At 43.8% G+C, this 288,358-nt stretch overlaps 4 protein-coding genes and 1 non-coding gene across 6 annotated transcripts; 4 read left to right on the top strand and 1 right to left on the bottom strand.

Annotated features, from left to right (window-relative positions):
- Window positions 1-82,406: 82,406 nt before the first annotated feature.
- Window positions 82,407-183,513, top strand: LDAH (lipid droplet associated hydrolase). 2 transcript variants are annotated; one of them, XM_033142954.1, is made up of 7 exons: window positions 82,407-82,460; window positions 85,299-85,448; window positions 96,023-96,157; window positions 116,341-116,510; window positions 148,711-148,951; window positions 172,989-173,071; window positions 182,440-183,513. In XM_033142954.1, exons 2-7 carry the CDS (start codon window positions 85,307-85,309, stop codon window positions 182,629-182,631), a joined length of 963 nt encoding a protein of 320 aa, XP_032998845.1. In that variant the 5' UTR covers window positions 82,407-82,460; window positions 85,299-85,306; the 3' UTR covers window positions 182,632-183,513. The 2 variants fall into 2 exon arrangements, with proteins under 2 accessions (XP_032998845.1, XP_032998846.1); XM_033142955.1 differs by lacking the exon at window positions 82,407-82,460 and having other exon boundaries at window positions 85,210-85,448.
- A 15,822-nt stretch (window positions 183,514-199,335) lies between these two features.
- Window positions 199,336-209,160, bottom strand: GDF7 (growth differentiation factor 7). Its single transcript, XM_033145408.1, has 2 exons — window positions 208,026-209,160; window positions 199,336-200,332 (listed from the first exon to the last, which is right to left on the bottom strand). The coding sequence occupies exons 1-2, from the start codon at window positions 208,375-208,377 to the stop codon at window positions 199,359-199,361; spliced, it is 1,326 nt and encodes a 441-aa protein (XP_033001299.1). The 5' UTR covers window positions 208,378-209,160; the 3' UTR covers window positions 199,336-199,358.
- Window positions 209,161-228,062: 18,902 nt separating this feature from the next.
- TRNAS-AGA lies at window positions 228,063-228,144 on the top strand. The gene has a single exon. It is a non-coding gene; the product is annotated as a tRNA-Ser (tRNA).
- HS1BP3 (HCLS1 binding protein 3) lies at window positions 228,145-259,164 on the top strand. The gene is made up of 7 exons (XM_033142952.1): window positions 228,145-228,440; window positions 229,842-230,007; window positions 239,399-239,606; window positions 242,529-242,760; window positions 254,270-254,427; window positions 255,227-255,362; window positions 258,550-259,164. The coding sequence occupies exons 1-7, from the start codon at window positions 228,400-228,402 to the stop codon at window positions 258,776-258,778; spliced, it is 1,170 nt and encodes a 389-aa protein (XP_032998843.1). The 5' UTR covers window positions 228,145-228,399; the 3' UTR covers window positions 258,779-259,164.
- Window positions 252,930-253,278, top strand: LOC117043363 (histone H4-like). Its single transcript, XM_033142953.1, has one exon. The coding sequence runs from the start codon at window positions 252,942-252,944 to the stop codon at window positions 253,251-253,253; it is 312 nt and encodes a 103-aa protein (XP_032998844.1). The 5' UTR covers window positions 252,930-252,941; the 3' UTR covers window positions 253,254-253,278.
- Window positions 259,165-288,358: the final 29,194 nt, after the last annotated feature.

Genomic DNA, 288,358 nt, shown 5'->3' with positions numbered 1-288,358 from the left:
AAAGGTCCGGAGGGTGGCAACATGAGAACGGACCTTCTCTGAAATGGCTCCCCGTATGTGGAATGCTCTCCCCAGAGAAGTTCACCTGGTGCCTTCCCCCCTTTAGGCACCAGGCAAAAACGTTCCTTTTTAACCAGGCCTTTAGCTGATCTGATTTACAACCTATGCCCTTTTAAATTGTGTTGTTTTTGTGGGGGAACGGGGCTATTGGGTTGTTGTTTTTATTTTTATTAGGTATTTTGTGGTTTTATATCTTGATTTTATTCTGTGAACCGCCCTGAGACTCCCAGGTATAGAGTGGTAAACAAACAAACAAACAAACAAACTTTATGCCAGTGTCACAGATTTGACCTGAAAACCTCCAGGAATGTATAGTTTGGGGGGGGGGGGGCATTGATCATATCAACACAATACATTTAGTACATGACATCTGGTAAAGAATCATGGAAACTGTAGCTACCCCACACAGAGCTACAATTTCCAGCACACTTCGCAAACTTTTCTAGAGATTTTGCCAGAGCTAAGTTACAAGAGGTCCCAACAACAACAACAACAACAACAACAACATGGCATAAACATGCACCCCTCAATCCTGATTCAGCTAGTGCTAGACCCATTTAGCTTCTATTGATATCAGTGGGGATTAAGTTACAGGTAGGTAGCCGTGTTGGTCTGCCATAGTCAGAACAAAATAAAATAAAAAAGATTCCTTCCAGTAGCACCTTAGAGACCAACTAAGTTTGTTCTTGGTATGAGCTTCCGTGTGCATGCACACTTCTTCAGATACACTGAAACGGAAGTCACCAGACCCTTAAATATAGTGAGGGCGTGGGGAGGGGTATTACTCAGAAGGGTGGTGGGAATGGGTGATCAGCTGATAGGTGTGGAAAACCTGTTGACGACTCTTAACGGCTGCAATTAGTCTTGCAGGGCAAGGTAAGGGGTGAGATGGCTAAAGATAGCTTTGTCATGTATAATGAGATAAGAATCCAATGTCTTTGTTCAGACCAGGTTTCTCCATGGTTTTAAGTTTGGTGATTAGTTGTAATTCAGACACTTTCTCCATGGTTTTAAGTTTGGTGATTACGGTAGTTGTAATTCAGTGGGGATTAAGTTAGTTGTAATTGCCTTGTTCCATTGATTTCAAGGGAAACCTGAATGCAACTAATTTTCCTTGGACTGAGGTCCTGTCCCCCAGAGTGTAGAGCCATCTATGAGCAACTGTGTCCATTCCACGGATTTCCCAGGGGCACATCACTGGAATGCAGTTTCCTCCCTGGTGAAGCTTGAGGGAACTTGCCTGTGAAGAAAACTCAAGGAGTTTCCTTGAGGGAGTGTTTTCTCCATGCCCATTTCACTATCTCTTCAGAGCCAGTATTAGTGCAGTTACTTGAAGTTTGGGAGGCCCGGCTTCAAATTGCATTCAGCCATGAAAGATCACCCACCATGGTCTTGAGAAGCTCCATTTCCTGCTCTCAGCCTCAGATTCCCCTCCATAAAGAGCAATTCATCTGAGTTTTGCAATGAGGATAAATGCGATAGAGAATTTTTGCCTCTTAGTACGGTGCTCCTTATTTCAGGAGGCAATCCTGCACCCACTTACCTGGGGACAAGTCCCATTGAACTTGGTGAACTCTGAGAAGACTTGCAGATGATTGATTTATAAGGCTTGTTGATGCCTAGAATGGTGGAAGCATTTCATGGCCACGAAAAATATGTACTAGGAAATAATGTTGTTGTTGTTGTTTTAAAATGCTCATTAGTTCAAACCAGCAAAAAAGTCAGTTCCTCTATAAATGTGGCAGCCAGCTCTAAGCCAAACAAATGACACTTCTTTTACTCCAGGAAGTTCTAACTACCAAGAAGGGAGGGAGAGGTATTACACTACTGTAACTAAAACAGCCATTCTGTGACATGTAGCTAACTTACAAGTTAGGTGGATTTGTGTGTGTTTCATCATGGTTATAATTTCTATCATGTACAGAGGACAATGGAAACTGCTTGAGGGTACTGAAATGTGTACAATGTTAAGCTTGGACATCAAGCATGTTGTTAGACTAAATCAGGGGTCAGAAAACTTTTTCAGCAGGAGGCCGGTCCACTGTCCCTCAGACCTTGTGGAGGGCTGGACTATATTTGGGGAGATCCACACGGCAATTCCCAGACTGTCCGCAGGCCGGATCTAGAAGGCAATTGGGCCTGAACCAGCCCGCAGCCCTTAGTTTGCCGACCCATGGACTAAATAGACTACCCTTCTGCAACTCTATGAATCTACCACCATGTCCCGTCACCGCAAGAATTATCTGTTGTGCAACAAGACTTCCACCCGGCTCCTCTCCCTGCACATATTCTGTGACCTCTCCAAATCTACTCCAAAGGGTTGGGAAACCCCTAAAACAGATTTAGGGCAAATGGGAGGGGGGAAGTTCTGCTGTGCAAGCAGAAATCCTTGTGCTGACAGAATGATTACCGTAGTGCCTTGTTAAACACAACCCAGTGAAATTCTAGGTTCAAAATCCTGCTCCGACCTAAATTTCACTAGGTGACCTTGGACATATGAATCCCTCTCAGTCTTGCTTACCATACACGGTTATTGTCAGACTGTTGCAACAGATTACTTGGAAGAAGCCTGGAATACAAAGCTAATAAGTGACTAAAATTTTAGAACTCTTTGGTGAAATAGATTGAACTGCTTCAGTGTAAGTGCCAGTTTATAGACTAGCGATGGGAATGCTGTAGGGATGGGAGATAAAGTCAATTCACTTTGCTTTAAAGGATGTCCCTCCCCAATTCACAATTTCCAAATGAATGCATGAATCCTAGACAGAGGTAACCTTCAAAATTCACATTCTATGAATTTTGCGGTGCAGTTTTACATCCAAGCAATGCATATGAAAATGCATACACCTAGGTAGGTGTAGAAATGCATATATTAGTGGAAAGAACATACAAAAAAGCAATATATCAAGGGAAATTGCTTTGCAAAAAAAAAAGTGTAGATAAGGAGAAATCTGCACTAAAACGTTGATGAATTTTTATGGAGACTTTTAAAATGGAAAATTACAAACCAATGCAGAAATGTGAGGAACTGAGCTTCAAATTTAAAAAGCGTGACACTGAGAGAAACCAAAATTGGAGACAAATTCATAAAAGGAGTCAAAGCAATATACACAGAGCAGTCAGCAAAACTGATAGTAAATAATGTGTTGACTGAGAATTGTAAAATAGCAAAGAGAACTAGACAAGGCTGTCACCTTTATTGTTTATAGTAGTTTTAGAAGTTTCGGTGCAAAGAATATGATGTGATCAGGATATTAAAGGAATAAGGGTGGGACAAAGAGAGTACAAACTTAAAGGTTTTGCAGATGATATGGTGGTATCTATAGACGATCCAACACAGTCAATTCCGATAGCACTAGAAGAGAATTTCCTTTCGGGGAGAGAAGTGGCAGGTCTTCAAATAAATAAAAATACAACCAAGCTCCTGGTAAAAAATATTAAAGATGATGTTAAGATTAAACCACAAGATATATCCTGTTTAAAGATTGGGGGGTTAAATATTTAGGAGTATGGTTAAGAGCAAAGAATATCATTTTCTCTCTCCCCCCCCCAAAAAACCCCAGAGTCCTTTCCAACATTGATGGCCTGCAGTTCTGATCATTCCTTGCTATTGGCCATGCTGCCTGGGGCTGATGGGGATTGTGAAGCAACATGGTGGGGGCATCATCATCAGCAGGATCCCCATACCTAGTTTATGGGGGAATGAGGGCTTCATGTCTGAATGCTCTCTTAAGGGAGAAAAACAATGTGGTGAACTTAGAAAAACGTCTCCTCCCCCATCGTTCAGCCCGGACATTGAGGTCCAGCTCCGAGGGCCTTCTGATGGTTCCCTCACTGTGAGAAGTGAAGCTACAAGGAAACAGGAAGAGGGCCTTCTTGGTAGTGGTGCCCGCCCTGTGGAACGCCCTCCCATCAGATGTCAAGGAGATAAACAACTATTTGACTTTTTAAAGACATCTGAAGGCAACCCTGTTTAGGGAAGTTTTTAATGTTTGATATTTTATCGTGTTTTTAATATTCTCTTGGGAGCCGCCCAGAGTGGCTGGGAGAAGACTGTGCTGAATCTGCAGTCAAAGAATACTTTAATCAGGTTGCTTTCAAACATACCCCTCCCCTCCAGCAGCTTGAAAACACAGCTTTAAGACACAGTTCTGCTGAATGTATCAACCGGTCTGGGTGAGTGGTGAGTGGATTGCAAACCCCTGATTTCGAAGCTCATATCTGAAAAACAAAAACTGAAGACTTCCTGCAGACAGACAGATCAAGACGAAGAGCTTCTCATGTGAAGTAGCAGGCGGACATCGCTGCGGTTTCGGTTCCATAAGCTCACTCTCCCACCCACTCCTCTTTCCTAGGTGTGCAAGAGAACCAACACTTTCCCCCTCATTTTCTCAACGTTATGCTTTACTACTCTATAAAAGCAACGGGGAATAAAATTCAGAAAAAACGTACATGAAGGGAACAAGGCAGTCTTTCCAATCTGGCAGCCCTCTTGTGCTTTTTGGAGCCAAGCACTCCATAAGTAAAACTCCAGGTGTGCACCACATGAGCAGGTGAAGAAAATAAAATATGCTTGTGTGAGCCGTGATGACAGTTCTGAGCCCATGCAAACCATAACACATGACAAGGAGTGTGGTTATCCCAGGATAGCAGAATTCCTCGTGTGCAGCAAGAGGAAGGAATTCAGAGGCACCGTGCCCTTCCCCTTCTTGGAAACCTACTGGTCCTTGACTCTGCATGCTTTTACCTACTTTTCTCTCTCCTATTAAATTCTCTGCAGCATCAGCACACATATTATAAGTAATAACTGCAGTGTGTGTGCTATCGCAACAAGGCTAGCAGTTCTTAAGGGCTGTTCTTCCCATGTATGGTAAGAAGCAGTTCTCAGTGAGATATACAGGGAATGCCTTTGAGGCCATCAGTGCGACCAAAAAGTAGGAATGAGTGAATATGCCAATTTCCTTTTCCCCTAATCCACATTTCCACATCAGTTTACAAATTGTTTTTCAAAAAGTTGCTGTGAGGATTCGTCCCCATTTTTATGAGAATATATCCTACTGTACACATTTTTAATATGCAGTTTTGTCTAATATGCACATTTTCGCATGATTTCCCTAACATAATGCATTTTAATGCCATTTTCAACAATATATGCATTTATTTTTCTATCCAGACTTTATCCCAGTATATGCATTTTTGTACACATTACTTCACTGGAGAACCAAACTGCAGTCGAGTGTGAATTTCAAAGGACTGCAGAGTTTCCGTTTGCATATTGTTTACAGAAAGTGCAAATAAGGTACGTTCGGCTTCAGATTGTGAACTGACTAAAACATCTTCTCCATCCTTACCTAAATTCCAAATCCCTGGGACAAAAGCACAAAAGCACTCTTATGAGTATGTGGCCACCAGAAGACTCCCCCGAAGAAGTGTGGCCCTGAGCTAGGAAGAAAACATGTACAGCTTGATGAGGAACCTCAGGGGCTGATAGACCCTCTGTGTGTCTGTGGCTCCTGCTTTTCTCCTGAAAACCAGCTTTTCAGGAGAGGAATATTCGTCATGTAAGTTACAAGTTAGGAACCACCCAGCTATGGTCCAACCCTGGTTCACTAATGGTTCCAGTTTGGCCCACAAAGCCATTCCCCCCCCCCAACAGCACACCTGTCGATCAGCTGATGTCACACTGGTGGGTGGGTAATATCAGTTCTGTGTTGACTGTGCCCCACCCTACCCTAACTCTTTCCGGGAAAGCAGCTCCAACTCTGTTGCGGAGAGGCTGACTCCATCCCACTGTAGGATCAAAACAGTAGTCATTAATATGAATGAGTTCTAATCTTCTTCTGGAATTTAATATGTGGTGTTTTGTGGGCCATATTGGGATCAGTAATTACTTTATTTGAATGGAGAGCTAGTGGAATTGCTCCATCCAACCACACCCCTCCTTGAATCAGGAAGAAGAGTTTGGATTTGATATCCCGCTTTATCACTACCCAAAGGAGTCTCAAAGCAGCTAACAATCTCCTTTCCCTTCCTCCCCCACAACAAACACTCTGTGAGGTGAGTGGGACTGAGAGACTTCAGAGAAGTGTGACTGTCCCAAGGTCACCCAGCAGCTGCATGTGGATGAGTGGGGAAGCGAACCCAGTTCACCAGATTATGAGTCCACTGCTCTTAACCACTACACCACACCCATAGCTGTCAACGTTTCCCTTTTCTTGCGAGGAATCCTATTCAGAATAAGGGAATTTCCCTTTCAAAAAGGGAAAAGTTGACAGCTATGGCCACACCACACCACATATTGGAATGGTTTCCAACATGCATATCTTTCTTAGAGAAATAATGAGGTCCTAATTCGTGTTACGGAAGCAGGAGCAAGACTTGGATTAATATGAACTCGGAAACACAGTGTTTTATTGATGCTTCGGGTTTTACGTTCTCGTCTCTTTGAGTTAGGCTCTCAAGAGCCAAAAGAAACATCATTGTCACAAAGTCACAAAACATCATTATACTTGAATCATGCAGTTCAGGATGGGAGGTAAACCCTTGAGCGGATTAAAATCAGAACGAGTTGTTAAGTTACATTTTGTTTTCTGAATGTCCATTTACTGGTCAAAATTGTGGACGGTTACTAGCTCAGGCATTTTTTAAATACTCCCAATTAGCCTTTATTTGATATTTTATGTTTCCCCTCATAAAACCTTTAAGCGGATTAATTGCGCCTGTGATGTTTGTTTATAAGTACAGCTGGATTACCTTCAAGTTTTCTTTACAAATGTGATGTCTGATAGATATCCTCATAAAACTGAAGGGTGGATCTTCAAACAAGCAGTTCTTTATCAGAAAGGAAATCCAGACTAAAGTTATAGGAAGAAACATTGTCCAAATCTTATAAAAATGATTCTCCACCCCCCTTTTTTGTAGCAGGCTTGCACACAGAAACAAGCAATGTTAGTTGTTAATGTCATTTTAAAGACAACACACAAAAATCCATCTGTTAAAACAAGATGCCCTCAAAGAACCAATAAATCCAATGTCAATAGCGCAAGAATAATACCAATGCGTGTAGAAATGGCTTCTCTCTGGGACCTGGGAGTTCTGCATTGCAGGACAATTTCCTTATTAGTTGGAAAGGATAGATGAGGTTTTAGACCAAAGCAACTCCAGACTATAAAACCAGATCAAAAAGGCTTTATTTTGAAAGAGCACCCTTAAAGGCTGCTTGAAAGATACACTGTTCAGCTGTTAAATGTCTTGTAAGTTTTCCAAGTTCTTTGGTGAACCTTCTTCATAAAATCTCTATTATTTTCAACAAAGATTAATGATGGGGTTATTAAAAAATCAAAAAGTTGGATAGATTTGCTGTGATTATGAATAAGGGTCATCACACTACATTACTTAGGAATGTTTTTATAAGTTCTGTGGGTATAACTATTTTTGGGTTCAAGTAGACTTTATTTCTACTCTGCTTTTCATCTTTAAATGGTATCTGTTTCCCTCCCTGTCTCTTGCACACAGCAAAACAAACAGAAAATCTTTGACGTTAAAGTGCGCAACTCCACCTTTGTGTTTATTCAGGACGGGGTGTTACTAAGCAGATCCAAAGACTGTTATTGTGTCAATTGGAGGGGGCAGGAATTGTCTACTGGTCAATGATGTTAGAAATGTATATGATATGAACAAGCTCCAAATATTTTAAGAATGGGATGAATGGATTTTTGGTGCACAAGGCAAATTTTTCCATGCACATGGAGGGGAAGAGCTAAAACAGTGGTTTTGACACTATGTTTCTGAGAACCATGTGGTTCCCTGGAGTTCCACTGTGAAACTGAGTGGTGGGCAAGTTCTTATGAAAGGCGTTTGGTTCACCAGATGCAGGGCTCAATCTCAACTTAGGCCAATGCCAAAAATCAGCAAGGTTAGGAATTTGTCAGGTCTCCAAGACCAGCAGATGGCCCAACCAACCTAACAATGCAATCATTTCCAATTTGCAGAAAGCATCTAAGATTCGCCCTCGGAGAATTCTCAGTTTGCATACCCCAACTCTTCCAAGTTAGGGCATCCATTGGTGGTACAATGCTTGAAGGCTCCACAAACCCTGGAGATAGCACTAATCTTGATACATGCAAGGTTCTAGAGCAGGCATAGGCAAACTCGGCCCTCCAGATGTTTTGGGACTGCAACTCCCATCATCCCTGGCCACTGGTCCTGTTAGCTAGGGATGATGGGAGTTGTAGTTCCAAAACATCTGAAGGGCCGAGTTTGCCTATGCCTCAGAATCCTCTGAGATATAGGCAAGGGCAACGGCTTAATGTGAGGGACCCTTTATTCCCGAATCCCTCACCCTTTTAAACGCTTCCCCAGACCGTGTCTCTCCCTAGGTTTCACTGACGACTAGAATGAATCCTAAAGTGTGCATATGGGAGATGTCTCTGGGGAACCTCAGTGCTCCACGTTCTAAAACCTCTTGCCACCTATGGGATCTCCCTCCCGGGTTCCCAACTACTGCAGCTTGCCTTCCCTTTTTGGCAACTGCGTGGCACCTTTGGCTTCACTGCCCAGCCCTCTGTATGATAGGAGAATAAACCACCCGTTTCCTCTTCCACAGGAAAACTTTGTTCTCTCCCCTTAGTCACACCTCTTAAGGCACTGATGCACTGCCAGAGTCAACGAACGCTGAAACACAAGTAACTTTATTGAGGTAACTTAAATAACATGGATGTTCAGGTTAATACGGTTACAAATCTTCTTTTCATGTACGTCAGCTTTGTTACAACATAGCAAGGGTAAAAACCTTCCCTTCCCTTCCCAAAGCCTAACCTCTCACGAGCTCTCTCCAACCCGCTCACCCTCTAACCCTCTAACCCTGACCAACTGCCCAACTGCCATTCCCCCCTTTTAAAAGGGCGAAAAGCCCCGCCTCCTGCGAGTGAGCCGCCAGTCACATAGAGTTGGGTGTTAACTCATAATGCGCTGGGCACCTGACCATACCCAGACTCAGGGCTGATCCGTTACACTTGCCCCTCACATTGTGGGGGCACATCACATAGCAGATCATGTGATGCATCCCTCCCCCACCTAGCCTGCAAGCACTCATGTGCCGGGTCGTGAATGGGGAATGCACATGCTCAGCCTCCTTCTCCCTCCTCGGGTGGGGAAGAGGAGGCAGAATGGAGGCCACAGGATTTGGAGAGAGCCCAGCCCCCTCCTTGAAAAACTTGGGGGAGCTGAAGACCCCTCAGCCCCCACCACCTGGCACGCCTGGATACAGAGAAGAGCTGTATGGATCATGCCATTTTACAGTTTATAGTCACTAGGTTCTTGACAGTGGCTGTAAGAATGCATACATTCTTGTTAGGAATGTATGCATTTAAAACCTGATTTCTGGCACCATGTCACAGGAAGCAAAGTGGACTTCCTAGCTTCCCAATGAAACCAACCCATTGGTGTGGCTGCAATATTTGCAAGATACATGACTGACTCATGCCACATTCAGACACCCAAACATATGTGGTATTTCTTAACCCCCATATGTGCCTGTGACTTAATAGATGGGCACATGTCTTAAGAACCTAGACATCTGTGGGTATTTCTTGCTGCCCGAGAAATGTTTTATGTTCTCAAGGAAACCAAGAATTGTAAACAATATTTATGCGGCTATTCCAACTAATTTGCATTCTAGGTTCTCTTACACTTGATGACATATTGTTTAAACAGTTTCAGAAAGTGCCATGAAAAAGAAAGGTACTTAGAATCTCTCTCCTGGCATAAGACCCCGATCAAAGAAATGAATATCTTCCAATAACTCCTATATAACATATATATATGTGCAGATAAAATGAACAGAAATATGACTGCTAGAATGTCCAAGAGGAAATTGGGATGTATATCAGAATTCATCTGTGAACTCACTGTGTGGTCTGGTTCGGAAAAGCCTTACCAGGGCTGTGTTGAAAACTACATACCCTTTGCGTTTGTTCATTCCCACTGTTGCGAAAATAACACACTTTTTTAGGCTTTCCAAGGCCTCTTCTAACATTTTCGTCAATGTTTTATGCAACTGGGGCATGGAATCCAGCAGTGGGAATCTTTGACATCAAATTGGAATCTGGAATTATGTGGTGGCTGCCGGTTCCTCAAGTTGCTCTCTTTGTTGGCATGACATTATTTTTATTATTATTAATAAGGTTTTTCTTGATTTACAAAGGTAGTGCAATGTCTCTCTCATATTTTTTTCCATGTAACATTTTTACAAGTCAATTTCGTTTGTTGAGACATTAGGAAGAAAAAGGGGGGAAAGAGGTGGGCGGGATGGGGAGATGGATGGGGTGGGGTGACGATGTTTCTATTTTGCTTAATATATGTAGGGTTTGGTGTCAGCGTTGTTTGTGCAGGTTCTCTGTTGTGCACTTGTGTTCCTTTGGTGGTCAGAGAGGTTGGGGTTGGTGTAGGATGTGATTGTACATTAGTGGTTGGCTGTGGTGATCTTTGGTTTCCTGTGTGAGTGGGGTGGGTGAGTGTTTTTGGTCAGGTTGACCAAGTGAACTGTTACTGTAGCTCAGTGGAAGAGCTTGTGGTCTGTGTGTATCTTCTCCATGGGGGCTGTATCTGGCCACATGTGCACTATGTAGTTAAAACAGTAACATACCACTTGAGAACATAGGAAGAGCCTGTTGGATCAGGCCAATTGCCAATCTAGTCTAGCATCTTGTTCTCACAGTGGCCAACCAGAAACTCACAAGCAGGACAGAAATACAAGAAACTCCTCCTGTGGTTTCCAGGAACTGGTATTCAGAGACATTATGTACTACCTCCAAATGTAGGGGGCAGAGCTCTCTCCTCCATGAACCACTCCCCTTCAAACAATCATGGCTTCCCCCAAACAATCTTTGGAACTAGTTTGCTAAGGGTGCTGAGAGTTGTTAGGAGCCCTCACAGAACTATAATTTCTGGAGTGGTTTTTAAAAAAATAATCAATCCCTCTTTCCCAGGGAACTCTGGGAATTGTAACTCGGTGAGAAGGGCTGGAAAACAAATTTAATTGTGAACCTTCCTGCTTCACACTTCCCAAAACAAGACAGAAACCAAAAGGAGGCAATTCGTAAATTGATTAAAATGTGTATATTAGCATACCAAAAAAATCATTTATTGGAAAAAAAATTCACATGAAGGTCCTGTGATGGATTTCCATGAGAGTATTTTTTTTTTTAATGCAAACAGCTGAGAAAATGTAGTGAACTGATTTTAATGTTGGAAAACCAAATAGCCGTATTCACCTACAGTATTTCTACCTGGAGGAAAGTTCCATGGCACTTACCAGCACCTTCAGCTGAGCGCATATGCCCAGTATTGTTCTGTACTCATTGCACTAGGAAAGTAGACTATATTTACAGCAATTTGTCATAGGTGGAATGAGAAGCGACAACCCAATGGCAAAAGAGCTCAACGAAAGTTGAAGGTTGAGAAATTTATGCTCCCAGATCTCCTTTCGTAACCTTAATGAAGGAGAATTTGCCCCAGGAGAGAGAGAGAGAGAGAGAGAGAGAGAGAGAGAGAGAGAGAGAGAGAGAGAAATGGGTTTCCCAGCCAGATATGAGATCTGAAAGAAATATATTTAATTATTAATAAGTTATTTTTATAATAAAAAGGGGGCAGTTACAATCTTAGTTGTATAGAACTGAAAAATGACTGAGGTAACCACGTAACCATCAGCAGCCACTATTCTCTCCCTAAGCCAGGACTTGCAGTGGATACAAACTTGAAGGAGGTGTGAAATATGGGAACCTATTACCAACAACACCTTCCCCTAAAATTATTCCTTTGGACAATTATGTGGGAATAATTCCCTCTAAGCAGGTTCTTTAGATATTTGACCATGTCAAGTTGTACGTTCTACATTTACAGATAATTGTGGAGTAAATATTTGGTAAATGAAGTATTTTACATCTGTCTTGGACCAAAGCAGTCCTCCTGTCAGTAATACCACTAAACACTTGTAAAAGTATGTCGGCCATTACAGAGTTATGCGCTCTTGGCATGTGCAGCCTTTGAACTCATGTTACTCTGCCGCCAGTAAAAAAAACCCCAAAAACGTTCTTTTTATCAACTGGATGTCTTTCAGTTATATACAATTGCTGCCTGGCTGACAGAGGAACAATGGATATTAAAAACCTCAATCTTTGTCTTTCTTTTCTTTCTTTATTTTTGCACCAAATGGCACGAGGTTGAAATTTGTTTGTTGAACCCTCGAGTGGACATTGTGCACCAGGAGATTACCCTGCACAAGTCCTCATGAAATGATTGCCGGAGCCATTGAAGGGAATGGCATGGGAATGAATGAGCATGATTCCACTGCCCATGTTCCTTTTCAGTGCGCAGGAAAACCTCATAGTTTGCAGAACCCAAAGAAACTCTTTCCATTAAAACGCTCAAACATTGTGCAAAGCTGAAAAGTGGGGAAAGCTAATATCCATCTTTCTCCCTCTGAAAGGCAGCACATGGCTTTTCTGGAGGAAATGCTTCCCTTGTCTTCTCCCACACATCAGAGTGGAGACTGCAAATTGCAGAAATCCTTTTAAAGCTATAAAATAAATTTTAAAAGGGGGAAAAAACAGGTTGGGGTGGGGGATCTTGTGTCCTTGACTGCAAGCTGTTAAAACAGAAGTAACTGTGACTTTTTTTAAAAAAAAAAAGTTTCATTTTACCCCTTTCAAAAAATGAAGTTAAATTACAGGCAAGATTGCTTGTACGCATTCAAGTGCAGCTGGTAGAAATCTAGGAAATTGCTTATTAATGAAACAATAGCAAGCCCCATCGCCATCATAACAAGCCCGTTACCAGCTTCAGCAACACACAATACAATATGTGCTCATTTTCCTTGTTCCTTGTGTCAGGAAACATGACAGAAAAGCCATTTTCCTTTGATATTAGAGTGTTCAGAATGTATTGATGTACAATTTTCCTGCCTCTGAATTGTCTTCATCTGCTTTTTTCCAGCACAATAATAAGTTTGACTCCCTCCCTCCCTCCCTCCCTCCATCTCTCTCTCTCTCTCTCTCTCTCTCTCTCTCTCTCTCTCTCTCTCTCTCTGTGTGTGTGTGTGTGTGTGTGTGTAGCAACATTTTGCCTTTCTATTAAAAAGTAACCAGAGCTGGCGCAATGGGGATGGCAATATGTTTAAGCTGGGAAGTATCTGGTTCCAAGATCATTGGCTGCCCAGATGTCAGGCGACTACAACTACCATTTCCTCTGACCATTGTCCATTCCACCAGGGGCTGGTGGGAGTTGGAATCCAACAAGATCTGGAGGGCACCAGATTACCCACCTTTTCACTAGGCAAGTCCCTGTTCTGTCAGTCACCACTACTCACTTTAATACTTATTGAGAGCCTGCAGTTTGACTCATATTTGAGGTACGGAGTTCCTGGTTTAAAATTTCCTGAACTTGTTTCATGACCTCGGTCAAGTCATTGTACCACTTGGCTGTAGCCCCACCCCTGTACCAGTAACACGGGAATAATATCACCAACCTATTTTGCACAATTATTTTGGGATCATTGAAACCACCTCTCCAAAGTACTTTGGACATGCAAAACTGTGCTATATGAAGGCTGAGAACTGTTATTTTATAGCATACATTGGAACAATAAATGAACATCTTGTTCCATCATATGATAGCCCATTATCAGCTAGGAGAGCTCTGTTGTCATCTTTAAGAGAGGTGAATCATAAAGAAAGACTGCCTCCAAATTCATTTATTTTTAAATAGAAACTTGGTAAGCAAGATGCAGTTATAGCCAGGATGAATCCGTCTTTGCTGACATCTTCCAGATGTTCAAGGTACAACATGTGAAGTTATGAAACATGAGTTATATTTCCTTGCTCTATGTGTGCTTCCCAACTACTGGACTGTGATCCAGCATTGAATATCGACTGGGCTTCTAGATGTTGCAACTGTTCTATGTTTAGAATGGTGAGTGCCAGGACACACCCAACATGCACAGTGTTATCTTTCGTTCTTCCGTCACATGGGGTGGGCAGCTGTATTAGCAGGAAGTAGACTAATACACTAATCCATGGCCTAGTTTAGGTGTAGTCAACAGGGTATTCTTCAGGTGTTGTTGGCATCCAAGTTCCATAAGCCTTAGCCAGATTTGGCAATAACATCCAGAAGCCATCATGCCGGTTATCTTTGCTCTAGCTAGTAACACCTAAGATCAACTACTGTAATGTAATGTGGAATTGCCTTTAAAGAAACTTCAGTTAATTGAGACGATGGCTGCTAAGCTACTAACTAGGACCAGAAATTGGAATCCTATTACATTGATGCTTAATGCACAAGTCACAGTTTAGTGCTCCCCTTTAATGCCTCATGTGGCTTGGGATCTGGGTAAACTGGAGACACAACTGTCCCCTAAACCACCTGCCAGTTTGCTGAAATTATTGTGGGAAGTTCTCCTCAGGAGGATTATACCACCTGGGGTGAGGTGAGTGGCAACTAGAGAGAGGGTGTTGTTGCTGTTGTTGCTGTTGTTGTTGTTGTTGTTGTTGTTGTTGTTGTTTGGTAGTGACATCCCCTTATACAAATCATCCCCCACAGAGGCTCACACAATGCTCACTCTGTCTTTTTGGTGCTAGGCTAGTGTTTCCTGGACTACCCCCACCCCACCTCACAGACCACTTGAACATTTCTTACCTTCTTAGTGGACCACTTAATGATTTCCCTGCTGCATTGTTTTAAATTAAATTTCCATTGCTTCTCTTATTTCTTATATTATATTAATTACATTCTGAATTCCATTGAATTCAGAATGTAATACAAGGAATACAGTAAGAGAAGCAATAAAATTATATTTAAAAATCAATGTAAATGTTTGAAGTGGGCCACGGACCACTGGAAAGAAACTTGTAGTCAATTGGCGGTCCATGGACCACGGTTGGGAAGTTCCTGTGGTAGACAAAGACTTCTTTGTTTTCCTTAGCTTTTAAAATTCTGTGTCTTATAAATCATTAACTACTATTTCAACTGGTGTAGCAAAGTGGTTAAGAGACTGAGGTGTGAATCAGGAGGTCTCCAGTTTGAATCTTGCCTCTGCTGTGGGCTCACTAAGTGGCCTTGAGCAAGTTTTTCCTTTATCTCCCTCTCTCCCTCTCATGTGCACATGCACACTCACACATGCCATCCTGTTCTGGTCTAGCAAAGGAATCCATGGGGACAAGCAAAGCAGGGCAAGTGTTGCAGCACCACGGAGAGCTCCAAGTGAGCAACTTGCTTTAAAAAAAGGCTGGAGATGGGCTGAGGTCCTTTGAGTCTCCTGCTCACCTTGCCTAGGCTCCACCCCCTCTATTTATGTATTTTAATTTATACAGTAGTACCTCAGGTTACAAACACTTTGGGTTACAAACACTTTGGGTTACAAACTCCACTAACCCGGAAGTAGTACCTCGGGTTGAGAACTTTGCCCCAGGATGAGAACGGAAATCACTCGCCGGTGGCACGGTGGCAGCAGGAGGCCCCATTAGTGAAAGCGCGCCTCAGGTTAAGAATGGTTTCGGGTTAAGAACGGACATCCGGAACAAATTAAGTTTGTAACCCGAGGTACCACTCTATAACATCCGAGATCCGAGATCCACAGAACGGTTTACAGTATACAACTGTATACTGTACCACAACCCTTAAAAGGCCAGCACTCTGGCCTGCAGACAAGCAATTATTCTGTGATCCCTGGCTTTGTGTCTTGTGTGCTCCCTGTGCCATTAAACTGGTAAGTAAGGTTAGGAGGCATTCAGTTCCTCAATCCCAAGGGAAGGAACATGTGAAGATCCCAGCTCTAGCTGTACTGGTGCTGTGGGATGTCATCTAGGGGGCTATTACCTGTGACAACCTAGTGAGGTTTGCTAAGCTGAAAGACAATGATTGACCCAAAGTCACCTAGTGAGCTTTGTGGCCAAATAATGAATCAGACAGAGGCCTCCCAAGTCCTTTATCCACTACTTACCACACCTGCAAGCTTCTGACCATTTTTGTATTGTATTTCATATTGTATTCATAATGGCTTCAGGGGGATTGCAATGCTGGAAGAAGTTTTCCAAGTTGAAGATATGGAGCATCATTGGGAGAAAAGGATATCTCAGCAGCTATTCAGGTCATCAATTTTACACAGAATCCTGGGGATGGAGGAAGGTAGGAGAGAAAGGTTGTAGAGTACTGGACTGTACAACATGTAGACTTGGGACATCATATCACACTGCCTCCAGGTAAAAATCCCTGCACCTACTAAACTCACACAACAAAGGAAAGAGTTTAGTGCAGTCCTTTCTCTGTGGTGCTAGTTTGCTTAATTTGAGTGGAAAGCACTTAAAAAAAACATAAAAACAATTTCATAGAATCCTAGAATTGTAAAGTTGGAAGGGATTCCAAGGGTCATCTAGTCCAACCCCCTGTAATACAGAAATCTCAACTAAAGCATCCATGGCAGATGACCATCCAACATCTGCATTAAAATCTCCAGTGTAGGAGAGTCCACACCTCCCAAGGGCGTCTGACCCACTGTCTGACAGCTCTTACTGTCAGAACATTCTTCCAGGTGTTTAGTCAGAATCTCCTTTCTTGTAACTTGAATCCATTGGTTCTGGTACTAGCCTTCGGAGCAGAAGAAAACAATTGCTCCACCTTCCACATGACAACTCTTCAGATATTTGAAGATGGCTATCTAGATCTCCCCTCTGTCTCCTCTTTTCTAGGCTAAATGTACCCAATTTCTACCGCTTTGTCCTGTATCTTGTATGATGTGGTTCCTCAGTGTGTTTCAAATAAACCTTAAATGTTAAACACACCGAGGTGCTTCCAGATGCTGGCTTTCTCTGCATATCACAGAACTTTTGAGAGCAATGCAGCAATGCTTGGCTCAGTGTACTGGACACCCACAGGCCAGATGTTGATTGTGCTGCCTGACAGCTGCTCGAACAAACTTACTGGCAGGAACAATCCTGGAGGATTTTTTTTTTAAAAAAAAATCCCCAAACACCACACACACGTCGTGTAAAATACGGATCCCAACAAGAATAGGTATCTCTTTCCTTATTTAATTTCTGGTCTAATTTGGCACTGGTGAAGCCAAGAAGCACCCTGGCAGTGAACACAGAAAAAAGAGATTACGGATATCTTTCACTGTTACAAAGTGTTGAAACATATGGATATTGTCAAAGATGAAATGCTGGGCTAATGGACTCTGGACTTCACACACTATGGGTGTTCTTACATTAGCTCCTTTGTCTACCCAATCCCCCCTTTAAAAAAAAACCTGGGTTTGATCTTCCATAAGCATTTAGAATTTGCTTTGCTTGACTAGACCAAGATCCATCCAATCCAGCATTCGATCTGCAACTGATCAAACCAGGCACTTGTTCTGCTGCTGGGGATTGGGGCCGGTAAGGGCAAGCAGGTCATGTCAGTTCTGGGCAAAGTCAGTTCATTTTTTTTTTTTTTTTTGCAAATATATTTTTATTTTCAACAAAACTTAACAAACATTTGCCACATATAACTTTTACAATATTACAGAAACTCCGCCGAGTTTTTGACTTCCCTCCATCTCTGCTTTAGTTTTCTTAATTTACATCATTCATCCGCTTTCCCTTATATCTCACATTCCATTTTCTCAGTTATAATACCTCCATCCTTGGTTATATATATTTTTTCCTAGGTTGCAAGTGTTCTATCACCCCTGTTAGTGATTTACATAATTGTAAACTTCTAAATATCTCAAAAATTTACTCCAATCATCCTGAACCCGTTGATCTCTTTGGTCTCTAATTCTTGCAGTCAATCTCGCTAATTCCAAATATTCCATTAATTTTATTCTCCAATCTTCTACCGTTGGCATACTTTTCGACTTCCAATTCTGAGCCAATAAGATTCTGGCAGCTGTGGTGGCGTACAGGAAAAATATCTGGTCTTTCCCTCTAATCTCTTCACCAACCAGGCCAAGTAGGAACGCCTCTGGCTTTTTAGGGAATGTATACTGCAAAATTCTTTTTATCTCATTATATATTACTTCCCAATACGGTTTAACTTTATCACACAGCCACCACATATGGTAGAGATCTCCATCTTTCTGATCGCATTTCCAGCATTTTTTACTGCCCTTCTTATACATTTTAACTATTTTAACCGGTGTTAGGTACCAACGGTACATCATTTTCATTAAATTTTCTTTCAGGTTCATACAAGCCGTAAATTTTATGTGGTGATTCCATAGCCTTTCCCACTTTTCTAATTGTATATTATATCCCAGGTCAGTCGCCCACTTAATCATAACCTCTTTTACTTCCTCATCTTTTGTAAACCACTCCAATAAAAAATTGTACATCTTTGATAATAATTTTTTATTTCCCTCCAATATATCAGTTTGAAATTTAGATTTTTTTGTATCAAAATTGTTTTTCCTTTTGTCTTCATTAAATAAATTGTAAACCTGGTAATATTGTATCCAACCTGTCAATTTGTTGGCTATCTGTTCGTATGGTCTGATTTTCCAGCCTTTCTCTGACTCTACTAAGAGATCATCGTACGTTAGCCAATTCTCTCCTGTATTGATTTTTTTTACCGTTAGTATTTCAGTGGGCGACAGCCATCTTGGCGTTTTCCTTTCTAATAATGCTTTATTTCTCTCTGGGCAAAGTCAGTTCAAGTCATGGGATCATCAAATTGTAGCGTTGGAAGGGACCCTGAGGATCATCTAGTCCAACTCCCTGCAATGCAAGAATATGCAGCTACTCCTTACAAGGATCGAACCTGTAACCTTGGTGTTATCAACACCATGCTGTAACCAACTGAGCTAGGGAGTAATAGTCCTAGCCCTTGGCAGCTCACAGTGGGCCCTAATGCTCAGAAAACCATGTCTCAGCCAAGTGCTGTGATCATTATGTAGGCTGGCAATTGGTCCCAGTTCCTTAAGAAGCTGATTGTGCTGATTTACAGGGCCTTTGTCCTGCAGACATTGACTTATGCACTGTGGAAAGGGTGAAGATGATGTTGGGAGCTCATCCTTCCTGCCTGAGGAAGGCAGAAGAGCCCAGGGAGAGGTGCTAATGGCTTCCCCCACTAGATTCATTCAATCATTCCATTACATCCCATTCCATTTAGGAATCATTTGCCACCAAACATCCCAAGGAGATTTACCAACAGAAACATAAATAATAAAAATAATATATTTTTCCAGTTTACAGGGCATCTTTGAAGGTCAATCCATAGCTGTCCAACTTCACCTGCGAACGGCAACAATGACTGGTGCCAGAGCAGGCAGCAGTGTTCTTTTTCCAGAGGACATCTGCAGCAGTCTAGCTTCCAGCCTCTGTACAGAGGAAGGGACAGAGAGATGTTCTTCAATTTGTGGTTGGTGGATCATTTGGGTGGTTTTTCCATTAGAGCCGCATATCAAATCTTGCTCCAGAGTAAGATTATTTGTGGTTTTCCTGTTGTGAGTTATTGTTTGGACAGCTGCTCCAATTAGAAAGATGATTAGCTCGTTATAGAATCATAGAGATGGAAGGGACCACTAGGATCATCTAGACCAAAACCCTGCAATATAGGAATCTTTTGCCCAGGCTTGAACGCACAACTCTGAGATTGACATCTGATTGCTCTACATCTGAGCCATCCTAGAACTTATGTTTCAGAGCTTGATTTTTGTTTATCAACAAAGAGTGTCAATAATCCTTCTATAATTTATATACTACTTACTAGAACAAGACAACGTGTTTCTGAGTGTTTCAGAACCCATCACATGGACATTCTTGATACATGTTGGTTGCCAGGCAATCCTATTGAACATTGCGATTTCCCAACGCAGGACCAAGTGTGTGGGCAAAAATGTTCCCAACACACCCATCCAACTGGTTTGCAGGATATGATCAGTGCTGCTGAATGAGTTCCCTTTCAGGAAAACTTGTCTACCATTGTAGATCTAACAATTTGAGAAGCTCCTGAAGAATAAGAGTTACACTTTCCTAAATTTAGGATTTCTTTTATTCTTTTTAACCTGTAAATGTTTCCTTTCTCTACAGTTCACTCATTGGCTCTGAATAGCACTAAATTTTAATGATACAAAACAGATCAAAATGAATCATTGTTCTTTTGACACAGTATGCACTTAAGCTATAACATAGTGGGCATTATGTTTGTATTTATAAGTTTTATGACAGCTGTCTTGATTCCAATCTGAAAAATGTCTGGAAGAAGAAGTCTCACAATATGGTAAAATCAGGGATGATCAGATTTTCCGTATTTAATTCTTTTGTTTTTCATTGGATACACTTGTTTAACTAGGGGAGTTTCTCAAGCCAATTCCAAAATCAAAGCAGGCATGGTTTAGCATAATGTTTGATGCCTTCTTTTCATTTTGCTTTTTAAAAACGTTACTTGTTATCATGCCCAGAGAGCTGGGAATTGATTGAATTTAGTAAATAAGTAAAGAAAGTTGATTATGATTTGCATCTCCTCCCCCCCTGTGTCCTGAAACACATTGATAAAAAGCTGGGAAATGAAATTTTGATGCGCTGATTGTTCATCTTGACATAATTGCATATGGGCTCCTGCATGTTGGCTAAGCAGTAGCGATGTGCATGCTGCCCAATTCTCAAGGCAAATGGGAATGGTTCAGCATAGGTTTTCATATGCCAGAGTCAGACAGCATCATTAACAGGTCATAGCAAGTTACATCAGGTATTCTCTACAGTCCTTAGTCACCCTGTGGACTTGTTGTTGTTGTTCAGTCGTTCAGTCGTGTCCGACTCTTCATGACCCCATGGACCAGAGCACGCTAGGCACGCCTATCCTTCACTGCCTCTTGCAGTTTGGCCAAACTCATGTTAGTAGCTTCGAGAACACTGTCCAACCATCTCATCCTCTGTCGTCCCCTTCTCCATCTTTCCCAACATCAGGGTCTTTTCTAGGGAGTCTTCTCTTCTCATGAGGTGGCCAAAGTACTGGAGCCTCAACTGTGGACTTGAGTGCCCTCCAAAATGGCAAACTGTGGGTGTGAACGAGCTTCCCAAATACCTTAGCCTAGTCAATCCACCAGCACAATCACAGGGATTCAAGCAAACAGTGAAAACAAAACAGGGAGGGGCGAGGACCCAGTCAATTCAGTCCAGTCTAACTCCATGAATGATATGGGACTTGAATACAGATCCACTGCTCAACACTGGCCTGTACTGAGTAGACTGAAATAACTATGCCTATCAATGGATAGTGCAAGGTAAAAGGTAAAAGGTAAAGGACCCTTGGATGGTTAAGTCCAGTCAAAGGTGCCTATCGGGTGTGGCGCTCATCTCGCTTTTCAAGCAAAGGGAGCTGGTGTTTGTCCACAGACAACTTTCCGGGTCATGTGGCCAGCATGACTAAACCTCTTCTGGTGCAACGGAACACCATGACAGAAGCCAGAGTGCACAGAAACGCTGTTTACCTTCCCGCCGCAATGGTACCTATTAATCTACTTGCACAGGCATGCTTTCAAACTGCTAGGTTGGCAGGAGCTGAGGCAGAGCAATGGGAGCTCACTCCACCGTGGGGATTCGAACTGCCAACCTTCCGATCGGCAAGCCCAAGAGGCTCAGTGGTTTGGACCTTTACCTTAATGGATAGTGCATACCTATGTAGGCCCCCCCCCACTCCGGGGGGGGGGGGAATGCGAACCCTCACATCCATAATTATTAGATTTTTCTCTGACTATTTCTACTTCTCCAGGAGCAGCTAATGAAATCTCCTGTGGAGAGGGAGAAAGAGCAAATGCACAATGTACTGTAGCAGAGGTTCAAAAGAAAAGCACTTCTCCGTCTCTTCCCAGAAAACCTCTAAAACATTTTGGACTCGTGCCTATATGATCTTCAAAAGGAATATTCTGTACATCTCCAAAATACAGAAGACAGGCTCTTGTCTTGTGTTCAGCCTGTTTAACATGTGCATACACAACCTAATCTATGTCTCCATACATTTTTTTTTATTTTAAAAAGGCTATACCTTGAAAGCTTGCCAGACTTAATATTTTAACCCTCATTTACACTGAAATACTGTGTCAGTTTTTAATTGCCAGTGGGTTGCAAACTTAAACTATGCATTAAATCTAACACAATAGTGGTTGCAGCAGGTGTGTGTGTGTGTGTTCTTTTCTTTTCTTTTCTTTTTAAAACCCAACACATTTTTATGAACACAAATCTAACTTTAAATTGAATACTATGTTATATTACTCACACTTCAGCTGACCTTCATAAATATCAAATCCATGGAATCAAATGTCCTGACATTTAATATCTTCCTGCAGGCTAAGCAGGACCACATTGCATTAGAAGGTCACATGTCACCCATAGCTTTTAGAGAGACTTATCATTTTAATGAAGATACTCGGCTCACGTCGAGTAATGAAATGGCGAATGAGCTTATTCCAGACTGCCTTCCTGAAACTCGCTCTTCTTAGTATTGCACTGCGGGGGTGAAAGAAAGAAAGAAAACACAAGGAACTACCTACCACATCAGCGCATTCTTGCACCAACAATTTCCTTTGAACTGTGATATTCAAAATGACTTAAAATGGAGATGGGAGCAAAAGAAAGAAATTGCACAAAACTGCCTCGTGGGTGGTCCTGCTTTCCACTGGCTGCAAGGTTTCAGGGGCCTGGGGGCGTGCAGAACCGAACGACTCCGTTGATCCATTACTTCTCAGGTGAAAGTTATGAACTTCTAGTTTATGTCCCCAAGGGGGACCTGCTGCAACAAAATGACTCCTTGTGGAATGCTGCCGCTTAGGATTCCGGTATTTATCATCTACATTAGGGTTGCCGTATTCCCAAAAGTGAAAATCTGAAGTTGTTGAACATCTCCCCAATTACGTCTTGGTGTTTTGGGACTTTGGGTGGATTTTAAAAGCTTTTTTTAAAAAAATAAAAATAAAAATTTAAAAATGCCTTACTTGCTATACATCTGGCACATTTTGCTGATTAAGCAAAAATCCGCCCAGACGCCATTTTGCAGCCCGATTCCCAGATGTGTCGCGTCCGGGGAAACCCAGACGTATGCCAGCCCTATACACATCAGCTTCCCACCCCCCTCAATCAGTTTAAAAGCTACTCTTCCACCGACAGTCTAGTTCCATCGTGGTTCAAGTGGAACCCATCCATTTCGAACAAGGCTGGATTGCCCCATAATGTTCTCCAGTGCCTAACAAATCCTGATGAAAATTCATCATCCTTTCAGTACTAAATTCTTATAATTTAACATGTTTTTGTATGCATTTTTTTCAGCCAAACAATTTAAACTAATATATGCATTTACATGTACACTTTACCCTAGTATACCCTTTTTTTGTACACGTTTCTTGGTTGGAGAATGGCATTGCCAACTCTGGATAAATGTGATTTTCAAGGTATAGCTATGTTTTGGCTTGCACAATGTTTCAAAAAAGTTCAAATTATGCAGACTGCTGTTTGTGGACTATGCACCTGTAGATCACGACTATGCAAAGATGCAGGAGCTCTTTTGTCCCGTGCTATTCCCCATAACAACAACAAAATGTGCATTTGTCTGCTGTGCAAAACATGCTTCTAGGAAAAGCACACGGCCCATCGTCTTGTTATTGCCTTCACTGGTGGCAAAGCATCTTCTGTTTCTAATCTCTGTGGCCTTTATGGCATTGTATTTAATGAATTATGCTCCTCAAGAGGAGGTCGGCGAAAGAATTAAGCTGCAAACCCCTAGCAGTGTAGTTGGCCAAGAGCCAGCTCTTTTTTAGGATGCTTTTCTGCATGAGGTCGGCTACAGCTGGAGCAAAACGACTTGCAGGTGGTTCAGTGGGCAGCAGATCACACAGTCCTGCTTGGTCCGCCCCTCGGCAGCAAGGAGGGAGTCACCTAGCCTGGCCGTTGGTGGCTGAAAAGGAGCAGGAAATGTCTGACAATCTTGATTAAGAACTCCCAAGCACTGAACTTTCTGTGAGGAGAAGGCACATTCAGATCCCTGATGCTCAATCTCCCCCCACAAACATATGCGCACACACACACAATCTCTCTGCTCCTCTCCAATTTAGAATCTGTCTTAATCATACCTATCCCTTTTCTGTGCCCACTAGACGAACTATTAATGGATGTCCCAGCACATGGAATATTGGTCGTCCCCAAGTGTTGGTTCTCTGCTTTAAAACAAAGATTCCCTTCCAAGTTAATATTAAAAGCTGTTGCAAATGGTTGTTTCTCTTGCAAACAAACAAACAAACCAGTGCATTCACAAATTATGAACAGCAACAGTTTGCAAAGCTTCCACTTTGTTGTCAGACTCCCTGAGGGGTCCACAAATGGTAACACGCTACTTAAGAACCTCCCACTTAACAGTTACAGAGAAACATAGTCCAACAGAGACTACCAGGGCTGTTCTGACTCCTGTCGAATTTCCAACCACAGACTTTACAACTCCCAAGCAGAGTTGCTTCTGAAGGTGGAGAGAGGATGGCATGCTGTATGGCACAAGAAACAACTGTCAAAAGGCGAAATCAACAATCCGTGCCCACATGCAGAGAAACACCTCGTTCACACACAAGATGCAAATTAGGCAGAGCTTCTGAGCAACAGAAGTGCAAGAAAGCATTGCAGTGTGTGGCATGCTCATGGTTACGTTTCCAGCCAGCAAGCCTGCCATTTCAGGATATTCCATTCCCTCCTCCCTCCCTCTCCCTGTGTTCTCTGTCGTCATCCCCCAACAATGACGCTCAATATTTTGTGGTCATTGTGCATAGTCAGTTCTCACTGGGCTGTGTTGGGAGTGTTTTCTTTTCCTAATATAGATTTCTACTTCTGCCAACTTTGGGGTTCTCTCATACATGAAGATACCTCCCTTTTGTTTCTCGACAGCCCTGTTTTGTTGACACACCTGCCGTTACTCGGCACCTGAGTTTTCTATCAGGCTATACAAGGGCAGCTCACCTAGTTGGACAGACCTATAGCAATACTGAACTTGGAGGTTGCCTATAGCCATCACAACTAGTTGCCACTGATAAACGGAATCTTCTATAAATTTGGCACAATCTTCACTAGACATTTAAAGCAACATCATGACACTTTAAGCAGTCGTGGCTTCCTCCAAAGCAGTCTGAGAGTTGTTAGAAGACCCCTTTAATCCAGAGTGGCTTAACAGGTGATCCCTTTCCCCAGGGAACTCTGGGAACTGCAGCTTTGCAAGGGGAATAGTTTAAAGTGGTATGATACTGCTTGAAATGTATAGTGCAGATGGGGCCAAAATCTAGTCCGCTCTTCAAATAATAGCTCATGTTTTGTTTTTTTGTTTTTTAAAAGAACCAAGAAATATATGGTTTGGTTTTTTCTGCATTGCCAATTTGATGACCACAGCCAAAGATATTGCTAAAAGGTTTTGCTCTCTCAAATTTATTCACCACCCTCCAGTAGGAAGAGGAAGAGGGGGAGAAAAATAGGAAGGGTTACATTATTTTGACCTTGCATTTCGGCGGACATCCAGTATGGTACTAAATCAGCAACTTGACATGGCTTACAAGCACTTTCTACCTCATCGCAGCTCTCCCGCAGCTACCAGTGGATGTCAGTAGAGGCAGCGCTTGCAAGGAAGAGAGTCAAATGCAAAGAGACAAAGGGGGAGAGAGGCTTCCCGATAAGCTGAGCAGAGGCAGAGCAAAACCCAGCCGGTACTCTGCAAAGTGATAACTCCTCCAACAAAATGATTTAGAGCTACCAGAGATCAAGAGGATGTTGGGGGTGGGGGGAGTAACCGAGCCAATCAGGTTGCACATAACTCTTCATGCTTTCACCCTTCAAGAGCAATTGCTATTCAGTTAATTTAAAAACAATGCACAATGACTAAAGGCCCACCGTTGGAACAGTAGAAATGCTGGACACCAGATTTTAAAAGGCATGCAGCACACATCATCTGCTTCCAACCTGGCTCTGAAACAGCAACTGTTGTGTCGTCCGCTGAAGCTAAGCACAGCATGAGGAAGTAGATCCCATTGAGCTCAATGGGGCTGAGTTGGGCTGACAGATGTCTGTCCTGCATCCAACGTTGCGCTTTTATGCCAAGCTTTAAAGCAGAGGTGAGGATCCTGTGGACCTCCACCAGCCCCAAGTAACCAGCATGGACAATGGCCAGGAATGTCGGGAGTTCTAGTCCAGCAACATCTGGAAGACCACAGGTTTCCCCATCCCAGCTTTAAACTGTCATTCACTGAGTGAGTGGCACATCAGAATCCCTGCAAGTGATTGGACAAAGAAGTCTCATTCCCCTTGTCCCTCCATTACCTCTTCAGGGCCACAGGTGTCTAGTACTGGGATATGTGAGGTAATAACTTTTCTGGTCTTATTTCTGGTCCGTATGGTATATAAGAAACTGTTTTGTATCAAGAAAGGCTTTGGTCCATCTTGTCTGGAATTATCTGCACTAAAGGGTAGTCATTCTCTAGGGCAGGCACCCCCAAACTCCAGATGTTTGGGGGCTACAGTTCCCCTCATCCCTGACCACTGGTCCTGTTAGCTAGGGATGATGGGAGTTGTAGTCTCAAAACATCTGGAACATCGAGTTTGGGGATGCCTGCTCTAGGGTATCAGAACATTGTCTTCCAAACTTGGAGATATCTGGGATTAAACATGGGGACTTCTTTGTGCAAAACATGCATTCACTTAGTCTTGAAAACTGCTCCAACAGCTGAAATTTAGATGCCCCCACTTTCAAAATCACAGGCTCCACAGACCACAGACCATCCAAATGTCCCTATTTTTCAAGGGCTGTCCTGGGTTTACAGAAACCATCCCAGTTTCTGAGTTGATCCCAGAATGCCCCAGTTTTCCTTTGGATGTCCCTATTTTCACTGGAGAAATGTTGGAGGATGTGGAATAGGACATCCCTATCTTCATCAGAGAAATGTTGGAGGGTATGAAACCACATATCTACTTACACATACTGTGGAACAAACCCAAAGGAAACTTGTGTATTGTTCTCTGCAGGGTTGAAAGTGAAAGATTATCCCGCTTAAATACCTCCCATTTTCTTCATTCTTATCCTTTTGTAAACTGAGCTTCTCTCTATCCCTTTCGATTGTTGTTTCAGTGTAAAATTTTATTTTAAAATGTAGTTGTCATTATGCCCCCCACTCAACTGCATGAAGAGGCAATACATGACCAAATAGCATCACTGGCCAATATGGGAGTTCTGCTTGTTATACTGCATTATACCTACTATATACGGACGCGGGTGGCGCTGTGGTCTAAACCACAGAGCCTAGGGGCTTGCCGATCGGAAGGTCGACAGTTCGAATCCCCACAATGGGGTGAGCTCCCATTGTTCGGTCCCAGCTCCTGCCCACCTAGCAGTTCGAAAGCACGACAAGTGCAAGTAGATAAATAGGTACCGCTCCGGCGGGAAGGTAAACGGCGTTTCTGTGCACTGCTCTGGCTCGCCAGAAGCGGTTTAGTCATGCTGGCCACATGACTTGGAAGCTGTCTGTGGACAAATCCCTATAGGGGAAGGGGAGGCCAGTTTTGGGTGGGGTTTCTTTGCTGTGTTATTGTATTGTGAGTGGAATAGTGTTGTATAAGGTACGTTAATATTGTATGTTGGTACTTGGCCAATAAAATTATTCCTATTCCTATTCCTATAAAGCGAGATGAGCGCACAACACCAGAGTTGTCTGCGACTGGACCTAACGGTCAGGGGTACCTTTACCTTTACCTTTACCTACTATATAAAGTGGTGGCTGGTGCCCGTTGGAACTGGTAGGACAGAAGGCAGGGAGGTCAACAGTAGGTGGCGCCACATCCAATGACTGGTGGAGGCAACTAATTTTAGCTTTGAGTCCTACAAGGGCAAAACTGAAACTAACCCTGCCCGCTGTCCTGAACTGCAGACTAAAGTTGGTGGGGCAATGCCCCATTCACTCTAATGGACCAGCCTCCAATGGTTCTATATATTATTCCATGATGCTGTAGTAGAACATATAGGATTCCTGCCTTGGCGTCTGACATTATTGGGCCATGCCCTGTCTCTTCATACAGTTGGGAGAAGGGCAACTAAGATTCAACCCAGTGTTTTGAATAATTGTGGGGAGAATGGTGATGTTTACCGGAGACCTAGTTTACAAAAGGGTTCTATAATTATATAATAAGAGCTAATCTGCCATGGCAACTTGCAAAGAATGTGGCCATTCAAATAGCTCTGCTAGAATTACTAGCTTTCGGGAAATATTGCCATTGTTCCCAAATTCCACACACAAATTTAATTTGCCCCCTGTTATTCCCAGGCGAATTCCAGCAGGACTTAATACCACTCTCTTGGATGTGTGTAACAGAGGCCGGGGGGGGGGGGGTTACTATCCCTCCATCTGTTAAAAAATAAATAAATTCTTTGGTGGTTTTTCCATCAGGATCGTTCTGTAGATCATCCAATCTGCCTACAAGTATACAAGAAAATTCAGGAATGGAACCGCATATTTTATTTCACAGGTATTGACAAATTAAACACCTGGTTTTTTGTAACGGGGAGCATGTAGTGGAGGAGAACAATCTGAGAGACTGGAGGGAGGAAAATAGACCAGATAAGGGAAGGCGGATATTGCTAGGAACCGTACGAAGGAGAGTGTTTCTTTTTTTAAAAAAAAGTAATCTTTGTTGGTTTTATTTACACACATTAAAAAATATTTACAGTCTCATCAATACAAATAAAAGAAGAAGAATTAGAAAAAGAAAACAAAGAAAAAGAAAAACACGAGAGAGAGAAAAGGTTAAAATTGGTTTACATAACCACACTTCTCACATACATACAAATCTTCCGATCTTTCTTAATGTACTTTCGTTACATCATTGTTTGTCTGCACAGTTTTGATCGTTATTTCTCATTATGAAGGAGAGTGTTTCAGAGTGGTAGCTCCTGAAAATCGGCTGCTGTTTTAAGGGATGCTCCCGCAAGAGTATAAGGAAAAATTGTACAAGTTATGGGATGTTTACAGATCCATTAATCAAAAGTCACTTTGATCCCCTAACATGATTCAAATAAGGCGCTTGATATCTGATACCAGCCCTTAGCATGCAGGTCTAATAAAAATTCTGGCTTCTGCATATATCTTTATAAATATGAAAGAAGAGCTGTGCAAAAGAAGTTGATTAATAATCACCCTAGTCAAGCAACCTTGGAACATCTGTGTATTACATTCATCTATTAAATTATACCAATCTGTATTTTAATAAGTAAAAGATACGTCTGCTGCCATCCATCAAAATAAACTCAGGAAATACTTAATATTATCATCATTTTTCTTGCTCGAACACAACTTATGAAATATGAATCCAATACAAAGAATGCTGTACTTGCTGTTATGATCAAATGTGTTTTTACAGGTGCGCCAAATATTCCGTTTCCATTTCACTTTTCAAACTGTTGAAAATATAAACCACATTTTATGTTTCTTAGGTGGGCAATATTGCCTTTTCCTCCCCTCCCTTCCCCACATGGCACCCATTATTAGTGAGTTATTACCACATCTCCCTTTTCAAGTGGGCACTACAAGTTGCTTAGCAATGAAAATACAGATTTGTGTAACAAATAGGGTTGAAAACCAGCTAGGGTGCTCTTTAGAATTGGGTTTGGGGCACCAGTAACACCAAGACTATTTGCAAATATTCTAAGATAAGGTGTGTACATTCTGCTCATGTGTGTTCAGTTGGCTAGCACTCCCCGATTCTTGCATTGAAGAACTCTTGCTTTTCTCCATAATAAGATATTGCACATTTATTTAAATTCTTCGTTATTCTGTTAATTGAACAAAAGGGGATTTAAAAAATATTCCCACACAGAGGCAGGTTTTTCGCATCCTTTCTTACCAAGTGGTAAGTAACATAGGACCAAGCAAGAGGTGAATTTAAGGACATGAGAAGAACTTGCTGGATCACAGTCCCTCCACGTGTCCCTATTTCCCCAGGACAGTCCTGGATTTACAGAAGTCACTCTGGTTTCTAATTTGGTCCCAGGGGTCCCGCTTTTCCTTGGGACATTCATCGGAGAAATGTTGAAGGGTTTGGAGTTTCAAGACCACTGAGCCAAGGAGATACGTAGCTATACAACCTTTAGAAGACATCTGAAGGCAGTCCTGTATGGAGAAGTTTTTTATGTTTAATGTTTCATTATGTTTTTATATGTCGTAGAAGCCACCCAGGGTGGGGCAACCCAGTCAGATGGGTAGAGTATGAATAATGAATAGAAATGTATTATTAGTAGTAGTAGTAGTAGTAGTAGTAGTAGTAGTAGTATTGAATAGGGTGTCCCTATTTGAATTATGGTGCTGGAGGAGACTCTTGAGAGTCCCATGGACTGCAAGTAGATCAAACCTATCCATTCTCAAAGAAATCAGCCCTGAGTGCTCACTAGAAGGACAGATCCTGAAGTTGAGACTCCAGTACTTTGGCCACCTCATGAGAAGAGAAGACTCCCTAGAAAAGACCCTGATGTTGGGAAAGATGGAGGGCACAAGTAGAAGGGGACGACAGAGGATGAGATGGTTGGACAGTGTTCTCAAAGCTACTAACATGAGTTTGGCCAAACTGCGAGAGGCAGTGAAGGATAGGCGTGCCTGGCGTGCTCTGGTCCATGGGGTCACGAAGAGTCGGACATGACTGAACGACTGAACAACAACAAAGGGTGTCCCTATTTTCATTGGAGAAATGTTGGAAGGTATAAGATCAAGCCATCTGTTCTCACAGAGGCTAATCAGATACCTGTTGGAAGCACAGAAGCAGCACCCTAGCACAAGAGCCATGTCCCCAATTGTGGTTCCCAGCAGCAGTGTTCAGAACCATTATTGCCTCTGAGCATGGAGACAGAGCATAGCCATCATGACTGGCTTTTTCGGGACACAGGGATGCTTGAAGGATTTGCGGGAATGTTCAGGAAGGCAGGAGAGGATATATTGTTTATTAATATCCTTCCTAACTTCTGCTAGGATGTTTCTTTACTTAGCAGAGTTTCACGTACCCCTTTTAAACGCACAGCAGGTAGCTGGTTGCAGGCTTGTGTAAGCCTCGCACTATTATACAATTCAGTTTGTCTCAGATTGAATTGTACAGTTCCCGGTAAATTCCTTTATATCCCTCTTAAAAGAATAAACACGCCACAATCTTGTGTAAAGTATATAAAAGTAGTTTACTCACATTCTGTTCACAGTTGAATCCCTGAAGGCAGACTTAGTTACAAAGTATATACATGTGGAGCTATCCCATATGGGAATAATCCCAGTGTCCTCTCTTGGCTGGAAGCATCTCTAGCTAAAAAGCTGCTCCAACAACGGAGGAAGTCAAAAAGAGAAAGAGTGCTGCGTGCCTTGTCCCTTTTGTTACCTGGACAGGTAAGGTCACGCCCATATCTAGTCACATGCAAAGGAAGTATGTCCCAGCTAGGAGGAAACAGGAAGTTTTTGACTGGCTGGACCAAGCATTCCACCGCATGTCCACTCTAGGAAAACAAGGAATGTTGTACTTGACTGCTACTTATGTATCACATCCCACAGAATTCAGTCTTCGTGGATTTCTTTATGAATCAGCATCTGGTAACTAACTGGTGATTGCTTATTCACAAATGTGGTCATCAAGCATGAGCGTGTGTGCGTGAATGCAGCCAGCCCTATACAGATCTGTGCAAAGCTTGGCTTGTGCCATGGGGAGAGGATGCTAAAAAAGAAACTAATGCAAACCAAATGTCATTGGGGGCTACAAAAGCAGAAGCTAGACTTGCTAGCTGTCACCAGAATCCCCCACCTCCCACCCCCATTAGTTCTGTCCCACCCAAATTTTCTCATGGGTGGAGTGTGGGCTGGGGAAACAAAGCAAACCGGAACAATCCACGTCAGTCCTGACATCTGGCAACTCTAAAAGAAGCACAACATGTAAAAGCATCTGCAGGGAAGGTTGTTCCCATTTATTCAGCATCAACAGAAGAGAGACCAGTTCTCTAGGTCGGAATGTAGGACTTGTAAGAAGATTAGCTTACTAAGTACTTGAGACTTGCCTATTATCGCAGCTGAAACCAATAGCTGTCAAATACTTGAAACAGATGCATCTTCAGAATGATGTCGTATGGCCATATCTGCAGGATGTTGATTCCATTCATTCGAATCTGAGCGTCTCTGGCCTAGGGATTTGCCTTGGTTTATTATACATGGCTAGTCTATAAGCTTCTGCGTTTCTGAGATATGTGGATTATTTTCATACATTTGCTTTGATTCTGAATGAGAATGTGCAGACATGCGTTTGTTTGTTTGTGTGCGTGAGCGCAGCAGGGCACATCTCTCGAGGTTACATGCTCTGTCAGCAATGCCACTTGACAATATGTGCCACTGTAGAGCCACACTACATGGAAGAGTATAAGCACTTGCCCTCTAGGGTAAGAAGGGGACTGCATGAAGATGAAGGTTATGGATGGTTGGCAAAGGGTCCTGTCTGAGAGGCAGGGAAGGGAAGATCTCCCAGGGTGGGAGACTGGGAGAAGAAAGGGAAGTTCCCAGGTGAGAGCTGGAAGAGTTCATCTCTTTCTGCGACAAGCGTTACAAAGTTAAGATGACTTTGTATTCCCACCCCCACCTTTATTATTTTTGTAATGCATTATTAAAAGTCTTAATACAAAATCTTATTTTTTAAAAAACTAAAATATATGCTAAATGAGCCTCTGCTGCACACCCTGCAACATTTCTCCAATGAAAATAGGGATGTCCTATTCCATAATGATGGCCATGATACTACTACTACTACTACTACTACTACTACTACTGCTGCTGCTGCTAATATCCTCCCGCTTGGACTACTGCAATGCACTCTAGGTGGGGCTACCCTTGAAGGTGACCCGGAAACTATGCAGTAGCTAAACTGGTGACTGGGAACAGCCACTGAGACCATATAACACTGGTCCTGAAAGACCGACATTAGTCCCCATGACGTTTCTGAGCACAATTCAAAGTGTTGGTGCCGACCTTTAAAACCCTAAACGGCCTCGGCCCAGTATACCTGAAGGAGCATCTCCACCCCCATCGTTCTGCTCCGAGGGCCTTCTGGTGGTTCCCTCACTATGAGGTTACAGGGAACCAGGCAGAGGGCCTTCTTGGTGGTGGCACCCGCCCTGTGGAATGCCCTCCCATCAGATGTCAAGGAAATAAACAACTATGTGACTTTTAGAAAACATCTGAAGGCAGCCCTGTTTAGGGAATTTTTTAATGTTTGATGTTTTATTGTGTTTTTAATATTCTGTTGGGAGTTGCCCAGAGTGGCTGGGGAAACAGATATAAATAAATGGAATTATTATTATTATTATTATTATTATTATTATTATTATTATTATTATTTATACCCCACCCATTTGACTGGGTTTCCTCAACCACTCTAGGCAGCTTCCAACATATATAAAAACAGAATTAAACGTTAAACATTTTTTAAAAGCTTCCTTTAAAAGCTTCTAAAGATTGTAGAGTTACTTATCTCCTTGGCGGGGGGGGGGGGGGGTCACATAACTCCATTTTCTTCAACATTTCTCCATTGAAAATAGGGACATCCTAAGGAAAAGCTGGATCCTCCAGGAACAAATCAGAAACCTAAACAGCTTCTGTAAATCCAGGGCTGTCCCTGGAAAATAGGGACACTTGGAGGGGGCTGTTGATGCAGCTGGTTTTCCCATCGCTGCATGTGGTATGGTGGGATACACCTGTCGAAGAAAAATGAATTACCGGTATGTTTCACAGAAGCAGGAAGAAGAAATCCAGAAAGGTAGCACCACGTGAGAGAGCCATCTTGGGGGGAACCCTGAACCAGCAGGCAGAAGTACGGGAATCCCCCCATAGAAGAAGAAGAAGAAGAAGAAGAAGAAGAAGAAGAAGAAGAAGAAGAAGAAGAAGAAGAAGAAGAAGAAGAAGAGTTTGGATTTGATATCCCGCTTTTCACTACCCGAAGGAGTCTCAAAGCGGCTAACATTCTCCTTTCCCTTCCTCCCCCACAACAAACACTCTGTGAGGTGAGTGGGGCTGAGAGACTTCAGAGAAGTGTGACTAGCCCAAGGTCACCCAGCAGCTGCATGTGGAGGAGCGGGGATGCAAACCCGGTTCACCAGATTCCAAGTCCACCGCTCTTAACCACTACACCACACTGGCTCTCATACATATGAGAGGGATTAAACATTCTGTTGCTTCATGGACTTTTCCAAACGCTTCATCTCTGTATTGGGAAAGAGCATCCGTCAGCTTAATTTCTTCACACATGCACAGAAGCCATGCCAAGCAATGTGAAGGAAGATAATCAGCAGAATCGCCACAGAACAACATTGCTTTCCATTTGCTGGTCATCTGCTGAAGACCCTAAAAAGCAGATTAGGATAGAATTTTCGCAGAACTCATACTACTCAAGCCCTTTTTTTATAAAAAAAAAAGCCCAGATCTTTGCTGTGTAAATCCTCTGTACACAGACCTTCCATTTACTCCAAGTTCTGCTTATTCAAGTGCCTTAATATCTGCGTGTTGTGAATCTCCCCAATTACATTTTCGTGGATCTCAATAAATAAGGCTTTTCCATCGGTTTTCAGTGACTCGAAATTTGGGTCCAGCTCAAAAAAGCGAAGAGGAAAGCATCAACAGCATTGCACTCGCACACCATAAAAAAGTCATATATGAAAAGTAAATGTAACCACAATTTGTTTTAAAAACAAATTGAACTGAGGAGTGCGGAATCACTTCAAGGGTTGAGGGTTTTCTTTTCTTTCTTTCCTTTTTTTAACTTCTCCCTCCAGGAAGGAAAAAATAACCACCATCAAAGCACTCTTTGGGTACAGGTGCAACCAACATTTAAATTGCCACACTGCCAAAATTCCAGCTGGGGTGATGTCAGCTCTATTAACAGGGCACTTGGAAAACAGCTGATGGGAGGACGGAGAGGGGGAAACTAGAAAGTCAAGTTCCAGGGAGTGTGAAATAAAGCGATTGCTTGGTGACTAAAGAAATATCAGGACACGGCTTCAGGAACAGAAATTAATTAACACCTTAGAAAGCTCAAGCCTATGTAGTTTGCACAGGAGAATACCCTAAATTAGTTCAGCCAAGCTAGAAGGCTCAAGAGAAAAGTAATGTAATTAGTGGTATAAGCACTTATGTATGTAATTTCTCAATGTAGATAAATGTGAAACAGAAAGAAACACGAAAAGGAAAAGTTTCATGGCAAGCATGCAATATCTGAACCATTTGTCTAAGATGGTAGTTGCACTGTTTTTAAAAGGGCTGCTGTTCCAGATAAGATACCTTGCTGGTCCTGGGGGGGGGAATGCTTTTACTCATGGACTGGCCAGACGCCGAGGAATGGTGGCAGGAACCAGCTGGGAAACCCCCAAAGGAAGAAGGCTCAGAGCCCGGAGACTGGTCAGAGGGAGAAGGTCAGGAGGAAGAGGAGGAGATATCAGAAGCTGAAGAGGTAGCAGAGTTTAGTGAGCAGGGAGAGTCTGTGACAGGGAGTAATCCAGAAGCAGAAGCCAGAGAAGAGGGAAGCTAAAGGGCAAAGAGGAATCCACCAGGTGAAGAAGCCAGGGTGTCTTCCCCTCCTGCTCTGACAAGCTCCCCTCCCCACTGGTCTCCCAGGACCAGGAGAGGTATGAAGAGGGCAGAACAAAGGCAGGTTGCACCGGCGTAGTCTCAGATTGCTTGGGAAGGACCTGGGAGTGGAAGAGACTTAGGCAGCTGTGGGAAAGCAGTCACCACAACTGCCTCACAGGGGCAAAACCTACCAAGAAGAGTTGGGCCTGGCACTCCTGAGCAGGCCTTGTTTCTTCTACTAAAGTGTGAACTTCACTTGCTCTGTGTGATTTATTGCTGGCTCGCTCCTGTCATGTAACTAGGGTGGTATTCTCTGGCATGGGTTACTCAGGATGTTGGGTTATTTTTTCATCTTCCTTAACCACTGGATTAAAACAAGAAGGGGGAGGAACCTACTCCCTGAGAACCTGTTATAGTCTGCTTCATTCCATCCACTTAATTGAGGCCATTGTTCTGTTCATTCCTGGGTGCATGTTAACCCACTAACCTTTGGAGGAGTCTCATGCATGTAAATGTGTCCAACTTGTAAGGAAACGCCCTTGGATTCAGGAAATAGCTATCTGGTTAACAGAAAGACATTGGGCCAGATCTACATATATGATTGTGTATACAATACTGAGCTGGTAGGCACACACATTTATCAAGACTCACTTCCAAATTGTCACTATTTTGCAGGAGGGTTTCAATTAAAGCGGACTAAAGTACTCCGGTATTATTGTGCAACAAGCCCCCCTAAAAGGAACTTTTTGCATTAAGGAAACTGATTGGGAAATGCTCAAGAAAGCACGGGATAATGATGCTTTAATGATGGAAAGTCATATATTCTTTGTACAAACAGATCAGGCAGTAAATAGTTGATGTCATATAACCTTCACACAAACTACTCAGAACAAATGCTCAATAAGTTGTCCAGAAGTGACCCATGGCTGCATTCCTATACCAGCTTATTTGAGAATTAGTTCCCCTGAATTCAATGCAGTTGTCAGCCTTATTATTGATCAACTTTTTGGGGGAGATGGAATTTATTCCTGCTTCTTTTCTACCCCAAGAAGTGATTGATACAATCTCTAGAAACCTGCCTAATGCTTCCTGTTGGTTGCCTACATGGTTTTTTTAATTTCAGAATGAATTGTATAGAATTCTGCTTGTAGAAATAAACTGTCGTCCAAAGTGCAATATTTTTTTCTATTTCAAAAATAGTAACCTTGAAATAGTGTACAGAGCTGGAGATTTGTTTCCTAAGCCATTGTTTCATTTGATAACCAATTCAGTTACTTAGCTATTTGGTTGCTTTTTATATCGCCCTTCATCCAAAGATTATAGGGCAGTTTACAATATAAAAATTAATAAACATATGCCCTCTTTTATAGAGGATATCATACATTTGAATACAACATTAGGCCTTATGATTCTTGCGGTGTTGATTTTTGTCTGTTACTTTAAAACAAGTCAAATAATCAGCCTTAACATTTTTTTAATGAGTAGTTAATCTTTAATTGACTCATATCACCTTCTTTAAAAATAAAAAATAAAAATAAGGAGCACTCTTTTATTAGAAAGCAGGGTTGTTGTTATTGTTGTTGTTTAATATACAGGTGAAACTCAAAAAATTAGAATATCATGGAAAAGTCCATTTATGTAAGCCATTGTTTTCATTAGCTACTGGAGTTTAATATATGAGATAGACTCATGACATGCAAAGCGAGATATGTCAAGCCTTAATTGTTATAATTGTGATGATTATGGCGTACAGCTGATGAAAACCCCAAAGTTGAAATTGTGAATTTGGGGTTTTCATCAGCTGTACTCCACAGTCATCACAATTATAACAAATAAAGGCTTGACATAGCTCGCTTTGCATGTCATGAGTCTATATCATATATTAGTTTCACCTTTTACGTTGAATTACTGAAAGAAATGAACCTTTCCACGATATTCTAATTTTTGGGGTTTCACCTATATATTGAATCATTAAATGACTGTTTTTAAACACTTCCTGTTAGTTAAATGTTTCTAATCTATATTATGATTTGTAGGACATAACACTCTCTCTCTCTCTCTCTCTCTCTCTATATATATATATATATATATATATATATATATATATATGATGGCATTGTATTTTTTCCAAATTATCTCTGTTTGCAAGCTGCAAGGCTGTCTGATAGAGCTCAGTGTTGTTGTTGTTGTTTGTTGTTCAGTCGTTCAGTCGTGTCCGACTCTTCGTGACCCCATGGACCAGAGCACGCCAGGCACGCCTATCCTTCACTGCCTCCCGCAGTTTGGCCAAACTCATGTTGGTAGCTTCGAGAACACTGTCCAACCATCTCATCCTCTGTCGTCCCCTTCTCCTTGTGCCCTCCATCTTTCCCAACATCAGGGTCTTTTCTAGGGAGTCTTCTCTTCTCATGAGGTGGCCAAAGTACTGGAGCCTCAACTTCGGGATCTGTCCTTCTAGTGAGCACTCAGGGCCGATTTCCTTGAGAATGGATAGGTTTGATCTTCTTGCAGTCCATGGGACTCTCAAGAGTCTCCTCCAACACCATAATTCAAAAGCATCAATTCTTCAGCGATCAGCCTTCTTGATGGTCCAGCTCAGTGTAAATCATCTCAAATGAATGATGTGTAGAATAACAGGTTTCAACCAAAAGTGACTGCTTGAGAAGTGAAGAAGGCTGGAAAATTCATCACACCAGGCTGGCACAGCTCAACCCAAACAGCAAAACAATATTTACACGGAAAGAAAAAGCAGAAGAGGAGCCCCGCATGCCTAAACCAAATATAGCTAAGCGGTGGCACATGATTTGTAAGGTCACACAACGCTAAATGCTTCCTAGACAAACACACACAAAAAGAAGCCTTGATTCAATCAACGTGGGGTGTGGAAATACAGCTCTTGAAGTTGCAGTGGGCCTCTAGCTGGAGGCATGAGTGCTTTCTCCAAAATAAAGGCAGAAGATGTCAAGGGAAGGTTTGCACGTAGCAGGAGAACAAAGGGAATCCTGTCTAAATTTTCTTAACATTATCACCAGGGCCAGTCCTATCATTGGACAAACTTTTTTAAAAAAATGCTCCTTCCTTAAAAAACCTGAAACCTTCCTTCTAGGAATTATGGGTAATGGAATCCCAAAACAGTTCAGGAGAGTCTTTATGTGTGTTACAGTTGCTGCCCAAATTCTAATCGCAAAATGCTGGAAGGGAGAGAATATTCCATCTAAATTAGAATGGCAGAACAAAATAAGAGAGTACGCTGAGCTGGCGAGATTATCAGCAAGGTTAAGAGACGTTACAGATGAAAAAAATATCAGAGAGTGGGATATATACAGAGCATATGTAAAAGAACACTGTCCAAAGATCAATGCGTTGGCAGGTCTTGATTGAGCTTCAGTGTGTAAGTAGGATAATTTTATAAAATAAAATTTATAGTAAGTCAAATAACATAGAGAAAGTAAAGTTTACGCGTGTATTTAAGGAACTTAATTTGGGAACACAAGGGGAAGATCGAAGGTCTTGTCAAACTTAATCACAAATTGGTGTACAAAGCAAGTATTAGTTAAAGAATGAATAATTGTTTATTTTGTATTTCTTATTTTGCCTATAACATCTATTGCATATTTCTGTTATAATGCTTTCAACCAGTAAAGCATTGGGCAAACTTGAGCAGCCAGCAGATGATTGATGGGAAAGCAGAAGCTGGAAGGTGGTGGGAGAGAATCAGATGACTGAATTGTGTGACATGTGACCTGCTCTGCACCCCCGAAACTAACTTGCTGTCTGCGGGTGCAAAGGCGGACATTGTCCCATTGTCAGGGTTGAAATAAGATTAATCTGCAAGTCTAGTCAATTTCTATACATGGAATATGAGGGAACCATCTTGTCTTGTGCCTCGGGCTGCAAAACTATTCGGGCTGGCCATTATCTCAGTTCTACACAGGTACCCAACAAATGCTGTCCTGATGTTGCTGGAATAAAACTCCCACAAGCCCTAGCCGGCATGGCCAAAATTCATGAATGACAGGCGTTATACTCTGACAACATCTTGAAGGGCACCATACAATAACTCATGTTTCAATACATATTTTATCAAAAACAATACATATTTAAATAAAAACATATTGAATGAAACATATTCAAAATTAAAGGTAAAGGACCCCTGACCGTTAAGTGCAGTCGCAGACGACTCTGGGGTTGCGGCACTCATCTCGCTTTACAGGCCGAGGGAGCCGGCGTTTGTCCCCAGTTTTTCCAGGTCATGTGGCCAGCATAACTGAGCCACTTCTGGCGCAACGGAACACCGAAACCAGAGCAGCGCATGGAAACGCTGTTTACCTTCCCACCGGAGAGGTACCTATTTATCTACTTGCACTTTTTGGTGTGCTTTCGCGGGGATTCAAACTGCTGACCTTCCGATCAGCAAGCCCAAGAGGCTCAGTGGTTTAGACCACAGCGCCACCCACGTCCCTATAGTCCAAATTACTTACTGTACTTTTAATTCATTTGTCAACATTTCTGAGCAAAGAACTGTATTGCAATATCTGGAGTAGTGCCAATTTTAAAGTATAATTCTGTTCCAATCCATGGATTCATCTTAGAGGTGTGAATTTGGTCTGTTTGCTCTAAAATGCGGACCAGAGGAAAGTCTCCTCCATCCTTAATCCTAGCCATGGATGGAAAGATACCTGGTCCCACTCCCTCCACACATCTCCACATTTTCTTAGGGATCTGCCCTTCTCAAATGCAGTTAGGAGCTCTGTGGATGGAATTGCTGTGGTGGACCAACACTGATGATCAAGGCAAAGTATGGGTGGAAAAAACCTCTCGCTTAGACCCACGGCGACTGCTGCTTCATTGCAGAGATTTGAGCCAGCTTGCAGCGCAGGAGCAAGGAAACAGCCCTCTTTAACTTAGGCCACTCTGTGACCAATCCTACCTACTCTGAGCACAGGTTTTGGGGTCTCAGTACCATAGTCTGTATTCACTGAAACGTTCAATGTGGAAAGTATTAAAATAACTGCAACTTTACCTGATTGGAAGCACATTTTTTTTTTTTTTTGCTGCAGATATGATCTGTATTACCAACAAAATAAGTATGTATAGGGCCTGTTTTAAATTAAGTTATCCTTTTGTCCTTTTATTCTCTGCTTATTGTTATGTAACAGTTGTGAGGGTGAAATGCGTAATGACTATTCCGGACAGTATGATAGAGCATCATATGGGATTTATATTGGACTTTAAAGCGCGGTAAACATATGAAAGCCATTTACAGTTGCAATTAAACTTCTAAACAAAGGACTTCATAAATATTTCATTGGTGGATGAAGCATCAAACAACTACCTGAGGGGTGATGGAACGGGGAGGGCTTGGGTGGTTTAAAAAGGAAAACCCTCTCGCACACATAATGCATGATAACGGTTTAATAAGAAAAAGAATAAAGGCAGCAACTTTGAGCATAATTTGTTAACTGCCCTTGACAGTGGGGCCATTAAAATGTATCCTTCAGTCAGTTTCCTCTTAAGCCTTACACAAAACTGGCCCACCTATGAGGCAACCACAAGGCCGGCCCACCTATGAGGCAACCACAAGGCCGGTCCACCTATGAGGCAACCACAAGGCCGGCCCACCTATGAGGCAACTGCCGGCCCACCTATGAGGCAACCGCCGGCCCACATATGAGGCAACCACAAGGCCGGCCCATCTATGAGGCAACTGCCGGCCCACATATGAGGCAACCACAAGGCCGGCCCATCTATGAGGCAACCACAAGGCCGGCCCACCTATGAGGCAACCACAAGGCCGGCCCACCTATGAGGCAACCGCCGGCCCACCTATGAGGCAACCACAAGGCCGGCCCACCTATGAGGCAACCGCCGGCCCACATATGAGGCAACCACAAGGCCGGCCCATCTATGAGGCAACCACAAGGCCGGCCCACCTATGAGGCAACCACAAGGCCGGCCCACCTATGAGGCAACCGCCTCAGGTGGCAGGAACCACGGGGGCAGCAGATCTCAATGTATCAGTGGCGTGCAGTGAAATTTTTCATTGGGGAACAGTTAGGGCCAGAGGTGCCAGCTTATGAGGGCGATTCAGGGGGGTTAATGTCGCGTGTGTGGTGTCCCGATGTTGCACATGTGAGCATTGCGCCTCCCTAAGCCGGGCGTAAATTTCCTGGGCTCTGGGAAGGAGTCTTAAGGCCTCTGACAGGATGTTCAAGCCTTCCTGCCTCCTTCCCAAAGCTGGCTGGGTTTTGGGAAGGTGATGGAAGGGCACTCGGACCCCATCAGAGCATTGCACTTCCCTTCCTAAGCCGGGCAGAAGCTTCCCGGGCTTTGGGAAGGAGGCGCCAGGCTTTAATACTTTAATATTACAGGGAACATTTAGGGGACTAGCCTAGTCCCCCTAGTCCACTGACCATACCCCACTGATGTAGGCTTTTATTTTCCCCTTGTTCCTGATACAGATGATGATGATGATGATAAATTTATTATTTATACCCCACACACTCTGGTCAGCTCCCAACAGAATATTAAAAACACAATAAAACATTAAACATTAAAAACTTCCCTAAACAGGACTGCCTTCAGGTGTCTTCTAAAAGTCAGATAGTTGTTTATTTCCTTGCTATCTGATGGGAGGGTGTTCCACAGGGCGGGTGCCACTACCGAGAAGGCCCTCTGCCTGGTTCCCTGTCACCTCACTTCTCGCAGTGAGGGAACTGCCAGAATGCCCTCTGAGCTGGACCTCAGTTTCCGGGCTGAACGATGGGGGGTGGAGATGCTCCTTCAGGTATACTGGGCCGAGATCATCACCCACACCTTCTTCCCTGGTGGGAACGTGGCTGCCCAGACCACCACCACCCCCCAATTTGTTTTGCACTCTCAGCCTTTGCTTGGAGATGGCCGTGCTATTTCCAGCTCTCCTGCTACTCTCTCCTTCTTGAATACATCTTTTATATGACAGGAGAGAGACCAGAGCTCATTGCATGGCCAGATGCCATGCCCCTTTGCTTCCCAACCCACCCATGTTTCTCTTTGGACAGGCCCACCATGCCAGGACACAGGGAGGGAAGCCAGTGACCTGGACATGTTACAGAGGTCACTTCCTTAGAAAGGGAGAGGTATATGTGTCATATCTGCAAGAAAAGGGCAGCTACAGAACGTAGAAATCTGGGTATGAAGTCAGACCATATTTGTCTACCTAAAGTAGCGTTGTTTTCTCTTCTGGGTCTCAGTGTGTGTAAGTCTGTCTTCTTCAACCTGGTGCCCCCCGCCCAGTGCTTCAGACCACAGCTCCCACACTCCCTGGCCATTGACTATGCTGGCTGGGGTTGATGGGAACTGTAGTCCCAAACATTTTGAAAAGATTGCGTAGGGTCTTTGAGGCTGGAAATGTATTCCAGGGAAGCTTCAGCACTGAGATTCAGATCAGCAGCAGTTCATGAAAGGCAAGGCTGATTGCGCGTTTAATCAGTCTCAAAACACATGTGAAAGGCAACCGTTTGAATTCACAATGGCAACTCGTTTCTTCTTGCTTTGAAAAAATAAATAAATTCCAGGGCCTATTTTTAAAGGCATGATGGATGGTCCCTCGGCATTGTCCAAACCGCACGTTCCTAGAGAAAAAGCCTTGCCCTCGGTCTAGAGCTCCCTATCAGCTTGATCTTTATATCCGTCCTAATTATTTTTTATGGTGCAGTTTGTCCTCCAGATTTCTTAAGCTTCGCCAAACCCATTTGCTAGGACTGTTGAAATAAAGAGTGAACTATTAATTTGCAACTGCTAGTGTTCCTTCCAAAGTTGGTGTCGGGGTAAGTCGGGGAAGAAGGAACTTTATGCAAATTCACACTGTACTCAGTGGAACAAAATTTCATATGGAACCTGTCATTTTTCAGCTACACGCTCACATAATTCTTGTATATTACTACTCTATGCCTTCAGGTCCCTGGTTCAATCCTCAGCATCTCTCGATAGGGCTGGGAAAGATTCCCTGTCTGGAGACACTGCAGAGATGCTGCCAGTCTGTGTTGACGTTCCAGAGCTAGAGCTAGAGGGACCTTATGCTCTTATCTACCACTGCATCCTCTTTGAAGTTCTCTTCCCATTATCTTCCTGGGCAATCATTCCTTGGAACCTTTTGAAACGAGCCGTCCTCGTTTCAGTTTGACAAGCACATGATTCTCCTGAAAGTGCTCTGCAAGAAAGCACCCACATTCCCTGTGTCATTTTATCATCTCGAGGCTTTCAACAGCCTTGCAAATTGAAAAGGGAAATGTCGTTTCCTGCTGCTGTGTTTCAAGTCGTATTCGGACTTTGCTGTACACACCGGAGAGGGGGGAAAGGGATGTCTTCACCCAATGTACATCGCCTGCTTGGTGTCCCCATTCCTGCACCCCCATAACTCCTGTTCATGAAGCTGTCGTCTGAGCATGCTGTCTCAAATTTATTTGCTTCAGCTGGACTGCAAAGTGAATGTGGCTTATGTTTTCCTTTTGAATTGGAGCCGGTTTGAGGGGAAATGCATCGAACAGCAGAATTTCTCAAGAAACTATGGGATGTCTATGGATTGTGGCTAATGGCAAGTGCACATGGCTTCAAACATCAGCAGTGGGAGTGCACTTGGGCCAGAGTAAATGTTAATGTGTGCACAGCCTCTGCTTCTGGACTCTGAATATCCTTGATCATGAAGTACTGAAGAGGTGCTAACTCTGTCCCTTCTTAGGACAGCAGTAATCTCAGTATATACATCATCGTCTGAACTCACCAGTATCCACTGACAACTAAAAATCCCGTTCTATATGCACGGCTCCCTACCCCTTTACCTGAATAGTTCCACACAGTTCCATAATAATAATAATAATAATAATAATAATAATAATAATAATAATAATAATAATAATAATAATAATTTATTTATACCCCGCCCATCTGGCCGGGTCTCCCCAGCCACTCTGGGCGGCCTCCAACAAATATCAAAATACAGTACAGAGTCACAAATTAAAAACTTCCCTAAACAGGGCTGCCTTTAGGTGTTTTCTGAATGTCAGGTAGTTGTTTATTCCCTTGACTTCTGACGGGAGGGCGTTCCACAGGGCGGGCGCCACTACCGAGAAGGCCCTCTGCCTGGTTCCCATTTCTTGCTTATGCTCACTGCATGTGACAAAGAGACCGAGCTCAGAAACTGGCTTTATCTTTAAATGTATGATTCCCCAGAAACTGTTTTTTAAAAGGCAAACTCAGCACTTTCTGGACTTTAGGTGCGTTCCATTATATTTCATTCATGGTTTCACATCTGTAAGAAGTCCGGCAATGCATATTCCTTGAATTATGCTGTTTAGAAATAAGCACATGGAAACGATAAACAGTTAGATCATTACTGCACTCATTTCCATAATGCATGCATGCTTCTCCCCAATTTTCCACATGGAATGAAGCTAATTCGTGTAATTTTCCTGGGATCTAGCCTCTGTCTAATTTTCCACATTTTTTCACCAGTTGAGAAGTTGATTAATACTTTTAAGAAACGTATCACAATGGTATGCACTTATGGAAGAAGTTTCTTCGATTTTTTGACAAGCAACAATTCAGTGAAACCAATAGGACTGTCCTGAATTATATTAGAGAGGTATTTCAACAGGGTTTCCACTTGCTTCAAAGTGCATGGCTGGATACAGACTCTTGTCTGCTCTGCATCCAATGTGCTCCCACTGCTGGTTTGGGAAGTGGTGTACACATGACATTAGCTACAATTCATCCCTGTCCTGTTGTTTCTTATGAAATGACATCTTTGGATGTGTTTCTCCTCAAACCAACTTGGATCTAAATTGGGGGGGGGGGGGTGACCTAGGGTTATGCACGCCTCCATTTGTCTCACCGCTTTTCCCCAGTGAACCCGATCTTTAGTGTTGAATTGGAACAAATGGCAATTGGGTTTTCCATGGATTATCCTTTGTTCTGATTTGGTGATAAAGAGTGAATATTCCTTTTTTTTTTTTAATATAATTTTTATTATAGATTTTACAGATACAACCAAAAAAGGAAAACTCCACCACAAGTACAGTCTTGAATAAAGTTACATACAGTAATCATTTTGCTTGTATGCGTCTTATTTTCCAATTTTGAACACAATATAATGTACTTGTTATACATATACAGATACTATACAACCATCTAGCAAACAAATAAGAAGTTAGATACACACCGTGAAAAAAGAAGGAAAAGAAGAAAGAAAAAGAAAAAAAAAGGAAAAAAGAAAAAAAAAGTAAAAAATAATGAAAAAAAAAAGAAAGAGAAAAGAAAAAAGAAAAAAAAGGGGGGAAATTCCCCATCTTCCTGAGAAATCCCTTTGCTTAAACCGCTATAAATGTGAATGCTTACAACCCCGCACACTTCCTTGACTCCCTTCTACCATGCATTCTTAGGCATTACATTGCTCCCATCTCTTTTCCTTCAGGCTGTTTTCATTCCCTTCACTCCTCGAATGCAGGCATGATAACAATACTTTTATTGTATTTTAACACGTATTTTTTATACACCTCCCATTTGCCAGTAAAGTTCTGCTTTGTATTTCCTCTCAGATTGTTTGTCAACAGAGCCATCTCTGCATATTCTTGTAGTTTGATTTGCCACTCAGTAACCGTTGGCGCTTCTTGCTCTTTCCATCTTTTTGCTATAACTGTTCTTGCCGCTGCAACTGCATACAAAAAGACTTCTTTCAACTTGTTTGGGATCACCTTGTCAACCATACTTAATAAAAAAATTTCTGGTCTTTTCACAAAAGAAATTGCCATCATCTTTTTCATTTCACTGTATACCTCCCCCCAAAAAACTTTGATTTTTACACATCGCCACCACATATGCATTAGGTCTCCATATTCAGATCCGCATCTCCAGCAGACATTTGCAAGACTTCTATTCATTTTGGCAAGTCTGGCTGGTGTAAGATACCACCTATGTGCCATCTTCATCATATTTTCTCTTATATTATAGTTTGCGGTGAATCTTAAATTGACCTGCCACAGCTTTTCCCACTGCTTGAACAAAATTGGATACCCAAAGTCTTGGGCCCATTTAGTCATGGCAGCCGTTACCATCTCGTCCATTACTTCGTAGTCTAGCAAGATCTTATATATGCGGGAAATTAGCTTATTTTTCCTATTTAACACTTCCTTTTCAAATATAGAAGGTTCTTTCCCAAACCCGCAAATCTTGTCTTTTTTAAAAGTTTCGTTAATTTGAAAGTAATCCAGCCAGGTTGAGAGTTGGTCTTTAATCTCCTCATAGTTTTTAAGTGCTAATTTCCCTTGCCTTTCTGTTAACAGATTATTGTATGTGATCCACTCTTCCTTTTGATTATTTATTCTTTTTAATGCTGTGGCCTCGAGCGGGGAGATCCATTTTGGTGTTGCCCTTTCTAAATATCTTTGATATTTATCCCAAACTCTGAAGAGTGCGTTCCTTATAATATGACTGCAGAAGCCTCTGTGTACCTTTACTTTACCATAATTCAGATACGCGTGCCAGCCAAAACGTAGGTCGTGTCCCTCTAGGTCCAGGATTTCCCAATTTCTTAACAAGCACCAGTCCTTTAACCATACCAGACATGCCGCTTCGTAATAAATCTTGAGGTCTGGCAAGCCAAAACCGCCTTTATCAATCGTATTAATCAATATCTTATGTTTTATTCGCGGTCTTTTGCCCTTCCACAAGAATTTTGAGATTTCCTTTTGCCACTTCTCGATATTATTAGTTTTACCTATAATTGGGATTGTCTGAAACAAAAACATTAATTTTGGCAACGCGTTCATTTTAATTGCTGCAATACGGCCCAAAAAAGATAGATTCAACCTGTTCCATATCTCCATCTGTTTTTGAATTTCAGTCCAGCATTTAATATAGTTGTCGTTATATAAGTTTATGTTCTTTGCCGTTATCAATATTCCTAAGTATTTTATTTTGGGATAAATTTTGATCTGTGTTACCCTTTCCAATTCTTCCTTTTGAGCCTTCGATAGGTTTTTAACTAGTAGTTTGGTCTTATTTATGTTCAATCTAAAGCCAGAAACCCTGCCATATTCTTGTATTAATTCTAGGACCTTCGTCAGACTTCGGATTGGATACTCCGTGGTGATTATTAAGTCGTCTGCAAAAGCCCTAAGTTTATAGCTTCTCTGCCCCAGTGTTATTCCTTTTACATCTTTTTCCTCCCTTATTCGTTTACATAAGATTTCCAATGTTAATATAAAAATCAATGGAGACAAGGGGCATCCTTGTCTAACCCCTTTTTTTATTTCACAATCTTGTGTAAGATTGCCGTTTATTATAATCTTGGCCTTCTGTTTAGAATAGATTGCCTCTATTCCCTTCACATAGCCTTCTCCAAATTCCATGTGGTTCAATATTTCTAGCATAAAATAAAGAGTGAATATTCCAGAGGGAAGCAAACAGTACAAAGGCACAACCACTCAGACATATGCCTAGAAAGTGTGGGTCAAGCAGAAAACCACTCAGCCACACTAGGCATGGGAAAAGAAGAAGGGTGGATGAGTCCCAATCTGCATTTTAATCTGGTATCATGGAATTGTAGAGTTGGAAGGGACCCTGATGATCATCTAAGTCCAACCCCAATATGCAGCTGTCCCATATGGGGATCGAACCTGCAACCATGGTGTTATCAGCATTCTCTAACCAACTGAGCTATCCAGTGACAGTAACATGTACACAGCTGATATCAGCTAGTGTTTGTCAGCCACTCTGCATGCTCAGAAAAAGCTTTTGGGCAAACACTCTTTTAGAGTTCAGGAATGGAATGGGATTTGAAGAAAACTTCTGGCACATAGAAAACTGTATCTGAGAGAATGCTAGGTGGAGCTAGAATTTTCCTCTCCGACACATCCTAATAAGTAATTGCTGACTTTGAGTTGCGTTCAGTCGTGCACTCCAGAGCTATCTACAAATCTCCGGAAAACTCTACCATATGCTTTCCCTGAATATGTATGTAGCTGGGCTCTGATAGACTGTCAATCAAAGCAGTTGATAATTCTAACAGCCGAAACGTTTGTAGCACCATTAGTTCAGAAGTGAATTGCTGTCTTTGTGCTACAACCGTTCAAAGTCTCAAGCATCTTTCTTAAAAAACACACACACACACACACACACACACAAAACATTTATTGCTTTTCTTGCTGTTAGGATGGTGGTGATAATCTTTTCTGTAGCCAAAACTCATCTTCTTTTTGCCTGAAGAGCCGACACTAGAAAGAGGAGCACAATACTGGCTTGATAGGCAAATTGCCTCACCTGACATAGGGCAGCCTGCTGTATAAACATCATATACTGTCTATCTTTGTACCTGAAACCTGGTTCCTTTCTTTAGAACATATGTAGGTGCCAGATCAAAGTTTTTTACTATTTAATGCATCAAAAGCTCCTGCATATGGAAAGCTAACACACTACAGGGAAGGCTAGTCACTGATGGGCTAGCTTTCCACATGCAGGAAGATGCCTGTGGAGATTCAATGATGAACACAAACCAATCATCCAATGATGCAAGTACTAGAACAAACAAACACACAAACAAACAGCACCTCTCAGAAGTTGTGTGTCCCCCCCACCCCCACTGTTGGGGCTTCCACATCCAAAATTAGACATGCAAGGCTACTTCTTAAGTCAATTTTCCACTAGAAAAACACAATTCGACTAGTTAGTGTTTCTCATTACAGAGAATGTCCAGAGATTTTTTATAGCACTTCAGTCGTCCCAAACATGGCTGAGGTGTTCTGAGCAGTTGTACAAATTTCAAACGCACTTACCAGAGAGTCAGTCCCATTGAACACAGAAGAACTTGCTTCCGAGTCAACACGCACAGGTTTGCACTGCCGGGCCGTGTGCACATTGCCATTTACCGCAGCTCCGCAACACTCCCACTGCTCATGTTCAAAGCTGGGTACGCACAGCGTTAGCCACGATCCCTCTATATCCTCAAGTACCTCTTGAGAGATACTCCACTTAGATGCTCTTTCCCTCAAAGCAGCTTCCTTCAGTTTTGGGGGAAAGTCACTGTTAAGCTGAGGTGAGTACATTTCAGTCAGGCACCGCGCATGCGCAGATGATACCGTCAATGAATCAGAATTTGGCGCAAGGAAACAAATCAAGTAAGGTGCATCAGGTGGAGATATAGAAATGCAACTTGAAATACAGAGAAGGAGGGAATGGTCTTGTTGCCCTTCAAGCCACTCGTGTGTACGTAGCGTTCGTCTTAGACACAGCTATGGTGAGCAGATAATTATGCAGGGGTTCAGTCATCCTTCCAATTCACTCACCTAGTGAAGACGGAGGCCCACTCACATTTCTGATTGGTTGAAAGGGATGCGGTAAAATCTGATTGGCCGTGTGGGTGGGAGCTTCAGCTGAGAACTCACTTTCAAATGAAACAGCCTTAAATGAGCCCCAGCACTGACTGTGCCAGCGGCAATCCTACCTTAAATATTCATATTCCTCCATTCACTGGTTTCAGTATCCCTCACAGCAACCTTGTGAGGTAGGTGGTGCCAAGATGAAGTGATTGCCCAAGTTCACCCAGTGAGCTCCATAGCTGAGCGGGGATTTGAACCCTGGTCTCCAAGGTCTTAGTCCAACACTCTAACCAAGCTTTTCTCAGCCTTGAATCTCCAGATATTATTGGACTCCAACTCCCATCATCCCTGACCACTAGGCCTTGCTAGCTAGGGATGATGTGGGTTGTATTCCAACAACATCTGGGAGCCCAATGTTGAGGGAGGCTGATTTAACCACTACACCACACTGGCTCCAAAAAAAAATGACCATGTCCTTCTGGCTTGTACTCTTTATAAAAACTTGAGGAATGAGATTATCACCCCTCTTTTATTGTCCATTCCGGGTCGCCCAACCACTGCCACACTGCCCTTTCTCTTGGCAGATCAAGATGACCAGGTGACAGCAAAGCCTGCAAGGTTTTTAGCTGGGGCAACTAGAATAAGATCCACTACTTGACTATTGATTCAAAACCCTAAAATGTATCCCATATAATCGACTTTTTATTTGAATTTCTATTCTTTGTATATCGTATTGTTGTTTTATTGCTATGGCCGATGGCTGGCGCAAATAGAGATTCATTCAAATTGGCCAAGAGGGGAAGGAGAAGGCCTCAGCATGTTCTGTTCTTGTTGTGAAAGGACAGGACTCTATTTGCAGACTGTGCTGAGGCTTGGAGCAGGGTTGAGGGGCGTGCAACTCTCCAAATGATACTAAACTCCAACTTCCATCAGACCTGTCCCTGGGTAACAGACCCCCTATATCCCTTTTCGCTTAATGGTCCAGTCAGCTGCCCCAAGTTATCTGCAATGGTATTTGTATATGATCAAACTACTCTTATCCTTGCCGTTTCACATGTTGCCTTCCTCGTGGCTTTCAAATGTACAAAATGCTCATTGATGTTTATTTTTAGGCCACTGGTTTATTTTCATATGGTAAGTTTTAAGGCAGCCCAAAGAATGAGAATATATATATACGCCCTTCTTTTCCTGTGATCGAGTGCCAGTGGTCCTCCCAGCAAGCATTATCTCTCTTCTTCTCTACCATCCCTAAAGGTTGTTTCATGAAAAGACTATAAAAATGTCAGCAAGGGGTTAGCTGCATCTCAGGGTTTTAATTAACCAATCGGCTGCAAAGGACTTTGCTTTCCGCATGCAATCGGCTCCGCAGTTGCCGCTCCGCTCTCTTCTCCCGGTATTGCGTTTGTTAAAGGCCGTGGAGTGCGGAGCCGGTCCAGCAGCGGTCCTCAGCGCTGTGGGGCGAGCTGTTCGGCGCAGGTAGGTGGAAACAATCTGACCACAGAGAGCTCCATTCAGGTGTTATGATATCATCCTTCCAAACACATGACCTTGGAAAATGAGGTTATGCAAGTCGCACGCCAACTGCAGCAAATTAAATGTCACATCATATTTTTCTCCTCCCATTTGGTGCCCCTTGCAAATGGGGAGAGGGAAAAAATAACCAGGTGTTTCAAGTGTGTTGGATTTTAGTGGACTTAAGTATAGGGGCTTTTTTTGCCATTTTTAACACTGATATAAGCTATGGGCCTTCCCCTTGATCATGGATATGATCGAAGATAGAGTCTTTCATTAAGGATGGGCCTCCATTGATAGCTTCTTCCTGTTGCCTCTAAAAACGAAACAGTCCTGGGCAGGAATAATATACTTTTAATTTCGACTTGCTGTGCAGGTGAGGAAGCACACGCTCCGATGGCGTGTGGGTGGCATAGAGAGAGAGACGGGTGGTGGCAGAAGGAGATAAAAGCAGTCAGCGAGAAGAGAATGGAAAGGGGCTGGATACAGAGAAATGGGAGGTAAAGGTAAAGGACCCATGGATGGTTAAGTCCTGTCCAGGGCCGTCTTAAGCATATCCGGCGCCGTGGTGCAAAGATCCCTCTGGCGCCCCCCCCCTTTCAACTCCAAAACAAGGGAAGGGGCAATGGAAAATGTCCTCTGCCTTCCCCACCGCCCCGATCCCTGGCATGGTGGCAGCAATCAAGCAGGAAAACATGCTGGCGGACATGCTCTCTGGCATCGGGGCGCCCAAGAAGGCAACCCGGGAAGGCTGCGCACCGCCTTTCGCCAGGAAGCAGGAGGAGGACAACGACCCCATCTTTAGCAGATGCTGAGGCTTGGGAGGGAAGCTGCGCACAGCTTCCCTCCTAAGCCTCTGCGGGGATCGCTCTCCTCCTGCAGAGGCTTGGGAAGGAAACTGCACATGCGCCAGCCATATAGTGGGCGGGGCACAGCTGGCAGGCGTGCAGGGAAAGGGGAGGCTGCCGGCAAAGCCACGCAGCTCCCCTACTCGCTAGGGTGCCCCTGAGAGGCCGGCGCCCTGGTGCAACGAACCAATAAGACAGCCCCGGTCCTGTCAAACTTGATGAGTGTGGCGCTCATCTCACTTCAGGCTGAGGGAGCCGGTGTTTGTCCACAGACAGCTTTCTGGGCCATGTGGCCAGCATGACTAAAGCACTCCTGGCACAATGGGACACTGTGATGAGCACCAGAGCGCACGGAAATGCCGTTTACCTTCCCAGCACTGCGGTACCTATTTACCTACTCGCATAGGCGTGCTTTCAAACTGCTAGGTTGGCAGAAGCTGGGGCAGAGCAGGTTGGCAGGAGATCTGATTGGCAAGCCCAAGATGCTTGGTGGTTTAGACCACAGCGCCACCCGCTCCCAGTAGTGGTAAGAAGCACTAGCTGGGGTATCCCGGGGGGGGGGGAGGCTCAGAGCCCAGGGATTGGTGGTGGGACAATAATGAGCGGTCAGAGGGAAAAGAGGGAGCAGACTGGGAGGAGGAGGTGTTGGAAAGTAAAGAGGCAACAGGGTTTCGTGAGCAGGGAGTGTCTGTGGCAGTACAGAAGCAGAGGCTGGAGAGGAGGCAGAGATGAGTCAGGCAGGTAAGGAAACCAGGCTGTCTCCCCCTTCTGCTACAACCAGCTACCCTCCTCCTTTCATTATTATTTGGGAGGTGAGGTCTAGGTGAAAGGTATTTTAACCATAAATTAAAATATTGGTTTAAAAATTAAACTTGCTGAAAAATGACATTCACCAAAAATAAGGAGGGGTAATAGATAAGGCCTAATGTGTTGAAATGGGATGCGGGTGGTGCTGTGGTCTAAACCACAGAGCCTAGGGCTTGCCGATCAGAAGGTCAGCGACGGGGTGAGCTCCCATTGTTCGGTCCCAGCTCCTGCCCACCTAGCAGTTCGAAAGCACGTCAAGTGCAAGTAGATAAATAGGTACCACTCTGGCGGGAAGGTAAAGGGTGTTTCTGTGTGCTGCTCTAATTCACCAGAAGCACCTTTGTCATGCTGGCCACGTGACCCAGAAGCTGTACGCCAGCTCCCTTGGCCAGTAACGCGAGATGAGCGTGCAACCCCAGAGTCGTCCGTGAATGGACCTAACAGTCAGGGGTACCTTTACCTAATGTATTGAAGCAGATGTACAGCAGTGGGTTCACCCATCTGACGCATGAAACTGCACATCTCAAGCCCATAGCTCTTAAAAAGAGGGGCAAGGTTGTCTATCACTGTAAAAAATACACTACTGCCCCCATTCTTTCCAAAGAAAGAAGCCAGCTTTACTGAGATTTGAAAAGATACTTAAGAGCCCAAGGGAGAACAATGGTTTGATGAAATTGTTGTCATTGTTGATGGAGTTGCCCCATAAAAAGGGAGTGAGCAAACAAGAGACATTTCAGAGCAAATCTGATGTATGGAAACACCTAGAATATGACAAAACAATTGAATATACCACGGTAGAAAGTTTCTACCAACCTAGGGGAATCAAAAACAAATAAGTAACACTAATATTACAAAGAGCTTTCTCCCCTCCACTTTAACAAAACGCCAGAGAAAAGAAAACAGCAGAAGAGAATAGCACTTCTCTGGGGAATTTTACAGAATTTGTGAGAATTCGTTAATATCTTCCAGTATTTGGCATGTATTAGCACAGTAGGTTACGTTTGTGGAAGAGCAGGGGGACTGTGACAACTTTATTAGCTGATTCACAGCCCTCTGTGGTTATACCTGTTGTGAACGCACAAGAAGATAATCACTTTTCTGACAGGAGTTAATTTGCCTTCTGCATCACCCAGATGGTAAACAAAATTCTTCCCAAGAAACTGTGCATTGCGACTTTAAGTCTCAGTGGAGTTACGTACATAGACGTTTCAGAACAAAACCTCTATTTTTTATTTTAAAGATTCCCTCATTTCTATGCTGAAAGCCACTCTGTCTTCACTTGGTAGACTCTTCTCTGGGGTGGAGGTGGAGATTCATTTCAGTTAGCATTTTAATGCAAAACTACCTTGATTTACAATCCGCGAACCAAAACACAACCAACCTTTCAAATTCACACTTTTTCAAATTTTGCGATGCAGTTCTCCATCCAAATAATGCATACATATGGGGAAAGTGTCCACAAAAATGCACACATTAGTAAAAACAAGTCACAAAAAGGACATTGCACCAAGGGAAAGAGCTTGCAAAAATGCGTACATTAGGGGGAAATGTGTACTAAAAAATCTGATGAATATTTGTGATTTTTTTTTAAGTGAAAACTGATGTGGAACTGAATTTAAGATTGGGAAAATGAGAAAGAGAAACTGAAACTGGCAGATTCAGTCATCCCTGATCTTTCACTAAGTGTGGAAAACTGGACTAAGCTATTGTGACTTTCTGCTTTCTTTTCTGATTCTTAACACAAACCCTTCCTAAGGATAAACCCTTCTGCAGGAGTGCCCAACACACACAGAGCACATCATAAATCACAATGGAATCTACCTTCATATCGTGGTTTAATGTTCGCTGGCCAAATTCAGAGCAGAAAATCATTAGTCTATTAAAAAAAAGTTAATTAAAAATGCTTTAAAATGGCTACATACAATTTCAACAGAACAGAGCATACAACGGAAAGTAATACATAGTGTAAAAAATAGCGGTTCCAAAGCAGCTCAAAAACCAGCCACAAAATGTCAATTAAACCCTGAGACAATAATGACCGTTCCCCACATCAAATGGGGTGCGCATTTTGTGTGGTCGCGCGTAGCCTCCTGGGATCACGGGGCAGCTCCTGGCAGTTGGGTCTGGCACCACCTTCCAGGCCTGGATACCTGTGGTCTCCACCTACTCCAGCAGCCGCCCAATCCCGACTGGGATTTTCCCCTCCTCCATTTTTGTATTTCCCCCAAATTCTTCACATCACAATTCCATATACAGTGGTGCCCCGCTAGACGAAAATAATTTGTTCTGCGAAAATTTTCGTCTAGCGGGTTTTTCGTCTAGCGAAGCGGAAATGACAGCCGTGTTTTCGCTAGACGAAAAAAAAAAGACGAAAAATTTTCGTCTTGCAAGGCAGCCCCATAGACAAATTCGTCTTGCGGGGCAGCCTTCCGCTAGACGAATGCCTTCGTCTAGCGAGTTTTTCGTCTTGCGAGGCATTCGTCTAGCGGGGCACCACTGTACTGTAGGACAAGATAAAACCTGGGAGCCGAGCCTAGATGGGGGGAAATAACAAGAGCCCCTTTTTACAAAACCTCCCCTAAGGAAAATATTTCTCCTGTTTATACCCTAGTTTGTATCTGAATAGAGAGCCTATGTTTCCAACAGAAAGGGATTGAGTTGAGACATTCTGAAAGCTGTTCAGGATGTCTCAACAGAAAGTTCAGGATGTCTCAATAGAAAGTTGAGACATTCTGAAAGCTGTTCAGGAAAAGTTTCATAGACAGAGACAATTCATCATGATGATGGCAAAAGATGACTTTCTGCACCTGTTCTGAGAGTCAAGCATAAGAAACCGGGCCAAACATTCTTCAGCAGACCTGCCTTCGCAAGACAGAAGGCCAGTTTTGTTTTATGACACCAGTTATTCATCCATGGCGTGGCACAAGTGTGATACGGATAAAACAGAGGTTATGTAGCCTCTAATGTCACTACACATTACACATTTGCTTAATTCCAACTTCTTATACTGACAGTTTGGGAATGTGGGAAGTCACCTCAAACAGAGTCGAGACGACGGTCCATCTAACTCAATGCTGGTAGCGGCCAGAATTTCAGGCGTGAGTCTTTTCCAGCTCTACCCGGAATTGGACCCGACGCTTTCTGCATTTGAAGCATGTGCTCTGCCACAAAATTGCAGCTGAATTCAGTAGCTAACAGAGAGATGCTCAGCATGTTTTCTAAGACCAGCTAGCTCTTTAGAAAGCATGCTCAGGATTGCCTCCTGAGGTTACAAGCTAGTTTAAAAGGTAAAGATAAAGGTACCCCTGACCGTTAGATCCAGTCGCGGACGACTCTGGGGTTGTGGTGCTCATCTCACTCTATAGGCTGAGGGAGTCGGCGTTTGTCCGCAGACAGCTTCCGGGTCATGTGGCCAGCATGACTAAGCCGCTTCTGGCGAACCAGAGCAGCGCACGGAAACGCCGTTTACCTTCCCGCCAGAGCGGTACCTATTTATCTACTTGCACTTTGACGTGGGCAGGAGCTGGGACCGAACAACGGGAGCTCACCCCGTCACGGGGATTTGAACTGCCAACATTCTGATTGGCAAGCCCTAGGCTCTGTGGTTAGGAGCAATTGTTTTTGAACTCAGCAGGGGTGCCATTGCCTAGGGGCCCGAGCCCTTTTGGGCCCCCAATGTCCAAAAGTGGCTGAGGTGGCCACGCATGGAGTTAGGTGCTCTGTAGCCAACTCCTCCTGCCACGGAGGGAAAGAAGTGGGGAAGCAGCCAGTGGAGTAGGCAGGAGGAGGAGACACGCTACTGCCACGTTCAGCTCTGCCCTGGCCCCTCCAACGCCCTGACGACGCACAAACGATGTCATGCACCCCGTGACACCCCCACCCCAATTCTCCTTAGGAAGCTGGCGCCTCTGGAACTCAGCAAGTCTTACATCTGAGTAACTATGCTTGGGATGAGGTAGCAGAAGTGTGAAATGGAAGCCACTGTGTGCTGTCAGTAGAATGAGATAGGCGATCATCTTGCCCTTTGCCCATAGCTGTCAACTTTCCCCTTTTTTTGCAGGAAATTCCCTTATTCCAGCGCCGTTTCCCATTGCAAAAAAAGGGAAAGTTGACAGCTATGGCCGTTTCCCAATGCAAAAAAAAGGGGGGGAAGGTTGACAGCTCTGCCTTTGCCTAAGAGAGCAAAATTAACTGGGCCAACCCTAGCTATGTGGCTGACATACCTTAAAAGTGTGTGGCAATGATTACTGAGATAAATTGTGCAAAGCAGGCATGGGCAAACTTCAGGCTTTTGCAAGTTGGTTATTTGTTTTTACTGGAACAGGGGAAGCCAATTATTATGTTTTTAGATAAACTGTAAGCCTCCCAGAGTGGCTGGGGAAACCCAGTCAGATGAGTGGAGGGGCAAACAACGCAACTATTATTAACATGTTTACCAGAACTGAACAGAGGTTGCAGTGTTGTCATATAAAAATACACACCTGGATAACCCTGAAGTGTAATTTCAGGGTGTGCCAGGTCCCTGCTGCTATTGCTGTCATGGGAGGAGGAAAACTTTGCCAATCTAGGAGTTCTTTATCTAACTCCTCCTCCTCATTCTGCATCAAACCACGCTGAATGTTTAAACAGCTAGCACGCGAAACAAAGGAAAACTGGGTGTTCATTGCATCATTGCATACAGTGTTTTGTTTTATAGAGAAGCTAAATTGATTGTGCTTCTCTTTGTCTAAAAATGAAAGTTTTCTGTTGCGTTTTATTGTGGTGGTGGTGGTGGTGAGGCATTTAATTTTTACTTTCTATATTAATATTGCATTTTATTCTTTGCCCTGTAAGGTGCTCAGGGAGGATGGGTTGATTGGCAACATGTCAAGGTTTGTTGTTGTTGTTGTTTGCTTTTTTGCAGGTGTCCAAGTAGAAATTTGAATAGTCAAAATCACTTGTGAACTTCTTCTTTTTATTTACACAGATTATCAGTGCATGTTACTGGTATCATAAAATTCAAGTTAGGGTTTCCTGAATTTAAAAATTGGGTGCGTGCAAAAGCCGAAAGAAATGAGCAGGCTTCACTTCACCATAAAGCACAGCATAATGTCTTGATATGTTCCTTTGAAAAATAAAACAATGCATGCTGTGTCCCATCTAAGCTATGGTTTCCACTCCCCCACTCCAGTTGAAAGGTTCCTCTGTTTTTCTCTCAAATTATCACTCCATTTCCCTTCTTTGTTCATCTCTGTATTGTTTCCATATACCTTTCCAAAGCTGTCTGCGGGGCTACTAATCAAAAAAAGGCTGAAGGAAGGAACACTATTTGATAGCTTGCCCAGTGTATTAAAAAATATGAGTTTGACATCTTGCAGCATGTCTGAACAATTCTTTTGCAAATTACAGCATAGCTAAATACAATTAAATCCATTCCATTGTGCGCAATAACTGTTTCGCATATGCGGCAAAGCTTGTACACAGATCGTAATGCTGAACCGTTCTTCCTTTTGAACAGCTGTTATTCTGCAGTCATCTTTAATGTGCTGAGGTCTCATTAGATTTCCTTAGATAAACAGGGATAAGCCAGGATTTGATTTTGTTAGTACAATGGAAGGGAGGGAAGAAACACACACCATGATATATTCAAAAGCGGCATTCTTCTGTATTCAGTTAAGTAGGAATCACAGGGTGGTTCGTGATGCTGGTTTTCAAGATCTGTCCACACATATGAAGTTGAATGCTAAAATGCATATAAAGCCGCAGTATCCAGAACTGGAACTAGACACATCAAAGAAGCATTTCAGTTAAATGCATTGTAAACTTATACATGGAAATCCGGTTGGGGAAGACGGGACTCCACAGTGCCATCTGGTGTCACAGTGTTATATTGCATATAAAACGCATATACTGTACAATGTTTTTACTTTACCAAGCTAGCTGAGTTCCAGGTCTTCTATAGCAGGCATGTCCAACTTCCAATAGGCTGCGATCTACCACCCAGTATAAAAAAAATTGGCAGTGATCTACCCATTGTCATTGGAGGGAGGGGTGCGTGTGTGGCTAACTGGACGCGGGAGGAAGAGGTTTAAGTGGGGGGGAGGCAAAAGTTCTCTCTCTGAAGAGCGAGTCAGCTTCTCTCTCTCCCCTCCCCCCCCAGCCAGCCCTTTCTCTCTCCCCCCTCCCTGTCAAAGAGAACCGTGCGGGCGATCCCGATCCTGACTTTTCCCCTCCTCCCTCCACCCCCCCCTTGGATAATGCAATCGACTAAGTTGCACCCCGCAATCAACGGGTTGAACATGCCTGTTCTATAAAAGTCAGTAGTTGCTCTGGATCGGAACCCCCGACTTGAAGGAGCCCCAGCAGAACTGATTCATTTCAGAAACTATTTGTTCTCGTGATTGAAAACAAACCAGCAAATGGGGTGGGCACTATTTGTTTAGCTTGCATTTTGTTTCCAGGGGCCGTTCTGTTTCATCACTTGAGGCAAAACCGGAAGTGACTCTCTACCCTGCCACTGCCACTGCCATGCCAATCTAGGGTTGTCGTGTTTTTTTTAAAAAAAAATGAAAATCCAGACACAAAACTTTGTATTCCCCCCAAATTCTTCACATCACAATTCCATATACAGTGGTGCCCCGCTAGACGAAAATAATTCGTTCTGCGAAAATTTCCGTCTAGCGGGTTTTTCGTCTAGGGAAGCGGAAATGACAGCTGCGCTTTCGCTAGACGAAAAAAAAAGACGAAAAATTTTCGTATTGCAAGGCAGCCCCATAGACAAATTCGTCTTGCGGGGCAGCCTTCCGCTAGACGAATGCCTTCGTCTAGCGAGTTTTTCGTCTTGCGAGGCATTCGTCTAGCGGGGCACCACTGTACTGTAGGACAAGATAAAACCTGGGAGCCGAGCCTAGATGGGGGGAAATAACAAGAGCCCCTTTTTACAAAACCTCCCCTAAGGAAAATATTTCTCCTGTTTATACCCTAGTTTGTATCTGAATAGAGAGCCTATGTTTCCAACAGAAAGGGATTGAGTTGAGACATTCTGAAAGCTGTTCAGGATGTCTCAACAGAAAGTTCAGGATGTCTCAACAGAAAGTTGAGACATTCTGAAAGCTGTTCAGGAAAAGTTTCATAGACAGAGACAATTCATCATGATGATGGCAAAAGATGACTTTCTGCACCTGTTCTGAGAGTCAAGCATAAGAAACCGGGCCAAACATTCTTCGGCAGACCTGCCTTCGCAAGACAAAAGGCCAGTTTTGTTTTATGACACCAGTTATTCATCCATGGCGTGGCACAAGTGTGATACGGATAAAACAGAGGTTATGTAGCCTCTAATGTCACTACACATTACACATTTGCTTAATTCCAACTTCTTATACTGACAGTTTGGGAATGTGGGAAGTCACCTCAAACAGAGTCGAGACGACGGTCCATCTAGCTCAATACTGGTAGCGGCCAGAATTTCAGGTGTGAGTCTTTTTCAGCTCTACCCAGAATTGGACCCGACGCTTTCTGCATTTGAAGCATGTGCTCTGCCACAAAATTGCAGCTGAATTCAGTACCTAACTGAGAGATGCTCAGCATGTTTTCTAACTTGTTTTGTGTCTGGGAAATTCCAGACATATGGCAACCCTACATGCCACTGAAGCGTCCTTTACCTAGGTAGCATGGCAATGGTGGTGGCAATGAAACTAGGCTCCAGTGAGAGCTAGTGAGATCTCACCAACAGTCCGCTTGCTTTCTAAAATGAGGTAATGAAAGAGTCCTGGAAACATGATCAGCAAGCTTTCTTTCAACATCAAGACAGCCTGTTTATTGAGCCATTGCTCTCATTTGTTTTCAGCAATATTAGACAATGCTGGCTCTTTAATTGTCATTCATTTAATTTCTTTGTGGATGGAAGCTTAGATGATGTTGCGTCAAAGCGAGTGTTAGCCCACACTTCCCAGCACAACACTTTCCCTGTCACAGAAGTCTAGATTAGGCAGGAAGTGCGTTTGTTGCACAAGGCCCACGAATAAACTGTAATTGCACAACCTGAATTTGCTGGAACCCTACCTGAAAATAGAAGAGGCTTATGTAATTGCGTATTGTATTGTAATAATGTTGTAAGTTGTAACCCTAATCTAGACTTTTTACTTTTTTTCTTTTTCTTTTTTCCTTCTCCCAATTTTTCCTTCCCCTCCCCCTTTTTCTATTCCCTTTCTATCCTTTTTCCGTTTGTCCTCTGACCCCCCTTTTAGGATTAGTCCTCCTTTTTAAATACCATCAAATTATGTGCGGGTTGTATCTTTTTCTTTATGTGTGCTTTGAAATTATTGTGTATTCTGTTGAGTTCTGTGTATGTGTGTATGATTTTGTTGCTTAATAAAAATATTAAAAAAGAAAGAAAGAAAGAAAAGAAAGAAAATAGAAGAGGTTTGGGAGCACCCTGAACGTACATTGTGGTTTAAAGAGCACAGTGCAGTGACAAAAGTGATGTTCTGCATACCTTTCTGTCAGAAGGTGGCTAGCAGGGCTGGAAAAAGACCTCTGCGTGAGGCCTTGAAGAGTGAGACCCAAGCCAGTCACAGTAGCCGAAAAGGCTTAAAGAAGAAAGACAGTACGTAGGCAGACAGACAACCTCCAGTGAGGGAAAAGAGCTGTTCTGACCTTCCAAGTGTCCATTTTTTCCAGAGGCAGTCCTGGATTTACAGAAGATGTCCTGATTTCTGAGAACTCAGTGCAAAGTCGAAGTCCTCCCTGTGTTTTCAGGAGCACTGGGCAAAGCGCACACCTCCAGTCAACCATGATTCCCCTAAACTAAAATGCACCCAATGTTCTATTCAATATGCAAAACCAAAAGCCTAGAAAGGTTAGGAAATTAAAGAAACATGGGAATCCCAAGCTAGCTTTGGAAACGGAAGGAAGTATTATGACATACAATTTTGCAGAACACAGGATGTTTGGACTGGAGGTCTAGTTTTAATAAAAGATGGCATGTATTACATGTAAATTGCAAAAGTGTTGCATACAAGGCAGGACGATAGAATACATAAAAGGACTTGTGTGATATTTATGGAGAGTTTTTGTAATTTTTCGGATGAGAAACAGATATTTCGGTGATCTCCTGCAACTTTTCTTTCTTCCTTTCCTTTCCTAGCATGAGACATGTTGGTCTGGATCCTCAGCTGATGTGTCTTCAGCACCGGGGAATGGAATTACTTCCAAAATGTAGGCTGCACCCCAAACTTAGTAAGATTCAGATGTAGGGAGACCTTGGCTCAGCCATTGGACGTTTATCCTTCCCAGCCCCCAGCTGGGGATCTAGGAAACTTCAGGGTTATCCAGAATGTGTGGGGATTGGGCTAGCTCTGGAGAACATATGTTCAAGCAGATAGCCCACCCCCCGTTTGCCGCCACTGGTGGGGGAGAGCAATGAGAACCTCTCGGCGTATGGTCAATGCCTCCCCCCAAGACCCCTTTAACGGGAACCCTGGTACCGCTGCTGCACTGGGGGCGTGGAGTCACCACCCCATGCCCCCATTTAGGAAGATGACAAAAGGATTCCGCCCAAGGCCTGAAACCGCCAAAGTTGTGGCGAATTGCTACGGGAAAGGCAAAACCTGCCAATGCAGGGAAATTCCTTTCTGGCCCTTCAACAGCGGCCTTGACATAGCAGTGCCTGCATACCTGTGAAGAAGAGGTTAACCTGCAAAATAAGCATTAATTGTGGGAGTAGAGGGTGGGAGAAGCTCTGGAGCCGACTGCTGCTTCCTGGTAAGCTACACCTTCTATTGTGTGGGCTAGGTAGTCCCTCCCCTTACCTGGCCAGTCCCATGGCAACGCCTCCCCCAGGCAGGATTGGGCGCCTATCTGGGGTAGGCGGAGACCCCAGGTATCAGGTATCCCTCCTGGGGGAAGGCAAAGCCAGTCCGAACTACCAGGTGTCGCCCAGGAGCTCAAGGGGCTGCGCGCAACCACGCAAACGTCGCCCCCCATTTGATGTGGGGAGCGATCATTCTTGAACAAAGGAACTTCCGAGAGAGGCTCCAGCACGAAATCTCTGAATTACAATAAGTTGTATCACTTGTGGCCTGAATAGAGATAACTTGCTTTTTGTTTATCCCACTGTGGGTGTTAATGAACTTACCAATGCTAGGATATTTGTGTTATCTTCGGCATTTCTTTTTTGAATGGTCACTGTAACAATTTTACATACTTTTAAGCTTCAACTAAATGTCTGTCGTTTTTGCATTTCATCCTCCTCGCTGCTTAACCCGACTTGTATAATAAATATTATAAGCACATTTAGTCAAAAGTTACACTTTTACAGCTTCGCCCACTGCAATAATACCACAGAACAATCACTCGGTCCTTCATCACTGTCATGTTGTCTTGCTAAATACCCCAATCCTCGGTCCCTCATCACTGTCATGTTGTCTTGCCAAATACCCAACTACCAATCTGGTTTACTAGGTTCTGTGGAGGGGATATATTTGATTGATAACGTCTAGTACACATGGTGCTCCTCAAAGCTGTCTTTCCAATTGGGTTTACTGGCACATTGTGCCAGGGCACCGGCCTCTCAGGGGCGCTAGAGTGAGTGGGAGGAGCTGTGCGACTTTACCGGCAGCCTCCCCTTTCCCTCCTGCATGCCCACTAGCTGCACCCCATCAACCATATGGCTGGTGGGCGTGCAGCTTGCCTCCCAAGCCTCTGTGGGAGGAGAGCGATCCCTGCAGAGGCTTAGGATGGAAGCTGCGCCCCGCCAACTATATGGCTGGCAGACGTGCAGCTTCCTTCCCAAGCCTCCGCGGGAGGAGAGCGATCCCCACAGAGGCTTGGGAAAAGGTGGACAACTCTTGGAAACGGGGGGTGGGGCGCCGGAGGGATCTTTGCACCACAGCGCCGGATATGCTTAAGATGGCCCTGATGCTCCTGATGGAACCGAGTCTCCCCCTTTCTTGTTATGCCACCTACCTTACCTCAGGTGGCCTGGCACCCAAAAGGCAGCCAGAGAAGGTCACCTCAGTGCACAGGCTTATGAAAGCGAGCATTCCTTCCAGCACGTTCAACAGGCTTGGCCAGGACCGGCCTGAGACATTTTGCCACTGTAGGCAAACTGCGCTGCAGCCACCCCCGATGCCCTCCTCTCCCTGCCCCCACATCTGCACTGCCGCCAGCTCCATCACCACAACTGTACCCTCTCCTGCAGCTGCAGCTGCGCCACTGCCACAATGCAGTGGCATGAATGCAGTGGCGAGGGCACTGTGTCGGTGGCATGGGAAGCCTCGGCAGGTTGTCAGTGGTGCAACTGTAGGGGCGGGGGCAGATCTGCCTCCTGAGGCAAGTGGCTTCGCCTCGCCTCGTTCACCTCTGGGTTATCTCACACATGTTGTCTCGCTAACCTTACAACAGGTTTATCTCAACATTGCAGGTGGCTACATAAGTGAAAGCTGCATCTTAAGGCACAATATTCACAATTCACCTGTTACAAGATAACAACCTGCCTTTCTGTTGCCCTTCACACTTACCTGTCACAGATTTACAGTGGTCATTTGTCTCCACTCCTGAAGTGTTTGGACTTGGTGCTGATGGTTCTGTGGCAGAGATGGGGCAGGCTTCTTAAGTATCAACTGTAGCTGAGCAGATGGCGCCAGAAGTCATAATTTCAAGGCGAAGAGGTTTATGACTTACTTCGCGATGTTCCAGACACATAGACGGTCAAGATGCCCTTGGACTGAGTTGGAAGGATCTGCGGCTTCTTTAAATATTATCCTCATTTCTGCACCTGCATAGTGTGTATCAGTTCCATCAGAAGCTAACCACACAAACACCACCCAATGATCACCACAGAGAATCAGGTTTTGTTGGACTATAGAAGTTACAGTAGTATCTTTCCTGAGCTGCACTAGATAGAAGCAGTTGTATATGCATGGAGATGGCAGGTTTTAAAACCATCATTTTTCCTTTGTAAAACTGTCGTTTTAAGAGTTTTTCGGTTGTTGTTGTTTTAGTTTTTACGGCCGCCTGGGATATTATTCTGCACATTTCATTCACTCATTTATATCCTTCCCTGGGAACCTTCAAATTGAAGGGCAGGTTATAAATAACAATGATGACTATGATGATGAAAGGGAACAATAATGTGCTAAGAAACCGGCTGGAAATTTAATTTCCCTATGCCCAGGGAAAAACCAGACATCACTTTAATAGAGCGATTGCTAACCACACTTGTGGTTTTAAAATTATACTGCCAGGTGGGTTGTGCGATTTTCATCAGCTTCACAGGGAGGGAAGGTTGTCCCTCCTTAGCTGCAGTATTGTCAAAAAATCCCCCCACCCTTTGAAAAGCTTCATTTCTTTTTTCTTTCTTTTACAATTTCTTATTGATTTTCATACAAGTTAACAAATTCAGTACAGTATTCCCTTAGTATACTTCCATGATGTAAGAAGTACTAAAAGCTCCCTTTCTGACTGGACACCTCAGAGCCTATTTAGTTTCTCTGCAATCTCTGAGAGAACTAAATTTCTTCCTGCCTCAACCGTGACTCAAGAAGAGCTGATTCTAAACACTGAGGTCAAATATTTCATTCCGCCCACTTCCAGTGCTTTTGGGGGCAGGGCATTAAAAAAATGAGGTGCCAGTACCCATATATTGATAACTGCCCAAGCACCTACGACCCCCTGGAGTTGGCTCCTATGGTACTGTGGGTACCAGCACAAAATGGCAGCCATGGGAAGCGAAAAGAAGAAGTGCCAGTACTCCACATCAATATGTACTCACTCACACATATACACACACCCTCTGTCTACTCCACAGCTCCATAAATTTACCTTCTAGCTCCTTCCTGGTCCTCCCTTGCACAGGTTCCCTGCTTCTGTTCTTCACAATCTCCTTCTTGCTTGAATCTCAAATGCGATTTTATATAGCAGCCACTGCAGCTTGGGTACACTGCTCATTCCTGGCATCTCACCAACACCCATTTCCAGAATGCTAAGATTTTGTTCTGTTGAAATGACAACCCCTCATGCAGCTGAATTAGCATTGCTTTTACCCACCTATGGAATATAGGAAGCTTCCTTGTGCTGTTGGTCCATCTAGCTTAGTATTTATTGTCTACACACTGATCAGCAATGGCCACTGGGATCATCTTCTCTCAGTGCTCTGCCACTGAGTATAACCTTTCCCCAATTCCCAGAGATTAATGGCACAGACCTACATTCCACATACAAAAGATGTGCTCTTGTGCTGATTATTTTTTTTAAACACACTTTATTTAGAATTTCACAATCACAATAACAGTAACACAAAAAATAACAATCACAATCCTTTTTCTTCATTATGCCGGTAGTTGACCCGCTTACCAATTCTTAAATACTAATATAAAACTTCATTTTTAATTCATCCAGATTTTATATTTGACTTTTCTCAACTTATCTCTTTTTTTCCCCCTAGTAGGTCTTACATGTAAAACACAATAAAAAGTGAGGGATACCTCAAAAAAGGGAAAAAAGAAAAAAATGAAAAGAAAAGAAGGTAAAGAGAAAAAAGAAGAAAAAGAAAGAAAAGAGAGAGAAAACATAATACAGAATAAAATAGGTGATATGTGAGTGCTTTTTTTATTTCAAAAATATTTCAAACCAAGAATTTTCTATTCCACGTTTATTGAGAAACAAGTCATACTCAGAGATGCAATTGACTAAGACTCTTTAAATTAATTCATTAATTAAGTCATTTTTTTCTATACTACACTTCATGCAGAGAGGTGCACAAAAACACATAAAACAGGGCATAAAACCAAACATCGATGGCAAAGTTCCACCCATGGAACAATTAGAAGGAACAAAATACAACATCCTGAACTGCCTCGATTGCCAGCATAAACAGATGCCTCTTTAATTCCAAAGGTCATCAGTGGGGAGGGGGGTCCTGGGGCATTGGCAATCATATCTCCAGCGGAACCGAGTTCCACTGCCATGGAGAAGACCCCCATCCCATATCACCATACATTAAGGTGAACTTATTGACGGCACTGCAAGGTAGGCGTCCTTCATGGAAACTTAAGCAAATAAGGTAGGAGACAGTCCTTAAAATATTTGGGCATTAAGTCATTTTAGGACTTTCCATGCCGTTGTCAAATCCTTGAACTGAGACCAAAAGGCTGGCACTGATAGAGATGCGAGTGGCGCTATGGTCTAAACCACTGAGCCTCTTGGGCTCGCAGATCAGAAGCTCAGAGGTTTAAATCTGCGTGACGGCGTGAGCTCCCGTTGCTCTGTCCCAGCTCCTGCCAACGTAGCAGTTCAAAAGCACACCAGGGGAAGTAGAGAATAAATAGAATAGAATAAATCTTTATTGTCGTTGTCCCCTTGCGGGAAACAACGAAATTCCTGCTGTAGAGGAAAGGTAAATGCCGTTTCCGCACGCTCTGGTTTCCATCACGGTGTTCCGTTGCGCCAGAAGCAGTTTAGTCATGCTGGCCACATGACCTGGAAAGCAGTCTCTGGACAAACGCCGGCTCCCTCGGCCTGAAAGTGAGATGAGCACCACAACTGCAGAGTTGCCTTTGACTGGACTTAACCGTACCAGGGTCCTTTACCTTTACCTTTAGGTTGACACTGGAACTTACAAAAGTTAGGTGTTAGGCATTCCCACATTGCCATTCTATCTGGTAGTCTGGTTCAGAAGCTGCAGTAGCTACAGCCTCTGTACCATCTTCAAGAGCCGTCCCACATAAAGGTCTTGGGCTCACTAGAACATAATCAACACAGGTAGGTAGCCGTACACGAAAGCTCATACCAATAACAAACTTAGTTGCTCTCTAGGGTGCTACTGGAAGGAATTTTTTTTAATTTTGTTTTGACTATGGCAGACCAACACGGCTACCTACCTGTGTTGACACAGTCATGCTATCCCAGTCTAGGAAGGGGCACAGCTTGTGAACCAGCCGAGGCTGAAAGAATGGCCTCAGATGCCAATGTTTGATCAAGAAGAACTCCCAGGTTGTCTCCTCAACTCCCAGGCCTTAGCAGGATCCACCTACAGTTTGTTGGCCCCCATCCATCTACCTTATTACTGCATCCAAGCAATGGTCCACTACCACCTATACAACCACACCTGTTTCAGATGGTATGGAAAGGCAAAGCTGGGTTTCATAATTATTGCAACCCAAATGATCAGATTATCTTTCCCATAGCTTCATGATCCAATCAGATACCCAGGGGTGTAGCAAGGGGTGCATAGGGGGCGGACCACCCCATATTCCATAATGGAGGGTGTGACAAATTATTAAGGAACAATTACTGCCCTACTTTTTTTAAATGCCTGTTTACTTGGCTGTTTTCCTATGTCGTTATGTAGTGAGTTGAATAGGATCCAAACTGCAGCAGTCTGATTGGTCCTAGAACAATAGGATTGAGATTGCAGCAGTCTGACTGGTCCCAGAACAATAGGATTGAGATTGCAGCAGTCTGATTGGTCCCAGAACAATAGGATTGAGATTGCAGCAGTCTGATTGGTCCCAGAACAATAGGATTGAGATTGCAGCAGTCTGATTGGTCTGCAGGAGCCACCCAATCCAGCTCCAGGTGGAAGTGAATCCACACTCTGATTGGCATACAGGAGTATCCTGGAATTAGCCAATCACGTGGGGCCCATTGTGTAAATAGTGTATATAAAGCAAACGTTTTGGGGGAACTACATTCCTCACTACTATGAGCTGAATAAAGAGCATGAAAGTCACACTGGACTCCGAGTATCTTTCAGTCGTGGAGGCTGAAATTTCAGTTCAGTGGAGCACTTACTGTTCCCAACCCTAACCCTGTGGAAAGCCATCTAATTAGACTTTAATTTGATTTTGAGATTTTTTAGGAGGTAATTTAATTATTGTTTGATTTTATACCAATGTTATGTATCTGATGTTAGCCACCCTGAGCCTGACTTCGGCTGGGGAGGGCGGGATATAAATTTAAAAAAAATATTATTACTTGTTATTATTCCTTTGTAAGAAAATATGAAATAACGAAAAACCATTTTTGCAGGGGGGGAAATCAATGGGGGGTGAGAAGAAATTTTCTGCACCGGGTACCACCTGACCTTCCTATGCCTCGGGGGGAGGGAACAAAATTTTTTTTGCCCCCGGGTACCAATTTACCTTGCTACGCCCCTGCAGATACCACCTTAATTTTTTTTTTACATACCATAGTCTGTACCTTGGCTTTAGAGCTGCTCTTAAACATGCCCACACACTGTTAACAGAAGAGCGCTTTACCAAGAGGATCTCTCTCTCTCTCTCTCTCTTCCCCCCCCCCGCCCAGTTGCAAATGAACCGACGCACATCCTAGCATCTCTTCTGGAGAGCCTGCTAAAAATCTTTTGCACTTTATGCATAAAGACCTCCTCAAACTCAAAGTAATATGCATGCAGTTGATCTCAAAGGCATAAAAGCCAGAAACAACAACTGCACTAGATCAAACTCTGGGAGATGTAATGGGACTAGAAAGGGATATTTTCTAAAAAAAATCAAAGTTTGTATTTCATCTGTAATATTGCTGAAAATTGAAATGCTACCATGTGAAATCTGAGCACATTTTTGGCTAGGGAAGCTACCTTATTTATGCAGTAAGTCTGGGTTGCGTTGCTTGCCAAATTTAGATCATGCATAGATTAGGAAGGATTGCTTTTAATGTCCTAATGATCTCTTAATGAAATACATTTATAATCACAAAAGTTCATGAGAACTCACTGAACATGCTGTTTTAAGTTTGTTTCTACCTTATGTTTAAGACATACACAAAACTTTCCCCCAAATATTATTGTCATAGCCATTATATTTAATGATGTATTCTTCCCCAAACCAACATAGTGTTTCTCTCTCTCTCTCTCTCTCTCTCTCTCTCTAGCTAGATGCCAGGAAATCCTAGATGGCTATGGTTGTATTACACTAAGAATTCCTCTATGCAATCACAAACTTCTAACTTCCTCATAGAAGAGAGAACATACAGCAAAGCAGATCTCCACTTGTGTCATCTGGGAAGATGCAAAATGGCGGTAACACAATAACCAATTCGTCTAATGCTGTTCAGATATAAGTATGATAGATGCCATATTTGAAAGTCTATAAACATCTGATTTTTTAAAAAGTAAAATGTATAATAAATAGGGCATACCACGTGTCTTAATTCCCGAACCTGGATTTTAAAAAGTCTCTCATGCCACACTTCCCCATCTCCCTTCTCTTGAAACCATCAACCAGCTATATAGAGTTATAAACACGGCTCTCCTTTGCATTGCTTCCACATCTCCTGAACAATGTGTCTGCTCACCGAAGGAAGCAGTTCCAGGAGATCTCCCAAATCTGAAGCAGGAAATTCTTTTCAGTACAGCTGTCAGCAACCCAATGACCTGCCAAATTTCTTCCCATGAGCCTCTCCTGGAAAGTCAGAGGAGTTAATAATATTCTGTGTTCACTCCAGGCAAACAAGTTGACACGAACCCACCCATCTCCCTATCCTAAACTAGTAATAAATTCTGGCATGTTTGTCTTCCTCAGTCCTACAAGATGACTTTCAAATGTCTGCATGAATGAAGTCCATTGCAACTACCAAATGCCTGGTCTCTAAGCTCACCTGCTGCTTATGGGCTTCCTACAGGCATCCGGTTAGCCAGTGAGAGAACATTTTGCTGAACTAGGGAAGCCTTTGGATTGATCCTACAGAACTCTTTGTATAAGAATATGCAACACAGTGACAGCATCTTTCCATCTAGTAAACTTTCCATTTTGTTTGTTTCCAAATATATTATTCAAGGCCATTCGGGCTTGAATAGCTAACAATTGTCTAGTACAGTGGAACCTTGGTTCTCAAACTTAATCCGTTCCAGGAGTCCGTTCGATTCCCAAAACTGTTCAAAAACCAAGGTGCAGCTTCTGATTGGCTACAGGAGCTTCCTGCACTCAAGCAGAAGCCATGGAAGCGGCGTCGGACGTTCAGCTTCCAAAAAACGTTCACAAACCGGAACACTTACTTCCGGATTTGCGGCGCTGGGGAGCCGATTTGTTTAGGAGCCAAGCCGTTCGGGAACCAAGGTACCACTGTACTAATAATATATCTTTGGCACTTTTCCTAATCTGCCGGAGGAGTGAAACTGCATCAGGGCCGTGCCAAGGAATGTGGGCCTCCCCAAAAATGCTGATCTACTGGGGTGGCCATCTTAAGGTTGCCGCTAGAAGCTCTATGGCCCATCTGCCCCATGCTTGGCTTCTAGGAAGAGATTCCATCAGGACTGCGGCCAGTGCCCAGCCAGGAGACAAGGCACTGCCTCTCCAGTGAGTCCAGTACCCATTTTATCTTGACTTTCTGGCAGAGAAACCCTCTCAGAACTTCTGCCAGCCGGAGAATTCCCTTACCAGCCAGCCAATCTGTGGGCTTCCGCTGCTGGGGACAGTGAATAGTGTGAAGGTCCGCAACTGCCGCCCACATGAGAAGGGTGAGTGGCCATTCGCAATGTGCAGAGCTGACTCAAGTCACCCTGAACCAGCGGCCCGCGGGGGTAATTTAACCGGCCCATGAGCCTCCCCCGAACCAAGCCATCCACTTGGCGAGTCTCCGCACGCTGTGCTAAACCGGAGCAGCGCGGTGCAGGGACTCGCTGCTGCAGTACTGGAAATCACACCTGCACAGACACAGATGCCAGAAATCGTGTCTGCGCAGGCGCCGAAAATTGCGGCCTCACTCGCTCGCAATCCATCCCACAGAAGGCCCAGGCGAGGTAAACCTTGCCGACTCCTGCCCTAAACTGAGAAGACAAAAATACGCAACCTTTTTCCCAAGTGCACCTCAAATCAAGCAAAGCCAGCTCAGCCCACGGAGGTCAGCCTTGCCCCGAAGGAAGGGCTGAAGCCCAAATCTGCTGGAAGCATGGTGTTGTTTCTAAAGCATGCAGTGTCTCGTTTCATTCAGCAGTTCTTTGGTATAAATTCAGAAAAGTTAATATACGAGTTGTTCCAGCACATGCAGCTGCGTTAATTAAACAGCAATCTCCACATAACTTTTTTTATGCCCCTGGATGCTTTGAAGCACCAAATGCTTCTCTCTGCTGCTATTTTATTATGTATTTACTCAGTTCGAGCTCATTCTCACTCGCCCGCAATCTTACTGCATATGTTCGATTCTCCCCCTGCCCAAGTTGCTTTTAAATTTATTTTCCACACATCCATGGGGCAAGATTAACAAAGAGACTGCCATCTGTGCCCAGATGGAGTTTTCTGTCACAACTGTTGACATGTAAAGGGAATTTTATATTTTGCTTGGACGCCACTTCTGCTTTTTTTGGATTAGGTATTTTGAGCTGGACTATGAAAATAGACTTAAATGTATAGGCTGTAGCAATTAATGCATTATTTACATTACTAAACTGCAAACACATAGAGCCTATGGGCCCCCAGATCTTTGGCCAGAATAACCCATCTCCTGTCGATTTGATGCTTTGAGATACTACCAGCAAACTTCTGAAACTGTTCTGTATGCCACTGTGCTGATGGTTTGCTGCCAGAAAAAATACCCCAAAGCCAGGTTGTTAGGACATTGATGTTTCTCATGCCTTCATTGGTAGCGGAGCATTGAAAATGTTCACATCGAGCCCTGCTGACACTGAAGTCATGCAGAAATCCCAGTGGGCTGATGCAGCAGGAGTTGCTGATCAAGGAGATTAGGTTGGTCGGGTTTCATTTCTTGTCTAATGCTGTGTTCCACATGGTCGCTGTACCTTGAGAAGTGATGTGGAGCTCGATGGCAGAACGAGAGGATAGATAGCTGCAAAAAAGCTATGCAAGAGGGCTGCAGCCATAGAAAAGTGAACCCTGTTGATCTCATGTCTTCTGATAAAAGCCCTGTTGTTCTTCACACCTGAAGAGATCCAATTTGGGCAAAGCAATATAAAATTATAGAGCCACAGAGCTGGAAGGCACCCTGAGGATCATCGAGTCCAACTCCCTGCAATGAAGGAATATGCAGCTGTCCCGTACGGGGTTCGAACCTGTGCTCTGGGTCATGCGATCAACACCATGCTCTAACCAACTGAGCTATCCAGAAGTGTGCATGCACATGAAAGCTCATACCAAGAACAAACTAAGTTGGTCTCTAAGGTGCTACTGCAATGAATTTTTTATTTATTTTTTTATTTTTCCCCCCTTTGCTTTCAGTACGACTTACTTCAAGGAAGGAGCAGAACATGTCTCCCACTCGAGGTAGTACCCCTCCCCTAACATCGTATACACACACCCTGCACTCAGCTGTCACCTGTGGCTCTTAGAAGCTGTCAGCACATGGCAATGGCCGCACCCTGGGAAATGGCCAGCTAAACCAGGTGAGGGCAGCCTATGGGTCTCAAACCATTGGTGAGTTAGGGACTTCCCTTGCATGCAAAGAAAGGCTCTGGTGGACTGAGCGGACGAGACCAATGGTGGATCCAACGGTCAAGAAATCGGTTTCTGCAGATGCTGTAGAGGGAAGTGAGGGGCAGGTGGGGTTTGTCAACCTAGGAAGAAGAAGCAAAACTCTGGTCCTAAACCTCTGCTGCCTTGTGGCCATACTCATTTGTGAGAAAGACTTTGGGAGTGAATCCTGGGGGGGGGGGGGAATCCATACCTCCTGCCTTGCAGGACATCTTTGGGAGAAGGAAAGGCTAAGGAGTAAAGCCTACACAAATCCCAAGTGGAGTCCCTAAGGCAGTTGGATGGCATCTTGCACACCAGCCTTACAGCAACTCCTGCAGCCAAGCTGGTCCCAAAACCTTGGTGTTGCTAATGCAGCAGAAACAATGCAGGAGGCAGCAGTTACAAGTTAATGGCTTCTGCAGCCACAGCAGGTGCTGTGATCCTCCAGCATTTTGACTCCACACCCCAAGGTGAACACCATTGTTTCTCAAGACAGACAGATGCCAACTTCAAGGAAGCACACTTTGAATTACAGCTAAGGCTGGAATGTTATTCCCAGCTACTCAGAGGTAAGTACATGGTGAATTGGGGTGGGGGTCCTGGGAGCACATTTCCACTCCTCGCGATACTGAAATGGCCTTTTCCTTTCCAGTTTCCCATATGTGCAATGCCAACATAAAATGTGTCCTGGCCAGAATGCACACGCAGTTTAAAAATATCTCTCTTCTGCTTTCTGTCCTACATCAACAGCGTAGCAGAACACAAGTAGCAGAAGTGAGCCACAGAGATGCTTTTAGTCTCATGTGAAAATTCCTGTTGCCGCTCTGCTTTTGACAGATGTTGCATTAAAGCTTGGGAACAAAGAACTCCGCAGCCCTGCCTAGGCTAGAGAACAATACCGGGGAGGCAGTTTGGGGACTGAATGTGTCTGGAAGAAAAGGCAGGCGATAAAACTCTTATAAACAACTACAATGGCAAACCTGTCAGCGGTTGAAAAGCACAAGGTGAAGTTCAGCTCCGCAACACCAGCACGGCATATCCCCACTTAGAATCCTCTGTTATGAGTTGAGGGGGGGCGTCACTTATTTCTAAAGGAAGGGGTTAGTTTTCTTACTTCAGTCCAGTTGTGTTCCAGCTGTGGCAAAAGTCAGTTACTTATTATGGCAACGTTTGGGCCGGGAAGGTTAGTATAGGGAAGGGGGGTGGGGAGACGTGATACCTAGAGAGCCAGTATGGTGTAGTGGTTAAGAGTGGTAGACTCGTAATCTGGGGAACCGGGTTCGCGTCCCCGCTCCTCCACATGCAGCTGCTGGGTGACCTTGGGCTAGTCACACTTCTCTGAAGTCTTTCAGCCCCACTCACCTCACAGAGTGTTTGTTGTGGGGGAGGAAGGGAAAGGAGAATGTTAGCTGCTTTGAGACTCCTTCGTGTAGTGATAAAGCGGGATATCAAATCCAAACTCTTCTTCTTCTACCTAAACATAGATAACAATCCATCTTTCAGAATACAGGTCCCAGAACTCAATTGTTTGCTAAGCGAGCTATAGAAATCAAAAATTGTAGGCCCTCCAAGTGTCCCTATTTTCCAGGGGCAGTCCTGGATCTACAGAGGCTGCCCAGATTGTCCCGCTTTTCCTTAGGGTGTCCCTATTTTCATTGGAGAAATGTTGGAGGGTGCGGAATAGGACGTCCCTAAGGCTTTTTTTTTTTTTAGTTGGAACTCACCGAAACTCAGTTCCAGTACCTCTCAGGTGGGCGCCATTGCCATTCTAAGAGGTGTTCATGTTGAGTTCCGGCACCTCTTTTTCTAGAAAAATAGGACTGGACATCCCTATGTTGCAGGGCATGAAATTGATCCTGTTTCTCTTAGGTACCTGGGTGTTCGTACCACCAGGAACTGAATTATCCCCCGGCTCTCCGCAGAATAAAGGCAGATTTCTCTTTAAGGAAGGGTGCCTTCTTTTAAAATGCTGGCATGGCCTCGTTTTCTTCTCCTCTTCCAGGTTCTTCCCATTTTGCCCCTTCTGTACCCAACTCAGCCCTCCCACTGCCCACTGGGCAACTCAACCTACACTGTTCAAGAGGACCTCCATCCCTCTAGAGCTGCTATGGCGGTGTGTGTGGGGGGGGAGATGCAGGGGCTACGGGGGGGGGGGACAAAGAGCAGTAACATGACCAGCCTCCTTCTTTAGCAGCTACAGCTACTAAGGAATTTAGTCTTATTATTCCTGCAGCTGGAAGATAAAGACAGGAGAGCAGGACAAGGCAGTTCCTTGTGAGAGTAACAAACATGAACCACCATGGCATTGGTCTTCAGCTGATTTCTGGAGTTTGGTTCAGTGATCCTTTTAAACTCTGCTTCCAGTACATATCTGCAAGGCCTAATACCACAGGTGGAGTCAAATATGTCTTTATGTTTGATGATGATGATGATGATGATATTAATTTGTACCCCACCCATCTGACTGGGTTGTCCCATGTGCACATATTTTAAAATTATTGTTGTTGTTCAGTCATTCAGTCGTGTCTGACTCTTCGTGACCCCATGGACCAGAGCACGCCAGGCACCCCTATTCCTCCACTGCCTCCTGCAGTTTGGCCAAACTCATGCCAGTCGCTTCGAGAACACTGTCCAACCATCTCATCTTCTGTCGTCCCCTTCTCCTTGTGCCCTACATCTTTCCCAACATCAGGGTCTTTTCCAGGGAGTCTTCTCTTCTCATGAGGTGGCCAAAGCACTGGAGCCTCAACTTCAGGATCTGCCCTTCCAGTGAGCACTCAGGGCTGATTTCTTTAAGGATGGATAAGTTTGATCTTCTTGCAGTCCATGGGACTCTCAAGAGTCTCCTCCAGCACCATAATTCAAAAGCATCAATTCTTTGGCGATCAGTCTTCTTTATGGTCCAGCTCTCACTTCCGTACATTACTACTGGGAAAACCATAGCTTTAACTATACGGACCTTTGTCGGCAAGGTGATGTCTCTGCTTTTTAAGATGCTGTCTAGGTTTGTCATTGCTTTCCTCCCAAGAAGCAGGCGTCTTTTAATTTTGTGACTGCTGTCACCATCTGCAGTGATCATGGAGCCCAAGAAAGTAAAATCTCTCACTGCCTCCATTTCTTCCCCTTCTATTTGCCAGGAGGTGATGGGACCAGTGGCCATGATCTTAGTTTTTTTTATGTTGAGCTTCAGACCATATTTTGCACTCTCCTCTTTCACCCTGATTAAAAGGTTCTTTAATTCCTCTTTATTAAACAAATGAAATTAGCAGCCGTGGGCTACAATGGATAATTGTTGTCAATGGAAGATTTCCTCCCATTGACAGGAGTCAACTCCTAGAGGAGTGAGGACCCTTGTTCCCCCACCAATTAAATGTTTGAGGGGGTGCCCCCCCAAAAAATGATGGGCATTTTCATTCAAATGCTGTGCACGTGATTGATTGTGTGGGGCAGGGTTTATCTGGGTCCTCCCAATATTTTAATCAAATTGGCACCCCTGCTCCCAATGCAAACAGCAACTTTCAGGGGAATCGTTTTAGCCAGCTAAGGAGTAAAACGTTAAACTCTGCCTGCCCTGCCCTCACTTATTTTCAGCTCTCTCCCTTGGGTCCTGCTTTGGGTGCCCCAACACTGCTTTGGGTGGCTACCAGGGAGACGTTTGGCTCTCAGGTGGGGATAAAGTAAAAGTAAAAAGGTAAAGGCCCCCTGGACGGTTAAGTTCAGTCAAAGGTGACCACGGGGTGCTGCACTCATCTCGCTTTCAGGCTGAGGGAGCCAGCGTTTGTCCAGAGACTGCTTTCCATTTCATGTGGCCAGCATAACTAAACCACTTCCGGTGAAAACAAAATAAAAAATAAAAAATTCCTTCCAGTAGCACCTTAGAGACCAACTAAGTTTGTTCTTGGTATGCGCTTTCATGTGCATGCACACTTCTTCAGATACACATATCTATGTATCTATACACATATCTATGTATCTGAAGAAGTGTGCATGCACACGAAAGCTCATACCAAGAACAAACTTAGTTGGTCTCTAAGGTGCTACTGGAAGGAATTTTTTATTTTTTATTTTGTTTTGACTATGGCAGACCAACACGGCTACCTACCTGTAACCGCTTCTGGTGCAACAAGACACCGTGACAGAAGTCAGAGCAAACAGAAACACCATTTACCTTCCCTCCGCAGCAGTAGCTATTTCTCTACTTTCACTGGCATGCTTTCTGCTAGTTGGGCAAGAAATGGCGTGTTTTTGGGACTTCCGGCTGGCGACGCCACAGCGGGTGGTCGGGGTTGCTTCGGCTCCGAGGCGCCCGATCCATCCCGGGGGTTAGGAGCCCCGCAACCGCAAAGCGGGGCTCCGGTTGGGGTGCGGGAAGAGCGTCCCGCACCCTGGGCTCCCCGGCTGCGCCCACGGAGGCTCCGAACCCTTCCCTCGCCCCCCCTGTAAAGGGGGAGTGGGGGTGAAGGGACAACGGAGCCGGGCTTACGGGGATATGCCCCAACCGGGATGCAAATGCGGCGACAAAGCCCGCAGTGAGCGTCTTAGTTCTACCTTTGAAGAATGGAGCCAAAGGAACCCGGTGGTCGTGAGTAACTAATTTGACCAGAAACCGAGCTTTTGGAACGATCCGGGGGGAAGGAGAAAGGCAGCCTGCCTTCTTCCCTTCGAGTTAAAGAAGCTAACCAATTTGAGCAACTGCTGCTACAGAATTGGCTATAATGTACTTAAAATTGATTCATGAGACTGGCAAACTTTTTTCTTGGGAAGCAAATTAGTGGAAAATATCTCCATTTAAAGTTGCGGTATCTGCGCTCCAGTTTAGGAAAATGGCGACGAACAAAGAGGCAGGAGTAGAAATTTGATATCCACTTCCTCCCCCTCTACTAGTATGTTGGGCTTCGTCCTTGAACTGGTACTGAACTCTGGACTAACGGACGAACAGAGGCTCACTGCTTTGAAGGTGGAACTGCTGTACAGGAAAGTCAAAGTCTTGTGTGGGGGTCTGAAAGAGAACCAACTGCCCACAGAGGAGGCTTTTAAAACTTTTAACACTTTGGAAGAAAGTCTTGCCAAAGAGCTGAGAGGGTGTCTGCAAAGATGGAGAGAAATGAGTGAGCTACTTCGGAGAAGAAACTCGCCTTTTGGGGGTGGCAGTCCCAAGGCGACGGTAAGATTTGTTATATCCAGTCCCCGAGGTGCGAGCTCGGGGGCCAGGGACAGAGAATTATGGTTTTTACAAGAAGAAAAGGAATGCTACAAAGAACCGGAGAAGCTGAGAGACGACGAGATGGACATCCTGGAGCTCGTGGCAAGGAGAGTTTTAGACTGTGCCTGGATCTGTGGACGCTTGGAGAGGGAAGCTACAGGGAAATTCAGCGTTGATGCCACCAGGAGAAGAATAATGGACAGAGGGGGTGTGGGGTGAAACACTAAGTAAAATTTGAAGTAGCCTGTCATGGAATTTTGAAATCGGAGGGTGAATACTGTCAACAATCTTTCTGTTTTATTTTTTGTTAGAATATGAAAGGAGATATTTTGAGTTACTATGTTATTAGCAGCAGTTTAAAGGATAGAAGAGATAGATATGATATAAATGATTGGTGAAGATTTTAGTGGAAGAATTATGACGAGATATTACTACGATGATGCATTGTTAGTAAAATGTTGAATATATAATTGTGTGTAATTATATAATCGAATTTGAATTTCAGGAGAAATGGTTATAAAATAGATTAAGGATATGAACTCGAAGGAGAAAGGGCAGGGGAAGTCAATGGTCAAGATATGGAAATAGAAATTTTTCTTTTTAAAGAAAAGATGCAACAAGAAAACTTGACATTGTTTGTATTTGTTTTATTAGTGTATTTGTTTTGTATTTGTTTAATTGTAGGTGTGGGTGTGGGTATATGTTGTTATAAGAAAATGGTCAATAAATTCTTATAAAAAAAAAAAGAAATGGCGTGTTTTCTGCTAGTTGGGCAAGAACTGGCGTGCTTTCTGGTAGGTAGGCAAGATCTGGGACCAAACAACGGGTGACCTGATCAGCAAGACCACAGAGTCACCCGAGTCCCTAGGGGATAAGGAATGAAGGACAAAATACATGATATAATGCATGTGTGATCATATTTAACATGACACTTTTTGTCTTCTTGCAAAGCTGCCACAGAGAGCGGATGTGCTAATGGTTATTACATTGCATTGTGGTCCCGACATTGACTTCCCCGTGGTTGCTGTTTAACAGCACCAAAACAGACATATTAAATGCAGTCACACATTTAATATATCCTACCGTTCGGCCCTAAGGCAGTTTAGTCAAAGGTTTCGTGGAAAGGTGAGTTTTGAGTGGAGATTTGAAGGAATAGAGAGTGTTGGCACTACATAAATGTTTCAGGAAGGAATTCAATGGGGCTGAATGAACACACTTAAAAGTGGGTTCTTTGGTTATTAAAAAAAAGACCCCAAGACGCTATAATATCTGGGGTTACAAGTTTGCAGTTGTTTGCACTGTTGCTAGACTTGCCTGCTGGGTGTTTGCATGACACGGGACACATTCACGGTATGGGAAATGAAAATTTGAACTGCTGCATTTGAAAACAAAATAACTTCATAGAAACCAAAATGTTATTTACATAGCAATTTACAGATTATGGGTAGTTCTGCTGACAAGTACAGAGTAGAACCTACAGGCGGTTAGAGAAATGATGTCTCGGAAGGCCCTTGAGTTATTGTGAGTGGAATGACTGAACAGGCCATGGGTTATATATTTTAAGTTTAAATTTGGAAATTGGTTGGGCTTTAGTAGGATTTTATTATTGCGTTTGACACCCTTGTAATACTGTAACATGAGCAGGTTGGCAATTTGATATTGAATTAACATTGGCTTTTAATAACGTTAACAACTGCTATTGTTTTTCACGCCCTGCTGCAGGCAAATCAGTTGAGCTCACAGGTCGACTCTTGACTTTAATTGAGAGGCCCTGTCATCAGATGTGCAACATTATCCTCCTTTAGGAGCAGGTAAGTTGCACACACAGAAAGACACACACAAGTTAATTTGACCTAAATTGGAGGTGCTGTAAAAAAAACTTAGGGTGCACACATAGCAGACACACACTTCACACACAGAGAACAATCCCCAAAAGTCGTTTTGGCTCTCCTACTTCCTCGGCAGAAGGAAATACCTTGGAGAAGAAGAAGAAGAAGAAGAAGAAGAAGAAGAAGAAGAAGAAGAAGAAGATGAAGAAGAAGAAGAAGAAGAAGAAGAAGAAGAAGAAGAAATTATTATTATTTATACCCTACCCATCTGGCTGGGTTTTCCCAGCCACTCTGGGCAGCTCCCAAAAGAATTCAACACAATGAAACATCGAGCATTAAAAACTTCCCTAAACACAGGGCTGCCTTCCCAAGTGTTATTTCACTTCCAAATCCTTCAAATCCTATTTTAAGAGCATATTTTGGAGTAGGCCAGTAACCTGGATTCAAGAACTAAGGTACGGTATATACTATCTCAATAAGGTACGGTATATACTATACTGCTCAGGTAATGCAATCAGTAAAACATGATCAGGTATCTTGACGGACAGGAGAGAAGCCACACTCTCAAATTTCTGTTGTAGACCACCTCTTTCTGTGACCTGTGTATGATGTTTTTGGGCAGTCTTTGGTTAAGTCTTTAAAGGTTCTTGCACACTTTGTTCTGGTCCTCACCTTCTTTCAAGTGGCCATAGGGGAAACTCTATAGCGACAGAAGAAAAACAAAATATATATTCCTTTGCTAAAATGGATAAGTAAGGTGATGGACTGCAGAATTGGCAAAGTTAACAGCGATAAGGAGAGAACCTAATGACGAAGGTTTCATGGAAGAACGGAAACCCTTTTCAGAATATTTACGGAAATATTATTAGATGCTTAACACACTTGAGCAGGATTATTAAAGAGATTAAAGGTTACAGTGGTTTTGTTAAGGTTTAAGAGATAGAAGATAGGGTGCAGCAGAGCGAGAGAAACGCAAACACTATGGAAAAGGGAGTGGGATGTAAAAAAGGGGGGGCTATTATGTATTGAAAGGCATGTGGAATTTTTTTGGAAACGTAATTTTAAAAAGGCTTCCTTTTCTCTGACCAATAACGGACTCGGGGGACAATGAATCCCTTAATGGAGAGTTGGGCTGTAAATATTTAAACCCCCGCCGCCCACTTTTTTATTACAGGGGTTTAACTAAATTGACCTAATTGGAATTTATTTCAACGCGGTGTTAAAATAAACAGCAAAATCCTGATAGCCCTCAACACAGCAGGGAATTGGGGGGGGGGGAGACATTCTACATCTTTGCCATCTTAATAAATAACCTCGCAATGGGATTCCCACCCACCCTCCGCCTCCAAGCAGTTTTAAGCCTGGGTCTCCAGCGGCCGTCGGACTACAACTCCCATCACCCCTGACCACTGGTCCCGCTAGCTAGGGATGATGGGAGTTGTAGTCCGACGAGAGCTGGAGACCCAAGCGCGGGAAACACCGGCTTAAGCGAATGGCGAAACTCCCCAGCTAGCCTAGATCTCTCCAACAATAGGGGAGACAAAACCCACCGCTGGCCGCCAAAGCCTTCAAGAAGCGCCAGGGGAGCGCAGCCAGCTCGGGGCGTTCCGATTACCGCGGCGGGGGCGGGATGTTCATGAGGTGTTGGCTCGGCATTGGCTCCGCAGCCCGCCTATCAGTTTTCTCCTAGCCTGGCGGAAGAGCCGGCGAGCAGCTTCCTTGCGACGACCGTAGGACAGTTGGGGCCGGCCGCTTCGCTGCTTCCGCCCGGCCTTTTCAGCTGCTGCCCTGCCTGCCTGGTTCTGTCAGCCACGGTTAAGCGCCCGGAGGGACTGATCCGGGAAAGGTACGTGTTTGGGTTTCCTGGCCTCTGGGTTCGCTTCGGCTGCTGAATGGTTTCCTCCCAGACCCTTGGGCCGCTTTGCTTTCTCTCTCTCCGTTGCGCAGTGGGGGAAAGCAAGAATAAAAGCAATGTTGTTGTTGTTGTTTAGTCTCTTCGTGACCTCGTGGACCAGAGCACGCCAAAGCACTCCTGTCTTCCACTGCCTCCCGCAGTTTGGTCAAACTCATGTTAGTAGCTTCGAGAATATAAATAAACAAAGAATATATTATTATTATTTATACCCCTGGGTTTCCATCAGAATATTAAAATGCAATAATTCATCAAATGTTGTGAAGGGCCAGACCAAAAACAGCCTCTCTGGGGTGGGGAGCAAGCCCTCGCCCGTCTCCCAATTCATAGAATCGTAGAATTGGAAGGGACCCCCGAGGGTCATCTAGTCCAACCCCCTGCAATGCAGGAATCTCAGCTAAAGCATCCATGACAGATGGCCACCCAACCTCTGCTTAGAAACCTCCAGCTAAAGGTTCTTGTTTGCCCTTTCGTTATGGGCTTCTCGTCTTGTTGTTATTTATTAGCATAGTTTTTGTGCAGTTTTAGGAACCTAAGGGGATTAAGCCAGAGGCTGCTACTACAGCAGCAAGAATGTCACTTGCCCCAAAATGGAAAGAAGCAGAAGTCCCGGTAAAGGAAGAATGGATACAAAAACTTATGGAAAATGCAGAAATGGCGAAACTTACCGGAAGAATAAGAAATCAAGATTTCAATTTTTATGTATACATATAAAAGAATGGAAATGGTTTATTGAATACTTACAGATAAATTATAAACAGATACAATAATCCTGCCAATGTTTTTAAACACCTGCAGTTCTTTAAGGGTATATATATTTTTAAAAGATGAATAAATGAGCCAATTGGGTTAATTTAGATATGCAGAAGATATTAGAAACAAATTTAAGGAACCGCAGAAAGAAGGGGGATGGGTGTCAAGTTTGAAATGTCAAAATAATGTAAAATTAGTGAAATGTATAAAATTAGTGAAATGTAGAAATTGGAAAAATATAAATAAATAAATTGGAGGGGGCGGAGCCAGAGGTGGAGGACCTCAAGGCTAGATGCTGTGTGTGGTACCCTTTCTCTTTCCAGCCTATAGGACTTTCCCCAGATCAGGCTATGATCCCTCTGACCCTGTTCCATGCCTTCCTCAAGTGCTTTGGCCTGGCTGGAATGTGTCATAGAATTGTAGGGTCACCTAGTCCAACCCCCTGCATTGCAGGAATATCTACTAAAGTATCCGTGACAGATGGCTGCCACCTCCCGAGGAAGTCCATTCCACTTGTCAAGAAGCTCTTAACACCAGAAAGTTCTTCCTGATGTTCAGTTGGAATCTCCTTTCTTGTAATTTGAAGCCACTGGTTCGAGTCCTACCCAATGGAAAAGGAGAAAACAAGCTTGCTCTATCCTCCATGCAGCACAGAAAGTCGTGTAATTGTTTGTTATCTCAACATCTGATGGGAGGGCGTTCCACAGGGTGGGTGCCACTACTGAGAAGGCCCTCTGCCTGGTTCCCTGTAACTTCACTTCTCGCAGGGAGGGAACCACCAGAGGGCCCTCGGAGCTGGATCTCAACATCTGGGCTGAACGACAGGAGTGGAGACGCTCATATATTATGAGTGTGGTCCACTAGTGTTTCCGGAGACGGTGGTTTTCTGCTTCTCACAAATAAAACATTTGTCCTTCTGAATCAGGGGTCAGCAACCTTTTTCAGCAGGGGGCCAGTCCACCGTCCCTCAGACCAAGTTGTGGGCCGGACTATATTTTGAAAAAAACAGAAGAAGAACAAATTCCTATCCCCCACAAATAACCCAGAGAGGCATTTTTAATAAAAGGACACATTCTACTCATGTACAAACATGCTGATTCCCAGACCGTCCATGGGGCGGATTGAGAAGGTGATTGGGCCTCATCCGGCCCTCGGGCCTTAGGTTGCCTGCCCCTGTTCTAAATGCTTGAAATGTTCTAAATTGTTGGGGACTTCTGGCTTTCAGAATCTGGCTTGGTGCATTGAGGTATTAACATCCTTAGTACTTACAGGGAAAATCTGTTCCTTTAATACAGGAATGATGAATCCCAGGTGCCAAAGGTCGCTCTCAAACCCTTTCCACCTGATCCTTTGGACTCTATACAGCCCACATTCCCCTGTTCCTAGGCCACGGACTTCAATAGCCCTGCGAACCTGCTCCTTCAGGGAGAGTGCAATCCCATCCAGGGTAGACAGCTAACCCATTCCTCAGACGAGGGAGCTGCCCACCCACAATGCTTCTGTCTTGCCAAGATTTGTTGCTGTGTCCACTGTTGCATCTGGACACCCTATGATTTCCCTTGCATGATGGATTGGCCCAATAAGTGGTTGCATAAATGGAAGAGAGCTTTTGCAACGTGACACTTTAGGTGTTCCCAACGCCCGTGAAAGATTAGGCAGATACATCTCTTCATTTTGTAGCTCACAGACTGGGTTATTTAATGATCCGGGGCCATGTTCTGTTGTAATACTGTTGAAGCAAAAAACCTATGTTAATAGCAATTGCCTCACTCCTGTTAGCAACTGTGCTGCAGCATTCTGCACTGATTGCAGCCATTGCAGGGGAGGGAACGTCTGACAGCTGCTCTGAACTTCCCACATACCAGTATAAGAATGTTTCTTGAAAATCTTGTCGTGGTTGTTGCCTGGCCACACAGGAGCTACAAGTTGCTCCTTCCTTTGCTTATAAGAAAGCTCATGTTGTAGGGCTTCTTATTGTCTAGCTAGATACATTTCAAGGCTTTTTCTTACTGTTTTCAGCCGCAAGCATGAAATCAGGATCTGAAGTTCCGCTGCACGAAGAGTTCACTTACGTTTATGGAATAGCTACGCAAGTCATTAAGTGTGGGCCTTGGAAAGATCTCTGGAAACGTGAAAGTGCTCCCAAAGCCTTGTTTCTGATTATTCCAGGTAAGTTTTCTGACACTTGGGGTTGTTGTTTTTTGTGTGAATGACTTTCATTGATAGCTTAATTGAAATACCTTAATCGAAAGCTTAGTTGATAAGCTTGTGGTATTGTAGATGTGGTACAAAACCAGTCAGAGATCGCCCAAGGACATGTTCGGACCATAATGCTGTGTCGATGGAACTAAAACTATCACTGCAGGGAACCTACAGATGGAGAATGAACGATGGTTTGTTGAGGAACCAACAGATAATAAATAAGGCCCAAACCACTCTAAAGGACTATTTTGCAATAAATATGAATACAGGAACAGAAACAAGAGTGATATGGGACGCAAGTAAAGCGGTGATGAGAGGATTCCTCCAACAACAAAATTCTATAAGAAAAAAGTCACAGAATGAAAAAAGGAAAAAATTCTGTCCCAATTGAAAGAGAAAGAAAAGGAATTAGGTAAGACCCAAACCGAAAAGTCGGCAGATTCAGAAGGAAATCAAAGTTCTACAAATACAATTTGCAGAGACCAGAGCGGGAAGTCTTACGTTTCCTACTAACGGGGACTGACCAGGAGCTTACCAAATTGGTAGCTCAATACCTACATTTGCTCTTTTCTCGTCGTAATATTCTGCAGTCGTCTGAGTTATCAGGAGTCCCAGAGATGTGATCGTGGACAGCGGAGTCTTGTCTCTTTTCTCTTCTAACATAGTCTGTGCCACTGTGAAAGTATTAATCCGCTTCTGTTTTGTATGTATGTTTGTTTGTTTGATGCCAATAAAAGGTTGATGTATTTTTAATACAATTTGCTCAGGTGCTAAATCAAGAAATAGAGTGGAAAATTAAGTTGATGAAACAAAAAAACTTCGAGTCAGCAAATAAATGTGGAAAATTATTGGCATGGCAGTTAAAGAAGAGACAGAAGCAAAGTGCGATTACTAACATTTGCACTGATGGAAAACCTGTGGAGAACCCAGCAGAGATAAGAAGATGTTTCCAGAAATATTATAAACAGCTTTATAAGAGAGAGAAAGAAAATTTGGACAAAATAGAACAATATGTGAAAATAAATGGACTGCGTGAAATCCCTGATAACGAAAGGGTCCTACTGGAGGTACCAATCACCCAACAAGAATTTGAGATGGCAATTAGCCAAATGCAAATTGGCAAAGCCCCGAGTCCAGATGGTTTGTCAGCAAAATATTACAAAGTTTTGTATATGGATGGCGTGCATATTTATGGTATGACAACAGTTCATAAAGGTTTTAAGAATAATATAATTAGAAAATCTTTGTATAATGTATGGATAAGATATAAAGACCTTTTGGAAAGGAAAACACCCAGGTGGCTTTCACCTCTAGAGGCTAAAGCTAAGAAAAAGTCAAATATGGAGAGTAAATGGTTAAAATATGTGGATGTATTGGAGGAGAAAGAAGATGGATTTAGATTAAAATCTTATGATGAATTGAAAGACAATCTAAATGACTGGTTGCAATATCATCAGATAAATGAAATGTTTAAGCAAGATAGGAAAAATGGTTTTACTACTGAAAAATCCAAGCTAGAAACGGAGTTGTTGGACACAAATACCAAAAATTTATCTAAAATGTATAATTTGTTGCTGGAGTCGCATACGAAAGATGAAATGGTTAAAACAGTGATGATTGACTGGGCAAAAGATATAGGGCATAACATAATGTCAGAGGATTGGGAAAGGTTGTGGAAAGAGGGTGTTAAGTTTACCGCATGCTATGTTTTGATGAAAATGATGTATAGATGGCACTTAACACCTGTAAAATTAGTTAAAATGTATCATACACATGATAATAGATGTTGGAAATGTAAAGAGAAAGAAGGAACATTTTATCATATGTGGTGGACTTGTCCAAAGGTAACAGACTTCTGGGAAAAGATATATAATGAGTTGAAAAAAGTTTTTAAAAATACATTTATCAAAAAACCAGAAGCCTTTCTACTTGGAATAATTGGTGAAGAACTGTCCAAAAAAGATAGAATATTCTTTCTGTATGCTATGACAGCTGCGAGACTATTGCTTGCCAAAAACTGGAAAACACAGGACATTCCAACGATAGAAGAATGGCAAATGAAGATGTTGGACTATATGGAACTAGCCGAAATGACTGGATGGGTCCGAGAACAGAAGGAGGAGACGGTGGAGGAAGATTGGAGTAAATTCAAAGTATACTTTATAAATATTGTAATATTTGAAAATTGGAAAGATTTTGGAAGTAAATTGAGGCTAAGGTTTAGAATGAAAATAGTAAAATTGGAAATTAGGGTAACAAAAATAGATGATGTTAAAAAGGTTAATTTCGAGGATTTTTAAAGCTTAATAATGAAGTTGGAAAACTGCTAAAGATGTAATATAATGAAATTCAACAAAGAGGGATTTGAGGAAGCCATGTAAACATGTGAGGAAGGTTAGGAAAGCTAAATTTTTATTTGTGTCATAAATTGTGATGAGGTATATTAACTCTGTTAATGTAAGTATGTTGTAATCCTTTTTTTGTTGAAATTGAATATAAATATTTTTTTTTAAAAAAATATTTTTTTAAAAAAAGATCTGTTCATCGAAGGATGGCTTGCGCCACAAACTAGGCCTAAACTGAAGGCCCAAAATGCAAGACCTGTGCTCCTTTACATTCATAATAATAATAATAATAATAATAATAATTTATTTATACCCTGCCCATCTGGCTGGGTTTCCCCGGCCACTCTGGGCAGCTCCCAACAGAATATTAAAAACACGATAAAACATCAAACATTTAAAACTTCCCTAAACAGGACTCCCTTATACAGTGGCACCTCGGGTTGCGGACACGATCCGTTCCGGGGTGCCGTTCGCACCCCGAAAATTCCGCAACCCGAGCAGTGAAATCGTGCATGCGCACTTTCGGGTTTGCCACGTTTGTAACACGAAAAAACGCATCCCGCAGCTATCGTAACCCGAGGTATGACTGTAGTCACTTTTAACCATTTGCCCATGTTTTTATATTTTTAAGTTATGCATAGTATAATCACCTTTTAATTAGTAGTTTTTATCCCTTACCTGTTTTAAGTCTTTTGTGTTTGGTTTATCCGTATGTTTTATCTTATGCCGGTCTGCGACCGAAATAACATTTGATACTGATACAGTCAGAGATACTTTTATATTGAAATAAAAGTAACAAGATCTGATTCATTTGCTGTATTATAAACTATATAGTAAACACCATGCTTCGGTTTGTTTCTGTTCCTTTAATGCTTATGTTTCCTGTAATAAGGTCTTGTGTCTTTAAATGACACTAACAGGGGGTTACATAAGGCTTTGCTGGTAAACTCTACTTCTTAAACCGATTGATTTATTTCACAACACTGATAAACACAGCTTGATTCCTGCACCACAAGGTTTAGACCACATGACCCTCAGGGTCCCTAACCAACTCTACAATTCTGTGATTCTTTGTAAAAAACAAACAAACAAAAAAACAACAACCTCAAAGTGGTTTACCAAAATAAATAAATAAATCATCTTTTTAAATCGAGACAAACTGACAACAGTACTTCAAAACATACAAAGGTTAAAATGCAAAAACAGATTAAAACTACCTCGACTTCCTAAGCATCTGAGTAGGCTTGCCTAAATAAGGTTTTTGGCAGGTGCCCAAAAGCGTCCGTTCAAGACGCCTTGTTGTTGTTGTTGTTCAGTCGTTCAGTCGTGTCCGACTCTTCGTGACCCCATGGACCAGAGCACGCCAGGCACGCCTATCCTTCACTGCCTCCCGCAGTTTGGCCAAACTCATGTTAGTAGCTTCGAGAACACTGTCCAACCACCTCGTCCTCTGTCGTCCCCTTCTCCTTGTGCCCTCCATCTTTCCCAGCATCAGGGTCTTTTCCAGGGAGTCTTCTCTTCTCATGAGGTGGCCAAAGTACTGGAGCCTCAACTTCAGGATCAGTCCTTCCAGTGAGCACTCAGGGCTGATTTCTTTAAGAATGGATAGGTTTGATCTTCTTGCAGTCCATGGGACTCTCAAGAGTCTCCTCCAGCACCATAATTCAAAAGTATCAATTCTTCGGCGATCAGCCTTCTTTATGGTCCAGCTCTCACTTCCGTACATTACTACTGGGAAAACCATAGCTTTAACTATACGGACCTTTGTCGGCAAGGTGATGTCTTTGCTTTTTAAGATGCTGTCTAGGTTTGTCATTGAGACAAACCTAGACAGCATCTTAATATCATATCTTAATGTCATATCGAGACGCCTGCTTGATATCAATAGGCAGGGAGTTCCAAAGTTTAATGTGCTGCCACGCTAAACAATCAGGTTCTTGCAAATGTGGAGCAGGTATTATGTGGCGCCTGTAGCCGTGCCAATTCCGCCAATCGGAGAGCATGTGGAGTGAGGCGAACTTGTAGTAAACTGCTTTTTTAAGGACCTTATATACTAATAGTAACACCTTAGCATATTGGCAGCTAATGCAGATCTCTGAGCGCAGCTGTTATATGTGGCAAAGGCCTCACTCCTGTCAGCAATTGTGCTGCAGCATTCTGCACTAACGGCAACTTTTGGATCGAGTGTGAGGGGAGCCCCACACAGAGTGTATTGCAGTCGTCCAGTCCTGAAATAAACAACAAATGAGTTGCTGTGGCAAGGCTTTCCAGATCCAGGAATGCCTATAGCAGCCAAACCTGTCACTTGCTTCCAGGGGCAGAGCTGGACCCAAAAGCACTTCCAAACTGTGAACCTGCTCCTCAAGGTTGCAGGTCCGATCCCCGTATGGGACAGCTGTATATTCCTTCAGAGAGAGTGCAATCTGATCCAGACAAAGCCAGCCACAGTGCCTTTGTCTAGCAACATCTGGAAGGCACCCAATTGGCTACCCAAAATCATATTATTATTATTATTATTACTACCAGTACTACTACTACTGTTTCAATGAGAAGGCCCTGGAGGAAAAGGTCCAACAGCTACTGTTTTCTTATAAACAGTATAAAAAAAATAAAAAATTGCGTATAAAAAAAATTGCGGCAGAAGCTTTCCTAACGCTAGAATTTGGTGTGTTTACTTTTCACAAATCTTGCCATTCAGGCTTTGCAAGCAGGATTTACTACCAACCAAAAGCAACCTAATTATGAAAACAAAACAATTGTACTTTCTGACTGTAGCACGGAAACAGAAGTGCCAGAAGATGGTGCTGTTTTAAAGATATGCATGGATGTGTTTTCTATATTGTTTTGATGAGCCTGTTCTTGGAATTAAATATATATATATATATCTATGGTTCATTTTGAGATATAGTAAATTGCAGCATATGTTCTTGAACAAACTGATTTTGTTGTAGTTTATTGCTGATTATATTTAAGAGCGGTCCTTTGAACCTTGCTGCTTTCTTCCAGAAATCTTTATGTACCCAAATAATAATAATAATAATAATTTATTATTTGTACCTTGCCCATCTGGCTGAGTTTCCCCAGCCACTCTGGGGAAATTGGAAGTGTTGTCCATTTCAGTGTTCTTCCATGTTCGATTGGCACACAGGAAGGTAGAAATTTAGGCTAAGGCTGTGGTAGCATTTCGGCATGGGCATGAAACAAAGTATTCTGCTTTCAAAATCTAGTGGTCTGCTTTCAAAAGTGTTGCAAGTATGTTTTAGGGTCAAATAGGTAACACTTAAAAAAGTGGGACTTTGCCCTGCTGGTTTTAGCACAATAGCTCCTGACTACCGTTATTTGGATTTTCAATTTTAAAAAGGTAAAGGACCCCTGGACGGTTAAGTCCAGTCAAAGGTGCCGAGGGAGCAGGCGTTTGTCCACAGACAGCTTTCCGGGTCATGTGGCCAGCATGACAAAACCGCTTGTGGCGCAGTGGAACACCGTGACAGAAACTCTGTTTGCCTTCCCACCGGAGCGGTACCTATTTCTCTACTTGCACTGGCGTGCTTTCGAACTGCTAGGTTGGCAGGAGCTGGGATAGAGCAACGGGAGCTCACCCCATCACAGGGATTCGAACTGCCGACCTTCCAATCGGCAAGCCCAAGAGGCTCAGTGGTTTAGATCACAGTGCCTCTTATGCCAGAATCCTGGGAAATCCAGTCTGTTTCACGTTAAACCCATAGGAGACTGGCATTCCAAGAAGTGTTCGTTCTTGCTTTAGATTCATTTTACAAAAATGTTGTTTCGGGTCCCTCTTCCCCCATTCCCTCTTCCAGTTAACTCACGGCTAGGCATCTCATTTTGCCCCCTGAAGTAGGGAAAGATGACTTGAGGGAGAAGCTTGTCCTATGGCACCAAGTGACGAATCACTACTGATCACTGCAAATCACTGCTGCCTGTCAAGGGATCTGCTTCTGTTCTGGCTTGATTTAACCTTGTGAAGAACCATGTTCTCAAAACTGGCACAATGAGCATATCCTTCCATTGAACTACTGAACTTCAAGAAACTTCTCTGAGGTGGCATTTTGGTGAAGAAATTGAACACAGAACTGCAAGGGCTGAACCTTGCCTCTACTGTGAACTCGCTAGGTGGTCTTAGGACAACCCACTGTTCTCTCATCCTGTATCTGAAATATAGGGATAATGTTGGTGCTGTTCTATTGTTAGGAGTGCTGTGCTTGTTTGTGGTGTATTTCACCCCCTTTGAACACTGTACGACTCTGTGAATGGCATAATTTGTTGGTGACTAAAAGTCTTTTTTTTTAAATGAGAGATGATGCAATTAGCTCACTGCAACAAAACTCTTTTGTTGGATATTAACAGGAAACAAAACATTTGAGAGTTTCTTCTGCACACGGCGCTCTTAACTGTGGACTTAGATTTTAGTGCTGCAGAACAGGACAACTGAGATTGCATTACTTTGATCCCTTTCCAAAATAAATCCCTACGCAGATGATCAAACTACTGTAGAATGAACTTTCTTTGCTTGGGATTAGCTTGCAATATCACACTGCCAAATTCTGAAGATGATTTGCTCACATGTTGGCTGTAGATATGTGGCAGAAATGCTGGAAAACGTTGGTCCAACCTCAATAAACAGTCTGGTAATTCAATAAGCAATATATCATGGGCTCGTTCAGTTTTCTGACAGCATTATTTTTGGTCTCTGCTGGCATTGTCTCTTTGGAGCGGTTTTCAGGGTCGGTAGCAATTCTAAGGAATAGCTCAGTCAGCAGAGCCTGAGACTCTTAATCTCGGGGTTGTGAGTTCGAGTCCTAACTTGGGCAAAAGATTCCTGCATTGCCCGGGGTTGGACTTGATGACCCTCATGGACCTTACAGCTCTACCAATCTATGATTCCACAGCAGGGATGGCTAAACAGTGGCAGTTCAGATGAGCAGGGATGATGGGAACACTGTGTGTGTACGTGCGCGCGTACACACACACACACACACACACACACACAAAAATACATATATTTGACTAAGCAGGTGCTGTCCAATTGTGCCTGTTTTTATATGGTCTTAGCTGTTTCCTTTCTAAAAGAAATTTTAGCGGAACTGGACAAGAAATTTCATTTGATTTTCAACAACTTTATAAAGATTTATTCAAGTTGAAAAAGCCGATATTGCCACCAGTTGAGAATTCCACCCCCAACCCAATATCAAAGTGACGTTTATACAGAATTAGTCACACGTTTTCCGAAGCAAGAAGTAAAAAAGATAATCCCAAATTCAAAGAAGATCTCAGGCAGTGACTATTTACCCCAGGATAGCAGTATTTCACACACACACCCCACTAAAAAAATACCTCACAGGTGCCATAAATTGCATGCATAATTGAACACAAAGCTTAGCAGGATTATCTGAACACTACTTAACAAGGGTTATGCAAACACTTCTTCCTTTCACTGTTTAACTGATGGTGGAAATGAGAGGATATTCAATATACTGCCCTATAGAATTAATGGTAAAGAGTGAAATGATGTGGAAAGCTTTAGCGATGTAAACCTTTATATTTTCTCTGGTGCTAGGAATATGATTGAAATAATAATAATCTTCGGAAGATGCATGAAGAATTATTATTTTTAGGAGAACACACCTATTTGCAGTAAACCCAGGGACAGCAACGGTTCACTTTTAATACATTTTTTTAAAAGTGTGTTTCACTCTTGGACACTGTTTTTCCATGTCACTGGAAGAGAAATTGCCTCAATATTACATGAATCCACAGGTTTTGTTGCATATCGGTAGAACAACTTGCTAGAACTTTATTCAATCAGCAGTGGAAGTCATTTATAGAGAGATTAATTGTTTTCCTTTTTGTATTTAAAATTGGAAGGTCTCTGTTAGAAACCTTCTACCCTTTCTATTTTTTTCTTCATTTTCTTCGCTTTCCCTTCTCTCTTCTCCTTACTTATCTTTTGTCCTTTATTTTCTCTCTTTTCTTTCTCCGTGTGATAATTTGTTACTTTCTATATTCAATTTATCAGTTCTATTACCCGAATTGAATTGAATTTAGAATTTAAATATTATATGTATCGGGAATGTAATATGTATTTTACCTAACGTGGGTATTTTTAATATGCAATAAAATTTTTTTAATTTTTTTTTAAAAAAGAACTTTATTCAATCCAAATATGTTTGGCTAAATAGAGGTCTTTGGAAACGTGTGTGTGTGTGTGTGTGTGTTTTAAAGAAAAGGCTAATTAAAGCTAGTTGAACTTGTCTAAATGAACCAGAATATCACATGCTTCAATACCAGAAAAAATGAATGGAAGCCCTTTTTTAAAAAATAAAACGGAGAGGGGGATTTTAGTGTTGCATGTCCCTATAGTTAAGCCTATAATTTTATTTGTTGGACATATTGCTTCTGAGTAATTACTTCATTTTTTTCTCATCTAGGAGGCATATTCTTCAGTGTAAATGCTTTTTATTTGCTTTTAGTAGACTCATCACATAGACAAATGGTTAAAAGCAGCCTCAGTTGGTTACAGCATGGTGCTGATGATGTCAAGGTTGCAGGTTTGATCCCTGTATGGCAGGCATATCCAACAACTTTGACTCATCCTCCCCCCAAAAAAGCTCTGGCCAATCCAATGGGTAGATCGCTGCCAGTTTATTTTTAGTGGGAGTAGATCGCAGTCTCTTGGAAGCTGGACGTGCCTGCTGTATGGTACAGCTGTACATTCCTGCATTGCGGGGGATTGGATTAGATGATCTTCAGGGTTCCTTCCAGCTCCACAATTCTATGATCTAAATCTGACTGACGATGTAACATCACGTTCTCTATGATCTATATTGGGTCGCTTAAGTTTATTTATTTATTTTTTTAATAAAAATTTATTGGATTTTCCAAATTAAGCCAATTACAGATACCCACATCCCATACAAAACAACACAATACACCAACACACAAAAACAACACAATTATTCTTAAAAATCCTTCACTTCTTCCAAATCTTACTTGGGACCTCCTCTCGCCCTCCCTTGTGCGTTCAGTTCGAATCTTCTTTAGTAACTTTGTAACATTGTAAAATCTAAATCCTTATAACTAATCTTAATCTTACAATTATAATCAACAAATCTTATATCATAAAACTTATTCTCATCAAATAAAACATCACATTTCAAATCTTAACTTCTTATATCCTTTCTTCTCTTAACTCAGTAAAACTGTTACTCTTATTACTTCTAATTCTAACTTCAAAAGTGTTATAATCAACTCATTTTCCTGAAACCTAAATATTTCTTCCATTTCTTCCATTCTCCAAATCCTTTTACTCTCTGACGTCGGAGTACCATGGTTAGCCTTCCTATTCAAAGGGTCGCTTAAGTTTAAAGTGAATAGTGTTGCCCTCTGTGAATGGCTGCATACCATTGAGGTGTTTATTGCTTCAATGGTTGAATGCAAGTACAGTGGCGCCTCGGTTTACGAACTTAACCTGCTCCGGAAGTCCGTTCCTAAACCAAATCCGTTCTTAAACCAAGGTGCGCTTTCCCTAATGAGGCCTCCCGCTGCCGGTGCCCTTCCACCATTCGGATTCCATTCTTAGACCGAGGTAAAGTTCTCAAACCGGGACACTATTTCCGGTTTTGCGGAGTTTGTAAACCAAATCGTTCTTAAACCGGACTGTTCTTAAAACGAGGTACCACTGTGTTAAGTACAAAGGGGTCAGCGTTGTGAGAAACATGTGGCGACGATGCATGAGTTGGCTGCAAGTCCAAATGGTCCATTAGCAATAGGAATAGGAATAATTTATTATTGGCCAAGTACATTTTCCAACATACTTGGAATTTATTTCGGCTACATTGCAATGTAAACATACAGACACTGTTCCTCTCACAATACAAAGAAGCAAAGAAACCCCACCCATGATTTACCTCCCCTTAAGCTATACAACTACGAATTTAACAATTTAATGGCACAAGGGAAAAAACTATTCTTGTGCCTGGCCGATTTTGTATATGAAGTCCTGTAGTGACGTCCAGATGGAAGTAAATCAAGCAGATGATGACCGGGATGTAAAGGATCTGCTACAATTCTCTCTGCTCTGATCATCTACAATGATGTGGCTTTTGCAGTCTTTCACCCATTGTGTTTCAGTTTATGATCTTTAGTCTTAATAGACCTTCCTCTCTGCTTTTTCTCCAGGTAATCCAGGTTTAGCAGGCTACTACCAGACATTCATGAAAGCTTTGTACACTTGCCTGAATCGACAGTATCCAATCTGGACCGTAGGGCATGCTGGACACTGTAAAGTCCCCCACGGCATGAAAATGATAGAAGGTACTGTGAAATTGACTTGCTAACATGCTGCCATCTTGCTCTGTTGACATCCGTCACTGCTTTGTGTGTGCAAAACGATAGCTATCTTTTTTTTTTTTTTTACTGTGCTCTGTGAGAGTTGAAACATACTGTAAATCTTATCACAGTTCCTATTTATATGCCCAAGACTATCCTCCTTGGAGATTATAAGAATGTAGACTATATATTCCAAGGTAAGAAGGTATTGAAATGAGAATAAATATCTTATAAGCAACATTAAAATATTATGCAGTTGGCTCATCTTGGAGAACTCTGGGACGTGATTTTTTTTTAAAAAAAGAAAATCAGTGTTGGGACAGTTGTCCATAGGTTGATAGTACAGTCAAACTTCAGCTCTCGAACGCCTCCGTTTTGGAAAGTTTCGGCTCCCGAACGCTGAAAACCTGGAAGTAAATGTTCTGGTTTTCTAATGTTTTTTGGAAGCTGAACATCTGACACGGCTTCCTCTTGAGTGCAGGAGGTTCTTGCAACCAATCGGAAGCCGTGCCTCAGTTATCGAACATCTCGGAAGCCAAACAGGCTTCCGGAATGGATTACGTTCGACAGTTGAGGTTTGACTGTAGCAGGTTTTTTATTATATACTTAGCAGGTTGTTGATGACTGCATTGCTCCCCTTTGTTCCATGTCCTTCTGGTGTAAAGATGACACTATTCATATTGAAGGGGTGTGTGAGGTGTTACGGGAGGGGTAGTATCTATGGTTATGTCATCATCATTCTTTATTCGACTGGCAGTCAGAAAAAAATACATTTATCCATACAAAATTAAAACATCTAAAACATCTAGAGAAACTTTAGAATAAAACATAGCCAACACTAACATGAAAGCTATACAGATAAACCCATGTCAATGCAATCAATTTTAGTCTTACGACGCTTAAGAGCTAGAAAAAGAAATTTGGCCACCAAGGAAGCTGTTTTTCCCGTAATAATATTCAACAAATATAAAACCTGTCTTTCTCTGGATAGAGAGCTAAGTTGAGATAAGAGTGGGGCTATAAGATTTTGCCTGAAATCTGTATAGAAAGGGCAGCTCAAGAGAATATGTTCAGTGGACTCTACCTCTCCCAGGGCACAATGACAAGTTCTCCCTATACCTTCCCCACAATACCGCAGATTCGAGGACATTTAATCTAGCCGCTGTGAGGAGTCTACGGTATTCCACATAGTGGATTTCCGCGAGATAAGGAGCTGGTGTAACCTGATAGATCTGGCTATGGTTATGTTCCTTCTGGGGTAGTTTGTCCACCTTTGGTCACTCAGATCTATCTTGTGGCTCCTAGAAGCTGCCAGTATGACTGGCCGGCTAAACCAGGCGAGGAGGGTAGCCGATGGGTCTCAAACCCTCAGTGAGTTAGGGACTTCCCCTGCATGAGAAGACAGGCTCTGGCAGATGGAGCAGAATAGACCAATAGTCAAGAAGTCTATTTTCTGCGAGTTTCTGCGCAAGGTGTAGATAGAGGAAGGTGAGGAGCAGATGGGGCTCGTCAACCTGGAAAAGTAGCCCGTCCAGGAGAAGGGAAACTCTGATGCTAAACCTCCACTGCCTTTCAGGATATCTTCAGGAGAAGAAAAGGCTAAAAAGTAAATCCTCCACAAATCCATAGTGGAGCCCCTAAGATGGTTGGACAGTGCCTTGTACTCCATTGTCTTTCGAGACAGACAGCTGCCAACAATTCATATAAAAGGAGATGCACAGTTGTGCACGAAATAACTGGGGAAAGGAGGTGTACCAGCTGGGGGAAAATACTTATTTGGAAGTGCAGAAACCTTTTCACGTCTTGAAGGAATGACAGAAATCTAAAAAGCAACAAGAGCATGAGAACCCACAAACAGCAACTGCGCTAGCTTGTAGGAGAATTCTCTTTCCTTCCTAGATCTGTGTGTGTTCTGTAGATTTTCAAAACTGGTATAGCCATGCAAATCCATTTTCGTATGGCTATCTACAGAGTTTCCTAGCTGTGGGCTCAATCAACTTGTGTTTGCCGCTGACCCATGAGAAATTAGTAGGCTGTTGGCTGCAGTGAACTCGAAAGTCTAATTCAAGCCCCAAGGCTTGCATGTTAGACATGTATAATCAATGCATGTCAGCTTGTATAATCCAAGCAGCTGCATGCCACAGCTAGAAGAGCAGCAGCAAAGCAAAGCATCATGTCAAACTTCGGACAACACAGATAGACTCAAATTACTGGCACGGGTCAGCCAAGCCAGATATTTGGCAGTAGAAGGCAAAACATAAAATATGAAAGGAGGTGGGGGGGGGGTTAACGTGAGAGGGATTTTTATAAATACAGTGATCAGCTATGATTGATACACACATGCAGTGATCATCTACAGCCAGTATATAGTATTTTTCCGTGTGTAAGACAGATTTTTTTGCTTTAAAAAAGTCAAAAATTGGGGTTTGTCTTATACATGGATAGTGAGTACACAGGGTTTCAGGTTCGGGCGGACTGGGCTTGGGTTTGGGCTCTGGCATGGGTGGCCTGGGTCCAGGCCCAGGCTTTGGCGCGGTTTGGGTTCTAGATTTTATACACGGTAAAGGTAAAGGGACTCCTGACCACTAGGTCCAGTCGTGTTCGACTCTGGGGTTGCGGCGCTCATCTCGCGTTACTGGCCGAGGGAGCCAGTGTTCAGCTTCTGGGTCATGTGGCCAGCATGACAAAGCCGCTTCTGGCGAACCAGAGCAGCGCACAGAAACGCCGTTTACCTTCCCGCCGGAGCGGTACCTATTTATCTACTTGCACTTTGACGTGCTTTCGAACTGCTAGGTGGGCAGGAGCCGGGACCGAGCAACGGGAGCTAACCCCGCCGCGGGGATGTGAACCACCGACCTTCTGATCAGCAAGCCTAGGCTCTGTGGTTTAACCCAAAGCGCCATGCACGTCCCTCCTTATACACAGTACTGTTGCTTATTTAGCAGATTAATTGCGTTGCAAAAAGCGTGCTGGGGAGACCACACATTCAGGAAACAATGAAGAAACGCAAAAAAATATCTTTTGCTTGGCTTTAATTACAAAAACAAAAACTCCTCTTACATTAAATCTATAAGTATGACCCATCCATTCACCAGGGTACTGAGAGGGGTACACGCTGCTCTTTATATATTCTGTACCCAATTGCTGATATAGCTTAACACAACTTAACAGCACCTGCTATACAGCTTCACAGCTGTAAAACTAGGTCATTATATTTACTCTGGCCTTTAAAGATATACACATTTGTGAAACAATGATGAACTATTTAAATAAACCATTCAACAGGTACATTTGGAGAAGACAGTACATTCAAAGAACAATATTGTCGAGTTAATAAAGTTTCAACACTTCCGCAGAGCTAACTTCAGATGTTCAGAATAATATCTAAACATGAGATTGACTGAATTTGCTCACCATTTAGACAGTTGGTCCTAATACAGGTATTAACTTACTGTTGTTGCTAGAATCTGTGAAACTCTCAGAACTAGTGTCTTGTTCAAACCACTTATGAGATCCAGTTTCTGAAGCGAAGCGCTAATATTTGACATTAGCTTTTTTTTTTTCTTCACCGCTTGGCTTTTTGCACCTGAACTCTTCCTCCTGTGGCTTCAAGGCTGACAAGTGAAACCCAAGACCTCATGATATTTTAGTCAAATCGCTGCTAATCATTGTGGTCAAATGTCAGGCTCTAAGGCAAACATTAGCACTTTGGCACTGGGAGGCGGTGGCGGGGGGGGGGAGACACCCCCTAGGCTTCAAACTATTAGCAGATTTTGAGAATTAATGTTTGGTGGTAAGCCCATGACCCCACACAGTGTAGAAAAGCATGATACGCTGACCTCAAGCAAAATTTTCATGTGACTTTCACTTTTAGGTGGGTTTGTGTGTATTTATCAGTTGTGTCAGTCCTCGAAAAATACCTCAGTGTGGAAATAATTGCCTTAAAATAATCTTTCCCTTTTTTGGTGGTAGAACTGGTGGATTGTTCTGGACAAAAACTTTGAGGTGGGAGTGAATTTTTGAGTGTAGCCTTATATATTTCCACTCTTTGCTCGACTGGTGACTTTAAAAGCACAAGAATGGGTGCACACAAGCATTTTCTATAAGCCTCCTTCCTCTGCCCACCCACATAATACCTGCAAAGGGAAAAATGGCAGTCAATAACACTCTGGCAAAATAGGCAGTGGTTGACTGAAGGGCTGTCCTCTATGCTGCCTGAGTAGTTCATCAACTCTGGCAAAGTGGCAGCAGAGCAGGCAATCATGGGAGTCAACCACATGTCTTCTGGGGTCCTTCGCCTTGGAGCAAGGCATTTGGCAACCTGGAGAGCCTTGATATGTCCGTGGCTGGGGCAACCCAACCAAATGGGAAGAATAATATTAATGTTGTTGTTGTTGTTGTTGTTGTTTGTTATGTTGCAGCAGCAGAAGGGAAAAATAACTATTTGAACTAGTTTCTAGGTTGTGTTGTAGTTTTTCTGTTTTCTTGTTGGCTGCGTACCATAGGTTATGTAGTATAAACACCAACAACTGGGAAACACTGGCCTGCAAGCTCTCCAATTGGAGAAAGTGTCATGGCCTCTGAAGACGCTCGAACTCAGGACACGTGCTAAGAGGAAGGCATGCTTGGCAAACCCTCACCATGATCAACTCCCGCCCGGAAACCTATGTCCCCACTGTGGAAGGATGTGTGGATCCAGAATTGGCCTCCACAGTCACCTAGGGACACATTGTTAAGACCATGTTCATGGAAGACAATCTTAACTCGGTTACGAGTGATTGCCAAAGAAGAAGAATCTGCTGGAGATCAGTTGTTAATGGTGGCTTTCAAGATTTTAGTAACTCGTGGGAGATTATTTGCATCACACAGACTGTATGTATTGATAAATGTTCCAATTCCTCCTAATGCTTTCCATTATTGGGCTCTATAACTTCTACTGAGCGCATAAAAGGGCTCAGGAAAACTGATAAGCAGCCTCTGCGGCTGGTGGCCTGACTGTTAGAAGAGATCTCATGGACAACTGAACCATCTTCCAGTTCACAGCACACCACAGAACTTGACCGCCAGTAAAGGGCTTTGGGGAAGGGGGACAAAAGAAATTTAGGAATAATTGTATACTGTTGTATTGAGAACAACCAACCTGCAAAGTGTAATTTCACTGTTGTAGCTAACGAAGGTGTGTTACATCTAAAGATGCAATGGAACCTCTTTGTTCAACATTTTTTTCGAATAATTAGGATAGTAATTTGCTGGAAATTCAGCGGCAGAATGTGATATTTTTTTAAGTTGCTGTTGGTTTAAAGCTTCTCAGCACCCTTTCCTTAACCAGTTCTTTAATTATTCCCTTTGGAATTTGTGTATTTACTTAGCCTCAAACTCTGAAGTTGATTGATTAAATAATAATAATTTTCTGCCACTAGCACGTTCCAGCCAGTTACCAGTTTCTGTCCCAAATGCATCTTCTTGCTTCACCAGCAACATGTGTTATTGCACATAGAATGCTAGTTATAGAGCTATAGGATATACAATGGTACCTCTGGTTACGTACTTAATTTGTTCCAGAGGTCCGTTCTTAACCTGAAACTGCTCTTAACCTGAAGCACCACTTTAGCTAATGGGGCCTCCCGCTGCCTCTGCGCTGCCAGAGCGCAATTTCTGTTCTTATCCTGAAGCAAAGTTCTTAACCTGAAGCGTTATTTCTGGGTTAGCGGAGTATGTAACCTGAAGCGTATGTAACCCGTGGTACCACTGTATTAGTTGTATTTTTATACACATCACTAAAGTTGTGTGTGTGTACATGTGTGCTTGTATTGCCTTATTTAGGATGGCAGGGGAGAAAGGAACTTGCCAACATTCTGTTATCCTGCTTAAAAACAAACAATCTATACATGCTGAGTAAACATTAGCAAAATCTTTAAATGTTGTTTTTTCCTTTTCGGTGCCCAATATTGACACTTTGACTCATACGTTTTCCTAAGGTTTAGTTTGCTTGACTCAATGTGCAGATACTACCTCTGAACAGCTTCTTTTTTATAATCTTATAAACACCAAGTTCTTATTTATATCCTGTAGTTTTGTCCATTACAACCAGTGTATTATGGGGTGTTTTTTGGTGTGTTTTTTAAAGTGTCACAGAGGAAAGGGAAAGCTGAGTGTAGTCAGGTGAATTTAAAGAAAACAGATTTCAGATAGCTTAAGGAACTACTACTGATTAAAAATACTTAAATAGAAGGGAGGTCATCATGAATGGAAGTTTCCTAAAGGTGAAATATTGAAGGCACACTCACAAACAATTCCACTAAGGAAGAAAAGTGGTAGGAATCTAAATAAACCCGCGTGGCTGCATAAGGAGCTTTCAAATGAGCTGAGATTTAAAAGGGGCACGCATAGGAAATGGAAGGAGAAAATCATAAATGAAGACTATAAACAGGTAATCAACACTTTTGGGGAGAAGGTCAGACAGACTAAAGTTCAAATGAAAAAAATAAAACGTTAATAAAAAGGGGCTGGCTATGTTCGAAACAGGAGGAAGAAGGAAGAAGAAGTAGGTCTTCTGTGGAGAAGATTAAGAAATGTTTTTGGGTGACAGAAGACGGAATTGCCTCTGTCTTCACCCAAAAGGAAAGCAGTGCACAACCTAGTGATAACAGAATAAATGATGGAGAGAGAGAGAGAGAGAGAGAGCGCTACAGCCCAGGATCGGAAAAGAGGTGGTGAGGGAACACCTAGCTACTTTAAATGAATTCAGATCTCCTGGGCCTGATGAACTGCATCCAAGGGTGCGAAGGGAACTTGCAGGCATCATCTCAGAGCCTCTGTGTTGGAGAATTCCTGGAGAACAAGTAAAGTCCCTGCAGACTAGAGGTGGGCAAATGTTGTCTGATCTTCAGAAATTGGATAGGTGGCAACTACCAAATGGTCAGCTTGACTTCAATACTAATAAAGGTCCTAGGCCAGTGGTGTCGAACCTATGGCACGCGTGCCAGATTTGGCACACAGAGCCCTCACTGCTGGCACGCGCACCATCGGCCCATCCGTGCTGTTGTTGTTGTTTTTTCCCCAGGCTTGCGTCTGCTGTTGAAATCTTGAACTTTTTTTTTTGCTAGTCACTGGAGATTGTGTTTGGCGATTGATCTGTTTTTCAATTTGCTGCGTCAGTAGTTGTTTCTGATTGGGCGTAATAGCATTCGTTTTTTAACCCTTATTGTGCTGTGTGTGCTTTTTTTGGCGCTTTGGCAGACGATGATGTCGGCACTGCATGTTAATTAATTCATTTATTTCTGTTCTCTCCCCCCCCCCAAAGCAACTTTTGTGCAATTCCCCCCAAAAAAGCTCCAAAACTTTGGTCGGCAGCTCCCCAAAAAAAGCTCAACAAGTTTGGGCACTTTGTGATAAATAAGTGGTTTTTGGTTTACAGTTTGGGCACTCGGTCTCTAAAAGGTTCGCCACCACTGTCCTAGGCAGTGCTATTTTGCTAGAAAAGAGGTGCCGGAATTCACCATGAATACCTCTCTTGTTCTCTTATAATGGGTGCCCACCTGAGAGGTGCCAGAACTGAGTTCCAATGAGTAGCAGCTGGGGGAAAAAAAACTCTGGCCCTAGGATAGATAATTTAACAGTTGGTCTGTGGACAATTAGAAAAGGGTGCTGTGATTATGAAGAGCTAGCATGGGATTCTCAAAAAGAAGTCTTGCCAGACCTATCTCATTTTCTTTTTTTGATGTGAACTTGGTAGATCAGGGGAATGCTGTGTACATAACATATCTTGATTTCAGTAAGGCTTTGAACGAAGTCCCCCATGATAATTCTTAAGGAGAAGCTGGTAAAATGTGGGCTGGGTGATGTTATTGTTAGGTGGGTTTGTAGCTGGTTGACTGACTGAGCTTGAAGAGTGGTTTGACAGCATGCTGGAAAAAAGTGACAAGTGGGGTGCTGCAGGGTTCTGTCCTGGGGCTGGTGTTGTTCAACATCTGTATAAATGACTACATATGAAAAGAACGTCCCTTCTTTTTCTTTACGTTTCCAGCATATATTAGTCTCAGTTTTATACATTTTAGCTATTTGTACTGGTGTAATATACCATCTATACATCATTTTCAGATAGTTTTCCTTCAACAAAACACAATCTGTAAATTTCAGACTTACTTTCCATAGTTTTTCCCAGTCCTCAATTTGTATATTGTGACCCACATCTTGGGCCCATTTTATCATTACTGATTTAACACCTTCCTCTTTCGTCTCCCATTCAAACAAGATACTATAAGCATTATTCAACAGCTTTACCTTCTCCTCTACAACTTCTTTTTGAAATCTAGAAACAGTATAAATAAACCCTTTTTTATTGTCCTTATAAATTTCATTTGTCTATAATGTAGCCAAGTCTGAACGTATCCTTTTATTTCTTTTAACTTCCATTTTCCATCTTGGTCTTCCAGTAAGTCTCTGTATGTAGGCCATTTTTCTTTGTTGCCAAATGGTTTGAGCAGTGAAGTCTCAATTGGTGATAACCACCAAGGTGTTTTCTGTTCTATCAAATCTTTATATCTTTCCCACACACTTATTAATGATTTCCTAATTATATGGTTGTAGAATCCTTTGTGTATCTTTCCTTTCCCATGCCAAAGGTATGCGTGCCACCCATACCTGTTGTCATGACCTTCTAAGTCCAAAGCTTCTTCCTTCTCCAGTTTTATCCAGTCCCTAATCCATACTAGACATGCAGCCTCATAGTATAACTTAAGGTCATATTATTTATGCATATATGCATGCATGCACGCACGCAGCCAGTACATACAAGGCCACTCTCTGTGTTATAAAGCTATTATTGTTATGGTTGAATGGCGCCTTGTATGCCTCCTTCCATCAAGTCCTACAGCCAAGCTGGAGCCAAACAAATTGCTCTGCTTTCCTTTGGACCACATCAGCGAGGCTGTGACTCTCCAGCGGTTTGACTTTGCCTACAGAGGTGCACTCCATTGCCTTTCGAAACAGGTGGATGCCAACAAAATGTACCCATTTAGGTCTGGATGGGCTGAATTGATGGAACAACCTGTTTCCGGGTCACCTTCAAATGTCATTTTGTTATCCTGACCTGTGGCCTTCACTCAGCCCCTTTTTAATCTAGTTTGGTAGGATGTTTCATCATTGCATTCCTTATATAAAGATCAAGTGGTTATCAAAAGTTCATTTTCCTTTGCCGTCAGAATATGCTTTCATCTTTCAGGTTGCTTGCAACAACACTTGTACTAAATGCTACTGATTTCTTTGCAAATAACAAAGGTTCCCTGATAGTTTACAGTCAAAGTTTAAACCATGCAAATGATACATTCCTCTATACGTTTCCATTCAGCAAATGATTATGCTACTGAATGGAATACAACCACCATACTGAACATTTACAAGTACAGTGGTACCTCGACTTACGAGCGACTCGACTTCCGACGTTTTCGACTTCCGAATCAGTTCCGGAAGCGAAAAAATGGCCGCCACCTCCGAAATTTTCGAGTTATGAAGGGAAAGCAGCGGCACGATACCTCGACTCACGAGGTTTTCAATGTGGTTTTTTCGACTTGCTAAGTTTTTTTCCGTTCCAAAATGGCGCCTTTGACTTACGAAGATTTCGACTTACGAGGGCACCTTCGGAACGGATTATCTTCGTAAGTCGAGGTACCACTGTGCTGGGCTGGAGTGCAGAAGTGATAATGTCCCTTAAACCCAAATAGTTCCATCCTGCTCAGAGTAGACCTGTTGAAATTAATGAACCTATGCTGGGCATGCATTACATGATTATAGCTCATGCAATAAAGGGAAAAAAGGGAACATAAAGAGAGCTGTCCTAGGCAAGACCAAAATCTGGCCCAGAGTTGTGTTTCCTGAAATTTCTATGATGCTGACGGTGCTATTCTTGATACGTTAGCAATTAGTGTATCTTATTTTTTTAAAAAGGTCTACCTTTTTTTTTACATACTGTGTGCCACAAATGTATGGGGGGTGGGGACAGATTTTCCCTGCAAACTACTTCTGCTGTTTCAGTTCAGAGGGTGAGCTTCCTGTTTATAGAACCGTCTGCAAGAAGCGATGATTCACTTTGAGCATTTTGTAAGATATTCGTCAACAGTGAGGTATCCCACATCAATGTGCGTGTAGAGGAACCGGTTGTTTTCCTTGTGTGTCTCAGCACCATCGTTTTTGTCCATCTTGATGTTTCAGCGTTTGCTGGGCGGTTTTTCCCTCCCTTCGGAAGGTTAAAGGGACACTTGAAAGTGCAAATACTCATAACGAAACATTAGTACTGATCTAAACAATTATATGTATTTTGTCACCACCTGGAATTCTATTTCACTTTCTTGTTGGACTTCATTACCAGATGTCTGTTTTGAAGGAAGTGGGCAAACATTTTTGTCCCAAACAGAATGTGTGGAAGCAAACAGCCTGCAAAATGCTACAGGCCTTCATTGGTGCATTTTTTATTTTTATTTTTTTTGCTTTTGTTTGCGTGCGCATCTGTTTAAGATTTATTTATTGTAATCGACGTGGTAAAATTATTTCAGTGTCAGGCATGCAGAACTGCCATTAAGGTCTGTAAATCGCATGTATACATTAGCATAATGTTTGCCATAGGCTTGCCACCAAGAGAGGAAGTAGGTTGAGGACTTTGCACAGACTCCAGTTTTAATATAGTTAAACTGCTTTAATCCCACTGAATTCTACGGGGCTTAAGGAAACTTGCTGTGGACAGGATGCAGCCACAGGAAAGAAATTGTTCGGGTCCCCCCCCCCCGTTTTTTTCAAACACCCCCAGCACTCCTGCTTTAAAGGAACATATGTTTGTTCACATTAGGACGGCAAGCCCTGAAAGCAGTGTTAGAAACTCACGATATATACCCAGTAATTTAAGGAGCACCAAATGACTCCTTAAACCAGGGTTACAGTCGCCAAAACGGAATTGCAGGTTGACATTTTTGATGTCTCAAAAGTCGTATTTTTCAATACGCCTTTTTTTGGTTCCTGAAATTCATTCTGATTGTGCGGATAAAATATAACGGACCTGTCTGTACCAACTTATCGGCGTCTTTTTACCAAAGCCAGATTAAATGTATTTCCATCAGAAGTGCTAAATGGCAGACTGAGAGGCATCCCTTAATCAGAATGGGCTCTGTGTATGCTCTCAGGATGTCAATTGTATGAGGCATATCCTACTGGATTGCGGACAATATGAGCAAGCTAAGGGTCTATTGCTTAAACCCCTACTGGCAAATTGGCCGGGTAAATCTGAAGCCTACTATACTAAATATCTTCTGGACGACAAGTCTAATGATATCACAGTGGCCGTAGCAAAGTTTCTTTCCGTAGTCATACGTATCAAAGATCATCATACTCAAGACTAAACAAATATCGTCTCGGTCTTCTCCTGGGGAGGTTGTCTGTATGAATCTGTATTTTATTCTGAATCTATGTTATGGGTCTTTGGACAGCAATAAAGATTTATTCATATATAACGGACAAAAGGACAAACTTAATTAGGAATGTTATAAAGAGATCAAAATCTAAAACTTAAGGATTGCAATGATAGTATTGAATTTAAAATATAAGGAAGTCGAGGTGTGGTGGAGGGGAGTCAAGGAGTGTGGTGGTGGGAAGTAATGGGGGTGGGAAGGATTTATGTCTGTGTAAATAGTAGTTTATTTTGGTGTGTTTTTTTATATCGGCAGGGTGTATTTTCCTTTCTTTTTCTGTATGATTAAAATCTCAATAAAATTTTATAAATCAATAAATAAATAAATAAAGGACATACTTCTACAGGATGTGTTGCTAGTGTGTGAAAACAGTCCAGACCCAAGGATCCCCAGGCATATACCTCCAGATGTTGGAGACGTCAGTTGCCATCCTGGCACCCGGGCATCTTCACTTGTTTGCAAGTGGCCGATAGCAAAATGTGCCTTGCAAATTTCGAACACCTCCCTTAAAGTAATTAAATGTCAAGTTACTACGTCTCAGAATTAGTGTTATGCAGTGTTTTTTCCCGGGGGGGGGTTTACGCAGGGGTACGCATACCCCCTAAAGCATTTTGTGAATCTTTGTACTTTTGTCCATTTACTGTATCTGTTTCTCCTGATTTGAACTATAAAATAGTGGTTTTCTTGAGTCAAAATGAGAGGACCCCTAAACATTTTTGTGTCGGAATACGCTACACGGATCCGCTATAGGATCCACATTTATTTGTTTGTTTGATGAGGTTTTCAGGAACTACTTTTGGTATCGCTACGCGCAAAAGCGAAAGCGAAAGTAAGAATGAATGGTTTGGTTCACCAATGAGATTAATCCGCCTTTATTTTATAGTTCCGGTCATGTTCAAAGTTATTAATGAGCGTTAAACTTGCTTCCCGCCTTTTTGGAGGGCAGCAACAGTGATTTTATTGGTTGAGGCATTGATCATGATGTCACGTTTGTTCCTAAATAAAAGGCTGAGGCTCCCCGCTTAGGCAGGTTCACGTTCAGTTTTTGGGTTAGTCAGCCACGTTCTTCTTTAGTTGGGTTTTAGTTGAAGTCAAGTTTAGTTTAAGGGATTAGGAGCGGGCTGGATGGGTTGGATGGGTTTTCCTTTTAGTTAGAGTTAGATCGCGGAAGATCGTTCGGTTTAGCTTTAGTTAGGTTCCTTTTAGGTTTAGCCTGGGGCTAGGCTTGCGGAAGATATTTCGGTTTTAGTCTTATTTAGCTAGCCTCGCGGAAGATTGGGCGCGCAGGGACTTTAAGCTTAGGAGAACTTAGCTTAGGGGACGAGCCTACGCGGGTTCTGCCGAAGCCACTAAAGATACAACCGGTGTCTGTCTTCCTTTGGGGTGAAAAAGGGGGAGTAAAAGGTTTAAAGTAAAAATTTTAATTTCCTTAAGTTGGTCCGTCTATTCAGAGTCAGGGTATATTCTATTTCTCGAGGCAACATTTCATTTAGAAGGCAACTAAGAACTCATGCACCTTCGGAGTCATCAATTGGCTTACTCAGCTTCCTTCGGATTGTGAGACTTGGCCGGCGCCCGTGCCCAAGAGCACGTGGAACGCTGGCCGCTTTCCCCGCAACTGGTACCTCGTGCATGGGCAGTCCAAGTTTGTGCACGAGGAGCTCCAGCACCCAAACCCCGACATTTTTGTAGAAGAAGAAAAAAAGCACTGGTGCTGTGATATGCTTCTGCATTGGTATATCTGAGCGTAACTGTGAGAACCCTTTTTGGAAGATCAACCACGCCAGTATTCTTCTGTTCCAGAAAATGTGTGGCTAAGTACTTACATGTTGTGGGCTACCCAAAGAGGTCCACCACTTCTCCAAACCATTTCCTTTTCTTAGCTTTGTCTTGCTTGCTCCTTCTCCAAAGCTGTTACACATTTAGACATTTTAAAAGGATTGTGCATAGCATGCAGTTATGCATATTAAAGGAGCCTCACTGCGAGAAGCAAAGCTACAGGGAACGAGGCAGAGGGCCTTCTCGGTAGTGGCTCCCGCCCTGTGGAACACCCTCCCATTAGAAGTCAAGGGAATAAACAACTACCTGTCATTTAGAAAATACCTGAAGGCAGCCCTGTTTAGGGAACTTTTTAATCTGTGACTTTGTATTGTATTTTAATATTTGTTGGAGGCCACCCAGAGTGGCCAGGGAGACCCAGCCAGATGGGCGGGGTATAAATAAATTATTATTATTATTATTATTATTATTATTATTATTATTATTATTATTGACTACTGCAAATTTATAATGTGTTTCTTTTCTCATCTTTGAGACCTGCATTGCCTCTTAAGGATCCTGAGTACTATTCTTACAGTTTCTAGGAATATGCCTAATTCAGAATTGCCTTTCCACCCCTAATTCAGAATTGCCTCCCCCCCCTTGCAAATCCATCCATGCATAAATCCAAAGACAGATCTCTGTTGCTCCCTCCACCATCACATCCACACTTGTGTCTCTTTATCTATCACTACAGGATAGTCCCCAGATTCTGAGTTTGAACAAGCAAAATTGACAACTGCAAAATAAAGCACTAGTATTTGGGGTGGGGACACACACCAGTTATTTCCCCAGACACTTAAAAAAAAAAAAACCAAGCAACTCAGATGTCAGGCATGGGTGGAGCCAATGATTTACTGGTACTGGTAGATCACTGGACATCTGCGGTAGATCACTGGTAAATCATTGGCTCCCCCCAAAGAAGCTGAACAATTGTGGCTCCCCTAAAAAAAAGCTCAACCTTTTACCTCCTCCCTGAAAAAACTCAACAAAAATGACCTGAACCCCAAAAAGGGGGGGTAGATCACTTTTTAACTCTGTGAGTAGATCGCAGTCTCTTGGGAGTTGGCCACCCCCTGGACTATATAATTTGCTAATTCCTGGGTTAATAAACTTTGGTTCACAAAATTAAGTGCCGTAATCTGGTTACCTGTTTGTGGTATCTGTTTGCTTTTGTGGTGGGCAAAAAGCAAGAATCAAAAAGCAAGATGGAAGCACAAAGTTGATCACGTGTGCTTCAGACAATGGCAGGAGGTGCCGCAAGGCCTCCTCAGTAGCTGCTCTCAGATAATGGAATTCTCTCCCCAGAGAAACTAGACTGGCTCCTTCTTCGGGCAGGTGAAGACCTTCTTTTTCCAACAGACTTGTGGGAATGGACAACTTTCAATGAAAAGACTAGTGCCGTGCTGTTTTTATTGTAATTATGTGTATGTTTTCAAAAGTCTGTATAGTTTTAATTGTATCAATGCTTTATTGTTTTTAAATTATTGTTTTCTTCTAGGTTTTCAGTTGTTTCTATTTTTATCCGTAAGCCACCCTGAGTCCCAATCAGGGGAAAAGCTGGAGTAATAATAATAATAATAATAATAGTCTTTAAATTCCTCCTTAAAGTAATCTGTGGGTATCATGATATTTGTGACCATTTCAACTGGTTTTGTGGAGTTGAAATAGTTGGTAAAACTCCATCCTCACATTTATGCTTTTATCTGTTACCTTGGAATACAACTTTATGCCTTGTTTCATAATGCATTTCCTCTATTCTAACAAGAAGATTTCTTAGGGATAGGGTGAGAATGACCACACACACATACACACTGTGTGTGTGTGTGTGTGTGTGTGTGTGTGTGTGTGTGTGTGTAGATAGGTATGTATGTTGGAGATAATTGCTCATGAAATAATATATTACATGTCTGAATAATAAACAACATCGTTGGATACCCAAGATACAAATTCTTTGCTAAAACAGGGGCAAGCTTATGTTAGTTTAGCCAGGGGGTGAGGGGGAGCAGGGAGAGAGAGAAAGAACAAGAACACTGGATGGTTCCTAAAGGAATTACATAGGATAATAAATAAACTGAATTCCTACTGAACCTTGAATACCAAAGTCAGATTCAGGAGCTGAAGCTAGGAGATAATTTATTTTCTTTTTTCTCTCTTATCCAGCTGGTTTAAATAACTCCTCTGACAAGGTACCTATGTAATGAGATACCAAATGAGAATTATTCTTTTCAAGTGGAGGCACTAAGATCGAGGAATGACATATCATGGCATCTTAGCTGTGTGATTTGTTTTTAAATTATTGTTAATTTCACTCTCTGGTGGCTGCAACCAACTTGCTAGACCAGATCCTTAGTATGTAATTCCTGTACATATCTGCTTTCTATGCAGATAAATGATGCAAAAGAATCACGATTAACACCATATTTTTTTTAAAAAAAAATCTAAAATCTGGGGCAACAGATTTATTGCCTTGGTGCAGTTACTCAGGAAGGCTTTTCCTTAACATCGCTCAACTAGTAAGAGTTAATCTGATCTGGACACAGTTCTATTTTTTTTTAATAGAAAAAGAGGTGCTAGAACTCTCCATCAATGCCTCCCCTGTTCTCTCATAATGGCAATGGCGCCCACCTGAGAGCTGCCAAAACGAGTGACAGATCCCTGGGTGCCCGGGCACCCACAAGATTCCCCATGAAGGGGCCAGGCACCCACAAATTTTGGCACCAGGGCCATGCACGCCACATGGCACCCACGGCCCCTGGGCACCAACAGTCACAGGGCCAAGCTGGCACTCCTGGTTCTTGTGAGCTCTGGCTGGAAAAAAGCCCTGTCTGGGCATATAATAATAATAATAATAATAATAATAATAATAATAATAATAATAATATTGGCTTGGAGCCTTCTGAAAAAGATGTATGATCTTTTTGAGGGCAGAAGGCCAACAGAAAAGACCTAAGTGAGAATAGTTTGGTCAACATTACAAGAGAGGTGTCTAATCTTCTTTGGAAGCCATTTGTGGTGGAACCTTCACTCAGTTGAGCTGAGCTGTTTCCTTTTAACCTCTCGGCATTTGTTACTGCTTATGATTAGCTCAGTTTTAAAATTGTTTCTCTTTCTACCCCTCACCATCTTGCTTGTAATCGTAATAAAAGCAGGAATGAGCGGACTTGCCCGAGGAGAAGCCTTTGAGTGTCAGCCAATGTTAGAATATGGCTGTGTAGCCGGACCTCATGGCTGTTTCACCTTCACAGAGCACTTCATGGGGAGCAGCGATTTGCAGTTGAAAGGGAGGGGAGAAGGTGCTTAACCCTTGCAGTCCCATTTTCCTTTGAAACACTTTCTCCCCTGCCCACAGTTGCATGTCAAGGGTGAGATGGAGCATTTGATGGAGAGAACTTGAGGTGAATTTGGGCTGCTGGTAACAGGGTTAAAGCACAAATTCCTCTCCTGCTCAGTCTGTGCTGATCATCTCATCTTGAGGCTGCTTTTTGCAAGGGAACATTGTAACGTTGTCTTAGCTCTTGGTTTGTTTGCTAAGCACTTGCACAAGTCATAGCATTTGGTTTGCCAGAGCTGGTATGTAGCGCATGTACTACTGAGAACTAGATCTCCTCTGTTCAAATTTCAGCCATGAGCTAATTGGGTAACCTTAGATCATGGGTAGGCAAACTAAGGCCCGGGGGCTGGATCCGGCCCAATCGCCTTCCCAATCTGGCCCATGGACGGTCCGGGAATCAGCATGTTTTTACATGAGTAGAATGTGTCCTTTTATTTAAAATGCATCTCTGGGTTATTTGTGGGGCATAGGAATTCGTTCATTTTCTCTCTCTTCAAAATATAGTGCAGCCCGCCCCCCGCCCCCCAAGGTCTGAGGGACAGTGGACCAGCCCCCTGCTGAAAAAGTTTGCTGATCCCTGCCTTAGATAGTCACAATGTAAATTGTTTCTGCATGCCTCATGGGAAGCTATTAATAAATGAAAAAATAATTATAATACAGTGATAATATATAATAATATGAGCTATACCTATCTATCAGTGTATGGAATGCTGAGTTACTCCATGTCTTTTGAGCACACAAGGAAAGCTGCCTATATAAATCCAATGGAGTACTATCAATTTCGAATCACCCTGCATGTGTTGGCTATTGGTACTGAACAGTTTTGTCACCAATACCGCAAACTGAAGTTTATTGTCGATAACAGAGTTTGGTAAACTTAAGATCTGCCTTCAACAGTAAACAATTCTCTTGGCACCCTGTTTGAGAATCCTGAGCACATGTTCGTTTATTTGTAGAGGATATTTTTACCAAAAGTAATTACCCCAATAAACACTAATGAAGTGGGTGTTTATATTGGAAGTCACAGGAACATTTCCCAAGGGTGGGGAGGCTTTTATAAGGTCTCAGGGTTAATCTAAAACACAGTGCTTTCATACCTTGCCCGCAGATATCTGTAGGGGTTTTTTAAAAGTTGGTTGAAAGTTTTGTCCTAGTCCCCAACCAATTACCCCGTGATGATAGATAGAAATTAATCAACATTCAGTAACTGAAATAATGGTTAGTTAAATTAAATACAACCTGATTCTTCAAGGGGAGTGCTACCCATTCCAAAACAGATGGAATGCCTAGTCCAGAGTCTGCTTGCCTCCTGACTAGGGACAGTTTGCATCTAAATATGAACTCATCAAAAGTGCAGTTCCTGAACCAATACAGAAACCAAAAGACAGCTCTCCTTTAAACTTTACTCTTCTCCGAATTCTGTGATGCGGAATGTGTAAAAAGGCGCATCTCCGTAAAAACAGTATAGGCTACACAACTGCAATTTGGGGGAAGTAGCTTGCAAAAATTATTGCAGCTTAAAACTCCCCCTTTTTTTTAAACCCAAATATCTGATTGTATGGCTGAACCATGTATCATTCAGCTAACTGATCTTGCTGGGTTGATCAAACAAAAGAGGATGGGTAAGACTTGTCATCATTAAAGAAGCATGTGCAGAAATAGTTATTGTTATCTTCCGTGACTCAATGGATCTTATGTATCATGTTCCATCCTGCACGTATACTTTGAATGGGATAAATTATCAGGGTTTCCCAAACTTGGGCTTCCAGCTGTTTTGGGACTACAGTTCCCATCATCCCTGACCACTGATCCTAGCTAGCTAGGGATGATGGGAGTTGTAGTCCCAAAACAGCTGGAAGCCCAAGTTTGGGAAACCCTATATTAGGTGGTCAGCTAATTCATGTGCATGACAAGGCTATGGAATAGATATTTTTTTTTTTTTAAGAAAAATGAAGTAACTTGGACTAAAAATAGACATTAGTTTGAAAACAATGTTTCAGCCTTAGGCCCAGAACGAACCTTTTTCATTTTCCATTACCTGTTTAAAGCCTTGTAGATGAAATGTTGCTTCTCATTTTGCGGCGGGTGTGTGCGCATTCTTATACTTCTTTTTCTCCATCCCCTTGTTCACCTTGCCAGAATTCATTCACCGGTAACAAGACATAAATACCACCATGATATGACAATGAACAGCTTTAATAACTGCATTAATTCACCTGCTCAGAGCTCTTTCTGTAGGAACCTCACTTCCTTTGCTGAAGATTTAAACAAGAAGCTGAAAATCAGTCATTAGAAGACAATATTGAAGCAAATATTTTATACCCAACAGTTATATTTTGTATACTATTGTTGTTGTTGTTTCAAAAATCCAGCGGTATAGTTGAGGGTGGCTTCTATCATGCAGGAGATGGGACTTTGTGAAAATAGACATCGGCCCCGATTCAGTTATATAGTTGTGTTAGCAAAACAGGACTTCTCCCTTCTCTTGTTGTGCCCCCCGTTGACTATGGATGGCCAGGAGAATCCCCTGAACAGCACGTGGGGAAAAGAGAGGGAGATAATTCCATTGGCCAAGCAGAAACGCTGGTGCTGAGGGATGATCATAATGATCATTGACATCCTCCCATTTCCATTATATTTCTTCATGTGCTGATAAAATGTTTCCAAACATTTTATCACAAGCAGACCTGTACAACTGGTTACAGCAAGTCATATCAGGGCAGGTTATGTAGTTTCCCCCACGCCCCACAACCACCAAACCCTCCTCAAGAATTGGTGGCTAGCCCTTATTACGCTCTGTGGGGTTCACAGCATAGTGGAAATGTGAACCTGGGTCTTAACAGCAGAATCCTATTTGTGTGTGCTAATAATAATAATAATAATAATAATAATAATAATAATAATATTTCTACCCCACCCATCTGGCTGGGTTTCCCCAGCCACTCTTGCTCAGAAGTAAGTCCCTTTGAATTCAAGGGGGTTTGCTTCCAGGTAAATGTGTATAGGACGTGTATTGGTCTGGAATTCCATCCATTATGACACGCTGGGTATTTCCTTTGTGAACATTGCTAAAGTGGGGTGAGAGTTTTCCTCAGGAACAAGGAGGGAGTTCGTGAGTCAACTTTTAAACTCCTATATATGCCCTTCCATGGAATTTAATTCCATATGGGGGAGAAGTCACAGCATGGAGCTGCCATAATTTTAGGTAATGTTGTATGTCAGAGGTAGCCAACATGGTGCCTTCCAGAAGTTTTGGACTACGGCGACCCTTATCCCTGACCATTGGCCGCGCTAGCTGATACCGATGGCAGCTGTAGTCCACTCTTGATGGAGGGCACCCTTGTTGTACATGGAATCCCATGTCATAAAGTTGGCCTTTCTCAAGAGAACTTGGTTGTTTCATTCCTTAATCAATCACCCGGCACCGCTAATGTCATCTTAGAATAAGTTGCGAAAAGTTTTGGCGTTCTTTTCAAAGAACAGCCGTAAGAAGCTAGAATGAATGAGATTAAACCTCTTCAGAGCGAAGGAAATGAAATATGTTTTGGGGTTCTTTGCAGAGACGGATGTTAATAAATTTGATGATGGCTTTGGACTTCGTGGACAAATAGAACACAAGTTGAGCTTTATTCGAAAGAATGTACCGAAAGATGTGAAGCTTGTGCTCATTGGCCATTCCATCGGTGCCCACATTGCCATTGAAATTATGAAGCGCGCACAAGATGTGGAGGTATGTCAGAGATGCCTGAACTTGTTGACCTCTTGCCATCCCCTCCCCTCGACCCTTCTCCACACAGACTGTGTAATTTTCTAGCAACTGTTTTCATTTGCTCATGATGGGCTGAGAAACCTGGCGGTTTATTTGATGGTTTGGTAATGCTTTTGCTGATATTTAGTGCAGACCCCTGATGATCTTATGATTACGTGGGGTATAAATGCGAAAAAGTTGACATCACAATCTAGAAATGATTATTATTACTATTGTTATTTATTCCATTTATATACAGTGGTACCTCGGGTTACAAGGGATGCGGGTGGCGCTGTGGGTTAAACCACAGAGCCTAGGGCTTGCCGATCGGAAGGTCGGCGGTTTGAATCCCCGCGATGGGGTGAGCTCCCGTTGCTCAGTCCCTGCTCCTGCCCACCTAGCAGTTCGAAAGCACATCAAAGTGCAAGTAGATAAATAGGTACCACTCCAGCGGGAAGGTAAACAGCATTTCCCTGCGCTGCTCTGGTTCATCAGAAGCGGCTTAGTCATGCTGGCCACATGATCCGGAAGCTGTATGCCGGCTCCCTCGGCCAGTAACGCGAGATGAGCGCCGCAATCCCAGAGTTGGACACAACTGGACCTAATGGTCAGGGGTCCCTTTTACCCTTTACCTCGGGTTACAAACACTTCAGATTACAAACACTTTGGGTTACAGATTCCGCTAACCCGGGTTAAGAACTTTGCCCCAGGATGAGAACAGAAATTGCATCCGGCGGCACGGCGGCAGCAGGAGGCCCCATTAGCTAAAGTGGTGCCTCAGGTTAAGAACGGACCTCCGGAACGAATTAAGTTCATAACCAGAGGTACCATTGTACCGCCCATTAGCAAAAATAGGGCCAGTACTGTAAAGCTATTGCCCAGGATGACTATGGGAGCTCCAGCCACCAGACAACAGTCTAGCTCTCAGAAAACCCATAGATTTGCCCAGTTAGTGCCATCAAATCCTTACTTAAATATACCAGGATATGCATGAACTTCATGCCCTCACACAAAACTTCTTTGGTCCTTCCATGGTTTAAAGCTGGCTCTCATATCCTGGCTTGTTTCGAAGCCATTCGTCATGGTTCCATCCAGTGCCTCATCACATGCCTTGCTCAGTCCACTTGGGCAGTGCCACAGCCTGTAAAAGGCAGAAGGTAAAGGACCCCTGGACTTTTAAGTCCAGTCAAAGGCGACTATGGGGTTGCGGCACTCATCTCACTTTCAGATCAAGGGAGCCGGCATTTGTCCACAGACAGCTTTCTGAGTCATGTGGCCAGCATGACTAAACGTCTTCTGGTGCAACGGAAACACCATGACAGAAACCAGAGCGCACGGAAATGCCTTTTACCCTTCCAGTTACAGCGATACCTATTTATCTACTTGCACTGGTGTGCTTTCAAACTGCTAGGTTGGCAGGAGCTGGGGCAGAGCAACGAGAGCTCAGCCCGTTGTGCGGTTTCGAACCACTGACCTTCTGATCAGCAAGCCCAAGAGTCTCAGTGGTTTAGACCATAGCGCCACCCGCGTCCCTTACAGCCTGTAAGACTCCGGTTACCCATCTGGGATACCTGGGGCCATCCCACCCTCACAGTGATTAGAACAAGAGGCAGCTCTTTAGCTGTTGTGTGCCCTCTAAATTGGATTCTTCTTACCAGTTGTGGTGGGTGTGGATTTTAGTAAGAGTACAACACCATCAATCCTCTTATACAACACCTGTCTAAGAGAAAGGTGGTCCATGTGTCTATTTGCCCAACAGGTAGAACAAATGGTTAAGGCAAAACTTAGTCTAATCTATTAAATGTTGCACCTTTTCATGTTGCTTATAGTTCATTCACTAAAATAAATGGCTTCAAATTATTATTATATTCTACAATTTCTATGTGCTTAAATTTTCCGCTTTCCCCCCTAAGCTACAAATTAATAAAATGTCATTAAACATTTATTCTTCTAAGGCAAAGGTTAGGATTAACCCTTTTGTTTTAACTGAGCTTGCAAATGGCACTGACCTGTTTTTTATTTATTCATGTTGCATTTAACCCCCCCCCCTTTGCTTTTTAGTTATTTTACTTATTTCATAACTTACTTTACTTATTTCGTAATGGATTGAGGTTGAATCCTGACAAGATAAAAGTACCGGTACTGTTTCTTGGGGACAGGGGGCAGGCAGGTGTGGGGGATTCCCTGGTCCCGAATGAGGTGACACTGCGGGGGTCATTTTGGAATCACAGCTGTCCATGGAGGCGTAGGTTAATTCTGGGTCCAGGGGAGCTGTCTACCAGCTCCATTTGGTATGCCAGCTGAGACTCTAGCTGCCTGGGCAATGTCTCACCAGAATGGTACGTGCCCTGCTTATCTCCCGCTTGGACTACTGCAATGCACTCTATGTGGGACTACCTTTGAAGGTGATTCGGAAACTACAATTAATCAAGAATGTGGCATCTAGACTGGTGACTGGGAGCGGTCAGTGGGGCCATATAGCATTGGCCCTGAAGTATCTTCATTGGCTCCCAGTACATTTCTGAGCACAATTCAAAGTGTCGGTGCTGACCTTTAAAGCCCTAAATGGCCTCAGCTCAGTATACCTGAAGGAGGGTCTCTACCCCCCATCATTCAGCCCGGACATTGAAATCCAGCTCCGGCAGCCTTCTGGCGGTTCCCTCACTGCGAGAAGTGAGGTTACAGGGAACCAGGCAGAGGGCCTTCTCAGTAGTGGCACCCACCCTGTGGAACGCCCTCCCGTCAGATGTCAAGGAAATAAACAACTACCTGGCTTTTAGAGAACACCTGAAGGCAGCCCTGTTTAGGGAAGTTTTTGACGTTTGATGTTTTGTAGTGTTTTTAATATTCTGTTGGGAGCCGCCCAGCATGGCTGGTGCAACCCAGTCAGATGGGCGGGGTACAAATAATAAAATTAGTAGTAGTAGTAGTAGTAGTAGTATAACCTATAAACACCATTTGAATGTAAAACAAACAAACAAACAACCCTCAAAGCAGTTTACATGGAACCCAGGGCAGTGAACATGTCGTTACCAGTGGTCACCCATCCAAGCACTGACCAGATCTGCAAAACAGTGTTTCATGACCATATCATATATTTTATACATAATACATGATGGCCAGTTCAACTAAAAAGCTTAAGTTTCCACAAAAGAGTTATTTTTGTAACCCTCAGGGGGTGGGGAATTTAATAATTACATTCAATATTAAGCAGTGGAGTAATCTAGAAAATAAGAATGCTTCTTTGGCCAGGATATTTTGCTCACATAGTACTAGGTAAAGGTAAAGGGACCCCTGACCATTAGGTCCAGTCGCGGACGACTCTGGGGTTGCGGCACTCATCTCGCTTTACTGGCCGAGGGAGCTGGCGTACAACTTCCGGGTCATGTGGCCAGCATGACTAAGTCGCTTCTAGTGAAACTAGAGCTGTGCATGGAAACGTCGTTTACCTTCCCGCCGGAGCGGTACCTATTTATCTACAGCACTTTGATGTGCTTTCAAACTGCTAGGTTGGCAGGAGCTGGGACTGAGCAATGGGAGCTCACCCCGTCGTGGGGATTCATACTGCTGACCTTCTGATCGGCAAGCCCTAGGCTCTGTGGTTTAACCCACAGCACCACCCGCGTCCGTGAAACTACCTGGTTTCAGTTATATTTGAATGGTTGAGTTGTCTTTTCTCTCTCTTTTACCTGGCTCCATGGATGCTGCTGGCAGAGTAAGGATTTGCTAGTGTGCTGAAACGATAAGGTACCGGTATGTTTAGGACGCTCTGAGAGAGCCCTGTTTGCTTGAAGTTAACTTACAACACGCTGCATTTAATATGTGCTCAACAATAGAAAATATTTTTGTAAGCCAAATTGTTACGCAGCTCCTGCCCCTTTGCCAGAAATAAGTTAGTTGTTATGTTTTATGACATATGAAGTGTGATAATAGGAAACTTGTGTTTCTGTCTCTTTTCTCATTTTTACTGGAATATTTTATTCCCAGTAGAGCTCGGGCTCACATGTGTAGTTTAGTAGCTGGATCATTTGTTTGTGTACTTGTGAGTGCTTTCACTATATTCCTTTATTATAGCATTCCAGTTTTGGTTGAGTCTTAAATGCATTCTCCTCCTCGTGACCGGGATCCAGGCAGCTACCAACGCGTGCTGCCCCTGCCACTTCCTCCTGCCAACCTATTTTCAGTTCTGCTCCCTCCTCTTTATTCTGCCACCGCTGCTGCTGCTGTTATCTCCAGCCCCTGCCACCGCCATTTCCTGCCTGCCTGCCAGCGTTCCCTTGCCACTGCCACTTCCGACACCAGGCCAGCCAACAACAACAAAAACAGACATTTTACCGTATCTTAAAAATCCGCCCAGAAAGAACTTTAAACCATGAAAAAGAAGGTGTATCTGGGAAAATCCAGATGTATGGCAACCCTAGGTTTATCATCACCATCATCATTTATTCAACTTATACACTGCCCTATACCCGGAGATCTCAGGGCGGTTCACAACAAGACCACAACATATAAAATCAAACCAAAAGCAGTAATCCAATAATACCCCCCACACACACACATAAAAAAGAGCCACATTTTAAAAGGGTGTAGGATGTTGATCAGGTCAACCAAAGGCCTGGTTAAAAAGTTATGTTTTTGCCTGGCATCTAAAGGTGTATAATGAAGGCGCCAGGTGAACTTCCCTGGGGAGAGCATTCCACAGACGGGGAGCCACTGCAGAGAAGGCCCATTCTTGTGTTGCCACCCTACAGACCTCTCGAGGAGGAGGCACACGAAGGAGTATTTTTGCGCGATGTTGCATCGTTGGGAGGAGGCCGAGTGCGGAGCCCAGAGTGGCGCAGCTTCCTCTGTTGCGCTCAGGAGGAGCCAGCCACTGAACTGCACCATGCTCAGCCTCCTCGTCATTGAGGGGGCCTGGCCCCCTGCCAGCAGATATTGAGGTGGGGGCCGAAGACATCTCTCCCCCTGGGAGTTGGCATGCCTATCCAGTAGGAAGTTAGATAACTACTAATGTGCAAGCAAGATGATCTTAGATGGCAGGTATGAAGGTAACTGCATAGCTTTAGGATCAGGATATCGAACCATCTGTATTGTGTTAGGTATAATTGCATTCAAGACAAGACTTGAAAGCAGTACAGTGGTACCATGGTTCTCAAACTTAATCCGTTCCAGAAGTCCGTTCCAAAACCAAAGCGTTCCAAAACCAAGCTGTGCTTTCCCATAGGAAGTAATGCAAAATGGATAAAAACAGCAATTGAACATGAATTTTACTATCTCACGAGACCATCTATATATAAAAAAATGTTCCCATTGTGTGCGCGCCAGAGACTACCTTGCTCCGGAAGTGCTGCACCAAATCACATCAAATTAGGACACAGCGTACCATGACCATCAAGGAAGGATCTGGCATAATAAAAATTCAAAAAAAACCCCACACCTGATATACCTAAAATAAAAAATAAACGCCAAAAAAATTGTCGCACACATTAGACATCACCAGCAAAACATCGCCCTCTAGTGACGGCAATACTGGTACTGCAGCTACAAAAGCTAAACAATGGCACCACTATTACATGTCACAAGCAAAACATCGCCCTCTAGCAACGGCTATACTGGTACTGCAGCTAATACAGCTTCCCCCTGGCAGAGCTCCGTCGGCCATTTGCAAGATCGCAAACCGGGGGAGACGGAAAAGAGGGTAATTGAAAACGGTGGGGGCGCAAAGAGGGTAATTAAAAGGGGGGCCCAAAAAGAGGGTAATTGAAAAGGGGGGTCGAAAAGAAAACGGGGGGCTGAAAATAGGGTAATTTAAAAGGGGGGTGCCGCAAAGAGGGTAATTGAAAACGGGGGGGCCCCGAAAAGAGGGTAATTGAAAATGGGGGGGAGAGAAGGGGCAGGCGGAAGTTGAACAGGGGAACTTCTTCAATTTCACTAAATCAGCCGCAGCAACGCGTGGCCGGGTCAGCTAGTAGATCCATAAAATGAAAGCAATAATCAATGTACTGTTCTATAAAATAAATAAGACAGTATTGTAGATGATAAAAATGAAAATTAAATTAAATATTTTTTCTTACCTGCACTGATGATAGTCATTGTTTGGATGGAGGGCTTTTATCCATTTCTGCAGTCACACAATCAATCAATCAATCAATCAATCAGTAGCTGAACTGGGTTCCACACACTCACAAAAGCAAATGAACCGCACAAAGCCTCAAAAACAAAAATGCAAAATAAATAGCAAAAACAGAAGCGCCAAACTTAATCCGTTCCAGAAGTCCGTTTGACTTCTGAAATGTTCGAAAACCAAGGCACAACTTCTGATTGGCACAGGCACCCCGGAAACATTAGCCAACAGCCACATCGGACGTTTGACTTCCAAAAAACATTCAAAAACTGGAACACTTGCTCCGGGTTTTCGGCATTTGGGAACCAAGGCGTTTGAGTACCAAGGCATTTGAAAACCAAGGTATCACTGTTCCCGTGTCTGTCATCAAAGGTGTTCACTGTATTTGTGATCATAGGTCACCTTTTCTCATCAATTAAGGCTTAAAGGATTATCCTGCCCTCCTACGTGACTGTCTCCCAGAAACACATGGTCTCATTTTTAAAAATTGTATCACTGCACTCCTTGCGGCGATGCATAAATACATTTTAAACATGTACCCGTTCTTGTGATACTTGCATAATTTTTCATTTTGGGAAATGGGTAATATTTGAGTGTGAATTGAACTTAACTTGTTTCAGTGAAGTGTGAACTCAGTTACACAGCCATGTTAATTAATGCTAATTATTTTAGCTTCTAAACAAGACATATTAAATGTCCGAAAAAGAGAATCCAGTCCCAGCAGCTACTGAATCTCAGTCTGCTTTTTATCTCTTCCACTTGCCAATTTTTTTATAAAAAAAAAGATGAGAGCTTAAGGTGAGAGCTTAAACGAGGCACAGTAATAATAATAATAATAATAATAATAATAATAATAATAATAATAATAATAATAATATACCACTCTCTATCAAAACATTCCCAAGGTGGTATACAACATTAAAAACAGATTACAGAACATCAATGATAAAAACATAATAAAATGCCCCAAACACAGTGTAGTTCAAGCATTTGCCTCAAACAATTTCTCTCTTAGAGTTCCCCAGATTGTGCCATTTGTAGCAAAAAATGGATGGATGCATATGCTGCTGTTAATATTTCATGCCTCTGTTTCAGCTGTGTGGGGTTTTTCCCCACATTTAAAAATAGTTTATTTGCTGCAGCATATATTTCAAACATTCTCAAAATCTTAAAAGTCTCTGAGAATAATAAAAGCTCGTGTCAATTCCAACAGTCCGAAGTTTTTCTTTTATGTGTGCCTTATTCCTCTTGGCTGTTGTCTTCTTTATGTAGAGAGCAAGTTAGCCATGGTTCCTATGCGAATCATTGTGGAACATGGGCCAGGGCTTCTTGTCAGGTTGTTGGGCTTCAAGCCTTTTTGAAGATCTGTTGAGGAATATCCTGGCAGTTCCCGAGTAGCGCCAATTCACTGAGGCAGGTTGTAGGTTTTTTGCTTCGCCTCTATAATTAGCTTAGCAAATTGAGGGAAAATCCATCTTGAGTTTCCCCTGGCTAATATTTGCCCATGAATCATAGTGTTAAAGATAGTGTGTCTAATCCAGGTTTGGTCCATCTAGGGCGACACTAGGACTTTGCTTTGAATGAGGATATTTAGAAACTTTCCCAAGAAAACTATCTAGCATCAGCAAGGTATTATTGAAAATTTGGATTATTTGACAAGTCAGCAGTATAACACAAAGCACCTCAGTAGGTGAATGCCCTATACCAGGCATGTCCAACAGGTAGATTGTGATCTACTGGTAGATCACTGGATGTCTGTGGTAGATTACTGGTAGATCACTGGTTCCCCCCCAAAGAAGCTCAGCAACTTTGGCTCCCCTAAAAAAAACAAAACCTCTACATCTTTGCCCTGAAGCCCCCAAAACAGGGCTTTCCTTCCTAAAAAAGCTCAACTTTGACCCGAACCCCCCCAAAAAAACATGAATGGCTTTCCTTCCTAAAAAAAAAAAGCTCAACAACATTGACCTGAAACCCCCAAAAGGGGGTAGATCACTGCCAGTTTTTAACTCAGCGAGTAGATCGCAGTCTCCTGCAAGTTGGCCACCCCTGCCCTATACATATTTTGCTGTGAAAAATCTATCTATGGTATCTAGCCTTGGAGGGTATAAACTTCAACCAGCCTCCCCATGTCTTCAGATCTTCTGGAGAGACCCTGCTCCATTAGTAGAGGTATGTTTCAATTCCACAAAGGAGTGGGAGGGTCTTTGGAAAGCCCTCTCTTAAAGAGGCATGCCTACCGTTGACAATACAACCTTTTTGGTGCCAGGTGAAAACCTTGATCCAGGCATTTTAATTATACATTATATTTGGAATTATTTCATTCTGTTTTAGCTTTATTGGCTTTTTATTTCATCTTTTTTTTCTGTTGCGCATGATTTCTGGTTTTAAACTATATTTGTATTTTGCATGAATTAATTTTATTCACCTTTTCCTGTTATCCTGCAACAGTACATCCCATTTCGTTCAATCAGATTTCCTACCGAGTTATGTGAAAGGTTGCAGCTTCTGTTTAATTTGCTTGGCTTAAGTAATGTATATTTGACTTAGCCTGAAAGCCTAGTTATGACAGTGGGAATTATTTTAGAGCCATGGCAGAAATGTCACTAAACTATTTGGCAAGCAAATAAAATAAAATTCTTCAGTGAAGAATTTCTTCAGGCACAAAAGAATTCTGTAACTATTGTGTATCCTACCCTTGAGATTTCAATAAGATAACACTGTTAGTTGCATCAGATGGAATCAGTGGCATAGTCTGGGCAGGGGCACAGCGGTAGTTTCTTTGGCTCAAAATTTCAAAAGGAAGAAAAAGAAGGTAGTGATAATTCAGTAAAAAATAGCACACTGTCCCCCTTACACAGAATATCTCCCAATGTTTGTGTGAGCAGATTTTGGTGGCGGGCAGTTCCTAGGGTGCATGGGCTTTAGAAAGATACCCACCCCGGCCAATCCCCTGTCCCGATCTCCACTGTGCTCAACACTCACGGGATGCCGTGGCTGCCTCTCAGGTGGGCTGCCAAGCTATTGCCCCTTCATTCCAGCCTATCAGCGGGTGGTACTGAGGATATTTGCCTTGCCCCAACTGCTGGCAACCCATGCTATGCCACTGGATGAAATTGAACCTTGTGTTTTTCTGTATTTTCCATCAGCTGAAGCATTTCAGCTTGCCAGATGAAATGATTCCACCCCACACAGATGTGCTGTTCGTTCTGGATGCTCCTAGCCAAATTGGGGGTGCAGAGAGAGAGGGAGGGGGGAATCCGGTTGCACAAGTGGAAGCTGACGGGCTGAATGGGTGAACCTGACCCATAGACAAGTAAGGAGAAGATTGTGTGAGGTTTTTATCACCATTTGCAACAACAAATTCAACCCTTGGTTTGGACATATGCTAGTTCCTGAGACACAAAGGAATGCTTAAAGGAGGTTTGAAGTGGGTAAATCCCACTTGAAACTGATAGAAAACATTTTCTAGCTTTTGAGGTTCTTTTTAACTTTACAGCCCAGGGCAGTGGAGTTCAATCAACCAGAAGAGTCACAGATGTTGGTGCAGATTGACCACCTGTGAGCTAGCATTTATTTATAGATAACTGAAGATGACTTTTAGCATTGTGAGACAGATGTTATTGACTGGGTTTATTACTTTATTCTTCTCCAAGCTACTCTCACAGAATGTATATTTATTCTGTTCTCATATCTTTAAAGGCTATCAAGTTTGGTCTTGATATTCTACAGGGTCCAGAACTCTTAAAACAGGAATTTTATCAGAGGCGTTACTTATTTAACGTCCTGTAAATCAAGAACAATTAGATTGTGGTTCACCAAATGAGTTGGGAGCGAGCCTCTGTCTCATTGATTTCGCTGGAATCTAGCAAATACCCTTTATCACTTCTTTGTTGTTCAGCTCACTGGGGCAAAAAAGAAAAATGCATGGTGAAAAGAATATCGCTACAGCTTTTGGAAATATCTGCATTTTAAAATTTGCGGTAATTGTAAAGCCTAATAAAAAGGGCAAAGACTTTAGAAATAGCTAAGATCTATTGGAGCACCTCGGGGAAGGGGATTGGCCCTCTCAAGTTTTTTTCAATAAAATATTACTCGTGATTCATCTACAGAGTGAGATTTTATTTTTTTTAAAAACCCACTTAAAACACTTCTAGGAAGTTACATGACATTAAAATAGCAAAACATGCCAAAATAGAACATAAAAGTAAAAGTCTGTTATTCCGCTGCAGTAGTCCAAGTGCAACATTGCACTGAAGGGGAAATGAAGAATTAGAATCCAAATGACTGGTAAAATAAATAGTAGTAAGCAGAATTCATTAAGCAATCTGTTTAACAACCACTTTGTGTTGTGCTTTAGCAACGTGAATGAGATTACTACAACATTGGTTATAATGTTACTTAGGCAAGGGGGAATTCCTTTATCTGGATATTCGATTTGTATCAGGATAGTCGATGGGGTTTCCTCCAATTGCTTATTTGTTTGTTTGTTGCATTTATATCCCACCTTTTTTATCCAAGGAGCTCAAGGGGACATGGTTCTCCCCTTCCTCATTTAATCCCCGTGCGGTCGGTTAAGCTGAGAGGTACCGACTAGCCCAAGGTCACCCAGTAGTTTCATAGCCAAGTGGACTTAGTGGGGATATGAACACACACACACCCAGGTCCTAGTCTGACACTAAGCATGTTGGGCTGCAACTCCCCTTATCTCTGATGATTGACTATGCTTGATGGGACTTGTGGACCTTCTGGATATTGTAGGGCTCCCACTCCTGGCTTATATTGATTTCTGCTGCCTCCACATTTTTGGCAGCCATCTGTCTCGAGAGACAATGGAGTGCACTTCCAGGGGTGAGGACAAACCACTATGTTAGCAGCAATGGAGTGACCTCCCAGGGGTGCAAGCCTGGGCAGTGTGTATGGAGATCCTGGGCTGTCCAGACGCCAAGACCCCCCTCTCAGCCTTGCTGATGTGGTGCAAAGGAAAGCAATGTGTTTGACACCGGCTCAGCTGCAGGAATTGCCGTAATGAGGCATACAAAGAGCCATCCGACCGCCTTAGGGACTCCGCTTCAGATTTGTTCAGGGTTCACTCCTCCTTAGCCTTTTCTTCTCCCAAAGATATCCCACGAGGCAGGGAAGGTTTAGGATCACAGTTTCCCTTCTCCTAGATGGGCTACCTTCCCAGGTTGACGAGCCCCATCTGCCCCTCACTTCCCCCTACAGCACATGCAGAAACCGCCTTCTTGACTGTTGGACCCTCTATTGGTCTCGTCCTCGCAATCCACCAGAGCCTGTCTTTGTATTCAGGGGAGGTCCCTAACTCACTGAGGATTTGGGACCCATCGGCTACCCTCACCTGATTTAGCCAGCCAGTCGAAGCTGTTCCCAGGGTGCGGCCACTGCCACATGCTTACAGCTTCTAGGAGCCACAGGTGAGAGTTCAGTGGGGTGCAGTAGAGACCAAAGGTGGACAAACTACTCCAAAAGGAGCATGACCAGAGGTACTACCCCTCCCTTAACACCCCATACAACTCTCATTATACTTGACGTTTGACTCTGCCAGGCACTGGCAAATTGGGCCCTCCAGATGTTTTGGGACTGCAACTCCCATCATCCCTAGCTAACAGGACCAGTGGTCAGGGATGATGGGAATTGTAGTCTCAAAACATCTGGAGGGCCAAGTTTGCCTATGCCTGGACTATGCTGTCTGGGATTGCTGATGATGATTTTATTATTTCTACCCCGCCCATCCGGCTGGGTTTTCCCAGCTACTCTGAGCGGCTGTTTTTAGGCTTCCTCTCCTGTTTTCTGTCTCCACACAGCAATAATCAATAATCTAGTAACCATCTGTACAGTGGTACCTTGGGTTACAGAAGCTTCAGGTTACAGGCGCTTCAGGTTACAGACTCCGCTAGCCCAGAAATAGTACCTCGGGTTAAGAACTTTGCTTCAGGATGAGAACAGAAATCACACGGTGGCGGCAGGAGGCCCCATTAGCTAAAGTGGTACCTCAGGTTAAGAACAGTTTCAGGTTAAGAACAGACCTCTGGAACGAATTAAGTTCTTAATCCGAGGTACCACTGTAATTCTATATGCATTAATTGATTTGCTTTTGTGGCTTTCTGCTGTTTTCTTCATGTTAGCACAGGCTTCACATAAGGGTATGTTAAATATAAGGCTTGGGTTTAAATGATGAAAGATATATAATTGCGCCTTTTCTAGGTCATCAGTCTGTTTAAGGCACACTTACACATTCATTGCATTTTCGTGTGCTTTGCAAACACCTGAGAAACTTACGGGGGGAACATTCACATTGCTGACTTGTAGGTCTCCTGAAATGAACCCCAGAGCACATGCATCTGAGATTAGCATGTCAGCAATTCAGATGTTGCATTATTAATCAGGATGCAGATGTGAGGATCACTCGGTGCCAGATAATAATGAACTGTCCAAATCGGTTGTTGAGTAACTGTGATTAATACAAGATCCTTGCCAGCTATAGCTGGAGGAAAAACTGCAACTGCTCAGCTCAGCAAAACCTCAGGGAAGCAAAGTCCTGGAAGGACGAGAGTCCACTCATTTCTCCAGAGGAACCTTTGAATGGCAGCCTCATTGAACAAGCGGCGTTAAGGAGCAAAAAGGTCTTATAGATGCAGGAAAAGACTCCAAGCATAACTCTGTGGAAAGTGTGCTTGAAGCTAGGGAAATGACCCCGGAGCAGAGGGGGCTTTGAAAGCCCTGTTGCCCACTCTTATCCATTACGAAGCCTTGCACTTGGCTGGGACGTGGGTGGCGCTGTGGTCTAAACCACTGAGCATCTTGGGCTTGCCGATCAGAAGGTCGGCGGTTTGAATCCCCGTGACGGGGTGAGCTCCTGTTGCTTTGTTCCAGCTCCTGCCAACCTAGCAGTTCGAAAGCTCACCAGTACAAGTAGATAAATAGGTACCGCTGCAGCGGGAAGGTAAACGATGTTTCCGTGCACTCTGGCTTCCGTCATGGTGTCCCACTGTACCAGACTTAACCGTCCAGGGGCTCTTTTACCTTTCATCTATACTTGGTAGAAATTGGTGGGCAAACCAACAGATTGTGATTGAGAGCCTTAGTTGCAAATCATAGAATCATAGAGTTGGAGAGGGTTCTGAGGATCATCTAGTCCAACCCCCTGCAATGCAGGAATATGCAGTTGTCCCTTATGGGGATTGAACCTGCAGCCTTGGAGTTATCGGTACCAAGCTCTCAGCTATCCATGCTCAGTTCCTCAGCCATCAGCTGGGCAGAAGGCTGACCATTGCTTTTTCTTCTGCGCAACAGTGGTTTCTCACCACTTTTTCTTATGCACACACACACACACACACACACGTTGCGTATTTAGCAGATTAATTGCGCTGCAGAAAGCATCCTGGGGAGACCACACATTCAGGAAACAATGAAGAAACGCAAAAATATCTTTTGCTTGGCTGTAATTACAAAAACAAAAACTCCTCTTACATTAAATCTGTAAGTATGACCCATCCATCAACCCATTCACCAGGGTACTGAGAGAGGTACACGCTGCTCTTTATATTTTTTGTTGTTCAGTCGATCAGTCGCGGCCGACTCTTCATGACCCCATGGACCAGAGCACGCCAGGCATGCCTATCTTTCACTGCCTCCCGCAGTTTGGTCAGACTCATGTTGGTAGCTTTGAGAACACCGTCCAACCATCTCATCCTCTGCCGTCCCCTTCTCCTTGTGCCCTCCATCTTTCCCAACATCAGGGTCTTTTCCAGGGAGTCTTCTCTTCTCATGAGGTGGCCAAAGTACTGGAGCCTCAGCTTCAGGATCTGTCCTTCCAGTGAGCACTGAGGGCTGATTTCTTTAAGGATGGATAAGTTTGATCTTTTTCCAGTCCATGGGACTCTCAAGAGTCTCCTCCAGCACCATAATTCAAAAGCATCAGTTCTTCGGCGATCAGCCTTCTTTATGGTCCAGCTCTCACTTCCATACATTACTACTGGGAAAACCATAGCTTTAACTATACGGACCTTTGCCGGCAAGGTGATGTCTCTGCTTTTTAAGATGCTGTCTATATATACTATACCCAATTGCTGATATAGCTTAACACAACTTAACAGCACCTGCTATACAGCTTCACAGCTGTTAAACTTGGTCATGATATTTACTCTGGCCTTTAAAGAGATACACATTTGTGAAACAGTAATGAACCTTAATATTTAAATAAATCATTCAACAACACACACACACACACACACCCTTTGGACCATGTGACCACTGATAACTCACATTGCTGAATTTCGTGGAGGTCTCCTTCCGTGAATCTTCCTTTTGAGAGCTCACGCTTCTGTTCCTCTTTGGCAGAATTGCATATTCCTCTTAAACATAATGAAAGAAGCTTTATTCACAAGCATCTTTGCCTCATGCGCCAACTCCAAAAGTGTGTCCCACCTAAATTGCTATTTGAAATAATCAGTTTTTAGTTTTTCTATCTAGGTCAGCCAGGGGCATAGCTAGGGGGTGGTGAGGTGGGCCCCTGTCGGGGGCTCAGGCAATTGGGGGGGGGGTTTGCAAAAATTGGCTTTAAAATATGTCCATAAATATAAATATTTATTATTGCCTCATAAGAAATGGTTTTAAATAGAGGGTTAATTGAATGGGGCGGGAGGTGGAAAGAAGAGTTTATTTGTCCGTGGCTATGAGGGACGTGGGTGGCCACAGAGCCACAGAGCCAAGGGTTGCCGATCAGAAGGTCGGCAGTTCGAATCCCCGCGATGGGGTGAGCTCCCGTTGTTCGGTCCCAGCTCCTGCCCACCTAGCAGTTCGAAAGCATGTCAAAGTGCAAGTAGATAAATAGGTACTGCTCCGGCGGGAAGATAAACGCCGTTTCCGTGCACTGATCTGGTTCGCCAGAAGCAGCTTAGTCATGCTGACCACATGACCCAGAAGCTGTACGCCGGCTCCCGCAGCCAGTAAAGCGAGATGAGCACCGCAACCCCAGAGTCGTCCGCGACTGGACCTAATGGTCAGGGGTCCCTTTACCTTTCTTTATCTTTAGTGAACGCAATCTGGACAGTTCTGCCAGGGGCACAAGATCACCTAGCTACAGCTCTGAGGTAAGCAGAAGAGCATCCAGAAAGCAGCTTTTTGGATATATGCATCATTTTTCTCTTTTCCAGGCTAAACAAACCTGTCCTTTGCAGTCTTTCACCATGTCACTTTCTAGTATTGTAAAATGCTTCCTGCTTCTCTGTGTATTAAATGAATAATTGTGAATGGGAAAAGGCTGCACAGGGTGCTCATTTTGTGGGGAAGGCACTCTTTGTATGCACAAAGGCATTCTCTCCTTAACATTTAACATGGCACTGATTTGAGGGCTTAATCGGTGGCCAATACTCCCATCTACAGGAAGTTGTGTGGCATTATTAATGCTCAGCACCATGTATACTGAACGCACTGGTGTACGAGTGCATGCGTGTGTGAGAACTTGCCTTGAATTGGTTACAAAAGTATATTGTGAAACTTTTCCATTGGGTGCAGTGGAGAGGCTCAAGGTCCAACAGGAAAGTGATGGTTACCGGTAGTTTTCTTTCTTTCTTGGACTTCCATAATGGGAGCGACTGAAAGTTTTAAGATGTGCAACTGTGATACCACATTGCCGCACAAGTTCTATGTGCCCATCTTCCAGCCAATAAATTACCATCCCTCCCTTCCCCCCCTGTCTTCTTCTAATCTTTTGCTGCTTTTGATTAAAGACATATAAACCCCTTCGCAGTTGATATTATCATACCATTGTGAATACCCGCCCTTTTCTCCACAGAATGGTGTTGTCCGCTTTTTGAGGGGACTTAGCTCTGAATGTAAAATCCCCTCAAAAAGTGGACAACTTTGGTATGAAAGTAGGGTCAGGGCCTTCCCCCCCCCCCCCAGAACTCACCAGAACTTGGTTCCGGCACCTCTCAGTTGGGTGCCATAAGAGAACAAGAGAGACATTCATGGTGAGTTCTGGCATCTCTTTTTTTTAAAGAAAAATAGCACTGAGCAGGGTCATCAGATAAGTCTGCCCATGGCATAAGGCAGTGGTTTTCAACCAGTGTGCTGTAGCACCCTGCGATGCCTTGAATGATGGTCAGGGGTGCTGCAGGCAGCACTGGCCTCTGTCCCTCTTTCCTTCCCTCCCTCCTATGGTGCCCTCTTGCGTCTCTGCCTCCCAAAGGCTTGCGCAGCTGTTGGTTGCAGCAGCCCTGGCTACAAGCTCCCTAGGCGAATGGTGCCTCTGGGGCTGGCCAGGGGGGTACTTCCCAGGCCCATGGGGGGCAGTGGGAGGAGGCACCTCTCTTTGGGACAGAGGGGCAACTCAGAGAGCAGGAGCGGCAGCATTGGCTGCCCAGAGGACTCCCAAGGAGAGGGGAGAGGAGAGGGGATGAGGGAACACTCCACAGGGGAGGGTGTTCGAAAAAGGGTGCCAGCTCTGCAGGCAAGGGGTGACCTAACTGAGCTCCTGAGCCCCACAGGGGTGCCACAGAAAGAATGTAGTTGGTCAAAGGAGCCGTGAACTCAAGAAGGTTGAAAACCTCTGGCATACGGAATTGCAAAATAACTTGGCTTAATATGTCAGAGATACTAAAATTAAACTGACTGTGCCCCAGGTACTTTCATTTACAGTGGTACCTCTAGTTACAAACTTAATTCGTTCCGGAGGTCCGTTTTTAACCTGAAACTGTTCTTAACCTGAGGCGTGCTTTCACTGCCGCTGCACTGCCGGCACACTATTTCTGTTCTCATCCTGGGGCAAAGTTCTCAACTTGATGCAACTCTTCCAGGTTAGCGGAGTTTGTAACCTGAGGCGTTTGTAACTTGAGGTGTTTGTAACTCAAGGTATCACTGTACATGGTTTTGTTTTGCGTGTGTGTGTTTTTTTTAAAAAAATCTCTATAGGTTCCCTCACCCACCCACCCCTGATCTCTTCATGTGTCCATTGAGCCACCCCAGATGCTTGGATTTCCGTTATTGTTAAGAATGGTTGCCACACACATGGCGCTTTGTCTTCAGGGAAAGGGGTTAAGGAGTGTACATTCCTGTGTGTGTGAAGCTCCCATGCATGACTGTTGTATCACATACACAGAGGTTGGTACTGATGGCCCAGCAGGCTAGAAAGAGAAAAGAAGCCCTAATAAGGGCACTCTCTGGTGCTTTCTCACTTTTTTGCTCCTTCTCCACCTCCTTCTGGCTGAACCCCATGGGCAATTATTTCCTGCCTTCTTTTATACACACAGGCAGAGGTTACCACCATCTTCCCATGCTATTACTACTGATCTCCCAGAAGCATAACCTTCCTGTTACCTCCCCACCCTGTGGTCAAACCCTTGCATACTCTGAAAAACCTGTGCAGCTATGGATTAGTATCGCTGCTCCATACGTCTGATAAGTGTTCCAGGAGGACTCCCAAGGTTTTCCCAGGAACACATTTTGAAAACAACAGGCCTTGCCCCCATTATTCACCCTCATAGTAAAATGCCATTGTTTTGGTTTATGGGAAGAGGGGTGGCTGAATTGTAGAATGCACAATTTGCAAGCAAATGGCCATAGATTCAATCCCTGGTATCTCTGAGCAGGGCAGCGAAAGAGTCCTATCCGAAATGCTGGAGAGCTGCCCCCTGTAGACCAGGAGCAGGGAGCCTTTGGTCCTCCAAATAATAGAATTATAGAACTTTAGAGTTGGGAGGCACTCTAGGGATTATCTAGTCCAAGCCACTGCAATGCAGAAATATGCAACTGTCTCATACAGGGATTGAACCTGCAAACTTGGCTTGAATGTTGTTGAACAGCAGGTGCCATCAATCCCAGTTGCCATGACCAATGGTCTGGGTGATGGGAGCTGGGGTCAAGAAACATCTTAAGGGCTACTTATCTGTAGACCATCTTGAGCTAGATAAAACAACGGTAGAAGATGGCTCTCTATTTTGCTACCTCTGACTCCAGACAAAGAATAGATAGCCCAGAAGCGGCCAGTTGGAAGCTTTGATTGTGTGTGCTGTGCAATATAGCAGAGGAATGCGTTTTCTTCTTTCGTTGACAGCATGCTGTGTGTTGCATGCTGGTTTTCCCAAGAGGAGCAGTTGACCTGAGTTTGGCTACCACCTCCCCTTTCCCTGAGCTGTAGTTGGGTTTGCTCTCGTTTGACCCTTAAGTGACAGACTTGCCAAAGAGGAACAATGGGAAGTTTGTGAAGACAGTCATCATTTCAGCTTTGCACTTGTAAGATGCATACTGGTCTATTGTTTGCTTATTGAAAGACACTAAAGGCTGGCTGCATTATATATATATGCAACAGAGAGGAGGAGGGAGAAGGAAATATGACAGCTTATTAATGCATATATCTTCTCCCTGCTCATCGATCTGCTTAGTTTATAGGTGGGTGTAGAAATCCCACACAATTTCATTGCTCGCCTGTGCCTTGCTCAAGAAGCTTTGCAAGGTGTTGGAGAGCAGTTTTTGCAAGTGCAGGAGGCAATGGGCCAACTCAGGCAAATGAGAAAATGCAATCAAAGCAAACAATGATTCCAGTTTACTTTAAATATTCCTCATGATGATGTTGCCCTCAATATAGTTGTCCTCAGATGAAAGATGCATGTACTCTTTACCTGAGGCCTTTATATGCATGTAGGTTAGAAACACTGGAAGGAAATTGGGCTTGATAGGGAAGGGGGACATTTGTGTAGACCTATTTAAGCTTTTTTTCCCCCTCCTGCAGAGAGATCACGAAATATATTTTAAAACTCACAAAGATTTCATTTTTCTTTCTCATTTATCATTTCAACCCAGGGCGTTCTCTAGCATCTCAATATAGCGTCTCAACATGTTTTGAATTGTTTTGATTGAATGAATGCCATAATACGCCTACTTTCTAATTTGAAAAGTTCTTAAAAGAAGTGCAAGGCCTTCTGGTTTGATTTGGCTTCTTAAGCCATTATCCAGAACTTAAGAATGGAATGTGCTGGATCAGGCCAACGGCTGATGGACTCAACAGAATGTTAGAGTTTCACTAGAGATTCACTAGAGATTCATCTAGTCCGGCATCCTGTTCCCATGAGATAAAATTTATTTGTTCTTGCCAAAGACCATGGCATCATCCAGAGAAGAAAAAACAGAACACCAGTCACTACATATGCAATAAAACCATGGTCAAATCCACTAAATTTTCTTATTACACAGAATAAAAAGTAATTCTCAAATGTGCAAATTACGTCTCTGAGTCCCCTTTGCAAACTGACCACCAGCCCATCCAGTTCTTTTTCTTTCTAATCTTCCTAGCTGCCACAGAGAGCCGCCTTATAAGTCACAGGGTCATCAGTATCACTCAGCAGCCATTTCACCCTCTCTGCCCTGGTTAGATTTAGTTACAGGTGGTTAGCCATGTTGGTCTGCCATAGTCAAAACAAAATAAAATAAAAAATTCTTTCCAGTAGCATCTTAGAGACCAACTAAGTTTGTTCTTGGTATGAGCTTTCATGTGCATGCACACTTCTTCAGATACACCCTGAAGAAGTGTGCATGCACACGAAAGCTCATACCAAGAACAAAGTTGGTCTCTAAGGTGCTACTGGAAAGAATTTTTTGTTTTATTTTGTTCTGGTTAGATTTGTTTCCTTCGTGCATCCTGTTCTCTCATCGGCCAGTCCACCGGTCACCCCAAAAGCAGGACCTATGCTGTAAAGCTGAATATTTAATTCTAAACTTAAGATTAATTGCACAGCATTGGAATTTTCCGTGTGCATATTTCAAATGTTGACGAAAACTTAAACTTAGGTACCGAGTTCTGCTAATGGAGCCGGTGGATAATAGTACCTGTTACTCCATTTCTCTCGCTTACGTGCAGAAACACATACACCATCGCACTTGATTGCATTGTGAAGAGAACATGTTTGGTTTTCCCTTTTCCGTAAGGCAAGGGGGGCGGGTATTAAGCATCTTGCTACAGGTGCTCGAGTTGGAACCTTGAAAAGTTGCTTTGGCATTTGCTGAAGCACTGCATTCATGGAAAGGTGAAATTTCACTGCAGGGGGAATAAAAGGAATTTAGTGGCTGCAATTAGGAAATTCTTCTGTGGGGTGCCTATCTGTAGCTCGTGGAGCGTGTCCACAAACATTGACCAAATGCAAAATGTTGTTTCTGACTGTTAATCAGAGCAGTGACATGGCCCTCTGGGATGGGAAAGCAAACTTTGCTTTACTGTGAGATTTTAGGAAAACACAGTTCTTTTTCCACCGCGGGCCTTTAAAAACATGACTTTTAATCCTATTTTTAATGGCAGGCTTATTCCACACTGTGCATATGCCTTGTGCTGCATCACCAAGGTTGGGTGACTGCTGACACGCTGCAAGGGATCAGAGGGAATCTTTGCTGTGCAGTGGTACCTCTGGCTACGTACTTAATTCGTTCTGGAGGTCCGTTCTTAATCTAAAACTGTTCTTAACCTGAAGCACCACTTTAGCTAATGGGGCCTCCCGCTGTCGCTGCGCCACCAGAGCACGATTTCTGTTCTTATCCTGAAGCAAAGTTCTTAACCTGAAGCATTATTTCTGGGTTAGAGGAGTATGTAACCTGAAGTGTATGTCACCTGAGGTACCACTGTATAGGTCACCAGTAGGCAGGATGAACCTCCTGACGCACCCTAGTCCAGTGGCTCTGAAGCTTGGGTTTCCAGCTGCGGTTGGACTACAACGCCCATCATCCCTAGCTAGCAGGAGCAGTGGCCAGGGATGATGGGCACTGTAGTCCAACAACCGCCGGAAACCCAAGTTTGAGAAACGCTGACCTAGTCAATCTAGCTCAGTCATTTTGGACTGCACCTCCCATTAGCCTCAACTGTCATGGTTGTGCTAACAGGGAGTTGCAGTTCATCACCTCTGGATGCACCAGGTTGGTGAAGACTGATCTAGCCGCTTGGAGCTTCTGACCCATATTGCCCAGGCCCCCTTTATTCAGCCAAGCTCCAGGCAGAAATAGGCTTTGGATTTACTCAGTGGTGTAGCATGGGGGACTGGGGGGCCGTGGCCCTGGGCACATTTTTTAATTTTTTTGGATGGGGTACAACCAAAAAACAGGCTCCCTCCTTGAGTCTGGAGCCACAGGGAGGGAAGCTGCACCTGGGCTGGGGCTACAGGGCTGGCTTTGGTGCATAAGGGCGCTGCGGAGACATTTTCCTTGCACGACAGCCCAACACGGCCAGCCATCCCAGGTCAGGCTTGACCCGGTGTGGGAGAGGAGGAGAGGCAGTGGCAGCATCGCTGCCCCTCTTCTCTACTGGCATGTGAATGTGTGTCTGTCCCCAGTCAGGCTTCAGAGACTCTGCTTCCTCCTCCCCTTTGGTGGTAGATAATCAGAACAAAGCGAAAGGAGTCTCTTGCCATTTAGAGATTTTAATGATCATAGCGAGAGAACAAAGAATCCATTCCTAGGACAAAGGTGCTCCCAATTAAGGACACACACACACCCGCTTCCCCCTTTGTCACCCCAAGTCACTTCTGCGTCTTGCAACCTGATCTCACAACCACTGTGCTTTCTATGCTGCCACCTTAGCTGCCCTCCTTGACCTTGGGCTGAGCAGATAGACGCTTTCCGGCGAAAGTGAGTCTGTTAACTCTCTCTCTCCCAGTTCTTCTCCTAGCTGTTCCCCACCCAGTTCTTCCCATCTTCTGTCTTTTGAACTATATCCCTCTGCAAACCACTGTTCCAAATCTATACTGTCTCATGGCTCCTGGGAAGATTCAGGATCCTGATCAGGAGCAGGGGGAGGGAAGGCTCCCACCATTCAGTGGCAGAGCTTCATGCTCCAGCACCAGGGGGCGGAGAGCAGGTGGGGGTGTGGCTGGCGCACGTCCCGGGGGTGTGGCACCCCACCGGGATTGCGCTGCAGGGGGCAGTGTGCTCCCCCCGCCCCCCTCTTCCTCTGCCAGTGCCACCAGTGCAGCCCTCCTCAGCACGGTCCCTGACACCCCCAGCAGTTAACGTATGAACATGCCCCAAAATGATGAGTTTGTGTTCCACACAAGCAGATAAAATATACATTAGCTCAAAACCCATATTGGTTTGAAAAACAAAAAAATATATAAAAAGTTTGTTGAAATAAAGCCAGGGTTCAATATACATTTAGGAATTATGAGCCTGCAGAGTTCGACTTATGAACTGCCTGATTTCGAGTTTCTGTGGTATCACTAAGTAAAGTTAGGTAATAATGCCAAACATGCAGCATGTCTCCTTCGGTTTAGTTACAAAACACATTTGTGGTTTGCAAGGAAGCCTTTCCAACAGAAGATTTGTTTCTTCTGTGAAATAAATCATAGTCATTTTAACTTAATACTGAAATAAGAATGGAAACATTTCAGGCTTTCTGTCAGATTCCAAGGGAGTTGATTTTGTGCCAAATGTTTTTTTTTTTATTTCTTTCAAGTAATTCTAGCGCAGGGTAGCAAATGTATTGTCAGAGGTCTGCTGAAACACAGGTGTGTATGTCCTAAAGGGATCCCAAGAGATTTAATCTAAGTTTTACATATCGTACAAAGATGGGCTGAAATAAAATCAAATAGCTGCACCTTCTAGAAGCACAAGGGGAAAGACGGAGTGAATAATTGAGAATGACTAAGTCTGTTAACTGGTTTGGACTGCCTTAACAGTAGTAAATGTTTCTCTTTGCATGGAAATCTTCGCTGATTGCTTTTGAAAAACAAACAAGGTTTCTTTAGTTGGATGAACATGTACTGAGCACATTAACATTTGCATCACTCATTGGCAGAGTAAAGTTGGGCTGACTTATTGTTTATAAACATGTCTTGATAGCCTAGCATACGAACCCAGATGCAAATGCAATTTTTCAATTTATGCTTATGGGGTGGTATTGATTTATTTATTTACACAGAGACACCATTCAGCTTGTTTCTCGTATCGCATGTAAAAGTGAAGACAAGCGAGTACAAGGAATGTATAGCCTCAAAGGCCCACAGGAGAGAGAGAGCAAGCACTGAAATATGCCAATACTTTAATTTGATATTAAAGTAGTTCTCGTAAAAAAAGAAGAAAAGTTATTCGAACGGTTTACTTGTAAAGTCTGCTGCGCACTATGCGCCTGGCAACACATGGCCCTGGCATGCATCTTCTATACGCAGTGAAATAACGGCGTGTTTATTTATTTCATATAATTTAGATACTGCTTGATGGTAGGGGAAACCCTCAAAACAGCTTACAAAAAAAACACACACACAATAAAATTATCACTAAAAACGCACACAGGAAGTTAAAAACCCAGACCCCAATAGAATAGACTAAAGAAATAATGGCATGGTGCCTAGTTCTTTTAATATGTAATCTGTTGCGTGCCCTTTAGTGTCCATTGCTCAGGAAGGGTAAGTATATGGCTTGCTTCTCCATTCTGTACTCTGGGTGGCAGATGTGGTCACTGGCCCATAGGCTTGTTGACCTGAACTACTAGATTAGTAATGGGTGAGATGAAACTTCAGGTTACTTCCCTTACAAAATCCTGCTCTTGAATGTCTGTTAGTGAGGAAAAGTTGGTGTAGCTGTGACCATGGGAGGTAAGAGTTAGGCTGTGGAACAGAAGGACCACAATACCTCAAGGACTGCCTCTCTCCATATGAACCTACCCGGACCCTGAGATCACCTTCTGAGGCCCTCCTTCATGTGCCTCCTCGAGAGGTCCAGAGGGTGACAACATGAGAACGGGCCTTTTCTGCATTGGCTCCCCATCTGTGGAATGCTCTCCCCAGGGAGGTTCGGCTGCTGCCTTCATTATAAACCTTTAGGCACCAGGCAAAAACGTTCCTCTGTAACCAGCCTTTGAGCTGATGGATATCCAATGCCCTTTCAAAATGGGTTGGGGAAGGGGGATTATTGAGTTCTTCTTGTTTTTATTATGTATTTTGTGTTTTATATTGTGATTTTGTGTTGTGAACTGCGCTGAGACTTAAGGGTATAGGGAGCTATGCAAATAATAATAATAATAATAATGATGATAATAATAATAATAATAATGTGCAGTGCATTTGTGTGACTGACTGGATTCATTGTGAAGTCATTTGTTTGTTCCCTAACTGGTGTGGTTGGTTTATTGTATTCCAATCTAAATAATTACAAGCTTATATAAATGGCAAGGTCAGGTTTTAAGCTTGCTTTTGATGTACAATATTCTTGACCTGATAAAGGATCAGTGAGGGAATTTTTATATGATATAGAAACCTTCATGTTTTGTTGTTGTTCAGTTGTTCAGTCGTGTCCGACTCTTCGTGACCCCATGGACCAGAGCACGCCAGGCACCCCTATCCTCCACTGCCTCCCGCAGTTTGGCCAAACTCATGCCAGTCGCTTCAAGAACACTGTCCAACCATCTCATCCTCTGTCGTCCCCTTCTCCTTGTGGCCTCCATCTTTCCCAACATCAGGGTCTTTTCCAGGGAGTCTTCTCTTCTCATGAGGTGGCCAAAGTACTGGAGCCTCAACTTCAGGATCTGCCCTTCCAGTGAGCACTCAGGGCTGATTTCTTTAAGAATGGATAGGTTTGATCTTTTTGCAGTCCATGGGACTCTCAAGAGTCTCCTCCAGCACCATAATTCAAAAGCATCAATTCTTCGGCGATCAGCCTTCCATACATTACTACTGGGAAAACCATAGCTTTAACTATACGGACCTTTGTCGGCAAGGTGATGTCCCTGCTTTTTAAGATGCTGTCTAGGTTTGTCATTGCTTTCCTTCCAAGAAGCAGGCATCTTTTAATTTCGTGACTGCTATCACCATCTGCAGTGCTCATGGAGCCCAACCTTCATGTTACATCTCATAATAAAATGTGTTTTCTTGATCCTAGTGATGTTGCCTATTGGTTTCTATGTGCCTTAAACAAAGAGGTGATTTGTGTTATACGTTGTCAAAAGTGGGCCATACACTAGCACTAAATACATCATTACATTACATTACATTTTAATACTGCATCAGGTTTTACCCGACAGATAAGGACTTTCCTGCTGCTGGCACAGCTGGTGAACATGGAAGTGAATGGAAATGTATCAAAATTAAGTGTTGTATCTGACAGACACAACTTTTTTGGTTTCCATGGGTTTCTTCAAAGAGTTGGCAATCGCTAGAGATCTATTATGAGCACTTGTGAAATATCCACACTGTCCCGTCCCCCCGCGCGCAAGCTGTCTTATATTAAGTCTGTTTCCCAACCTTGGACCTCCAGCTGTTTTTGGACTACGGCTCCCATCATCCGTAGCTAGCAGGACCCAGTGGTCAGGGATGATAGGAACTTTAGTCCAAAAAACAGCTGGAGACCCAAGTTTAGGAGACGCTGTTTTAAATTATGCTTTTTCTTTTACATGCAGAGGCTTTTTCTTTTATGTGGATCGGCGCTCTGCAGCTACAAGCGCTGCATTTGGATACAGCTTTTCTTTCTAGGGTCATCAGTTATAAAAATAATGGATTGCTTCCTGTTCCTGCCAGCTGATTTGATCAAAGCCTGAAGTTCATTGGGAACTGCAAGTTACATACATAGCATGGAATCCAAGTCATACATTCTTGTTGGTTGATGTTGATTACATTAACTGTTTGTGCGCACACACCCGCCCCAATAATTCAAAGCAGGTTATTCGGCAAAAGCAAGCGAGCATGCTCCAATGTTATTTCCTCCTCAGGAGTGCAAGTGAACCTCAACCACCGTTGAATCTGTTACTGACATTGCGTGAGCCAGCAAGCTATTTGGCTCTAGTGTCTGACGGAGCACTTCAGTTTCGTCAGTGAACTCGGTAATCTGGCAGGTCTAAAGTTCAGTCCAGGTGCCTCTAGATTGGCATTGGTGAGATATGGTTGGTGGACGGAAAATCTGCCCCTGCCCCAGTGCTATTTTTCTAGAAAAAGAGGTGCCGGAACTCACCATGAACACCTCCCTTGTTCGTCCGGTTTTTCTGAGAAGTGAGAAAGCACAGTTTGAAGAGAGAAAAAACATGCACACTCTTTCTCCTCACTTCCTCTTGTGCTTGCGGATCAGAAGTTCGGCGGTTCGAATCCCCGCGATGGAGTGAGCTCCTGTTGTTGCTCTGTCCCAGCTCCTGCCAACCTAGCAGTTCGAAAGCATGCCAGTGCAAGTAGATAAATAGGTACCACTGTGGCGGGAAGGTAAATGGCGTTTCCGTGCGCTCTGGCTTCCGTCATGGTGTCCCGTTGCACCAGAAGTAGTTTAGTCATGCTGGCCACATGACCCAGAAAGCTGTCTGTGGACAAACGCCAGCTCCCTCGGCCTGAAAGCGAGATGAGTGCCACAACCCCATAGTCGCCTTTGCCTGGACTTAACTGTCCAGGGGTCCTTTACCTTTACCTTACCTTAAGTTTAAATGGTTCCTACAGAAACAAGGCTGGCTAGATTGCTTCTTCTACAATGTGCTCTGTGAGGGAAATCTCTCTCTGCAGACTCCAAAAGATGAACACCCACAGGATGTTCTGTTGGGCTTAGGGTGGGTTGAGTTTTCTCATCCACCACCCCTCCCTCAGTTATAATCTTCTAGCTTTTTTTCTCCTCCATGGCTTCTAACAGATTAAAAAGGGCAAATGTCAGTAGAATCTATTGCCCTGCTCGGGCCATTTCTATGGAAGAGAGATGCTAGGGACGAGTGGGGCCTGCTGGTAATAATTATTTTGATTGGTAAACAGAGGAGATAGGCAGAAGCATCTAGGAAGCCCCTCAGTCAGTGGAAATACGTTAAAAATGAGTGTGGACAACAGGAGAAAGCCTGGTCTATGAATTTTAAAGTTTGGGGGGGGGGGCTCAGAATCATGAGGGATCCTGCACTGGTTCATAAGAACGTAGGTGGTGCTATAATTCCTTATGCTAAAATGAAGAGCTAGATCTGAGATCCACCCCAAAATATGCTAACGGTTTGAAATAGTAATTTATAATCTATAGTGCCTGATCACCTAATCTGTCTCCTGAGAAATCTCTATGTGGGACAAGAAGCTACAGTTAGAACTGGATATGGAATAACTGATTGGTTCAAAATTGGGAAAGGAGTACGACAAGGCTGTATATTGTCTCCCTGCTTATTTAACTTATATGCAGAATTCATCATGCGAAAGGCTGGACTGGATGAATCCCAAACTGGAATTAAGATTGCCGGGGAAAAATATCAACAACCTCAGATATGCTGATGACACAACCTTGATGGCAGAAAGTGAGGAGGATTAAAGAACCTTTTAATGAGGGTGAAAGAGGAGAGCGCAAAATATGGTCTGAAGCTCAACATCAAAAAAACTAAGATCATGGCCACTGGTCCCATCACCTCCTGACAAATAGAAGGGGAAGAAATGGAGGCAGTGAGAGATTTTACTTTCTTGGGTTCCATGATCACTGCAGATGGTGACAGCAGTCACGAAATTAAAAGACACCTGCTTCTTGGGAGGAAAGCAATGACAAACCTAGACAGCATCTTAAAAAGCAGAGACATCACCTTGCCGACAAAGGTCCGTATAGTTAAAGCTATGGTTTTCCCAGGAGTGATGTATGGAAGTGAGAGCTGGACCATAAAGAAGGCTGATCGCCAAAGAATTGATGCTTTTGAATTATGGTGCTGGAGGAGACTCTTGAGGGTCCCATGGACTGCAAGAAGATCAAACTTATCCATTCTGAAGGAAATCAGCCCTAAGTGCTCACTGGAAGGACTGATCCTGAAGCTGAGGCTCCAATATTTTGGCCACCTCATGAGAAGAGAAGACTCCCTGGAAAAGACCCTGATGTTGGGAAAGATGGAGGGCACAAGGAGAAGGGGACGGCAGAGGATGAGATGGTTGGACGGTTTTCTCGAGGCTACCAACATGAGTCTGACCAAACTGCGGGAGGCAGTGGAAGACAGGCGTGCCTGGCGTGCTCTGGTCCATGGGGTCACAAAGAGTCGGACACGACTAAACGACTGAACAACAACAACAAATAGTTTGGGGGGTTTAGAACTGGCAGTTAACTGGCCGACCTAGATTTGCAAATATTAAAGGAATGTGTGGGGTTCTGAACATGATTAAATAAATACTATATCAAGTTTTGAAATATCTGCTTAGGATATTTTATAGACTTGTGGTGTTCTGACTTCATCTGCAACGAGATGGAAATATAACATCTATGATTAACAGGAATGTCTTCAGAGACACTTGGGCATCACTGTACATCAGAATAGTTATGCTGCATTTGTTAAAGTCAGAAAGCTAAAATTTGGTGGAATTTGTGTAAATTGGTGTAAAATTTGGTCCAAAACATACTGATTACTAAGTGAAATGTTTGTGCATTGAATAGTCAAAACACGTGTAGCAAAGCCTAGCGTCAAAGCCACACATGAGATGACGTGCAATGGTGTGTTACTTCCCTCTTCACATCTTTGAAACATCCTTGGAAGAGGGGAAGAAAGAGCTATGTACTGGTAGTATTCAAGAATTTATGTATGCTGGTAGATTGCCGGCTGCATTCATAATTAAATGGAACACATTAAATATTAATATTTTCATAGAATTTTTATCATTCCTACTGAAAGTTAAATGTGATCCAAAAGCGCTTTCCTGGCAGTTTTCTTTTTGCATTTCATTTCCACCTGACTTCACTCATCTACATTCCTCCCCACAGACCCTGTACCCCGACCATGCGTATATATCCTTTCCAATTCAGGGTTATACTTTCATACCCTCCAACGTTGCTCAGATGAAAATAGTGACATTTTTCACTCCTCCCCCCTCCAACTGACCCTCCTCAACCCCCCATTTTTGTCCCCCGCTGAGCATTTCCACCCCCAGCTTTCTTCCTGCACCTCTTTTGCCAATGGATGTTTATTGGTTTTTCCAGTTTTTAATGAATCAGTGCCAAGCTACATCATATTACATCAAATTTAATACAAGAAGTTGACTTCCCTCTTTTCGTTCCTGTTTTTTCCCCCATTACAGCTTAGTACTGCACATTTATCTCTGATTCATCATCCATTCCTTATGTTCAACTCCCATTATCCATCAACTTTTGATTTATCCATTCCTACTTGTATATTTACCATTGCTTATGATTTCTATGTTAATTTGCCCTTCCTATCTTCTTATCATCTTGCGTGTGCAGCTTTTCAAAAAAAAAAAAAGTTGACTTTTCGCTCTTCATCCTAGATATATCCCAGTTCCCCCCCCCCCCTTCGCTTCTTGATGTGGCATCTATAATTCACGTGGCAACTATAATGCCATCTATAATTCACAATCCTTTCCTTACGTTCAATTCCCGTTTCCCATCAGCTGTTGTTTTATCGATACATCATATACCATTAAAAAAACAAAAGAGGTTACACATTCCTTGCCTATCTATTTTAAATCACTTAGCTTTCTCCCCGCACTTCAGAGGCCCGTCAGCCTTTCCTCCTCATTGCCCTCTTCTACTAGGGCACATAAAAAGGCCATACTCACTTTGCCACTCCGTTTATATGGAATCCCTTCCGACGAAGACGTGCAAAAGCTCCATGATCTGCAAACTGGCTCTCGGTGAGCATGGTTAAATGGAGTCTCTTAACTTCAGTCATTCAAGATGCGTTGTGAGCTATTGTTTAAGAATAAGATGTGTGTGTGTGTGTGTGTGTGTGTGTGTATTATTAATGTTTCTGTGATTGAAAGGAGTTGGCTAAAGATCCAGATACGATCCAGATACGTGGAAAATATGGCTCTTGAAGCTGCTTACAGTGTTTGATGGTCCTCGTTTCTTTGATTAGGTCTGTTGGTTTTCCCCCCAATTGTATGTGTAGCATGCCATTCCCCCCATCTGTAGACCATGATATGCCCAAGAAGAGGACAAAATCTGTCTCGGAATCAGAGCTGCTTCTAACTTTAATTGCATAAAACCACAATGTAATATAATATCAGTAAAACACTGAATTCTTCTTCTTCAGTTGTTGCATGTCTTAAGGGGGGGGAGCTCAATATCTTCCTTCCTTCCTTCCTTCCTTCCTTCCTTCCTTCCTTTCTTTCCAGAATGCATTTTTCTTCATCCAGAATCAACCCAGTGTGTTGTGTTGGATGTTGCACAGAGTTCTTCATATGTAATTGACCTCCTCCTTTGTGCTGACAGAAGAAAGCCTTTCAAAAATATTTCTCTCCTCAAGCGTGATATGGCACACACATTTCCCATTTTGTTTTCCATTTTTGTCTAATTATAAGACCTTCTGCTTGAAAGCTGAACCACAAAGTAGAATACCTACTGAATTTCTGTTACCCTGGAGCCCCAACCCGCTCTCTCCAAGTATAAGCTCTCCTCCCAAAAAATAGTAATTGAAGCAGACTTAAAATTTAGTATAATTGACATTATTATTATTATTATTTATAAATATGCCCAACATTCGGTGAATGGGAATGGCAAAGGGCAAAAGTTGAATTTGTTCATTTTTCCAGGGTGGTGGTCTCAAGCGAAGTCCAAGATAACAATAAGAATAAGAATAATGTTATTATTTATACCCCCACCCATCTGGCTGGGTGGTCCCAGGCACTCTAAAACAAAACATTCGTGCAGATTCAGAAATCTGCAAACGTTAAGAATTTCATATCAGTCTCCAAGCGTTTTCAACCACCTGCCAGCCAGCTCGTAACAAAAGCAGGGCTTTGCGTTCCCTTCATTGAGAGGGAAATGATCTGCACACCCACACATGTTTTCTATTTCATATTCAAAACAGTTGGCTCGTATAGAAGAGAATAGACACACATAAACACACCATGTGCACAATCGTGCACATGCATGATTGTGGCTGCCGAACATTTGATGAGCAATCTGTCCTTGGTGCCAGCGCCCCCTGATAACATGCATTGCCTTTCCCTGCCTGCCAGTTTTCCCAAGTCATTCCGATGGACATGGTCAAGCTACATGCACGTTTGTATTTGTGCAAATAGATCTCGTTTCTTCACCCAGACTGATTCCTCCATCACGCAGAAGTACAGGCGGGGTTGTAGTATGCAGAGCGATCCCTCGCTCCGATATTTGCATGCTGTGCTTACTTAGGTGTAAGGAAAGCTACTACTGTATTGGCTGGATTTACCAGGGGCAAAGCTTTGACTGTCGCCGGTTAGGAATTCAGAAGCTCTTATTTGGCAAGAGTCTGTGGAACAAACTGAAAAAAACTGATAACAATAAATGATAAATACATTATGATGATTATTTTTTTCTGAATGTATTTCAGAATTTTGAGTTACTAGGTTGAAGAAGGGGATTTCGCTTAGATCAGGGGTAGGCAACCTAAGGCCCGTGGGCCGGATGCAGCCCAATCGCCTTCTCAATCCGGGCTACTGACAGTCCAGGAATCAGCATGTTTTTACATAAGTAGAATGTGTCCTTTTATTTAAAATGCATCTCTGTGTTATTTACATGAGTAGAATGTGTGCTTTCATTGAAAATGCATCTCTGGGTTATTTGTGGGGCACAGGAATTCATTCATATATTTTTTTTCAAAATATAGTCCAGCCCACCACATGGTCTGAGGGATGGTGTACCGGCCCATGTCTAAAAAAGGTTGCTGACCCCTGGCTTAGATCAAGGAAAGAGAATTCAGTAAAATAGGGGAGGAAGCCCTTTTTCAAACCCCCGAAAGGGGTGATCTGCACTCACGGCCCCATGGACAAGAAATATGTTTTCATGTTTGTACCTTGACTTCTGGTTGCGGAGGGTACATATTTTCCCAGGGGAAAGTGAATCGAGTTTTGGAAGGGTTTGTTTCTAAAAACTCAAAGACGCACTCTGGCCTATTGTTATCTCAAGACTGAGAGAAACCTTAGTGACTCTAGGGAGGGACTTTGATGTTTTTGCTACTTTACGGCACAGAGCCATGCATGTCTACTTAGAAGTAAGTCCCATTGAGCTCAATGGTGCTTACTCCCAGGTAAGTGTATATAGGATTGCAGCATAAGCTTCCATTCGGGAATATAATCAGCTGGGGCAGTGGGAGTGAGAACTAGTCAAATCCTGCCCATTTTCTGGGTCACACGTTGTTTGACCTTTTTACCTTTCATGTCTCTTCAGATTATCCGCAGTCTGCTGCTGTTTCCTACAGTGGAGCGTATGGCTGAGTCCCCACAAGGCAAGTTCATGAAACCCCTGCTCTCCTGGGTTCGTTATCCGTTCTACATACTCGTATACCCCATATTGCTTCTCCCAGACGGAATAAAACACTTCATGTTACGTTTGGCATCTTCTATCCTAATGCGCGCAGATGAATCTGCACTAGCGGCTACTACAGATTTTCTCACTTTCGATTGTGTTGGTGAGTAGAAACAGCGAGTAATACTTCCTCTTTCCCCCTAAATATTCCTGTCTAGCATGCTGTTTTGAAGGATATGGATGTTAAGGGGACAATAACCTAGTGATAAGAAGTTTTTTAAGGATTTGAGCGTATAGCGGTGGCTCTGGTTGTTTTCCTCAATACAGAACTGAAGAAAAACGAAAATGCCTCGTCTCCAAAAAAGGAATAAATTTCTGTGTAGGGAAAACTCGTGGATTTTCAGAATAGCCTTCTGAGTGCCATTCTTTCCTTGATCTGCAGCGTTTGCCTAAGAAGAGCCTTGTTGGATTAGACAAAACCTCATGTAGTCCTGCTTTCTGCTTTTACGGCCAAGAGCTGCCTGGATAGCTCCGTAGGTTAGAGCATGGTGCTGATAAAGCTAAGGTTGCAGGTTCGATCCCCGTATGAGACAGTTGCATATTCCTGCGTTGCAGGGGGTTGGACTAGATCAGGGGTCCTCAAACTATGGTCCGTGGGACGGATCTGGCCCGCCAGGGTCTTGAACCCAGCCTGCCTGGGGTTGGGAGGGGATTGCAGAGGAGAGAGGCACCCCGTGCGCCTTGGACCCCATGTGCCCTGTCTCTCGCTTGTGGCCTCCTCGCCCACCTGCGAGCGCACTGCCTGGGCAGCCTGGGCCTCTGCCCGCCCACCTCCCCACCCTGGAGGCCGGCGGTGCATGGTTGGCCGCGCCTGCCTGCCTCGGCCGCCACTGTCACCCACTGCGCTGGGAAGATGGCTGCAGCTGTGGGCAAGGACAGGCCCGGCGCGAGGCCCTTGCTGGTGCTGCAGCGCACCGTTCCCTTGCCACTGCCTCCTAGGATGCACACCTCGGCTCCCCAGGGCCCGGTGCCAGCCCCAATCCCCCAATCTGGTGTGCCTGCAGGGCTGCGACGTGGAGTTCGTGGTGCGCTAGGCGACGGTGACGATCGGGCACAACACATCACAGGGCACCGTGGATGTGAACATGGGCCGCTCCAGCCCCCACAGTGAGTCAGGAGTCATGGAGACGGGCAACATGCAGGCAGGCCGTGGCTTGGGGATCAGGGGTAGGGAGGCGCGCGGGCAGGCTGGGGTGTGGGGATTTGGGGTTGGAGGACAGGCGTGCAAGCTGGGTGGGGTGGATGGGGGTTAGGGAGACACGCGGGCAAGTTGGGTCGTGAGGATGGGGCTTAAGGAGACACGAGTGCGGGCTGGGTCGTGAGGATCTGGTTTAGGGAAGCACATGCATAGGCTGGATCATGGGGAAGGTGGTTAGAGAGACATGTGTAAGCTGGGTTGTGGGGATGGGTGTGTGCAGACAGACACGTATATAGGCTGGGTTGTGGGGATGGGAGCATGGAAGGCCTGCATGTAGACTGGGCCATGGGGGTGAGGGAGATCCATGTGTAGGCTGGGTTGTAGGGACGAGAATTAGCGATATTGACCATCTCATTAGCCAAAAGCAGGCCCATAATTCCCATTGAAATACTTAAAAGTTTATGTTGATTAAAATCGTTCTTCATTTTAAATATTGTATTGCTTTTCCTGTTTTTTATGCACTACAAATAAAATATGTGCAGTGTGCATACGAATTCATTCATATTTTTTCAAACTGTAGTCCAGCCCCCAATAGTGTCTGAGGGACAATGAACCAGCCCCCTGTTTAAAAAGTTTGAGGACCCCCCTGGGCTAGATGATTCTCAGGGGCTCTTCCAACTCAACGATTCTATGGTTCCATAAGTTGCCTATGGCCTAAAGTGCTTTTAAACACACAAGATGTATATACGGTGGCTTCGGGCTGCGACTGTTGTTTAACTCTGCACTGGCTCTGGGTTCAAATCCCTTTTAATACAATGTAGCCATGGAAACAGGACACGGGTGGCGCTGTGGGTTAAACCACTGAGCCTAGGGCTTGCTGATCAGAAGGTCGGCAGTTCGAATCCCCGCGACGGGGTGAGCTCCCATTGTTCGGTCCCTGATCCTCCCAACCTAGCAGTTCGAAAGCATGTCAGAGTACAAGTAGATAAATAGGTACCGCTCTGGCGTTTCCATGCGCTGCTCTGGTTTCACCAGAAGCGACTTAGTCATGCTGGCCACATGACCTGGAAGCTGTACGCCGGCTCCCTCGGCCAGTAAAGTGAGATGAGCGCCGCAACCCAGAGTCGTCTGCAACTGGACCTAATGGTCAGGGGTCCCTTTACCTTTAGCCATGGAAACAGATGAGACACCTTTTAGAAATGCCACCTAGCTGGTTTGGGAACCTTGCAGGTGATGTTTAGCAGTGAAACGATCTCTCATCCCCTTCTTTTAGCACTTTCCCTACATACAGCATGGCTTCGTTGTGGTTTGGCTTAGGTTTGCACTCATACCGGGGCTTGTCACCTTTTGACATGCTACAAGTGGTAAGCGAAGAACAAACTTCACATACCCTCCAACATTTTTCTGATGAAAACAGAGATGTATTATGATGATTATGATTATGATTATGATTATTTATTTATTTATTTATTTATTTATTTATTGCCTCGTCCATCTGACTGGGTTGCCCCTGCCACATTGGCAGCTTCCAACATGTATAAAAACATTATAAAACATGAAACATTTAAAAAAGCTTCCCAATACAGGGCTGCCTTCAGATGTCTTCTAAAAGTTGTGTAGTTACTTATCTCCTTGATTCGAGGGTCGCATAACTCCATACCTTCCAACATTTCTTTGTTGAAAACAGGGGACGTTCTAAGGAAAAGTGGGATATGTGTAAACAAGAAGAAGAATTTTGGTTATGTTTGTATTTGTTTTGTATAAATGTGGGTGGGTAATTGTCTGGGTAGATGTAGGTGTGGGTGTGGGACTATTCTTTGTTATGAAAAATACCAATAAACTCTTTATATATAAAAAAAAGTGGGATATTCCAGGATCAAATCAGAAACCTGGGTGGCTTCTGTAAATCCAGGACTGTCCCTGGAAAATAGGGACTCTTGGAGGGTGTGTGTAAAGATTGGTTTATATTTTATTTTTCATATATTTACTATGCCTGTTCTGTAAAATTTCACACACCTTTTTCCTTCCTCATTCATATTTTTCCTCTAACCCTTTGTTGATTATTTTGTCGCAGTTAAATCTGTTGTTGAGAGGGCTATAGCTTTCTGCACCAGTCCACTTAGGATACCGGTAATTACCTATAGTTCCACCTATATGCACACACTCCTTCTTGTACCACAGAGTGTATGCAAACATGTTGTTCGCAAAAGCCAATAAATTATTGTGGGTTTTTGGGGGGGAAATACATTTGAGCAGTTTTCATACTTGAAAACTTCATAACAGTCACAGGTCAAAACAATATAAAAAAAATAAAAATAAAAAAATCCTTCCAGTAGCACCTTGTTGTTCAGTCGTTCAGTCATGTCCGACTCTTTGTGACCCCATGGACCAGAGCACGCCAGGCACCCCTATCCTTCACTGCCTCTCGCAGTTTGGCCAAACTCATGTTAGTATCTTCGAGAATACTGTCCAACCATCTCATCCTCTGTCGTCCCCTTCTCCTTGTGCCCTCCATCTTTCCCAACATCAGGGTCTTTTCTAGGGAGTCTTCTCTTCTCATGAGGTGGCCAAAGTACTGGAGCCTCAACTTCAGGATCTGTCCTTCTAGTGAGCACTCAGGGCTGATTTCTTTGAGAATGGATAGGTTTGATCTTCTTGCAGTCCATGGGACTCTCAAGAGTCTCCTCCAGCACCATAATTCAAAAGCATCAATTCTTCGGCGATCAGCCTTCTTGATGGTCCAGCTCTCACTTCCGTACATTACTACTGGGAAAACCATAGCTTTAACTGTACGGACCTTTGTCGGCAAGGTGATGTCTTTGCTTTTTAAGATAGTTCCACCTATATGCACCTTAGTAGCCCCTTAGAGACCAAGTAAGTTTGTTCTTGGTATGAGCTTTCGTGTGCATGCACACTTCTTCAGGCACACCCAACTTGGCTTTATAAAAAATATATGGCAGTTGTGCCTCAAACATCATCAGATAGTGTTACATCATCAATTGGGATGGCAGAGGAACAAACATGCATTCAGAAAGACCCCATTTGGATTGGCAGAGCAGAATGCGTGCAGACTTACCTACTGCTCAAGTGAAATCAAGACATGCTGAGCGGAATTGTCTTTTTCAACGCCCCTTGATTAATTCATTTTTAAAATAAATTTTTATTAAGGTTTATAGAGAAAAATACAAAACTTAATATATTTTCCTTTATTTTAACCAAACCAAGACTTTTATCTAAATACAATACAGTGGTGCCTTGGTTCTCAAACGCCTTGGTACTCAAACAACTTGGAACCCAAACACTGCAAACCCGGAAGTAAGTGTTCCGGTTTGCAAACTTTTTTCAGAAGCCGAACGTGCTCCGTTTTGAGTGTTACGCATCCATTTTGAGTGCCACACTTCCGTCTTGAGTGTTACACTGAGGTCTGTCTGTTTTTGCTATTTATTTTGCGTTTTTGCTTTTGCTTTTGCGGCTTTTTTGTTTTGTTTTTTTGTGACTGTGTGGAACCCAGTTCAGCAACTAATTGATTGTGTGACTGCAGTACATTGTTTATTGCTTTCATTTCATGGATCAACGGTCTCGTTAGATAGTAAAGTTCATGTTAAATTGCTGTTTTAGGGGTTGTTTTTAAAAAGTCTGGAATGGATTAATCCATTTTGCATTACTTTCTATGGGAAAGCGCGCTTTGGTTTTGGAACGGTATTCCGGAACGGATTAAGTTTGAGAACCAAGGTACCACTGTAAAAATACAAAAAGGGGGGAAGGGAGAAAGAACTTTTTTTTAAGAGTCAGAAAAAGGTTAAAAGAGAAAGATTGCAAAATAAGATTCAGAAAATAAAAAATTCCTGATTCTTCAGCTTTCCACTATATAAAAACAATATTCACCTCATCCAATCCAGTATAACACCCGGCAAAACCGTGTGTGTGTGTATGTGTGTATTTCATGCAAAAAGTCTATGAGAGGTTAATGATTAATTTTGTAGAAAGAACAAGGTAAAGCCTATATGGCCAGGTGAACATTCTTCGGTGACAATTTCGGGCCAACAGTTGCTGGTTCTTCACCCATACCTGAGACGGGATTCACAGACCTTATTTTAAGCAAACTGGGATTCAGAAATTGCTTTGTTCTGGCTAAGGGAATGATTTCAGGCACAAGGAGAGAGGACGCTGTAGTATTTGGGCGAAGCACTGGAAACTTCGCTGTTGCAATGCAGCAAAAGAGTTCCTTTGGCTCCAATAGTGTTACACCATTTTGGGATTTGGTCCCCTCTCTGACAGCTTTCGAAGTCTCTTTACGTAATTAGCCAGTATTGAGAGTGACTAGTTTTATTTGGCTGTACTTTGCTAGCTGCCTTTAAATAAAATTAAGTACTCATTGATTTCAATGAGTGGCCTTCGCTGGAAATGAATCATTGTGGTTGACTGAGTTCAAAGGAAATGCCCACAAACATTAAGACTTTGAGAGGGAAAGAGTTTTATATAGCAACAAGCTCTTAGACCTTCCTGTATAGGTAAGTAATCTAGGAAGTGGCGTGGCCCGTAGCATATGCTTCGGATTAGCAATAACTGACAGTATCTTGGTCGGCAATCTTGCCTATTCTAACTCCACTTTACCTCTGTGAATTTGTACAGGGAAAGAAAATGGGAACAAACTTTGTTAAGGCCTTATCCTCTTGCCCTTTAATAACCCGTTAGGTATGGCTCAGAAATATTCAGCAAATGAATTTATTCCTCCTCTCCAGGAAGTTTGTGTCAACTCATTAAAAAATGTATGTGTGTTACCTTTGGCACAAACATCTGCCTCATTGCTGTAATTGCAATAAAAAACCACGATGAAGGGCAGAAAAGATGGTTAAAAGTTTCCTTAAAAGTTATGCATCTGTCAGAACAAACTAACCTGCCAGGGACTCGTTACCACGTCCGGAGCTTACTCACAACAATATGTTTTCTCTCCTCTGAAAAGGAAATGAGATTTAGAAAACTTAATTATAGCAAGACCTAAGCACCCAGCCCTATTTCCACAAAGGCCAAAAAGCAAAGCTCCATTAAGAAAGAGCAGGACCTGGGGCATGATTCTGGTTGTGTTGTTGGTTAATGGGAGACTTTTGCTAAAATCAAGATTTTGCTCCCAGGTACATAGGAAGACTGAACAACTGAAATTGCATTAGCCTGTGCTCCTCGCTACACAACCCTGGTGCTGATCCAGATAACGCTCACATTAACAAGATTCTTTCCCTTTGAAGAGGGATTGATTCTTTTACCGCTCTGAGAATTGTAGTTTTGTGAGGGAAAAAGGGGTCTCCTAAGAACTCTGAGCATCCTTAACAAACTAAAGGTAAAGGTAAAGGGACCCCTGACCATTAGGTCCAGTCGTGTCCGACTCTGGGGTTGCGGCGCTCATCTCGCTCTATAGGCCGAGGGAGCCGGCGTTTGTCCGCAGACAGCTTCCGGGTCATGTGGCCAGCATGACAAAGCCGCTTCTGGCGAACCAGAGCAACACACGGAAATGCCGTTTACCTTCCCGCTGGAGCGGTCCCTATTTATCTACTTGCACTTTGACGTGCTTTCGAACTGCTAGGTGGGCAGGAGCTGGGACCAAGCAACGGGAGCTCACCCCGTGGCAGGGATTCGAACCGCCGACCTTCTGATCAGCAAGCCCTAGACTCTGTGGTTTAACCCACAAACTACAGCTCCCAGAATTCCCTGGGGTGAAGCTATGACTCTTTAAAGTAGAATCATAGCATTATAAATACAGTGGTACCTCGGGTTACAAACACCTCGGGTTACAAACACTTCGGGTTACAGACTCCGCTAACCCGGAAGTAGTACCTCGGGTTAAGAACTTTACCTCAGGATGAGAACAGAAATTGCGCGCCAATGGCGCAGTAGCAACAGAAGGCCCCATTGGAAAATAATGGAACTTCCCAACTTGGTCTGTTCAGAAGACTTCAGATTTTTCTCCAGTTGTAGAAACAGTATAAACTGCTAGATGCAAGCTCTTCTAGAAAGTGGGCTTCTACAAAAAGAAAACTGTTTGCAATGTAGTTTGGATTTTATCCAACCAAGTCATCCTACTCACAGTAGACTTGTATTTGATCATGTCCATCAATTGCAATGAGTCAGGTATGACAGCTTGGTTGAATGCAATCCATTGTTACTTTGTAGCATGCTTTAAAAGAGCAGTACATATTTCTATCAATTTTATTAATGTACCACCTGAAAAAATATTTTCCTGCAAACGTGTATGTATGTATTGGTTTTTAAGGTGAGGGCAGACAGGCCTGTGTCTTTAGAGCACAGGATTTATTGTCCACTAGCTTGAAGGGCAAACTTCCTCCATTTGTTTCGGTAAAATTTCCACAAAAGCACAGACATTACATAATGGATAAACATTGCGAGTCTTTCTCTTTTTTTGAGAGGCAGGCTTGTAGGTCAGAGGTTAACTTCTGGATGACAATGAAGATACAGATAAGCACAGTAAGCAAAAAAATCCCTTCCATCTGAATAGCCTATATGTGGCCGTTCTTTGCAATCTTGAATCTGTGGCTTCTCTTGAGGAATTTCCTTGTTTGTTTAACCTGTTTATTGACCAGGGGAGTAATGGAGACGGTTTATTTTATGATACTTGGAAATGGTGGAAGAGACCAGGGAGCGGGGAGGAATCTTATCTTGGGAAACAGAATTTGAAATTGTTTTTTTGCTCCATTTTGTTTTTCCCCCCAGTAACAGTCTTCTTCTTCCTGCTTTATATTAAGAAAAGCATATTGATGGGTATAAAAGCCTAATGGTTGGCAATTAGAGTGCCAGTTTTGGGCAGAGCAGCAAAGCTCTTTCTCATTTCCTTTCCTCCTTCTTTCACTTTTGGCCTTGGGGCGCGGTTAAAATCCAGCGCAACACTTTTCCAGGGTTTGAAGACAAAATCTTCAGAAAGCCCTGTGCTTTTGACAGATTCCTGGCTCTCTGAAGCCTGTAGTTAAGAGATTGTCATTGTTCAGTCGTTCAGTCGTGTCCGACTCACCGTGACCCCATGGACCAGAGCACGCCAGGCACGCCTATCTTTCACTGCCTCCCGCAATTTGGCCAAACTCGTGCCAGTCGCTTCGAGAACACTGTTCTCGAAGATTAGCAGAAGCTAAAAGGTCCCTTTTGATTTGTTACAAGATGTGAGTTAGTGGTGGTGCAGGTAATTTTTGCACACAGACCGCCGGTTGCCCATTACTGATATTATTATTATTATTTTTTAATAATATTTATTGATTTTTCCAAAAACACAAAAAAGCATCAACAAAAACAACTACAAAACAACAAGCGAAAAACAAAGTAACACAACTACAAAAATACAATACATCAAAGAAAGAAAGAAAAAAGAAAGAAAGAAAAAAACAAAAATATATCATCTTACCAAAAATCTACTTTTTTCTTATCATCTTTTTCAGACTTCCTCCTGTTTCCCCTTATTTGTGTCCCTTTAGAATATTTCACGTAACTTCCAAATTACTGATATTAAGCAATGATTGTTGAATCAGGAATGGAACTTGCTGTTAACACAGTCTAAGGTCTGATTTATTTTTAATATTGAAATATGTGTCTGAGGCACCATAAAAGTCCACTTGGGATAGTTAAGTTTTTCCACTGCTGGTCATGTGTGGCATTCTATATTATATTTATATTATATTATATTATATTATATTATATTATATTATATTATATTTTTATTAAATTTTCAACAAAAATAGAAAATAAACAACAACAACAACAACAACCACAAACAAAGAAAAATATACGTAAAAACAATATCAAATCCATAAAATGAGATTATCTGAATCCCATGACTCCCCCCCCCCAACCCGGTTCCTTAAATTTCTTTTTCAGCTGCATATCATTTCCACTCCAAATTATTTTTTCTACCTCAAATTTCCTACGTTATTTCTGAAATTACAAGTGTTCTTAAAATCCTGCCAGTGTATTAACCCAGTGTTTTTCAACCTTTTTTGGGCAAGGGCACACTTGTTTTATGAAAAAAATCACAAGGCACACCACCATTAGAAAATGTTAAAAAATTTAACTCTGTGCCTATATTGACTATATATAAAGTAATTCTCTTGAATAGGAATCAAATAAACACAATTTTCCCCACGGCACACCAGGCAACATCTCGCGGCACACTAGTGTGCTGCGGAACAGTGGTTGAAAAACACTGTATTAACCTGTTTGCAATACTTTTGTAAGCACATAATGAACATTTCCCATTCTTTTTTAAATTTCTTGTCATCTTCATTTCTGAGCTTTCCCGTTAATTTTGCCATTTCAGCATAGTCCCTTAACTTGGTTTGCCAATCTTATTTGGTTGAGATTGCTGCCTCTTTCCACCTTTGGGCTAACGGTATCTGGGCAGCCGTTGTAGCATACATAAACATTTTTTTTCTGTTCTTTTGAAATCTCCGTAGCTAGAATACCCAGGTGGCATTTAGGACCCTTGGACCGAAGGGTCGGCGGTTGGACTGTGCTGCAACTGTACTTTCTTTTCCAGAAAATTTCCAACCTCCTGTGCTACGTAACTGAGTACTGTATAGATGAGTCAGAAGTTGGGCTGTGAAAATCTGAAGCAAAATTGGCAACAAAAATAATTATGACAAGGATTAAAAGGGGTGGGGGTAGTTGGAGTGGAGTTTGAATATTAGGTTTTATGATAAGCGTTTGGAGATCTTCAGAGTAAGCAAAAAGCATTGATCAGAAGGCTGAAGAGTGGGAAATGCTTTTGTGCTGGTTCAAAATATGTTTTTGCATAAGCACAGGTGTGCTTCATAAAGCAGATCCTCCTTCCTTGTTGGCACATGGAAGCAGCAGCCCAGAAGAGAACAGCATTCCATATTGAATGTGGCTTCAATGTTATTTTTAAGTGGAGGGCTGTACCTTAATGAATAAAGCACGTGGTTCAGTCCCTGGCCTCTCCAGGTAGGACTAGGAAGGATTTCTGCCACATGGTCTATCCTGAATCCCTTAAACAAGCCTACTGCCTTCAGGTTTGCTAAAGGATGCTGTCACATAGTCAGTGCTGCCAGTTCAATTGTCTTCTGTACAAATGAAACTTTGTTATGACTTCATTGAAACAAATTATCAAGAAGAATGCCACACTCTGGAGTAGAAGCTACTGTTGAAGGGAAGCGCAGAAGTGAAAGGGAAAGAAGTTAAATCAACTTTGGATGAGATAATAGGAGAAGGAGAATCTGGTCTGGTGGCATGTTGGGAGGGAGACTGTGGGTGTGTGGGAAAGTTGAAGAATGGGAAACAAATGGGCAGGAGAGGGGTGGGGTAATGGGTGAATCAGTAGAAAGGAAGGATTGATTACGGTATTTGACACCAGAGGGAAAATGGAAAATGAGATTGGAAGAAATATTTAGGTATAGGTTATTTCGGTTTTTAATAGATCGAGAATTGGAATCAGAAGAAATAGAGGCTATAGCACAACAAAGTTAAGTTAAGAAAGGATATAAGAGGTAGTGAGGGGCATTTGAGGTTTGTTTTATAGAGAAAATTCTTATGAAGTTAAAATGTGTTGAAAAGAATAAGGATTAAGATTTAAGATATAATGAGTAGAATTGTATGATTAAGATGTGAGGGTGAAAAGTAGATATTACAATGTTACAAAGTTACTAAAAGAGGTTTGGAAATGAACGCAGAGGAGAAGACGGGAGGAGGTCCCAATGGAATGTTAAAAACTGGGAAAAGATAATGAGATTTTTGTTTTTTTGTTTTTTGTAGAATTATAGGTTTGTATTTTTGTAGTCTGTAGTTTTGATATTTGTTTTCTTTTTCTTTCTTTTTGGGTTTGTTTGTTTGTTGTTGTTTGTTGGATTGTGGTTTGTATTTGTTTCATTGGAAAATTTAATAAAAAAAAAATTTCAATTGTCTTCTGTACATGAAAGGTGGGAGGACAGCTTTTTCTTCACCACAGGTAGCAAAATGCCTTCAGGTGGGCCTGGGTGGTCTAGCTCAATTTAAGGCAGCTTCCTACGTTCCTAATATGTCCCTACAGTGGTACCTTGGGTTACAGACGCTTCAGGCAACATACTTCGCTGACCCAGAAATAGTACCTCAGGTTAAGAACTTTGCTTCAGGATGAGAACAGAAATCGTGTGGCATCGGGAGGCCCCATTAGCTAAAGTGGTACCTCAGGTTAAGAACAGTTTCAGGTTAAGAACGAACCTCCAGAACGAATTAAGTTCTTAACCCGAGGTACCACTGTACTTTATATACATTGCACGGCATTTTGATAATAAATGTGGGTTAACTTACATGTTGCCGACATGACAAGACCGTTAGATGACTGCTTCATCTAGTTCTGAGAGGATCCATTCATCCCATGTTGAATAGGCCAGTTTTGTAATATGAGCTGGTACTTTTCATCGTTCAAGTCCTTCAAATACAGATAATTCTGGCTAGAATGAAAACAATGGTGGGTGGGATGTTATCCTTTCTAGTTCGGAGCTTTTTTAAACACTGCTGGTGCTCAGATAAGATTTTAAGCTTCAGGAGTTGGTTAAAAATAATAAAAAATCCTTCCGTGGCACTGCTGCTGCCACCATTAGGAAATGGTCAAAGTAATTATGGTAGTAGATATTTTAAATTTTATTCTTAAGCATTAAAATAGGGTTGCCATATTTGAAGAAGTAAAAATCCGGACAGAAAGGGAGTTGTTGAGCTTTTCTTGGGGGAGGGGGAAGCAAAATTGCCAAAAAGGTTGTGCCGATTTTTTGAAATTTCCCCTGGACACATATTGTTGTCTTTTCAACACAGACCTCTTGTTTATTTCAGCTGAACCTAAACAAAAAGAAAAGCGGAAACCTAAGAGTGTACCTTGTTGTGTGTGTGTTAAGCATGATTCATTATCCAGTACTGTGCATCACAGTGATTCATGCATGAATCAGTAATGCACAGCCGTTGTTTGGTTAACACTAAGAGCTAACAAATCGGAATTGTGAAAAGAGTGGGTATTCATTAAGAACACCACAGTATGAGAGTGATGCCTTGATCCTCAGTAAATTCACTTGGACATGTTGTTCAGTCGTTCAGTCGTGTCCGACTCTTCGTGACCCCATGGACCACAGCACACCAGGCACGCCTATCTTTCACTGCCTCCCGCAGTTTGGTCAGACTCATGTTGGTAGCCTCGAGAACACTATCCAACCATCTCATCCTCTGTCGTCCCCTTCTCCTTGTGCCCTCCATCTTTCCCAACATCAGGGTCTTTTCTAGGGAGTCTTCTCTTCTCATGAGGTGGCCAAAATACTGGAGCCTCAACTTCAGGATCTGTCCTTCCAGTGAGCACTCAGGGCTGATTTCTTTAAGGATGGATAAGTTTGATCTTTTGACCTGTGTCACTTGGACATAGGTTTTGCTTATTCCTTTTTTCTTTTTTCTTTTCTTTTTTCTTTTTTAATTTTATTTACAACATTAATCCACCACAACTCAAATAAACAAATCCACCACCATTAGACATGAACACAACATAAAATAAACATAAAATAAAATAAAACAAACGACAAAATAAAAGACTTCCTTTATCCTGTATATGGCCTCCTTATTTACTTCTTATAAACTGTTTCCTCTATGAATTATTATTATGATTTTTTTCAAATTATGACTTTAAAAACCCCACAAAGTCTCATGCAGATATTAATCGAAACAAGCCCAGGTGTGTATTTTAGGGCACTGTTCTGTAAAGTATTTACATTTTCCCCATTCTTTTTGAAATTCTTCTCTGGGGAGTCCCCTGCATCTGTTAATCTAGCCAATTCGATATAATTTAGTAATTTATCCTGCCATTCCTTTTTTGTTGGCACAAATTCTTTTTCCCAATTTCTGGCTATTAAGGTCCTTGCCACGCCTGTGGCATAAAGGAATATTTTCTGATCTTCTCTTGTTATACCTGTGTCCGTTATCCCTAATAGGAAAGCTTCTGTATTTTTCTTAAAGTTATACTTAAACATTTTTGCTTATTTCATTGGAACAACTAATCTCAATTCAAAAAATGAGAGCTCCAACACAGTGTCTAAGCGCAGATCTAAGCTTTGTACAACCTGGTACAAAAATTTTGTGGGTTTACACTGTGGAAAATATTACAAACTTTCATAATCTTGCTGTAAACGGCCCTTTCCATGGTGCTGTAGAAACATTCCCGTGCTACCTTTTTCATATGTCTTCCACTCAGGTATCCTATGGTGCCATAGGTGCCAACTCCCTGAGGCTAGGCACCCACAAATTTCTGTGCCAGGGCCATGCACGCTGCATGGCACCTATGGCCCTGGGCACCCAAGCTGGCACTCCTGTATGGTGCCCTTTCACTTTGTGCTTTCCGAATGGCATGGTATATGGCTGAGCTCCAAGGTACATTTGAGCAAAGAGAGAAGTTGTGTAAGCATACCGAGTCATTCCCCCAGGACAAGCGGATACGCCCACAGCCTTCTGCCTTCTTCATTAAAGCGCCTTTGCAGCTCCTGTCTTATACCTAGCTAGCTAGAAAACCCAATGACAGCATAGCTTGGATGTTCCTGCGCTTGCACAGTTGTTGTCAGCTATGCTGTTTGACGTTAGGAATGATATTCCATAATATATAGTTTCAGGAGAGTGTTTCCCTTACCTGTGGAGGAAACACGTTATATTTTACCACCTGCCTTCCAGGAAAGGAGGCCAAGGAATAGCAGCCTCTGCTATTTTCACATTTCCTCTGCTACTGTTTATTTTCCTGTGTGATGCCTGACTAAAATGTTTGCTTAATGTTGTCGGACAACTCACCTTCCCAAGACAGCACTTAAGTGTGGCTTGAAAGAAAATCCATTTCTGCTTTGTTCCCCCTCCCTCCCTCCCTACCTCCCTCTTTTTTTTTTCTTTTTTTTTTGCAAGTGAACTAAGGTTTTCCCTATTTAAGAGTGTGATGCCCGTATTAACTTAGTGAAGAGAAGTGAATGGCTTTTAAAGGATTTATTATGTTTACGTACCTATTCATTTGTCAAAGTGACTCTGCTTTACAATTTGCCCCGTTTCCGAAATAGAGAAAGAGGGGAAAGTTTAACAAGGTCACTTTATAGCTGGTAAAAGCTCTGATTTCCCTACAGATGCCCCGTGTCAAAAAAACAACACAAAACCCCGTTTTGGTTTGGTTTCCATAATTATGGGTGTGTGTGGTGTGTTTTTTTCAAATAAAAAAAATATTAAAAGCTGTCAGTTTTATTTCCATCATAAATATTGCTCATGAAGCTTGAATGCTTTGATAATGAAAACGGTTCATGACTTCCAAGAAATATTAAGCACAGTTTGGGGGTTTCTGACATCCTTCCTGAGGTTCCCGTTTGAAGGAGAAGCAATGAGTCATGCAACATGCTGGATGGAAGGAAAGAGAGAGAGAGAGAGGTGAGATTGAGAAGATATTGAAAAAGACCCATATGCGGAAATACTTCAGTCAGATATGGGTCATTAGGCAGGACCAGTCTAACCGCACCCAAGCACCCCAAACAGTCTCTGGGAGCAGTAGTATTTAGGGTAAATAGTGAAGTAGCATGTCATCTAAGAGTTTCGTGTGCCAGCATATCTGCAAAACTGTAAGACGTCCCAAGGCAGCACATCTACAGAGCAGCAACATTTGTCTGACCTTTAATGCACAGGCTTCAGTTTTCAAATTTTTTTAACTCCCAAATTTCTTGGGAGATAATAGAATGACTAACCAAAAGCTTGCAGATCCTTAAAGAAGCATGTGCTAATTTAACATTTCTGAGTTTTGTAGCGCCACAGGCTGCTTGCAACGTTGATTAATTTTATTTATAGACTTGATAATTTTAATATGGCCACTGGTTGTTGTTTTTTTTAATTTAAAAAAATTAACTAGCAGAAAGTGCCTGGTGTTCAGGAATTATAAGACTAAAAAACAAATAAAAATCAGTGCGGTTTTGAAAGGTCTAGTCTGCCATCCTGATTCAAAACAGAGTCAAATTGTGTCAAAACATAGACATAAACTTGCTCCTTCATCTTAGGACCACCATAGAGTATAATATCTTATGATGTGTCCAAATGCATAGACAGCAGAAAGAGCCAAAAAGAAAAAAAAGCTGTCCAAAATATATAAATGATGAATATACTGTTTTATGGCAAACTACTTAGTTATTAATGATGATAACAATAATGTTTTATTTATACCCCACCCATCTATTAAAAGTTATAAATCTTGCCAAATGAAATAAATAGTAACGAATTGTGTTAATGACAATTGAAACATCATGTACAATGAGTTAAATATAAGGGCCGGCCCCTAGTGCCAGGTGTCAAAGCATGGGAAGCAGCTCAGTCCTTCAAGCACAAGGGAGGAGCACTATAACAAGGTCCCATTCACCACTGCTGATGCCATTTGGTGTAACCGATTCAGATAAGGCCTCATTCCCAGCATCTAAAATTTCCTGTTGTGGGGGAGGAGTTCGTCTGAAGAATGAGCCTTTCTGCCTTGGGATTTGCCCTATCCCTTCCCTTCCAGATATCATAAATTTCATGTCAAGAGAGAAGTGAGGTCAAGATGGAAGGGCTTCTCAATCTCACCTCCTCTGGCAGTGGTGACTTAGCCCTTCCTCTTCCTACCAGCCCAAGTCAGATATGGGCTTCATTGTTTGGCCGAACAACAACAACAATTTATTATTTATTTGCCACGCATCTGACCGGCTTGCCCCAGCCAGTTTGGCCGCTTCCAACAAATTAAAACACAGTAAGACATCAGACCTGAAAAATGTCCCCATGCAGAGCTGCCTTCAGGTGTCTTCTAAAAATCAGATAGTGGTTTATTTCCTTGACATCTGATGGGAGGGTGGTCCACAGGGAGGGCGCCACCACCAAGCAGGCCCTCTACCTGGTTCCCTGTAACCTCACTTCTTGCAGTGAGGAACCTCCAGAGTTCCCTATAGTAACAGCAAAAAAGCCAGTAGGGCCATATGGCTTGGATGGGTTTGTGAAGACTCGAGTAAAGCACAAGGAGACAGGGCACAGAAAAAGGAGGCATGAGACAAACATTGGCCATACTACCTCGTCCAAAGCCTATATCAAACATGCCATTTAACCACAACCACTCCCAAGTTATAACACCTGAGCTTGCTTTGGGGGGACAAGGGGGTTCAATGTCTTTATCCGCAGCCAGACTCCTAACTACTAAAAGACCAGTCCAAGGATGAATTCAAGAATTGCAGGGAATCTTTAGAGAGATAGAGATGACGTGGATTATTACTCTGAACTGCGGAGCTAAATGGAAGACTGACCCAAACATGGATATAGCAGCGTCTTTATACAGTTTCCTTCTACTACCAAATGTTGATCCAATTATATGAATATTCGTCTTTGTCATCACTTGCTGTAACCACTGGTGTTGTCAAGCTTCGGGGAATCAGATCCCTTCCGCGATGACAGCCAAGAATCAGAGAAACGATAAAAGTTATTACCAAGCAATTTATTCAAATTCACAGACAGTGACTAAGGAATGCAGTCTTCCCTAAATATGGCATTGCTCCAAGTAAAGTCCCACCCCCTATGTCTCTCCTATTCTACGTCACTCCTACATCAGCTAATCTGAGCTTTCTGCCTCTGAGCACTCTGTTCTACTACCCTCAATGCCCATCTGGTCCTGAGACCGGGGGGGGGGGGTCAGGAATGCTTTCCAAGGACACTGAGTCTGTCAGCTGTCTCTCCTCTGGTGCTTCTTCTTGCTGTTCCTCTTCCAATATTTCCCAGCTTCTGCCCTCAGCAGCCTGCAAACTATGCCCTTCTGCAAACCACTGTTCTAAATCTATACTGTCCTCCTGTTGTTGGGAAGGTTCAGGGGAAGGGGGGGGCGGTCCCCAGCATTCCTCCTCAGTCCGGCCCCTGACAGATGAGGTAAGGCAGAGCTGTGGGACATCCCCCTCAACACCAGCATTACCACAACTTACCTGGGTGGGTTTGGTCTGAGGTGGGGCTGGGATGGTGGTGGGTTTGGGGCTGCATGCATACACCTGCAAGATTGCCACAGCCTCGACCTCACTGCCACTCAGCTCCCCTGCACAGCCCGGTCCAGGTAAGCTGTAGTTATCCCAGTGCCTGAAGAGAGGCTCCATGGCTCTCCCTCACCACAACCAGCCACTACCGAACCTGGGTGTACAGTCAAACCTTGGTTGTCGAACATATTCCGTCTGGAACATTGTTCGACTTCCGAAATGTTTGACAACTGAAAACTGAAAGCAGAAGCCTCAATGCAGTAGGGAAACTAAAAATGGAAACCGCGTAGCACGTTCAGCGTTTGAAAACTGGAGCAGTTACTTCTGGGTTTTCGGTGTTCGAGTGCCAAAATGTTTGAAAACGGAGCCGTTCGAGAACTGAGGATTGACTGTACTCAACTGTGATCTCGAAAGCGGGGTTGTTTACAGCTCTCGTTTGGATCAAACACCATTTGTCGGAAATGCCAACTTGGTCCGACTTTGACCATGTGAAAATAGGAATGGGAATCAGTCCTTAGGCGGAAGGTTGTCAAGTACAAATCTCATGTTAGCAAAGAATAAAAAATTCAAACAGGCCCAGGATGAATCAAGGGAACGCTTCAGTTTTTTCCATTGCTGTTCAACAGTTGAATTGTGGCGTTCATAAAATGCTTCTCCCGGGACTGTGTCACTTCTGAACATAAATGGCGGCGGGGGGGCGGGATCATATGCTTATATGCCTTCCCACATCAAAACCCTGTTTTGGAAGCAAATAATAATCTGGAAAGAAAACTAGTGTTACGCTCCTCTGAAAGAATTTTAGGATAAGATGGGCAGCTTACCAGGCAAAAAACAATTTTTTGAAAGTCTAAGGGTGCAATCTTATACCAATGTCGCACGAATAGTGAGGCTGTGGGAGTCTTACTGCGCTGGTAGAATGCAAAGAACATAGGCATCATTGCAGATATGCTGACGAAATGCACTTCCAGTGGAGCCATTCTGCCAGCAGATATGTGCCAGATATACAGCTAAGACTGAGCAGAGTCAAGGGCAGCACAGAAGAGGAGCAACCGCCGTGCTGTATCCTGTACCATTGGTGATGTGAAAATATGGGGAAAGGGGTCCCATGAAAGAAGCCTTTCTGAGCTGGTCAACCTGAGATCCTTGTTATCTTGCAATGCTGGAGCTTGGGACCTTTTGCATGCAAAGCATGGGCTCTGTCATTGAGCCCACCACCCAGCAGCTACCTGTCTACACGCAACAACTTTTAGTGCAACGTATAATTCCGCACTCCTAATACTGTGTGCAGAATCCACCTTCTCAGCGAAGCCATGTGTAGCAGAGTGAGTGCCATTTTCCTGCTTCTAAACTTCCATATTGGAGGAGGAGGAGCAATGGTCTGATTGGACTGTGGCTTTCAACCCTGAAAAATCTGCCATCGTTTCTTTGGGTTTGCAACATTTTCTTCCCAAGGTCTGGTGCATTTTCCCACTAGGATGCTGTCGGTATAGCCATCATTATTTGCCAACGTTTTAACCATCATTTGACTGTGCTAGTCAACCCAGTAATAAAGGTAAGGAAATCGTTTGGACACAACTGATTCCAAAAAAGAAAAGAAAAAACCACTAAAGAAACAACCTCCTAGAGAGGTTGCCTAGAGAGAACAGTCTCCGAAACACCAAATTTGCACAAAGGGAAATTGATAGGCTGCTGGTTTTGAGTAGCTCTTTGGTTCTCCACATGCCTGTAGTCTATAGCGCAAACTTTCTAGGTTGTCTGTATCTGCAAGATCGACTTTATAAAAGGTGGCAGCCTGGAGCTATCGCTGTGAGCATCTTTGTTGGAAATTTCTTTGTGTTTTTCTTTCTTCGTCGATTCCCCTCTGCCCCTCAGATGCTTTGGCTAACCAAGTGGAAAACAATCTTACTTGGAACTTCTGTGTTGTTCCATTAGTGTGACATCACTTCGTAGCCATGTTTTATGTCACAGAGGAATGCAGATGCTTGGCTTAGGAATCAGATATGATTTTGTTTGTTTGTTTGTTTCTTCGTTGTCTCTTGCGCCGCTGTGCTGTGGGGACCAAGAGCTAACGGTTGCGGTATCAAACATTTTTTGCTTGGCGCAGGGCTCACATCCACTTCTAAATTTAAGTCTGTCATGCCGAACCCTCCTGTATTCCTAAATTGGTTTGACATGTGTAGACCACATTTGTTTGGAATCCCCCCCCCCCGGTTAACTGACAAATTTCTAACTTAACAGTGCACATAGCCGCAAGCAACACATTATGACTGTTCAACTTCCTTCCAATGAGAGTTTTCAGTTAACTGCTCTGCTAACACAATTTTCTCTGCTGCAGACCAGCAACCAGGTGGCATTGGGAAGTTGCTGTAATCAGGCAGAAACCTGAGGGCTTCCAGAGAACAAACATGTGTACTGTGGCTCATATAACTGTGGACCATAGAAGCGGGTTCAGATTGTAGATTAAATTGCTAGATGAACCCTTCTGTGGATGGAATGAAAGTTACCACTTCTCCCAGAGGAAGAGAAATGAGTGATTGCTCCTTTGTGCAAGTCGCTCTAATCTATGCAAATTGAAAACTATCCATTGGCCAACTTTAAAGTTTGGAGGGGTGGGAATGCAACCCTAGAGGGAATGTAATAGATTTCTTGTTTGGTCTGTGACCAAGAACGTTGTGTGTGTGTGTTTAAAAAAAGCCAGTCCAGCAATGCCTCTCAATATATAAAGGCTATTCCAACTGAAACTTTGACCGCTAAATCTTTATTTACAAGACTGTTGCTGCCTCAAAGCAGAAGTCATTGTCTATTTAATGTTAAATTAAGTTTTGAAATTAATCTAATATGGTTTGAAAATGTCGTGTTTCCTTGCCTTGTTGTATAGTCTAAGTGTATGAATGGTTTTGAACTTCAGTGCTGTACATGCAACTTTGTTTGTCAGACAACTGGTGGTTTAATTGAATTGGTGTCAAATAGCCCTAAAGACTAAGGCTGGGGGATGTGATTGATTTCAGTCATTATGCTTTGTTTGGGTGGGGGAAGAACTATTAATTTAGCTGATGTGGATATTAAGCATTGGCCGTGACACTTTGGGCTAAATAGCTACTGGTGATATAAAGCTCTCTTTTCTTCTCTTGGTCCTTGATTCTGAGTTGCGGCATCAGGAATAAATCAAGTGCCTTTTGGCACAGTTAGCCATCTCTGTTTAGCAAAGGCATGTGACTAAACTGACACCAATGCTTAATCACCTCCGTTTGTCGGGGTGTTGGGGAGAAAAGGAGGGTGAAAGCCAGCAATCTCATCTTCCAGGTCAGGAGAGAGGTCACCGGCAGGATCATAGTGTGATTTTTTTCCCCCATAGCTAAGTGCACTAGACCTGACCTAGGAGCAAATGAAAACCTTCAAGCTCCTAGTCTTTCATTGCCTCCTCCCATATGACACGTATAAATGACTAGAAATATATGGTCTTCCCAAGTCTTATCAGTTCAAGATAGCTTTGTCAAGCTGTTGGATTGCCCAAGCCACAGACTGATTAATTGATACCCACAGACTGATTAATTGTTATGTTACAATCCTGATTTTCTCAACACTTCTGTGGGACCAGACCCTCCAAGTGTTCCCATTTTCCAGGGACATTCCTGGATTTACAGAAGCCGTCCTGGTTTCTGATTTGATCCTGGAATGTCCCACTTTCCCTTAGGACGTCCCTGTTTTCATCGGAGAAATAATGGAGGGTATGATAAAAATATGAGGATCACAATCTAGTCCAAAATCAAAGTAGACATTCTGTGAAAGAAAAACCCCACAGTCCTGACCCTGGTTTGTTTTTGTTTTTTTAAACAAATTTAAAACCTTTTTTCTATTGCTTGGTGCAGACAAATACCGCCAACCCAGGAAGGCCCACCTGGCACCAACATTGCATGACTTCATGTACCAAATGAAAGCCTGGCTTTTCTGGAATATTTTTGAGAGGAGCTGAGGCTGTCCCTGGGTGCCAACTCCCTGTTACTGGCATATTGGGTTAATTCAAGAATGGGAGCCCTGTGGCTCTAGAGATACTGTTGACTCCAGCTCCCATCATGTAGGTGTAAATATTAGATTAACATCTTCCAAGATAATAATGCCCACTCACATCATAAAGAGCTCATAAGCCACCTACTCTCAGCAGAAACAACAACAGACAGTCACGGTATCTGTACCTCAGATAAAATACAAAACAGGGGAATATCTCTGGATAGAAATGTATTAATTATGGAACTAAACTAACAATATCATCATACAAAATGTATACATAGATATTTCCTCAGAGGCAAAGCCTATATATGCTTTAAAACATCCAAGTGCTGATTCAAAGTGCAATATACAAAGTGCAATATAATGTTAAAGATGGTTATGCAAAAGTCTATAAGACGTATGGGTCTATCTTCCCAATGTTGGAGAAGGTTATACAAAGTCATTCAGACGTGTGGGTATGTCCTCCCGACGGGTGGCCAGCTTCAAATCTTCCCGTTTCACCAGCAGTTTCATCAAGGTCTGGACTTTATCTTTGATAACAACAGTACAAACCATCAACTTTACTAGAGATATGAGTTCAATTATACAATAAAAAGGCTTCATAAAGATTCATGTACTCACCATCAAATCAGAACTAGGATATTAAACATAGCTAAGCTATTCAAAGTGACTCAGACTCCCATCATTCCAATAGGTAGCTAATGCGGACTCAAACTTTCTCCAGGTTAAATACTTGCAGGCAGGCTAACATTTAACTCTCAGCAGCCAGAAGCATCATAGCCAGACACTGGAGAGACCTGTCAGGAGTAAGCATGGACCAATGGTATCAAATAGTATGGGAAACAGTCTTATTAGAAAAACTAACCAGTAAACTGAAACTGACATGGGGACAAATCACCACCAAAGGAATACAAGCGAATAGTAAAGAGAACCCGAACAAGCGATGCCGACACAACCCCCCCCCCCACACACACTAAGTAGAATAGTTGCATTGCCGCCCGACCCCACCCCTACCCCCACTCACCATGCCCCCCCCTCCACCTCTTTCCCCCTTTTCTTCCTAATGCAGGCATGTCCAAAGTCCATTTCAGGGGCTTAATCTGGCCCGCCAGTCGGTTTATTTCCCAGGGTAAAATCCTTAAAAAAAAAAAAAAAATCTCAACAATTTCAATCCAAAAAAAAGCTCAAGAACTCCAACCCTAAAAAAAAAAGGTCAGCAACTTTTGTGGGTCCTTTGGTCGGCCCCTACGGCCCTTCACTTCATCAAATCTGGCCCTCTTTGAAAAAAGTTTGGACACCACTGCCCTAATGTAACACTAAGGTGTCAACAAATGAAACTGATCTATAGAAAATGTAACTTGAAAAGAGAGACGTTGCACATACTTTTGTAAACTAAGAAATCTTTAATAGTTAAAAAGAAAACAATGCAATCCGAACCCCCTTCTCAATCACAACCCTGCTAGTTTGGGGAAGGAACATCCAGGAGAATATCTACCATCAGTCCGTCCTCGGTGTCAAAGAAACCAAGGAAAAATTCTACCCAAGGAAGAAACTGTCACAGAAAATAGCAACTCTTCTGGTAAATAACAGATAACAGATCTGGATTTTATACATTGCTTATGATTATGCAGAGTCACTCAGTTCTCTAATGCCACCTTAGCTCCAAGCACCTTGTTCATTTAGCTTTTGATCTGGGTTCTGCCTCTCCCTCCTTAGTGTCATTTGCTTCCATTTCCTCAAAGTACTGCAGGAATTTGCTCGATGTAATGTTTTGGGGTCACTCAAAAGGATTTGTCTGATTGCTGTTTCCTTTTTCTCTGCCTGTTGGGACAGTGTGTTGCTCTTACCCATACCAGTGGCGTGCGATTTGAAACTCTTCTAGCTGCTACTCCCAGACATATGGCATATGCTGTGTGATTTCATGTCCTCCAACATTTCTCTGCTGAAAATAGGGACGTCCTATTCCATTATTATTATTATTATTATTCCAAACCCATCTGACTGAGTTGCCCCAGCTACTCTAGATAGCTTCCAACATATATGAAAACTTAATAAAACACTTAAAAGCTTCCCTATACAGGGCTGCCTTCAGATGTCTTCTAAAGGCTATATAATTACATCTCCTTGGCTCGGGGGTTGCATAACTCTATACTAAGGGTGACCAAACTTTTTTTCAGAGAGGGCCGGATTTGATGAAATGAACATGCATGAGGGCCAACCAAAGTTGTTCAGCTTTTCTTAGGACTGAAGTTGTTGAGCTTTTTTGGGGATTGAAGTTGTTGAGATTCTTTTAGGATTTTAACCCAGGAAATAAACTGCCATAGGGGCCGGATTAAACCGGCCAATGGGCCGGATTAGGCCCCTGGGCTGGATTTTGGACATGCCTGCTCTATACCCTCCAATATTTCTCTGATAAAAATAGGGACATTGTAAGGGAAAGTGGGACATTCCAAGATCACATCAGAAACCAGGACGGCTTCTGTAACAATCTGGGACTGTCCCTGGAAAACAGGGACACTAGGAGGGTCTGTGAGTCCCCTTTGCTAATCTGTGGGGAAATCCGTTTAAATTTCCAATGTTTCAAGGCAGCCTTTCCCATTACATGGCAAGCACAGAAGGACTTGTGGGAAGCTAGTTACCTTGCGATCGCAAAAGATGATCAAACCCTTTAATTCCAATCAATTAATTCCCTTCGGAAAGCAGAATTGATAAAATTCTCGTTTGAGTAAATATCAAATTTAGGCTCTAAACTATATAAACATATGCTGCAGCTGCAAATAATTTTTAAAAATGGCAACCCTAGATTCGGTTGCATTGCCAATATGGCATGTGGCTATGGGACTTCAGGTGTTGAACAGTTTCTTTGAGGATAGACATATTAATGCAGTAGGCCTCACTCAACTTGACTTGGAAAATCTAGCCAGCATCTTTTGTTTTCTGTACAAGCTGTTTTTATACTGCCATAATTGCGTGTGGGTCTCTTATTTTTGCAGCAAACACCATGTACATGGGAAATCAAGAGCTGAACGAGGTCAGAGAGAGAGATAACGCTGCCATAAGAAAGTATTTAAAGAAGGTAATTCTTTACTCTTCCCAGTTCTAATGAGTTGCCCATTTGCAGATACTTCACTGTCTCACTTTTCAACACCCAAATGATTCTGTTCTGATCTCAGGCCAGTTATGTATAGTTTGTCTGCATTTATTGGCTAGAAAGAGTTTGTGGCCTTATTCCACATAACCTATAATAAATATTTTATAATAAATATTTTTATAATAAATATTTTTAAATAGCACAAAGTAAAAATGACAAAATAACAAAAATATCTGACAAAGTCCAGAAAGTTCAGCTAAATGTCTAAATATTTAGGTGATCTATCTAAAACAGTCAGCCACTATACTACCCATTTAAAAAAAAAAAATCTTAAGGGAGCCAGCCTAATCAGCAACACTTTATACTGCTTTCTAAAGGTCTTCTATATACCCTCCAGCATTTCTTCGATGAAAATGGGGCCATCCTACTCCATAATAATAACAGTAATAATTTTCATTGTTTATACCACGCCTATGTGACTGGGTGGCCCCAGCCACTCTGGGTGGCTTCAACATACATATATAAAAAATAGAATAAAACATTAAACATTAAAAAACGTCCCTATACAGGGCTGGCTTCAGATGACTTCTAAGGGTTGTATCTCCTGGGCTCAGGGGTTGCATACCTCCATAAACCCTCCCAACATTTCTCAGATAAAAATTGAGACGTCCTAAGGAAAAGCGGGACATTCCGGTATCAGATCAGAAATTATTTGAATAGCACATTTCTTTAGTGCTATGTTGAGATCAGCAGCCCCGATCAGAATTTGCAAGAGAACAGAAGGTTGCTTTTTCATGGGGCCACAGCTGTCAACTTTTCCCTTTTCTTGCGAGGAATCCTGTTCGTAATAAGGGAATTTCCCTTTGGAAAGGGGGGAAGTTGACAGCTATGCATGGGGCTGATATGCTATGCTATACACTGACATTCACCTGATGTGAGCTGGTTAACAATTGTTCTACTTCATGGGTAGGCAAACTAAGGCCCGGGGGCCGGATCCGGCCCAGTCCCCTTCTAAATCCGGCCCGCGGACAGTCCGGGAATCAGCGTGTTTTTACATGAGTAGAATGTGTCCTTTTATTTTAAAAAAAGCATCTCTTGGTTGTTTGTGGGGCCCGCCTGGTGTTTTTACATGAGGAGAATCTGTGTTTTTATTTAAAATGCATCTCTGGGTTATTTGTGGGGCATAGGAATTCGTTCTTTTTTTTTTTAATATAGTCCGCCCCCCCAAAGGTCTGAGGGACAGTCAACCAGCCCCCTGCTGAAAAAAGTTTGCTGACCCCTGAGACCTGTTTTCTGAACGATACGTTCACCTCAGAATTTCTCTATGCAAGATGGGCGAGCCAGTTTCACCTTGGCGCGATTCACCTTTTGCTCATTATAGTTGCAAAATATGCTTACTTTCCTTTCTGAATTAAAGGCTATGGCAGGCAGCAAGTGCCTCGCAGGTGTTTCTGTCTATTTCCATCTGTTTTCCTTGACTACATCAACCTGAGCAATGCTTTTGCACCTGGGGGCCTACTTTGAAAACCTGTGTTTTATTTGTTCCTCTGTGTCATTGCACTTTTTAAAGTGGTGTGCTCTACCCAGAGAAATTTTTATTTTATTTTTAATTGAGGCAAAGTTATAGAAAGCTGGCAAGACCAGGACAGAATAGAAGCAAGCGTGGAGTTAAATGCCTCTTCTTCTCCTCCTCCTCCTCCTCCTCCTCCTTCTTCTTCTTCTTCTTCTTCTCTCCACCCCACACTCTCAACTTTCCCCCCCTAATTCTTCCTTCTAATAATTTCTGGGAATGTGAAAATTAGGGGAGAAATGTGAGCTGGCACAGACTTCAACCTGAAGTGTACTGACGTTAAAAGCAGGGCTTGACTAATAAAAGGGTTGGAAGCCGACGAGAACAGGAACTGGAGCCCAAGTTGCGATAGAGTTGGCAAGTTGTCACTTTGAGAAATTTATGCTGCTTAGTAGTCAGTGTGATCATAAGTGTAAAGCCAATCTTAACACCTGACAGTGCCAGCTGCTGGGGAAGAGAAAAGTTATTTCTGGATCGCATTTGCATGTTGTGTGTTGAAGGAGGTGCGAGAAAAGAGACACTAAATTATTCCTGCCTTTTCAAGCCCAGTTTTACAGCATAATTAGTAGGAGTCGAGGAGGGAGTAAGGGAAAAAATGCGGGCCTTTTCAGAGCCGGGCGTCTCAGGTGCAGCAAATGCTGACAGGTAAGGGGGCCGGAGGCGTTTTAGCAGAAGTGGGTCACTAGGTTTTAAACCCTCCGCTTCAAATGCTGAATGAAAAGGAAGAGTTGCTTGCCCTGTTTCTGGTGCAAAAGTAGACCATTTAATGCCCAAGCGTTGATCCCGCCTCTCAGAGATCCCGAAACAAATAATGTGGGGCAGTGTTGGCTGTTTCATATGTTTGAGAACATTTTGTGCCCTTATTAACTGGGGGTCCTGTCCACACCGTAGGCAGCAATGCACATCACACAAGGCATACAAAATAACATGACAAATGAGCATTATCATCATCATCATCATTTACCTGCCCTTCACACTAAGGTCCCAGGTTACAGCATTAAAACACTATATTTGTGTTTCTCTCACACACAAAATGTGTCTGTGATGATGGCAAATGTATATGAATACACATCGTTGTGTATACACGGTGTTAGCTGCCCCTCCAGCCATATGCATAGGATTCAGAAAATACCTGAAGGCAGCCCTTTTTAGGGAAGTTTTTAATGTGCGATATTTTTGTATTTGATTTCTGTTGGAAGCCGCCCAGAGTGGCTGGGGAAATCCAGCCAGATGGGCGGGGTACAAATTATTATTATTATTATTATTATTATTATTATTATTATTATTATTATTATTATTATCCCTAACTAGCCTGCAAGAGACATCTGCATTTACAGGCGTGAGTTTTTTTACCTGGTTTGGGCAAATTCCGTATTTCGAGCACAGTCGTACCTCGGGTTACGTACGCTCCGGGTTACGTACTTTCCGGGTTACGAACTCCGGTAACCCGGAAGCGCAACCCGGAGCGCGTGCTATGTGTGGATGTGTAGAAGCATTGTGCGCAGTTTGCGCATGCGCAGACACATTCGCGCATGCGCAAACCGCTACTTCCGGGTTTTTCGCACGCTTGTTCGGGTTGCGTACTTTTCGGGTTACAAACTGTAACCCGGAACCAATTACATACGTAACCCAGGATACCACTGTATTATTGCATATTGTAATGTAAACATTCTCTCCTGATTCAGAGTGGAATGCAGTTGGCTTCGTGCACACAGCTATAGGCTTCGGGTTTCTTCCTTTTTGGAAGAAAGCACCTTCCACCATCACCACCTCACCACAAAGAAGACCTGATCAATGGTCTCCAATGTAGCTCCGAAGTAGAGCTCATGGTCAGTATGCAGGCACTTGCGGGTTCGATCTCTGCCGTCTTCAGGTAATAGATGGCAAAAGATCCCTGTCTGGAATTCTGGAGAGCTATGGGCAGTACTGATATCAAGAGGCCAATAATAATTTAATAATAATAATATTTATTATTTATACCCCGCCCATCGGGCTGGGTTCCCCCAGGTACTTTTGGGCGGCTCCCAACAGAATATTAAAAACACGATAAAACATCAAACTTCCCTAAACAGGGTTGCCTTCAAATGTCTTCTAAAAGTCAGATAGTTGTTTATTTCCTTGACATCTGATGGGAGGGCGTTCCACAGGGCGGGCGCCACTACCAAGAAGGCCTGATTCCCTGAAACCTCACTTCTTGTAGTGAGGGAACTGCCAGAAGGCCCTCGGAGCTGGACCTCAGTGTCTGGGGCTGGACGATGGGGGTGGAGACATTCCTTCAGGTATACTGGGACAAGACCAATGGTCTTGAGTCAATATAAGGCAGCTTCTGGCATTCCCATGATGAGCAGATGTTGGAAGTGAGAAGGTAAAACCTCGCTGCATGTGTAGAAGCCCTTTATGTTCACGTTCAGCCTGTCTGTGAAACCCAGGATAATTGCTGCCAGACAGTGTAGAAAATATTGAGTTATATGGAGCAATGGTCTGATTCCGTATAAGGCAGCTTCCTGAATTTTGTAAGCAACTAAGGGGTTCTTCTCAATCACAACGGCTTTCATAAATCCATTTTGCAATGCAAAGACGTATTAGCTATTTATTTGTGTATTTCTCAAATTTATATACCACCCTTCAAGGATCTCAGCCAAAATGCCTTTGAAGAAGCCTCTCTCTCTCTCTCTCTCTCTCTCTCTCTCTCTCTCTCTCTCATTTCCTTCAAATTAACGTCACTCAGGTTTTTTAAAGCACGGGCTCATTTTGTTTAAACCAGCTTGAAGAAAATTGCAAACCAAAGCAGCCAAAACCAACCTTGAGCTGGTTTTATTGAAACAGCTGGCCTGGTGTTGCCCAGTTTTCTTGACCCAGTGTCCAAAGCTGTCTATAGCAGTTTAATAGTTATTGCCCTTGAAAGGTTCACAATCTGGATGGCAGCAGTACGGAAGACACCACAGATGCGGTCTCTCTGCCCACAGCCAGAGTAAATCACTTGCCTCCAGTTGTGGAAAATCTTTCAAACACGCCGCATGAAAAGGCCTGAAATGCTCTAAAGCAGCCAGGAACACCTTTTATTTTGGCAGCCCCCGTATGCTTTTTGGACTGCGTTCTGCTGAAGTTCAGAATGGAAGTTAGGAAAGCTGCACATGAGGGTTTTGACGCGCATAGCACTCAAGCATGTGCTCTGGCACATGCAGCAGTATCCGAAATTTCTGCGCCACATGCTCAAATTAGTCCTTCTGTGACATACACAAGATTTGAAAAGCAGCATTTGGAACACAAGGGGAGGCAGAAATCGAGCTCTTGGGAAATGGAAGAAAGTGGCTATTGTTGAGTTTACCCACCCCACCCCCTCAAAAAAAAGTGGTGGTTTTTATGTTTCTTGTAATTTCTTTTTTAATGTTGTGGTTTAAATGGATGTGACCACCTAGGGACCTTAGGTTGAAGGGCAAGTAATAAAGCAAAGTAATAAGTTTTCTCAGTCCTGCACTCTCTTCTTGCAGTGGCCAACCAGAGTCCAACAGAATCTGAGATTGCAAGCAGAACCTGAGAGCAACAATACTCTCTCCACCTGGTATTCTCAGCTATTGGAAAATCAGAAAGAGAGAAGTAGAGAGATAGACACAGCAAAAAAGGGGGAGGCTTTGCTGTAGTTAAAAAAGTATGTCCCAAGTTTGGAAATGTTGAGTGCAAAAACAAAAAACCCTTCTTTCCATACCACAGTTTCTATCTGAATCATCCAGCTACATATCATATTTTGAAATCCTCCTCCTCCTCCTCCTCCTCCTCCTCCTTTGGCAATCCCTCATAGCCAAGTAAGGTGGTCTTCCATAAAGATGGTTTTAAAAGTGAGTCTGTAAGTGACTGTGGAGGCCAATTCTTGTTCCACACGCCCTTCCACAGTGGGGACATAGGTTTCCAGGTGGGAGTTGATCACTACGAGGGTTTGCCAAGCGTGCGTTCCTCTTAGCGCGTTTCTCCCTTTCGTCCTGAGTTCAAGCGTCTTCAAAGCCCATGACACCTTTGGTAAAGGCTGTTGTCCAATTGGAGCACTCGCAGGCCAGTGTTTCCCAGTAGTCGGTGTTTATACAACGTTTTTTTAGATTTGCCTTGAGAGAGTCTTTGAACCTCTTTTGTTGACCACCAGCATTACGCTTTCCATTTTTAAGTTCGGAGTAGAGTAGTTGCTTTGGAAGACGATAACCGGGCATCCGCACAACATGACCAGTCCAACGAAGTTGATGTTGAAGAATCATTGCTTTGACACTGGTGATCTTTGCTTCTTCCAGTACACTGGCATTAGTTCACCTGCCTTCCCAGGTGATGTGTAAAAAATTTCAGAGACACCATTGATGGATTCTTTCGAGGAGTTGGCAACCACCCAGTAACAGGAGCCATCTAATCTAGTTGCCATGAGGCTTCCTGTCTGAACCAAGGACACTTAATTCTTAGGACTATGCTTGCCATACGTTGAAACGGTTGCTTTCTCTTTTCCACCTTGGATCTGTGGCAGACCGAATTGTTTTGTCAGTAACTTGCACTTTCTCGAGCTGTCGTAACTGTAGTGCCAGCCAGAATGAACTGCAGGAAAGCTTCATTATTTTCTTAGAAACTCTTTAAATGTAAACATCCTGTTGATAGCAATCTCTGATTCCTCTGGTCTTTTCACAGCATCTGCCATCATTGTGTATATCTGAATCCTCATGCCGTGTTTTATAGACATTGCATTTGATAACATGACCCAATGCCAAAAAGTGGGGGAGCATTGGAAAAAAATGGCAAAAAAATATAGATGGGAATAACTGGAATACAACAAGGCCTAAATTAAAAGCAATTTTCTGCTAGCTAATCTTTATCAGTAGCACTGAGGCATGAAGTGCTGTACAGACTGAAAATATGTCTGGCTATTATTATTCTTATAGTGAATTATGTATCCACATTGCTGGGTTTGTAGAGCTATTTACATACTTTCAAGATTTACAGTGCAATCTAAACCCAAGATCCATCAGGATTTTGAAAAGGCAGATCTAAATCAGTCCCAGGTAAGCCAGGGCTCAGTCAGTTTAGTTTAGTTTAGTTTTACTTGTTTCCCTGTTTTTAATCCTGTTTTTTATTCTGTGAACCGCCCTGGCATCTTAAGATGAAGGGTGGTATATAAAATCTTAATAAATAAATAAAGATAAAATAAGTCAGCACTGCACTCCCACATACTAGCTGAGATGCTGGTGAAATTTACGCTACTCAATAAGTCCCCCAAAAGGTGCAGGATTGGGCAAGGAAAGACTTGCACCTATTCCAAACCTCTTTTAGCTCAGTCACATGATCTGGCGACTTGGCATAACACCAGAAAAGGGTGGTTTAAGTCAAACTCTCTTTTAAATGCTTGTATTCCCTCTGTCGACGGGACCCAGGTGGCTTTGTGGGTTAAACCACAGAGTCTAGGGCTTGCTGATCAGAAGGTCGGCTGTTCGAATCCCTGCCATGGGGTGAGCTCCCGTTGCCCGGTCCCAGCTCCTGCCCACCTAGCAGTTCAAAAGCACGTCAAAGTGCAAGTAGATAAATAGGGACCACTCCAGCGGGGAAGGTAAATGGTGTTTTGGTTCGCCAGAAGCGGCTTTGTCATGCTGGCCACATGACCCGGAAGCTGTCTGCGGACAAACGCCGGCTCCCTCGGCCTATAGAGCGAGATGAGCACCGCAACCCCAGAGCCGGACACGACTGGACCTGATGGTGAGGGGTCCCTTTACCTTTACCTTTATTCCCTCTGTTAGTGTTAGGCCAGCTCAGGCAGCAGTGGCAGTAACTGAGCAGAGATTATAATAGGGGTAACTTCCACCCAGTGGCATAGCATGGGTTGCCAGGCATTTTCAATGGAGCCCAGCAACGGAAGCGAACCGGTGTACTGAGGCAGCACCGTGTGGTGAAATTTTGAGCCCCCTAACAATTTTGCACCCAGGGCAACCGCCGCTGTGACCGCCCGCCCCACCCCACCCCACGCTATGCCACTGCTTCCACCAGCTTAACTTTCTGCCTCCTCTACTTAGGATTGTTCTGCCCAGCTGCAGTCCTAGCCCTCTCTCACCTGGGAATAAGTCCTATTGAATTCAGTAGAACTTATTATATCTTGAGTAACCATGGTTAAGGTTAGAGCAGTGGTGGCCAAACTTGGCCCTCCAGCTGATTTGGGACTACAACTCCCATCATCCCTAGCTAACAGGACCAGTGGTCAGGGATGGTGGGAATTGTAGTCCCAAAACAGCTGGAGGGCCTAGTTTGGCCATCACTAGATTAGAGCCTTTGGTTCTATTATATGTTTCTTAGATTTATGGAGGGGCTGAGGAAAGTTTCTCTTTTTTTTAATAAAAATTTGTATTTGCGTTTTTACATACAATTCAAAAAGAAGAAGGAAAGGGGGCGGGGAGAGTAAAGTGAAAAAGAAACCATGACAAACTAAGGGCAAACAAACAGAACACATAAGGACATCCCTTCCTCTCCTTCTCTGGTATCTTTTGTTTTCCGCCTCTCCCGGCATACTCTTAAGTCACTAAATTCTACTCTTCTTACTCTTTGTCTCCTCCTTCCTCTTACGCTGCTGAACATTTTTCAAGTCCTGCTAATCTGTTCACTTGTTTATACCGATTTTTAAAACGCTCTACAAACATTTTCCAGTTTCCTCAGGACTCTGGTGGAAAAGGAAACCTCACCTCCCAACACGCTGCAGTCCCAACAAAAAGCCCCCCTGCTATTTTATTTTATCATTTCATTTATTTTAATTTTTAATAGCAATAGCAAACAACCTATGTAGCATCATATATGGTTGCGCCGAAAATGCCAAAGGGGAAGCACAGAAATATCCCAGTGTCCTTAGCTGGTTTTCTTGATGCAAATCCTATTAACTTCCCCCTTGTTGTGCTTTGGCATGCAGCCTTGCGGTCCAGCACAGCATGAAAGAACCACATACAGAAGCAGGCTCCTTCATGTGGATTTCCCTTGCTGAGAGCATAATTTTGCATGCGGGCTGGGCCCATATCCAGGTGCGAAGCACCCAGCAAAATCTCCATCTGCAGTGCAGGGTGTCGGGTAAAGGCAGGCAATCTTGTCTGTCCTACAATGCAGAGTTGCACCCAAACCTGCCATTCCAGGCTGCTGGCCCTGTGCAACATGAGTTTGTCTCCTGCCTTTGCTGAAAAGCGTTCTACGCATTTCATCTTCTTGATTTGAGAAATTTTGAGCATCATGATGCTACGGAATTCCTAGTATGCACGATGCTTTCTGATCTTCCCTGGTGTTGTTGTATAGGTCACTGTTGTGTCTGTTCATTAAACAGAAACCGAGGCTAAGGCAGTCCAATCACTCATAGAATCATAGAATGTTAGAGTTGGAAGGGACCATGAGGACCTCTACAATTGCAATACAATACAAGTGTGGCACTCAAATCGAAAGCACAACACTCAAAACGGAAGTGTGGCACTTAAATCGGAGCATGTTCGGCTTCCGAAAAAAGTTCGCAAACCGGAACACTTACTTGCAGGTTTGCAGTGTTTGGGTTCCAAGTTGTTTGAGTACCAAGGCATTTGAGAACCAAGGTACCACAGTACAGCCCAACATAGGGCTCGAACCCACAGTCCTGAGATTGAGAATCTCGTGCTCTACCAACTGAGCCATCACAGGGTGCCAAATTTCCATTTCCCATCTGACACTTAGATTTGTCTCTTGTCTTTTCTTCTTCTGATATATTTACTTGGTTTGTGTGTGGGGTTCCCCCACCCAATCCTATCTCTGTTTTGTTTTTCAGCTGACTTTTTATTATGGAAATCAAGACAGCTGGTGTCCTCGGCAATACTATGAAGAGATGAAGAGGGATTTCCCAGATGGAGACATCCGATTGTGTGAGAAAGGATTGAAACATGCTTTCGTCCTTGATTCCGGTGAGGAGATGGCTGCAGTGCTTGCAGACTGGGTGCAAGATGATCTGGCTAGGCTGTAAACGGGGGTGAAGCAAGTAGCAACAGGGTGGGAAGTATTTTAACTGTTTTATGGGTGTGTGGTTATACTTGAAAAAGTTTGCTCCTCATTATGTTTCTATGTTGCAGCTGGTTTCCTCTAAAAGAATGTGCCACAAAGTAACTTTGTGGCCCAAAAGGTAGTCCCATTGACCCTCTGAATGCCAAAGGAGTGGTTGTAAGTGCCTCGATTGGATTTTGTCAAATGCAAAACAATACTGTAAACAAGGGTATGCTACCGGCCTTGGCTTCTGAACACTAAACTAGCATGAGATAAATCACTGCTACCAGTTGGGAGCAATCCCCTCAGTGAAAGGAGTGGTTGAGGTTGAGTTTCCGAGATGCATATGCAATAATGATTTTTTCCCCCAAACCTCAAAAGATTTGAGTGAGAAAGTCAAGGCAGGTCAAGCATCACAAACAGAGCTTTCACGTCCCCTTAAATGCAATACTGTACTGTGAATGTATGTGTTCAGGGGCAAATCACTGAGGGTGAGATGTCACAATGCATGTGTGAATCTGCCCTAAGATCAGAATGTTGAAATACTTCAGTATGGTGTAGCAAAATACTGATAAAGCTAATCATTTGCTGGTCACAGCACCAAGCTCTAAATTCCTTATTATCTCACGTTTTAAAAAATTATTCTCAAAGAATGCCAGGGAGATTATTTTTTGTGCAAATACTTACTTGAAAAAAAAATTGTATAAAATTTTAAAAGAAGCATGGAGAAAAAATTTAATACATGAATATCTGAAACAGTTCTGAGTACATATAAGCCACAAATTACTGGGTTGTTGTTGTTGTTGTTGTTGTTGTTTTAGTCTGCTAATTCCATTCCAAACTCTTTCCTATCAATTCCACTTTTTAAAATGCAGGTAGGTAGCTGTGTTGGTCTGCCATAGTTGAAACAAAATAAAAAATTCCTTCCAATAGCACCTTAAAGACCAACTAAGTTTGTTATTGGTATGAGCTTTCATGTGCATGCACACAAAAGCTCATACCAAGAACAAACTTAGTTGGTCTTTAAGGTGCTACTGGAAGGAATTTTTTATTTTGTTTCGACTTTTTAAAATATTCACTTTTCAGGAGACCCAAGAAAGAAAATTAACTGGGTGAGAGAATAAGCCTTCTAAACTGCCCTCAATTCTTAAGGGCCTCTTCTCTTTCAGCAGGTGGTTACAAACATAAAGCGCGTTTAGTGGCACAAGGTTTTTCACAGAGGCCAGGGTTGAATTTTTATGAAGTATTTGCCCCGGCAGCCAGAAGTGAAAGTGTTCAGTTAATGCTTTCAATAGCAGCTAAACGCAAGCTCAGGGTTAATCATTTTGACATTCAAACTGCTTATTTACATGCAAAATTAACTGAAGATATTTATTTGGCCAAACCACCTGGCTTTGAGACCGGAAATAACAGAGTGCTAAAATTACATAAGGCTCTGTATGGTGTAAGGCAATCAGCAAGAAACTGGAACAAGTGTTTAGATGAAGTTTTAGTTTCACTTGGATTCCAACGTAGTGTGCCTGATAATTGTGTTTATGTTCGTGGGTCTGGTGATAAACAGGAATTCTGTGTGATATACGTTGATGATTTGTTACAGACAGACAGACCAAAACATTTGCAACACAATTGTCCAGGAAATTCAAGGTAAAAGACCGTGGTCCAGTTAGATTTTATTTGGGTTTGGAAGTGTGCTGGGCGAAGGATGGCAGCTGTTTGCTCAGTCAAAAGAGCAAGGTCAAACAACTGCTAGCTGCTTATGGTATGCAAGATTGCAGGGGAGTAGCAACTCCTGTGGAGCCAGGATTTATTAAATCCTTGCATGCTGATGAAAGTCTGGGATTTGAACATCCAGAATTGTACCAATCTGCCATTGGAAGTTTGCTGTACTTAGCACAACGGAGCAGGCCGGACATCAGCTATGCTATTGGCATACTTAGCAGGCAGGTGTCTAAGCCATCACTTGGTACCTGGAAAGCTGTAAAACATGTATTAAGATACCTTAAACAAACTGTTGACCATGTTTTACAACTCAGCTTGGCAGGAGAAAAATTACTGCAATGTTATTCAGACAGTGACTGGACTAATTTGCCAGATCGTAAATTAGTCACTGGGCTGGTGATAATGTTTGGATAAGCCTTAATAGGCTGGAAGTCCAGAAAACAAAGTATAGTAAGCATCTCATCAACGGAAGCTGAATACACAGTGAACTCTGTAATGAGTTGTTATATTTCAAACAGTTGTTAACTGATCTGAACATAAAATGTGATATGCCAATACAAGTATGTATTGATAATCAAGCCTGTATTACATTAAGTAAGTAACACTGAGCAATTTAAATCAAAATCAAAACATGTTTCGGTGAAATATCAAAATGTAAGATGCAACGTACAGAGAAATGTGATTATGTGTACATATGTGTCAAGTGACCAGAATGTTGCTGATGTAATGACAAAATCTCTGACATGTGTAAAAAACAAACGGATCTGCTCAGGTGTTAATTGTTTCAGTGGTAGCTGTAGGGGGTGTTGGAGTTTTAGAAGTGCCTACGTGCAGAATTGCAGCTACTCACATCAAGCAATTCAGAGTTGGCTGACGGCCAAGAAGAAAAAACTCTCTCTCTGCCTGGTAACATGGGCCTCAGTGACAGCCTGGTAATTGGTTGAGAGTTCCATAAAACAAGAGTAACCATGTGTTCAGTGTGGTAGTTTTTAGTTGATAATGGGTGGAGTAGGTTGTATGGAGAGAGAGAGAGATAGTGAGAGGAAAGGTTTCATTTATGCTTTGTTATTTTCCTAAGATCCAAGTCTGTATATAGTAACGTGGAGAAGCTGATCTATATAAATAAAGCTGTACATAGTTATCCAGTTACTAGTGGCAGTGAGTTCCTGCGTCATACTTTTTTATCGACACCTTGCAACCAAAAGCTTCCTTGAAGAACTGCGTGCACTCTGCTGTGTTCAACTAATTCTAGTTGGCAGACATCAATTGTCCTAACACAATTTCGCATCAGCAGCGGCACTCAAAATGGCAGGCAGTGACGTCACGAGCCCAAAATCCTGTGTGTAGAAGAAAGGAGACATCTCTGTAGGCACACATAGTGATTCGACCCATGACCATTCATCTCATGCCCCATTTCCAGCTATCGTCGTGCCACTTCACAACGGTGCGAGAGGGCCCAGTGGTGCGGCACTAGTCAAGTCTCGACAATACTGAGCCAAATGGTCTGACTTTGTGTGCAAGCGTCAGGAAGAGGATTAAGGGGGTTCCTTGTCCCTTTGTACCAGTGCTGGAATATTTATGGTGATTACTTGCACCCGTGCTTCACGGGGACATAATGTTGGACCAGGTAGTTCACTTGCTGTCTTAAATGTTCTCATTCAAGTCTGTAAATAATTGTTGCTTGTGCCAGATAAGAAGGCTGTGCTCGGAGGGAAAAACACCTACTGACTAATATATTGTTCTAATTTGAAGGAGGGTTCTTGGAATTTAAGTGTGTTGTTCTTCAGTGTACGAATTGACGTTTACACAGCTGCTTGCATTCCTACAATATTTCTGTGTGTCAGATGTAGTCGGCAGAGAAATATTTGTGTGTTCATAGTAACAGAGTTCCCTACCTACAGCACCAGAAGAGGGAAATCCAGCTCTTAAAATGTTTCGACAATAAGTTGAAAACATCCTGCCTACGTAGATTATGATTCCGGCATATTAAAGCAGGGAAATCTTGTCCTTTTGCAACATTGGCCAAGAAAGCCTTATGTGGCCAAGAAAGCCTTATGTGGCCAAGAAAGCCTTTGCTACAATCCCATCATCTCAGTGAGCTTAACTTGGAATAATTGCAGGATTTTAGCTATAAGCCTCTGTACATCTAGATTTCTAACTAATTTAATCATAGGAGTACTTCTGTTTTCTTGACATGAAGCACAGTATAATGGCGTGCTTACTGCGGATTGGCTTATTGAGATGATTCAAGTTACACGCATTGGATTGTTCATAGATTTAAGCCTGTTTTGCAAATTATACGCAAGAAATGCTAAATATTTGGTGCATATTCCACCCCTTGCGGCTGTCATTCATCAACAGTCCACCCTGTGTCCTATTCAGTGGGTTTTTTTCTGGGGGGACGCATACTCCTAAACCAGGGGTCAGCAAACTTTTTCAGCAGGGGGACGGTCAACTGTCAACTCAGACCTTGTGGGGGGCTGGACTATATTTTGAAGGGGGGGAATGAACGAATTCCTATGTCCCACAAATAACCCAGAGATGCATTTTAAATAAAAGGACACATTCTACTCATGTAAAAACACACTGATTCCCGGACCGTCCGCAGGCCGGATTTAGAAGGTGATTGGGCTGGATCCGGCCCCCGGGCCTCTGTTTGCCTACCCATGGCCTAAACATTTTGTGAAGCTTTGTACTTTTGTCCATTTACTGTACTTATTTTTCCTGATTTGAACTACAAAATGGTGATTTTCTTGAGACAAAATGAGAGTACCCCAAACATTTTTTTAGGAGGGAAAAAAGCACCAGTCCTATTTATTTATTTTGAAGACAATTTTCGTTATTATGGAAATTGTTTAATAGTGGTTTTGAAAGAACATATAGTGCCCAGTAGGGGTTTTAGACATTAACTCTCCTAGCCCACTCACTTCCCCACAAATTCTGAGACTTTCGGAGAAACCAGTGAGATATCTCCTAGGTGACCAAGAAGCCATGTTATATGATGATGACAGTTGTATGGAAAGGGACCAGACCAATTCATGGAGGAATTTCTAACTCTCTACATCCAGAGGGAGTTTCCCAAGAGTGGTTTAGACCACAGCTCCACCTGCATCCCTAATGCAGAATATATGGAGCAAAAGGTAAAGGAATGTGGGTAGCGCTGTGGTCTAAACCACTGAGCCTCTTGGGCTTGCCGATCGGAAGATTGGCAGTTCGAATCCCCGTGACGGAGCGAGTTCCCGTTGCTCTGTCCCAGCTCCTGCCAACCAAGCAGTTTGAAAGCATGCCAGAGCAAGTAGATAAATAGGTACCACTGCGGTGGGAAGGTAGTGGTTTAGTCATGCTGGCCACATAACCTGGAAAGCTGTCTGTGGACAAACGCCGGCTCCCTCGGCCTGAAACTGAGATGAGCACTGTAACCCCATAGTCACCTTTGACTGGACTTAACCGTCCAGGGGTCTTTTACCTTACCTTTACCTATATGGAGCAGAATATCACATGTGTATAAGTGGAATGCTGGTGAGAAAATGCCATTGTATTTAAGGATAATAATAATAATAATAATAAATGGTTGGTGTTCAGTAGTAGCCTTATAATAAGGCATGATAAATATTTAACTTTGTCTGTTGACTTTATGATTCGAGGGATGGGTTTCTCCTTGTTGTATATTGTACCAAAGTGCTTGCAAATACTCTTTCATATTACTGTGAAGTCTTAATAAATATTAACAGTTAAAATCAAGAACTAATAAAAACATTGGATAATTATAGACTGGCGGGGGTTCCTGGATTTTTGTGTTTTTGTTTTTTTCATTCTGACTGGTGCATTCCAAAAAAAAGCCATCTGCAAAGTTATTCAGTTATTGAAATGGTCACAGTCTGAGAAATAACATCCTGAACATGCCTAATCTCAAAAAAATAAACAGGCTCAGGCCTAGCCTGACTTGGGTGGGTTGAAGGAAATCCCCCATTAGACATCTGAATCTTACGTAGGAAACTAAAACTAGTTTGTTGGATCATAGAATTGCTGAGTTGGAAGAGACCCTGAGGAGCATCTGCCCCACACGGGGTTTGAACCTGCAACCTTACAGCATCATCAGCCCCATGCTCTAACCAATTGAGATAACTTAGCATCTTCTGAAGTTCATTTGAAAAGTGCCCTCTGCTCATGCCATAGCTACGGAGCTATCTTCTCACTTTCCATTTCCGGTAAATGGTCTCGTGGGCTTTTATATTGCTTCAGAAACCTGTTTCAGCACATGAGACGGTGGGATAAAAGTAGTTTGTGGATACACCCTGACAATTTCAGTGGTTTTAAAACCAGCATTGCTCAATCCAATTTCTTTCTGGTATGTCAGTGATGAGGAACCTGTGGTCCTCCAGATGCTTTTTGGACTACAAATCCCATCAGCCTCAGACAACATGGCCAATGGACTGGGATTATGGGAGTGGTAGTCAAACGATACCTGGAGGGTTGTGGAGAAAGCATAAAGTGCCTCCAATTATGTCACAGAAGGGAGGACTATGTAACCCTATGATATACTGTCCATTCCATAGATTAGCTCTCTTGTTAGAATGGATCTTATTCTTCATCCTTCCCTCCAAGCACATTTAAGGGACAGTATCTTCAGACTTTATACATGGGACGCAGGTGGCGCTTTGGGTTAAACCACAGAGCCTAGGGCTTGCTGATCAGAAGGTTGGCGGTTCGAATCCCCGCGACGGGGTGAGCTCCCGTTGCTTGGTCCCTGCTCCTGCCAGCCTAGCAGTTCGAAAGCACATCAAAGTGCAAGTAGATAAATAGGTACCACTCCAGCAGGAAGGTAAACGGCGTTTCCGTGCACAGCTCTGGTTCACCAGAAGTGGCTTTGTTGTGCTGGCCACATGACCCGGAAGCTGTACGCCGGCTCCCTCGGCCAATAAAGCGAGATGAGTGCCACAACCCCAGAGTCGGACACGACTGGAGCTAATGGTCAGGGGTCCCTTTACCTTTTATCTTCAGACTTTACACCTGGTCTAGTTTCATGTCTAAACTCCTGGATGTTCCACCATGACCAGTGCTGGAAAAAGAGGTGCCTTGTTCTCTTATAATGGCAATGGCACCCACTTGAGAGATGCCAGAATCTGGCAAATTCTGGCTAGGGGGGAAAAAGCCCTGAGCATGACAGACACATGTGCAAAGAATTCACAGCTAAACTGAGTGATACTTTGGGGATCCTTTATGTGTAACATGATTTATTTTTTAAGTGTCCTATCTCACAGTTGTTGGAAGGATAAGCCCAACCAGCACCACACACACACACACACACACACACACACAAAAAGGAAAATAGTTTGCACATGAAAAGTGCAGTAAACATGGATAAATATTAAGAGGATTCTATTGGGAAAACTTAGCAATCAGTAAAACAAATTGCATTTCTAATTGGAAGAAAAATCAACTGCGCTGCTTCAGGTAATGGAGGGGGTCTAAAAAGGCAAATGAAGCACATATCAATAAAATATTTAATAAACTTATCTGTACAAAATATTTAAAAGGTTAATTAAGAGTATACAAGTTTGCTTATTTAACAAATATATACCACTATATATGTTCAAGAAAATATATATTGCTTGTTTACAGTTCATTTACAATCCAATATGTACAATCTATTTAAATTTTAGAATACATACACACAATGCATTTACACCATCACTTAACTTCTCTCTTCCATAGAACATTTCACACATTCAGACCCATATAAAAAAAATTGATCCAGGAAAAAAATAGGCTTTTAAAAAAAGGGGGGGGGAAGAAAAGACACACATGGAAATTCAGTAAATGATAGTTTCACCAGGAATGAAAAATAGGAAAGAGGGAGAAATAGTAAATTCTTTGTGGTTTTTCTACACATGAGAGAAGAAAATGTATAAATTAAAAATGTGGAGCGGTGGGCATGGAGCTCTCTTTTCTTGGTAAAATGGCAAACAGTGTTTTTGTTCTTCAGAGTGTGGTGGCAGTAAAAGCGTTTGCCTTAGCCAGTTGGAGAAATATTTTTCTGACAACGTTTCTCTAGGGGTCATTAAAAATATGGAGCAATGAGAATGCAGCCCGCTTCCTGCAAAAATGGAATCTAGTTTCTTGATAAGGGGGAAAGAAAAACACAAGGAACAACAGTCTCAACCTTGGCCGCAGTTTTCAGATCCGGATGCTAATGGCCTGGTTCCTAATACTGAGAGCTTCAGGGCCTCCTTGCCGATGGCTTGACTTCCAAACATGCTTAGCCCTTTGCGCAGATATTCCGGTGAACAGTAGCTGCACTCGCTACGGAAAGAAACCCTCAAACGTATAAAAAAGATACTGGAGAAAATGCTGATTAAAAGCCAGGAGGGTTGCCAAAAAAACTCTGCAACAGAAGTTCTTGACTGAGGAGGCATTCCTGAGGTCTGACCACGGTTATAGTTAAAACTTTTTGGAACCCAACAATGTGAAAAATGTCAAGATGTGCAACACTATTTTTAATTCTAGATATTTTTCACCCTCTCCCCCTCTGGTCATGTTTTGAAATGAGCTGCATTCATGGGACCTGATTCCAATCTCACAGTAAATCAGCCGTATCTCCAGCAAAGTCAATGAAATTATGCCGGATTCCAACCACCGGGATGGGGAGCAGAGGGGGTCACGTGTATCTATAAGTCTGCTTGCATTTGTACCTACTTTATTAGACTGCAGCATGTTTAGCAGATTTTTCCTTCTTTTACCTTTAAAATGTCTAGGGGCTCCAGGGCATTAGTAAAAGAAAGCGTCTTAAATGCGTTACAACACTGTGGCACCAGATGGCGCTATGGAGTTCCCGTCTTTCGGCAATGCGATTTCCCATTTTGAGGTTTACAACGCCTTTTCCTGAAATGTTTTGGGGTTTTTTTAAGTGCCTAGATCCAGCCTAACGCTTGTTGCAAAAGCAAGATCACAGATGGCTTTGCAAAACACCTAGGCTACCATACTGTTGTTTCTTTAGCTTCAGAATGGCTTCTGTCGGTATGTCCAAGGAGCCTGCGCCATGTGACACTTTAAATGGCAAGCCGCAGGTTACTGCTTTTCAAAAACCAAATGCCCAGTATGTGCATGCATGCATGCTTCATCAGCTGCATGTTTCGCTAGACTGCAATCGCAGTCCTTCTTAACATTAGGTGATTCCCATTCATCTCAATGGGAGCAATCGAAAGAGGAAAGTGTAGCACAGCTGAGTTCAGGGGTGCCAACTTGAATAAAATATTGGAGGGGGCAGGTAAGCCCCGCCCGACAATCGATCACATGACATGATGCAGGCACACAATTTGAATGGCAATGTCCATCAACTTTGGGGTGTCCCAACCCCCTCAAATATTTGCTGGGGGGGGGGAACCGAAGGAACCTTGGCCCTAGGAGTTGGCTCCTATGACTGAGTTCCACCGATTTCAATAGGACAGAGGACTTCTGAACATGAAACATTGCATAAAAACCTGTTCATCATAGATGAGGCTAAATCGCAACCTGTAAATCTGCAGTGACACACAACATTCTATTGTGCAGGAAATGCATAGTGTGTGGGGCAGCCTCTACATATAAACCGAACTTTCTCCAGGCCTCTGTTGTGAGAGCAGAGCTTTGCAGGTTGTGAGCACATTGATATACACTCGGAAAAGCCCTGGCCACTTTAGAACTTAGTGCCCTACAACAGAAGTTGGCTTTTGACTGCAAAAATTTTTAAGCTAGCCTCCTCCAACCAGGTGTGCTCCAGCTGTTTAGGACTGCAATGACAGTCCCAAACAACATTAAGTGTCTTGGCAAAATGTAACGCTTCTCATGTTCCATTCCTGTTCTTCAGAACAGAATTACCGGTACCCTAAAATTCTTTTTCCTGTTAGGAACATCTCCTCCATTGCCATCTCAGCAGCATGCTGCTCTCTTAATATTTCCTCCTGGGCTGTCGTGCCCTTTTCTAAAACACACACACGCAAGACACCAAGTTCTAGCTCTTTCCGCACTTTCCCTCTCTCAGTCAGATCACTCGGATCCACCCTCAGCTTTGCTGAATTAGGATCAGTTTCTTAGATACGGAACACGCTGCTTTTATCCCTGCAAAGAAGCACTGTATCATTCGAAATGCTGATAACAAACTTCTAAAAATTATACAGAAATATGAACTGTTATTCTAAATGCACTCACAGTGGAGGGATCCATTTGTAAAAGGTTTGCATGACTTTGCTAGTGGAAGCTCATTGGAAAAAGGTATCCCCTATCTTCTATATCATTCCCTGGGACCAACTGACCAACATCAAACAAATTGACTAGATGTCCATTCCAGTGCTGGATTCAAACTATAACTAAAATCCTCTCCTCTCCCCCAAATTTGAAGTGTGCACAGGCTTTCTGTCTGCCTCCTCCCTCATGCCTAGTGTGGAACAAAATTCCTATCTGAAAAACTAACAGTTTCTGGACACCATAAATTTGATGACAAAATATCACTTTGAGGGAGTAGCACTAGGCCTTGGGCTTTACTGTATACCTCCATGTGTCTTACCTCCAAAAGGGAGAACAATATATTAGTTACAGTGTTTAGAAACTCACATATAAGCTAGACGCTGAATGGCTCCTTAAACCAAGGTTGCAGTCGCCAAAAAAAGGAATGCCTAGTTGCTGTTTCTGGGCCAGACGGCTCAAAGGTCGTATTTTTCAATACAACGTTTTGGTTCCTGAAATTCGTTCTGATTGTGCAGATAAAATATAACGGATAGAATTCTACAGGATGTGTTGCTAGTGTGTGAAAGCAGACAAGATCCAAGGATCCCCAGGCATGCATCTCTAGATGGTGCCATCCTGACACCCAGGCATCTTCACTCGGTCACAGGTGGCCGATATAGCCAGGTATAAAATGCGCCTGGCGAATTTCCAAGATGCAAGTAATAAATGGCCATGTTAGCATCCATATTCTCCATTCAGAATTCTTTGCTACGCAAGGGTTTGGTGAGAACAAAAAACTTCCATGCAGGCCTGGAGTGAAAAGAAGAACGTGAAAGAAAAGCGCCCACACATCGACCCATGAGGTAAAGTGAGGTGACCGCTTCAGGCGGCAGGATGCACAGGGGCAGCACATCCTGTAGGGATCCTGATGTAGACCATTACTCCCTCCTTGTTCCTGAAGCAAGTCTTCACTCACCCTTTCTTACCTGGTGGGAAGGAGGCACCATGTTGTGGTTTGCCTCAGGCGCCAAAATTTCTTGGGCCGGCCCTGCCCAGATCCAAGGCAGGTGAGTGTGCATCAAATAAGGGACGCACATGCAAATATGCACACATCAGGGCTTGCTTCTCTATGTTAATCAACATAGCTGGGTTTGATTTTGTAATCCAGTTTCAGATTACTGTCAGGGAAAGTTTGCAGTGGGCCAGCCCAGGTAAAATTCTGAAGGTGCCTATTATGTTTCTGCTCCTGAACGTGCATCTGGGTTGGTGAAAGTTGCCACTTTTCCTGGGAAGGAGCTGCAGTGATTGAATAAGCTTCGCCTGTTCAAGTTACGCTAGCCGTGCTGCCAGGTTGCAACCTCAATAGCAGGTGTCGCCATGACCCTCTAGGATAGCTCAGGCAGTATAGAGCGTGAGATTCTTAAACTCAGGGTCGTGGGTTTGAGCCCCACATTGGGCAAAAGATTCCTGCACTGCAGGAGGTTGGACATGTCCTCTTTTTTTGCTCTTCAAAATGGCCACCCTAGATGTCCATTGTGGCCCCTTCCAACTCTACAATTCTATGACACCCCCCCCCCCAGGTCTTGTGATCTGGGGGATAGGCTGCATTCCTGAGTTCCTTCTAATTCTTGGATCCAACAGGGATTCAATTGCTGGAATAGCCAGGCAAGTTTCTGGGTAATGGACCAAGTATGGGTCATTAAGATAACAAAAGAAGTGGCCATACCTGATTTCTGCTTGAATCCAAGTGTGACTCTGGGAGAAGCAAGACCTTCTCGGGTGTTAGTGCTGTGAGCTCCTCCCTTGTAGGCTCAGGTTGAAAAATGTGTAAATAAACCATATATTATAAAGACACCATAGACTCCACTGACCCTGCTGGGTTCCAAATAGTTTAACTATACAGTGGTAAAGGTAAAGGGACCCCTGACCATTAGGTCCAGTCGCGGACGACTCTGGGGTTGCGGCACTCATCTCGCTTTATTGGCCAAGGGAGCTGGCATACAGCTTCCAGGTCATGTGGCCAGCATGACTAAGCCGCTTCTAGCGAACCAGAGCAGCGCACGGAAACACCGTTTACCTTCCCGCCAGAGCGGTACCTATTTATCTACTTGCACTTTGAGGTGCTTTCGAACTGCTAGGTTGGCAGGTGCTGGGACCGAGCAATGGGAGCTCACCCCATCGCGGGGATTTGAACCGCCGACCTTCTGATCGACAAGCCCTAGGCTCAGTGGTTTAACCCACAGCGCCACCCGCGTCCCTGTACAGTGGTACCTCAGGTTAAGAACTTAATTCGTTCCAGAGGTCCGTTCTTAACCTGAAATGCTTTCGCTAATGGGGCGTGCTTGCGCTAATGGGGCCTCCTGCTGCCGCTGCGCTGCTGGTGCACAATTTCTGTTCTTATCCTGGGGCAAAGTTCTTAACCTGGAGCAACCACTTCCTGGTTAGCGGACTTTGTAACCCGAGGCGTCTGTAACCCGAGGTACCACTGTAACACAGAGTCTACAATTCTGTGATTCTATGTGCAAGCCTCAAAGAGAAAAACCATATTTGCTAGAAAAGTGCTAATTACAAGCCTTGAATCACCAAGACCTTAAGATGGCCCTTAGAGACACAGGCATGAGGCTTCCTTTCTTCATTGAGATGCCAGCTCCAGGCCTGTTAAGACAGAGATAACTCTTTGACTCCCATCAGCCCCCAACCAGCATGGACATTTATCAGAGATGGTGAGAATTTTAGCCCTTTTCCCAGGCTGCATGTTGAGAATTGTCCCTCCTTTGAAGTGAATGGCAACAGAGAGAGAGGGAGAAGTTCTAGACACGCAGCACAAAGCACAACGGATCTTCTTTCTATCTAGCACATTCCTATTCATTCTGCTCCAAAAAGTCCATTTTTTAAAATTTTCTGTAAACAGTAAAAATGCTTACTCGTTCACCTAGAAGCAGAGGGCACCCAATGAAGTGAGCACGTCCCAGCTTTCGGATAAACTAAAAAGATTTTTAAGCTGCTCAGTGTTGAAACAGTGCATCTCTCTACCAACACAATTGACACAAGTGGGAAATAACACATGAGAAGCTAATGTATACCAAATCAGACCAGAGTCTTTCATTTAAAATATGTTCATGATTAAACCGACACAACCATCCAGGCATTACTTGCTCTGGGTGGGAGAGCATGTTTGGTCACTGGTAACCTTTATGTATAAGCAGGAGATGATAACCAATGGACCCGCTAGGACTCAGAGCCAAAGCCATTTACTTGGGGAATCTTCCAGGTCTCTTACCTAAACACCTTGTTTGTTTGTTTGTTTGTTTGTTTGTTTGTTTGTTTGTATTTAGGAAGAGTTGGCCACTAGGCTTAAAGGCTATTTGGGCTATCTAAAGCATTCTTCTTAACAGCAAGGCAATAAACGTAGCCATGTATGTGAGCTTTCTACTACATCTATATCAACAGATATAGACAACAGACAAAAGTTGTTTCCTAGCATGCCATTATACTCTAGCACATTGATCTTTAGCTGCTGGCTTGGGACCCACTACCAATAATAATTAATAATTAATTAATTAATTAATTATACCCCACCTTCTGGCTGGGTTTCCTCAGCTACTCTACCAAGTTGCAGCCTGATCTAAGGTGGGTCAGAACACCAACACTACCAGCATACAAACAGCGTTCGAAATTAACCGGGCTCCAGGTGTATTTTTGCACCTGACTAGTGACCAAGTGAAGATGCCTGGGTGCCAGGATGGTGCCAGACATCTCCATCAGGAGGTGCATGCCTGGGGATCATTGGTTCTGGACTGTTTTCACCCACTAATGCCTCATTTTGCAGAATTCTATCCGTTATATTTTATCCACCCAACTGGAATGAATTTCAGGAGCCAAAATGCTTTTTTCTGTGCAGCCTGAGTAGGAGCGGTGAACAGCGTCATAGTGAATTGTTGTAGCTTGTCTTCACTTACCCCACCCGACTGCCCCGCTCACCGTTGTGAAAAATATTCCTACATTATGAATGGTCTGTGTCACCATTGAGAAAAAGAGGTCGGAATAGGCCAATATATATGTGGACTGTCCCTGGATCAAGTGACTTTTCTTCTTTAAGCTGTCAGAGCTCTTAACCTGACTCAAGGTTGTCATCTGAATTGTTTAACTGATAAATCACAGCCAGTCAATCCTTTGAAAAATAAGACTTTCCCAGAAACGGAAACTTGGCATTCCATTTTGGCGACTGCAACCTTGGTTTAAGGTGCCATTTGGCCATTAGATTAAATGTCTGAGTTTCTAACACGGCATACAATTATATATGGTTTTATACAGAACAGGTCTCAAATTCATGTTTGAGTTAAAGCCGGATTCTGGGTCTTTTGAAGAACTGAAGACTGCTGCTCTAGCATAACCAAGAAACAGAAAACCAAGATGAGGCCAGTTATACAATTAGGTTTTGTCAACATCAGGGAAAGAGGGATTTCTTATGGCAGGAATGGGGAACTTGTGGCTGGTCAGATGTTGCTACAACATTTTCCATCGCCCCTGGCCTTTAGCCATGCTGGCTGGGACTGATGGGAGTCCAATATCATCTGGAGGGGCCCAGGCCAACATCTGGAGTCCTCGGCCCCAAATGCTGTTTAACCTGCTCCCATCTGCAGGCCAGTGATTCGTAAAGAAACATCTGACAGGGCTAAACAGGAGTTTAGAGCAGGAACGGTCAGCTAGCATCCTGTGAACACAATCTAGCCCATGCTCTTGCCCATGGAAGCCTTACCTACCTAGACTGAGAGCTATTGGTACAAAGACATGATAACATATATCACTTATGAAAAAGCAGGAAAATGTCTTCCAAGCTGAGAGAGTGAGATGGGCAGACAAAAGATTCTACATTTGCTGTCTTCGCATTTTGTGAGTCATTCTCCGGGCATGGTTGAAGGCTGAGAACACGCGCTCCATTAACTGTCAAACCCTCGTTGACAAGTAGCAGCTTTATATCTAACAGGGAATAAGGGGTGTATTCACAATTCACTTCCAGGCCAGGACAACCATCAGAGAAGCCCTGAGAATTCAGAAACTGGCCACCCACCAAGCGTGGCTAGTGGATTTTCATCTCCAAATAAGCCCTATGAAAATCCACCAGGGTTCGGGGGGGGGGAGCAAGTATTTGTTGATTAGCAACACATGATCCTATGCATGTTGACTCAGAAATCCCAAGGAATTCAATGGCACTTACTCCCAGGCAATTATGCGCACACAACAATGTCAGTCCTACACGGCAATACGAAATGTGTGTACAGTGGTACCATGGTTGTCCAATTTAATCCATTCTGGGAGTCCGTTTGACTCCTGCAACTGTTCAAAAACCAAGGCGCAGCTTCCAATCGGCTGCAGGAGCGTCCTGCACTCAAGAGGAAGCTGCGGAAGCCACACTGGACGTTCAGCTTCCAAAAAACGTTCACAAACATGGCGTGGTTGGTGGGCTCCAGGTGCGAGCGCAGAGGGAAGTCGCACACTTCCGAGTTTGCGGCGTCCAGGAGCCAATTTGTTTGGGGTCCAAGCCGTTCGACAATCAAGGTACCACGGTACTAATTTCAGTGGGATTTGCCTCCATGTTAGCATTCAAGGTTTCACCAGAGAGCAGACTCCTCTGAACGCAGTGGGAATCACTTACTTCCTGGTGGTTATGCCTAAGATTGTGCTGCTAAACAACATACTGCCTGTTTCTTTGATATGCCACTAGAGGTAAGCAATCTTCCAAAAGAAAGAAAAGTCAAGGAATGTGGGGGGAGAGAGAGAGGGAAAGAGGGAAAAGAGAGATGCCACAAAGCAGTGGTGTCCAAACTGTATTCAGGGTCTCCTCAGAAACGTAATCAGGGATGGGTAATGGCAGACAAACCGCTTTGAAAGACGGCTGGTCCACCACTCTAAATCTTCCCCCATAACATGCAGCCCCAGAGAGATGTTTGGTGGGTTGCAGGCCTCTGTTCACACAGGGAACTGGTGGGGTATTTAAGCGGCCTACGCACTGACTATTGAGAACTGTGTGCCGCCTAGACTACAAAACTCACAAAACAACACTCACAAAACAAAACAAAATCATGAGCAAAAGTGAATGTGAAATGGCTTCACTGGAGATAAAAAGCTTGAAAACCACCACTTCAGATTATTTACACACACACACACACACACACACACGCACACTCACACACACAACAGTACACCTCAGCTAACCTCCAAGACTGGTTGGCAAAGGTTTTCTCGAGACTGTCATCCCATTTCCTTCTCTTAAAGTGCCCATTTGGTGGGGTGCAGACTTACAGAAGGGTGCTAGGTCACTCACTCATTGTCTAGCAAACGAAGGTCACTAGCATCTGCAGAGGGAGGGAAGGAGGAAAAGAGAGAGGAAGCCTGCAAAATCCCCCCTTTTCCACATACCAGCGGTGCCAACTGGAACAAAATATTGGGGGGGGGGGGCAGGGAAGCTCCGCCCCGCATAATCGATCACATGATGATGGGCAGGCACACCATTTGAATGGCAATGCCCATCAACTTTGGGGAGGGGGCAGGCGCCCTCGAATATTATATGGGGAAGGGCCCTAGGAGATGGCTCCTCTTTGTGCCACACACGCACAATGCACGAGTGCCGTCGGGCCTGGCAGCCAAAGGCAGGCCTTCAGCAGGACATCGAGGCGAATCGAGGCATCATCATCTTAACTCGCTGCATGCAAGAGGCGCGCCACGGAGCCGGGGAAGCGAAGCAGGCGAGGATGGGGGAGAGGAGAGGCCTTGTTTCTTCCGACGCCGCTACCTGCACCCGCACGTCTCCACCACCATATCCTCGTACTGTTTGTAAACCACGTTGTTGCCGGAGTCTATGTACAGGATGCTGATGGGGCTGAGCTTGGAGGGCACGCAGCAGCTGGGCGGCGTGGCGTCGGGGTCCATGGAGTTCATGAGCGTCTGGATGATGGCGTGGTTGGTGGGCTCCAGGTGCGAGCGCAGAGGGAAGTCGCACACGCCGTCGCAGTGGTATGCCTCGTAGTCCAGCGGCGCGATGATCCAGTCGTCCCAGCCCAGCTCCTTGAAGTTGACGTGCAGGGCTTTCCGGCTGCAGCGGCTCTTGGCCTTCTTGCCGTGGCCTCGCCCCCCGGCCGCCCGGCCCGCCAGCGTGGTCCTCCGACGGCGGCGGCGCTTCTGCTTGGCTAGGGGATCTTGTCCCGAGTCGGGGGGCTCCAGCAAGAGCCCGGGACCGCCGCCCAGAGCCTTGATCTTCTCTCGGATCTCCTTGAAGAGGTTCTCCTTCCGCTTGGTACGCGAGAAGACCACAAGCAACGCCCTCTCGTGCGGCTCCGACGGCTGCTCTCTGCGGAAGCCCAGCTGTCCCGGCGGGAGGAGTCTCCCGGACTGCTCCGAGACGACCCTCAGGAGGAAGCAAAGCGGCGGACGGGGGTGGCGGAGGCTGCCGCCTTCCTCGGCCCCGCCCGTCAAGGCTGCCCACACGTCGAAGACCTCCCACTTGTTGGGCGACGAGGAAGAAAGGCCTTCCGAGTCCAACAGGTCGCCGGCCCTGGAGTCTAAGAGGCCTGGCTGGTGGCTTTCCCCTTCCGGACAGGAGGAGAGCAGCAGCCGGTGGAGGAGGCCTTCTGGGGACGTGGCCAAGCTCCGGTTTCCCGGGGGCTTGCGCAGGATCCGCAGCTCGGCGCCCACCACCTCGTCCAGCTCGGGAAGGCTGGAGATGTCGAAGAGGTAGCGCTGCGCCGCTTCCGACGGAGAGTCATCTGCAGAAAGAGAGGAGGAGGACAGAAGGAAACGTGAATCAAGAGCAAGGGCAGAGCTGTGCGCCCTAAAAACCGCGCCTGGCCCGACGGCGCGGTTGCCTTGTTAGCCGTGCCTGTTCCTCCAACTCAGGCCTGGAACCTGGAAGTGCCTCTTGGGGACTTCAACTGCCATCAACCCCAGCCAGCAAGGCCAATGGTGGGAGCTGTCGTCCAGCAGGATCCCGGGAACCCTCTGCCGCGAGTCTGGACTCTCCTGGATCAGGCTATGCGTCCTTACCAAGCATGACCCCTGAATGCGCCTAATTGGCTGCTAGGAAGCTGCTGCCCATGAAGTGAGCGCTGCTTTGTCAGTTGCCGGGCCAGTAGCGCCCCAGTCCTGAGATTGGATGGTTATCTGTCATGGATGCTTTCGCTAAGTTCCCAGTATTGCAGGGGGTTGGGCTAGATGACCCTCGGGGTCCCCTCCAACTCAACAATTCTATTTGCTACGGGAGAAAGAAAGGCACTTTGGTCCCTACTGCTGCTGTGCCGGGCAATAAAGAGGAGGAGATGCGTCTGACAGTTCAATCAAGCACCGCTCCTCTCATTTATAGACAGGGCGGGCAATTGCGCGACCGCTTACAGAGCAGCTCCTCCGAAACTCGTTCTCGCTGCTCAGGCCTAGTGGTCACCGCTGAGCGTGTACAGAAAGCCTCTATGGTTGCCGGGCGGACAGCGCGGCGGAGGTAAAACGGCCGTGCGTCCTGGACCTGCTTTTCGTCTCATTTTCGAAAAATAAGCCCCTGGAGAGGCTTGTCTTTGAAACAAACGAGCCTGGGTCCCTCCCCGCGCCTTCCTTCGGGGAGAGACAATGAGAAAGATCTTTACAGTAACCATCTGTATTTATTTCCCAGCCCTCGGATCGAGCAGGTTCTGGAAGGTTGTTTCATGTCTTTCTTGCCTCCTCCGTGCCAAGTTAAACATTTTCCCAATCTGCCAAAAATCATTTTGTTCACGTGTGTGTGTGTGTTTGTGTGTCCATCTATATCCTTGGAGTTGGGGGCGCAGAGAGGAGAAAGAGGACCGAGCCGCGTTAGTTAGGGGTTTGACTGCTGTTGAAGGGGTCTGACCCTGCGCACATATTCGTAACCCTTTCCCACCCGCCCTCCCATGTAAATGTTCCAAGCCGGACGTAGCCCTTTTCCTGGGACTGATTAAACCCATCAGACGTGACAACAAATAAACATAATCGGATTAAAATAAATAAAAGGAGGGAGGAGGAGGAGAAGGGGAAAGAAGATTTCTCAAATGCGGCCCCTCCGGCACAGCACCACTACGCGTCGCTTCTTATATACACGCACAAAACGGGCATTGCTGAAAACACGCTGAGCGTCTATTGGAATCATTCTTACAGCGCGATCCTATACATTGGCTTCAATAGGTTGCTGCCTCCGAATCACGATCCTAAGCGTATTGCTAGGGAAGCCACTCTCAAGGGGTGGGGGGTGGGGATCCGATCGAAGTTGGTCTTCCAACTGGAAGAAGCCAAGAGCCTGCATTGGCTCCACAGCTTCGCGTTTGGGGATACTGTACGTGGCCAGGGATTTCAACAACTTGCTGCCTGTTCGAGATGGACTCGCTCTTCCAATCTTCCCTTGCCAAGTAAATCCTGAAAGGGTGATGATAACCCACCCTTCCAGGTTGACTTTGAGAACGGGAAAGAATGGGGAGCTGCTGAGAATCATTTAAAAGATCTGTTGTTGTTGTGGTTGTGGTTGTTGTTTTAAAAAAAGTGAGCATATCTTGGAAGAGAAACAAAAGCGGAGCTCTTTAATACCTGGTGGGGTGTACGGTTAGAGTATTGATCGTTCGGTAGCCATCTTCAAATATTTGTCACATGGAAGATGTGCTCCGGAGGGTAGGACTCGAACCCATGGCTTCGAGGGAGAAGAAAGGAGATTCCCACTAAATATCAGGAAGAAGTTTCTGACAGTAATAGTTGTTAGAAAGTGGAACGGACTCCATCGGGCGGACTCTCTTTCCTTGGAGGTTTTTAAGCAGAAGTTGGATGGCCATCTGTCATGGATGCTTTGGTTGAGATTCCTGCATTGCAGGGGGGTTGGACTAGATGACCCTTAGGATCCCTTCCAACTATAATTCTATGGTTCTGTGCTAAGAAGGAACCTTTCATTGATGTCTTAATTCATATAGCCCAGGGGGAACTCAAATCAAAGACCCCCCTTATGCACTGGGGTGGAAACATCTCCACCAGGGTGAAAAACACCGGGCTGATTTGCTGGCTACACCCCCCCCCCCTCAAAAAAAAATCCTGCGTAGAAGTCTCGATAGGAACAGATAAGGAGAGGAGGAGACCCCTTTGAATTGCTCAGCTGGTTTCAGTTTTGCTTTGAAACTCCCAGAAACCGCAGCCTGCGGGCCCTGCGCTGTGCTCTTGGAAGCAGAGTCCTAAGAAGCAAAGCTAGCGGCTCGGACAGATATTCCCCGGCGTCGAGTCCTCCTTCCTCTTGGCCTTCAAAGAGAGATTGGGGGGTGGCTCTCTCAGAAGCCAATGGGCCTGCACAGAGGGCTTCTCGGTTTCAGCCCCCCTGGGAACCGGGCTGCTTCCGACGAAGGCTTTCCTTTTCCTTTGTGAAAGCTGGCACTGAGCAGAGCGGCCACGACCCAGCCCAAGTGACACGGGATTGCAGTAACCATATTCAGAGTGGGGGTTTCCCCTGTTGCGTCAAAAACTTGCCAAAAGGGTATTGAGAGACACCTTAAATGCCGGCAGTTTTACCGCGGCGAAAGGTTTCGGGAACCGCAGTTCGCTTCCAGTCTTCAGAAGCTTACGTTGAGTTGTAATAAATGGCTCCGGTTTTTAAGTTCTCACAACAAAACCCATTCGTTGCCATTGATTTCAGTGGTTTTAGCAGGTGCTTCACCTGTTCAACTCGCTCACGTGGGGTGGATTAATTTATATAGCCTATGTATAGAATCCTTAGGGCGGGGGCGGGTGATGAAGTTGAACGTGCGTATGAATGTGCGTAAACTCGCAGACCAGAATGCAAACAGACCTACTTTTTCGTGTTTAACCTTCTAGGAAGAAATAAGCTGCTGCTTATGATATTTACTAACGGGAAGGTCCAGCCACGTAGCTGGTCCCCTAGACCTAGACCTAGATACATGCAGAAGCGAGGAAGCTGTGGTTTTTCAGATGTTGGTGGACTTCCAGCTCAACCAACATCTGGCTAATGGGCAGGTGGTCCAACAATATCAGAAGGGAGGATGGGGCATTTCCCCCAATCCCCACCCTGGGTTTAGATGTTAGATTAGATTGATTGATATTATTGTTTTAAGACAATTTCTTTTTGCTCAAAACGGATAGTGCGGGGGTCTCCCATCTTGGAAAGGGCTCTTTGTCCCCCAGGAAGGGAAGCCTTTTCTCAGATGGTGCGGGCGAGTATACCTGCTTTTGCCCTCTGGAAACGAAGTTCACTTTTATTTCATTCATATGCAAACATAGGTGTGTAATTAAATCAATCGATCAAACGACTAAATATTGTATGGTTGGAGCTCGTGCGACTCAAGACCTCTCGATCTGCCTCTCTTTAAAATCAGGTCACCGATCTACAGTTTAAACCTCCGAAGTTCCAGAGCATAAATCGGTCTAATTCCGTTAACTTCAGTGTTGAAGTCTGAATCAGATATAACAGGAGCATTTCAGTCCTCCAGGGAAGGATAGCATCCTTTATATGAAAATTTATACCATAGCTACAAATGCCCCCTTAGGTTATATCCACCAAGGGATATAGATTGTATCCCTTCCTAAACATTCTCACTAGGAAGTTAACCCCCCTTGATATTCCATGCTGAGCTGAATTTGACCTCTAGATTATTTGCGAGCAATCATTAACGAACGGGGAGATCCTCCCCACAGCGCCTGGCGATGATGACTTGCTATTCAACCCATTCATTCAGACACGACAATTTCAGGAGGAATTTCGTATGTGTGTGCGCTAAGTGTTCAGCTACCATGAATTCAGTTATGCTAAATTCAGTTATCCTGCGCCCAAAGCCCACATCCCTCGTTTTAATCCCCAAAGTGTCAAGCCGGAGTTATGGTTAGCCTGGCGGCGCCCTGATTTTTTAAGAACAGCGGAACCTCGAACCTTGCTTTGCATTCCCACGGACTCGCGCGCTCGCCTCCCTTTTTTGACGGCTCCGGGCTCTCTCTCTCTCGCTGAGGCAGACCGTCTTCATGGGCGCGGGAGGAGTGGAACCCCAAAAGAACAAAACTTCGCCGAACTCACATAGCACTTCCTTTCAGCTATATAGCCCGGGATCCCCCTTTTTTCCTTCGTCTTTTTTTTAAAATTCGCTTGTATTCTATTCTGAAGCATATCGAACCCTTCCGACGTTTATATGTCTCCACCAGCCAGGTTGCTTCGTGCAAACTGCCCCCATCAGCCTGAAAAATTGGGTTTTTCGTTCTGCTAGAAATAGAGCGCAACTCTGGCGCTTCCCCCACCTCACCCCAAAACTAAATTAACTCCGGGCTTATGGTCTCCTCTCCACCACCACCCGGCAATAAAGAACGACTTGGGGGTGCACAACGCGAGTTTACCGGGAAGATTGCTCCCCAATAAGAATGCTTAGCAGCGCAGCCTTTGACAAAAAGACGAATAATGTCCCGGGACTACTACGGCAGAGAGGGTTACAGCAAAAGTAGATTCACAGTTGTACTGTATTATATTTTTAAAATGCTTAACTTCCGTTGGGTCGCGCGTTCTCTCTCTCTCTTATTTCTGAGACTTCGCCGTTTATTTTTCATTTGATCCCTTTTGTGCGTCAGCCTCGGCGCAAACTCATGGAAAGGGGACTCAGGTGTCCCAAAAGCCGAACACAATTAAAGCGCCGTTAAGCGCCGGGGCTCTGTAGGGGAATCACAGAATTGTTGAGTTGGAAGGAACCTCAAGGGTCGTCCAGCTTAACCTCCTGCAATGCAGGAATCTCAACTGAAGCATCCGTGACAGAGGGCTACTGAGCGCGTGTTTACATCGCTCCATCTTAAATCTGATGGTTTTGAAACTGGCTGGATTGTGGCCGGTTAAGTAAATGAAATAGCTGCTGTCAGAAGCGGAGTGGAGTGGAGCACTCAAAAGCGGCTTGAGATGTCGGTTAGTCCGCTGCAAGCAAAAACAAACCATTTCCTCCCCGCGGAGCAGGCGCGGTGGGTTGCTTTGCTTTTGGGTTTTTTTGCTTTTTGTTTTTTACGTATTTGGTGAGAAATTGGCCTCTCCCTTCGGTTCCTTCGTGTCACCTTCTTTCCAAGAGGGGTCGGGTGACAAATGGCTCCAGGCAGGGCAAGCGGGAGAGGGGGTGCGGTGGGAGGCAGCCTGAAGCGCGCGCCCCCTCCAACTCCAAATGCGTTTACAGCGTCCCGAACCTCTCCACACTTTAATGGCTCCTCCAGCGCAGATTAATGCGCTCCAGATGAACCAAACTGTAAAACAAAGCGCGCGCGCGCGCACCCTTCCCCTACCCCACCGCCACACACCGCACCGCTTCCGGACCTTGCCAAAGTCGGGGGAACAGGAATGCCACCACCCAAGACTAGGAACACCCCCCCCCCGCCAAAGCTAAAGGAAGGGAAGCGACGTGGGTGGGTGCTGGGGGAGGATAAAGTTGCTCTGCGTTAGTCTTACCGCCCCAGGTGACGGGGTGAGAGGGCTGCCCCCTCCCTAGCAACCTGGCTGTGCCAGCCCAGGAAGAAAGAGGGCGCAAAGTGGCGCGCGATGCGTGAGGAGGAGGCTGGAACCGTACTCCTTTTGCAGGAGCGCAGAGCGCACTGCCTGGACAAGAGTCCCGCCTGCCTGACGATGCTCTGGGGAAGAAGGTGGTTCTACCCTCCTCCTGACCCGAACCTTGCAGGCAGGTTGCGCTCTGTCCCGCAGCGGTGCTGCATTTGCATGAGGAGGAAGGCGCCCCCGAGGATTGGTCGCCCGGCGGCCACCGCCGCCTCCCCCCTCCCTCCTCCCTCCTTTGCCTTACACCTGCTATCTCCACCCACTCCGTCGTCCAGCCAGCAAACCAGATGCACCTCGGCTCTCTTTGCCCGACGCCAGGTGGCCTCCCGAGTCAAAACGGGCTGCTGAGCTGTCACGCTCGCTGGGTGCCAAAAGCTGGCCCACCCACTGGCAGAAGAAAGAGGGCCCGGAGAAGGAAGCGGGACAGCGCTGAGTTCTTTGCAGTCTGCAGAAAATCCGCCACACAGTGCATTTGAACAGATTTTTCTTGCTTCTCGCTTCTGTTGAAAAATCTGGTCTGGTCTGGTCTGACCTCTTTTCTGCTCTCAAAAAGAATATGGGTCCAGTTCTCTCTCTCTCTCTCTCTCTCTCTCTCTCTCTCTCTCTCTCTCTCTCTCTCTCTCCCTTCCTTCCTTCCTTCCTTCCTTCCTTCCTTCTTTTTCTTTCCTTCTGCAGCTCCCTTTGGCTCTCAAAAGCAACCGATTGTCAGAGAACGAATGCCACCCTCTACAGAAATCTTTGCAGCTCTTGAGCAGAACTCCCAACAGAAATCATTTGACTTCCCATTAAACCCCTTGAATTTGGGGAGAGGAAACCCTCCGCAGTTGAGGGGTTGTGTCCTCTCAGGTTTGGGCTGACCGCAGTTTTAGATAGACCCCTCTGCTTTCGCGGCTTGGATTTAAAACAAAACTATTTCCAGCTTTACATTTCCTTGGCTGTTTTCGTATGGTCGAATTACACGCCCATAGGACTGTAGCGGCCGCAATTCTCTGGGTTTCCCCCTCCTCTCCCTATACGCTTTTGCTTCGGGCCAACATTTATTTAACAGTTTGGGTTCACATTAAGTCCGCCCCGCCCCAGCTTGAGGGTAAAACGGTGCATTTTTCTCGAAACGTATGGGGTGTGATGTACACACAAATATTATATATATTAATGTTTTGCCATTTTAAACCACAAAAAACCCAACAACAACCAAGAAGCGACTCTCTTTTTCTTTCGAATTAGCAAAAGTTAGATCAACCTCTCACTCGCAGAGTGAAGAGAGACGAGGTAACTGTTACACAGTTGAGGGGCGTTTGTTGCTTTGCATTAGATCGAGATTAATATTTTAGATTGTTAGAGTAGATAGGATTAGCTGGAAGAACCGAGAGTAACTTTTCCAAGTACTTTGCATCAGATTTGGACTGCTTCCCTACCCCAAGAGGTTGGCAATGTTTACTAACCACCCGGAGGAAGAATCCCAATTCTCGCTTTGGAGTGGAAATCCAAGGTATCCAATCCAAATCAGAACACCGGGCATAACTGAAGGCCGGGCGCTTGCCCGAGGCAAATCGAGGTCCTTTCCTTCTCTCTCCTCCACCGCTTAGAGCAAGAACTGGGTTTAACCGGGGCGATCCCGGTCAGATTCCTTGTTCGGAGGGAGGGGGCGGGTGAAGCCTGCAATCCTACGCAAACCGCTTACTCGGGGATTTGACCACGGGAGGAGAGGGGGAAGCGTCTCAAGCGAAGCGAGACTCACTTCGGAGACAATGAGCGCAAGAACCGGCTCCCACAAATAGGATCCCACCTGTCCTGGGCAGTCCCACCTGTCCCCTCGCGCGAGGCTCGATGGCTCCTGCTCCAGGTCGCAGGTGCTGCGCTGGGCATCCCAACCCATTCCACCCACCACCCTACCCGGGCTGGCTCACCTGGCGGCTGCGCCTGGTCTACGAAGCCTGTGACGGTGTCCGCTCGTCCGCCACCTTCGACGGCGGGCACAGGAGGCTCCTTGCTCCGGGCCAGGCTGTGGTAAAGCGCTACCATGTAGTCGTGAGGCACCACCGTGCCGTTGCGGAACGCGCCTTCGCGCTTCGCCTTCCAGGCTGCCGAGGCGGCGGCGTCTCTGACGTCGAGGTTCTCGGCGGCGGCGGCGGCTGCCGCTTGCGCTGCTGAGGCGGGTAGCAGGGGCCTGACGGCTGCGGCGTCCAGATGCCACGGGCGCAGGCGGCAAGCGCTCCAGAGGCAGTAGAGGCAAAGAGCCGCGGCCGCCCTCAGCTCCATCCTCTCGCCGTCGCCGTCCTCGCCGTCTGAAGCAGCAGCAGCAGCAGACAGAGCTCGGCGGGCTCCGGGCGGCTCGCGCAGGGGCTTTGAGGGCTCCTCGGACTCCCCGGCCGCTTTTTAACATTGTGTTCACAATCCCCGCCGACTCCGCCGACAGCGGCAGGAGACTTTTTCGGACCCCGCGCAGCGCCCCCTGCCGAGCGGCCGCCGCTTGGCAACGACGGCGCTCAAGCCTTCGGACGTAGCTCCGCCGCGCGCGCAACGAAAAACCCAGAACCAAAACACAAACATTGTTGAGTCATATATTTGCTTTTTTTGCAAGAGCTCCTTCCTGCCTGCCCTCTTAGGTTTTTTTGAAAAAATGTTTCTCTCTCTCTCTCCTAAAAAAAGAAAAAAAGAAAATCCCCTTTTAAACAGAATCCGTCGGAAATAACACCCGTAACAAACTGGCCGAGGTGTTTTCGACGTGCGCTCGTTGCCAACTGGGCAGAGCGCAGCCGGGTGCCAAGAGGAGCGCCTCGGAGGACACGTTAAAGGGAACCTGATCGTGCGGAGAAAGAGGCAGAGATGTCCAGAGAGGGGTTTTCACCCGGAGCCCGAGGGGGCGGGGGTCCCTCTTTCTCCCAAGGTGGCAGGAATTGGACGCACCCGAGAGGAAGTTACACAGACTTTATAAACTTCCCTGAACTTGCAGAGGAAACTCGCTGCGTTCGCTGATTTCCCCCCTCCTCTTGCTCTGTGTCCTTTTCGATAGAAATCAGAGATCATTTCGCCAGCACCAACAAAAGAAATGTTAAAAGGGGAGGGAAAAAAGAGCGGGGGGGGGAGAGACACCCCCTGGCAGTTTAATCCAGGAAAAGCGTGTGTGTGTGTGCGTGTGTGTGTGTTAGTAGGAGTGGCATCGTTTTGCTCTGGGAGTGAGGCCCCGGTGAGGAGTTACTTCCAAGAACCATGCTTCGAATTGGCTGTCGCAGAGAGGACCGCTCCTAGCATTCCTTGCACAAAGGGCGCTGCTCGATTTAAACCGCTGTTGTTTCTGGTTTTTCATCACAGAATTGCAGAGTTGGAAGAGACGCCTAGGGTCATCTAGTCCAACCCTCTGCAATTGGGGCGGGGGGCTCCACCACCACCCTTCCGATCAACAGCCAGACACATTATTTGTGCAATTGTGAGCTGTGTTTATCTTTTTTTTGGGGGGGGGGAGGAGGAAGAAACCACAACTGATAGTTTTCATTATTCTTTGTAAGCCGCCTTTGCAGTGAAAGAAGGCGTAAGAAAGTGATAGAAAGGTTGTTACTCTTACTACCAGTATTGCAGTAGTGCTATTGCTGTGCTTTTCCTCCTCCACAGATCTTTGCTGCGTTTTCAATGCTACTGCTATCTACCCACGTACTAATTAAGCCAGAACAGCCACCACCCTAACCACAAGGAGCTCGCATTCGTTCCCCTGCGAATTTGATTTCGAACCAACCTAAACCTGTTCATTTCGCGCGCGGGTGCAAGTTGGAAGCGTTTCGATTACGCAGGACTCTATTATCAGGGATCGTATGGGGGACGGAGACGGGGACCTACCTGTATGTCTCCAGATGTGGCTGGAGTAAAAGCTATGCTGGAGGCCAACTTCTGGGAGACCCCAACCCTTCTGGGGGACCCCAACCCCAACCCTGAATGATGCTTTATATATATATATCGTTCCAGGGTGTAGGGCCAGGCTGCGTATCTCCTCCTCCCCTTCAATTGAGTGGGACCCCTTTCTTTCCGAGTTTAGGGGCGGACTGAGAAAATGAATCTTTTTTTAAAGTCGAAGCTGGTTTCCATCACCATCCAAAATAAAGTATTTCAGTATTTCAGAATCCAGTGTGTTTACACCCCACAGTTCCTTGCTTTCTGTGGCCTGTTTGGCACCGCCGTCCTTAAACCAAGAGTTTGTCGATGATGCTGGCAGGTTAATCTTTAGGACAGAAGGAGATCCTCGCTTGAAAGGGGGAAAATGAAGTCCATCAACTCTCTCTCTCTCTCTCTCCGCCCCCGCAAAGCCGCCCTCCCGCCTGCCTGAGTGTTAATGTTTTGTTTTCTCTTCTCTCGAGGGCTTCCTTGGTAAAATTCAGATGTTTCCTTGGATCCCAGTTAAAATAACAAACCGCGGTATTGACTAGGATGTTATTTCAAGTTTTCTCAGCCCTTTGCGGGGTGTGTGTGTGTGTGTGTGTGGAGGGCGGAGTGGGGAAGGGAGGGGAAAAGGAGAGAGATGGATGAATGTCTGTTTTCTCCACAAATAATAAAACAACACCCAAAGCATCAAGATCGGCGGCGGTTAATGCCATCAATCGTTTCGGGAGCGCGCTGCTCGGGAACAGATTTGAAAGATCAGAGTTCGTTTCGTTCATTCTGCAAGGGTTTGGGCACGCTAAGGGCTTGTGGCCTCTGTTGGGTTTTTGCGGGGGTCTTCTTCTTGCCCCTGGCACAAGCTGCCGTGATTGGATTCCTTACCACCAGAGCAGTCTCCTGTCCAAATGATGCTCCTCTATAATAAAAATATAATGCAGTCAGCAAGAGGAATGGCGAGTTCTGCGGAGCGAGGAAAATGGCCTTTCGCCCAGTCCATCCAAACCACACAGTCTGCAAAATAACAAACACCATTTCATGTGGAAGCCACCAATGGATTTCAATGGCGCTTCCTCCCTTCCGCGCCATGTGGCTGGCGTTGTTGCATCCCCAGGAAACTTCCGATTGCCCTGCATTTTTTAAAAATATGTTTGGTGATTCGTGAGCAATTGACCGTCGGGTAAAGCAGAACAGCTCCAAAGGCCAAAGAGGCGGTGGGTTAGGGAGAAAGGGACGAAATATCTGCGTTTCTTCTCCCAGGCCCTTCTTAACATGGAGGCTGAAGCTGTCTCAGAGTTAAATGAATATCTATCTGTCTGTCTGTCTGTCTCGCCTGTCTTCCAGGATGGAACCCAGGATATCTCCCATCGAAGTGCAGGACCAGACCCAGTCCTCCTGCTTCATCTCAGCAAAGCGTTGCCTTCACGTATCTTTAGATCACACCATGGGAAAGGAACACAAGGAACCCTTCGCATTTCAGTCCTAGGCTAAACCTCAACGATTGAAGCGATAGCCAACTACACTCCCCACCCCCACCCCCGCGAAGTTTCCTCTGAGACCTCACCCGTGTTCCCCGAAGGGTAGCAATAGTCGCGTCTGAACGCCATTCATGTGTGTACATACGTTTGTTTGTTTGTTTGTTTAATAAGTAGTAAACACATAATAAATTATTTCAGCGGGCTCCGGATCTTAACCCGACGCACAACACAGTCCATGCTTTTAAAAATCCCACGGGATTCATTTAGCCCCAATGGAGGATTGCAGTCCTAAATCCCATATGCAGTAAAAAAATAAAATAATAATAAATAAATAAAAACCAACCCCCCCCCCCACATGACTGCATTCAAGAATTTGTGGTTGGGGCTGCAAGCGAGTTTCGCAATCCAGGTAGGCTTTCTCCAGCCTCCCAGCCCAGTTCTCAACCCAAAACGGGGTTTGGTTTTCCAAACGCTTTACAGACCACCTTAAATCTCTCTCTATCTTGGTCTCTATCTACTTGGGAGTATGCCAGCCAGCTACACGGGTAGACCTAAGCCTGCAAAGGCAGCGTATAAATCTATCCGTTCATTAAGCTCCGCCGATGCCAACAGAAGTTACTTATGCTCCTCTGAACCCGAGCCTCGGCCCCACAATTCAAGTAATCAGCAATGAGATGTCCACGAATGCCCGGTTGCTTGTTTGGGTGTCAGCCTAACAAGGGCAGCCAACGCACGCTTGCTGGGAGATAAGTTTCCTCGGAGTCATACAGAGCTGCTCAGTGCTTTCGATGGCATCGCCTCTCCGTTCAAGACAATTCTCTGCGCGCTTACCCTGGACACCTCGGGACGCCCCTTCGAGCAAATCTGAGCGAACGGAAGCGCCACGGAGAGACATCGCCGCGCAACGGAGTTCACGGCAGACCCGAGCGCACTTTCCTTTGAGGTTGCTCCTAAACTGATGCCATGGACAACCGCTTAGTAAGATAAAAGCTAGGGGGATATATCTATACACATACCTGGCATATATGCTCTCATGCCCCAGTGCTTCTCTTGCAGCGGAAGTCAATCTCTCCAGGGTGCTTACTTCCAGGTGTGAAAGCAGCAGAGCGCAGCCTGACAATGTCACCCTGACCGTGCCCACGCAGAAGGAAGCCCCACTCTGCCCAATAGGGCTTGCTCCCAGGCGTTATCAGCCCCATGCGCTAACCACCTGAGCTGTCCAGGCTATCAAAGTCATAGAGTTCAATCGGGCTTGGCGCTGCTAAGTCTTTTAAGGTGCCAGGGAACTCTCTTTGGTCTATGCTACAAGACAGTGCAAAACACCGGTGAGCTGCGCTGTCTGTTTTAAACGGAAAAGCAGGTTTTACATATAATGAGATGGGGAGAGGATAGGAAAGAGAAAGAAGATGGAAACTTGATTCTTCACCACTGCTTTTTAGTCCTGCTCAATATGTTGTTATATCAGGGTGCTTTAAGCGGACCAGAAGCCTTAAATCCTCTTTCTTTGCTCCTTTGAACGACGCCTCTTCAACAATTAGAAACTATAAGCAAGAAAACAAACAAATAAAAAAGTTGGGTTAGCTCAGTCATTAGAGCATGAGACTCTTAATCTGAGGGTTGTGGGTTCGAGCCCCACGTTGGGCAAAAGGTTCCTGCATTGCAGGGGGTTGGACTAGATGGCTCCTCCTGGACCCCAACTCTGTGATTCTAAGTTTCTAACTCGGGGAGGTTCACGGAGAGTGGAGTCGCCCTGCGGAAGGAGACTTGACCTGTGCCATGGCAGTGACAACCGGACGTCATTGACTAGGCTGTCAGAATATTAAAAATGAAGTTAATTTGTTGACGTTTCTGAAAGTGTAATATATATTACACTTATATATATTACACTTATATATATGGCTGCCTTTGGATGCAAGAGAGAAAGGGGCGCTGTATGGCTTGTTTGGGTGGAGGAGCCGGGAGTTCTCCGCCTCAGATCATCCCTTAATGGCTAAACCAAAAACCATGACTGGGCAATGCGCTAGTAGCTCCCCAAAATATGGGATGGACAGAGAGGGGAGAGAGAAACTGGACGCCTCCGTTTGCGCACGGCGGAGAATCTCCAGCGCTTCCTCTCAGGAGTGCGAGTGAGGTAGACGCAGCCACCTCTCTTGCGCCCCCGAAGGTGTTTCATTATCATCGCGAGGCTCCCCGACGACAGGTCCCACCGCCTCGCCTCCTGCTCTCTTCTCGCTCGAAGCGACGGGTCTCTCACGTCGAGTCATCTGGCACTGGGCAAACAGGAGAGGCTCAGGACGCACGCTGCTGCAAAGAAGGTGGCTGAAGGCTGCCTGTAGAAGAGTCAGGCCTGAGGAAAGGTCGGCGAAAGGAGAAAATGTTTCCTCCTCCTCCTCCTCTCTCCCTCACACATCCCCGCGGCCTCTCCCTCTCCCATGGCGCCGAAATGCTTCCATCACAGATGGAGAGAGGTGCTCCTTGAGCATCAGTCGCCACGCACGCTTCCAAGCTCTCTCGACTATCTAAAAAAAAACAAAAGGCACGAGGCTAAATAAATCACAGCACCTGCCAGTCAGATGAGACAGATAGACACTTCTGCTTGACTGAACCAGCCGGCTCACAAAGCGTGGGGTTATCGCTACTCAATCTAGGACGCAACTACGATACAGCCTGGGCTGGTTATTTCTTCAAAAGGATAGGCGCAACTGCAGAAAGTGCAGGGATTCCTTGTTTTGTTTTAATTTTTATATTTTCTTTTCAATTTTTCAATGATATTTTGACATAAATACAATGCAATATTTCCCAACAAATATACATATTTTGACTTTCCACTACCCTTTTTTGCGGTTTCTTATATTTTTAAATTAATAACACTTGAAGCTCCTTCATTCCTCCAATTAATAATTACTCCCTAGTTATATTTTAACATTAATTTTAACTGTTTGGTTTAAGTTAATTCTGCTAATGGTACAGTAACATTTCAGATAACCCACAAAACTTTCCTCTTGGTCCCTTAATGCTCCTGTAAGGTTTGCCATTTTAGTCCATTAATTTAGTCTGCCATTCCTCCTTGGTTGATACAGAAACTGCTTTCCATTTCTGAGCATAAATCACCCTGGCTGCAGTCCTAGCATACATAAACACACACACATATTTTTCTTCTTTTGGAGTCTCTGTACCAATTACCCCTAAAGAGATTCCTTGTTTTAGACTGAGAGCTTGTTCCCCTCCATGGATACTGGACTCCATCCCCCAACAACCCTACCCATTGCCCATGGTGGCTGAAGTGGGGGGTGTTGGAGTCTGACTGTGGATTTAGGGGGACCCCCTATTCCCTAGAAATGAATAAATGGTAGGGTTGGGGTGTGAAGAGAGAAAGACCAACCACAGAGGAATCCCTGGGCTAGCCTGTGCAAAATGACCTGGTCAAGCTAGGGCCATTGAGAGCTGTTGGCAATGCAAGAGAAACTCCCTCCCCTTTGCCCTGAGGTGTGACCAGAGACAGGGGATTTGGAAGGCTGCCAGCGTAACTGGGTATGAGGTGACAGCGTTTTAGCAAGGTGTTCTGGGAGGAAGGAGGAGGAGGAAGAAGAAAGACTGGGATCCATCTTGGGCAGGTTGGCTGGGAGAGATGCCTTGGACTCCAGGGCAGGGCTGTCCTTGTGGGATGTAAAACGCAGGAGCAGTCAAACACAACATTGCTAGAGTGGACATAGAAAGGGAACTCTAGGCCAGCCAGTGGGAACTCGGTTTCCCCTGAGCTGGGATGGACTTCCTCTGTGTAACTGGAGATGGGTGTGGTCTCACCTGGGCAGGTTAACACAAAACCACAGGGACCACACTCCATCTTTCTCTTTTGGACGCCGTTCTCAAAGGGACAACATCGCTATGAGGGTCTCTTGGCTTCCACCCAAGAGAACACAAAGGAACTGTCTTTCCCTTATGGAACAGTCTCCTGAGTAAATATTACTTTTACTAAGTTTAAGCCTGCCTCTGGGATCCAATTGTGAACAGAGTAAACGTTTTATGCTTTTATAGAAGACTGTGTATTGTCTTATTTTGAGAGGGATTAATGGGGAAAATACCAGGACATTTATTACAGAGGTTTTAACAAACCTAAGCAAGCTATCTGCTGCGTGTGTGTTTAAAAGAAGAATGAGAACTCTGCTAATTTCTGGGACTTGTAAACACAAGTTGGAATAGGATATCTTAAACAATATATCCTCTCCTGCATCCCAAAATATTCCCACAGTCCTCCTGTGGGGAACAAGCTTTCTTGAAATGACCATGGTGTAAGATCTGGACTACCTCCATGAAGAGTGAATGTGTAAATGGGTGAATGAACCACATTTCTTAAAGCTATGACAGTCTCCATCTTGTCTCAATTCTCCAAAGGAACACAGACCCTGGGTGACTGGAATCCCATGGGGTTTTGCCACTGCTCAGCAGAGAGAGGGCGCATCACCCAACTTTTAAACAATATATCTTAACAAACTACAGTTCCCAGGATTCTTTGGGAGAAGTAGCAATTTAAATGCATAGTGTGGTTCGGCCAGGTGTCAGCAACCTTTCTCAGGCGTGGTCCGGTCCACCGTCCCTCAGACCATGTAGTTGGCCGGACTATATTTTGGAGGAAAAAAATATATGAATGAATTCCTATGTCCCACAAATACCCCAGAGATGCATTTTAAATAAAAGGACACATTCTACTCATGTAAAAACACGCCGATTCCTGGACCGTCCGTGGGGCGGATTTAGTAGGTGATAGGGTAGGATCCGGCCCCCGGGCCTTAGGTTGCCTACGCCTAGGTTAGGCCTATGTCAAGCTACTGGTCTCGTTTGCCTGTCGTTGTGTCTGCTATCACTGGTAATAGCTCTTCAAGTTCTCAGACCAAGACCCCCCCCCTTTTCTGGAAAACAATGAATTTTAGACCCCCTACACAGAGCGCCTGTGCTGCTTTATCACTATGCCCAACCCAACAGCTGGATTATCCAGGAAGTCCCTTCATACATGTCTGGATACGTGGCTTGATTAATAATTTCGCTGGTTGCTCCGCAGTCCGCATCCCATGGACTTCAGCGGGATTTCTTCTGATTTATGCTGACAGTCAACCATCGCCACCCTTCCATCTTTCACCGATGTGTTCTAAGGGATGCACGTGGTAACTGAACATTCTGTCCTCTCCGTCCCAGAGTGTCCATCAAAACACAGAAACTCAGTGCGTTTCCCCCATCTGTTCTGCATTGAAGCTCCATCGAAACCCTTTTGGGTTTTCTTAAATTTCCATCTACCCTGCCCAGTCTAGGCCAGCTGCAGGACCTTCCAATGCTGTTGTGGCTCAGAAGTTCCTCAAGCGAAGCTTCCCCTCCCCCTCCCCACCCCCACCCCTGTCCCGCCGCCCCTCCTTGGGACAGATTGGGACTGCTTTGGGTTATAATGCAAACATTTGTTTTTCTTTGTGTATACATACACTGTTGTGTTGGCAAACCCCTTCCTTGGACCTGCCACTCTCTCTTTTTTAAAAAAAGCCTAATTAACAGATTGCCACACGAGAAATTGGAGAGGAAAAGCTGCAATTTATTTTATAACTCAATTAGTGAGTTAACGGACAGGGTGGGGGGAACACATACACATGTAGCCAAGCATTATTACTTTTCTCTTTTGACTCATATGAACTTTCCAACAATCAGAAACTTGTTCCAGCTCAGGATAACATCCCTTTCCATTCTGGGGGACTTGCCAGTCTCAGCCTTAATCCCTGACACCTGCCCTTAATCAGATGTAGGCAAACCTCCCTCTCCTTGGCTTCATTGACTGCCAAAAGTCTATGCCCATCTCCTTCCCTTCGGACTAACACATTCTCCGGAGCACTCTCGAACAGATGATAAATCATTTAACTGTCCTCCTGGTCACTCCTGAAATGGAACTGAAACTAGCAGGGATTCCTCCCCCCAATTTAAGAGTTCCCGCTCTTTCCCCTTGACAAAAACCCTGCACACCTCAACTTTCAGAAGTAAGTCCCACAGAGCTAGGGCTTTTTTTCAGCTGGAACTCACCGGAACTCTTGGGTGGGCGCCATTGCCATTGTAAGACAAGGGAGGTGTTCATGGTGAGTTCCGGCATCTCTTTTTCTAGAAAAATAGCACTGCACAGAGTTAAATAGGACTTCCTCCCAGGTAAGTGGGTCTCACACTGCAACCTCAGCGTTTGGCTGTCTGTTACCTTCTCTGGTCAAATCAAGTGATGTTTCAGATCGAGGCTGTGTACACATTTGTGTTTTGGGAAGCCGTTGACAGAGCCAGTGTGGTGTAGTGGTTAAGAGTGGTAGACTCGTAATCTGGGGAACCGGGTTCGCGTCTCTGCTCCTCCAAATGCAGCTGCTGGGTGACCTTGGGCTTGTCACACTTCTTTGAAGTCTCTCAGCCCCACTCACCTCACAGAGTGTTTGTTGTGGGGGAGGAAGGGAAAGGAGAATGTTAACCGCTTTGAGACTCCTTTGGGTAGTGAAAAGCGGGATATCAAATCCAAACTCTTCTTCTTCTTATGATACATTGCATTTTGATGCATTCTCTCCCAAACCAGCTTCAATTCAATCTGAAAAAAGAGTGACCTAGCTGCATTTTAAGCCAGCAAATGTGAAAGGAGTCAAACACAAGGAGAGCCCTGCTGGATCTCATGTGGCATCCTGTTTCCCCAAGTGGCCAGTAAACCCCCAGAGTGGGAAATAATCATTTAGCAAGTGGTCTTCAGACCTCTACCTCTGCTACCTGGTCTTCTGCTTCCTGTGGGAATGTTGTGGATATCCGTAGTAAGAGAGGATATATTGATTAAATATTATCCTTCCTCACTTACACTAGTAAGTAAGTAAGTAAGTAAGTAAGTAAGTAAGTAAGTAATTAAATACAAGTAACCAATGCACAATTTTCCTTCTCTGGGGGGAAAAATCCTATATCCTAACAGAGAAAACTTTATTGGGTTCTGTGACAGTTGTCACAAATCTTGGTCCCCCCACTAAGCTGAGGCTGGGTGACTAAAGAAATCTATCTGAAGAATTTTGAATTTTAAAATTGGAAAAGGGAGAAAATCCCAACAATTGAGGATTGGCAGATTAAATTAGTAGAATCTATGAATTTAGCAAAGATGACATCAGCGACTAGAAATGTCCCAAAACAAAAAATCAAAAGCGAGTGGAAATATGTGGAGGAATACTTGATTAAAGAAGGTATAAAAACGGAATTGGTGATTTTTCTAGAATGAGACACATAAGGGAATATATCGATGGATAGTATATTATGTGACAGATTGATGCATTTTGCTAGATGGTGGTATTGTATGGTGAGGAAAAGTAAGAAATGTTAAAACGTAGAGGGAAACGATATACAAATGACGGGGAGTCATTGTTTTTATTTTTCATTTTCATTTTTTTCATTCATTGTTTTTTTGGGGGGTTATTGGTTATCTTTTTTGTGATTGTGATTGTATTGTATGATTTGCATTTTTCTTTGTTGTATATTTGTGTGTGAATGTATTCTTTTAAAATATTTTGAAATAAAGATTATTTTAAAAAATTAAAAAAAGAAAAGAAATCTATCTGAAGAAGTGTGCATGCACACGAAAGCTCACACCAAGAACAAACTTAGTTGGTCTCTAAGGTGCTACTGGAAGGAATTTTTTATTTTTTATTTTGTTTTAAAGAAATCCTACTTATCTATGAATAGTGTCTGCATAACTGAGTCTGTGGTAGAATTAACCAATAAGACTTCCAGCAACCCTATGAATTACATTATACCAGGGATAGGGAACCTGTGGTTTTCTAGGTGTTTGGAAACGTCAGTGGGTGCAGAATTTGGCAGCCAGGTTGCTCCCTGGGGCAAGGCAGTTTGAGCATGTTACACCGATCCTGGCCCAACCGCGCTGGCTGCAAATTAGTTTCTGGGTCCAATTCAAATTGCTGGTTTTTACCTATAAAGGCCCAGGAGCACAATACAACTCTGGGTACTAAATAATTAGTAAAATTAGAGAACAATATGAGACAACCTTCAAGGAGGACTGGAAACTGTAGAGTACCTTAAAAAAATGATTCCAGACATGTTAAAACACTAGCTGGTTTGGAGTAAGCTCAGCAGTAAAAGCTACTCGGAAAACAAGGTGGAGAAAAGGAAGGAATAGATTAATCATAATATGCAGCAACAATAGACAAGAGAGGAAACCACGGAAGGGTAGAAGGGAAGTCAATCAATAAGGGAATGCTTATTGGAAACTGCTTGATTAATTGTATTGTATTGCATTTTTGGAAATGTTATTTATTTATTTATTTATTTTAAAAAAATAACAGGATGAAAAAAAATATTATTTATGCATCACCAGAGCTTTTCAGAATGCACATTACAGATGACCTATCAGTCCTGTACATGTCTACAGCCTCTAATAACTTCACTTTGGCACTGAAATGGATAAGCTCCTTTGTATGAAACATGGACAACTGTACTTATTAAGAGACAGCTTACCAAACCTTTTCAAACATCAACACCAAGAACTGATATCACCTGAATTTAAGACTCTTCCTATACGTTTGCTCAAGAAAAAGCCTTTCCCTAGTCATACACAGGAAAAGAGCTCCACCGGGTGGCTGATGGTGCCTATCTCATCCTTCAGTACATGCTGCATATTAAAGAATAAACAAAACAAAACAAATACAAGGTATCTGAAGAAGCATGCATGCACACGAAAGCTCATACCAAGAACAAACTTAGTTGGTCTCTAAAGTGCTACTCGAAGGAATTTATTATTATTGTTCCAGTTACAGGTGGGTAGCCGTGTTGGTCTGCCATAGTCGAAACAAAATAGAAAATTCTTTCCAGTAGCACCTTAGAGACCAACTGAGTTTGTTCTTGTTCTTGGTATGAGCTTTCATGTGCATGCACACTTCTTCAGATACACTGAAACAGAAGTCACCAGATCCTTAAATATAGTGAGGGAGTGGGGAGGGGTATTACTCAGAAGGGTGGTGGGAATGGGTGATCAGCTGATAGGTGTGGAAAACCTGTTGACGACTCTTAACGGCTGCAATTAGTCTTGCAGGGAAAGGCAAGGGGTGAGATGACTAAAGATAGCTTTGTTATGTATAATGAGATAAGAATCCAATGTCTTTGTTCAGACCAGGTTTCTCCATGGTTTTAAGTTTGGTAATAAGTTGCAATTCAGCCACTTCTCTTTCCAGTCTATTTCTGAAATTTCTTTGTATTAAGACAGCTACTTTGAGATCTTTTATAGAATGTCCTGGGAGATTGAAGTGTTCTCCTACTGGTTTCTCTGTCTTGTGATTCCTGATATCAGATTTATGTCCATTTATCCTTTGGCGTAGGGTTTGGCCTGTTTGTCCAATATAGAGAGCTGAAGGGCACTGTTGGCATTTGATTGCATACACAATGTTGGAAGACGAGCAATTAAATAGTCCTGAGATGGTATGTTTGATGTTGTTGGGGCCAGTAATGGTGTTGTCCGGGTTTATGTGGCAGCAAAGTTGGCATCTGGGTTTATTATTGTTGTTATTTTGTTTTGACTATGGCAGACCAACACGGCTACCTACCTGTGAAAGAATAAACAATAATTGCACGAAAGAAGGATCTGTAAAGCTAGAGATAGTAGGTCCACCTGGTCCACTGTGGGTACAGAACTGAAGTTCTTATTACTTCTTCATTTGATTTCACTTTTAAATTGTATGCCCCTTTCTATATTACCATGCACAAGGCAGTTTACAGCATCAAAATATACAACAAAGAACACATACCTTATCTGATCCAATACATGGAACACAGCTTCAAAATGGAATGACTTTTATAAAATAAAGTAATATTCAATAACCTATTAGAATGTAACCCAGTAGTGATGTACGGAAGTGAGAGCTGGACCATCAAGAAGGCTGATCGCCGAAGAATTGATGCTTTTGAATTATGGTGCTGGAGGAGACTCTTGAGAGTCCCATGGACTGCAAGAAGATCAAACCTATCCATTCTCAAGGAAATCGGCCCTGAGTGCTCACTAGAAGGACAGATCCTGAAGTTGAGGCTCCAGTACTTTGGCCACCTCATGAGAAGAGAAGACTCCCTGGAAAAGACCCTGATGTTGGGAAAGATGGAGGGCACAAGGAGAAGGGGACGACAGAGGACGAGATGGTTGGACAGTGTTTTCGAAGCTACTAACATGAGTTTGGCCAAACTGCGGGAGGCAGTGAAGGACAGGCATGCCTGGCGTGCTCTGGTCCATGGGGTCACAAAGAGTCGGACACGACTGAACGACTGAACAACAACAAATTAGAATGTAATAGTACACAATAAAATCAACTGTCAAAACGTCAGCAAATAATAATTAAACAGAAATTTGCTCTGAACAATAACTAGTTACTAAACTATGATTAATAAATGGAACTGCAAGTCACGATGCATAAAATACCACAATACACACAAAGCCATCTAAAAGGATCAAATTGAGAAAGAAAGATGCAGAACTTATAAAACTATTTATATATATATTTTGCTATTTCTTTGACTGTGGCTGTTTGGACAAACTAGCATCCAGGGTAACATAAGAAAAATGTTTGTTTTCCAATTATTCAGTTCTCAGACTGATGTCCTGACCTTGCAGCAGCAGCTATCCATGATTTTAGGCAGAGAATCTTCCCCAGGTGCTACCTGGGACGTTCTGCATGCAAAGCAGATGCTCTAGCACTGAGCTTTTTCTTTTTTTAAAAGTCTTTATTAGATTTTTAACCATCAGACAAATTGAACGTGACAAAAAGAACCATCATTATACAATTTCTGGAGAAATAAACCTATCATCACAACAGTATAGCAAGATCATAATTATAAAGTTTCATGGTAGTCTTGCAGCCGTCTGTTTATGTAATTAACCAAAGTCATTCTTCTATAAGTTTCCATGGGAGTGTACTGGCATAAAGTTATTTTCTTCTCAGGATGCCTTGTCAATAGAGCAGTGCTGAACATCTGCAGATTTGCCTGCTTCCATGCCATTCTTCGTAGCTTTTATTTTATCAGTTAGGTTCCCCCCCCTTCCATTAATGCAATGTTCCAAATTTCCTGCTTCCCCCATTTCTGAGAAATTTAGATGTGTGGCCTTCCGTTTCTTTGCAAACGTTAGTCATGCTGCCGTTAATAATTAGATCCCGAAACATGTTTTCGCAAGGTGAGTCATTGTAAATATTGAATAAAGCTATTTGGGGAAGAGCGGCTGCAGAGAACCGCTTTGTTATTTTGTCAGACTTTTGCAGCGTTAATTCAAGTGAAACTGCGTTTTTCTTTTACAATCCCATCGTGCGAGGCCTTGGAAACGTTCGTGTCCCATCAGCAACCATGCTAGAAATTGTCATTGCAGTCGTACCCTGGTTTTCGAACAGCCTAGTTGTCAAATGTTTTGGCTCCCAAACGCCGCAAACCCGGAAGTGACTGCTCCAGGTTGCGAACTATTTTTGGAAGCCGCATGTCTGACGGGGCTTCCGATTGGCTGCAGGAGCTTCCTGCAGCCAATCAGAAGCCGCACTTTAGTTTACGAACGTTTTGGAAGTCGAACGAACTTCCGGAACGGATTCTGTTCGACTTCCAAGGTATGACTGTAGTGGGAATGTTTGAAAACATTCCTGTTGCTGATTTCATCCTTCTGTGGACTGAGATTGCTACCAAGGAAACCTTGCTTTTGCAAAGATCCATATCTTTGCTCACTGCTTTCAGGTTGTACTGGTGTAAGAGCTAGTTACACAAGCAATAAAGTTTTTCTCCTGGACTCTATCAGGCTGCAGGTGGTAGGCACACCCTCCAACATTTATTCAATGAAAATGGGGACGTCCAGTTCCAGAATAATAGTACCGTAATAATAAGTTTTATTACTTAAACTCTGACCATCTGACTGGATTGCCCGAGCCACTGTGGATGCCGTCCAACATTTATAAAAACATGATAAAACATAAAACATAAAAACTTCCCTATACAGGGCTGCCTTCAGATGTCTTGTAAAGGTGTATAGTTACTTATCTCCTTGGCTCAGAGGTTGCATTACTCCATACCCTCCAACATTTCTCCGGTGAAAATAGGGACGTCCTAAGGAAAAGTGAGACATTCCATGATCAAATCAGAAACAGGGACAGTTTCCTTAAATCCAGGACTGTCCCCAGGGCTGTCTTAAAGGGATCGGCCGCCCTGGCATGACGATCCCTCGGCGCCCCTGGTGGGCCGCCTCTCCGCCCACCTCCCTCACGCGCTGGACGCCCCTCGGGACGGGGGGTGGGCGAGCGTGAGATGAGGGGCGTGGTGCTGCAAGCCAGCCGCCCTCCGGAGCCCCAGCTGGAGCGTAGGGAAGGGCGTGCAAAACCCCGCGCCGCTCCAGCGCCACGCCCCTCATCCCCCGAGGGGTGGCCAGTGTGGGAGGGAGGTGGGCGAGCGGGGGATGAGGGGCGTGGTGCTGGAGCGGCGCGGGGCTTTGCGTGCCCTTCCCAGCGCTCCAGCTGGGGCTCCGGAGGGCAGCCGGCTTGCAGCTCGCCCACCCGCCCATGGGGGCAGGCGCGGGTTGGGGAGGGGGCGCCTGGTATGCCGGCGGGCTTGTGGGGGCGCCCCTGGGGGGCCTGGTGCCCTGGTGCACCGCGCCACCCAGCCCCTATGATGAGACGGCCCTGACTGTCCCTGGAAAATAGGGACAATTGGAGGGTCCGTGGTAGGTTGCAAAAAAAAGAAAAAGGAAAGGGAAAAAATTAGTGATGGTGGATGGATGAGAAATATATTATTATTATTATTATTATTATTATTATTAGTAGTAGTAGTAGTAGTAATTACTTATACCCCGCCCATCAGACTGGGCCTCCCCAGCCACTCTGGGCAGCTTCCAAGAGGATATTAAAAAAACAATAAAACATCAAACATAAAAACTTCCCTAAACAGGGCTGCTGCTTTCAAATGTCTTCTAAAAGTCAGATAGTTGTTTATTTCCTTGACATCTGATGGGAGGGCGTTCCACAGGGTGGGCGCCACTACCGAGAAGGTCCTCTGCCTGGTTCCCTGTAACCTCACTTCTCGCAGTGAGGTAACCCCCAAAGACCCTCGGAGCTGGACCTCAGACTCCAATGCACTGAGAAAAATAATTTGACAGCGAAAAGGCTCAGTTAAACACCTCCCTATTTCACCCCCCTTTTGAGTGTTTCCCCCCTCTCTCATGGGATGTCCCTGAGCTTCTCCTTTCCAAATTAGTACAGTCCATTCTAAACTTTGTCGCCCGATCTTTGTTCAGTCAAGCCCTTAACACCTCCTTGTCAGGCTCTCTCACCCCCCAAACACAGCTCTTCCCTCGCAAATATTGTGAGTCAGGGACCCGGCTGCGCAGGAATCTTGTATTAATCTGCGGCAAGCAATGAAACGTGAGCTTTTTCTGCATCGCAGGTGCCCTGAAATGTGTTGGGTGATTTACGCAGACCCCCGAAAGGCTGTCAGAAATGGGGCATCCCGAACCTGAGACGGGAGTTATGTCTCAAGCCAGGCAAGTGGCAGGTTTATCTTTCAAGTGGGGTTGCTTAGGACTTTGCCTTGATTGGAACTGATGGGAGGACATCAGAGATAATGGAGAACACAGCAGGGGCGGCGGGGTGGGTGGGTGGTGGAGTTCTCCCAGATCTCTGCCATAAATACAGCCTACATTGAGAATGTGTGCATAGACTAAACCCCCCCCCCCAAAAAAAACCCAACAGACTTGCCAGACCATCAATAGCCTCACCACATTATAAAACAGCAGACTTTAAATCTTGCATTTCAACCAAACAAGGCCTGATGTAATAATAATTAAAAAGGCCCTATACAGGTTCACATCTGGCTTTCGTAACTATCACCCAGAGAGGTAAATGATATCAATTCTCTCAGAGACAGCTTTCACGAGAGACACGTCAGCCCCAAACACACTTATTTAGCAAAAGTTGCTTGAAATAAATAGAATTTAAATGAGGTTTAATAGGATTTCAACTGTGTCGTTCAGTAGTGAGTTGTTGTTTCTGATTTTCCGCATCTGCATAATTCTGCCCTGCCATCCAAGATAATACATGGCCAGATGTTAAGGTTTTTCTCAGAGCTATTATCCCCACTGGTATTTATTTATTTAGTTAGTTAGTTTACTGGTCGTGCTCTACCAGGTTAAATGTGTACCTCTAAATGGTTGAGGGAATTAGGTATGTTTAGCCTGGTACAGAGGAGACAGAAAGGAGATATGATAGCCATCTTCAAATATCTCAAGGGCTGCCACATGGGAAATGGCGCAAGCTTGTTTACTCCTGCTCTGGAGGGCAGGGCCCAAACCAATGGCTTCAAGTTACAAGAAAGGAGAGTTTGATTAAACAAGAAGAAGAACTTGCTGGCAATGAAAGCTGTTCGATAGTGGAATGGACTCCCTTGGGAGGTGGTGGACTCTCCTTCATTGGTGGTTTTTAAGCAGAGGTTGGGTGGCCATCTGTCACAACAACAACAACAACAATTCATTATTGTGGTTTCCCCAGCCACTCTGGGTGGCTTCCAATCAAATATTAAAATCATGATACAGCATTAAACATTAAAAACTTCTCTAAACAGGGCTGCCTTCAGATGTCTTCTAAAAGTAAGATAGTTGCTTATTTCCTTGACATCTGATGGGAGGGCGTTCCACAGGGCAGGTGTCACTACCGAGAAGGCCCTCTGCCTGGTTCCCTGTAACCTCACTTCTCACAGTGAGGGAACCGCCAGAAGGCCCTTGGAGCTGGACCTAAGTGTCTGGACTGAATGATGGGGGGTGTAGACGCTCCTTCAGGTATACAGGGCCGAGGCCGTTTAGGGCTTTAAAGGTCAGCACCAACACTTTGAATTGTGCTCGGAAACGTACTGGGAGCCAATGTAGGTCTCTCAGGACTGGTGTTATATGGTCTCAGTGGCCACTCCCAGTCGCCAGTGTAGCTGCCTCATTCTGGATTAATTGCAGTTTCTGAGTCACCTTCAAAGGTAGCCCAACATAGAGCGCATTGCAGTAGTTGAAGCAGGAGATAGACAGAGCATGCACCACTCTGACGAGACAGTCCGCGGGCAGGTAGGGTCTCAGCCTGCGTACCAGATGGAGCTGGTTGACAGCTGCCCTGGGCACAGAATTGACCTGCGCCTCCATGGACAGCTGTGAGTCCAAAGTGACTCCCAGGCTGCTCACCTGATCCTACAGGGGCACAGTTACCCCATTCAGGACCAGGGAGTCCCCCACACCCGCCCGCCCCCTGTCCAAGAACAGTACTTCTGTCTTGTCAGGATTCAACCTCAATCCGTTAGCTGCCATCCATCCTCCAGGCGTCCAGGCACTCACACAGGACCTTCACTGGTTTTGATTTAAAGGAGAGGTAGAGCTGGGTATCATCCACATATTGATGAACACCCAGCACAAACCCCCTGATTACCTCTCCCATCGGCTTCATATAAATGTTAAAAAAGCATGGGGGAGAGGACGGAAGCCTGAGGCCCATGGGTGCTTTGGTTGATATTCCTGGATTTTTTGGGGGGGGGGGTTTGCACTAGATGATCCTCGGGGTCCCTTCCAACTCTATGGTTCTATGAACACCTGGAGGCCTACACAGTTCCCATTCCTAGTTTAGGGGGCACTGGTGTGCTACACTAGGAAATGAAACCTTGTCAAGCATTCCAGAAAATATACTGGCTAGTTATCCATAGGGAGCAGGGATATCAATGCAAAGATGCTCAAAGCTGCGGCATTCTCTCTCTCTCTCTCTCTCTTTCTCCTGCCTCCACTGGCAATCCTGAAGCCAGATCAGATGACTGCTTAGTCAGTGGAAGGAAGCCCCATTGAGTTCGGTGGAATTTAGGCATGCAATCACAGGGTTAACCGCATAATGTTCCCAAACCAGAGGCAAGGCGTTTTAGAGGCTGACCTCTCTGAATTAATTCTCTTGCTCCACCTGTCGTCCGCAAACAAGCCACTTCCTCCGGATCCTGGACCAGCCCCAAATAATACACTCAGCAGGGTAAAGTGGCTTGCTTTATCTAAACGTAACGCTTTCAAATCGGCAGCAATACTAAAAAATGAAAGAAATAAAAACCACGCATGGGCGTAGCCAGGATTTTTGTTGTGGGGGGGGGGGACTTTTGTTGGGAGGGGGCAGAACCGACGTGATTGGTCAGTTAAGTGTTTTACTTGATAGGAGGCGGGCAACTGCCCCCCCCCCGCCCATGATACCGTGGCTTTCAAGGAAGAGGCACAACTACGATATTGCAAAAGGTTTGGTGAACCTTACCCCAGAATCACAATGTAAAGCAAGGTCGACGTGGCATAAATAGCTCCATGCAAATTGCTTACGTGGAGGCGTTTTGGTTTTTCCCCCAATGCAGATTTAAACGTTTTATTGGGACAGGGGGTTAACTTTCATTTCCTTCTGCATGGCGGATTGGACTAGAAGATTACCCTCCAATTTAGGTTCCCTTCCAACTCTACCACGCTATACTGTTAACAGCTGTACAAAAATCCTTGCGGAGGAGGTGGGGTGGGGAAGGAGAATTTAAAAAGACTTGTTCAGAAATCTTCCACCACTAGGAGTAGTCGTGGCCGAGTGGTTAAGGCGATGGACTAGAAATCCATTGGGGTCTCCCCGCGCAGGTTCGAATCCTGCCGACTACGGCGCCAATTTATTTTTCAAAGGGCCAAACTTTTAATTGAAACGCCTCGATCCTAGCAGGGCGGGGGTTTCCCGGAAGAACCAGGATGGGGCCGCCAGAGGCAGCGTAAGCCCAGCTCTTGGGAAGGGAAACTCGTGACACTCCGATCTCCTCCTCCTCCTCCTTCTGTTCTCCAGCCTTGCAACAACAGCGGCACTTTCGCTGCGCGCAACTCCCAGCAAAGTCTGCGCTGTGCCGCTGGAGCTTTGGCGACAACATGCAGCCCAGCTCGGGGCCTGCTGTGCTGGTTACCACCAGGTAAGGCGGCTTGTAGTGCAGGGGCCTCGGTTTGCTCTGTCTGCCTGCCGCTTGCCGCTTCCCAAAAGCGGGGAGGACGCGGGGCTTGGAGAGTTCAGGGGAGCCTTCCTGGCCGAGCAATCCCCGGGATCCAGATGCATGCCTTGGGCCCGGAGCAGCAGCGGGCATGAGCTCCCTTTCCGCCTCCTCTGGCTGCATCTCTGCCTGCGCCTCCTGCCTCTCCAGTAGCGCTTCCTTCCTTCTCCTCCGCGGCTCCCCTCTTCCCAAAGGGTAGCTGGTGCGTCAGGGCGCACGGGGATCTTTGCGCACCCATTCGCCTGCTTCGCATAGCTGTCAAGTTTCGGATTTGAAAATAAGGGATCAGCACCCACAAAGTTGTCTAATACCATATCATATATCATTGAAACTGCCCCTTTCAGAAACAATAGAATACTGAATGGTTTAGTTTATATAAACTATGCAGGGGTTTATGCTATGCAAAATGAACCATGGAAAGAGAAGGGAAGTCACTGATATTTTAAGGTTGGCTAAATGAATATTCTGATATTTAAAGAAACTGCCCCTTTCATATCATGGCTAGGACTGTTAATTAGATTACAATAATGTGGTTATGATTTAATAGATAAAGGATAGGGTGCAGCAGAAGGGGAGAAGTAACAACTCCATGGAAAATGAAGTGGGATGTTGACGAAAATAGTTGATTGTGGTTTGATTGTATATGTTGAAAATGTTGAAACAATAAAATATAACTGAAAAAATAATTTTTCAGTTATATTTTATTGTTTCAACATTTTCAACATATACAATCAAAACACAATCAACTATTTTCGTCAACATCCCACTTCATTTTCCATGGAGTTGTTACTTCTCCCCTTCTGCTGCACCCTATCCTTTATCTATTAAATCATAACCACATTATTATAATCTAATTACTTCTGTTGCTCATAGCTCAAATCCTGCTTGCGAGTTCATCATACTTTAATATTTCTTTAAGTAGTCTGAGAAAGGCATCCTTTCTCCCATAAAACACTCGTCATTAGATTCTCTTAATTTTGCTGTTCATTTTGCCAGTTCTGCACCGTCCGTTATCTTACTTATCCCTTCTTCTTTGGTGTGGTCCTCCTCATTTAATTCTCAGGATAACCCTGTGAGGTAGGTCACCCGGTGGGCTTCATGGCTGAATGGAGATTTGTAGAATTGTAGCAGATGGGGCCCAGAGGGTCATCTAGTCCAACCCCCTGCAATGCAGGAATCGCAACATGGAGTCCCCCATTCGAACTGACCAGATCTGAACCTTTTGCCCAACTCTGGATCGAAAACTGATGTCAGCATTGGGAGTCTGTTGGCACTGAAACGTGGTATTGAACTCCGATTGAACTCTCTCTCCGTTTTCATTCGCAGACCTCTTCAAAACACCCACACAGGGATCGATCTGTCCGTTCCAGAGTACCAGGAAATCCGGGGAAAGATGATGTCAGGCCATGTGGAGTATAATATTGTCGCCGTGACGCAGCTGCCTGCTTTCAAATCAGCGAAACACAAGCCAGAAGACATAATTCAGTTTATGGTAATCCATTATGAAACGGTTGCTGCTGCTGTTGAACTGTTGTTATGTAACAGAGAGAGCGTGTATGGATACTTGAGCGACACTATGAATCTAGGATGTTCATGACTAGAGATGCGGGTGTAGGAATGCAGGTGGCACTGTGGTCTAAACCACTGAGCCTCTTGGGCTTGCTGATCAGAAGGTCAGCGGTTCGAATCCCCGCAACGGGGTGAGGTCCCATTGCTCTGTCCCAGCTCCTGCCAACCTAGCAGTTCGAAAGCACACCAGTGCAAGTAGATAAATAGGTACCGCTCCGGCGGCAAGGTAAACGGCGTTTCCGTGCGCTCTGTTTTCCGTCGCAGTGTTTTGTTGCGCCAGAAGCAGTTTAGTCATGCTGGCCACATGACCCGGAAAGCTGCCTGTGGACAAACGCTGACTCCCTCAGCCTGAAAGCGAGATGAGCGCTGCAACCCCATAGTCACCTTTGACTGGACTTAGCCTCATTGGGGCTTGGGGCCTCTTTCTGAACAATGTGGGGAGGAAGGGACTCTGGACTTTAAAGGACCTTTGTTTGTTTATTTTCCCTAGGATTTAAGGAAGGCATTATGTTTCTATTTCGAGGGAAAACATGACAGATCGTATCCCCCTTTGCTACAAAAATTGGTTCGATTAAAAAAAGTTGCCTTAAGTATTCAGTGGAACAATGTAGCAGCTACTTATGTTGTAAGCCATGGGTAGGCAAACAAAGGCCCAGGGGCCGGATCACCTTCTAAATCCGGTTTGCGGACGGTCCGGGAATCAGCATGTTTTTACATGAGTAGAATGTGTGCTTTTATTTAAAATGCACCTCTGGGTTATTTGTGGGGCCTGCCTGGTGTTTTTACATGAGCAGAATGTGTCCTTTTATTTAAAATGCACCTCTGGGTTAGTTGTGGGGCACAGTAATTCGTTCATTTCCCCCCCCTTTAAAATATAGTCCGGCCCCCCCACAAGGTCTGAGGGACAGTGCTGAAAACGTTTGCTGACCCTTGTTGTAAGCACTCCCTGCAAACAAATCCTCATATTGGGAAATATCCGAAGCAGATCATTTTAAGAAAACCACCATTTGTGCAGGTTTCTTGTTTCATAGGGGAAGATCTATACCTTGCACCAATAGACTTTGGATGCGAAGAAAGCATTTGATTTTAGAAGACAAATTAAGATGCTTGCCTGTAGCACAGAGGAAACAAAAAGCTTCTTGGCAGTTTATGTTAATAGCTGGTTCTAAGCTGGTTCCTACATACATGCCCATCCTTTGATAACTGTAGTATCAAACAATGATTTGCATATGTGAATGGGCGATAATGCTTCGTAGGTTATTGAATCACCTCTCCCCAACCCCAATTTATATTCACCTGTGTAATTGTTCTCAGTGGAGCCAGTTCACACATCCAGCATTGAGTGTAGTAGAGATTTCTCAGCCAAATGTGTGAAATGGCAGCACTCAACCAGCATTTTCCACGGAAGTAATGTGAGAAGAAGGATTCTGTCATGACTCATTCACACACATGCAACCCATCACTTGATGCCATCAAGTGAGGAAAACGCCTGTGAACCATTCCTTTGCCTCTAATGGAGGGATGGGCAGCTTTTCAACCTCCAGATGTTGTCAGTCTCCAGCTTTCATCAGTCCAAGCCAATATGCCCAGTCACCAGAGAAAATGGGAAGTGGAGTCTTGCAACATCTGCTGCAATGAACAGTGCTTAAGTTTTGGAAAGTTTTCTTCAGCTTCATTTTTTATGCAGGGCATGGCGAACCTGTGGTCCTCTGGAAGTTGTTGGACTCCAAGTCCCATCATCCCTAGCCAGCATTGTAAAGCATGATGGGAGGTGTAGTCCTATTGACACCCAGTGCTGGATTAAACCCTGTGGAGGCCCCTAGGCAGTCAAAATCTGGCCTTGCAAATTATCTCCCAATACTTGATTGTAGTCAATATTATTTTGATCCCTTGTCACAGGGCCCCTAAAAGGTGCCTATCTGGTAATCTGGCACTGATGGCACCATATGTTCTCTATCCTTGCACAAAGCCATGTGGCATTAAAGCGACTTTGTTCCTTGGTTCCTTTTTAGAGACCCCGGCTGCTCTGATTTCCATCCCTTTCTCAGGAGATAATTAATTTAAACATTCCAGTCCCCCACTGGAATGGTATTTTCATCCTGCGAAATATTTTTGGGTCAATGTGGCATGGTCAAATACCTTAAATAGTTTACCCGGTGTAGCTAATCTTAATTCTTGAGCTTGTTGCAGGCAGTTGAAAGGGAAAGAAGGTATTCTTTTCCTACATGAGAGATGTCACATTCCGTCTTGTTGGTGTTTCCAACCAAAGTAGTTGTGCCATGAAAACCTACTCAGTTTCACCTTGACCTGTTACATTATCCAAAGCTATTTAAAGCTTATCTGAGCAGCTTCATCTTGCCAGCCACCAACCTCTGAAGTCTTGAGTATGTTTGTAATTATATACAGCAATACACTTAGTAAGATTCCTTCGAGCCAGTGTGGTGTAGTGGTTAAGAGTGGTAGATTCGTAATCTGGTGAACTGGGTTCGCTTGCCCGCTCCTCCACATGCAGCTGCTGGGTGACCTTGGGCTTGTCACACTTCTTTGAAGTCTCTCAGCCCCACTCACCTCACAGAGTGTTTGTTGTGGGGGAGGAAGGGAAAGGAGAATGTTAGCCGCTTTGAGACTCCTTCGGGTAGTGAAAAGCGGGATATCAAATCCAAACTCCTCCTCCTCCTCCTCCTCTTCTTCTTCTTCTTCTTCTTCTATTTTTTATTTTTTATTTTAAGCCTAAGCAATATTTTTCCCAGTTAAAGCTGGAATATGACCATAACAAACCTGAGATCTCCTAGGCACTGGGGAAGGGCTCAAGGGTAGGGCTCGTGTTTGGCATGTTTTACGGTAAGTTCAACCCCTGGCATCTCCAGGTAGAGAGAGCCTTGTCCCAAATCCTAGGGAGGTCCTGACTAGCATTGTAACCAGTGCTGAGCTAGAGGGAGCAATGACCTGACTCAGTATGGCGGAGATCAGCAGCTTTCGAAATTTGCCAGGCACCAGGTGCATTCGGTGCCTGGCTATCGGCCACTTGTGACCAAGTGAAGGTGCCCGGGTGCCAGGATGACGCCTGACGTCTCCCCCATCTGGAGGTGCATGCCTGGGGATCCTTGAATCTTGCCTGTTTTCACACACCGACAACACATCCTTTAGAATTCTCTCCACGATAATTTATCTGCACAATCAGAACGAATTTCAGGAACCAGGAAGTCGTTTTTGAGCCACCTGGCCCCCAAATGTGCAACTAGACGTTCTGTTTTGGCGACTGAAACCCTTGTTTTAGGAGCCAATTGGCACCTAGTTAATATATCTGAGTTTCTAACCCTGGATCAGGAGATGTCAATAATGAAGCACAAGTGAAGTCTGAAAAGAAATTGCAGAGGGCAAGAGGGATTTTTCTCCTTTTACTCTACTTCCTCCCCAGCATGTTCCCTCTTTCTCTCGAAGGTACACATGCAGGCAAGTGTGTCCTTTCTTTCTCAGGGGCTTGTTCTTCCTCATATTCTCATTTAATCTTCTCCTTTGCCAGTGTCACCGGGAACAAGAACAGGGTGAGTTTTCAATAGCATTATGCCAGGGACGCGGTGGCGCTGTGGTCTAAACCACAGAGCCTAGGGCTTGCCGATCAGAAGGTCGGCGGTTCGAATCCCCGCAACTGGGTGAGCTCCCATTGCTCGGTCCCTGCTCCTGCCAACCTAGCAGGTCAAAAGCACGTCAAAGTGCAAGTAGATAAATAGGTACGGCTCTGGCGGGAAGGTAAACAGCGTTTCCGTGCACTTGCTCTGGTTTGCCAGAAGCGGCTTAGTCATGCTGGCTAAATGACCCGGAAGCTGTCTGCGGACAAACGCCGGCTCCCTCGGTCAGTAAAGCGAGATGAGCGCCGCAACCCCAGAGTCGTCCGCGGCTGGACTTAACAGTCAGGGGTCCCTTTACCTTTACCTATATCTTTATCCAGTGTTCACCCATTCTTTCAGTATGGGGTTGCTTCATGTATTTGCTGGTGAGCTTATCATATAGTTGGGCTTTCTGAGATACTTTTGTGTGCAGTGTATGTTTCAACCCTCAGAAATAAAAATACACACAATTACCGGTATATACTGTAGTAAACCTGAGACCAGAATCCAGTGTATTTCCCATTAAACGCTGTTGGCCTTACTTTCTGAGTGTGGTGCTGATAATGCCATGGTTGCAGGTTCGATTCCCGTATGAGACAACTGCATATTTCTGCACTGCAAGGGGTTGGACTGTATGACCCTAAGGGTCCCTTCCAACTCTACATTTCTATGATTCTTTGAGTAAACATTTATAAGGTTGCCCTGAACCCTCATCGCTTGCAAAAGCTGCAGTTCCCCCTCCCCAAATTATTCTTGGAAATTCCTTACTCTTTTCCTTGCTGTATTAAATTTGATCCTTTCTTTTCCTTCTCTTCTTTCTTTCCCTCTTTTTCTCCTAACACATCTAGGTGGCATTTTTATCTCTGATTCTGATACCACTGTAAAAAACATACAAAGCCAACAGCCTAGACCAGGAGTCAGCAAGCGGCCCGCGGAGGTCATTTGACCCCCCCCATGAGCCGCCCCCGAACTGAGTTGCCTGCTCGTGCAGCGCAGCACAGCGACTCGCTTCCACGGCATTGAAAATCACGTGTGCATGCGTGTGTGCGTGATCCAGCCCACAGAGGGATCTCCATGGGACCGATCTGGCCCAGGCAAGATAAACCTTGCTGACCCCTGCCTAGACTCTCATACATGTCTTCATAGAAGTAAGCGCCCTTGAGTTCAGTGGAGCTTACACCCAGGCAAGTCGTCTCCTTTGGCGATCACTCGTAGCCGAGTAAGATTGTCTTCCATGAACACGGTTTTAACAGGGAGTCCATAGGTGACTGCGGAGACCAATTCTGGATCCACACGTCCTTCCACAGTGGGGACATAGGTTTCTGGGTGGGAGTTGATCACGGTGAGAGTTTGCCAAGCATGCCTTCCTCTTAGCACGTTTCTCCATTTCGTCCTGAGTTTGAGCATCTTCGAAGCCCATGACACCTTTGGTAAAGGCTGTTCACCGATTGGAGCACTCGCAGGCCAGTGTTTCCAAGTTGTCGGTGTTTATACTACTTTTTTTTTTAAGATATGCCTTGAGAGAGTCTTTAAACCTCTTTTGTTGACCACCAGCATGTGAGTATAGGATTGAAGGCTAACATCCAGGGGTGTTACAGTTCAGTCAGTCGAGTATGAGACTCTTAATCTCTGGGTTGTGGGTTCGAGCCCCATGTTGGGCAAAAGATTGCCGCATTGCAGGGGGGTTGTACAAGATGACACTTGTGGTCCCTTACAATTCTATGATACTATCATAAGACTTTGGACACATGGATAAATTTGCCTCTGGCCAGATCAGCACAGAGGGTGGCAGGGTTTACTGTCATGGCACTAGCCACCCCTGGGAAAAGAAAATCAGTTAAAAAGGGGTGAGAAGAGACTGGAGTAAAAGATATGGGCCTCAGACTCCCTAGGCCACCCTGCCTTATGCAGAAGTTAGCTCTCGATGGATTCAGACCAGGAGACGCCCACTTTGCTGCCTAAGTTGCTAAACTTAATGCAAACTTTCTCCTAGCTGTTATTCTTCCTATGTTGTACTCCAGGGTTGGGGACATATTTATGGCTCCCTTGATGCAGTGGCAAGCTCTACTGTGAGGTATCTTTCTGGATCGACCGTTAATAGGGAGCACGGCCTGTTCTCTGTGTGTACGGGTTTATTTTTAAGGACGTCATTTCTGTAGCAAAATTAAGAAATGTAGAAGAGCCTGAATCTTTTGAGTGGTGTATGATGGGTGGTTCCAGTAGAGGGCACTCAAACACCATTCAAGAGCATATTTATCTAGGCCTGGAGGTGACCAGAAAGACAGTGTTCATTTAAGAACAGGGAATGCACTGAATACTTGTGCTTAGAATCACAGAATGGTAAAGTTGGAAGGGATCCCAGGGGTCTTCTAGTCCAGCCCCCCTGCAATGCAGTAATCTTTTGCCTAGTGTGAGACTCGAACCCATGATCCTGAGATTAAGAGTCTCATGCTTAACCAATTATTGAGCTATCCCAGGTTGTTCTTATTTGAAATCAATGGATATTCTACACCAATCAATAAGTTTATTATCCAATGTGATGGCGAAGGAGTTCTGTTCCGTGAATTGATAAGAATGGGAGTTTCCAGTGTGGCTGTTTATTGAAAATTCAAGCTGATATGTTTGCATAAAGCTTGCAACACCACCAGTTTATTAAACATTCATCATGATACGCTATCATGGACGTTAAATGAAATTGCCAGGTTCTGGTGATTATCTCACACTTTTTCAGCGCAATTTTCTATCATTTTTGTTACCAGAGTTTTTTCCAGTAAGAAAAATGATGCAGTGATTGTACTAGGAAGTGCAAGGTATCACCCAAAGTTTGTGTGAATAAATCTGGATGTGCCCTTTAAGGTTAAACGCAAGCATACTAGGAAACTAAAAGTTGGCGGTGGTTCGAACCAGATTTGATCCTAATCGTTTGGTGGTGAGCTTAGGCTACATCCTGAAATACAAGATGAGATTTATGGATCTGAGTTAATGGACTATGCAGAATCAGATAAGATGACAGGAAGAATTCGAAACCGACGGGACCAGGAATTCCTGAAGGATTGGACTAAATTTGAGAAATATTTGAAAGACAATTGTAAACAACAAATTACGCTAGTAGGTTTACAAGAAGTTTTGTGAGGTTAATTTTAGGAAATATTACGGAGATAATTTTGGAAGATAATAATTAAATATTGTGATAAAAAGCAATAGTGAAGTTGGAAATGCAAGAAGAAGTTAGGAAATTTGAAAATCTTGAGAAGGGGTTGATGGAAGTTAAAAATATGTATAATAGATGAAAATTACTGGACATTTAAAAGAATGTATGTAAAATTCAATAAAAATCTTTTTAAAAAAAGAGATTTATGGATCTGTGTTCACATTCAGATTTTTGTTGTTGTTGTTGCTGTTGTTGTTGTTGTTGTTTCAGTGCTACTATGTTTTTCTTCTCGGTCTTTAAAATTATAGAGTTGGAAGGAGCTTTGAATCTGCAATATAGCATTCCTGACCACCCTTGCTCTGAATAACTTATGCTCGAATATTTCTGATTACTGTATATTCTGGCGTATAAGACTACTTTTTAATCCAGGAAAACCTTCTCAAAAGTCGGGGGTCGTCTTATACTCCGGGTGGAGAATCTGCGGTCGAGTATATCTCAAACTATATTTTAACTGGAAAAGTTGGGGGTCGTCTTATACGCCCAGTCGTCTTATACACCGGAAAATACGGTAGTTCTGTTATCCAAGAAATGGCCTTGTCCTTAAATCAGCGTGTGAACAGATTGTCAAAGGGGTCAATGCAAATCCACAGAAGCTTGTTGCTCCTTGTACAGATAATCCTTGGTGAGCATTTCTGGGGCCACAAACAAAGGCACTTCTGTAAACAAGGCAGAAACTGTGTTCAGAAGGTCCCATATAGCAGCCACTGGCAGAAGAATGGGCTCTTCATGGCAAACGTTGCCTTCCTAAGCTCGTAAAATTTGCAAGCATTCATTTCTTTTCTTTTTTTCCCGATTTTCATTTATTTATTTATAATTTTCGAGTTTAGACATTTCACTAATTTTATACATTTCACTAATTTTACAATCATTTTGACATTTCAAAACTTGACTTCCTTCCCCCTCTTTCTACAGTTCCTTAAATTTAATTTTTAATATCGTCATTCATTTCTTTTCTTTTCTTTTCCGATTTTCATTTATTTATACTTTTCGAGTTTAGACATTTCACTAATCTATACTGTATATATATATATAGAATTGTTATCTTGATTTCTTATTCTTCCAGTCAAGCATTCATTTCTTCACCCTTCCCTTCATTTCTGTATTGCTTCTCCTTTGTCAGGGTCACTGGGATTCCTGCATTGCTGGGGGTGGGACTAGATGACCCCCAGGGGCCCTTCCAACTTTACAATTCTATGAGCAGGGTGAGTTTTCGATAGTATTTATGCCAGGGCTGTGTCCTTAGCCAATGTTCATCCCTTTTTTCAGTATAGGTTTGTTTCAAATCAGGGCTGGATTTAGGTTTGATGAGGCCCTAAGCTACTGAAGGTAATGGGGCCAGCTGTCCTTTGCCAATGTACATCCAAGTTCTAAAGGAACTTTTGTTATTGCCAAATGCCAATGTTTTTTTCATTATTAAGTTTGTTATGAATAAAAAAATCATTTTAAGTTAGAGCTTAATACCTGTAATTATTTCACTATTAATATTTGTTGTTTAGTCGTGTCCGACTCTTTGTGACCCTGTGGACCAGAGCACGCCAGGCACTCCTGTCTTCCAGTGCCTCCTGCAGTTTGGTCAGACTCATGTTGGTAGCTTCAAGAACACTGTCCAACCATCTCGTCCTCTTATTAATATTAATATATTAAGTATATATTCTTAAATGTATTTCACTATTAATATACTTCTTCTTAATTGTATTTCAGTTAAACAATTACTTTGAGGAAATACATGTTTTGTTATGTGCAAATGGCTTTAGATACCTATTATGTCCATAAATTACCATGTAGCATCTATTCAGCACAAAAAACAGCGGCAATTTGTTGTTGACAATGGACAGCTGGGCGTATAAAGGGCCCCATTATATTCAGTAGCTTAGGGCCTCATCAAACCTAAATCCGGCCCTGGTTACCGGTGGGGGCTGTGAGCCTCCAGCCGTTTGACTTCACCACTGGAGACGCACTCCATTGTCTTTGAGACTGATGGATGCCAACAAAAAATAGCCACTTGGTTAATTTCCCACAATTTATCAGAGCCGTGCAAGTTTGGGGCATTGTGGAAGATTGAAAGTGTGGCCAGATTTTTTTTTAATGGGAGGCAGGGCATGCATTGACCCTGGCCTTGCCAAAACGTTTGGCCCTGGCAGCTGCCCAATGAAAATGACCCTCTAGATATGCTGCTACACTGCGGTAACAAGAATAAGAGATTGACTCTTTTTTCCCATTGCAGTATATGTAACTCTTAGAGAAACTGTAATTGGGAAACAACTTTGGAAATCTAGCTCATTATCCTATGGACCCATTTCCAAATTTGTTCCCCGATTACAATTTCTCTACGGCTAACTTGGTCCATTAATTGTAACAGGAGTATAAATAAGTTGGATTCGACCCAGTGTATTTTGTTTTAGAACCGTGAGCAACAGCAGCCTGCGCTGTGACAAAGCTGCTCCATTTTTTTGTCATTTAATGACAAAGACAAATCCTGCCTATTCTGCTTACAGGTCTCAAAGAAGTACAGCGAGATTGAGGAGTTTTATCAGAAGCTGGCTACACGTTACCCACAATCGTCTCTGCCACCACTGCCAAGGAAAGTGCTGTTTGTTGGGGAGTTTGACATCCGGGAACGGAGAGCTGCGTTTAATGAGATCATGAGAGCCATCTCCAAAGAGACAGATCTAGCAACAAGTCCCGAGTTAATGGAATTCCTAGGTAACTCCCAAGCATGCATGTCTTTTATTCAATATCCAGTGACCCTTTAAGCTTTTAAATACCAGAGAAATTTCGCAAAATCTGCTGTATCTCCTATCAGTTTTCAATACACTTTCCCCATTCTTAAGGTATTAAATTCTCATGTCCAAGCACCTCTGCAAACCTGCTAGATTTGATTTCCTGCAAACCCTGTACTCAGATTGGTCTTGAATTCCATAAATACTCCATTGCCTAATTGTGAGATTTGGTTGTAAGAGCACCCTGTGACCTAGACATGTAATGTGATTTAAAAAGAAAAAGTCACACCTTCATTATTAATAAGAGAAACGGTCTAGGCCACATGGTCTGTGTACTTTTCTCTTTTAAAACTTCTGCACTAAGGTAACCCAAATGTTTCAGTAAGAGTTTGCAGACTTAATGGTTTTTTTGGGGGGAGGGGGTATTTTCTTGTTTTATATAATTTATTCCATACAACTTGCTCATTGTATGGAAGGCAGAGAGTGATGTAAAGTGTAAAATCCCTGTCTGAATCACTCAGGATCTTGCCTCTGAGATTTCTCTAGGCATTATCCACACAATGAATTAGATGCCAGATTTATTTTTTATATAACAAACCTGACGTTTTCAAAACACCGAGTTCTTCATGGAATGCAGCCACTATGTTTGCACCAGACGATAGCAGAATTGCAGGATGCGCACTGCCGTTGATGTGGTGACGTTGCCAGTGGTGGACCTGCACAGCTGCTCATTATATGTATAGAGGACTTAAAATTGGGTGGATAACCTCTGGGCCTTCAGATGTAGGAGAACTCCCAACTCTCACCGGCCCTTGTCAGCATGCCGAGTGGGCAAGTGGGAAGGGAGTTGTTTTCCAGGAAAATCTGGAGAGTTACAGGTTCATCATCCCTGCTTTAAATGCACTGTGGAAAGACTAGGCGCCTGGCTACTTTTGAGAGTAGCAGAAACTAAAGCCTCTGTTTGGGGATGAAACTGTGTGGCAGTCAATCATCTGCATAAAGGTAAAGGTAAAGGGACCCCTGACCATTAGATCCGGTTGCGGACGACTCTGGGATTGTGGCGCTCATCTCGTTCTATAGGCCGAGGGAGCTGGCGTACAGCTTCCAGATCATGTGGCCAGCATGACTAAGCCGCTTCTGGCGAACCAGAGCAGCGCACGGAAACGCTCTTTACCTTCCTGCCGGAGCAGCACCTATTTATCTTCTTGCACTTTGACGTGCTTTCGAACTGCTAGGTGGGCAGGAGCTGGGACCGAGCAACGGGAGCTCACCCCGTCGCAGGGATTCGAACCCCCGACCTTCTGATCAGCAAGCCCTAGGCTCTATGATTTAAACCACAGTGCCACCCACATCCCTAACCATCTGCATAGCAGCCTCCAAAAAACTGCTGGTCTGGGGCTCTAACGTCGTCAACCCCCCTGCTTGCATTGCAGGGGGTTGGACTAGATGACTCTCGGGGTCCCTTCCAACTCTAAAATTCTATCTGAATTAAAGGAAAGTATTCATTTATTTCAATAATTTATAACACCGCCATTGGTATATGCCATAGGAGCCAACCCCTAGGGGCTGAGGTCTCTTTGCCCCTCCCTAAAATATTTGAGGGGACTGGGCCTCCCAAAGTTGATGGACATTGCCATTAAAATGGTGTGGGTGTGCCCTGTCATGTGACTGATTATGTGGGGCGGGGCTTACTTGTTCCCCCTCCCCCCCAGGTATTTTATTAAAGTTGGTGCCCTAACGCAAGGTTACATAAGTGAAGACTATCTCGTTTTTCTGAGATCTCCAGGTGGTTTATTGTAATGTGTCCATGGCACTCTTTGAAACCCTACACCAGAGTGGCTAAAAATGACAGGCAACCAACAACTGAGCTAGACAAACTCTGTGATGCTCAAATGTGCTGTTTCGGGGCCCTGTAATTGGGAAATTTTTTAAATGTCTGATGTTTTGCCATTTTTTATGTGCTGTAAGCCACCCAGAGTGTCTGGGGAAACCCAGCCAGCTGGGCAGGGTAATAATAATAATAATAATAATAATAATAATAATAATAATAATAATAATAATATAATTCCACATAACCTTCCCCCACCTGCCTTTAGTAGAATGAGATGCTGTTCTGTTTCTAATGTGCTGCCAAGATTCCAGCAGCTGTTATGAGGGTTGTTTTGTTCTATTTTTGTAGTATAAGTATTAATATTCATGTTTTTTTTTAATGTGTTGTAAGTCGCTTGGAGACATTTGGCCTACAAGTGGCTAACACAAGGGTAGGCAAACTAAGGCCCAGGGGCCAGATCCGGCCCAATCACCTTCTAAATCTGGCCCACGGACGGTCCGGGAATCACCGTGTTTTTACATGAGTAGAATGTGCCCTTTTATTTAAAATGCATCTCTGGGTTATTTGTGAGGCCTGCCTGGTGTTTTTACATGAGTAGAATGTGCCCTTTTATTTAAAACACATCTCTGGGTTATTTGTGAGGTCTGCCTGGTGTTTATTTAAAATGCATCTCTGGGTTATTTGTGAGGCCTGCCTGGTGTTTTTACATGAGTAGAATGTGCCCTTTTATTTAAAACACATCTCTGGGTTATTTGTGAGGTCTGCCTGGTGTTTATACATGAGTAGAATGTGTGCTTCTATTTAAAATGCATCTCTGGGTTATTTGTGGGGCATAGGAATTTGTTCATTCCCCCCAAAAAATATAGTCCGGCCCCCCACAAGGTCTGAGGGACAGTGGACCGGCCCCCTGCTGAAAAAGTTTGCTAACCCCTGGGCTAACAAGTCCAATTAAGGATGATGAAATAGTTCTCCATTTTGTTTGCCAAACTGTCAGAAGTTGGTGACGTTGACACGGGACAAGACTACCCTCTTTTGCAGCCTCTGCGTTCAGTTTTCCATGTTGTGCTTCTGCAGGAACCAGATCCACCAGCGCCACGGACATCAAAAGTAAAAACCTCCCCGATGCGGAAGACAAGGACGACGAGAACGAAGCCTTTGATTTCTTCAAAGAGGAAAGGACGCCCGACCCCGTTCCCCTGTTCAAATCCTCGAAAGAGCAGGATGTTAAACACAGAAAAGAAAAAGAGGAAGAGGAGGAGGAGGAGGAGGACGGGGATGACGATGGAGACCCACTTGGTGTTATCAAGTATGACTTCTCAATTTTACAGTGCTCTTTATGCAAAATGTCTGTCGTTAATCTGTTCTGCCATACTGTCCTAGTGTGTACTTCTGAACTGTAGTAGCTGTGTTGATGCCCAATAAAGAAGAATTGCAGGACTTGAGAAAGGAGAGAGAGACAACTCAATTGTATGGGGGAAGATCCCAGCATTTACAGCATCTCCAATTCAAGTGCCTAGGGATACTTTCTTGTCTTCAGTGCTGGTAGCAATCAAAGAAGGCATCTAGACCACCTAGGGTGCTCTAGTCCCAACTCCCTGCAGTGCAGGAATCTTTTGCCCAATGGGGGGCTCATATCCAAGGATGGAGCTATCTGGAGCTCTTGATTAATCCTCTGAATTCTCTACGAGAAGCCCCCAGAAGCAGGACTAGATTATTTACATGAAAACATATGAGCAGGCGTGATCTTCATAACTATGGCAAATCCCAGCCAATGTTAAGCATGTGTAAATAGCACTTTGAAGTTTTAAACTTTTGGCTATAGTGTGACACCCCCCCCCTTTTGCTAAAGATATATAGCCATACTGCAATGGTTTTATGATTCTTAAAGGATTCCTGAGTGGTTATCATTTTCTGTCTAGTCATTATGCACTTTACGCATTCTCATTTAACACCTTCTATAAGTATCTGAAGAAGTGTGCATGCACACGAAAGCTCATACCAGGAACAAACCCAGTTGGTCTCTAAGGTGCTACTAGAAAGAATTTTCGATTTTGTTTTGACCTTCTATAAGGTTATGCTTAAAATTCTACAAGGCAGGCTTAAGCAGTATGTGGACCGAGAACTCCCAGAAGTGCAAGCTGGATTTCGAAGGGGCTGAGGAACCAGAGACCAAATTGCAAACATGCGCTGGATTATGGAGAAAGCTAGAGAGTTCCAGAAAAAAAACATCTACTTCTGCTTCATTGACTACGCAAAAGCATTTGACTGTGTCAACCACAGCAAATTATGGCAAGTTCTTAAAGAGATGGGAGTGCCTGATCACCTCATCTGTCTCTTGAGAAATCTCTATGTGGGACAAGAAGCTACAGTTAGAACCGGTTATGGAACAACTGATTGGTTAAAAACTGGGAAAGGAGTATGACAAGGCTCCCTGTTTATTTAACTTATATGCAGAATTCATCATGCAAAAGGCTGGACTGGATGAATCCCAAACCGGAATTAAGATTGCCGGAAGAAATATCAACAACCTCAGATATGCTGATGACACAACCTTGATGGCAGAAAGTGAGGAGGAATTAAAGAACCTTTTAATGAGGGTGAAAGAGGAGAGCACAAAATATGGTCTGAAGCTCAACATAAAAAAAAACTAAGATCATGGCCACACCTGGCAAATCACCTCCTGGCAAATAGAAGGGGAAGAAATGGAGGCAGTGAGAGATTTCACTTTCTTGGGTTCCATGATCACTGCAGATGGTGACAGCAGTCACGAAATTAAAAGACGCCTGCTTCTTGGGAGGAAAGCAATGACAAACCTAGACAGCATCTTAAAAAGCAGAGACACCACCTTGTCGACAAAGGTCCGTATAGTTAGAGCTATGGTTTTCCCAGTAGTGATGTATGGAAGTGAGAGCTGGACCATAAAGAGGGCACAAGGAGAAGGGGACGACAGAGGATGAGATGGTTGGACAGTGTTCTCGAAGCTACCAACATGAGTTTGACCAAACTGCGGGAGGCAGTGGAAGACAGGAGTGCCTGGCGTGCTCTGGTCCATGGGGTCACAAAGAGTTGGACACGACTGAACGACTAAACAACAGCAACATATTGCTCAAAACTGAAACTGTTCCTCTGGATATCTTAAATTCCAGAATGCCTGGATTTAAAACACACACACACACACACACACACACACACACGCCACAAGCTGGATTGCTATTTATGCTGAGAACCTGGATAAAGCATTGTTTTTTCCGTGAAATGTTCATTGGCTGCAGGCATATACAAAAGAGAGTGTCCTTATTTGGATAGGAAAAAGGTCTTTCTGAACTGGGCATGATGTTTTCCTGGATATTCTACTGAAACGAAAGATATGTAGTTAAAATATAATAATATCCCAATGTCCAAAGAAACAGAAAACTTGCTTCTTGTGCTTTGGCCGACCTGTTTTCTTAAAAGCCTTTTGTTCAGGGTTCAGAGGACCATAGAAAAGCTTCTGACCCCGAGAGGGAGGCCTTCTTCCAGGTGCAGCCTCTGCTACCTTTCATCACTCAAAAGGCCACTCCTGAAACCTGGGCAAACTTTTGTAAACAGCAATGTAGCAAGGAGCTGTGGCTTGAAAAAACAAAACAAAACATTGAACCCAGGCACTGGTGAAGGGTCTGCACAGCCTCTCCCAGTTCAGTTTTTATGGAGTGATAGAGCAGAGTGTCATCAGAATTGTGATGGCATCTTGCCTCATATCTTCTAGAGACCTCTCCCAACTGCTCCATGTAGATGTTAAACAGCATTGGGAGTATAATCATAGCGATGCCCTATAGCAGTACCCCACAGACAGGGGTCCAAAGAGCACTCTTCCAACACTGTTCTCTGCATGCAACCCCATATGTGAGAACAGAACTGCTATGCACCTGATACCCAACTCAAAGAGCCTGTCCAGGAAGATAAGAGTGGTCAGTGGTATAAAGATCTGCAGAGAGATCAAGGAGGAACTGAAATCACCTTCTGCTTGTCCTCTTCTTAGTCATCCATCAGGGTGACCAAGGCTGATTCACTCCCATCACCAGGCCCAAACTCAGATTTAATTTGGACTAGATGATTCATATCATCCAATAATATGTATAGCTGGCCTGCCATGACCATTTTCGCTGCCTTCCCTGAAAAGCAGATATTTGTGACTGTTCGGTAGATAGTCTAAGCCAATGAATCATGGAATTGTAGAGTTGGAAAGGGACCCCAAGGGTCATCTAGTCCAACTCCCTGCAATACAGGAATCTCAGCTAAAGCATCCATGGCAGATGGCCATCCAACCTCTGCTTGAAAACTTGGAATGAAGTAGAGTCCACAACCTCCTGTTCCACTGTCAAACAGCTCTGTCAGAAAATTATTCCTGATGTTTAGTCGGCATCTCCTTTCTTGTAACTTGAAGCCATTGGTTTGAGTCTTACCCTCCGGAGAGGAGAAAACAAGCTTGCTCCATCTTCCATGTGACAGTCCTTGAGATATTTGAAGCTGGCTCTCATATCTCCTCTCGGTCTCCTCTCTTCCGGGCAAAACATACCCCTCACATCCAAAGCAATGTGCCTCAAAACAGGAGAGGGGGCAGGGCCTGTAAATAAAGGAGCTAACTTAGCCTGGATTGCACCCTCAATAACGACAAGGAAACTTATATCCGTCCTGAGGCACAATGCGAAGCATGCAACTTACACGGCCACCTGTTTAGAAGGGTTCCACATCTTCAAGCACACACAGCTGCAAAGCCTCTGGTTTTTTTTTCCGCTTTTGACAATCGCCGGCTTACAGGCCGAAGCCTTCAAGCGTGCTCGGCCATTGAGTGAGTGCCAAGTGACGCAAGTGTTTGCAAGTGCTTTGAAACCCAGCTGCTTGTCAGATTTTTAGACAACTTTTGTCAACCCTGTGACACACCCTTTTGTGCCAGAGCCGCTTCCTGACTTCCTTGCTCCCCTCTAAACACGTTGGCACAGCAATGTACTTTGATCTGGCAACCGTTGAACTAAGTACTTTGTTTTATATTGTGCAAATCCCCTTAGTTTAATACAAAAGAGATATGAGTGGGGGATCCTTCTCCAGTATAATTTAAATGAGCGGTTTAAGACTTTTCTCAGATGTGAGGTAAGGTTGTTGTTAAATAGTTGTACAAAGTCCTCCCCAGTTAATGAGTGTGGTTCTGTTTTCGTAGACGGCTGAACAGCCAGTCCAGTCCTTACCCATGCTGAAGGCTATATCTACCTTGCCTCTGCTGCAATGGCATCATCCTGGCACTCAGCCACATTAGTCAAAAAACAACATTTTGAATACGTTATAAGCCTGCAACACCAGATAGCGCCAGAGAGCGAAAAAATTCTATGTGATTTTTTTCATAGTGGTTTTTTTTGTTATAACGATTTAATTTCTGACTTATTTATAGTGTTTTTTCTTCCTGTGCGTAGATCCACCCCAGGACTGCCACACCATCTGCTTATGTAGAGTAGGGGAGCAGTAATGCTTGCTGGTCGCTTCAGGTTCACAGCTGTCTTTGTATCCCCTGTGCCTCCCCTTCTCTTCATAGTATATTTAGTAACAATCACACATTTTGTAGCTTTGCAGCTGTGGGAAACCAGATGAGATGATGGCTAGATAAAGCCTGAGCTAATGTCCTTGCAAGCAGCTTGAGAAGGTTTTGAACTGAGTGGGGGAAAAACAGGATAGCCAAGGCCTGTGCTGTTGTTGTGAAAATACACAGAATCCCTGTAAAGCCTGTTTTCCACAAACAGCTGCTAAAGTGGTAAAGCTGTACCACAGAACTGAACTGAATTGTAGAGTTGGAAGGGAACACTCTGCAGTGCAGGAATCCTGCCCACAGCTGTGTGAGAATGTTAAGGATAGTAGGAGAGGATATATTGATGAAATATCATCCTTCCTTCACTCACGCTAGTGAGTCATGTAACAGGAAGCTCGTTTGCAGATTTGTTTGAATCTCTGTAGTTAAGCAATCCACTCTGGCTTGCCCAGATTGGATTATTCCTGTTAAGTCCCCTTTGATCTCTTTTAAAAGCATGAAGACACAAGAGTCTTTCCTTCTTAAAAGTAACAAGTTTACTCATATTCAGTGCACAGTATGATCCCTGAAGGCAGGCTTTAGCTAGTAGTTACAGAACAAAGTGTGAATTCATCCCATATAGGGACTGAGCCCATGTGCTGCTGGCTGAGAGCCAGCAGACAGCAAAATACATTAAGAGAACAGCATCAAGAGAAGAAAATGGCATTAATAATAATAATATAATAAATTTTTATTTATACCCTGCCCTTCCCCGCCAAACCGGGCTCAGGGCGGCTAACACCAATAAAATCACAACAAAAACATAAAACAGCTCATTAAAATACAGATTAAAATACAATTTAAAATTAAATCTAAACTGCAGCCTCATTTTTAAGTAGCCCACCAATCACACCAGAAGAACGAAACATCAGGGTTAAACTGAAACCAACCCAAAGGCTAGGTGGAACAGCTTCGTCTTGCAGGCCCTGCGGAAAGATGCCAAATCCCTGGTCTCTTGTGCCAGACTGTTCCACCAAGTCGGGGCCAGTACTGAGAAGGCCCTGGCCCTAGTTGAAGCCAACCTAGCATCCTTGTGGCTCGGGACCTCCAACAAATTATTATTTGAGGACCTTAAGGTCCTACCCGGGACATACCAGGAGAGGCGGTCCCTTAGGTATTAAGAAAAAGATGGCAGCATGGCTCAGCTATTTTACGGAGTCAGCCAGGGTCACGCCCATCTGCTTGCTCACATGCAGGGGGAGGATGCTCCAGAGCAGTGAAAGAGGAAGTTATATTGGCTGGAGTAACATCCCCCTGCCTGTGTCCACTCTAGGGAAACAAGGGATGTTGTACTTGACTGCTCCAATGGATTACATCCGACAAGGTGTCCCTAGGTGAGCTTGGACCATCAACCTTATGGTTAACAGCCAGACACACTTACCTGTGTGGACATTTGAGGCTGCAAGGTGAGCAGCAGGTCTCACAATGTGAAATACTCCCCTTACGTAAAATCGGTTCCTACATGTGAAATACTAGTCTTGTAAGGGAAAAGGTGAGGCTTTAATCCTACAGAAAATGTAGGGTTTTCTTTAACGCAGAGTTATTATGTTTAAATGGGAGAGAGTCCCATGCAAAAGAATGGAAAGATCAGTGCAAATTGAGCAAAAGAGAACTGGTTTGACATTTGTGGGAGCTGATGGCAATGGTCATATTAACAATAACTCTAAAGAAAAATGGAAATGGCAAATAAAGACTGGGTGAAGGGTTGCCTGTTGCACTATTTGAAAAAAAAGAGAGAGAACTTAAGTTTTATTATAAGCAAAGATAACAAAATATATTCTGTGTGTTCTTATGTATGTTCATTATATCCTATTTATTGCACATCACACAAGTAGTATGTAGTTTCGCTTTTGTATGACATTAGATATTTAGAAGAATGAACAAATGGAAAATAGGGATATATTTGAAATTCATTATTTTATTTTTAAAAAACCATAACCATGGAGATGAAATGGGGAAGTGTTGACAGTCGGAAACTGAAGAGCCCAGATACAGGTTTGGTAGCTAATCTGTAGTTTATGTGGAATGGGATAAAGGTAAAGGGACCCCTGACCATTAGGTCCACTTGTGTGCCCAACTCTGGGGTTGCGGCACTCATCTCGCGTTACTGGCTGAGGGAGCCGGCGTACAGCTTCTGAGTCATGTGGCCAGCATGACTAAGCGGCTTCTGGCGAACCAGAGCAGCTCACGGAAACGGCGTTTACCTTCCCGCCGGAGCGGTACCTATTTATCTACTTGCACTTTGACATGCTTTCGAACTGCAGTGGGCAGGAGCTGGGACCGAGCAACGGGAGCTCACCCCATCGTGGGGATTCGAACTGCAGACCTTCTGATCAGCAAGCCCTAGGCTCTGTGGTTTAACCCACAGCGCCACCCGCGTCCCTGTGGAATGGGATAGCAGTCTTTTAAAAAAAGCTAAGAGGGCTTAGTGCTACAGCTAAGTACCATTCAAGGCTGCTTCTTTCTGCAGCTTTGGAATTGAGCAAACAGGGCAGATTGAAGCACCTTTTATCTTAGGGGCTTTGCAATAATAGGATGACTCAACTCTCAAAATAGAATTTGGAATGGGCATTACCTCATCCATCAGCTTCCCAAGCCTCTGCCCAAGGAACAGGAAATGTTGAATCACTCGATTCACAGAGTGGGTTCTGTTGACAATGGTAAACCTTAATGGGGGGGTGGATTTGAGTGGCCTGTTTTGCTGAGCCTTTAATGAATAACTGGCTTGGCTTTTGAAAAGGCTTATTCATAGCAGCGAAAGTGTATGTAGGTTAGCAGAAGTCTGGTCTTGACTGTTTGCGATGGGCATTTCCTCATGCTTCTCAGTGTTTTGCAAATGCTCCTGCAAATAAGCCCACAGAGGCCATTAGTCTACATTAGTCATCTGTATTGGTGTCCTGAAGAGTCACCACTGGTTACCAGGCAAGTGGCTATTTGCAAGGGTATCCTTTGTCATGTTTATGATCCCGAGAAGGGTTGATATACATAGAATCATTGAGCTGGAAAGGACTTCAAGGGTCATCTAGTTCAACCAGCTGATGCTACAGGCTAGATGTGAGACACAGGACTTCTATGTTTCAACACTATAAGTCATCTTTTCCCAGTCTGGTGCCCTTCAGGTACAACATGCGAAAGGCACTAGCTTAGGGAAGGCTGGAACCCGAAACCTCTCCCCCTCCCAAACAGTTTCTTGTGAACAGTTGTTTAGTTGTGAACACATTCAAACAATTTTAGGGGAATGCTTGAAATCATCGTAGAATTTCCAGCTAGCAAGGTTGGCCTGTCATGTTCCATAAAGCATCTTGCAGATGACAAATGTTTGGAGGAGAGTAGGGGATGGGCAAGAAACATTTAGTGCTAAAAATTTAGTGCTAGAGTTTTGTGTGACGTTTTTGTCTCTCTCCCCCCCCCCCCAATGAATGGGGCATGTTCTTATCGTATTGTTTTATACTATTTGGAGGTCCCATGATCATATTATAAAGTAGTTGTGTTCTATACTTTTAAATCATTCACTGCTGAAAACTTTATTCGCATAGCCAGCAGCCATTGCAACAAAAGATAGACAATGTACAATTAAAAACAATAGTAGGTAAAAAGATCGATCAAATGGTTATGATTGTCGTTCAAATAGTGGCCCTTAATCTCATTGCGTCCTCAATAAATCTAGCAACGTTTAACGCATCATTCACTGCTAAGAATTGTTCCTTTTCGCTTTCCAAGGTGTTTCTTATCAATTAAAAAAAAATCTGTGTGGTGTGAGCAAATTTTTATTCTGAAAGTGTGGACCCAGAGAAAAAGAAGTTTGAGAATTGCTGCATTAGACCTTGAATGGGTTCTGTGAAACCAGCGCTATTTTGCTTCCGGAAAATAGCATCATGGAGCCAATAATGGTAAAAAACGACATTGGGATGTTGGCAGATCCCACTTTCTGCCTCTCCACCAGCAACAAGCCTCTTGAAGTTAGCTTGACAAAGACCCAGTTTTGTGAAAAGCAAGAGCTACTTCAGGGAAGTTGCAAATGGTGCTATTAATAAACCAGTGCCAGGGCAAATTGCGAGGGCTTCTGTCTGTTCCCACGGAACATTGTGCTCTCCTGGCTCTTTGTGGTGACGTCATGCTGGGCATTTGGTGGCACTTCTGATCAATTTCACTTCCTCAGCTTAATCCCTCTTACTGGATTTTGACTCAGCAGTCACCCTTATTTGGAGCAGGACACACACACCCCAGCCCTTTGGCTGCTGCTGGCTTCACCGTTCAACTCTCCCACAAATCCATATAATTTTTGCATTTGTACATTTTGCACTGCTGACGGGTACTCTCTTTTTTCGCAATGGGTTGGGAGAGAAGGCACTTACTTGCTCGATGCAAATTCGTGGGAACGGTGTCTCCTTGTTTAGAAGTGACCTCAGGAAAACTCTGTCACTGGTAAAATGTTAGTCACCAAGCAGTTCATGAGAGGTTCCCTTCCGTAGAAGGGAATTGGCAGTATGAAACATGGTTGGAAACAGGGTGGATTTGATTTAAATCAAACTGATTTAAATCACGATTTAAATCACTAGTCAGCAAGGCTTGATTTAAATCACTGTTTTCTACATAAAGACTAATTCTTGCTGGTAGAACTTTAATATGCAAGTAGATGAAGATTTTTAGAATAACAACTTTTCATATTAGTTTTTTTAATCCCCAGTTTAATAAGTTAATCATTCATATTTGGACAACTTTTCTGTTGTACTTAGGAAGGAGAAAAAAATCATTACCTTAATAATAACAATTTAAATTGATTTATTAGATCCATTCCACTCCAATCAGAAAAATATTGTTTCTATTCTATTCACTGAACTTCTTGAAACTTAACACTGAAGGGGTTGATTTTGTATTCATAGGTTTGTAGAACAATAGGATTAAGGTCTTTTTCTCAACTCTGTTCATGTTATAACATTTTTGCTGTGAAGAAGAGGCATGTGATCTCTGCTGAGTCAAATTCAGTTTTGAGAACTGCAAAAGTAAACCAAGCATCTGTGATAATATCTTGTAGGCAGAGAAACTGCCCAATAATGTTACAAAAACCTCTGGAAGAGCATTAATGACATTGTGAATGGATTAATGGAATTTATTTACCAAAAAATTTAAACATATACAGCCTTATTCTACATAATTAAAAAACTAATCTTTATTTCATGACTGAATAACCTTTGGATGGTAATATATTTTCCCCAAAAAGCATTTTATTTTTAAAAATCCGATTTAAATTTTTTAAAAAATCCATTTTTAAAAAAAAATCATTTATTTTTATCCACCCTGGTTGGAAATACTGCCAACACCAACACACACACCTTTTCTTTTCTTTTTTTACACACACAGAAATGTATAAAATGTATTAATTGGGGTATGAGTGTCTTTATTATTTCAGCGTATCTAAAAATAGATGTGTCACTAAACCAGCAAATTATTCGACTTTGCAGATGGAATATTGGTTGGTTGGTTGTTGTTTTTTTAAAAAAAACAACTTCAATTATCCTTAAGTGTCTGTGACCGCCTTATTATTTATTTATTTATTTATATCCCATCCTCCATCATAAGATCTCAGGGCAGTTCCCAGAACAAAATATAGGATAAAGAAAAGTAAATAAGTAGAACAAAACAGCAAAACAACAACGTCCTCCTTCCCACAGACATGTTTTAAAGGCTGTAGAATATTAATCTGCCATTTCTTCTGCACTTGAAACCTCCAGTAGCATCAGATTTGGGAAGTGGAAGTGGCAACGGTAACATTTACAAAGAATCGGAAAGATGTGCCATCTCTGTGAATAAGGAGAGCATAGTGTGATCATTGCAACATTTCAAGAAGTTCTATGGTCATTCATTGTCTGCGTTGGAAGCAGTTCGCTAGGAAGATGTCAGGACGTGGGAAGGGCGGCAAGGGGTTGGGGAAAGGAGGCGCCAAGAGGCACCGCAAAGTGCTCCGCGACAACATCCAGGGCATCACCAAGCCCGCCATCCGCCGCCTCGCTCGCCGCAGAGGAGTCAAGTGCATCTCCGGGCTCATTTACGAGGAGACCCGCGGCGTTCTCAAGGTCTTCCTCAAGAACGTCATCCGCGACGCCGTCACCTACACCGAGCACGCCAAGAGGAAGACTGTCACCGCCACGGACGTGGTGTACGCTCTCAAGCGCCAGGGCCGCACTCTGTACGGCTTCGGCGGCTAACGGGGCCTCCGCTTCCACAGCCAAAAACAACAACAAATGGTCGTTTTCAGGGCCAGGAAAAAAAAGTTCTATGGCAGTTGTGTCCAAGGGTAGGGTGGATCGCTATCGAAGCCTAGTACGACGTTGATTGGAATGAGCACAAGCTGTGTGGTGTAGTGGTTAAGAGCGGTAGATTCATAATCTGGTGAACCGGGTTCGCGTCTCCGCTCCTCCACATGCAGCTGCTGGGTGACCTTGGGCCAGTCACACTTCTCGGAAGTCTCTCAGCCCCACTCACCTCACAGAGTGTTTGTTGTGGGGGAGGAAGGGAAAGGAGAATGTTAGCCGCTTTGAGACTCCTTCGGGAAGTGATAAAGCGGGATATCAAATCCAAACTCTTCTTTTGGAGAATTTTGTTAAGGCTTGACATTGGATGGCCATTCAGAAAGACCTTGAGGACTTTGTGTTATTTACCTTTGATCCCTTCCGGTTCAAACAGCCTGATGGATCAGTACTATACAAAGCCTACTTTAAGATAGTATCTTGGGGTTGATTGTGCATCCTTTGCAGAATTCACCTGAGCTTTATTCTGTGGCTCCCTCTCCAGAAAGGACGGAGGAGGCTCTCTTTTAGGAATGGTCTTCCATTACAATGTTGGGTGCCAGTTCTTTTCATACCATTTGGAGCAGACCGTGGGTTTCTGCAGTGCTTTCTTCTTATCTTCCAGCACAGTAAGAATTACCACTGTTCTTTCCCCCTCCTCTCTCTCTCTCTCTTAGAAAAGCAGCTGTCGAGTGGAATTGTGCCAGCGTGTTTTCCTCTCTGCAGCTAATGGCTGCTTTTGATTAGAGACATGGGGGAGAATGTTAAACGGCACCTCCTTCAGGCCACAACCCTGATGCAAATCCCCCCAACTCCCCAAAATTCAATTTGTAAGACCACAGGGTGGCTGTTCCTCTGGAAAATGAAAAAAAGGGAAAAAAGGAACACTCTTAACAGTGTCTGCTGGATTTCTCTGCTGTCATTTAAACCTTTAGATCTAAAAAGGCTAAGAAACCCACTCCTCCTCCAGCCAAAGACGGGAAGCCCAAGTTAACGATTTTTGACGAAGAAGCTGTTCCCGATGAAGGACTGTTTGGCTCAGCTAAAGGGTTTCCATTCAGCGACAGCAAGAGGATATTGGCAGCCGAGAAAAGTAAGTGTATTTCTAGTCATCTCCTTGATGTGCGCTCTGAAACTATGTGCCAAAGTTTCGCAAAGCTTTGTTGCAAAACTCCAAATCGTTCTATGCCAGCTTGGGCATGCAGTCATTTATTCCAAGATGGAAAATGCCTTAGTACGTTCATTTAGATATGTGTAATATCTCCAGTGGTTGAGTTGAGTTAAAAGCAAAGACCCCTATCTCTCTCTCTCCCCCCCCCCTATGAGGGCTGCATTCCCTTAGGGATATTCTTCCAGTGGCTACAGACCAGCAGTGGGAAGGGTGCATTCAGAATCAAGCTGAATGAGATCATCAGTGGTGGCTTATGCCCATTGGGTGGAAGACAGGAAGCCAATATTCCATACCCTCCAACATTTCTCTGATTAAAATAGGGGCATCCTATTATTATTATTATTATTAGTAGTAGTAGTAGTATTAATACTCCAACCATCTGACTGGGTTGCCTCAGCCACTCTGGGTGGCTTCCAACATATATAAAAATATCATGAAACACTAAACATTTAAAAACTTCCCTATGCAGGGCTGCCTTCAGATGTCTTCTAAAGGTTGTACAGTTACTTGTGGGTCACCTATCTCCATACACTCCCAACATTTCTCGGATGAAAATAGGGACATCCTAAGGAAAAAATGGGACATTCCAGGATCAAATCAGAAACCGAGATGGCTTCTGTAAATCCGGGACTGGAAAAAAGGGACACTTGGAGGATCCGATATTCAGGCTACTGCTGTGTACAAGTCAAATGTAGCTGTTATCTCTTTGCTCAATTATTAGATCTGAAATTGTTTGAAGATCCAGACCTTGGTGGAGTGGTGACTGTGGGTGACTCGCTGCTGTTGCCAACCGCCTGTGCAAGCACAGAACATGCATTAAGCGGTAGCCTTGAGGAGGACACCGAGGAGCTCTTGAGGTATTAATCTTGGATGCATCTGAAGTTGTAGGGTCTTCAGTGTTCCCTAGCTTTGCAGAGCAACAAACATGCGGCAACTCTTATGCTGGAAGGCTTCGCATTCAGAAATGTCAACAGGCTAAACAATAGCCCGAGACCTTGATTTTCATTATCTGTAAATTGGTATCTGATCTAGCCCTTACTACGAATTTGTATTTTTTAACACATGATGCAATTAAGTTGTATATGAAGCAGAGTGTTGAGGTGTATTCAGTACTACGATGTATCCAACGAAGTTGTCTTTTTGGTGCAAAGACTTTCACTTGTGTAATGGAACATCCCCCCCCCTTGTGCACCCTGTAAAAATCTGCTCTGGAGGGTTGTGGCAACCCCCAATGTATTTGGGGGGCACATGAAGCAAAGGAAGAAGGAGAGGAAGTTCTGTTGTACAAATGGAAGTTGTTGGGTGAGCAGGATAAGTTCACTGGATGCCACCCTTAGGCCTCAGGATTCGTAGTGAATGAGGTAGTATGCAACTTAGTTTTATTCACAGTTAAACCCATTGGAGTTAATGAACACGACTGAGTGAGGTCTATTGATGTTAATGGGCCTACTCTGAGTAACAATACCCATTGTTAATAGTTTTGTCCATTGTGGCACCAACCTTACTCATCATCTATAGCACAGATCCTTATGGTCAGTTTTGGCCTAGCAATTATTTGCAGGTTAGAGGCATATGATAACATGATTTAGAATTTCAGGTGACTAGAATAAATTGCACACTTTATTAGTGATCCGGGAGATTTTACAGACTCACATTTCATTATCTACAGGAATGCACATGCATGCAAAATGTCCAGGCCAAAAGCCATGTTTTGAGTGACTTTCCAAAAGCTTTAATGATTACTTACTAATGTAGGGGGGGGGGGGAATCCACTGTGTGAGGTCCCTTGGAATATGTGATTGCGGGCCTTCCTTTGTTTATACAAAGTGTACTTTTATTAACAAGTCACATCAGCAACACCTACCTTAATCTACTCAGAGGTAAAAAATTAGTTGCACATTGTGTTTTATGCATTGGCAACACATCTGATCTTCTAAGTCACAGCCTGACTTTTACTGGAGTGGAGTATTTGAGAAGGAAGAACACACACAGTCATTAGCTGCCATCTTTTGTTTTTCTTCTATCTCACCCCAGTAATCAAAGATGGACATTTTGTCTGTATGGGCAAAAACACCATCTTATGCAACCTTTGAATTAAACATAAACCACTGCAAACAGCTTCTTCATCTGTCAGATGAATATCCATCACATCATACCAATTCTTCCAGCTTGATAAAGTAAGAAAAAGGCCACTCTGGGCGGCTTCCAAAACATATAGAAACATGTTGTTGCTCAGTCGTTCAGTCGTGTCTGACTCTTTGTGACCCCATGGACCAGAGCACGCCAGGCACGCCTATCCCCCACTGCCTCCCGCAGTTTGGCCAAACTCATGCCAGTCGCTTCGAGAACACTGTCCAACCATGTCATCCTCTGTCGTCCCCTTCTCCTTGGGTGTCCCCCACATCCACCTGTCTCTTGTCTACTAAAAACATTACCGGTACTTCTGTCTTGTCAGGATCAACCTCATCCATCCATTATGCAGAATAGGGAAACTTGTGGTGTAGATTAGAATCACCCTTTCTATTCCTGATCCCTGAGGTGTGACCCTTTGGTATTTTCTTACGACAAATATAATTGTTTCTTGCTCTCTTTTTAAATGGTGGTGGAGATGCTGAATCTTTGGAACTGGCATGGCAACCATTTCTTGTTTCTAGCTTATCTGACCTATTTAGAAAGTGCTGGTATTTTCCATGCAAACCCAGCTGCTATTAAACCATTACAGTATTATGACAAGAAGTTCTAACACATGCTTTCCTTTTTTAAACCAAACTTAACATATTTAAATTTAAAAACAGAATGTGGGTTTCTGTGCTATTTATAAACCTTTAAAATTAAAAATAGACAGCAAACGCCCATGTTTCTTTATAACTCTTATAAACAATGAGATACCCTTTTTGTTTCCATTTCTTAAACTTTTCAGATAGTTGCTTTGCTTCCTGTGTTCCATGGACTGTCCATAGAATATCAGAAAACATTGTTCTCTATTGGCCCGGGTTTGATGTATCTCATTCTTTCATATGAGTCACGAGTTCTATCCAAAGTAGTGCTAAGTGACTTGTTCCATCAGTATAATGGAAAACATCTTCCCCTCATACTCCTCAACCTGTTCTAGGTGTTCTTCCCAACCCTCTGGAGCAGATTTGGGGAAGGTGGGCGGGGGGAGAGGAGAAACAGTGGTGGATCTTGGAGTCTCAAATTTCAGCGGCACCCTGCGCACTGCCAAAATTTGGTGCCTCTCGCTTTCCATTCTACATCATTGTTACAGCCAGGGCCTTTTTTCAGCCGGAGCTCAGAGCTCCGGCACCTCTCAGGTAGGCGCCATTGCCATTCTAAGAGAACAAAGGAGAAGTTCATGGTGAGCCCTGGCACACCTTTTTTTTATAGGAAAATAGTGCTGGTTACACCACAGAGCCTAGGGCTTGCCGATCAGAAGGTCGGCGGTTTGAATCCCTGCAACGGGGTGAGCTCCCGTTGCTCGGTCCCAGCTCCTGCCAACCTAGCAGTTCGAAAGCACGTCAAGTGCAAGTAGATAAATACATACCGCTCTGGCGGGAAGGTAAACGGCGTTTCCGTGCGCTGCTCTGGTTCGCCAGAAGTGGCTTAGTCATGCTGGCCACATGACCCGGAAGCTGTACGCCGGCTCCCTCAGCCAATAAAGCGAGATGAGCGCCACAACCCCAGATTCATCCACGACTGGACCTAATGGCCAGGGATCCCTTTACCTTTACCATGCCCCTGAGGCTCTGCACCCAGTGTGACCAAACCTAAAGCTGCACCTTGGAGAAAGTCCTTTACACAAGCAGGAGTCCTTCTGTGGACAGAATAAGGGTACTGGAAATCATCCAATTTTTTTGGGGGGGGGTTATGTGATAAAGTGAAGCTTGTGTGAAAAGTCTAATGTAGCAGGAGTACTGTTCTGCCTCTACTATGTGTTGGTGAGGTTTTGAAGTAGAAGTTTCACCTTTAACCCAAAAATAAATATTTCCCCCCCAACAATCGGAATAAGATTTGCTTCACGTCTTTGAACTTGTTCTTCCTCCTCAGAGTGGAAGAGGATTTTGAGAAGATGTGGAAACTAAGCTCCAAGCCCAAGCTGCCACCTAAGCCAGCGTTACCAAAGAAGCCAGCAGTAACTGATGCAAAAAAAAACTTATCCTCAGCCCCCAAAACAAAGCCAACCGAAGTAAAGGCACAGACCATGGGTGAAGTTGATATCCTCCAGTACATTCAAGAAAATGAATCTACCAGCAGTGAAGAACCTAGCCTGTTCTGAAACAACACACCGTGCCAGACTTTTCTTTAGGAAGAACTTCCACCAGCCTTCTGCATCTGGTTGGACAGAGCAGGGTTTGGCCCAGCACCCTCGGTTGACAGCTTGCCTGCTGGTTCATTATGGCAAAGAGAGCAGATTTGTGAGCAGCAAATCAATGAATGGCTTGTGTGTGTTCTGACCGCAGAGCAGCTGGGATCTGATCAAAGATGCCTTATGTTTTTTTCAGGGAGTTTCAAGAGCGAGGCTAGAATTTTGTTGAAAGTGGGAATGCTATCTCGTTTTGTTTTGTACTACAGTTGTAGTTCAAACTGTTGAAATATGTTCATTCAACATAATTTGCGGCAAATTGATTATTTGAGAGGTAGAGGGGATAAAGGGAGCGGACTTAGTAAAATAACTTTTTTTTTCTTAATTGGAAATAGTTTTAATTGCTTCTCCTTGTCCCTACAATCAGAGAATTGTAGAGTTGGAAGGTATCCGAAGGGTCATCTAGTCCAACCCCCTGCAATCCAGGAATCTCAGCTAAAGTATCCATGACAGATGGCCATCCAAATTCTGCTAAAAAACCTCCAAGGAAGGAAAGTCCACAACCTCCCAAGGGAGACCGTTTCACTGTCAAGCAGTCTTTCTGTCAGAAGGTTTTTTTTCCTGATGTTTAGTTGGAATCTCCTTTCTTGTAACTTGAAGCTATTGGTTCGAGTCCTGGAGCAGAAGAACACAAGTTTGCTCCATCCTCTATTTGACAGCCATTTAGATATTTGAAGATGGCTCTCATGTCTCCTCCTAGCCTCTTCTTTTCCAGGCTATAAACATACACAGCTCCTTCAACCATTCTTCATATGGCTTGGTTTCCAGACCCCTTGATCATCTTGGTTGAAATATCTCCTTGAAACAACTTTCTAGAAAAATATGCCATAAAATCCCCCCACCCCCCTGAATTGATTGGCTACAGGGCGCATACAGCATTCCCCCCAGACCCATATTGCCCCATATTTATGGTGTTTATATGTGTATGGGGTGTCCAAGTGCTTCTTCATGAGAAGCACTAGGTTTTCTATTCTGACCATAGTTTGTTGTGGTGTATTGCAGACTATGCTCAGTAGCCCCCAGAGTTTCAGGCGCAGCTTGTTATTTAGCAGGAAAAGGAAGGGGGAATGTGGGAGTTTTGACCATGGCATCTGGTTTTTGTCTCTTCAGCTCCATTCCTGGGGCTAAGGTGCAGGCTTCTTTTTTTACAAGCTGAAATTTTCACATTTCTTGCTATCACTTTGGGTGAGGAGAGATTAAGTTGTATATGGAACAGTGTATGCTAAAAGCCCCGTAAATCCATCTCTGCCAACCTTCATGAACAAATTGTGAGTTTATTTAAAAGCTGCAGCTTTATAGGTGTCAAGCCCTTGATATGGATGCTTATGCCATTTGTAAGAGGGTTAGGAACAGAAATATGACCTGTACCAATGGGTTCAAATTGCAAAAGTAGGGTTATTTTTGGACTAAACATTAAGATGAACATAATTCTAGGATTTTAAGCAGACGCCACAACTCGGGGTTAGTGGTGGATTTCTTGCAAGAGATTCAGCTAGATCAGGCATGGAGAATGCTTGGACCTTCCAGGTGTTCCCATCAGTCCCAGCAAGCATGGTCAGTAGCCAGGAATGATGGAAGTTGTAACTGAACAAGGACCGCCTCTCCCCATATGAACCGACCTCAACCCTGCAATCCTCATCTGAGGGCCTTCTTCATGTGGCTCCACTGTCAGAGGTCTGGAGGGCAGCAACACAAGAAGAGGCCTTTTCTGTGGTGGCTCCCCGCTTGTGGAATGCTCTCCCCAGGGAGGCTTGCCTGAGGCCTTCACTACATATCTTCAGGTGCCAGACAAAAACATTCCTTTTCTCCCAGGCCTTTGACTATTTAAGCAGTCTATGTGGCCTTTTAAAACTGTGTGTGGTAGGGGTTATTGTTTTTCTTTGTTACTGTGTTACATATTTCTGTGTTTTTATGTTGTAAACCAGCTTGTGATCCTTGGATGAAGAGCGGTATTGAAATTTAATTAGCAGCAGCAACAACAACAATTGAAGAGCCAAAGGTTCTGCACACCCGAATGTGATGATTGCATCCGACTCGATTCTATATTTTGATAGTTCAGTTAGACAGCTGACTAAAGTGCTTTAAAATTGTTTTTCTCTTTTTATATGAGCCTATCCTACGTCTTTCTCATTCTCTCTTGGGTAACCTGAGGCCCACAAAATAAATATCTCTTGAGGAGAAGTTAAGCCATATCAAGAGACTTGCTAAGCCAGGAAGCTTATCTCTGTTGCCTTTTGAATATACACCTGAATGAATGGAGGGGGAAATATCGAAGCACTTTAAATGAGTTGTGTTTATAATGCATATTGTCCATCATTCTGTTTTGAATAAAAGTATTAAGCACTATGAAAATTAAATATCCCCTCTTGAGATTTGAAAGACAAATAGCCCTCTAGAGCAAATTATATGCTATTATATATTATAAGAGCAAATTAGCAGTGCAATTTAGATTGGGTCTATTAGACAGTTTAGTACCACCTTACCTCTTTATGCACAGTGCAGTTTTATTTATTCATTCATTTTTAAAGCATTAAGGTAGAAATAGTATGTTTCATGCAGTACAGTACATAATGCTGACACTAAACCGATGTGCTGGAGTAAATAGAAACACTTGTGAATACAGATGGGTAAACTAATGCATAGGAACATCTTCATTGCCATGAACAGCTTCTGCTGCTTGTTCATACTGAAGCTTGGATCCTGTGGGCCAGTCTATGGCACAGAGTTTGGCCCACCCTCCTGCCTCCTACTCTGGCACTGCCCTGTCTACTCCCCAGCTTAGTCAGGCAGAGGCAAACTCGGACCAAGACACACATGGAGCTATGGATTCAGCAAAGCTTCGAAGGTAACCCTCAGTTGTAAAGTAGCTATTGTCAACTGGGAACTTAAGTTGTACAGCATCAGACCATTGGCCCACCTGGTTCACTATTGTCTACACCAGTCCATCCAAAACTTGGGTCTCCAGTTGCTTTTGGACTACAACTCGCATCATCCCTAGCTAGCAGGACCAGTAGCCAGGGGTGATGGGGATTGTAGTCCAAAACAGTTTTTGAAACCCTTGTCCGTACTGACAGGCAGCTGTTCTACAAGGTTACAGGCACGGGCCCTGCTCCCAGCATACATGGAGATGCCAGATGTCGAACCTGGGACCTTCTGCTTGCTTGGTTTGCATCCAGCCCACTGAAACCAGTGGTTTAACCACTGGTTAGTTGGACAGTGTTAACTTTAAAAGGCACAGGAATCCTATCTTTGTCTGGTAAGCCCATGTGCAAAGGAAAACACATGCAGAATGTTTTAGAATATCAAAAGGACAATACTTGTTATCTTTGAAGTGAATGGATCAGATGTATTCACCCAGAAATGCCAAGAGGTCATATCCTGCCCTCTTGGAGAGCCAGTGTGGTGTAGTGGTTAAGAGTGGTAGACTCGTAATCTGGGGAACCGGGTTCGTGTTTCCACTCCTCCACATGCAGCTGCTGGGTGACCTTGGGCCAGTCACACTTCTTTGAAGTCTCTCAGCCCCACTCACCTCACAGAGTGTTTGTTGTGGGGGAGGAAGGGAAAGGAGAATGTTAGTCGCTTTGAGACTCCTTCGGGTAGTGAAAAGCGGGATATCAAATCCAAACTCTTCTTCTTATTAAGTGAAAAATGCAAAGAGAGGAAAAATTTGCTCCAGACGCATCACCGTCATTGATTCATTGACTTAGAGCTATCAACCCTGCTGGTGCTGGCCGGGTTTTTGAGAAATAATTAAATGTTCCATTTGCTCTCTGACTCTATTGTGCTATTCCTTCTGTTTTCCTGAAGGCTCCCCGCTATTTCTTTTTCAGAGACCCAGGATTCACCTGCGTAAGAAGCCTCTGGGTTTGTTGACACTGTGTTTTTACCTGGTGTATCCAATTTCTAAATAATTAGCCGTGTTGCAATATGTGTGTGCTCTGACACGCCAAGTTTGAGAAGAGATCATAATAAGAAAGTGGTGAATGATCCCATCAAATGTGGTCAGTGAGGCTTATTTCCACAGTTACACATCAACTGAAAGCTGGCAATGGATTATTAGTATGTGCGTCAAAAACACAACATCCCTACAAAGCTGGCAAGAAATGAACTGGCTAACGTTTGTTTTTTATTAGCTGGGACATCAAACTAGATTAAGTTGTTTGTTGTCCTAGTTAACAAATGTTCAGGATTTTCTCTGTGCGTGACTGTGTTTCCTGCTGCTTGGAAGCCAAGTTTGGAGAATATGTTTCCTTGGAAGAATAGATGATCGAAGACTTGTATATATATATATATATTTGTAAATCTACAGGCAGGGTACATGGGAATAGCAGAAATACAGGCACCCTACACGAATCCTAAAACAACACCAGTCCTTCATATCTTCAAAGCTGGTCCTGTTTCTCAGAAATTAATTCTGAGTCATGAGTTCGAGCCCTGTGTTGGGCAAAATATTTCGGCATTGGGATAGATAACCATTGTCCCTCCCAAATCTACAATTCTATGAAAGGCAGTAATTAATTTCACCTCAAGCTTTTTCTCAGACCAAACTACCATGATGGGCCATTACAGTTGAACCTCCATTTACGTAAACTTCAGGAAGTATTTTACCTGGTTTTGCCCCGCGCACATGCGCACAAGTGGTCGTCAGGTTGCAGAAACCTCGGGATCTAACCGGACCTCCAGAACGGATCCCATCCGCAGCCGGAGGTACCACTGTATTGACTATTAGGAACAGCCTTTCTTCACAATCAAGAAACACACCATGGAAGAATCTAGAGCAGGCACATCCAACAGGCAGATCGTCTGTGGTAGATCACTGGTAGATAACTGACTCCTTCCAAGGAAGCTCAACAACAACTTTGACCTGAACCCCCCAAAAGGGGGTAGATCACTGCCAGTTTATAACTCCATGAGTAGATCGCCGTCTCTTGGGAGTTGGCCACCCCTGATCTAGAGAAATAAAGCCCCCAGCCTATCCCTTTGCTTTGCACAACAGGCTAGCACCACACTGACACATCATTAAGGACTGCACAAATTAGGTCATTAATTCATTCTTAAGTAGCAGGAGAAGCATCTTTGAAATGAGTGGCATGTGCAGTGTTAGAGTTCTTTGAAGAGTGTATTATTCCCAGCCCTGGGATAGGATTGGGAAGCAGAGTGGCAGGCTGGTATAGAACAGGGATAACAGTGCCCTCAAGACATTGTGACACACAATTCCCACCAGCCCCAGGCAGCATGCTCAATTTTCAGGAATTAGAGGAGTTGTAATCCAAAAGATCCAGAGGTCACCATGCTCTCTACCCCTGCTATAGAAGAAATGGCTGTTGTATTTTAAACTAAATCCCCATTGCAGTTTTATATTAAAGGCGAATCTTCGATCTTGAAAAGTTGAAGGCCCTTGATCTACAGCAGGGTTTCCCAAACTTGGGTCTCCAGTTCTTTTTTGGACTACAATTCCCATCACCCCTGACCTGCTTGCTAGGGATGATGGGAACTGTAATCCAAAAACTGCTGGAAACCCAAGTTGTGAAACCCTAATCTACAGCCACAGATCAATGATTGAAAAAATAGTGGAGACAGCAACCCCGATAACTGAATGTTTTGAGTAAAGATGTAAAATCCTGATAATGAATGTAGTCAGACAATAATTCAGTGTTATGAAATACTTACCCATAAGCCATGGTTTAAAATTTGTGACCAGACTCTTCGTAAACAGAGCTGTGCTAACAATGAGAAGTAGACTCCTTTAGGTCACTGTGGCGAATCTTAATTGTTATCCGTGGAATGTTTTAGAAAATGCTATCTTACCACATGTTTGCTGGCATGTTCCAACACACTTTCCAGTCGTAGTCTAATACAAATCCTGCCTTCTTAGCTTGTTTATCAGCTAGGGGTACCGTGTAATTCCCCTGTTTACTATGTTGCAATGTCTGGATATAAGATAATGCATCTCATTGTCAGTGAAGTGTTGCCTAGTGTGGGCCATGTTGATGCGCTCAGAGATGACAACCTCAGATTTGATCCGGTAGTCAAAGTCAGAAGTATGTCTGTTGAGAAGGATACAGTTCTCTTCCAAACGGGCATTTGCAAAAGGCATTTTCTTTCCCCTCCCAATTGTATTTCATTAAGTTTCCTTATTTTTAACAATCAAGATACAATCACATCTTTTATTTTTGTCATCTTCCCACCCCATTTTCAATGGAGTTGTTATTTCTCCCCTTCTGCTGCACCCTATCTTCTATCTATTAAATCGTAATCACAATATAATGATCTAATTATTTTTGTTGCTCATGGCTCAAATCCTGCTCACAAGTTCATCAAAGTATAATATTTCTTTAAGCAGTCCGAAAAAGGCATCCTTTCTTCCATAAAACACTCATCATTAGATCCTATTAATTTTGCCAGTTCTGCATAGTCCATTATCCATTCATCTTTGGTAAGAACTTCTTCCTTCCATTTCTGTGCATATACAATCCTAGCTGCTGCATAATATAAACAACTTTAACATATTTGGGGGGATTCTGTCCCTATAATCCTTTGTACAAAAAAAAAAAAAAACTTTGGATCCAAGCCGATGAGATAAACAGGGTTGACACTTATGCCAACTACACACACACACACACACACACACCACAAAACCCCAAATTAAGATAGCTGTTACTGTGAAACAATGAAATAAAAAAGAGCAATAAATTATTGGGCAGATCTGAGCATTACATGAATGGACTACGCTTCAGGGTTTGTTTTTGGGTATACAGTCGTACCTCTGGTTACGAACGGGATCCGTTCTGGAGCCCCATTCGTAACCCGTGATGCCCCTATCATGAAGCGCCATGCCTGTACATGTGTGTGATGCGTTTCGGCGCTTCTGCGCATGCGCGTGACGTAATTTGATGCGTCTGCGCATGCGCGAACCCCGAACCCGGAAGCAACGCGTTCCATTACTTCCGGGTCGCCGCAGTGCGTAACCTGAACATATGCATCCCGCAGCGTATGTAACACGAGGTATGACTCTACTCATTTTTAACATCTTTTTTATCTCATCATATATCATTTCCCAAAATACCCTTGCATACTTATGATCCACCACCTGTGAAATGTGGCAGAGCATTTGACTGCAAAAGGCTTTTCTAATAAGCACAGATTCGTCAAAACAATTGTTGAAATGTCACTGCTACAAACCCAAACAGAGTCAAAAGACCTAGGACTGCAACTCCCATCACCCCTGATCATTGGCTATGTTGGCTGGGACCAATGGGAGTTGTAGTCTAAAACCTTTGGAATATTGTCAAAGGCTGGAATATGCCGTGTGTGCAATCTTGACTATGGAGTTCATGCTCCACATAGGCATTTGTAACATTTGTGGCAGAGCACTTGCTCCAGATATTCTCAAGCTCCAGCATGGTTCAGGATGATAAAACATCCACTCCATAACATCTGGAGGACCACAGATTCCCCCACCCCATTCTAGACTTCCTTTAATCATTTGTTACAGCAGAATTATTTGTGACTGCTGGTGATAGCAAAGGCTGTAACTGTTTTAAAAGTCCTTTCATCTAGGCACCTGCTGCTTTTAATTCATGCCAAACAATCCCTGGCTGAGTTCATGTGGGCAAGTTTCAAATGCTTGTTCCCCATGGAAGAAGCAACATGATCTTTCTACCAACAGCTGTTGTGGCAGACCGATGCTGCCGGACAGTTCTGAGCACACTTGTGCTATGATGCCTTCAGACTTGGCCATCTCACACTCACTGTTTCATTGACTAGGTTTTATCCCAAGTTTAGGCCTTCCTGGTGGTTAGGAGCCTACAGAGCTCTCCCTGAGACTTCTCCCCTGAGGTGAAAGGCTAAGCTGGAAGGGCATATAGGAAGGACTGTGCCTCAGTGACTACAATTCAAGGTCTGAGCTTCCATCCCCAGCATCTCCAGGTAGGGCTTCGAAAGACTCTTGCCTGAAACCCCAGAGAGCACAGAGGAAGAGAAGACACACATAATAAGAAGAAACAAGAAATGGTACCCATGTAGGAAACAGAACAACAACAAAGATATTGTGTACGTTACAAAAAGGGGGAGGGGGGACTTGTTGTTGTACTTAACCAGACCTTAATCTAATATAGGTCTACGTGTGTCAGGATTTTCCCAGGTGTTGCTCATGAGTCTTCAGTTGCTAAGACTATTTATTGTCATTACTATTTTACAGTGTAGAGCTAGTTCAAAACACGACCGCTCAGTCACTTGCAGAATCCGGAAGTGCCCCTCTCCAGTTTCCCGCCCAACACCAAAGTCTCGGCACCCTAAAATGACGTCTGTGGTGCCCCCTGAACCCCCAATGCTGTGCTGGCACCGGAAGCGGCAGTTGTCCCTCAGATCCTCTCTGGCTGGCGGTGTTGGGTCTTTGCCCAGAGTCTCCAAGCCTCTGCAGCTCCTCCTCCCTTGGAGAGAGCTCAGGTGAAAGGTGAAAGGCTAGAGGAGGAGGAGGAGGAGTCCATCGACAGACACGGCTGGGGTTCCCTGTAACCTCGAGAGCCCTCCTCTCACGAAGAGCTGCTCTCACAGACCTCTTTCCCTGCCTTCCTCCTGAGCAGGACCTCTAACCAGCCCTTCCTCTCAAGTAGTCCTTCTGTCCCCCTCCTCCTCGAGAGGAGGATCTCTCTTCCCTCGCTCCTCACAAGGAATACCTTTGCCCCGGCTCTCCTCCTGAGTAGGACCTCCCCTCGCCCTCTCCTTGCGAGGAGCCAGGCAATCCCTGACAACGTGTTTTTCTTAGATCAAACTTTTCAATCCATTCCTGATTTAAAGAGTGCGCTCTACCTTCCTCCCATACCAGGCCAGCAGGACTCCAGCAATGCAGACATTGCCCAAGTATTAGCAGGGAACACTTTGAATTATAAGCAAGTTGTTGGTGGAAGGAGATCTCGGAGGACCGGTGCCAGTAACAGCGGACTGGCATTCTGAGAGAATGTTTGGATAGCTTTTGATATCTTTGCTGCCTGGCCTCCCAAATAAACTAGAGTTGGCAGCAGGAACCTGGGGGACAGATGAAGAAATGTAGTTTCAGGCGGGCAGTGGAATGGCATGAGGTCAGCCTTCGGTGTCTGGTATCAAAGGAGCATACTACCACCTCCTGGGTGAAGTCTTTTGTGGGCCCAGAGCCATCTCATGGTATGCCTGGCACTTCAACACAAGGGTGAGACATGCCATGAGCTAGGATCCTTCCAGTTCTCAAACTTATTTCCGAAAATGGTCAACAGCAGACGCTTCAGGGGGGAAAGTGTCTTGAGAAAACATGGGAGCAGTTGTCCTGCTCTGCCATCTCTGGTGTCCTTCGGTGCTCTAAGGATGGGAAAGAAGTAAATTTTAAGGACTGGGGATATTTTCTTCATGGTCAAGAATGGAGGAACCAAACAGAAGATGTTCCATGAAATACTTTGGCTGTTCCTTTTTTTCTGGCTATTGTCCCTGGCAAATCACTATTCCCATAGGGCTTTTGGGGGATATTTTGAAGAGGGCAATCCCTATCATTAGGTATAGTAAGGCAGCTTCCTCAGGTGGAAGATTCTGAGTAGCGGGTGTGACAAGCATTGCGTATGGAGGTCCCCAACGCCACCCCCCAAATAATTCAGACAAGAGACATCATTTTTGTTTGGGTTTTTGGCAGAATTTTGGCCACAACTTTATTAAATTACAAATCAATGTGAGTGGTTGCGTAGGCATTGGTCCAGACTAGCTGCCCGACGGGACAGAGCTGACCACGTGTCAGCAGTGGGAAATCCCATCTGGGGAGAGATCTGGAGGTTGGTACGCAGAACCCTCCCCCTCCCCAGTGGGTCCCAGGGGCTCTCGCGTGGGCCCTGACCCCTACCGGGGTTTCGGACTAGCATATGAGCCCCTGGATTCCTTTAACGGAATTCCCAGCACACCATCACCATTTGGAGGGACTACCGCCCCTCTAATCACACATAAGGACCAATGCCTAACCACCAACCTTACAAGTTGTGACTAGTTGCTAAGCAGTAGGCAAAAACCAGATGGCAACAGCCAATCAGCCAACTGGGAAAATTCCTACCAGGCCCCTGGCCCAAAAGCAGACGACCCCATGACAGGCATAGCAAGGTCAACACGGAGGCCTAAACAGAGGGCGGGAGGGCAGGTGATCCACAGCATGCAGCCAAGGGGGCGGTCAGTCACAAGGCTGACCCATATATAGGCTGCTGGCTGTCCATCACAACTTGATACATATGAATCTCCCTAACAACACCCCCAAGTCCAATCGGAGCTGTGGCCATCTATACTATTCCGCCCACAGCAATGGAGGTGGCTTGCTGGCCCCCATCGCAACACGTGGTCTCTATGAGGGAGAACTCACTTTCTTCTAACCAGTGCTTTTTTTCTCAAAAAAATATTTAGGGTTACTCTCATTTTCCTACTCATATTGAAATACTGCCCCTCAATGAGGCCAAACTTAGATTCACAAAATGTTTAGGGGTATGTGTACCCCCAGAAAAGAAGCACTGGTTTTAACTACCAGTTCCTGGGAATTAAATAGAAATTGAATTATTGTCATAACTCCGCACAACATTTTTTTTGACAAAAGTCATGCCTCTGAGATAAAAGCAGCCATTTCTTATAGATTCTGTGGTTGCAGAACAAGAATATGACAGCAAAGACGCAAAACTGGCTACTGTTTCTTAGAGATCCGTAGCAGATTATTATTTTCATTTTTTTAATTGAATAGTGTTATATTTATAACTTTATTATAAATCTGATCTATTTTAAAAGCACACACAAGGCAAACCTATCCATGTCTACTCAGTTGTAATCCCCATCAGTTCAATGGGACTTGTTCCTAGGTAAACAGACATGAAACTGCTGCCAAAAGATGGTAGATTCTTGCAACTTTTTCTCGCAGAGAGCAATTTGTTGTATTGTTCCCAGAAAAATAAGTTAGGACTTGACTATTTAAATTACAAGCTCCTCTAATGAATGTGCGAGCTTCTGAGCTTTATAGACCTTTAAATTATAGCGCTGCCTTTTTGTCAGTCTGGAAATTTGGGCAAACTAAGCACTTTCATGCTTCTCCTTTCTCATCTAAAAGAAGCCAATTCACACTGATCACTGAACTCTGGCATAGCTTGTCCTCTCCCCTCCTTATTTTATTTTTGTTGTTTGGCAAAGGGTATATACTGCTTAGTCAATTAAAAAACAAAACAAAAATGTATAAGTGGCTTCAAAACAACCTAAATAGTAATTAGAAATACTAATAAAAGCAAACATGAAAAACAAGTTCTTTCTCTGGTATCTCTGCTTGGTAGGTGAGGGAAAAGCCCCCTGCTTAGGACCTTGGAGAGCAATTTCTAATCAAAATAGGCAAAACAAGGCCAGGTGAGAAAAATGTCTGTATATGAACGTCTCCACCCCCCATCAATCTACCCGGACACTGAGGTCCAGTGCCAAGGGCCTTCTGGCGGTTCCCTCACTACGAGAAGCCAAGTTACAGGGAACCAGGCAGAGGGCCTTCTTGGTAGTGGCACCCACCCTGTGGAACACCCTCCCACCAGATGTCAAAGAACAACTACCAGTCTTTTAGAAGACATCTGAAGGCAGCCCTGTTTAGGGAAGCTTTTAATGTTTGATGGATGTTTGATGGATTCTTGTATTTTAATATTTTGTTGGAAGCTGCCCAGAGTGGCTGGGGAAGCCCAGCCAGATGGGCGGGGTATAAATAATAAATTATGATGATGATGATTATGATGTCCTGACTTGGTACAGAGACCCTTCCCATCTTCCTATTTACAGGTATCATCTCAAGCCACAAATCCTAGAGCAGATTCATGCATTTTGGCTGCGGAAGTCCTTGCCTGTTTCATAAAGCTTTTCGTTGTCCCTGACACTGAATGCAGGTGGAGCTCTTGTAACACTAATAACTGTTCATACTGTCCGTGGCGAAAAGGGGGTTAAACAACAGTCTGGAATGGAAAGGACTCCTGGTGTTATAGCACTGTTAAAAATGCCAGCAAACGAGATTCGGAATCAGACCTGTGTCTCCCTGTTCCCCACCCAAGACAGGTTTACAAAAATAATTGTTCAGCTTGGCATATTTGCTAATAGAGGTTGGCACCAGACGTCTGAACTGGAGCAGGACCCTGCTGGTATTCACCAAAAAGAAGACAAAACTGTCTTACTATCTTACTCTGTTTAAATTTGTTGGAAGCCACCCAGAGTGGCTGGGGCAAGCCAGTCAGATGGACTGCAAGCAAACAAAGAAACAAATTATGTTTACCATCACCATATGATATTGCTAATCAGATCAGTAGAGGGAACAGAATGTCCCATTGCTGCTTCAATGTATAGTTGCAAAAAACAAATTTTCAATGCATATGGGTGTCATGTGTATTCTAATTTGTATTATGGGGTATGTGTATATAACTGGAGGGTGATTATCCAAAGTGAAATAAGATGGTACAGCAATGCAGCAGTGAAGGAGAATAGGTGGGAGTTAGTTTGCATGTGTTAACATATATACAAAACATTCTCCATCAGCTAGTAATTTTCATAAAAGACCATTATTATTTAATAATAATAATAATAATAATAATAATAATAATAATAATAATAATAATTTTATTATTTGTACCCCGCCCATCTGGCTGGGTCTCCCCAGCCACCCTGGGCGGCTTCCAACAAATATTAAAATACATTAAAATATCACAGATTAAAAACTTCCCTAAACAAAATTTAAAAATGGTTGTGTGACAAACCCAGTACAAGCTATAGATTCATTAGGAAACAGTGCTGTTGTATGAGTAGGTACTAGGTTCTAGGGTTGCCAAGTTGCTTGCAATTCCACCATAAAAAAGTTGTGCCACATATGGCACATAGAGCCTGGATAGCTCAGTTGGTTAGAGTGTGGGGCTGATAACACCATGGTTGCAGGTTCGATCCCCGTATGGGACAGCTGCATATTCCTGCATTGTAGGGGGGTTGGACGAGATGATCCTCAGGGTCCCTTCCAACTTTGCAATTCTATGAGTCTTTTTTATTATTATTGAGTTTATTTACAACACATAGACACACACTTGTCAAACTAAACATGAAGATAATAGTACAGAATCAAAAGAAAAACAAACAGCAACAAAACACAAAACAAAAATAATACAAATAAGCCATGACAACGTATGAAACCTTATACAAAACAAATAATCAATTATTTTACACACACACAGACAGACAAACACACACACATTTCAGTTCTTCTATACTTCTAACATAAACCTAAATTATATACATAACCTAAACCTAAGTTTAGTACTTAAATAAACAAACAACATGTAGACTTCCTGTCTTTCCTGATAAGCGTTCATTTTCTGCTTGTGAAAGTACTTAACATTTGCTTTTATCCTTTGTTTGGTTCCAAAACCTTTTACAATCCCAGACACAGCTTCATTTTCTGACACACAATGTTTTCCTCCAAGATCATTCAAAGGCCGCCACAGACTTTATACCATTATTGATGCCTTGCAGGTACTTTCTATATCTCTCCCATTGAGAATGGGCAATTCTATAAGTCTATGAAATGCAAACCCTGGTTTGTAGCTAGGTATATACACCAAGCCAGTGTGGTGTAGTGGTTAAGAGCGGTAGACTCGTAATCTGGGGAACCGGGTTCGTGTCTCCGCTCCTCCACACGCAGCTGCTGGGTGACCTTGGGCTAGTCACACTTCTCTGAAGTCTCTCAGCCCCAGTCACCTCACAGAGTGTTTGTTGTGGGGGAGGAAGGGAAAGGAGAATGTTAGCCGCTTTGAGACTCCTTCGGGTAGTGAAAAGCGGGATATCAAATCCAAACTCTTCTTCTTCTTCTTCAAACAGGGAGAAACAGTCACACATGGCTGCCTGACATACTTATATAACAAAGGTGTATGCAACCATGGCTGCTGCAATCCTATTTTGTACCTGAAAAGGTCACATGTACTGCTGAGCCAGGACAATCGTGGCAGATGAGCTAGGGCCCACCTGCACTATACATTTAAAGTGCTATCATAGCACTTTAAACAGTCATGACTTCCCCCAAAGAATCCTGGGAAGTGTAGTTTGTTAAAGGTACTGAGAATTGTTAGGAGACCCCTTTCTCCTCAAAAAACTACAATTCCCAGAGTTCCCTGGGAAGAGGGATTGACTGTTAAACCACTTGGGAGAATTGTAGCTAGGGGAATAGGGGTCCCCTAGCAAATCTCAGTATCCTTAGCAAACTACACTTCCCAGGATTCTCTGGGGAGAGACATGGCGGTTTAAAGTGCTAGAATACTGCTTTAAATGTATTGTGTTGGTGGGGCTTTAGGTGAACATAGTGTGCTTCCAGACGAGGGCTTAACATTGCAAACTTTAACAGATATTGGGTTGTTCAGATATTGCAAATGGGATATATATATATATATATATATATATATATATATATATATATATATATAATTTCCCCCGAAAAGGGTAACTCTGGATTAAATGGTAGTGGAGGGAACACAAGCTGACATTTTGATGACAATGGTGTGAGTCCTGGGGAAATTGGTATGCAAGAAGAACATGCATCCCATAATAAAAACCCACCTGGAAGCATTCGAAATCAGTTTCAGTGAGCAGCTCCTAGACTATCAAAGATGTCGGGACGTATGGCAGCCCTATCATAACTGGGACAGCCTTATTTCATCCATCATGGCGGTCATCAATATTAGCAAAGGCAATCAGGGACTTGGGGGGTGTTGCTGTAGCAAAATAGCCTCAGGGTTTGCAAGACCCTCTGGACCAATAACCACATGGCATAAAAGGCATTTGCAAGCATGCATATTAAACAGGAACTCAGTTGGTTGCATCTGTCTTTGGAATATTGTTGCCATCTGATTACTGTAAATAGGGCTGTCCCCGTAGAATAGGGCTGTCACCCCATAGGCTGTTCTGAGGGTTATTCCAATCCCCCTGCCTTGAACCAATTTTAGGGGTGTGGGGCACACGGGGTGAGGAGAGAGAGGAATCCATGATGTGTAAATGACAGAAGAAAGGCAGGGTATAAATGCAAGACCAACAAATGAATAAAAATAAATATATACATTTGTGGTTGCCTCTCTTACTGCCACTTGGAGGTCCTACCCTCCGACATTTCTCTGATGAAAACAGAGGAAAAGTCTGAAGGAAAAGCTGGACAGTCTGAGATCAAACCGGGATGTCTTCTGTAAATCCAGGACTGTCCCTGGAAAATAGGGGTGCTTGGAGGGTTTGGGAGGTGAATTTATTAGCAAGTAACCAGTATAAAGACCAGTTCTAGGGTACCTTACCTTACGACAACCCTGGCCTTTATTTAAATTGTAAACTTGGCCAGGAATCAACCTCAGTGGAATGTAACCACGAGGAAGAGTATGCCGAGTCTGTGTGTTAATTGTAATCTAGAAAGTAGTTACGGAGTTTAATTTAAACAACCTTTGGGTGGGTAGGTGGGAGGAAACTCCGGGATATGATTTTGTTGTATCTCCATGGCAGCTGCTTCTCCAAATTTCAACTGTTTTGGGGATGTTTGCGATCTACACAGGCCAGCTCCAGATAGCTGGATTTAATTACTGCACATCATTAGCTAACAGCAATTCAGATCTGTCCTGATAAGAGTATGAAATGCAAGCAAGTATGAAAATTTGCAGAAGGGGGTGGGAAGATGAGAATCTTTATTTATAGCCTTAATAACAGGAAGCCATATTGTCAGTGCGAGATTACACTGCAAAGATCTCTCAGCCTCCCCACCCTCTTCTATTTCATTTTGCAGAAAATGTATAAACTTCTGCCTGGAGAATCAACACTAAATCATTCCTGTCTCCTTCGGAATGAAAAAGCCAGTAATTTGCTTGGAGTTCTTCTAAGGAGATGATACATTAGCAGATGTTCATTGCTAATGGGTAGGGTTGGTTTTTTTTTTTTTTGCCAGTTAGCTATAGGGGGGAAAGTAGCAGAAATAAGGCTATTTCTCACACAGTAAGTGGGCAGCCAAAGCTTTTTTCTAAAATTTATGACCTGCTGAGCCATCTATTGACAGCTGCTCAGCAATCTCCTTTAGCAAATTTGCATTCCCAGGCATGCACCAAAGGCAAGGAAATGTGGGTCATCATACAGGTGAAACTCGAAAAATTAGAATATCGTGGAAAGGTTCATTTCTTTCAGTAATTCAAATTAAAAGGTGAAACTAATAAATGAGATAAAACTCATGACATGTGAAGCAAGATATGTCAAGCCTTTATTTGTTATAATTGTGATGGTTATGGCGTACAGCTGATGAGAACCCCAAATTAACAATTTCAACTTCGGGGTTTTCGTCAGCTGTGCGCCATAATCATCACAATTATAACAAACAAAGGCTTGACATATCTCGCTTTGCATGTCATGAGTCTATCTCATGTGTTAAACTCCAGTATCTAATGAAAACAATTGCTTACATCAGTGTTTTTCAACCTTTTTTGGGCAAAGGCACACTTGTTTCATGAAAAAAATCACGAGGCACACCACCATTAGAAAATGTTAAAAAAATTAACTCTGTGCCTATATTGACTATATATAAAGTAATTTTTCAATTTTTCCCGCGGCACACCAGGCAACATCTCGCGGCACACTAGTGTGCCGCGGAACAGTGGTTGAAAAACACTGGCTTACATGAATGGACTTTTCCACAATATTCTAATTTTTCGAGTTTCACCTGTATATTACTAGTGAATATTGCCTTCAGCCTAAACAGAAAGGCCCCAGGCCTCAAGCCTGCCAGGACTTCATGAAGATTTTTTGACCTGGTATCCCAACCATTTATACCTCAGGTATAAAGGAAGGGGAAGTGGTTCATTCTGGCCTCTGATTGTGGAGATGAAAAGACTTGGTGCACTCAGAAGAGTTCAAATTATGGTCTGGCTGTAGAAAAAGGTTCCTTTCTCATCATGAAAGCTTTATTAACTTACTACATTTATATCTCCATCTTTTCTCCAAGAAGCTGAAATATACGGTTCCACCCACCTCAACTTGTGAGGTAACTTAGGCTGAAAGGTCATGACTGGCCCAAGGTCATCCAGTGAGCTTCAGAGCTGAGTCAGGATAGAACTTGGATTTCCCCAGTCCTAGTATGATAACAACTGGTATCCTTACATCTTCCTATATACATAAAAATGTAAGGCTATCGTCACACGGCAGCCGGTATGGCTGTCTACTGGCAATCTCCTGATGGGTCTCAAGGCAGCTTGCATTCCATTCTCTTTCTTTCCAGGTATGGAACGATGATGCTTTTTGTTCCTGGTTTGTGTTCTGAAGAAGAGCTTCATTTCACTAACATCTCTTCACATAAAAATATGTAATTTAGCTTCCCACATTGTTATAGAATAGAATATAACCAGCATAGAATATAACCAGTGTTACGCCAGAGTGGTGGCCAGTTGAATTTGTTGGTTCACCATGACTGAAATGGAACGTGATATCTGCTTCTCTTAAGCCTAATCTGCTTTTAAATGGACTCTGTTTAGGACACAGAGGTTTCCATAACATAGGTTCATATTCAATATTGCTAGCATGCAAGAGTGAGTACAGGTCTATAATCAGCCCTTGAATACTGGTTTATTCAAGTTTAGATCCCTTCTTCTACCAGCATCTATTAAAAACCTTTCACAAGGTTTAAGAAACAGCCAAAGCAAAGATAAACATCCAATATCAAAACAGGGCTGAGATTTTTGGCAATTCAAAACCCAATCGCTGTTGTCATAGTTATCAGTTGTAAAATTATCATTCACCTTGAGCAATATATACACCAGGACTGGGATCCTGGGATTCTGCATGAGAAAAGGGGCACACAAACAATTTTTCCTTCTTTCTGCAACCCTTTGCACTGCAGTAAACGTAAAGGTAAAGGGACCCCTGACCATTGGGTCCAGTCGTGGCCGACTCTAGGGTTGCGGCGCTCATCTTGCACTACTGGCCAAGGGAGCCGGCGTACAGCTTCCGGGTCATGTGGCCAGCATGACTAAGCCACTTCTGGCGAACCAGAACAGCGCATGGAAACGCAGTTCACCTTCCCACTGGAGCAGTACCTATTTATCTACTTGCACTTTGACGTGCTTTCAAAATGCTAGGTGGGCAGGAACAGGGACCGAACAACGGGAGCTCACCCCGTCACGGGGAATCGAACCGCCGACCTTCTGATCGGCAAGCCCTAGGCTCTGTTGTTTAACCCACAGCGCCACCCGCGTCCCCGAGTCTCTAATGGCTTAGACATCTGAGCCCACACTCCTCAACTTAAAAAAAAAGTTTTGTTTTATTTTTTGAAGAAGACAGTGGGATAGCTTGAGTCCTGGTTAAAAAAAACAGCTGCCTCTTCTGAATGCAACTGAAGCAAAGAACTTCCTCTGGCAATGCCAAGTGGACTGCGGCTGCTGCTCACTTGCCCTGGCTTGTTTTGTCTTTGGAAGAAAGCTGTCCTTATGACAGCCTATCCAGATGGTGCTTTAAGACTCCCTTGACTTTTCCCGGCTTTCTGGGATGGCCTTGGTCCCAGAGGCTTATCTCGTGTTTTTTTTCTAAAACACAACAAAATTAAAACTACCCACATCAAATAGGGATTAATGCCTAATGGATCTCTGCATTGATGTCACAATTTTTGCTTAACCTCCCCCCCCCCCGCAACAAATATATGGTTTGCTGCTCTTGACTCAGACCCCCCCCCCCAAAAAACCCACAGAGAATTCTAGAGGGAATTTGTGTGAGAGTATAATATGCTATATTATGTGATGCATCTAATAATTTGCCTAAGAAGAACCTCTCATCTCCTGTTCCATTAAGGCTCCTGTTCTAGCACGTTGTTTTAAATCTCCTTTGAACCAGGGAATTGTCGTCCCCACAATTTTTTTTTTGAAAGGCCAATTACCCAGATAATTCTGAAATGCAGAATCCAGTAAGAAAAACACTGTTCTAAAAAAAATAGAAAATTCTTTCCAGTAGCACCTTAGAGACCAACTGAGTTTGTTCTTGTTCTTGGTATGAGCTTTCGTGTGCATGTACACTTCTTCAGATAGTGTTCTAAAAACAAAGCCTTGGCTATGAGTGTCCTGAGATTTCTACCCAACATCACCTCAATTCCCATGGGATTTTGTACATGGCAACAGAGACTGAGCCATTAAAAAACAAAAAAAAACCACACAAGTAAATGAGAGTAAATTCGTCCTCTTCAGTGGAAGTTATAAAGACCTTATCACTGGGCCCCAGAAGGGTTAGATGTAAACAGGGTGCAGCAAGATGGGTTTTTTTTAAATGGGACTGTTCTCATTCCTTGACATTCTTGTTTAATACATGGGGGGGAATTAACACCCCACCCTAAAAGGGGCTGGGGGGAGTGAGGCCAAAATCTGACACCCCCCCTCCAATGCTGCCTTTCAAAAAAACTGGCTAAGGGAGGAAAGCACTAACAAGGCTTTGGGAAAGGAGACTAGAGGACTCTAGGACCCTGTCAGGGCCCTCACCTCTCCTTCCCAAAGCCCAGGGCCTCCTTCCCTGACTTTGGGAAGGCAGTGTGAGGGCTGGGGGCATCAAATGTTGCTGAGGGAGGGCCACCCTGAGTTATAACTCTGTTCTTATTCGTGATGCTGTTTTTATCTTCTTTGATGTACGCAGACAGCTTTTTGTAGACAGTGCAATGCCTTTCGTCAGGCACTTTGAACACTCATGAATTTACCTTTCACAGCTTTGTATCTCTTCCAGTTCCCCGATCGCTTCCTATAGAGATAAAACTCAACCTTTATCTCAGGATGTGAAACTCTTTCCTTCAGTAGTGATAATAATTATGTGCGCACTTGCTTAACAAGCTGCCTTTTATGCTCATCTCGCCTGCCCGCCCCCCCAAAAAGACGGATTAGATCCTTATGTATACAGTATTGTTCAAACCTTCCTTTGCAGCCCCTTGAACTGAGTGCAGTCGTTATGTCAAAAAACCCACAAAAGTCTTGTTTGAAAATACCAACCTGATAATAAACTGTGGTGGTGCAATCTTTTACATAAAAAAAGCAATCGACTCCTTGAATGGTATACCAGGTGGCCGCTACCAACTGGCATTGTGAATTCTTGCTTAGAACCTATTTGTTGCAAGCGAGGTGCTTCAAATGGCTCAAGTCTTTTGTGATGGAGCACTGGTTTTCAGAGGGTTGGAATCCAGTGCTGAAAGCCACTGGCCACAGAATGTTCAGTGTTTGTTGTTGTTGTTCAGTCGTTCAGTCATGTCCGACTCTTTGTGACCCCATGGACCAGAGCACGCCAGGCACGCCTATCCTTCACTGCCTCTCGTAGTTTGGCCAAACTCATGTTAGTAGCTTCGAGAACGCTGTCCAACCATCTCATCCTCTGTCGTCCCCTTCTCCTTGTGCCCTCCATCTTTCCCAACATCAGGGTCTTTTCTAGGGAGTCTTCTCTTCTCATGAGGTGGCCAAAGTACTGGAGCCTCAACTTCAGGATCTGTTCTTCTAGTGAGCACTCAGGGCTGATTTCTTTGAGAATGGATAGGTTTGATCTTCTTGCAGTCCATGGGACTCTCAAGAGTCTCCTCCAGCACCATAATTCAAAAGCATCAATTCTTCGGCGATCAGCCTTCTTGCTTTCAGTGCTTAATGCCCCCTAAAATGACATGTCCTAATTGCCATAGCATGTTCCAATTAGGACTGGGCAATATCTGGTCTTCAACATTGTGATACATCACCAGCTAAATATTGTGATGTGATGTCTGAAATGAGGATGAAGCTATGTAGAGGCCTTGGCTGGCTTCACATTTCCCCCCCACATTGTGATTTTTCCATAACACACACAAACACACACACACCATGATTCATGATATATTTCCAGGTAAAAAATTATGAAACTGATATCATGTTTTGGACGATATTTCAATATATCACCCAGCCCTAGTTCCAGTCCTTAAAGTGGGTACCCCTCATAGGGTTACAATTCCCAGCAACTCTTCACAAACTACAGTACCCAGAATTTTTTGAGGGAATGAATGTGCTTCAAATCTGCTTTACAATTTGAGTTGAGTGCAAAGCCTGTTGCTTTAGAGGCTGGGACTGGACCACCGAAATCATTCTGTTAGTATAATTTAAACATACTTTAAACTAAAATGCAAGTACTACTTAAGGACCATTAGTTTCAAAGGAGAATGTTTAATCAATGTACACTATTAATTCTGCCAGGCTGAACCTTAAGGGGCTATTTATAATCCTTTTCCATGACAAAGAACTGAATCATTAAAGTTCTGCTTTGATGAGGATGAAGATATTCTTGTTTAATGGAAACTGAGTGTTTTGGTGGTCATTCTGATTGCAAATAGTCTCCTGAACTTTCAGAATAAAACCACGTCTTGTGTAATGGAAGCCCATAATGCCTTCCCTTTCATGACAATAACTCAAGCTGTTGTCACGAAAATTGCTTTATCCAAAAAGTGCAAGGAGAACACAATCCCTGAAGGAAACTCAGCGCTTGGAAAACACATATAAATTAATCAGAAAGAAAAAGTGCGCCATCTAAAACCCTCGAAGCATGATAATTCAGTTCAAGAGCCTGATGTTCCAGTTGTCCTCATTTCCTGTAGTCTTGCTGACAGCATTCCATTAACAAATGTAAATATTGTTTACCCACATAGGAAATCACGGACAGTGTGAAATCTGTACTGAAAATGTGAATTATGGCTGAGGGTTGTTTGTGCAATCATAGTCTAGTTGGAGACAGTTGGAGACAGCCCTGGTGTTGGAGACATCAGGGCAGGTCTTTGGAGCAGAATCCCAGACCCACCAAATTAGATAGGCTGGATTACAACCTTCTGAAGAAAGTGAAGGTATACCTATTTCCCTCTAAAGAGGGTAATTACCTAAGACAGGGTGGTCCCAGTGGGCCACAAGAGTACTTTGACCCGGAACCCGCAAGCTGCACTTTGCCTTGTTGCACGCATGGGGGGGGGGGGTAGCAAAGGGAGGCCAACATTTGACACCCCCCCCCAGCTCTTGTGCTGCCTTCCCAAAGCCAGGAATGTGCTAACTAGGTTTGAGAAGGAGGAGGAAGGACTCTAGGACCTGTCAGAGCCCACACGCCTCCTTCCCCAAGTCCAGCACCTCACTTGCTCAGCTTTGGGAAGGCAGTGTGGGGCTGTGGGGAGCAGGTGTCAAATGTTCTCTGCATTGATTTTTGCTTTTAAAAAACCCCAACAACAACAAAGATGTGGCTTGCTGTTCTTGAGTCATCCCCCTGAATCACAGGAAATTCTAAAGGGAAGCTGACAGCAGAGGATGGAAACTCAACACACATAACCAGAGATGGTCCATCATTATGGAGAGCATTGAAGATAGTGTGAGTGTTGTTAGTTGTTGTACGTGGCAAACACACTTATTCATTTCATTCTTTTGTCCTCCTATCAATGTTAAGCAAACAGGCTTGAGAGGTTTTTCAAGCCCTACAAAATCGCACAAAACCTAGTTTACTAGAGATGAACACACTAAGAGAAATGATGCCCCATCAGTTACTATCTTCAGCTCTCTGAAGGAGCATACCCACCCCCATCGTTCAGCCTGGACACTGAGGTCCAGCTCCGAGGGCCTTCTGGCAGTTCCCTCACTGCGATAAGTGAGGTTACAGGGAACCAGGCAGAGGGCCTTCTCGGTAGTGGCACCCGCCCTGTGGAATGCCCTCCCATCAGATGTCAAGGAAATAAACAACTATCTGACTTTTAGAAGACATCTGAAGGCAACCCTGTTTAGGGAAGTTTTTAATGTTTGATGTTTTATTGTGTTTTTAATATTCTGTTTGGAGCTGCCCAGAGTGGCTTGGGAAACCCAGCCAGATGGACGGGATATAAATGATAAATTATTATTATTATCTGAAGGAAATATTGTTTCTCTCTAGTCTCATTTTCTGATGAAACCACCCATTTTTAAACATTTCTAAAGGTTGCTGTTTCTGAAAGAAAACAAAATTCAAATACTGTATGGGCTGCCCAAATATTATGTGGCCCAAGTTTATAAGTCACTTGGCTTATTTCTACCAATGGAACTTGAGCTTAATGAACTTCAGATAACACATCCCATTTCTTTACTTTGAGTTGCTAAGTATGAGAAGTTCACAGAGCAATCTGTCAGGAAGCTTTTCCTGTTTCTTCTAAACTGGGTGGAAACTGCTCCATGGCAGGGGGCATGGTTGTAACAACCCCAGTCCAAATACAGAAGATGGAAAATGGAAAAACAAGCAAGCGAAATTATTATGTGGTAGAGCATGACTAACAAAGATATAAATGCATATGATCGCTGGAAGCAAAAAGAGATTTTGTAGAATCACTGTGGAAATAAATACTCTCAAAGCAATAGCAAATAGCAGGATTATTTGGCAATAGCTTATCTAGGCATAATACTGAAATAATACTGTATTATTATTATGATTGATTTTTTTATTTTTATTTTTATTTGCACAAGCTAGCAGTTGCTAGACTGCAGCTACAAATGTATGAAGAATATAGAAAGCTCCTAAAATAGACTTTTCAAAGGTCAACAGACTTCTCACTATACGGAGAAGGCATTATGTGTAGGTTGTACATCCTGGAATTTGCTAAAGGAACTGGGGGTGTGTTCTGGAATTATTCTGGTGGGTACAATTTTCTGAAGACCCTACAGTTAATCAAAGGGACACTACAATAGACCAAAAAAAAGTAGTGGAACAAGCTTTGGAACTGTAATAAACCTTTTCAGAAATATATCTATGAGAGCACCATTAGGCATGTTTACTCAGAAGTCCCACTGCATTCAAAGCTGCTTTCTACCAGGTGCATTTTTAAACTCGATTGTCAGCTACCTAGACTAGGGACTGGCCTGTGAACAACAAGAAGATGGTGGTGATAAAGGAGAAGGAGTTATAGGATTTTAGTGTAAATCCAGTTAGGAGGATGCAGAGCGTGGAGCCCAGCACTGTGTGGCTTCCTCTCTCAGAGCCAGTGTGGTGTAGTGGTTAAGAGCGGTAGACTCGTAATCTGGGGAACCGGGTTCGTGTCTCCGCTCCTCCACATGCAGCTGCTGGGTGACCTTGGGCCAATCACACTTCTCTGAAGTCTCTCAGCCCCACTCACCTCACAGAGTGTTTGTTGTGGGGGAGGAAGAGAAAGGAGAATGTGAGCCGCTTTGAGACTCCTTCGGGTAGTGAAAAGCGGGATATCAAATCCAAACTCTTCTTCTTCTTCTTCTTCTTCTTCTTCTCATGCTCAGGAGGAGCCAGCCACTGAATTGTGCTACACTCATCTCCATGCTTGGCCCCCTCAACATTGAAGGGCCTGGCCCCGGAAAAGAAGTGGGGAACTTTTTGCAACCCAAGGACCACATTTCCTTCTGGACAGCTTCCAGGGGCCCCTGGCCTAAGCGCATGCTTAGTCTGCCTGTTGGTTAATTCAGCACTGGTCCTAGGTTCCATTCCCTCCATCTCCAGGTAGGATTTGAAGTGTCTCCTACCGGAAAACTTGGAATACCAATGCCAATCAGTGTTGAAAATACTGAATTAGATGCACCAATGGGCTGACATAAGGCGCCTTCCTATGTAAAAAGCAACAAATAAACAGGATGAAGAATTCCCCCCCCCCCATGTTACACAGGTCAGGCTTGCCTCCACTAGGAAACAGGCATTTAGTATCATGGATGTCAGGGACTGGGCAGAGAAGGAGGAATGGTGGAGACCGCCTCACCATCCTGACTCTTCCTGGGAGGAGGAAGAGGAAGACAGTATAGATTTACAACAGGGGTTTGCGGGAGGTCACAACTCAGAGGCAGATGAGGGGGGGAAGTTGGGAAATTGTGGAAGAGTCAGAGCAACAGCTGGCTGACATGTTGTCATTAGAAAGCATCCCAGGCCCGAGGAAGAGCCACTTACCGTATGTTATTAGAAGAAAAAGAAAACGAACTACATCTGAAAAAATATGAAGAAATTAAAGAACACCTCAATGATTGGCTGCAATACTTTCAAATTCATCAAAGATTTACAATTGATAAAAAAAATGGTATAGCAAGAGAAAAATCTAGATTTGAAAAAGAAGTAATCCAAAGCAAGGGGAAACACATTTCTCGTATTTATAACATACTGCTAGAATGGGATTTGAAGGAGGAGGAGGTCAAATCGACGATGGTGAGATGGGCCCAGGATTTTGGATACAATATATTAATGGAGCAATGGGAAAGATTGTGGCGGGTGGACATAAAATTTACCGCCTGCTACAATCTAAGAGAGCATATATTAAAAATGATGTATAGGTGGCACCTCACACCAGAAAAAATAGCAAAAATATATAGAAATGGATCCCCTTTGTGTTGGAGGTGTGAAAAAGAAATTGGGTCATATAAACATATGTGGTGGACCTGTTCTGAAATAAATAATTATTGGAGTCAGATTTATGAAGAACTCAAAAAATTGACAAAAAGTACATTCAAAAAAAGACCGGAAATGTTCATGATCAGTATTTTGCCAGAGGAAATCAAAAAGGAAAAAAGAGTACTATGCATGTACGGCACTACGGCAGCGAGAATGCTAGTGGCCAGGAATTGGAAAAGTAAAATTGTACCAACCATAGCTGAATGGCAAAATCTAATGATAGAGTATTTACAGTTAGCCAAAATAACGGGTAAAATAAGAGGACAGACCAACCAAGAGGTTTGGAGGGAATGGAGGATATTTAAAGAATACTTAATGGAAAGTGGCTTAAATGGAATCCTGGAAGCAGATTTAGATCGAACCTTAGTGAGCAAATGGAAAATTTGAGATATGAACATGAGAAACAAAAGGGAAAAACAACTGTACGTTATGTTAAGGAAAATATGACAAGAAATACAAAGAGGATAATTGGAAGTGTTGAGAGTGAATGATTTCAAGTGATGAAAGACGGTGTGTAAGGTATGTGAGAATAAGTGTATGTATGTAAGATGTTTGTTGTATATATGAAAGGTATGTATGTAAATTTGTTTGATATTGTTTGATCTGTTTGATGAAGTTTTCTTTGTTACGATTTTAATCAATAAAGAGACATATTAAAAAAAGAAAAAAAGAAAGCATCCCAGGCCCTCCATCTCCCAGAACCCAGCGAGCCCTAAAAGTAGGACAGCAAATAGCTCAAAGACAGAGGGCACTTAGCAGTACCTGTAGAGGAAATGATGACGAATGAGAAAGGGGTGGGTGGGTGGAGATAACACCATTATCCAAGAGGCTGGGTTCTATGGCCTCTCTTTGTAAAGTTTGAATTTAAAAAAAAGGAATGTAAGAAACTTTTCCTTGTCTTTATCATTTCCTGGGCAACCAGCAGAGATTCGGCAGCCATCCTTGCTTTTGACTTCCAGCCGTCTCTCGAAGACCTTTATATGCCAATTAGCCAGTCACTTTATCAATTATTTGTATCAGGAAGAACTTTCCAACACTGGAAACAACTTTTTGACACTGGAACAGACCCCCATGTGAAAGATGGTAGACTCTCCTTTCTTGGATGTTTTTAAGCAGAGGTGGGATGGTCATTTGCCATGAATGATCTAGTGGAGATTCCTGCATTGCAGGGGTTTGGACTAGATTCCCACCCCCCTTCCAACTCTACACTTCTATAGTTCCTAATTGTGTTTTATGTTTCATTGTTGTACACCACCCTGCTATTTTATGATATGGTGGCACAGAAATACTTCTACAAATAAATAAGTTAGGTAAACAAATTCAGGCGACTCCTCCAAACGTAGAGGCAAATAAGGGAGCCTTCAGCTGGTCCTGAGAAGTCAACAGAGGTGACGCAAGCCACAACTGAGAGGCAGGCAGCAAAGTGGGGTTAAAGTGCAAACAAGAGGCAAGGGCAGCAATGGCCAGATACAATCTTGAAACATAAGGCTGAAGAGCAGCTATGAAGCACCAAGAAGAGTGTGGGTGATCCTGAAAACTCCGTAATTAAATATCCTTTAAGTAACTGGAGCTATATCTGGAGCAATGAAGCATAATAGCTTAGTGGGCATTTTTGTGCTGGTACAGCAGTTTGCTGCAGATGGAAACAGATAACCTGACCGTCGCAGTACATTTGGAGTTATTTTAGCTGCCTTTATTCATGCATCGTTCCCATCCGATCTGAAATGAGCAAAGCAGAATATTTCACAATGCCACAAAGGCTGGATTTAAACGGTCACAGGGAGGAGCTGATGATCCCGTAATACGAGTTTGCAGGGTTGCTTTCAGAAAATTAGCTAAGCCTTCCTATTTGCCTCACTGTTCTTAATATAGCAGATCTTTCTTTCTTTTTCAAAAATGGGACATTGCACAATGAACTGAACACCTATAAACTCCAAGCCTATAATTTCCAAGGAACGTACCATGCCAGATCGTTGGGCCATTGTCAACCCTGACTGCGAGTGGCTGTACAAGTTTTCAAGCAAGAGTCTAGTTGCAGACACTAGGAATGAAATTGTGGGCCTTTTGCAGAGCCCGGCTCAGACAGTGTGTACATTCCCATTGCTGTGATTTCTACCACTGAGATAACAGCCCTTCCCTGAAGAGGATTTTTTTCTCTTTTTTTCGTAGTGAACACAGTGGGCACCTTCAGACAGGTCCTTTTTGTGACTGTACTTGTCATTGATGCAGTAATAATAATAATAATTATAATAATAATTATAATTATTCATACCCTGCCCATCTGGCTGGGTTTCCCCAGCTACTCTGGGTGGCTCCCAACAGAATATTAAAAACACAATAAAACACCAAACATTAAAAACTTCTCTAAATAGGGTTGCCTTCAGATGTCTTCTAAAAGTCAGATAGTTGTCTATTTCCTTGACATCTGATGGGAGGGCATTCCACAGGGCGGGTGCCACTACTGAGAAGGCCATCTGCCCGGTTCCCTGTAACCTCACTTCTCTCAGGGAGGGAACTGCCAGAAGGTCCTCGGAGCTGGACCTCAGTGTCCGGGCTGAACGATGAGGGTGGAGACGCTCCCTTCAGGTATAAGTAAGAATGTATGAGTGGGGGACTTATACTGAGCCATCCACGCATTTCCCTTCATTAGTTGTTTGATGTTTCCCCAATGTTGCTGCATTATTGCCATCCGGCACAACACCACAGCACAACGAAAGCTGGACAAATGCCCCCTAAACATTTGTGGTATGAAAAGTTGCAGCATCTTAGCAGGAAGCTATGGGACATGCACTTTTCGGAAACAAAGCAGAATATCTGCTCTGGAACTTTTTCAGTAACAGACAGGAGGTACTGAAAGCAGGATTGCGTATAACCTCCCCAGTATAATCATGAGCAAAAATCATCATGGCCATCTGTCATGGATGCTTTTTGAGATTCCTGCGTCCAGGGGGTTGGACTAGATGACCCTTGGGGTCCCTTCCAGCCCTACAGTTCTACGATTCTATGATAATCTGTGCTTTTAGTCCCTGACAGAGGGAAATGAGATGCATTCGAAACGATTTAGGTTAACAGGTTTGGCTTCTGCTTTCGTCAGCAACACACACAAACACACACAAAGGGGAGAGAGAGAGAAAGAAAGAAAGAAAGAGAAAGAAGAACAAGTTGGGAATTTAGGTGGGAGCTGTTAAAAATGCTCTTTTCAGTTTTTGAATTGGTACTTTAGCTGTGCCTGGACGTAATGAATACATCACTGAGGCGGTAATAACAAGAGCCTAGCCTCTTTCACACACACATCTGATGTTTACAATGGCAGCCACTTGTGGCTGAAAACAATTTCCTTCCCAATTCCCATAGCTGTGAGGCTATGAGAAGTGGAATAACTGTTGGAGTGAATGAGGGTTTCTCTGCCTGATGCTGCACTGCGGCACTGAGGTTGCCCAGACTCCAGGGACATGGCGTGGCGGTTTATAGTCACTTTAATATAACGGTGCTTCATGCATGTGTCACACTCAATCTGCTTTTAGGAGGACACACTTCTGATTTCAGACTCCACAGCTCAGCTGCCTATTGCTGATGCTCCTCTACTGCAACACTAAAGGGAAGGGGTTCGTATTTATCTCAGGGATAAAAACACACATGCAGACTGGCTGAATGCTCACAGAAGGCCATCCAATTGCATCGTTTCACTTTATCTCTTTTCCAGGTGATGGGAAGCTCTCAGCGGCCTCTATTAGGGCAGTCTATGGGAGAGACCGCTGCGATGGTCCCTGCTCCTGCCAACCTAGCAGTTCGAAAGCATGTCAAAGTGCAAGTAGATAAATAGGTACCACTCTGGCGGGAAGGTAAACGGCATTTCCGTGTGCTGCTCTGGTTTCACCAGAAGCGGCTTAGTCATGCTGGCCACATGACCCGGAAGCTGTACGCCGGCTCCCTCAGACAGTAAAGCGAGATGAGTGCCACAACCCCAGAGTCATCCGTGACTGGACCTAATGGTCAGGGGTCCCTTTACCTTTACTTTTAAGGGAGAGACTATGGGAGACATATATACTAACATAGGCATTAGGGGGC

The sequence above is a fragment of the Lacerta agilis genome, chromosome 3 (assembly GCF_009819535.1).
Source record: "Lacerta agilis isolate rLacAgi1 chromosome 3, rLacAgi1.pri, whole genome shotgun sequence".
Taxonomy (NCBI): Eukaryota; Metazoa; Chordata; class Lepidosauria; order Squamata; family Lacertidae; genus Lacerta; species Lacerta agilis.
Note: the sequence above shows the minus strand (reverse complement) of the source record. Positions and strands in the feature narration are given on the sequence as shown.

Bases quoted from the DNA above. Each gene is read 5' to 3' on its own strand.
- LDAH (XM_033142954.1), top strand. From the start codon at position 85,307: ATGAAATCAGGATCTGAAGTTCCGCTGCACGAAGAGTTCACTTACGTT. The intron at 85,449-96,022 runs GTAAGTTTTCTG...CTTTTTCTCCAG, and splicing joins CTTGTTTCTGATTATTCCAG to GTAATCCAGGTTTAGCAGGC. The intron at 148,952-172,988 runs GTGAGTAGAAAC...TTATTTTTGCAG, and splicing joins TCTCACTTTCGATTGTGTTG to CAAACACCATGTACATGGGA.
- GDF7 (XM_033145408.1), bottom strand. From the start codon at position 208,377: ATGGAGCTGAGGGCGGCCGCGGCTCTTTGCCTCTACTGCCTCTGGAGC. The intron at 200,333-208,025 runs GTGAGCCAGCCC...CTCTTTCTGCAG, and splicing joins AGACCAGGCGCAGCCGCCAG to ATGACTCTCCGTCGGAAGCG.
- HS1BP3 (XM_033142952.1), top strand. From the start codon at position 228,400: ATGCAGCCCAGCTCGGGGCCTGCTGTGCTGGTTACCACCAG. The intron at 239,607-242,528 runs GTAACTCCCAAG...GTGCTTCTGCAG, and splicing joins CGAGTTAATGGAATTCCTAG to GAACCAGATCCACCAGCGCC. The intron at 254,428-255,226 runs GTAAGTGTATTT...CTCAATTATTAG, and splicing joins GATATTGGCAGCCGAGAAAA to ATCTGAAATTGTTTGAAGAT.
- LOC117043363 (XM_033142953.1), top strand. From the start codon at position 252,942: ATGTCAGGACGTGGGAAGGGCGGCAAGGGGTTGGGGAAAGGAGGCGCC.